This window comes from Tetrao urogallus (assembly GCF_951394365.1).
Source record: "Tetrao urogallus genome assembly, chromosome: 3".
NCBI classification, from domain to species: Eukaryota; Metazoa; Chordata; class Aves; order Galliformes; family Phasianidae; genus Tetrao; species Tetrao urogallus.
The window spans coordinates 10,843,435-11,122,965 of NC_136815.1; the positions used below are offsets into that span (position 1 = coordinate 10,843,435).

Below are 279,531 nucleotides of genomic sequence, written 5' to 3' on the forward strand. Positions count from 1 at the left end.
AAATTGCAACTGACAAGACAATTGCCTTTATAAAGCCATTTGTAAAATGTGAATTCATGATTTAAAGGGCTTCTTTGTACAGATGTTTGTAATGCCAGTTTGTTTCTATAATTGTTTTGTAATATTCACCTGAGCACTTGCTCCTTTAAAAGTCTATGCATTGAAAGGCTAGTAATGTAAAAAAGTGAGATGAAGACTTTATAAATAATCTCCCTTATGTATAGCAATTAGAGTTTCTTGGTTTTGTTTTATTGGGGTATCTTGATGGATTGTTTGGGAGTTTTTTTGGTACTGTCCAGCAAGTTTCCTGCATCATTACTTCTTTACCACCCATGGAAAGATTTGATTAATTTTTTTTTCTTGTTCTTGCATAGAAAATCTTCAGGCTTGGTTCAGAGAAATCTCCAAGCAAATAATGTCTCTTAACTATGATGATTCCACTGCAGCAGGCAGGAAAACTGTGCAGCTAATACAGGCACTGGAGGAGGTATGGCAAAGACATACAAACAATGATTCACAAAGCAGATTTTCATTTTAACAATAGGTTAAGTGTGTGTATCTTTGCAGTTTTGTACATACAGAACTTCCCTTATGATTGTAAAATAAGGGATACAGCATGAAAAATTGTGCCACCTGCAGCTGAGTACTAGTGGGGATATCTGGATGAAATGGAGAAATGAATTCAGTCCCAAATGTTATTTGTCAACATTGCTTATTAGTTTATGAGAAATTCTGAAATTCACCTGAACCTAGAGAGGGTAATTTTGAAGGCAAAATCAAAATACCATATTTTGTTACGGCGTCGTGTTTCTCTTTCTGGGTTATAACAGAATCCCAGTACATTTGCTGCACTAACTTCACAAAATATCTTATTGAACACCCTCTAAAGTAGGCCAGTGTAGTGCAGTATCACTATCTGAAGAGATGTCAGGTTAATCATTTGTTTCTGTGGCTGCCTGTAAAGGTGAATGGACCGAAAAGGGAATTTTTGTTGCTGTTTTATTTGTAAATACAGGTCCAAGAGTTTCACCAGCTGGAAACTAATCTACAAGTTTGCCAGTTTCTGGCTGACACCCGCAAATTTCTACATCAGATGATCCGAACTATCAACATTAAAGAAGAGGTCTTGATCACCATGCAGATAGTGGGCGATCTTTCTTACGCTTGGCAACTCATTGACAGGTATCCCAGCAGGAGCCATTGCTTCCAAGTCATCAGTGGTGGAACTTTAAAGGAGTAACGTGTGTGAATGTTTTCACCATTATGGCACAGTGAGACTCGGTGATCTTCATAGGTCCCATCCAACTGATACTATTCTGTGCTAAACTCTCCAGTTTAAAAAATATGTGCGTTGTTGAATATATTTAACTCTTATCAACTTGACAGGCATGGCTGTTAACTCTTATCCATGTTCTGAGCTGCAGGTGAAGCTTCTACCCTGGCCTAACTATAACAGTCGTGTTAAGTTTCTATCTGCACCCTTTACAGAATCACAGAATCACAGAACTGTAGGGGTTGGAAGGGACCTCCTGAGATCATCGAGTCCAACCCCCCTGCCAAAGCAGGTTCCCTACAGCAGGTCGCACAGGTAGGCATCCAGGCAGGTCTTGAACATCTCCAGAGAAGGAGACTCCACCACCTCCCTGGGCAGCCTGTTCCAGTGCTCCGTCACCCTCACTGTAAAGAAGTTCTTGCGCATAGTTTATAGCATTACAATGCTATTACAATAATAATAGCATTACAATACTATGCAACATAGCATTTAGTCTGACTAGGTTTCCCCTTTTCAACCAGAAACAGACAGGGAAAGAAAAAACGTACAGAACTTCTTGTCCATAGTGCACTTTTGCTAAGCTGCTACTTCATTTTCCATCCCCGATGTCATTGGCTTTACCTCCACCTCCCCCACCTTACATTTTTTTTTTTCTAGCCAGTAGCTCTTCTGACCAAAATCTTTTTTTTAGTGAAGTTTCCCAGATCTCCTATGCCATTTCTGGATTACACTGTTGCTAATGGGCAAATGAGTTGAAAATAGTTTCAGGGGAAGGAGCTGATTTGTTTTCTTTATTTCCTACTCAGCTTTACATCTATAATGCAGGAAAGCATAAGAGTCAGTCCGTCTATGGTAACTAAACTCAGAGCTACTTTTCTAAAGGTAAGTATGAGGGCATGTGAAGGCATTTTAACACTGTGAGTCAATCAGAGTGTTTGTTAAATAGGCCTTAAGTCTATAAAGTCACAAATAGTTTAAATCACTTTTACCACTATTTTCTGTATCTAGCTTTGTTAGAGTAAAATTACTGAATTAACTCAAGTTCAGTTTTACTGGAGATGAAACCAAGATATTTACATTATTCTATAGAGCCAGTAACATTGCTGCTGCTAGACAAAATAGCCTCATCATCCAGCCTCAATACATTACAGCTACTTGCTGCAGACATCACTTCCAAAGATTGAATTTTCTGCATGTGTATCAGAGGAGGCTGAAGATAGATTGGTTATGCCATTTTTCTGTCATAATGAAGATCTGGCATTAAATAAAAATATTGTTTGTGGAGTTAAGAGTGGGAAATAGCATGGGAAGGGGAGAGAGGAGAGTAAAGTCACAGGAAAAAATAGCTTCTGCAACTGACAAAGTGAGGAATGTGGCATAATACTGAACTTTGTGACATTGTAATAAAACACTGCTGCTTAGGAAGAATGTAGTACTTAGAGTTGTAGCTGAAGAGCCCAGGCAAAAGAGTTGAGTCATTTAATTCTTACTAGGAAAGCAGATGTGAAGTTAAAATGTTCATTTTGTTTCTAGCTTGCCTCTGCTCTTGACCTGCCGCTTCTCCGTATCAATCAAGCAAACAGTCCTGATCTTCTCAGTGTATCACAGTATTATTCTGGTGAGCTGGTTTCCTATGTAAGAAAGGTAGGCGTTTGGACAGACGTTGTCTCATTCTGTAATCATTTTTCCACAATTTCTGATTATTTATAATGACTGTTTGTCTCATCTCTCTTTTTTTTGTGAAGGTTCTACAGATAATTCCAGAGAGCATGTTTACTTCCCTTCTCAAAATAATAAAGCTTCAGACCCACGACATCATTGAAGTGCCGACTCGCCTTGATAAGGACAAGCTACGAGATTATGCTCAGCTGGGGCCACGATACGAGGTGCAGTTACAATAGGGAACTCCTACAAATCGACCCCGTGGGTAGCTGACTTCAGCCTAAGTTTGAATAGATACTGCTCCCATAGGGTTATGCTATTAAAAGTGGAATTGGGCGTGTCGGCGGAGTAAGAATTAAAATGGATGTGTGTTATTAAATGTGAATACCATAATTTTCCTGAAGACAAATGAGTAACTTCCCTTCTGTTTGTAAAAGTCTAATTTTTGATCTTGTGGAAAAAGAGAGGAAAGTTAAATCTGTTTGTAAACAAGGATCAAGGTTTTGGGCCTGGGGGCAGGGAGCACTGAACAGACCAACAGCACAAGTCTGAAATGGAGCTTTCACAATTTGGAATGTGTGCTCCAGGAGAGGGAGAAGGTTAGACTGAATAAAGCACAGGGCTAAGATTTTTCAAATATGAATAGAGACTGAGGGTTTGATCAGATGAAGAAGTTGCTGTTGTTCAGTGCTGGCTGTGGCTGTGTGATGTCTTCTGCACTGTTACTGGTCTGGGAGGGTGAGTAAACGTAAGCATCTTTGATAGAAGATTATGAGGAGCAGGAAAATCTGAATAGGTCTGTAATTCTCCCAAATAATATATCCTTTAGTTCTCCAAGTGTCAGTTAGAATGCCATCTTTTTCCAGCAGTTTTTCTCAAAATACTCACTTGTTAGTTAAACAGATTGTGGTCTCTAATTAAGCTGATATTCAGATCCAAGCACTTAGACTTGCACAATAAACTCAGTGAAAGCTTACTGGGGGAAGGGAGAGCAGGGATGGAGGAGGCAGTATTCCATAATATTCTTTTAATTTTAAGGAAGCTTCTCACTTGTGGCTTCTGTGGAACTGCATTGCCTCTATATTACGTTGCAAATGTCTTAAAGGCAAAAGACTGGCTTTTCTGAGCTCTGAGCATAAAGATGCCTACCTAATAATTTAAAACTGAGTGTGCTGCAGTATTTTGTCAGTGGAAATATTGAAATGGATTCATTACTGGCAACAGGATTTACCTCTGCTTCAAACTGTGTCCATAAGCTGCTCGGAGACACTTGATGTTTATACACATGCAATAATACAGCAAGTCACATCTCCCATAATCTTTGTAAAGCTTCTGAGTAGCACCTGTTCTCTCCTACTGGTTACATAGCTATATCAGTCTAATTAAAAGAAAAATTATTACTGTACTATAAGACTAGAACAAGATGAACAGTTGGAAGTATGTCAGTGCAAGTCACGTTAATCTACAGCGGGAAGCTACAACTGGAAAATGTGTGTATCTTTCTGGAGTCATTGTCTAAATCTGTTAAAACACTTCAGTACCTTGTATCCTCTTTTTCTAAAGGTTGCCAAGCTAACCCACGCAATTTCAATTTTCACTGAAGGCATCCTTATGATGAAAACTACGTTAGTTGGAATCATCAAGGTAATGTTCTGTTATTTCAGTAAGAAAAAATCACTTGGTGACTGTTAGCGCTGTAGCACAAACAGACTTCTGCGTATTAGGCAAGACTTAGAAGATATAAAGAAACAGAAACTGGAATAAAAATGGGCTTGCATACAGATTTTCAAGCAGGTATTTGACATGGCATCCAGATTAGAGCTGTGTTATTTAAGATCATTAAGAAGCTACAGTTCTCCTTGTAAATAAGTTCTTCAACCTTACTTGATTTTTTATTTTCCTATTGGAAAAATGACTGTAGGCTTTTCTGAAGAGCTGCTTCTTCCATTGGCAACGACTGCTCTTCCTATATCTTTCAGGACTCCAAAAGCAACCATTCTTGAAGCAATACACAGTGCTTAATACATTCTGGTTTTTATAATTGTGCAGCATTCTTAATGGGTCGTTAACAAACCTTGAATATGGGAACAACAAACATTTGTTATTCAACTTAAAGGAACTGTTTATTACACCTGAAGTATTTATCCTCTGGACCAGCTCTGGAGCTGGTGAGGAAGTGTGTCTGTGAGCACTGCTTCCCTATTACAAATAATATTTAATGTATTTCTTGGTAAACCAAATATCCCTTCATATTTTTGATACCTTTCTGATTTTCAGAAAAAAATGTTTCTTCTACTTAGGTGGACCCAAAACAGTTACTAGAGGATGGAATAAGGAAGGAGCTAGTAAAACGGGTGGCTCTGGCTCTTCACAGGGGACTCATCTTCAATCCTAGAGCCAAGGTGTGTAACAGCTTGATTTGATTTGATTTTGCCTGTATCCCAGCTTTCCTGGCTGGGAAAATAATTTTTCCTTCTAGGAAATAATTTTCTGTATAGAATTCCTTCATGCAAAAAGGTGAATTTCTGAACTTCTTAATGCCTCATTTGATGTTAAAGTTAGTGATAGACCAGTAGGAGTACACAGAATTCAAAGACCTATTTTTGTTCTGCTCTGAGGGTCCTATGAATTGTGAGTTCACAGTTCTGTCCTTGTGGTAATTCATGGCAACGTGCCAGGTAAAGAATACAAAAAGAAAAAAGTAAAATAAGGATTATGGCTCCTTGTTTTGTTCCTGCCCAGATTGTTAAATCTCTATCCTAGATCAATCAATCAATAGTGTCCTGCAAGGAAAGTTATAAAATATTTTTCCTCCTGTTTCTAAGAAGAACGATTTGAAATGTCAGACGACGTGTGACACATCTCCCAGTGCTTTTTTAGTTCTGGCTGGAGCATAGTGAAACATGGAGAGATTGTGGTTCAAAAAGGCATTTAGAAGTCTTGTAGATTTTCTTTGTATTCTACTTGTTCACCATTTTACTTTTATCATCTTCTTCCCTTCCTAGCCGAGTGAATTGATGCCTAAACTGAAAGAAATGGCAGCAACAATGGATGGATTCCATCGATCGTTTGAATACATCCAGGATTATGTCAATATATATGGCTTAAAAATTTGGCAAGAGGAAGTGTCTCGTATTATTAACTACAATGTGGAACAGGAGTGCAACAACTTCCTAAGAACAAAGGTGGTAGTCAAGAACAAAACAATAAATGCTCTTACATTGAACTTTGAGTGATAGAACACTTGTAGTCAGTCCATCATGCACAGTCCTTTCAGTTGTCTGTAAATATGTTACCTGTCATGAAAAAACAGCTGCCCCTGGCTTTTTCTGAATGATTTCAGCATCCTTTACTCTTATACAGAAGAGTAAAGTGCCCCAAAAAGAGTGCTTTGATATCTTTGATATCACTCACTGACAAAAGATATCCGTCCTCTCTTCCTGAAAGGAAACAGAAAATAACTACAGAATTGCAGTGGTGTTCTTTATATCTATATTTAGCCATCTGCACACAGGCTCAGGTAGATGCAGTAGTTGCCAGGTCTTATGACATTTCACATCTAGAGGAGTGAAGAGATTTTCACTTCACTACCAAAACAGTGGACAGTTTACCATTTAAAAAAAAAAAAAAAAAAAAAAAGCAGATTAAATTTTTGCTAGGAGTGGAAGTAGTTTTCTCAGCCTTCACACCTACAACTTGCTTACCCTTTGTCATAAGACTCCTTCTTCTCTTCATAGAGTTCTGCTGTGTGTGACCTACAGCGTTGTTCTGTGTTGTACTACTTGAAGTTAAAACAGTTTTGAGAGTGAAGTAAAAATGTGCAATGGTAACACTGTAAAATGCACTAAAACTTATTTTTCAGATTCAGGACTGGCAAAGCATATACCAGTCTACTCATATTCCTATACCAAAATTCACACCTGTAGATGAATCTGTAACATTTATTGGTCGTCTTTGTAGAGAAATCCTGAGGATCACAGACCCGAAGTAAGTACTGTGCATCACAAGCTGTATTAAAGCTGTTTGCATTGAATTGGTCCAATTCCACTGTATTCAAAGGAAATATACAACGAATGGTTTTTGACTGAAGTATCATCATATTTATCTAAAATTTACCTGATCTGCCTTGTGCATTTAAATAATAGAGTAGAAAAGTTGTGATTTTAGTAAAAGGAGCAAAACAGTGTAGGAACCCTGGCAGAGAGAGAGCTCTGAGTGCCTGCCTGAATAAGATAACGCATTACTCAGATCATCACAAAAACTAACTGCAGCTTGTTCTGAAATATGTTATTTCTTCACCTCTTCCTTAGAACCACGTGCTATATTGACCAAATGAACACCTGGTACGATGTCAAAACTCATCAGGAAGTAACCAGCAGCCGTCTCTTCTCAGAGATACAGGATACCTTGGGGACCTTTGGTCTCAACGGTTTAGACAGGCTGCTGTGTTTTATGATTGTGAAGGAGCTGCAGGTAATCCTTGAACTTCAGTTTCTCAAGATCACGTTGCTTTTACTGCTTGGTAACTTTGCTGGTGAAATATACGTTCTATTGACTTCTGAAAGTCAACTTGACTTTAGTGATTTCCAACCCAAAGGTAGAATATCAGTTGCAGATAGACTTGTTGCTCTAGAGTAAATGGAGTTAGTAGAGGTTATGTGTTACATAATGCCCCTCAAGCATCAGTTTTGGCCTCTGTATGCTCAAAAGTTGGCGTTTTAAGGACAGGCTTTATTTTTCTATCTAGATATCAATGAGAAAATCGGATTGTTTGAGTCCACTATGATAGAAATACAGTGTCAGTTCTGTGCAGTGGCCCATAGTGCCCACGAGCATAAGCAAGTCTTCCTTTGAAAAATCTAGTCCTAACCTGGTTAAAGATTTTAAGTATGTAAATAAAGCATTGATGAAGAGTTTCTACTTGACAGTTGAACTGATTGTCTGCAGCAGGTATGTGTATTGAGGAGGTGAATGTGTAATTGTCCTAACACTGATGAGTGTAATTCAGAAAAGCAAGTGGTCTGATTACAGGATTCCAGAACTCTTCATCTGTGGAAGTTCTTGCATCTCCTCTAGCAGCGAAAGACTGATGTTGAAAATGTGATTGCACCATCAAGCATAGCACATGTGTGAGATTTTACCTGTCTTTTCTTTTATTTAGAATTTCCTCAGTATGTTTCAGAAAAATGTATTACGAGACCGAACAGTCCAGGATACATTAAAAGCACTTATGAATGCTGTCAGTCCTCTCAAAGGAATTATAGGTAAGTGCTGTCTGGTTAAAATGGAAGAAAGCTGGTGTCTCTGTAAACTTTCATTTATTTCTTTTCCATTTTTTTTTCTTTTTTTTTTTTTTTTTTTTGTTAGCAAATTCAAACAAGGTTTACTCTGCAGCAATTGCAAAAACTCAGAAGATCTGGACAGCATATTTGGACTCCATAATGAAGGTAGGCTGACACTATTTATTGATGCATAGGATCCACTCTTAAGCTTTTGGTTACGTACCTTAGACTGCTTATTTTACAGTGTTGTTTTTATGTTGGTAGAAGTCTGTAACTTTACAGATGAAGCAGGACTGGATTCATGAGAGCTGCTGAGCTCCCATTATATACACAGCTTAAATCCCATAAACTCCCTACAGTGTAGAGTGAATGTGCTAAGGCTGAAGTTGTGAGCAGTAGTGTGTCTTGAACATGCCGTGTTCACACAGAAGGCAGTCGAACATGCTGAGGGTTTAAACAAGCTCTCTCACTAACATGTTTGTTAATCTTGCCTTTGTTACGATGCTTTTTCAAAGTGCTGTGAATATTTGTGCTATTGATGAGAAAAGACGAGGGAAACAAGAATGAGGTGTAATGAGGACTTCATGTAATGTATTTTACTGTAAATTGTATTTTCTTACTCCTTAAGATTTCCTTTATTTTAATTTCTTCTTCCCCACTGCATTCATTATGACACACCACTTATTTGTTTCTTGTTTGCACAAACAGGTTGGTCAGATGCAGATCTTAAGACGGCAGATTACCAATGAATTAAATTACTCCTGCAGGTTTGACTCCAAGCATTTGGCTGCTGCGTTGGAAAACCTCAATAAGTAAGAACTAAAATGTATTGAAGGGCTGCATGTTTTACTGCAGTGTAGTTATTCAGACTGTTGTCAGTTAAACAGCTCTTGAAATCTATATGGTGGCAAAACATGGAGTCTGACTGGATTTGGTGGATTTGAATTTGAACCCCCAAAAAACTTTTTTTTTTTTTAAGAATAGAAGTTTGAGTTGGGCTGGAAGAAACCCCCAAGGGTCATCAAATTCCAACCCACTCTGCCCCAGGCAGCAACACCTTCCACCAGACCAAGCTGCACGGATCCCCATCTAACCTGGCTATGAATACCTCCAGGGTTGGGACATAAACAACTTCTCTGGGCAGGCTGTTTCAGTACCTCACCACCCCCTATGTAAAGAACTTCTTCCTAATTTCTAATCTAAATCTACCTTTTTTTTAACCTGATGCTCTGTACCTCTTAAGGTACTAGAAAGCTGCTGTAGGATTGGACAAGAAAAGGCTCTAGAGAGATCTTATCTCCCTCAGCCTCTTCTCATAGACAGGAGAGGTGCTCCAGCTCTGATCATCCTCTTGGCCTTCCTCTGGGCTGCTTCCAGCAGGTCTGTGTCCATCCAGAGCTGGATGCAGTGCTACAAATGGTGCTCACAAGAGCAGAGCAGAGGGGCAGTCACCTCTCTTGCTCTGATGGCCATGCTTTTGATGCAGCTCAGAATACAATTGGCCTCTTGGGCTGCAAGCAGACATTGCTGGCTTACGTTGAGTTTCTCAGTGACAACACCCCTAAATCCTTCTCGATAGGGCTGCTCTCAGTCTGTTCTTCACCCAGTCTGTATTTGTGCTTAGAATTGCCCCAACCCAAGTGCAGGACTTGCATGTGGCTGTGTTGAACTTCATGAGGTTTGTGCATCTTGCCTCCAAAGCCTGTCCAGGTCCCTCAAGCATGTCCTGCACAACGTACAGCTGCTGTAACTAACTCAGTTAATGTAAGCAACTCAGCTAGAAATCGTATGAGCATGTTAGTGGACAGCAGGTTTCAATTGTGCTTGGTTTTACCTAGACTTGAGGTCATTTTTGCATGATAAATTGGAATGATGAAAGTGGTGTTAATTTTTAAACAAAAATGTATTTATAGAAAGATTTAAAAAAAAAAAAAAAAAAAGTGGTTTACTCTTACTTGTAACCATTTACAGATTTTGTGTGCATGAAGGGTTCTATATTAATGAGATGTGCCATCGTGTGAAGTTTATTTCTGGTTAGTTCAAATAAAGATTTAATGCAATCAATTTCCTTCTCTTTCAGAGCCATACTGGCCGATATAGAAGCACACTATCAGAATCCATCACTGCCTTATCCTAAAGAAGACAACACTCTTCTGTATGAAATCACAGCTTATCTGGAAGCAGCTGGCATTCACAATCCATTAAATAAGGTCAGGCTGACGTTTGAGTGCTTGATATAGTAGTTTGCAGGTGACACCAAGCTGGGAGGCGGTGTCGATCTACCTGAGGGTAGGGAGGCCCTTCAGAGGGATTTAGACAGGCTGGATCGCTGGGCTGGGGTGAATGGGATGAGGTTCAACAAGGCCAAGTGTTGGGTTCTGCACTTTGGCCACAACAACCCCATGCAGCGTTACAGGCTTGGTGATAAGTGGCTGGATGAGTGTGAAGAAGAGAAGGACCTGGGGGTGTTGGTTGATGCTCGGCTGAACATGAGCCGACAGTGTGCCCAGGTGGCCAAGAGGGCCAACGGCATCCTGGCCTGCATTAGAAATGATGTGGCCAGCAGGAGCAGGGAGGTGATCATCCCCCTCTATTCAGCACTGGTGAGGCCGCACCTCGAGTGCTGTGTTCAGTTTTGGGCTCCTCACTACAGGAAAGATGTTGAGGCCCTGGAGCGTGTCCAGAGAAGGGCAACAAAATTGGTGAGGGGTCTGGAGCACAAACCTTATGAGGAGCAGCTGAGGGAGCTGGGATTGTTCAGTCTGGAGAAGAGGAGCTCAGGGGAGACCTCATTGCACTCTACAACTTCCTGAAGGGAGGTTGTGGTGCAAAAGGGTCTGGCCTCTTCTCCCAGGCAAATAGTAGGACCCGAGGAAACGGCCAGAAGTTGTACCAGAGGAGGTTTAGGTTGGATATTAGGAGAAACTTTTTCTCTCAAAGGGTGGTCAGGCACTGGAATGGCTGCCCAGGGAGGTGGTGGAGTCCCCATCCCTGGCAGTGTTCAAGAGGCATCTGGATGAGGAGCTACGAGAGATGGTTTAGTGCTTGTGGTATTGGGAATGGGAGGGTGGTTGGACTGGATGATCTTCAGGTTGTTTCCAACCTTGTGATTCTATGATTCTGTGATTCTATGATGTAACTTGCTTTTTTCTGTTTCACACGTTATTAATTGAAGGGGAACATGTTATGGAAAACTTATGCCCTTCTTTTTTTTTTCCTCTCTCCTCAGATCTACATCACAACAAAACGTCTGCCATATTTTCCCACTGTCAACTTCCTGTTTCTGATTTCACAGTTTCCAAAACTTCAGTACAGCAAAAATTTAGGTATTGTATAAGTTGCTTACTGTTTGTCTAAATCTAATGAAAGCCTGTGTGAAATCACTTGCTAGCTCACCCCTAGCTTATTTGTTCAGCATGGTGTCATATGGTGTGGGATGTCCCTTTGGCCCATGTGGGTCACTGCTCTGGCTCTGTCCCCTTTCAGCCCCTTGTACCTCCCAGCTCCTTGCTGCAGGGCAGCATGAGAAGCTGAGACCTTCTTGGCTCAGTGTAAGCACTGCTCTGCAGTGAAGAAACGTTGGAGCTATTAATATTATTCTCATCCTAAATGCACAACAGCACCATGGCAGCTACGAGGAGGAAAATTGACTCTGTCTGAAAGGTGCTTACAGCGAGAGCGGGGTTGGTCTCTTCTCAGTGGTGACAGTGGCAGGACAAGGGGAAATGGCCTCACATTGTGCCAGGGGAGGTTTAGGTTGGATATCAGGAAAAACTTCATTGCAGAAAAGGTTGTTAAGCACTGGGATAGGCTCCCCAGAGAGGTGGTTGAGTCACCATCCCTGGATGTGGTGCTCAGGGACATGATTTAGCAGAGCGTTGTTCGGGTTAGGGTAGTATGGTCAGGTTGCAGTCAGGCTTGATGATCTTGAAGGTCTTTTCCAACCTGAGCAATTCTGTAATTCTATCCTAGCTGAAACCAGGACTTACTGAAGCAAAACAAAGTGGTGTAGGAAACAACATCCAAACTGCTGACTTTGCCATTCTATCCTATGCCTTAATGAATGTCACTAAGCCATTTACTGTGAGAGAAACACAGTTGCTATGTTGGCTTTTGATTTTTGCGTGGACAAGTAGAACAGGTGGCACAGAAGAAAATCTCATGAAAATATATAACATATGTTTGCCTCTGCCACCAGCAATAGGTTGTTCTATAAACATGCGGATTTGGGTTGGTTTTTTTCTGTGCAGGAGTGGTGTGCAGGCGGCCAGCTGATCAGATCGACTGGCTTCCCTTAGTTCTGGGGCTCCTCACCTTGTTGAAACAGTTCCACTCCAGGTACACAGAGCAGTTTCTGACTCTGATCGGTCAGTTCATTCGTTCAACGATGGAACAGTGCACCAGGTATCCACGTTTCACTTTTTCTTATGTTTCCCTTCCATTAAGGGTTCCTATAGCTTTTTCAGAGTGTGTTTGTTTTTTTTGTTTTTCTTGTTGTTTTTTTTTTTTTAGTAAAGTACACTTGAAATAATAATATTGTTTGACTTGAGTGTAAGACTGAAGTGTGTCTCTTCTTGTAATGAAATCACACAGTACACCATGGAAGAAGTATTATTTGAAGCTTGGCATTTTTGTAGAGTGTTATGCAGGTAACTGACCAGTTGGTAAGATGGCGGTCTTCATGTTTGTTTAACACTAGCCAGAAGATGCCAGAGATGCCTGCTGATGTGGTGGCTGCCCTCATGTTCCTGGAGGATTACGTTCGCTACACAAAACTACCGCGAAAGGTAAGGACAAATTCACTGTTCTGTCATACAGCGCTGGCTGTGCTGTCCCTGCTGAACTGCAGTGTGTCTGCATCTGAAGGCAGCAGCTGAAAGGGACTTCAGGATGCTGGGGAATATCCCTGTGACAGCCAATGGTACAGCAGTTTCTACAGCAGCTTGAATCTGCTTGGATTCTTTTCAGACTATTCAACTGCTATTCAGTGCTAATTATTTTTCTCTCCCTTCATTCCTATAGTTATATTTTTGGATGGGAAAAAAAAAGCTCTGATCAGCTATTCTAATCTGCTGGAAAGAGACTTGTACACATTCTAAATGTAGCCTTGTTCAGGGAAACTAAGTTTGGTCTATGCTGCAGCTGCATACCATACTCATGCCTACTCTAGAACGTGGCATCATCTGTAAATGAATATCCAAAACGATGGGCGTGGTAGGAATGTCCAAGGAGCAGTCTTTACCCTTTTTAGATGTTCTATAAAAGAACACTCAGCTAAAATAGAGGTGAGAAATCTGTTACCTAACAGGAATGGGGCAGAATGGATTTTTTTGAGTCTGTGTAACCTAGAGCTCTGTACAACTTTGTTACTTATGTACTTGGTGAACTATCTTCATATTAGTCCTTGTGTCTTTATGGTAAATGTATTTTTCTAGAAAAGTCAGAGAGGGTGAAAAATACAGGAAGGATTTCTATTTTGAATGGACTGGAGGAATAACTTGTTTCTGTTTAATCTTCAGGTCTGTTGCTGGGGGGCTTTCAGGAAAGGGAGAGATAAAACTGAAGTTGTGAGATGTTGCAGAATGAAATAATAACAAGCTTAGCAATATTCTAAGGGCTGAGAGCTGTTCAGAAAGTCTGAGTCTCTGGCCCTTCATTTCCTTCCCTTGCCTGCCTTCTAAAGAAGCAGGGCTTCCTGGGCAGCTTCTCTATTTCACACGCAAGGAAAGTCTGTGCTTGTAGAGAGATTTTCTGTTAGGATTAAGTGCAACTTAGCAGCATTTGAAGATGAAATAGTTGTAATCTCATATGTAAATAAGAAGTCAACCCTATCTGATCTAGTCTGTACCTTAGTTAAGAAAACTTGCTGATTCCTAAATGTACTTTGGGCTCAAAGAGAGGCTTTCCAGTGTTACCCTCATACCCCACCCAGTATCCATCTGCCAGCTGCTGGGAGCTGGCACAGGCACTGGGTACACCTCAGCCTGGTGCTGGCTGGAGAAACAGCAGAGTGAGTGTCAGCATTCCTCCACTCTTACACTGTACCTCCGGGCCCAACAACTTCCCCCAGCCCTGGGCTTGCTTTACGTTCTGTGCGTGGCGCCATGCTCCTTCCTTGTTCAGGTCACTGGGGTTGGGTGCTCGGTGGTAGATGAAGTATGCTGTGTTAATGGGAGAGCAGAACACATAAATGAACAATGAACCTGACCAGTTCCTTTTCTTTAGGTTGTTGAAGCACACGTGCCTAGCTTCATATTTGATGAATTCAGAACTGTTCTATGAATATGGGAAAGGACCAAGGCTGAAACAAGGGACTGAGGATGAGAAATGCACAGCTGCTAAGAATTGTCATTCTTCTGTGCTTTGAGACAGCTGCAGGTACTGCCTCACCAAACTGTAACCATCAGCTAGCCTCTGTCTTTCATGCTTGTTTACATCTTGGCATGATCTGCGCTGAATCTCATCCCCACACTGCACATCTTGTACTGCACATTATAAATGTGTCATTGCTTATGTATAAATCATTCAGGTTTTTTATTTTAAGTAACTACTTGTGGAAACTGGACTTTTGTATCACAGATGAGCAACGCAATTGGAAATAAAGAGATTGAAATGCTTGAAATAATTCCAGTTTCCTTATTGAAAGGAGCTGGAGGGAGAAGGAGTGTACAGAGAAGAGAGGTTTGGTGTCTGTATCACTGCCATAGCACTAAGTGGTTCTGCAGTGCTCACCAGGAGCTCTCAGAACTGAGAACATCCTCTCATTGCAGCAGCTGAAAAGGCCTCATATGCAGCCAGCTGGGTAACCACTCCTCAGCTTGAGTCTCCTCTGCTGAGGCACTGAGTGCCAGCCTGTGGAGCTCAGTGCTGCTGAAGTGGGTTGTTTCACCTGCTGCCAGAAGGAGGTGCAGAGCAGGAGAGAGCGACATGCACAGAGAAATTAATAACCTCAAGTCTTTAATCTGGCCCCCATGGCAGTGTGTGTTCCTCTTTGAACTCGGGAACAAAAGAAATGTATCAAAGTATTTCTCCCCATTTCTCTGTTAAAGTTTTTTAACATTAAAAGCTTTTCCTTTAGAAAGCTCTAACTTTTCCCCAAATGCATATAAATATCCTGTCCCCACCACAGAAGTAGTTTCATAAAGTTGGTTCTAGACAAGCTAATAGAGAGAGACAAGATTAAAACATGACAGAGCCTTTGTTACTAAGGCAATTGTGACTAATTTCATGTTTCAGGTCATGTTTGAGTAACCTCAGGGAAAAATCTGGTAGCAGCTTAACAGTGATGTGAATTACTGCTGTAACTCAGCGAGCAGAAAAACCAATTGTGATGAAATCATTAAGGAAAATGGGGGTTCACAGTTCAAATATTCCTCCCTGGAAATGATCATTTCCTCTGGGCAGCCTGAGCCAATAAGGGGCAACCAGCCTCTGGCATGAGTTGGGGCTGGGTGGGCTTTAAGGTCCATTCTGACCCAACTGTAATTTCATGAAATACATTACCAGGAGACAGAGAAGTGCTGTGCATAAGCAAATGCAATCTGGGTACAAAGAAAACCACAGTAAATCAACATTCTGTTTCCACTGTCGCACCATTACCTGGGTTCCTGGGTTACCGCATGGCCACAGAGCAGGCACAGCTGTCAGCTTACAGCTCCTCCTTCAACACAAATACAAGAATTTCAATGAGCAACAGGGAGAGCAGTGAGCCCAGACACCCCGAGGCAGCAAATCATCCCGTGCCCACTGGGAGGGATGCACACTGCAGTCAGATCATTGCCAGTGAGTGGCATTTCAGTCCAGCACCAGATGATGAAAGAGCTTCACACAGCAAAAAGCAAAGCAAGAGTCGCTCGAGGGCAAAGCACGCCCAGCACATCCTCAAACAAGCAATCCAGCTCTTGCTGGGTCCTGCTCTGCAAGAGGAACTACACCTGGGAAGCCCCATGGACATTCAGGCTCTCAGTACTCGATCAAGGCCATACAATATGAAGTTCATAAAACCCCACACGGGGCAGCCCGATCCAGCCAATGCTGGCAGCCATCCCTACTCCCCATTAAGCCCTTTTCCCTCCAAACGACACCCAGCAGGAGTTCAGTGCAGCTGAAGAAAATCCAAGTGCTCCCCTGGAGAAACAAATTAACCATTGAGATAGAATAGGCGAGATCATTTCCAAGTCACCTATGAGAACACAGTAAACCCCACGAAGCTGCCTGGGTGCTGCCCATGGCCTTGCCTTTAACGAGCATTGTATTTCAGTGCATGGATTGCAGATGTGCTCTTTGTTGGCCTTGTAACCTGGGCTTGAAGCCTGGTTCACATGCTCTCTTCACATCTCTTGAGCCTCTGAAAACACCCCCAGCAAAACCTGGAGCATCTCATGCTCCTGGTGTGGCACACAGCTGCTGGTGCAAAGGTTCATTCCATGCTTAGTTGCGTTTCCCATGATTTTGTCTCCTTTATTCCTTCACTGACAACTCCCAGCCTCCCATTCCCTTATTGGCTGCTGCTGCAAACTGAGCAGCTCAGGAAGGGCCTTGGAAACTGCAGGGTCTCATTCCTGAGCACTTACAGCTGGACACCTGGGCATCTGTTTCTGCTTTATGCTACTTTGCTTACAGTTAGCAATGGTGTTCATTTACTTCTTAAAACACCCCATCAACTTTTCCTTTTAGTACCTTGGATAACTTAAACGCTGCTGTTCATTGCACAAAATGGAGCAACCCATTTTAACTCTCCCTCTGCCCCTTCATTTTCCTCCCAGATTTCCACAGATGTTTGGAAACCCCCCCCAACACTGCTGGTGTTGCACACACATTGTCACGACCCGACTGTAAGCCAACTCAAGAGTACCTGTTCAAAACCAAATCAGTATTCAGCAGAGCTTGGGCAATACAGATCAGGAACAGCAATTGCTGCCTGCTGGTACTTGCTCCCTCCCCAAACACACTGCAGGTAGCAGTGTGACAGCTCTAAGTGTAGAGCTTCCAGTGCTCCTCAGGTGTTAACACTTCATTCACATCTACAGGAAATGATGCACTTCTCTTTCCTGAAACTGCAGAACACAATATTTAAGGCTCTGTTCATGCACCACCCCAGAGAGGCACTATAATGCCTGAGACTTCTAACATCTCATTAATACTACTGCTGTCAAAAAGGCAATCAAGGTATGAACTCCAAACTCAGCAGCTGGTCCAAAGCTAATCAAGCACTCTGTATCAGGTGATAAGAGGGAATGGGGGGGAAAGAAAACTACCACTGTTGAAGCAGGCATCAAACACGAACCCAGAACAGAGGAATCACTCCTCGCATGGAACCCAACACCGCACACCTGCATAGCAGCTGATTCTTTTAAAGATGCAACTAAGAAGCCTCTTCACCCCGATTTTCCAGTAAAGTGCACACTTAAAGCAAATAAAAAGAAAAATCAAGGACAAAAAAGCAACAAAAGACCCAAAGCACTTCACCATCACCAAACAAGTTTCTCCCATTACCTCCAAGAAATGCAACACTGAATCAACTCCACCTACAAATGAGCTTCTGTAGCACTTCTGGGCGGAGAGGGCACCTTACCTTGCTCCTACCTGTGGATGTTGCTCCCTAACCAGCAGCTTTACTTCTTTTGCCCACATTTGGCTCAGGAACTCTTTCTGAAACCACATTACTTTGCTCTTGCACAGACATGCAGTCAAGATCTTTCTCTCCTCTGCAGTTTTCAACCAGTGATATTTAGCCCGATCAGCAGGACACCGAGCCAGGCATTGGCTTCAGGAAAAAAAATCATGTATACATTTAAGCGCTTTTAAGCATACTGGTATTTCCTGGTAAGTCAAGACCCAATTGAAGTCATCATCCAGAGATACACAAGAAATCTACAGGTATAACATTTTATTTAAGTTAGCTGAGGGTGTGTATTTGGCTCAAGATTGTTTATCTTTGAACTGAAAGAGACTGACCGTAAATAATATTAGAAATAGGAAATGTAAGAGCAGCCAATCTTCCCAAAGTTGTCTGGAAACAACACAAGCTCTGGAAACACTTGTATAAATGCCAAAAATTTTGCCTCCCCTCACCAGAGGCATCATTGAGTTACCACAAATAATGGTACCTGAAATCATCAGCGCTCCGCTCAGGAGTCTGCATGCTCTGTGAACATGCCTATAGGTATCAAAGTGACATAGATATCAAAAGTGATCGTGGTTAGAAAAATATACACATTTTTGTCTCATCTGGAAAAGTCTTGGTCATTTGAAATCTCCATTGAATAAAACACTAAAAAAAAAAAAAAAAAAAATCTTTTCCACAGATTTCTTCCCCCCATCCAACATAGAATGTGTATTTATATACAGCTTATGCAATCTGTCATTTCCAAAACATACAGTCCAAGTTTTTAAGTACAAAAGAACACAATGTGTTGCTGCTCTCTAGACCATACTGACACACTGCTTGTTTGGCAAGCCAGAATATGACAGCCACGTGGTGATACACAAAGCAACCGCACAAAAGGCAAGGGAAAATGGAAGAACACAAGAACAAAGAAAAGCAAAGTGGTGAAGGAGGAATATTGCCCAGTAGTAAAACACAAACTCTCAAGTAGCTTGCTGTAGTATCTACAGGAAAAGATATATTTCAAGTATTAAAAGGACACCTGAATTGTACTTCTCACAACCTTCCAAGGTAATATTAAAGAGTGCCTACTGGAAACAGCCCGCATTCCAATTGTTTCAGTAGATGGCTGGTTGCTGTGCTTAAGTCAGTGGCAGTATTAACCTTGCACTTGCACACAAACCAAGTAAAACAAAACTCAGTTTTTAAAACAAAGTGAGATGGGAAGAAATTTCCAACAAAACACGTGCTTTCAGTACCTGGGTGCAGCAGCCACCACAAGCATGCTTTGGTTATTACTTGCTTCAAATGGTTCTGGTGTAAAGAACACTTTCAGGAGAGCCCTACACGTGGCATTTGCAAAAGCACGTAACGCTGCAGACATGGTGACATTGCAGCATCTGCAGTGATTTGCAGTGTCCTTCGAAGCGTCGGTATAACAGTACCTCAGCTGCAACTGAAAGAGAACAGAGGCAAATCCTCATGAAATGGCCCAAATCAGGAATTTTCTTACAGTATTTCACAGAAACAAAGGAAGCCTATGGAGCTACTGAGCAGAAAGAAGCATGAAGGATAATAGCAGCATGCGGTTTACAGTTTTCACTTTCCAGTTTATTAATATTAGTGGTGCATTCTGCAATGGATGAAGCGAGGAATGAAAACTCTGACAGACCGGGCAATATGCAAACACCTCCTTACGGTCCTTGTAAACAGCTAACTCCTCTTTGAACTTTAATTGCAAAGAAAAGAATATTTACATATAATATATATGTATATAACCACAAAACCAAAACTAAGTCAAATCCCGATCAAGGACATCGCATTTCGAAGAGAAGAAAACATGACACAATATTATTAAGCAGTACACGTCCAAAGATTTTCAAGGCATCGTGATCTTCACATTTTCTTTGTCCGGTCATATCCCCTTGGACTTCAATAGATGAGGGACTTCATTTCAGAGTAAATAAGTGGAAATATGATAGAGCAACTCCTGTAAAGGACAGCTGCGCTACTGAAGAAGGCTCGAGGCATGGTGATCCACGGCTCTGACTTAAAGCAGAAGTAAACGGCATACAACGCCACGGCAAAGAAGTGGCCGATCAGCACCATTGGTTTAGGAGATAGCCTGTTTAAAAAGCAAGACACAGCACATGTAAATAAACAGGATTAAAAAAAAAAGCACAGACAAGCCTTCAGTTCCCAGGTTGGGCTCTTTGCACAGCACAACCGCTCTGATTAAGGCAGCTGCGGTCCTGCTGTCTCAGCTGTGAACAAGCCCTGCCTGTCTTGGAGCTGCTGCACACCTGCATTCCATTCTGCACTGTGGTCAGACACCTCTGCTTTCTCTTCAATGCCAGTAGACTGAATCTGTCCTTATCAACTCTCAGGTAAGCCTGTACCGACCCCAGCAGTTTTAGCTCTCTTTCCAAAGAGACAAATGGACACATCCTTACATGTTCAAAGAACAATTTACTGAGCATTCTCCAGCTTGAAGGGAGCATGCAGAAGATCTTGACAGGTACTTGCTTCTCTGTTCCTTTTGCTCATTTGTGGGAGACCTCATCCATCATTACTCTCAGCTTGTCAAGCACGAAACATCTCCACCAGCTCCTCCGTTTGAATGAGCAGAAGGGTCCACACTCCCACCCACTTGTCATAGAATCACAGGCCTGGGTCGAAAAGGACCTTAAAGATCATCTAGTTCCAGCCCTCTGCCATGGGCAGGATTGCCAACCACTAGACCAGGTTGCCCAAAGTCCCAACCAGCCTGGCCTTGAATGCTTCCATGGAAGGGGCATCCACAGCCTCACTGGGCAACCCGTTCCAGTATCTCTCCAGTTTGCAGAGGCATTTTTAAACAGCTGAAAAAAAGAAAGCATTCAAAGCTCCTAACAGAGCTTCAAAGTTCAGTATAATCCTAAAAACACTGCCTCACATGGAGCATTCTCCCCACAGAACTGACAGACTGGCTGTAAAGCAGAATCTAACAGAGGTTCACAACTTGATCTGGTTCACACCAGCTATTACAGATATGCTGAACTTACACAGATAGCAATCCAACAGGACCTGAGACACATTCTCCACCAAGTCTGAAGTAGTGGAAACAGGCTCTCTTTAGCTGGTGCAAGGAATCTACAAAACAAAATTGAAATCACTCACAAATACAGTCAACAGATGCTGAAAAATTTTGAGCATATATAATAGTGATATAAAAATCAAAGACATTTTGGCAGCTGCTGCTGTGAAATTCAGTTAGATTTCAACCTGATTTTACAGGATTTTATAGAGAAGCCACAGATTCCTGAATGCTGACACAAGAACAATTGATTTAAGTTACCCAGTGTTTTGTGTATTAAATAGTAACTCCAGATGGCCTTTGGATTGCTATAGCTTGGTTTACACAGCACTAGAACTAACTGGGAAGACAACTCAAGCTAACTCATTAAAATCCTTTGATCAGGGCATTTTATATTCATGCACATTCATATATCTATGTGTGTATGCTTACATACCAACACACATGCCCTCCAGAAATATTTATTCAACAAATATTAATTCATCAGAAGTTATTTAAAAATACACGTATTTACCATCTGTAGCAGCAAAAAGTTCATACAGTGCCTGGGCAAGAATATTCACTACAAAAGAATGAGACTTCTTTCTTGACCAGTAAAATGCTTTTTTGGCCTGCAAAAGGAACAAAATTAGGAAACACAGAACATCATTGAGAAGATTTTTGTGTAGTTGATAGGAGCCACGTTCATGTGAACGCCTTCTCACACACTGCTGTGCTGTCAAGATGCACACAGACAAACTAGGTACATGTGCTCATTACTCCAACTCGCACGAGGTGATGGTTCAAATCCAGTCTGCTTGAGCAAAACGTATACTAAAAACCACAATACCAGTGTGGGAACATATCAGATACCATCCTAGCAGTCTGCCCCACAGCCACAGCACTCACAAATCACAGCTCTGCTCAGTGAAAATGCCTGATGTGATTTTTTTATCTGAAGAGTTGAGAACAGCTGTGCCTCAGAAATAACTTCCACATCCCTCAGGTGTATCCAACTTAGACTGCATCATCTGAAGTGGAACCAAGTTTGTCTAAGTTAAGTCAAAATAAATAAAGTTTCACCTTAAGAATGTCAGAATCTTCATAAAGATCTGGAATATCCTGGAGCAAGCTTCTCCATATTTTGACATCGTTTAAAACAACACTCATTCCTCCACCAGTAAGAGGGTGCCTTATATTATACGCATCTCCTAACAGAAGAACTCCTAGATAGAAGATAAGATGAGTGAACTACTGCACAACTACCACATCATCTTAGCACTCAAACCTTGTACTTTGTTTCCCAGGTTGAGAATTCATTGCCACCAGGAACAACAACTAGAAACTGAAAAGAAAGAACAAGAAATAGAAGGGAGGATGGCTTTAACAGATTTAAAAATCTCAATTCCCTTATGCATACACACACACGTCAAAGAACAGACATAAAACTCAAGGCCATTTCTATTTTTCTCCATTTTCCTCCCCTCATAAAGAGACCAAACACCTAAAAGAACGACCCACTGAGTTACTTAAAATTAAAAATGAAGCAGACAGTGATTTGAAGTCTTGCAGCAATATAAACGTTACTGTTGAATTGTGCCAACGTGCATTTTCAAATGTATTTTTAATAACAGAATAAGGTAACTGTACTCAGCAACAAACACACATCTATGAGAACACAGCCTTAAGTCCGACAAGTTTCAAATGCCTTCCCTCCATCTGCTTTACTTCATAATACACACCTTTCTTGTTAACAGCTGAAGGAGGTAAGAAGCTTGCTGGCATAGTCCTTAAACGATCATTCTGAACTGCTATTAGAAATGGTTCCTTAAGGTGATCTGCAAAAACCAAGGTTCTTTGGTTACACTTACTTAGTAGAGCCTTAAATAATTTGCTAACAACTCATTTGAGCCTCTTCTCAGAGGCATAATCCTTCCAAACTCCTAACTCATAAAGCCAACCAAATAATCTGCTCTGTGACGCGTCATCTAAGAAGGGAGAACAGTTATTAAGACAGTGAATTCTGAAGATAAAGCAAACCAACAGACCAGACTCACCAGGCAGTTGGGGATGAATGCTCTCAAGCATATATTCTTTCAGGTTCTTTGGCATTTCTCCTCGAATATCAACAAGGACCCGAGTCTCAGTTGAAGAAATCTGATAGATTAACACTGGACTAGTTTTAGCCAGAACAAGTTCGGCATAGTTAGTTTTAAACTGTGGTGCATCCTTCAAAAGAAGTGGGAGAAGGATTGAAATCAAATAATGAAGGGATATTAAACTTCAGATACACAAAACCATTCTCTGGCACTTCAAATAAAATCCTGTTTCATAGTAAGGTTGTATTATATTTTTTTTCCCTTTCAAAACAGCATGTTTTCAAGGAAAAAAAAAAAAAAAAAAGAATGCAGAAGCTTTCCATGAGATCATTTTTACTTCCATAAAGAAAATTATGGAAAGGAATGAAGTACAGTAGTCTGTAGTGTAGAGAACCCCAAGGGAAAAAAATCACAGGCTCCCAGCACCTTACAGCTGCTCCTCAGGCTTATCAAGTTTCCAGAAGAAGAGAAAGAGGAGGCACTCAAGTAGTGATAGATAATTGTAGGGCTAAGGACACAGAAAGTGCTGAAGCTCCTCCAACTCAGACTGTGTCTGATGGAAGTTCTGCAGGGTTTTGTTCATTCTCCCTTATTTCTGCTGTTAATCCAATGGTTACTGCAGCAGCCGTGGAAGGCAAGGCAAAGCCAACCTGAGTTGGCTACAGCAGACCAGCTACCAACATTACATTCATGCTTTCTCACTTAAACTTACAGATCCTGAAGGCATTCAGGCAGCTGGTTACAAAGTACCCCATCTGCTGGGAGGGACACAGCTTGAGTATGCTTTTTGAGTATAAACAACAATTGGTTTTACCCACAGCTGCTAGCTTGCACCTAAAACTCATGATTTTCACCCTCTGAACAAGTGCCTTAGCAACAAGAAAACTGTGGGGAAAAAGTGAATGTCACTGTCTTAACACAAACTAGTGAAAGCACCTATACCCAGAGTAACATAGGATCACCAACGTTGGAACAGACCCACAGGATCACCCAGTCCAACCATCCACCTGTCACCAATAGCTCTCACTAAACCATGTCCCTCAACACAACATCCAAACATTCTTTGAACACCTCCAGGGTCGGTGACTCCACCACCCCCCTGGGCAGCCCATTGCAGTACCTGACCACTCTTTTGGATAAGTGGTATTTCCTAACATGCAGCCTGAATCTCCCCTGGCGCAGTTTGAGGCCATTTTCTCTAGTCCTACCACTCTCTCTAGTCTTACAGAGACATCTTCTAATGCAAACATTAGGGCTATATAAAATAGAGCACTAAGAGCAAAAACAGGCTTATGCAAGGTGTTGAAACTATATTTTTTTCCCCTTCAGTATTCCCACCAACGGGCCTAGTTGGGCTGGTGCACAGTTTCAAGTAGCTATGCTGAAAGCTAATCACAAAGTCATAGAATGGTTTGGGTTGGAAGGGACCTTTAAGATCATCCAGCTCCAACCCCTGCTATAGGCACAGACACCTCCCTCTAGATCAGGTTGCTCAAAGCCTTGTCCATCCTGGCCTTGAATGCTTCCAGAGAGGGAGCATCCGCAGTCTCACTGGACCCCTCAGGTACTGGAAGGCCCCCCAGAGCCTTCTCTTCTCCAGTCTGAACAGCCCCAGCTTTCTCAGTCTGTTCTCAGCTCCAGCCCTCTGACCATCTTCATGGTCCTCCTCTGGATCTGCTCCAACAGCTCCAGGTCCTTCTTGTGTTGTGGGCTCCAGAACCAGACACAATACTCCAGGTTATCCAGCTGGTTTAACCCTCTCTTGCTCAACTACAGAGAAATTATACACTTACATGCTGGCTTTAAGAGTAGATTTTGGTATTAATCTAACTTCTAACCACAATTTCCTCTTAGAAAAAATAATCTGGTAATATAAATATTTGAAGAGCTGAAAGCAACTCCATCACATACGCTAAATCTGAAACAGTAAGTTCAGCTAGAGATGGGACAGAGCAGACACCAATAACTTCGAAGTTAAAAAACCACAGGTGCAAATTTCCAAGCATTTCTCAGTGCGACACAGAAATGGACAGAACAGCTGATTCTATGGGAAAACATCTCAGACTGGAGTTCAGGACAGTCCTTATAACAAAGCATCAATAGTTGTCTTTAACAAGAAGACTGCTTAAATCTTTCATAGACACATGCCCTACGTAAACTTCTACAATGCTACCTGCAATTGTATTTGATTGAAGTATTTCTTGTTCCAAAGTCTGCGAAAAACCATGTATGCAACTTTTATTAATTTATAAAGCCCTACCATACGCCCCTTCTGTGCGAGTTCACATAAGTAGGCTCTACAGGTGGTGGGTGGAACCACAGGTGTGGATGGAAGGAGCAGCCAAGCAGAAAACATCAGGCCACAAAGAGAAGAAATTGTGTGGAACTGTGGAGCCCAGCGACCCAGCAGAGCCAACACACTCAGGTCACCAACAGTGTGCTGAGCCATCACAGGGCCACCAGCTCACAGCAGCACCAACAGCTGTGGGCCACCACCAAGAGGGCGGAGGCTGCTGCATGCAAACAGATAACACAGCATTACAGACGTATGAAGAAATATAGATCCTCAAGTTACACACAAAAGTTACCTTCAGAATGCAACCAACGAAATGGGATGAAACAGTGACTTTTTGGGAGACCAGGTTTTTTCTGAATTTGGAGAAAAGTCCATCAGCTACAACTGTCAGCGGTGCATGAAGTTCCTGCAGTGTAAGACAGAGAAGAAGATAGGGCATTTTCCTTCTCTTTTCCACAACAGTTGGAAATAACTCACAAGCCCTCCTTTCCAATTGCACATTAGATGTTCTTCAAAGCAATAATCAGCTTCTCCTAGACATGCAGTCACATAACATAGCTACGGGGTCTGTGTCAGAATTGGATAAAACAGACCAGAAAAGCAGAGTGATTGCTATGTTCAGCCCATAATGCTCTGCAGGAATAAACAAACAAAAGAATCACACATAAGCAACAAGCCTAAAACGTTTTAGTGTAAAAAGTGTACCAAAAGTGCCCAGATCTTTCTTAAAAGAACAAGCAGCAAATTCAGAGCAGTTCTCACCATCCTTAGGTGCTACAAACAGAAATAACAGGTACAGAGAGAAAAAATAAGATAAATGGATTAGGTTCAGCTTGAAGATATGCACAAATCCCTAATGTTTAATACATACACTGTTTTCAAACATGGAAAAAATTCTTCAGATTATTAATAAGCATTTTATTTTTATGATACTGTGAGAAAAGAACTAGAAAGCATTTAGAGATGGATGATTCCTTCTACAGCTTTCTTGTTGTCGTTTGCAGTTAAATCAGAGTACATAATGACTGCAGATTTATGATGAGCATTAGTCTTTGGCCTTGGCAGGAGCAGAAAACAAAATCAATTTTCCTTTGAAGCTTTCAGGAAAAAGCATGCCATGTTTCATTGGCACTTCTGGAAAATAGTTCATTGTTGGACAGAAGCATTTGGTGAGCCAGCAATGCTATTGTACATCCATGCCTGGAACAGGTTCCTCTTGGTGCTACACTGCTATAAAAGAGGCTCTCTAGGCTGGCAAATAATTCAACTCTTTCCAGACACAGAACTCCAGCACTCAGTGAATTTGCTTATCATCTCTGTACAGACAGGAGCCTCAAGTCCCTAAGAACAACACCCATGCTCTCAGAAATAGCACAGGTTAGAACACTGTCAGTCTAATCTAGCCAAACAAGCTGTACTTACAATTATTGCAATGAAATCCATGAATGCATAAAGCTCCCAGCTACCTCACAAGGAGTTAAGGATGGTGTTCCTCCTCAGCTGTCTTACAGCTCCTCACTCCTAGTACATCCTGGGGACTGCAATGCCTTTTGCCTGAGCAGCCTTATTACTCCTCCTCCCTCTTGGAGGAGTAATTTTAAAGTGGTTTTTTTGTTTGTTTGTTTTTGTTTTTTTGGCTTTTTTAGAGAGTGTATCCACAACTCCAGTACTATGCGCTACCTGCATGGGTTTCTCCTAAAGCTATTATAAGTTCACTCAATTTCTCAGAATTTAGACAGCATTTTGCCTTAGCTGAGGCAAAGAACAATCAAACCAGTGATGCAATTAAAACAGGTCAGAACTCTCCTTGTGTGACCCAAGAGATGACTGGGCAGAGCATCTCTATGAGCAGGCACCTACCTCCTGACTTTCAGACACCTCGCCCAACAGAGGCAGCATATGTTGAAACACGGATGTTTTTACACAGCCAAAGCATGACTCTGAACGTATTATTTCTTCCATTGGTAACTTGGAAATATTTTAAGCTCCAAACATATGGATTATTTAGGGAAAAAAAAAAAAACCACCAAAAACAATAGTGCCTCTGGAGAACTGAACTGTTATCAAAACAACAGTAGGAGTTACAACAAGAATTTCCATACACCAGGACTGCACCCACGAGGAAGCAATCTCCCTTCATTAAAGCTTCATCTCTCTGGCAGTTACAGATTTCTGCACCAGAGCTCTGAAGTAGCAGTGCTTTTTAAATGCTATACACACTTAACTCTATTTTCACAGTAGTTAAACAAAGATCAGAACAGAAAACTGTCTCACCTTAGTATCCCCAGTTTCTTTGTCCTTGTACTGAACACCCACTATGCAATCATCTTCTTCAAGCAGCTGTGTCACAGTTCCTTCAATGAATTTTGCACTGAAATAAAGCAGGATTTAGAAGAGGAGGTAGGAGGATTAAGGATGCCAACATTTCATCGTATCAGGCACAGAAGGAAAATGTCATTTTCAATAACCTTGTCTCTGCCACGATATTCTCTCTAAATGCAACACAAAGATCCTTCAGCTCTTTTTGGAGCCACATTAAATATCAAACACTGCTTGCCATTAGCTTCTGTTCCACACTGCCATTTGGCTTGACGTTTGAGACTATTCTAAAGCTACAATGCTTAACATAAACCCCCTGCCACCAAGCAGAACCCCTGCTTTTGCTTTAGGCATTCCCTGGCCGAAGGAGATGAGCAGAGAGGAGTCTGACACGTACAAGAAGCCAGCAATCAGCCCCCTGAGCACTTCCCTCTGTCCAGCAGAGCAGACTGACAGAACACAAGGGATGAAACCCCACGCAGAGGGCAGGAGCAAGATCCAAAGTAGCACTTCAATACTTCACATGTAAGCGTGGTAGAAGCGAGGTCCCTAACTGACACAGGATAGTCCTCAATAACCCGTCCTGTTTAGGACAAAGCTCTGACAGTACTTGTGATCAGACTCCAAACTGAGCATCCCTTGCATCTATCTCCAATTTTGGCTGTTTGAGTTTCACAGATCATATCTCTTTCCACTTAAACCTCTTGTTGGATCTGAGCTGTTAGACACAATCCCAGCAGTTCAGACCCTGCAGCTCAGAATGAACACACCTCTCTACTTCACAAATGTTTTCACATCCACATGGAATACAAAAACTTAGAGAAATCAGATGAAGTTCCATATGAGAATAAGACAGCCTGAGAGTTCAGGCCCTCAAAGGTAACAAAGCAATTGAAAACATGCCTAACAGGAACTTCAACAGCAAGGGTAGGTACCAACCTACCAGGTTAATAGCAGTTGAATCAGCATTCTGCAGGTCTTACTGGCTTCTATATTTCTTTCATAGCCATAATTTAACTAAGTGTTTATTTCCTACTCTGGTTCTAACCCACTATAAAAATCACTAACTAATGATACCCCACCTTTTTCCACTGCAGAATTAATTTTACTCATCTGAAAGAAGTTCATGTTATCTAAAACAGATGAAGAGAAAGCATTCAGCGGTCATTATTCCCTATATTTTCACAAGTTCTGAGATGAAAAACAAAGCTTCACAGCATTACGAAGAGTATTTCATCTCTCTTGTGCCTTGACATAACATGCAATTTCCTTTGCTATCATTACAGTGGGAAGAAAACATACAAGAAATGAATAAAGAGTGGAAGAAAGGTAAGGGCTGAACTCAAGACTCAAACATCAGCTTTTGTAAATTTCTGCTGCAAGATTTTTGTATGGCTCATGGAGTTCTCCATGTGCTGAGGTGCCCAAATTTCACTGAAGTTGAAGCCATAACCAAGAAATCTTTAGCTTTTATAGCTATTAAATGCATTCATCATTGATTTTAACTGTGCTGCACAGTTGCTGTCTTTTAGTGCTACTGATTCATAGGATATAAGAGATATGATAAAATAAAGCAATTTTCCACTTCAGAATAGATGTGTAAAATAAGAAGGCAGTACCTTCTGTATTTCCCTTATAAGCATTACTGATGGGAAAAAAAAAACAAAACACCCTTCAGAAGCAGCATCTAGAATCTATTTGTTTTTTGAAATGTTTCCTCCTCCTCTCTTTTAATAGAAGGAAATATCAACCATTCTTTAGTTCATTAAGAATAGGAGGCATCTTTAGGATTGTACAACTGTTGGGAGTAGCTCTCTCCCATTATTTAGTGCCCCTTCCTAGCTATTTTGCTCTCTTGTTAGCCATAAAAAAAAATTACAGAACATGCAAATGTAGAAGATTCCTGGCACTGCAGACAACATATCTGAAAGAAACGATACCAAGTTATATCACACATTTCTTGGCAAAAGAAGTTCTGTGCATTGCACCCTGAGGTCAGTGCTTCTGGTAAAATATCAAACCCAATAACAGGCCTAAGAGAATCAGCTTTGTAGGCTCAAGGCTGCTCTCTCATAGGGACAAGGCAGTACCCCTTCTAGTTAAAGCCTTCTTTGTTCCCATGAATTTAAAAATTAACTTGCCTCAAAGGCTAACGTAAGAAGTATATTCCATTCATAAATGTGTCTACAAAAACAGAACAAGCAACTTCAGCTGTTGCTTTCTCTCAGCCTTGCCCACTGGAGCTGCTGTGCTGGGGCACAAAGAAACAGCCAAGGAATCTCTCACAGGGAACAACGCTCCAGCACCCCAGCTCCCAGGCTGTGACACTGAGCAGCACACAGAACTCACTTGGGCTCTGCCATGGCTGCCCTTCGGAGCCCCATGATGAACTGGCCATGATGGAAGGACCTTCCGCTCACCACACGGCCATCTTCAGATGTTGGAAAAGGAATTTCTACCTCCGACTTGCTCTCTAGGTCATGAATGATGTAACCATTCACCGTTTGTGCGTCGATACCTTCTACTGTATCTGCAAAACAAAACAAACAAACAAAAAAAACCAGCAGATGAGTTAAAGAAAGCTTTTAAAAGACTTATTTAAAATATTTCTTCACATGAAATCCAATTATCCTAATCAAAATACGGTGGGGAAAGAATATCATAGAATCTTCATAGAATGGCCTGGGTTGAAAAGGACCACAATGGCCATCTAGTTTCAACCCCCTGCTGTATGCAGGGTCACCAAACAGCAGACCAGGCTGCCCAGAGCCACATCCAGCCTGGCCCTGAATGTCTCCAGGGATGGGGCATCCACAGCCTCCTTGGGCAACCTGTTCCAGTGCCTCATCACCCTCTGTGTGAAAAACACACTCTTAAAAATAGATTGGAAACACACGAGCAATTATTCTTTTTACTCACTGTAGATACTGCATTTCTTCATTTTTCCTGCATTTTAGATACAGCATGCCTTATCTAAAAGTATAACTGAGAGCAGTAACTGATGCTTTATATTTATCTATATATACATACACAGTTTGAAATGCACTCACCTTCAAGACCCAAGTCTTTAAGTGCATTAAAACCGCCAGGCTGCAACAATTCTCCAACTATCCTGTCAGGCTCCTTCAGATCCCTCTCTATTACAGTCACTTTTCTTCCATCTCTGGCGAGCACTGTGGCCAAGGAGGACCCAAGGACACCTGAACCCACAATGATAACTTCTGGATCATTCTGGGGCAATAATGCTGTAACTGAAGCAGCCTCTGTCAGGTGCATATCTGAGACATTTACTTCTATTTTACCCTGTAAAAAGAAAAATCCAGAGTTAGATGTATTGATGTATGTGTACCATAACTTTTGCATGGATTTGATTTTGGACTAGTTCTACTTTCATCCAGCAGACTGAGAGCCTACTGATGGATGGATGGCATCTTCCAGGTTAGCTTTGTTTAAAATAAAATCAGTTGTACTCTGTAATTGTATAATCAATGAATATACAGCTGTTGTAATTAAGAAATATACAAGAGAGTTTAGCTAAGCAGATTACCCCAAAAAGAACAGATACAGGGCTCACCCTTGTCCTTGGCTTGCTGGAAAACTCCAAAGGAGGGATCTCCAGAAGAGATCCTTCCCCACTGGCAGTCAGCTCTTAAATGGCTCTAGGACAGGTGCAGCCAGGCTCCACCCCTTCCAGCAGCACAGGTGAATTGCCTTCACCTGTGCTCCCATGGCTGACTCATTGCTGGCCTCAGGTGATCAGTCAGAGGTTCAGGCCACAATTCAGCAGTTCCCATACAGTAATGCAACAAAAAATCAAGCAGGGAAAAGAAACAAGCAGACACACTTGATTAAAACTTCCCTCCTGATCTCAGCCAAACATTAACACAACGTTAGTCTCACATATGCTGGAAGCTGAGTTCCTAGGAAAGGCAGTAAAACAACTGCCACATATTCTTATCTATAAAGTAACAAATCAAAGCTTACATATCCATCCCTACTGCACAGAGAACTCAGCAATTAAAGAAACTGTTACATCAACTGGAAAATGTATTCTTCTAACCTTATTAAGTTGATTGAATTGAATCCAATTCACTCTTCTACAAATGCTTCAGCACTGCAGTGCTGACAGCAGTAAAAACATGTTCGCGTCAGTGAAATGAATACTCCGAACAATACAAAAGCCAGAATTTCTGGCGGCATGGCGTAATGTTTTTAGCTACAATGTAACAAGGGATTGTAAAAGTAGCTGCAGGACTTTGAAAAAAAGCGAGAAACTGGGGGAAAGGCAGGCTTTTACCATTAAAACCCACAGGGCATGCATCCGAAAATAGTTTCAAGTTGTTCTGTGCAAGCGGTGGGCACCCAGCTGAAAAGGCCCAGAAGTGCCCAGGCAGGGAGCCAAACAGTGTGACCTAGAGATGGACTGAATATGCATATCCACCTACTGGTGGTAGATTGCAGGGCTCCTGCCAAACTCCAGCTGAAAGCCTGGTGCTCTCCGCTGTCACTGTAGAACGGGCTGGCTAACCGAAGCCAGGTTCTGTAACTGTTATACAAGCAGCACTTTAAGATAATTCCCATATTGCTGTGTCTCCTGCTATCGAAATGGATACATTTTATCCAGAAACAAGAGGAAGATGATCACAGAATAGCAACATGGCTGAGGCTGGCAGAGACATCAGGGTCTGTCCTGGCCTTGCCTTTGCTCCCGCAGGGTCACCCAGAGCAGAGGGCCCAGGGTCGCATCCAGGCTACTTTTGGAGATCTCCAAGAAGATCTCCAGTAGGCTGCCTCTGGACAACCTGGACCTGCATGGCACAGAAGTGCTCCTGGTGTTCAGGGGGGACATGCTATGCTCCAGTTGTGATCACTGCCTCTGGTCCTCGCACTGGGCACTGCTGAGAGCAGCCTGGCTCCATCCTCTTTGTACCTTCAGAACTCTGTGTGCATGGATGAGAATCTCCTCCTGCTGAGCCTTCTCTTCTCTTGGACAAAAAGTCCCAGCTCTCTGTGGATCCTCACAAGCGATGTTCTTCTAACGTCTAGAGCAGACTGGCAATTGAAGATACCCTTCTGCTAGCATAATAACCCATTACCTTGTTATTTTCTTTGAACACTCACGTTGCATTCACCGTCATAAAACCTCACTGTTTCTTCCATCATCAAAAACCAATGCAAAATATGACACATCTGTCACACAGGATGCAAGCACAACCCTCCCTGCCCTTCCTTCTCTGCCCTCACCGAGGCCAACTCCAAAGGGCCAACAGGCAGGCAATGCCTCCCAACTCAGGCACCACGTCCAACCTGAACATACCTTTCTGTATCTGGGTTGCTCGACTTGCTGAGACCCCGCAGCAGGTTTGGCCCAGAAGAAGCCCACCAGTGGCAGAGCAGAGAGAGCGTGGGAGAGCATCCCCAGGTGGGGCTTCTGCTGCTGCTGCTGCTGCTGCTGCCGGGGCGCACGGAAGTGGTAGCGATAGGAGAGCAGCAGGCCCAGGGAGAAGAAGAGCGCGGCGGAGAGCAGCACCTCCTTGTTGGCGTAGCTCATGAGGTCCCCACACTTCTTGTACACGTAGATGAAGGAGGCGATGCCCAGGAAAGTCCACATGGTGAGGGCGCTTCCCAGAGTTCTGACGTCAGCTGACGCTCCGAAAATGGCTTTTCACGTAATATACGAATAACAGAAACAGAGAAACACAGAGGCTTCCCCGCGACGGCAGGAACGGCAGTCACACGCAGCTCCGCGCGACGCGGAGCTCACCGAGCCCTAGAGGCACAGGCACCACCGGCGCAGCCAGCAGTCTCCATAAGGCCCGGAGCTCAGCGCAGCACCGCAGCGCCCGCAGCGCCCGCAGCCCCACGCGATGCCCACGCGATGCTCACGAAGCCGCTCCCCGCGCGGCTCGGAGGCTTCCCCTCGCCGCCGCCGCCTCCCTGGGCGGCTCCTCAGCGCCGTGCCCCGGCCCTCTCCGCGGCTCCGGGGGCGGCTGCGCTCCGGGCGGTGCCCCCGCGGCCTTCGCGCCCCGCTGCTGAGGTGAGGGAGCCGCCCCGCAGAGCCGGACCGGGCGGGGATCGCCCCTCACGGGAAAGCGAGATGAGGGGACCGGCGGCGAGGGGGCGTGGCTATGCTAATGAGCGCCTGCCTCCGCCTCCTGGTAGGTACCGCGCGCCCCGTGCCTCAGCCTCGTCCGACCAATCGGCGGTGCTATGCCGAGATGGCGCTATGGCCGGGCGCCCAATCCGAGCGTGGGAAAGGCGGGGCTTGCGCGCGCCGGGATCCTAGGGCGATGTGACGCCGTCGGGCGGGGCGGGAGATCGAAGTTGCCGTGGTGACGGATGAGCGGGGCCGCCCCGAATCCCCCGTACCCCGCCGCTGCCTTGCGGAGCTGCGCATGCGCGCTGGCGGGACGTGGGACCCTGAGTGGTGAAGCGTTGGAAAGCACTGCAAAGGGAGGTGGCGGAGTTAGCATCCACCGAGGTGTTCCAAGAAGGTGTAGGTGCTGTACGGAGCGACGTGGTTTAGTGGGCACAGTGCTGATTGGTTAACAGACCAGATGATCTTGGAGGTCTCCTTCAACCTTAATGACTCCATTATTCCATGACTTGTAAGAATTAAGGCAAAAATAGGAGCTGGTAAAAGAATAGAGTTTGGTTCATTCATCACATCAGTCAGTTTAGGCTAGAGATAAAGAAGTGTGAGCTAAAGAGATCAAACACAGGCTCTTATCTATAGTAGAGACACCGGTTTTCCCCAATTTGAACTAGATTTATTGTAGCTGTCGACAATTTTTGTATTTAACCCACTTGAGACTGAACCATTTAAGTACATCTGCGCTTGATTTCTTATGTTCGATTCAGTAATGTTCCTTAAGCTCTAAAATTTCTTTATTATGCACTGAGCCCCACAACTCAGCACTTTGGAAGACTAAGCCAAGCCTTCTGGATGTGCCATGGCAGGCACCAAACATGAGCTGAAGCACAGTCCTTAAGCTGGAACATTTACTGGAACCAACACAAATCTCATGAGGACTAAGAAAGATAAATGAATCAGCAAACATGAGCCAAAAACTACTGAAAATAAAAGCAGGGTAATGCAGATGCACAGTAGGAGTCATGCTGAGGACCAGTGAAGTCTTAAGGAGTAACAGAAAGGAGGACGGTGTCTAAGAAAGCAGAGTGCAGCGGGGTGATGTGAATGAAGATGGTGGTGAGCTGATTTAAAGACTAGAGGCAAGTGTCATGTTTCATGTTACTGCAAACTACCAAAAATTGCTTTTCACCCCCACCCCCAGCCCTGGATCCTGATGGCTGCAGCTGGAAGGTTCCTTGCTTCAGCTCACTGACAACAAAACGTGACCCATGGAATAAGAACTTTGTCTTCTCCGAGTCACCCAGGACAACGTGAACACTGTGTTAGAGATAGAGGACAATTGCGTATGGCTGGTAGAGAACAGGGAGCTTGGGTGTCACTGCTGCTGCAGGTTGTAATTAGATTTAATTAGAACAAAAAATAACACATTTGTCCTACTTCCAACACAATAAATCACCCTCTGTTAATGAGATGCTTGTGCAAAACGTCTGTCAGGATTATGTAATTCCCGAGTAATTTTTTTTATACTTCCATACAGAGTGGATTAAAGCAATTATAAGATTCTGGTTTTGAATGAGACACTCACAGTTGCATCTGTCAGAGTCTCAGATATGTTCCAAACATTTCCACCCAAGACATCAGAAGACATCCCTCCTGTCTCCTAATTTATTCTCAGTGTCCTGGCTACAGTGAAGAGCTTGACATAATTATATTTCTGTTTACAGTAAAAGCTATCTTTTGCTGCTTACAGTACTGTAAATAAGATGGTATTTCTGTGGATTTCTTTTCCAATTAAAAAAAAGCAACACCTTTTTTGTTTGTTTTTTTATTTCTGTGTTCTTGAACTTCAGTAGGATTTTTGTTTCTGGAATAAACTATTCTTCTCTCACCTGTGAAACACTGTCAAGATGATGACTATGAAATATCATTTAATGATTCAAAGCTCAGGGTGGCAAATGCGAACAGGCTGAAACAAGAATTTCTAAAATTACAAAACAATTCTGTAGGCAGTAAATAAGGGCACCTGAGCAGAGGTTGGAGCTGACTTTTTGCTCTTTCCTACAAGCAGTTTCTCGCAATCCAGTTTTTCAACACAGACAACCAGCATTTGGCAGTAATGTGAAACTGCAACAACCAGAGATGATGGGCTGAACTCTGGGGTAGATAAACAGTTCAGTTAAGATAGATTTTTCCAGTTTTGCGGAAGCAAGGTTCATAAGAATGCCACCTTAAGATGCTAACCCATAAAATACGGGACAGACCTCTAGTATGCAATCGCAGCTGCTCTGGCAGCACTGCTTTAGGACAAATATCCAAAGTGTCAGACCTGTTGTTTATAGGCTGCACAACTGACCAACGTGTGCTGCTTGAGACTGAACCTTGCCTTCCTTGGGCATGGTGTGATGGACAGCCTGGTCTCACTGCTCACACAAATGGTGGTCATCTGCCCATGCTGGTAGATAGATGGGGAGGTCTGGTGTGTACTTTAACAGAAGAAAAATATCGATCTTTATGTTTCAGAAATCATCATAAGAAGAAGCAGAGCCTTCTCAGTGTTTGAAAGAGGAAGGTAGGAGAATTCCTGAAAAATTAGGAGGGTGACTATTTGAAACTGCAATTATTCCAAATTACAGATTATTTGAACTTTGAAGCAAGAGGCCATTTCCAGAAAAAACAATAATTGTTACTGCATGTATGTCAATGGGTGTGTGAATGGATATAAAACTGTTATGTTTTCTGTGGGCATTTAATTATACTGAGAAGCCAGGTGATTTCTTTTTGTATCAAACTAGTACTGTGTAGTCGAATGTTCTCTAGAACTGATCAGAAGAACTCTGCAGATGTTTTCAGTAAGCTTTTGCTAATGTCAAAAAAATAATGAGATACAGCAAAAACTTTGCAACAACTTTGCCAGATGTAAACAAATACACAGAAAACCCACAAAGAAGTTAAAAATATTATGAAGCACATCATAAAATTTCATCCCCGTGACATATTTTATTTTTTAGACAGCCAAACAGATGGTCAGCAATATTTTCTTGCACTCCCATCAGGAAGACAGTAAAATATTTTGTCTCTTATTTATTCATAAGTAAGGAAATAAATTCAGTAGCTATAGTGTTCTTTGCACAATATTTAAGACAACACCTCTTTTGAGGGAAAGCTGTAATGCCTCGGGAGTTCAGATTATAATTTAAAGTTACTGGGGCTTGAGGAATACGGGCAGCCTGCAGGTTGTGGCGTAAGAGTCATCACCTGACCCACTGGCCCCAGCAACTCATCTACCCACATGTTCCCTTCTCTGTTCTGCCTACTCTGAGCAGTTGGAACTGTGCTGCCCATCACTTCATTGGATTACACATCATGATTTTTCAAGATATTTCCAATATGTTGAACTCTTCTTATGATGCAGAGTGGGCAAGTTCAGTCAATTATACCTCTAATGAAAAGTCAGTTGAATGAGCTGGAAGGAAAAGAAAGGAGAAAGCTGACCAGTTTTCAAAATCACAGTCCTCACACCAGCAACAACAAAGTTTTGTGTTTTCTCTTGACTTTGCTGTTGTGTTCCATTGATGTCTCCTAGTCTTGCCTTGCTAAAAACAGCATGATGTTCTCACAAGTTGCTACAGGCACGTGCAGTCCTCATGATGCAGTATAGGAATAGGATTAACAATAGGCAGACTACAGATACTGAGAACAGAAAAAAGGGTTGAAGACCCAGGAAGCAGACACAGGGCAGAGCAGCATATTAATGTCAAAATATTGTTTAAAAAAAAAAAAAAAAAAAAAGTTTCCTGTTGAGCAGTTACACAGCATTTAACAGAAACGCAACCTCTGCAGTCTGTCTCCACATGCAATCCAATGATTTGTTCTCTTTACAGCAGACCCAGAGCTGGATCCCAGAGGCCATTTCTCTCCCTCGTGTGCTCAGACAGCAGTTTGTTTCTGCATAGCTGGAGATCATATCATCCCAAAGACAATTAAGTCCTCAACTTAGGAATGGTGCTGAAGCACCAGTGAAGAAGTGCACTAGATATATAAACAGGAAAGCATCTCATATTTGTGAATTCCCACAAGGTAGAATTGCAAATTACACATCAACAATAAAAAGGCATTCATTATACTTTCGGAACAGGTGAGCTCTAGAGGGCAGATGGAAAAGTGAAATAAGCAGAACGGAGCAGTAGATACAGCTTAGCAAATAGGAAAAAAATCTTAAGGGGCAGGACTTAATCTCCACTGATTCTTTGCTGTGATTGAACTTCTTCAGGTGCGCAGACTTACTTCCCAAGAGGGTTAATTGCCACATGCTGAATTGTTTGCTAGTGAACCTTTTTTACATATAATTCATTTAACATAAAGGTATAGGATGGGCGAAGTTTATGACTGAAAATTCCAGGTTGGAAATATCAATAAAAATGGGAATAGCCTACAGTTATAGTGTCTGGAGGGACACGTTAGAGCAGGATGCCTGACCTATAAAATTAGGTGGAGAGAATCCATACAGCTGGCAATTCCATCTGGCAGATTATTAATCTTCATTTTTTAATGAACCAAGAGTATCTCTAGACTTTAGGTGTATGTGATAAAAACTTCTGAAAATTCATAATCTCTTGGGCCAATAACTTCCACTCAGTTCTGTATCTTTCACTACTATCCATCTCTACCATTTCTTTTTAGTCTTTTCTGAATCTACCCTTTTTTTTTTTTTAAATTAGGGACTGCAATTACTTCTTAATCCATAAATAAGTGTTAAAAAAGTACTCCTAAGCAAAACACTCTCTTGGAACTGAACATTTTCCTCTGAAGTTCCAAGTTTAATTTGCTGCTATGTGTTATACTATTTCATCCCCTTGATTTAGATTTAGACTGCCCAGATTAGGGTATCAGACATTGTTTTGTTTCAGTAGCTTCTACTATCAAAGTAGAATCTCTTCAGGCATGATAAACTCAACATAAGAGCAAAACCCAATTATTTATTGGCTAATATGTGACAAATACATAGCCAGGATTAACGAGGTATCAAGGTAAGCATAATACTCACTGCCCTAATGAGATACTCCATGACTCTCTGCTTTTTGGGAAATCATCAGTCATATGGGGAGAGGCTGACTTCCACTGATGAGTGGAACAGAGGGATCTTGTGTTGCTAAGCTGCTATCTTCTGATCTTTTTTAAAAAGATTTTTTAACTTTCATATCAGAATTCTCCTCTAATCTTTATTATAGAATCACAGAATCATAGAATGGCCTGGGTTGAAAAGGACCACCATGGCCATCTAGTTTCAACCCTCTGCTGTGTGCAGGGTCGCCAACCAGCAGACCAGGCTGCCCAGAGCCACATCCAGCCTGGCCCTGAATGCCTCCAAGGATGGGGCATCCACAGCCTCCTTGGGCAACCTGTTCCAGTGCCTCACCACCCTCTGTGTGAAAAACTTCCTCCTAACATCTAACCTAAACCTCCCCTGTCTCAGTTTATATTTTCTTAAAAGCTGAAGTGCCCGATGCTATTTTCAACAGTTGTTTACTTCAGTACAACTGAAGGCCAATTCTCTTTAATGTTTTCATAAACGACTTGGATGTAGGACTAGATGGTGATTTGAGCAAGTTTGCTGATGATACTAAATTGGGAGGAGCTGTTGACTCCATCAAGGGTGGAGAGGCCTTGCAGAGAGATCTAGACAAATTAGAGAGCTGAGCAATCACCAAGCACATGAAGTTTAGCAAGAGCATGTGCTGGATCCTGCACCAGGGAAGAAGCAACCCTGGCCAGATTAGAGACTGGGGGATGAGACACTGGAGAGCAGCCCCGTAAAAGAGGTCCGGGGGTCTTGGTTGACAGCAAGTTGAACATAAGTCAGCAGTGTGCCCAGGCAGCCAGGAAGGCCAACCATTCCCTGAGTGCATCAGGGCCAGCACTGCCCCTGGGTGAGGGGAGGTCGTCCTGCTCTGCTCTGCGCTGTGTGGCCTCACATTGAGCAGTGTGCTGCTTGGGGCACCACAGTAAGAAATAGACATAAAACTGTTAGAGAGCATCCAAAAGAGTGCTACAAAGATGGCAAGGGTCTGAAGGACAAGACATATGAAGAGCATCTGAGGTTCGTGGGTTGCTCAGCGCAGAGTAGAGGAGCTGAGGGGAGGCCTGATGGCAGCTGCAGCTCCTCACAGGCAGCGGAGGGCAGCGCTGAGCTCTGCTCTGTGTGACAGCGACAGGGCCCAGGGAACGGCATGGAGCTGCGTTCAGGTGGGGGTCAGGGACAGGGTCTGCACCAGGGGCTGGTGGGCATGGAACGGGATCCCTGGGGAGGTGGTCATAGCACTGAGTTTGCTGGAATTCCAGAACCATCTGGACAACGCTCTCAGTTATATATTGTGATTATTGGATGGTCCTGCGTGGAGCCAGGAGCTGGACTCCAATGATCCTTGTGTGTCTCTTCCAACTCAGGATATTCTAAGATTCTATTACTCTATAATTCACACATATTCACATACTTTGGAATGTAGCTGCGGTAGGGCTTTCATCTAGGGAGCAAGCACACTGGTGTTGAATTGCCATCTGAAAAGAAAGCCCAGACATGCTGCCACATCAGTGGGCCTTACTGCAAAACGCACTGCGGAGCGCTGGGGTCAGATCTCATCTACCTTTTGGAAGCAAACCCTGCTTCTAGCCAGCAGCACCCTCTTGTGGCTTTCTGCTAAAGTACAGGCCCAAACTGTCCCATCCCTCTTCCTAAATCTGGACCCGATTCACAGCTGCGCTGCTGCCTGTGTGAGCTAAGCGGCTCACAAATGAACCGCTGCTAGATGAGAGATTCCAGTAGAGAATTTTATATTTTTTTCAATTTAATCCTTAATTTGTGTTGTTTTGGAATTAACGAGCTGCATTTATGCTTCTTCTGCTTTGTAGTTTTAACTGATTAATGTAGATTTAGAAAAAAAATAACAGAACTAATGAGTACTGAAAGCTAAGATCACACTGTAACAGTGATGTCCTTGAAACTCTCTTTACCTTTCAGTCTGTATACAGTAGGGCTGTGTGAGGGGCTGTGTGTGAAAATCAGCAAACGTGCATATCCATGACAGTGCTGCAGCAAGTGGTGTAACGTAATCTTTGGGTGCATAAATGTGTATAGCAAGCAGGAAATGTGAAATGATTTTATTGTGGTATATAGCACTGGTGATATTGATAGCAGATTTCCCTTTGGGAATTCCGGCAAAAATCAACCTGAAACTGAACTGAAAAAGAAAATAAAAATAAAGATGAGCAAAAGAGCAGCACAGCTGATTTTTTGGACTGGAGAAAATGTATTTCAACAGGACATATGAAAAATTCAGTGTGTTGAATTTGTCAAATAGATGATTGAGAAGTGACTAGATTATAGCAGAGAAATACCTTTAGGAAAAGAAAAATCCCATATGCCAACAGATTCCTTAATCAGGTGCATTGGCTGAAAAGCAGTGGCTGCCAACTGACTGAGAACCACTCTACTGACAGATAAGACCCAAATGTTTAACTCTGATTGTGATTAATGCCTGGCACAGACTCTTTGGAGAGATGATAGAGCCATCTCTTTATAGCTGTAAATCAGTTGTCACATTGTACATATTTTACCCTACCATAAGCTTTGCTTTTATTCAGCAAAAATAAGTGGGTTAAATATGGGGGTAACTGGTTGACACAAGATGACCTGTATTATATGTGACAGTTTAAATGGCTGGTCCTGTCCTCTTTGTCCCACATCCCCCCCCCCAGAACTTAATTATATGAATTTGAATTCTCTAATGATTTCAAAACCAGCTGCTCACTAGTGTGAGAGGAAAATAAAGTTAATGATGAAAGGACTTATCCTCACATTACTGAGACACTCTCTGATCATCTATAAAATGCCAAGAGGTAGCAATTAAATGAAAGATAAGGAAATACAAGATCTAAGTACTTCAAGTAGGGAAGATGTACCATTAGTAGAAGAGGATGAGTTCAGGGAATACTTGAGCAAGCTGAACATACGTAGTGCATTGGCCCTGACGGGCTTTACTTGTGAATGCTGAGATAGCTGTCATTGGGAGGCTACTCTCCATAATCTTCAATCAGTGATGATCAAAGGTTATGAGAGAAGCACCCAAAAACTGGAGGGAAGCAAATATCACTTCTGTCTCCAAGCCAGGTAAGAGGATCCAGGGAACAATTCTGAACTAATACAAGCTGGAGGTCCTCAGCTGGAAAGCAGACTGACAGAAAAGGAGCTGGAGGTTCTGGTGGACACCAAGTTGAACATGAGACAGCAATGTGCCCTTGCACTAAAGGCAGCTAATGGTTTCCTGGGTTGCATTAGGCAAAGGATTGCCAGCAGTTACAGGAAGGTGATCCTTCCACTCTGCTCAGCACTGGTGAGGCCACACTTGGAGTTTTGAGTATAGTCTGGGGCTCACTAGTACAAGACATGAACTATTGGAGAAAGTTCAGCGAAGGGCCATAAAGATGAGCAAAGATCTGGAGCATCTCTCCTAGGAAGAAAGGCTGAGCTGGGACTCCTCAGCAGATAGAAGGCTCAGCAGTGGGAATATCATCCATGTGTACAGATTTCTAAGGGAGGGTGCAAAGAAGATGGAGTCATGCTCTTTACAGTGGTGGCCAGTACCCAGGGACAAGAGACAATGGACACAAACTAGAACATGTGAAGTTTGCCCTGAACATCAGGAAGAACTTCTGTGCCATGCGGGTGGATGAGCACTGGCACAGGTTGTTCAGGGGCTGCTGGGTTTCCTCAGCCACTTGGACATGATCCTGAACACCCTGCTCTGGGCATCCTTGCTGGAGCAAGGCTTGGGCCAGATGAACCAAAATGGAACAGGCCCCCCAGGGAGGTGGTTGAGTCACATACCTGAGTGTGTTCAAAAACCATCTGGATTTGGTGCTCAGGGATGTGATTTAGCGGAGGGTTGTTAGAGTCTGGGTAGTATGGTCAGGTTACAGATGGACTTGATGATCTTGAAGGTCTTTTCCAATCTAAGCAATTCTGTGATTCTATGATTCTATGACCCAGAATTACCTTTCATCCTAAGCCATTCTGGGATTCTGTGATGTAGTGGAGACACTTTGCAGACACAGAATGATAGAATCACAGGGAGGGACCTCAAGAGATCATCAAGTCCAGCCCCACAGCTAAAGCAGGCTCCTACAATAGGTAGGTGTCCAGCCAGGTCTTGAATATCTCCATAGAAGAAGACTCCACATCCTCTCTGGGCGACCTGTTCCAGTGCTCCATCATCCCTACTGCATAGAAGTTCTTCCACATGTTAGTACAGACTTTCCTATGTTCAAGTTTTAGGCCATTACTCCTTGTCCTATTGCTACACAATGTCGAGAAGAGCCTCATCCAATTGCCTTTCACCTCCCTGTAGACATTTATCAGATTCCCTCTCAGTCTTCTTTTTTTCCAGACTGAACAGATACAGCCTACTAGCCATTCTTCATAGGGGAAATGCTTCAGGCCCTTTACCATCTTTGTGGCCCTCTGCTGGACTCCTTCTTGGAGATGTCTTTTTGGAACTGGGGAGCCCAGAACTGGACACAGTAGTCTAAATGTGGCCATACCAGGGCAAAGTAGAGGCGAAGGATCATCTCCCTCGATCTGCTGGCCACAATCTTTTTAATACACTCCAGCATACCATTGGCCTTCTTGGCCACAAGAACACACTGCTGGCTCATGGCCAACCTGTTGTCCACCCGAATATGCAGGTCCTTCTCCGTAGAGCTCCTCTCCAGCAGGTCATCCTCTAATCTGTACTGATGTATGCAGTTATTCCTCCCCAGGTGCAAGACTCTACACTTGCTCTTGATAAACCTCATCAGGTTCTTCCCAGCCAAATTATCCAGTCTGTTCAGGTCACAGCCTTTAGGTGTATTTCAGCCAATTCTCCCAGCTTTATATCATCAGCAAACTTGCTGAGGGTGCACAGCAATCCTTATCCCTTCATCCAGGTCATTGATAAAGATGTTGAACAAGACTGGACCTGGCATCAACCCCCAGGGAACACCATTAGGTGCATACCTCCAAACAGATTATGTGCTGCTGATGACAACCCTCTGAGCTCTGCTGGGCAGCCAGTTCTCAATCCACGTCACCATCCATTCATCTATCCCACATTTTCTATGTTTCTTAAGAAGAATGTTGTGGGAGATGGTCAAATGCCTTGCTGAAGTCAAGGTGCACAACATCCACTGCTCTCTCCCATCTACCCAGCCAGTTACGACATCATAGAAGGCTATCAGGTTGTCAAGCATGATTTCCTCTTGCTGAATCCATGTTGACTACTCCTGATAACCTTCTTCTCTTCCAGTTGCTTGGAGATGACATCCAGAACAGATTGCTTCATCACCTTTCCAGGAACAGAGGTGAGTCTGACTGGCCTGTAGTTTCCCAGATAGCCCTTCTTGCCCTTTTTGAAGATTGGAGTGACATTGGCTATCCTCCAGTCTTCAGGCACCTCTCCCATTTGCCATGATTTTTCAAAGATGATAGAGAGTGGTTCAGCAATCACCTCTGCCAGTTCTCTCAGCACATGTGTGTGCATCCCCTCAGGGCCCATGGATTTGTGTGCAATGATTTTGGCTAGACACTCTCTGATCACATCCATCTCAACCAACAGAAAATCTTCCTTTACCCAGACTCTGTCACTTACCTCCGTGGCCTGGGATTCCTGAGGTCTAGTCTTAGCATTAAAGAGCGAAGCAAAGTAGGCATTCAGAATCCCTGCCTTCTCAGCGTCTCGTTACCAAGGCACCCATCTCATTTCACAGGGGACCCACATTTTCCCTAATCTTCCTTTTACTGCTGATATGCTTAAAGAAACCTTCCTTATTATCCTTTACCTCCTGTGCAAGGAGGTAATTCCAAGAGGAATTCCTAATTGCATCCCTCCAGGCCCTGGCAACATTCCTATATTCTTCCCAGGTGGGCAGGCTCTTTTTCCACATTTCATGGACCTTTTTCTTTCCTTTCAGTTTATCCATGAGTTCCTTGCTCATCCATGCAGGCCTCTTGGCATCTGTCCCCAGTTTCTTGTAAATGTCAGATTTGCTGGCACAAGCAGAGCAGTAGATGAATGTTACAACACACTATTTGAAAACACTACTTTAAAGCAAAATGCAGCTTTTCCATTCAGAGGGGAAAAGAAGTTGGTTACTTCTTGATAACCAAACTAAATTAAATGAAGCTGATTGTAATTCTCCAGTGAATGACTGGGAAGAGAAGACTCCTTCCTTCACAAGTAAATATCTGAACTGAGATTATAAAGAGAACTCCAAAGAATGTAGCAACAATTATACAGAAGTCAAGAAAGCTAATGCATCAGAGGGACAGAGAAAAGCCTTGGAAAAGTGGACTGCTTCTGTTTTATTGTCTGCACCAGTTTCCTTTCACTGGCACCTATCTTCCATGTACTTTCTCTTGCTACAGGCTGGGCTTGAATGTAAAGATATTCAGACTCTGCTACCCAGGCTGCCTCTAGCTCTGCTGCCTGGCATACTTCAGAAGTGAAAGAAAGCAATGTATTGCTGGACAATAGCTTCTGAAGCACTTCTAAAAGTGGGTGTTAGAGAGACAAGTTGTATCCTTAGCTATTTGCCAAAGGCCCAAATGCCATATTAGGAGGCACTAAGAGGCTCTGGGCACTTTGAGAGGAGGGCCAGTAGTTGTGGGAAAGAATAAGCAGGGGTCACAGTGCCTGATCCCAGGGAAGTGGGGCAACACTTTCTGTGCACATTGGATACTCCTGCTGCCCAAGAATCCTGTTCTTCTCTGCATGATTCCTCCTCTGCTGACTGAGCTGTTGTGAGGTTTTGGTTGCTCAGCCTTGCCAGTCCTTGCTAAGCTGATTTACTCATGCTCTGAACACAGGCCATGTTTTGACATTTGAGGAATCCTGATCTATAACTACTGAATGGACTGTGGCAATGCAAAATTCCCTGAGAGATGTGGTCTGTGAAAACAGTGCTGGAATATTAAGAGTAGCAGAGACAGAACAAGGTCATTAGATTCAAATAAGGGGATCTGGGCACTGGGATACCAGCAGACATTATCGCTATTTAGAGCCAAAGTCAAAGAGGAAGTCCTGAAGAAGTCTGGATTTTACATTCAAAACCACACAGGTCACTGTGATGACAGGCAGACCACACAAGGAGCAGACCAAACCCTGTGGAAGATGTCATTAGCTAAGGGCTAAATTCTTTATGCCAGTTTGTGCTACTGTGTTATCAAGAAAAAGTCAACTTCAAGAATAATGATATTTCTTGCTTTTCATACATTCTATTCCCAGATGTGGACGATGGACTAAATAGTTGAAGATAAATCAATACCTTTTGCAGAACTGACTGCACCCACAAACTACAGCTTCCCTGGCTTGCGCTTTCAGTGTGTTTTTCCTCACAGATCAGACTGAACATTTTTTCCCAAGTTTGTCTTGCCCAGTGACATTTCTTGGCTGACGTTTCATCTTCCTTGGCAGCCGCAGAACTGTACTTAATGCTTGAATATAATGGGATGGCAGATTCAAATTGATGCAGATCCAACCCACCCCACATATGTGCCTTACGCTGCCGTGGGATAAGTAAATGACAAACAAAGCAGCTTTTGGACCACTGTATTTTCAGGCCGCTATGATAAGGCAAATTGTGTAATTGTGTTTAGGGTTAGCTCACTTTTGGATTTTAGATTTAAGATGCTGTGGCTAGCTCTGTCATAAACGTTTGGCAGACAGTCAGTAGCACAACAATCTCAGCGAACCAGATTTAATGTGCCACTGCATATGGCAGAGCCCTAAAGCTGAATCTGCAGCTGCAAGAAAATCCTGTTTTAATCTGATTCATTCTCATCTACACAAAATTTATATCAGTTCTTTTTTTTTTTTTTTTTCTGAAGTCAATAGATGTTTAATTCTATCAGTTTCCCACTGTTTGAAATTTTCCATCTATAAATGCATCATATGTGTGTACACACACAAGTATACATTTGCCTTAAAAAAAACAACCAGACATATCATTATCTGACAAGTGTCAAGTGTTCATAGATGTCTATTTCAGAAAGTTGCTTTCCTAAAACTTCCTTTTGCAGCTCCAATTAGCTTGGCAGACATTCTCATTATGCAAAGCCCTGCCTTTGCTATCATAATACTAAGCATATTTGAGATTTCTGGTCCATTTTCAAACTTTCTGCTGACCCTCATTTATTTCTTTCCCAAACCTTTTGAATTTCTTTTCTAGTCTGCCACGTCCAGATTTCCCTGCTTTGAAGATCAATTCAAGCAATTTTTCTTTCAGTGTTCTGTTATCACACATAATCACACACACTGTTCTTCAGTATTTGTGAAACAACAGAATTTGATGTTTTAGTTTACTTTGTGACTGTTCTAGAGTAAAATGCCATACAAAAGCCAACTCCTCAAAGCATTTCAGGAGTTTTCTTTTTGAGATGCTATTGAATAGTACTGCTGTTTTTGCTCAAATGGATCATAAAATTTAAAGGCCTTGCAAGGATTATTTTTTTCCACTTGAATAAAAATTACTAATGAAAATTAGATGTGTTCATAATATAATCTTATTTGACAAAAATGTGCATTAGTCCTGTTTATGCAGAACAAGCCAACATTGCCAGGAAGTTTCCATGCCCACAAAAGTGGGAGCGTGTGTCTCCAAGTGCTCAGACCCCAGTGACTTTTATAGTTCAGCTTCTTCTCAAGATCACACCAGCAATTCTTTCCTCTGCCTTTCTATTGTGAATGCCCATTATTTACAAGCAATATCCCTTCTCTTTCTTTTTCACTTGCTGAAAACTTTCTTAATTCATTCTCCTTAGATCTGGTTTTGCACATTTCTCTTTAATTGAAAATAGAGCTGGGCTGAGGTGTTCTTCTAGTTGACATTCTCAATGATACAGTCTGGAACTTCTAATGCTTTCAATTTAAAACAACCCTGATAAGACGCTATTTGATATTAACTTAGTAGTTATGGATATAATTCAGACTCTTAGTGGATATAATTCAGACTCTTTCCTGTGTACCCACAGTAGCCTTTTGGGAAAAAGTGTTGGATAGGTAAGTTTACAAAAGCAACTATTGTATATTTTGGTAAACAGTTCAGAAAGAACAACAAATTCAGCCTATGTTTCATAAAAATCCAAAAGCTTTCACTGGAAAGGCAACCTTTTAATCAGAATTTCATATGCTTTTCTGATAGACACTCCTTTTATTTGCACATTGCAAAATTAAAGCAAGCATTACAATACTTCACAGGATAATAGAACAGCTGGCAGATTCCAAACATTTCATCACAAATCTATTGGACTTGTGTAAGGGAACATACATAGTAATACTGTACTAGCATGGGTGGTTCAAAAGAGAGAGCAAACCAATGGGAATTAATAAGGAGAAGCTAAGCATTCACAACACTTACTCTGTTAATAAGCTTCCTGATCTTTTAATCTGGGGACTTCAAAAAATTATAGATGCTATAGGAAGAAATCCAAGTTGTTTCATAAGAATCTTTATCTTTTTTTTTTTTTTTCCCCAGTTGTGAGATCAGCCCAATCTCAGCTACAAAAAAGGGCAACATTCTCACTGTGTGGAAACAACATAAAATCCAATTTCCAAAGATCCAGGAAGGTGCTGAGTAGCTTTCTTTCATGCATCACAGCACCAGATGTGTCAGCCCTTTCCCACTGCACATAGGCAGCCTGCAAACTGGCTGAAGATGGCAGAGCCCTGCTGAATGAGGTCAGCTCTCCCAGGAACTTCACTTGCCTTTGATTCTCACTCTCACTGTGAGTCAGAGAAGGACTGACTCAGCAAGCAGAGCTGAAACAAAGCTGAATGCATCCTGGACACAATCTCATTGTGATGACCTCTCCCTGAGAAAGGGGAATAAACATACTCCCTGGCTTTAATGTAAGTGTTAGAGAGCAGTGTCAGTATGCTCCGCACTACAGGGTGATGACTGTGTAGGGATGCTGCTCATCACACAGCAGCTCTCAGGAAGTCATTGGCACTGCTTGGCCATTCCCTACACACCTGTGCTGTGAAGCTCTTCTCTCAGTCCCAGAGATGTGAGACAGGTGTCTTTTGTGAGCAATTTCTGCAGTGGTCCTTCAGCAAGTGAGGCAGTTTTTGAGATGCTGACTTTCAGATTAAAATGATGTTAGATAAGGTACAGATGCTACAACCATTCATGGCTGTCCCAAGTCATCGTCATTTTTACAGGAAGTCTGAGATGTGTTTTACCAAAAATTTGGAGACTTTCCTTTATGATCAGTTGTTGTAAATGAGGCTTCAGTCTCTTATCTCAGTTACTTTTAATGCTGCCTGGCCAAACACAACTTCTTGGTGACAACAAAGAACATTTTTTCCTGGATGGCACTCAAAAGAGCCACCCTAGAGTGGCAGCTCTTAAGTTTCAAGCCTCTTAGACCTAATTATATCCACCTACTTTTCTCAAGCATTTCCTGTGCCACACTTTATTAACACTTCAGCGTGTTCCACAGCTGCTGAGGAATGTGATGTTGAGTTTGGCCCAGCTTTGATGGAGGAATTGGACCAACCTACCCCCAGAGGTCCTTCCAAACTAAATTATCTCATGATTCTGTGATTCTTACCTGCTGAAAGATTGACTGCATTTTCAGCAGTCACCTCACCAGCATGTATCCCATTTCATCTTAACCCTGCATTTGCTTATTGACACGAATTGTACATAACAAGGTGAATTTAAGAAAAATCATGCCAGTGTTTTCTTTTCTAATCAGCAAATAGATCACTGTGACTTTCCCACATAATTGGGTCCCTTATGAATATTAATATGCATACAATAATTAATTTATGTCAAGCAGTGTTCTCAGACTGAAACTCCAGTTTTTATTTCTAGGCCACTTTTAAAGCACCATGAGAAAAGAAATTTCCAGCTGAGCAGCAGATTCAACAGCAGTTTCCACCACATTTAACAGGTTAGGGGCTACGTTGTGAAGAAAAAAATGTGTAAGAAAAGGATATGATACAGCTATAATCAAAAGAGACCATAGATAACTTCACAGCTAAATACTTTTCTTGAGCTGTTACAGTGAAAGCCAATAAATTTTTATATATGCCTAATTTACCACAAAAATTAATTTAACTTGCATTTAAGTATCCCCTGTAAAAGTTCTTGCTGGGTATTTTTAAGGATCTAAAACAGAGCATATCTCTTGTACAGCTTAATGATAAGGCTTTCATGAACAAAAAGGAGCCAGGGGGCAAGAGAAAAGGTAGACCTTTTTTGCAATCCTTCATAAAAGATTAATTTTCTAGTTAGAAAATTCTCTATGAATGTGAGTTTACTGTAACTCCTGTTTGCTAAGCATTTGCATGTGAGGTTCTGACTCTGCCAGTACTGAGTGTCGTTTCCTCATGGGAAGAACTCCTCTGAAATTGGTTCAAGAAGGAGGCTGGGATCAGCGCTAAGTTTTGCAGAGCTCACTGTTCCTGCACCTGAAATATCTACTTGCTGGTGCAATTAGGAATCTGTTTCTACTTTTAAAAAATGAAGGTTGTTGGTCCTTTTAAGAGATAGCCAACAACTGACCATTTACCTCAGGGTGGTTACCTGTGTGCCTAGATAAGGCACCCAGAATGTGGGACACCAGAGCACAGCAGCCTTTTTTCTGGAGAAGGTTTAAATCCAGAGCTCGCATTTCCTTCTGGCCTTTTACCCATCTGCTGCAGGATGTGCTGGTCATCTATGGAAGCTCTTCTGCATTGCATGGCATGAATATTCAGCAGGATGAGGAAAGAGAATGAGTATGATACTGCAGTATGATCACTGGAATACTGAAGAGTGTTGGATAATGTGCCCAGCAGCTGTTAAGCATTTTACTGAAAGCAGATATTAGAATATCTCTCATGAATTCCTGATGATTATAGCATTTACATCAATGCTTCCAGTGTCCTGGAATGAAAACTAGAAAAGCATTTAGGTCTAGATGAACACCTCACATTCAAGCAATTATGGGAAAAAAGGTAGACTCTTTCAGTCATGATTTTTCGGAACTACACGCTGGCATCTATATTGCATTGAATACTGCAGATGAAACAGGAGAGGCAAAAATCTGTCCCCTAGGTCTCAGTGGTGTTTCCATCTGAAATAAATTCATAGTACTTGGGCTGTACTGTACTGCACTGTAATGACTTAGGTGTTGGTATCAAGGCACAACAAACATCTTTAGGTTTTGGCAGCATCTGAATAGCTGCCAGTGTGTTTATGTACATATTTATACCAGAGCATCTTTATTTTAATCAAATGCACCTATAGTGGCATGGCAGAGAATCACCTGAAACACAGTTGTGTAATTTCAACATTCTATAATTTCTTAAAACTTTCAAGAATCAAGTCCTAGTAAACCAAGAGTAACAACTTTTCTGATGCTTCTCAAAATTGAAACTAGGAACCTCAGTGAAAATCACTGAGATTCATAAGTTAACAAATACATGAGGGGATACTTGCAAACTCTGAAGCACTGAAATTTTCTAGATATAAAAAAAATCTGAGGAGTCTTAATGAGACTAGTTGTCAGGTAACTCTTGGGCTTTTTTCTTTTCTTCTTAAACTGAGACATTCAACAAGTGAGAAGCTTTAGCGTGGCCTGCAGTATCTTGCACAACTAGTGTCAAAACTGGGACACAGAAGTATGATATTTTCAGACAAATAATTCTTCTGCCTCTAATACCAGGTATCAGTGTTGCAGTTTTGTAGTCACGTTGTCCTGTTACTAAAATAATTATTTTCTTCCTTGGAATTCTGTGAAAGAACCCCAGAGACACACACTGAAATATGTTAGATGCGTTATGAACAGTTGAAGATAGCCCTTGGCTAGAAGGCAATTTTTGATATGGCATATGAACATACAAGGAGTAGAAACACGAGTGAATAATAATAAAATTATCCCTTTAGTCAGTTGGGATAGCACTAATAGTTTGTTCATACCGGTATTATTTCTTATAAGCAGAAGTGAATTCCTGGGAAGGTTTGAGTGTAGCAGAGATGAGCAGAGATGCCTGGCAAATGGCTTTGGGAATAATATTGTAAGTACACCTTCTGCCAAATGGTATCAGCGGTAAGAGAAAGCTAAATTTAAATATCAAAGACATTAAAATTGACAAACATGCTGGCTGCCAGCCAGACAGCCAGGGAAAGCTGAGTTGTTGGGTTTGGTTTTTAATGAGATTGTTTTTGTATCCCAATGAGCTTGGCAGCAAGCTGTCTGTCAGGATGTAGCACTACAGAGGCAGCAAGATGCAAAGCCAACGTGCAGAAGAAAAATCAGCAGTAGATAAATGTTTTAAAGGCAGTTGACACAGAGGTAATAGTTTGATCCATGTCAGCAGAAGAGGTCACCCGAGAATGGAAAAGAGAAGGTGGGAAGGAAGGCACAGCAGGAAGCTTACGTGGAATTCTCCACTTGGAGATTAGAGAGAAAGCTTTGGAAAGATTCTAAACAGAGAAAGAGAGAATAGAAAATGTCATAAACTCCAACTCTAAGGATTAATAGAAGTGACAAGGGCAACAAGTACCTCGGAGAGGATAAGGATGGTGAGCCTACCTCAGTTTAGAAGATGTGACTAGGAGGATAGCTGTGGAGGAGACTTGAACTGGAGGTCTGAGAGTCTAGATCATAGCTATTTTCTGTATTTCCTGATTACCATCACAGTCAGTTAATTAATCCAGCTCTTTTCTGTAATTGTTTCAGACAGCAAAGGCTCAAGGACATGGCATTTCCACTTTATTTATTTGGACAGCACCAGAGGCCAGAGATCTGAAGAGACACATAGTGGGAGGGCAAGATGCTTTTTCTAGGAAAAATTAAATCAACACTGTAACTGTAACTGAACAAATGCACTGAATGAAGGGTGGGGAATAGGGAAGAAATGGCACACTCAGCAGCAAAGGAAGGGAAAAACAAAAGATGATGATCATCATATTAAATTGAGATTAGCGGAGCCAATTAACATTTGTTATCTTTGCCAAGTTTGCTTATGAAACCTGTAACATTACTACAGAAAGCTACATGTTAATTTAAAAGAAATCAAGAAGCACAGATAATATCTTCAGTTGCTAAAATCAAAGCAACTTCTCACCTGCTCATCCTGATAAGGCATCTCAGGGGCAGGATGGCAGATTACTCCCAACAGCAAGGTGAAAACATCTCTCCAGAACCACTCCCTTAAGCATGCTTTCCTATTTGGTTTGCATATTTGGTTTGCACACCTCTTCATTGATTAGCATCTTCATTAATACATTAGGATTTAACTAATACTGGCTATGTAAATTCACTTAAAGTACAAGCTGCAGCTCACATGCGATACACTGAATTTGCATCAGATTTTACAAGTAACTTTTCTCTATCTGCACTCCTACAAAGCTAAATTCAGCAGTACAGAAGGAGAATGAACAGATTTTCAAGGACTCCTCAGATATTTCTTAACGGGGTGCTGCACATCATATCTCACAGTCTCTCCTTCACTGAGGCCAGAATCTCAAGAAACAGCAGCAAGTAGCAAACTGTGTGGGCAAGAACTGCCAGATATGCCCCATGCCAATAAGGCTGCTGAGCTCTTGAACTCTCCCACCTGACATATTTCTCGGTAGACTAATTTTGCCCTGCTGCAAAATGGGCCTACTAGCAGCCTACTTTGCAAAACTGCAGTGTTCTCATTAGCTAATATGTGCTAAGTGTCTGGAAGTAACTCTTGGCTCATAAAAGAGGGATCTCAAAATATCTGTTCAAAATGAGAGCACATTCTCAAATGAAATAGCTGACGTTTGTTTATGGAGGTAATGAGGCCAGCAGATGAGCTCCCATGCTGTGCTGGCCTAGCGGGGAGGAGGCTACCAGTAGGTGGCTGCAGATGCCAGCACTGGGGCTGGCACCAGGCTGGAGGTGAACACTAGTGCCTCTGCCAGCAGCCCTATGGCAGAGCCCATCCATAGTTACCCATGCCCGAGATAGGCTCAGCCTCAGTACATCAATACTGAGTAAATAGTTGCTTTGCATGGAGCAAAAGACAGTGAGTGATGAGTCATATGGAATAATAGAATCATTATGGTTGGAAAGATCTCTAAGATCATGCAGTCCAACCATCACCCCAGATCACTCTAGACCGTATCACTTGGTACAACATCCACCCTTCTCTTGAAAACCTCCAGGGTGACTCCACCACCTCCCTGGGCAGCCTGTGCCAATCCCTCACCACTCTTTCTGAGAAAAAAAAATTCTGAACATCTGACCTGAACCTCCCCTGGCCCAACCTGAGGCCATTCCCCCTCATCCTATCACTGTTACCTGGAAGAAGCATCTTGCTACAACCTCCTTTCATGGAGTTGTAGAGAGCAGTAAGGTCTCCCCTGAGCCTCCTCTTCTATGACTGAACAATCCCAGTTCCCTCAGCCTCTCCCCATAAGATCTGTGCTCCAGACCCTGCACAGCTGTGTTGCCATTCTCTGGACACACTCCAGGGCCTCGATGTCTTTCTTGTAGTGAGAGGCCCAACACTGAACACAGTATTTGAGGTGTGTGGTACGTTTATGAAGGCCCTTTCTAACTTGATGAGCTAGTATATTTCAATCCATAACTAACCACAACTCATTTGCTTATACTACACTTTAACACTGCTCCTGTATTCTAGTTTTGGCAAGCTCTGAATCAGAAACTTGCAGTCCACCAAACTTGCAGGTGACTCACTTGTTACAGTGAGGGGGATTTCAGGAGTCTGATGAATTTTCCTTAGAAAGTGATTGAATAAGATTTTTTTTTTTTTTTTAATTTTCCTTAGGAAGTGATTGGATAAGATTTATTTTTTTTTTAATGGTCTCCCCCAGCACTGGTCTGCCCATTGGACTCTTGTGCCTTGGGATTTCACAACAAGGTGGTGCTTCTGGGGTTTTGTGTGTCAGAGCAATTCTGCATCGAAGGATGAGGAAATCACCAGCACTGGTGAAAGCATTAAAGGAAACAGACCAGAGCCTTCTGTAGCTGCACAAGCCAGCACTAAAACCAGAGAATTACACAAGTATTGCACAAGGGAGACCTGACTGGAAGTGTTGCCTCTGGCTCACATTCCTTTTAAGCTGCTATAAAACTTTAAATATAATTAATAAATAACCAGGCCTCTCAAGCAGAGATGAGCCCAAAGCTCTGCCCCTTGCATGAACCGAGTTTGTTATTCCAGCTCTTGATATAAAAGTACAGCATATCACCGTGTGCTATAATGAGGCTTTCATCTGTGTACTTGCTACTGGAGGTGAGCCAGGCAGGACTGGCTGTATTGCTGCTGCAGAAGAAATATAAACCTAGGCAGCTAAAGAAGACAGTTGGCTAAAGCCTAATCCTGAGGTAGGGTGGGTGTACCTCCTGCGAGCAGCTACATGGATATGGGATGAAGACAGCTTCTTCCCCTTGCTGTTACCCCACCCAACATGGGGTGCTTTCCTCTTCCCATCATTTTCTTTGCAGCACCACCAGAGTTGTGTGCTTGTAGGGCTGTGGGACAGAGTGGTGCTTGTGGCTGTAGTGTCCTGCAGGGACAGTGGAAAGGCTGTGACAGCCAGGAGGCAATGAGTCACTGCAAGAAAGGAAAAAGCTTCTACCTCTTAGCTGTGTGATGGAAGGAATCTCCACTTCCCCTACTGTGTCCTTCAGGTGGTACTGCATGGGAGAACTGACAGTTTGCTTTCTCCTTTTTCTTCAGAATGTATTCCTCAGCCTTTACATAGCTGTTTGTTGGCTCTAAAATTAAAATATTCTCCAATTTTTTAAGTATGTCAAAAAAGCAAAACAGTAAAACCATGTTACAGTCTGTCATTTTTATCCAGTTGCCTTCATGCCTCAACCACCAGTCTTCAGTTCTCTGAGGTACTGGTTGCAATTCCTCCACAGGTCTGACCTGGACGGAGGTGTCCCTTTGGCTGCGACTGTGGAATGTTAATCCCAAACTTAAGAAGTGCTCTGCTAATGTAGCAAACTGTGTGGTGGAATGTCTGGCCCAAATGGTCCTGGTGGAGGTGTTGTGACCAGACACAAAACACAGCACGCTCAACATAGACTATTATAGACTATGTGCTAATTATGAATGCTTATAATTACTCTTCATTGATTTTAATCAGAAATTTACTTTTTCTTTTAAAATGTTTTTAAAAATCAGATCACTTTTTTCTAAGAGTGTAAATAGTGGGTTTAAGAGTGCGGCTTAAGTCAGCTTTGAAACATTAGCTATAGTTGATGGTTTTTAGCTAAGACAACATTGACTTAACAATTCCCAGGGCTGGGAAAATCTCCGTGGATGTCAAATACCACAAAGAAGGTTAAAGAATGACTGTCATAAATGCATGCTTTTAATTTTTCAGATTGAGACTAACAGATTCAAACTGTAAGAAGAAATGAGCCCTAAGTACCAAATATTCAGTAGGCAGATGCTTCCGGAGATGAACACTATCACTATAGCTTTATAAAATGTCTGGCTGCTGTGAAGTAATAATTAATATCAAGACTTGTTTAGACTTAAAAATTAATAGTGCATGACAAATTGCGGCTCAAAACTTACCTAGGAAGTGCATTAAAATATAAAATATTTTCTAGGATTAACACAGAAGATAAAGCCCAAAGACTCCATTAGACAGCTAATTTGTGACTTCTGGCTGATGATCCTTGACTACAACATAATAAAAAGCAATAATAGCAATATATTCTTTGTATAAATTGATATTATACTGTGCTTAAAATTGTGGAACGTTCCTTCAGTTCTACAAAGAACCCTCATACTTGCCAATTTGGCTTTGAATTTGGAAACCATTGTACACGTGCATATACTATACTAATCCTTTAAATTTTACCTAAGAATAAGAGACAGTCAAAGTTAGGAAGAATAGACAAAAAAGAGTCAGAAACACTAAGAAATTTTATACCAAGGATGATGGTGGAGTTACTCAGCTAAAGCATTTGCATATCAGATGACAATAGACTTGTTTGTTGGTGCAGTTCTCCCTGTCTTCAGTACAGATATGATTCAAATGCCAGTGGTGACTCATACCCTGGAGGATCTAAGAAAAACTGAAGCTTAGGTTGGAATAGGAACAGAGGACACTAGCTTAGAAACTTTTTGTACTTCCTAAAACAACAGTCCCATTTAAAAAAAAAAAGCTGCATAGCTATGCCCTATAGGTGGTATGGAATTGCTTCCCCTGCTGATCTCTCTGTTTAATAAGAAGCTCTTGAAGCTTAGGTGATAACAGACATTTCAGAAACCCTTTATAACAAGTTTTGTAATGACACTGATATCCCCTATTGCATCAGGGAAATATGGAAATAATTAAAAGATAAATATTGCTCTGTTTTGTCTAAAAATAAAGGAAAAATGACTAATTATGCAACCAAGGTAAAAGAAATAGAGACCTTAAGGCCATATACAGCAACAGTCTTTGTGGAAATACCCCAAGACAAGTTGCATGGGCTCTGGAAGGTTTCTGCAACCAGAATCCTGAACAAAAGTGGCATTTGCCACAGGAAGAGAAGGATCTGCTCAGCTTGCAGAAGAGGAGGCTGAGGGGAATCTTATCACTGCTTTCAAATATCGACTGGGCAGGAGTCAAATGGGTGCAGCCAGCCTCTTTTCAATGCTGACCAGTGACAGAACTGGAGGTGATGGGCACAAGCTGGAGCACAGGAAGTTCCATACAAACATGAGGAAAAAATTACTTTGAGGGTGACGGAGCACTGGAACAGAGTGCCCAGAGAGGCTACGAAATCCCCTTCTCTGCAGATGCTCAAAACCCACCTGAATGCTTGCCTGTGTGACCTACTGTAGGGAACCTGCTTTAGCAGGGGGTTGGACAAACGGCCTCCAGAAGTGTCTTCCAACCCCTACGATTCTGTTGTGTTCTACATGTTCATTAAGTGAGCACAGCAATTAGATGGGGACCTTCAGGAGACACAGACTGGGGGATGACCTGACTGTAGAGGATAACTGGTGTTTCTGAACAGGCACAAAAGCAGAACTTAAGACTGTTGTGAAATGTTATGAGTGTTTGTATGACTACAAACTTCGTACATCTGTAGCACAAAGTAAAACCTTTGAAGTTTTCTTATTTTGAAGTTGATACCTAAGTCTATTTTCAGGCATTTTTGTTTCTTTGCAAATCCAACCCCATGGGCTCAACCAGAGATTTATGGAGTGAAGATCATAAACTGAGTAAACATCAATATAGATCTGTAATACAAGATACTACATATGCTAAAAATATTTGAGAGGCCAAATCTTTTCAAATCTAGTTCATTTACTCTGACAACTTCTATTTTTATTTTTTGTTGTCTGTCTGCAAAGGGCAGGAAACAGTATGTTTCTGTAGGTTTCTTTACATTTTGATCTGCCAGGCTATTACCTTCAGCTTAAATGATCCACTATAAATAAAGGAGAAAGGGGCTGTAAATCATTACATTCAGTTTCACAGAGAGACAAAAAACAAATGAAAACACAGTAACCATGTTCTTCCAGCATTTCTTACAAGTGACTTGGCTAGAAGAGGACAACTCCACTCTTCTCAAAAATATCAGAAAAGGATCTTTACAGTTATTTCTAAAGGTGATTATATCGTGAACAGTGGCTATAGAAATGTTTACGATACTTGTTTCTTTTCATGCATTATTTGAGTATCATTAAATTTTTTCCCATGTGCTACTGTAAGCTCTAGTGAGTCATGTGGAGAAATTTGAGTGTCAGCGGACAAATTCCCATTTTAACACTGACATTATTTGAAAGGATTGTCTGCAATGGCTATTTTTCTCTTGGTCTTTTTGCATCTGTCTACTGCTTCCTTACAAGAGGAGCAGAAGGGCAGGCACTCATCTCTGCTCCCTGGTGACAGCGACAGGACCCGAGGTAAAAGCATGGAGCTGCAATTGTCAGAGCGATGTCAGATGAGGGCTAGAAAAAGATTTTTTGCTGAGGTGTTGGTTGAGAGCCAAACAGGCTACCCAGGGTTGTGGCCACAGCACCAAACCTGCTGAAGTTCAGGAAGAACTTAACAACACTCTCAGACATAGGGTTCGTATTTTGGGCAGTCCTGTGTGGAGCCAGGAGTTGGACTCAGGAAAGGAGTCTTGTGGGTCCTTTCCAACTTAGGTTATTCTATGATTAAAAAAATTGACATGATAGTAGCCAACAGTACTATAACTGCAGAAAATAGATCAGGCAACTAAGAGAAAAACATTTCCTTCCTATCAGTCTCCTGGCTGGCAGAATATGTGCCTTCCCTTCTCTATCTGCCATCCTCACAGTTGTTTTCCTGTAGTATTTATTTCCATTTAAATGTGCTTTGAGACCTGAGCGTACTCATGGAAAGCACTTCCTAAGACGCAATAGACGTGTTTACTTTTGGTATCTATCCTAGTAGGTGCTTTATCTTTCTTATGAACAGGCTTAATGACACAAATCCGTTCACTATTGGCTTGTCACTGATCACACAGAAGCCTCCTCTTCTGTTTAGCAACTGGATCTCATTCACTTCAAAAATCAGTAAGTCCTTTTATTTCTGTTTTAAATTGCATCTATCCAAGCTGAGTTGCAGCACTACAGGACTGCAGGTAGTCTGGTAGCTAAACACTTATAAGACATAGAGATTGAATGAGAATGCATTTTTCCACTTCAAAAGAAGAAGAAATAAATAATATAATAAAATGGGAAGAAATTAAGTTGATCTACCTGGCATTGAGTAACATGAGGATGTAACCTAGAGCATTTGTACTCACATCTCAGCTGTTGATCATTACTAGATACGGAAGATTGGTTTTGATGCACTGAGGAGCTAAGCCAATGCTGCCAGCTTTTAAGAGAGCACCTGATCTCACTGGCTAATGGGCCCCTCACTACAAGAAAGACATTGAGGCCCTGGAACGTGTCCAGAGAAGGGCAACGAAATTGGTGAGGGGTCTGGAGCACAAGCCTTATGAGGAGCAGCTGAGGGAGCTGGGATTGCTTAGTCTGGAGAAGAGGAGGCTCAGGGGAGACCTCATTGCACTCTACAACTTCCTGAAGGGAGGTTGTGATGTAAAAGGGTCTGGCCTCTTCTCCCAGGCAAATAGTAGGACCCGAGGAAATGGCCAGAAGTTATACCAGAGGAGGTTTAGGTTGGACATTAGGAGAAACTTCTTCTCTCAGAGAGTGGTCAGGCACTGGAATGGCTGCCCAGGGAGGTGGTGGAGGCGCCGTCCCTGGCAGTGTTCAAGAGGCACCTGGATGAGGAGCTACAAGAGATGGTTTAGTGCTTGTGGTATTGGGAATGGGAGGGTGGTTGGACTGGATGATCTTCAGGTCGTTTCCAACCTTGTGATTCTGTGATTCTATGATTCGATAATTACAGAAACTTGAAATTGATTCTGTATGAAGACAAGCAACAGCTGGTACATTCAAACCTGCATGAAGCAACCCTCATGTATATAATTGCTACAACTGAAAACTAACAGAACCTCTAGAAAAATGAGTCTGTAAGGGAGTACTGGGAATAATTCAAACACAGTAATAGTAATTTATGTAAAAACAAACACAAACAAATGACAGGCTTAGAGAGAAGCCTGGAGAAGGGTACAAGCAGACCTCATAGCGGCCTTCTGGTACCTGAAGGAGGTCTACAGAAAAGCTTTTTGTAAGGGTATGTAGTGACAGGATGAGGGGAAATGGTTTCAAACTTGAAGAAGGTAGATTTAGACTAGATATAAAAAAGAAATTCTTTACTGAGGGGTGGTGAGACACTGGAACAAGTTGCCTGGTAAAGCTGTGGGGTGCCCCCTCCCTGGAAGCATTCAAGGCCAGGCTGGATGGGGCTGTAAGCAACTAGGTCTAGAGGGAGGTGTCCCTGCCTATAGCAGAGGGTTGGAACGAAATGATCTCTGTGGTCACTTTGATCCCAAATCATTCTATGATTCTATGAAATTCAGACACTCTGATCATACTTTGCTGCCCAGAAGTACATGTTTTGCTGTACAGCAAGCCTGCTTCCCTTCTGTATTGCCTTGCATCTTTACAGTCGAAACTGCCTCTTCTATGAGGATGTCCTTGAAAAATAAAATGGGAGACAAAATTCCCTCCCCTCTGTCTCCTTCACTCTTTTGTACTTCTTATGCTGTGTTATGTAGTATTCTTGACTCTTGCTGTTTATCCTGGTAATATAGGTTTTTACAGTCATTACAGGGGTGTGAGAATATGAAATGTTAAGTATTTTTAGTATCTTAGGTTATCAAACAGTGACTGATAGTAGCACAATTTTTTTTCTGCTGCATATTAGCCTCTGAAGAGATCTTGTAGCAGCATTGGCTTTTGTAGCCTTTGCCTTTATGCCTTTGCTCTGAGATTAACCCACGTTGTTCAGAGCAGAATTAGTCCAGTTATTTATTACCTTTTTGTACACTGTAGCTTCTCATGTCTTCAAGCAGAAAGAACCAGCAAAAGAAGTTGTGAGATTTCTAAATAATTGTAATTGCTCAAAGGCATGTAAAATCCTTTTAGTTTTGGCTTTATTACTACTTGCTTTTGATGTTTGCATCAACCCACAATACTGATTACTCCTGTAATGCCATGTTTCTGTAACTGAAAAGGCTAAAAATCCACCAGCATTAATTGGGCTTCTGGTTAAATGCAGGAATAGAGTCATTTATTTAAGAGTATCTTTAGCCATTTTTTATTTGTATCTATCTTAGAGTGAAGCTGTTGTAACTATAAAGATGCACGTGTGAGTTCATAGTGAAGAACTAAATGAAAAGTATAATTATGTGTTCAGTGTTAACCCAGATCTTAACCCTAAGGAAAAAAGATTCCTTATATAAGAAATAAAGGAACAAAAAAGACTATTGGCTCTATTCTATTAAAGCTCAATCCATTCAGAAAACACTTCCCTGCGGTCAGAATCTAATTGCTTTCTGAACAACCATTATGTATTTGCCTTTGCCCATTGGGCCATTCCAAACGTGACATTCCTTAGAGGGGAAAAAATGACATCCAGCTGTCGTTTGAGTTTCTTTTTCGCTGCTTTATACTGATATTTCATTGAAAAGGCTGTATTAGAAAAAAACTGAGTTACAAATATTAATACAAAAATATTAGAATTAATATTTACGGTGTAACCTTACCTTATGCCCTTTCTATGTTTTGTGGTACTGGTTTTCACAGCATGATTACATGCTGCGTTATCAGTATGATGCTTGCTTTGTTTAGTGCGAAAGTTGGATAATATCTGCTGAATGACCGGCTTTAAGAGATTTGCCGTGCAGTTTTTGGATCACATTCCAGTGGTTTCTATTAAAAATTCCTCATGGGCCCTTTTGTGGTTCTTTGAACTAACATTAAAATTAGTCAGTTAATTTTCCAACCTTCCTGGAGATTAGTATGATTCTTTGTTTTACTGAGAGAAAAGAAGAGGTAAGAGAGCTGAAGCCCAGATAAGCCCAGATAAGCAAATATCAAGGATAAACAGTTGTTTTGGATTTGTTTTTTGTGGCCACAGGAAGGCTAAGTTTCTTTGGACTACTTTAGGTGTGCTATAAATACCCATGGAGAGAAACAAGAGAGTGGATGAAATGTGGCAAACTGTCTTTCTATCACAGTGCCATCACAATTGTTTTTCCTTTTGTAGTCTCATTCTGTCTAAACCCTTCCATCTACTGTCATAGTTACCTAAATAAAATTTCCTTTGATTATCAATGTCAAGTCACCACACCGGTGTTCTGGTTTCCATTCTGCTCAGTCTCCTCTAATTTGGCATTGTCTGAAGCTATTGCTGGGGAATGGTATGCTGCTAGCAGTGCAGGGAAAGGAAGTATCCAAGTATCAAGAGTGCAGATGTGGCAGTCTTTGAAGACACTGATATCCTCCAAATGGTAGCTAAAACATCAGCAGAAATAGCAAGTAAAAAATGAAGAGATGATTGGTGGATGACTCAGGCCGGTCAGGAGTGGTGCAGGAAAAAAGCAAAGTACAGCAGAGTATGGTTTTATTTGCCTTCGCATTAATAGTCTGAGCCTTAATGAAAAAGCATAGAGGGGAGTAGGTAGGCAGACAATAACAGCAGCAATCCCAATACCAAGCAGATAAGGCTAAGATAGTGGTAACCATGTTGTGACCCTTGAGCCTCCCATGGCTTCTCCATGGATCCTGTGGAACTCCTGTAATGTCACAGTGGCTAGGGGGCAGCCTTGCAGCTGATCATTGTCCTCAGTCTGTGGGAGGAATCAAATTGTCAGCTACTGAGACCTTCCACAACCCAGTTTGGGGTACCTACAGAATCAAGATTCACAGAATGGGCAGGGTTGGAAGGGACCTCAAGGATCATAAATCTCCAACCCCCCTGCCACAGGCAGGGCCACCAACCTCCCCATTTAATACTAGAGCAGGCTGCCCAAGGCCCCATCCAACCTGGTCTTGAACACCTCCAGGGACGGGGCATCCACAACCTCTCTGGGCAGCCTGTTCCAGCACCTCACCACTCTCTCTGTAAAGAACTTCCCCCTGACATCCAACCTAAATCTTCCCTCCCTCAACTTAAAACCATTTCCCCTTGTCCTGCTGTTATCTACCCTTTGAAAGACTTGATTCCCTTCCTGTTTGTAGGCTCCCTTTAGGTACTGAAAGGCTGCAATGTGGTCACCCTGCAGCCTTCTTTTCTCCAGGCTGAACAAGCCCAGCTCCTTCAGTCTTCGTAGGGGAGGTGCTCCAGCCCCCTGATCATCTTTGTGGTTCTCCTCTGGACCCTCTCCAACAGCTCCCTGTCCTCCTTGTACTGGGGGCTCCAGACCTGGACTCAGTACTCCAGATGGGGCCTCACAAGAGCAGAGTAAAGGGGGACAATCACCTCCCTGTCCCTGCTGGCCACCCCTCTTCTGATGGAGCCCAGGACACCGTTTGCCTTCTGAGCCACAAGGGCACACTGCTGGCTCATATTAAGCTTTTCATCCATCAGGACCCCAGGTCCTTCTCTGCAGGGCTGCTCTCAAGGACCGCTCCTTGCAGTCTGTATGGATGCCTGGGATTCCTCCGGCCCAAGTGCAAAACTCTGCACTCTGCCATGCTGAACCTCATCAGGTTCACCCAGGCCCACCTTTCAAGCCTGTTAAGGTCCCTCTGAATGGCAGTACCTAAGGTGGATACACCCTGTATGAAGACTTTGGGAAACCACTGTTCCCTTCTCAATGGAGAATGCCTTGGAGTTCCCCATCCTTCATCTTTATGTAGTGTCTTCATGGGGCTGATGGCAACAATTTCTTAATGGGTATCTCAGTAAACTCAGAAAGGTTGGATGTGCTGGGACTGGAGAGCAAACTGTAGTGGAGATAGCTGGAGATCTCACTCATCTGTGTGTCAAGGACTATTTCTATCTCCCAGTGACTGCTGCAGTCTGGAATGAGACTTGTTTGCGAGACTTGAGCTTGTGAGATGAGAGGTTGTGTGCTTTAGCATTTTTATTCCTAAATATCCAATCATTCTGATAGCTGCTGAGATCATTTGAATTTCTTCTCAAAGTATCTTTGAAGGCTGTGGTTCCAAGCTTGTAAGTAGAACCTGTGCCCTATTGGATCAAACTAGAATCTGGACACATGAATGTGGTTTTGTTCAGCTAGCAGACACTCTTAGTGAGGTTTATCCTGCTTTTTGGCCAGCATGTAATGCAGCACACTTCTTCCTCCTGCTATGTTATCCTACAGAAATGTTTTCGGTAAGTGAGAACTAGCAAATGAGTATATTTTTATTGGTTCTGTGGTCATTGCAAGGTGTGGGTGATGTTTGAGAAACTCAAACATAAACCTTTTCATCTCTTCAAATCATAGCTTGGGCTCTACCCAGGCAGTCCCAGTGAATTTAACCTGAGAAGTGGAGGTAAATAAACGAACTCTATTATTTTATTCATTTGGTAGCCTCTTTTTCTTTTTAAACACATAACATGTTCCTCTATAAAGTGCACGTTTTTTGTTGGAAATATAAGCAGCTACAAAACTAAAGTATGTAAAAATATCAGCAGGAGATTGACCTTTGTGAAACTTCTAAATAAGCAGCCTGACTTTAAACCTTTTTTTTCTCCCTGAAAATATAGGTCTAAGTTTAAATGCTGGCTCCAGGCAAACTGTTTGAATTGTTCAGCTATCTAAAAATACAGTTAAAAAGCTGCATGTAAAGAGACAAGAAGCTGAAGTAGGAGCAAAGGAAGAGACAGAATGTCAGGGCCTTCGGGAAGGCATAGCACAAAGACTTCACAGATGTTCCCTTCAAAGAATCCCTCATCTCCTGCCTCTTGGTGCTGATATTTGATGGAGAGAGCATGCTGAACGCTTCCATGAAAGTTAAACAAAGAAAAATAAGCCAAAAATAAAACTTTGTGGCCAGGAGATCTGGAGGCAATGAAGGCTAGAAAGATAGAAAATACTAGAGTTAGATATTTTGCTTTAGACAAATTTGCTATGAAATATGGGGTTTAAAACTGTGCAGTTTGAAATAGCCCCTAAACACAGAAGATCTTGCAAGCACCTTAGATTTTTCCTTGCAAACATGAGATGGCAGACATTAACAAGACTCATTTTCTTGGGCACTGGGCCTTTCTGATCAGGAACTGAGGAAGACAAAAGCCAAAGATTGCAGCAGTGACCCAAGGGGCAAAGCTGATGAAATGGTCTCTTGAATTATGTTCTCTGAGGCGAAGAAGATTTTGCAAGGCAGATCACCTGATTCCTTGCTCCATGTGTAATCTCTTTTCATTCAGTCTCAGGAAGACAGAGATAGTTTATGTGACTTTATAAATGGCTTTGAAAGATTTTTGATCTGCCTTTAATTGGGTTACCATCCAGTCTTTCCTGGCTGTTCTGCATGAAATGTTGCTTTGTGACATACATTTCCTCTTCCTTTCTATAGAAAAGGAAAAGATGAAGATCAAGTTATTTCTGAGTAACAATGTCTAGACTCCATCACTGGACTCCTTCCAAAAATGTCTAAACAGGTCATAGCTTAAGCGAGTGTAAACTGGCACAGCTGCATTGGCTTTGTTCTAGTTATTCTGACTGAGGCAGGTGAGGATGTAGCACACATTAACCCACACCCTTCTCGGTCCCTGTGTTCTGACAAGGGTTTTTATGAGCTTTGCTCAGGCTTACTCATTTTGGGGTACACAGAGCAATGTTTAAAGTGAGAAATTATGAATGGGCTTTAAGTACATGACTTGACGTCTAGACTATTATTTGCACTTAATCTTCACCCTTCCACATAGGTATTGTTTATGTGCTTCTTGATGCTTTCCTTCCATTCTTGCCTCTGTGTATCCATATCTATATCTATATCTTCAAGGGATGCACACAGGGGTGATTTAGGATTGCAGAGATTGCTAAAGTGCACCACATTACTTGTGCTTTGTGCCTTCTCTTTCTTCCTTCTTCCTCCTCTCACGATCTTCAACATCTTTTGGTTTGAAGACAACACCATCAGCAAGGACTAATGAATCATCTAATTTGGGAAGAAAGACTTCAATTGCTTTCCATAATCATGTGTTCTGTCATCTCTAACTACAGAAGAAACAAAACACTGTCAAGATATACCTGCATGCTCCTATAAATATTCTGTTCTGTTTGTCTGCTGTTGAAATAACGATGTATACATCAGGCAGTAGAGAGATGGGGCCAATCTTTTTGCCCAGAGTTTTATGAATCTTCTCATCTTAATACACATTCATCGCTGACATTGTACAGGTCTCGGCATGCAGTGCTTCATCACAACCTTGCTAACTCCACTTCAGTTGGAGGAAGAAATCCTTTCCTTGTTAGCTTTGGAAAGGTTTGGGTTCTGTTTGAAAGCGTTTGATATTAAAACAAAACAAAACAAAAAAAACAAAAAAAAAAGAAAAAGAAAAAAAAAAGAGGGGAGGCGAGATAAAATTGTAGCTGACAGAGCTGAAAATAAGTGTTTTTTCTCAAGACACCTAAAGGCATTTTGCTTAGAAAGACACAGAATGCAGACTTCCCAATCTTAATTTTGCTCCAGATGATATCCCTCGTTAAGCAATTGAATATATTTTAATTATGCAAACTGCTGAAAATGCAGGAAATAGAAAAAATTGCACGGGCCAGTAGTTGCCTTGCTGCATGGGAGAGGGAGAGATGCAGTGACTAAGATCCATCTGTGGCCTTCTTGCTCAGCATTGAGAAGTGTGACACTGCAAAGAGGCACACGCACACCGTGCAGGACTGCACAAGTGGTCATGTTATCATTATGTCAGTGAAGTGCTGCTGATGATCAGCATAGACAAAGAGCAGAGAGGATGTGACAAGGTTATGATTTCCTGACTAGTTTCAGTTCTGTGGGACTCTCTCTCTTTTTGAATGTCTGATTTAGCATAACGACTTCTGAGGGATAAGACACTCCAGAAAAGCTTGCCTGAATATTAGTGGAGTTGGAGTTTTTGCCATTTGACTACTGCTTTAGTGGAAGTCAGCATGGTTTGGAGAGTCAGTGGTCATTTAGCTTTTCTTAATATGTCTGGTCACAGCCCTGAGCAGGCAGGGAAGCAGTGGATTCCCCTCTCTTTGCTTCCTTATAGCTCAATAAATAGCGTGATGAAACACGAGGGTGTATTCTCTTAGATGTCGGTAAACGATAACGCCTGAAATCTGAGATGTGATCTGTAGTTCAGGTGCTGATACTTTCACAACGTTTAACCCCTACCGTTGCCAGATCCCCCTCAAAGCACTCACCTTTAGAAGACGTTTGCTCAGAAGCTGCTTTGGCTTTTCTCTGCTGCGTCCAGGTATCTCAGGAGGCCTTCCCAGAGCCACGCTGCAGCCCGTACAGGGGGCTGGAAGCTGCGCCCAGCTGCACGTTCCATCTTTGAACTTCCTACCCTTACTGCAGCTGGGCCTGCCCTGTCTTGCTCCTGCCTACTCACCTCGCCTATGTCCCAGTCCTCCCCTATCTCTGAGCTGCCTCCTCCTGTCACGCATTACGCCTACTTAGGCATGCCAGGTGTTTTATAGTTAGGAGGCCAAGACCTGTGTTTCTGCAGGGCTTTCCAGCCTCACACAGGGAACAGAAGGAAAGGATTGCACAGGACTTCCCAGTGATCTCAGGGAAGCAGGAAGTGCCCAGACCTTCACCAGAAGGCAGAAGTCCTCTGCGCCCTGGATTCCAGGGCAAATGCAGGGTGGACATCATGACAAGCTCAGGAAGGGAAAGCTGCTTTGATCCTGATGTGCAAATGTACACATGGATCTGATTCTTCCCACTTGCCCTGGACCAAATTTTTTCTTCCTTGCAGCTTTCCCAGTCCCTGATCACCCAAAGGTCCCTGAACTGAATCAACAAGGCCTTTCCTCTTTTCCCGAGTGATAGTCCCACTCTATTCTGCACAAGTGCAGCCTCACTTCAACTACTGCGTGCATTTTTGGGAACCACAATATTTGAGAGACATAAAATTATTATTAGAGAATGTCCAAAAGAGACACAAAGATGGCGAAGGGTTTAGAGAACAAGAAGTATGAAGAGCAGCTGAAGTCCCTCGGGTTGTGCAGCCCAGAGCAGAGGAGCTGCAGCTCCTCACAGGGAATGGAGGGCAGCGCTGAGCTCTGCTCTGTGTGACAGCGACAGGGCCCAGGGAATGGCATGGAGCTGTGCAGGGGAGGGGGAGTGGGGGTCAGGGATAGGGTCTGCACCAGGGGGCAGTGAGCATGGAATGGGCTGCCCAGGGCTGTGGGCATGGCCCTGAGCTGCTGGAGTTCAAGGAGTGTTTGGGCAACACTGTCTAACATTGAGTTTGGATTTTGGATGGTCCTGTGTGGAACCTTGAGCTGGACTCCACGATCCTTGTGGGTCCATTCCAACTCCAGATATTCTGTGATTCTGTTATTCCTTCACTACAGTCCCAAGTCCAACCAGTACGCCTTCCTTGCAAGAATTTGCATGTTTGCTTAACTTCTGATGATCTCAAGCACCTCTGAGTGTCCTGTTGTACCAAAGTGTCCCACATATCCATTATTGCTGACAAATTACAGCAAGGAGCCTTTTATTTTCTTCTTTCCCCTCAGTAGGTTTGAGTCCAGAGTGAAGCTGAGAGGCTGCTGTCAGTTCCTTTGAGCCCACCAGCCAGCAAATGGACAGCAAAAAAAAAAACCAACAAAAAAAAGGAAACCTTTGAACTGCTCTGCGTGCCCCTGCAGGCTATAATTTTCCATGACAGCATAATTTGCTTCTATCTACACAGCACCCCCTTGTCTTCTAGTATTAAAAGACCAGAAGGTGTTTTGCTCTAAATGGGATAAAAATCAGGAGTTTGAGGGTATCTGTGGCATAGTTCAAGCTGTGACTTTTGTCAGTGTTTTTACGGAATAACTTTATTACTCCGAAGTTGTTCATTACACTTATTTTCTCTTTGGTTTCTGGTGTTTGTTTTTTCTTTTACATATTTTTTTTTAATATTGTTAAATATTTTCTACAAGTTCTCTCATCGATTTCGTGGAAAAATTGATTACAAGCATTCAGTGGTCAACACTTGAGCACTTCCTATTGAATATATCAAGTTGCATTAGACTTAAATTTCACCTAGTCATGCCTTAACGCACTTAATTTGAGGCTTTATTGGAGCTATTCATGTGCCCTCAAAATTTAAGTGAAACTTAAAATCAATTGATGGTTGAAAATGTAGACGTTAAATCACCTGGGAGCCAAAAGAAGTGCTCCCATTAATTGCCAGAGGCACTGATAGGAAGCCAAATATGTTCAAATCTATGTCAGATGCACCTGGACAGCAGTGTGGATGGAGGGAAAGGAATACTCTCACTGTTAGCCTAGTGGTCAATGGAGAGAGCAGCTCCATAGCTTATCAAAGAGTGTCCTAACTGCCCTCCTTTATTCACGGAGACCACTATTTTTCTGGTGTTTGCTTTGGGAGGATGTTGGCTTTTGGTTTTGTAGTACTCTGCAGTATGTGCAGAAAACTTTGTGGATGTTCCTGACAAACAAATCCATGTGCAAGAATACTCTCAGCTATTTGAAACATTTTCTGGTGAGGAGTCAAGGTGAAAAATATGTGGTCAGAAATGCCAGCATTTATGCTGAAATAGTTTTGAGTAATCTTGTATATGGTCTTGTGTCTTGTATATGGCTAAGAATGAGTTTCAAAGTGTTTTGTAAATATTTGACAATATTTGCGATTGAAGATCTACTGCTGGATTTGCTTTGGAAAGCAGAGCCCTTTTTCATGTTTTGTCTATTAACTCTGCAGGCATTACTTCACAATATTTTCTTCATAATTAAAGATTATTTTTGTAAGCAGGAATTAGCATGAATACTCTAACCGGTCACCACACATTTAAATCCTGAGGAAGATACCTGATTTGTATGCACAGTAGCTATTTATGTGATTACACTGGGTTATGTGAGTGTGTTTAACATGGAAAAGCTATCTTTAGAGAAGACCATTACCATTGGTTAGTTAATATTGAGGAGAGTGGGTATGAAGAAGGTTTCACAACTGCATTTTTCTCCTCCCAGGACTGGAGAGGGATCACCATGTACTTAAGAGCACAGCAACCATGAATACACTATCCACTCTGTTTCTCACTCTACTCTTGCAAGTTGCTCCCTGGTTACCATCCATTTCTTTGTACTCTTTCTGCGGCTCCAGCATAATGGGATGTGGCTTTGTAGTCAGTACTCCAGGTCATGATGACATTCAGTATGTGCTGTAGATATATCTGCTCATCATCACACAGCAAGACTGGCTACTGCGCTGACATATTGTGTGTGTAGTTGCCAGAGAGGTTGTGGATGCCCCATCCCTGGAGGCATTCAAGGCCAGGCTGGCTGTGGCTCTGGGCAGCCTGGTCTGGTGGTTGGCGACCCTGCACATAGCAGGGAGCTTGAAACTAGATTATCATTTCATCTAGTTTCAACCCAGGCCATTCCATGATTCTATGATTCTATGATCCTTTAGCTGGTGTTCTTCAGTGAGCCGACCTACACCACAACAGGCAAAGGCTGGAAACGACCCCATATCCCCTTGCTTGTGTTTCCACTCCTGCTAGAGTGCAAATTCCTTTTGCTCTGGCACAGGATAAACACACCTGTGTTCTATCCTTGCCTTAGCATTTCATTTTGCCCCAGTGAATAACAGCAAAACAAGAGAGAGAGCTTTGTGGTTTAGGAAGCTGACATTAAAAGTAAAGTTTATAAAAAGGCAAGATGGAAGAAGGGGAATTCTGACTAATCCCTGATATGCATGGAATGCTGTCTTATATGGGAAAAGAACAGAGCTCAGTGTTTCTTTAATTACAATTTAGGAGTTTTGTTATTTGAAAATAATTGTAGTTGCTTTACTTTTCTTACTGGGGCAGTTTGGATTGACAGGCCTGGAACAAACAGAGTTACATAAATGTGCAGAGGTTTCCTGGTACGCTGGCCAGCTACAGACTTTGTACTGATTTTTATTGTAACTGAAATTCTCACCTGACATCTGTACTAGCACATCATGTAGTCTGCAGTAATGCAAACATAACGCATTCCTAGCAAATGTTCTCTGGTACCTCACTTTGGATAGAGAACCTGCAGTCATCCTGAGCCCATGGACACAGCAACAAGAAAAATAACACCTCTGATTTAGTGAAATATCACAAATGCCAGGTCAGCTCTGAGTCCACTGAATGTTGTTCAGCTTACATGGAATTTCTATTAGATTACTTTTGAATTTAATTTTACAGTCTTTTCATTTTCATATGAAAACCATGTTGGCAGAAGGGAGCAAGTTAAAATGCCATCTCTGTTCATCTTTCACAGAATCACAGAATCAGAGGTGTTGGAAAGAACCTCTGGACATTGTCAAGTCCAGCCCCTTGCTAAAGCAGCTTTCGTAGCATCATAGAATCATTGTGATTGGAAAGACCACTAAGATCATCCAGTCCAACCATCAACCTGTCAATGCCATGCCTGCTGAACCATGGTCCTCAGTGCCACATCCACCCTTTCCTTAAACACTGCCAGGGACAATGACTCCACCACCTCCCTGGGCAGCCTGTGCCAACACCTCACTGCTCTTTCTGAGAATAAATTTTACCTAATATCCAATCTGAACCTCCTGTGGCACAATTTAAAGCCATTGCCTTTTGTCCTATCATGTCTTTACTAATGGTTTGGCTTTTTTTGGTTTTGTTTGTTTGTTTGTTTGTTGTTGTTGTTTTTTTAAATATTAATCATCGCTTGTATTTAAATATAAGTAAAACTTCTGTCTTATTCACTGCTTTTTGATCACTGTTAGGTTTTGTATCAGAAGAACTCTTTGCAGGACTAAAAAGCAATACTCCACTGGAAGCAAGCTTAGTATTTGAAATGCTGTAAATTTGAATAGCTGTGAAATTGCAAGGACTGCTTTGGTGCTACTGATGTGTTTCACAATGCCATATTTGAACAGTTAAATACTCACAAACCATAGTTCTTTTGAGCTCTTGTTTCATTGCTTACTAGTGAAACCTAAGCTCTTGGCCCACATTCTCAGTACTTGGGCATGTTGTATACTATGGATGCTTGTGATCAGGTAATTCAGTCGCAGCTGCTTTAGAGACTCAGGCTCAAGGGCTTCCTGTTGCTTTTGAGAATGTACACTTGCACTTTTAAGGATTTTATGCATTATTTATAGAAACAAGGTGTTTCATTCCTTAGCACACAGCCAACCTTGCTGTTGCTCCCCAGGGTGAGGGCTGCTCCCACTCTGCTGAGTGGGGCTCATTCCCAACTGACCTGCAGCAACCCCAACCCCACATCAGACCCTGGCACTTGAGTAACCCCGTGGTAGGAGATACCTGCCCCAGGTAACAGCTGATGTTTGTGTTCCTCATTCTTTCCTATTTAAAGAGCAAGCAAGTCATCATAAGCTTTAAAACAATAAAACAATTCCAGCAATTTGCAAGCAAGCTGTAGGAACTCTGATTTCAAATCCAATTTTCTTTCTTTTTTTTTTTTTTTTTTTTTTTTTTTTTTTCCAGAACACATGGCTGTATGCACTAAGGAATTAATGCACATGTTATAAATAACCATCAGAATTTTTTTCCAGGTTTTGAGTGGCAGTTTGTAACTTCACAGTCGCTGGGTTCATTCCTGCTCCTTCCTGTGTGAATCTGAGAAAAAGGGGCTCTGAAAGTTAGAGCTGTGTCTTTACATTTGGACTTTTAGTGCTTTCTATTTTGTTGCTTGCTATAAGCTTGATATAGGACTCTTTCTAAGCCTGCTAACGACCTTTAATGAGGGACAGATAAGCAATAATAGCTTGTCTGATACCAAAACAAGTGCTGAATGACTGGCCTGAACTGCACCTTCTAGCATTCGTGAGATACTCAGGAATGGGACACAATGTATACAACCTAATGAGCAATACTGCATGCTTTCTGTGAGCACAGCATCCTTACATCCATACCTTATTTTGAGCTGTAAGTTGGTCAAAATTCTCATGGAAGGCATAGGTAATGACTGCTAATAGAACAACTGAGTGATCTAGACTCTTGATATGTAAGGAACAGCTCACATTCTTTCTTAAGTTTCCTTGAGATGTACTGTGATGTAGGTATTTTTTCTTCTAAAAATAACATTCAGTGTGTATTACAGACATTCCAAAGCTTCATAGTGTTTGTATGAAAAACAAGAACTGCTTTGTAAGCTGTAGAAATAATGGAATCTGATTTTCCCCTCATCCTTTTTTGGGTCATATAACTGGATTTCCAGTAGCTAAGAAGGATGATGGAGTAAATAAGCCGAAGTAATTGAGAGTAATCAGCATAGATTTACAAAAGTGAGATCATGTTCAACTGGTCTAATAGCTTTCTACAATAAGAAGACCATCTCAGTGGACTAGGGAAAGCAGTGGGTGCTGTTTTGCAAGGCTCCTGACATCTCCCCCCTTGACATCCTCACAGACAGACCAATGAGTTACAGGTCAGATAAGTGGACAGTGGGGTGGACTGAAAACTATCATGTTGGACTCAAAGGATTGTGATGAACAGCATCTTGTCTAGATGGAAGCCAGTCCCTATCGATGTACACACCAAGGAGTAAGTTCTGGAAACAGTGCTGTTCAATCTCTTCATTACTGACCTGGACAGTGAGGCCAAGTGCCCCTTCATCTAATTTGCACATAGAATCATAGAATTTTTAAGGTTGGAAAAGACCAGTAAGATCATCTAGTCCAACCATCAACACATCACCACCATGACCATGTCCCTAAGTGCCACATCTACCCTATTACTGAAAACCTCTAGGGACAGCGACTCCATCGCTCCTGGGCTGCCTCTTCCAATTCATCACCACCCTTTCAGAGAAGAAAGTTTTCCCAATTTCCAACCTGAATCTCCCCTGAGATGGCAACTTGAGGCCATTACCACTGATCCATGATACAATGCTGGGAGGAGTGACACGTGGGACAGCAGTGTGCCCTTGTGGCAGGTTGCTTAGAGATGTTGTGGGGTCACCATCCATGGAGATATTGGAAACCCAACTGCCCTGAGCAACCTCTTTTAATTGCCTCAGCTCTTACCAGGGATTATACTAAATGGTTTCCAGAAGTGGATTCCCAACCTCAACTGTTCTGTGGTTCTGCAAGAGGAGCACATCTGTGCATACACACATTTGGAGACGCAGCTTAACTGAATGTTTAGAAAATCAGTCTTCCAGAGCTAACACATAACTTAGTATCTATCCAGTACTATAACAATAATAATAATGTCCACCTTTGCTCTTTCCTCTGGTGATTAGGCACCGGCATCTTATAGGCTTCTATTGTTTCTTCCCCCCTCTGATACTCTTTAAGCCATTTTGAACCTCAGCTAATGGAAGGGGAAGGCGGGTGGACAGATTGTCTATTAAAGTGGATAAGTCATTTACTGTGCAAAAAGAATTAAGCACAAATCAGAATGCTTAGCTCCTCTGCTGCTTTGAATCTGTTTTTAAACCTACATGCGGTCTTTTTTCAATAAGCTGCAAAAAATGATATAGACACAGGCAGAACAAGATCAAAAGCTGTGTATTTTCACTGTGTAAGTCTGTAATGGAGGCACAAAGGAAAACAAATTTTCCTTCAGTCTATCATATCATCTTATGTCAAGGATGGTAAATGAAGGCTCCTCCCTGCTGCTGAGTAAAATCTTTAACGGGAAACACATGAGCTGAGGATAAGAAAGAGCTGGCACATGGATTTCTCATTCTGGGGAAGTGCTTTTGATTTCCATCACCTTCCAGCTGCCAAAGGCCTGGAGGAGCTGGGATTCTGCATTCAGTCTTGTTAGTGCAGCTGAGTCAGATAAGCTTGGACAGCCATGGGAAACATGGATGTTATAATTGTTTTCTTGGGGAGTTCCTATGACTAAGTTTCATTATCTGTATTATGCAAAAAAACATTTGACTATGAGCTTAAATTCACACTCCTATTCAGAACGGCATTTTAGAACGCTGTTCCCTTAAACATTTTCATGGAGATTGATGGATTTACAAATAATGTCTGTAGATATCTGTAGCCTGCTGGAGTCAATGGAGAAAGATTCTCTTGACTCTTAGAGGCTTGAGTTCAACTTTCTCTTCAGTAGTGTCAACAAAGCTGAAAAAACCACAGGGGTCCTCTAGCAGGCATCACAGTTGCAGAGGAGGTAAAAGTTTCTTTCTCTTTGCTCTCTGGCAGAGAGCAAACTAGGACAAAAGACTTCATGGAGGGGTGGAGGAAGAGGAGTGCTGCTGTTGTATAAGGCCCACTTAGGCAGTGTTGTTCCAGCACTGGACTAGAGCACAGCATGGAGTGAGAGGCTCACTGACACCAGAGCAATGCAGACCCAAAGTACTGCTCCTTTATTTAGAGCTTTGGTACCACAGATAGAGCTTCCCATCAGCTCTGGGTGACACTTCTGCAGCCTTGGAACCTACCCAATGGTGGCAGTGCCTGCCATCACACTGTTTGCAGAAATACTGTCCCTGCTGCCAAGATGTCCCATTTCTCAGAAATCAACTTTATAGATAGTCCACACCAGTCCAACCCTGGGAACACGGCTTTTCAATATCCCTTGATACCACCCTGTCCTCCAGTGTGAAGCTGTGGGGTGAGCTGAGAGTATCTCCTGCATGCATATCAGTGCTCCAATGAGAAACCCGGGGAGCAGCACGCAGCCAGGACCCTCCATGGCAACAGTGGATGTACAGTGACCTACTTTTAACACAGCTTATGTAGCCTTTCTTGCTGCTTTATGCTTGAATGGCAGATTTTGCAACAAAAGGTCAATTTATGGCAGCCTTTTATTGCAAGGTTCTTTTGCTATATAGTCCAAAGTTATGATGACAAAACGCTCCCCAAATACAATGAGGACTGCAAAAACCAGCCTCACTTTTTATGTAATGCTTTAAACTTTATCTGTTTCAAACAGCTTTTGGTGCTAAGCTTTTTTTGTTTTGTTTTTTTGTTTTGTTTTGTTTGCTTGCTTATGAAGAGAGCTTTATTACTTCCATGAAGAGCAATAGATGAACATCTGAATATGAATAGAAAGACTTGGCAATGAGTGATTTAACTAAAACCATTAAAAAAAATTTCAAAAGCTCAGCAAACCCCTGTTTATGGAGGGAGAAGCGTCTAAACGACAGCAGCCCAGAAAAGTGAAAATGGCATAGCAAAAATGAAATGAGAACCCAGTCTCTGCTAAGGGAAGGCACAAAGTAAATCTGATGTGACCCAGCCCCACAGGGTCACAGACAAGCTGAGACAAATGCAGGAGGAAGGACAGCATGACAATAGCTAGCCCAGAGGGCTGGGACACACGGTTGAGTTCCTACATGTTGGCTGCACTGCAAAAGCTGACTGATTCATACACAGCCTACGGCAGCCATGAGATAAAACACATTATGTTAAGCTCCGGTGGAAGAGGGTGAGATGAATGCGCCTTCCTCGCTATTGGCAAAGAGGTAGGAGTGTGGACATGAGCAGTTACCACAGCCCAGCTAGCATGCCTGCATTTCCCTCTTGCTGAGCTTTTCCATTCAGAAATGACCCCAACCTCTTTCTAATGAGGTTTAACCTTCCCTGGCTGCCAGCTCAGTGTGAGCACACGAGGAGAGAGTGCTCGGGTGGCACACGGCTCCTCCTTAGGCTTTGGTATTCCAACCCCCAATAACTCCTGCCATTGGAAAACATTGTGCATAGGGAAATGTCCCAAGCCTGTAAAGAGCTATGATTGAGCCAGAAGGATGGGTTGCCATCAGCCCTGGTGATGGACACCTCTGTCAAGCTCTCCTAGTGGTATGCCAAGAGCTGAGCACCCAGAAAGGGCAGAGCCTTGTTTTTCTCTCTGCTCCGCTTTCTGCCAGACAGCAGGACAGCCTTGCCAAAGTTGCTCTGCAGTTTCTACCGTTGCCAGTAATCTGGGTGATCTCTTATCTCTCCTTATTTCCCTGTTTGTATCCATGACAGCCGAACCCTAGACAATGTGTAATGGGTGAGTTATGTTAGAAGTCGTCGAGCCAGTGATGATTCTGGAGCAAGGGCATTGCTGGCTGAATGCTAGAGCTCAAAGCACCTCTTTCAGAAATCAGTAGTGGCAAGGGATTTGAGAAATCGTTGTGTCCCACCTTCAGTTTACTCATTCATTGCACTGTCTGCTCTGTGAGGCTGATGGAGGATTTTGCCTGAAGGAAGTTGTGTTACTGATTATGAGACAGCAACAATTTCAAGTGAAAGGCTTGTTAGTCATCTTTCATTCTATCTCATGTATCACTGTGGCTAACAAACACCCCCCAGCTGTCTTCCAGGATGCTGCAAAGTTACATGCTCTTCAGTTGGAGCCTTCTGGATCTGTGTGCTCCCTGTGCTTTCTGTGGGTTTGCATTGGTTGTGACTCTGGCTGAAATGACTCTAACAGCAGTTGGAAAAGATACAAAAAAAATCACATCTTTCTCAGCTGGATTGGCTCCTAAGCTTTGGTACATCTAAGGAACATTTCAGTTACTCTGCAAAGAACATTCATTTTTTGCATGCAAACATAATTCATACAGTACTTTCTAATTACTGGGTGGTTCTAAAGATAAAGGTGATTAAAAAAAATCCTCACCATAAACTGACAGCACTGTGGGCATTAAGGAAGTGGGTCCATACTGCTCTAACATCAGGACATGTTAACTCAGGCTGTCACTGTAGAACTGGTTAAGTTGATGTCTTTTGTTTTTGTTTTATTAAAAAAAAAAAAAAAAGGTGGACTCTGAACTTGGGATGAATACCTCATGAGTCCTTCTCTGGAAAGTGCTCAGTGCACTTCAGAACAGACTGGTTGAAAGGATGATGAGCTATGAAGACATGGCCAAGATGTTAGAGTTTTATCAGCTCTAGTCATAACCACATAGTGACTTAGGGTGCCATGTTTGCAGTCATCTCATGAAGCAGCATTCGCTGCTATTGGCCTGTCAGAGACAGCAAGGCATGTGCATTGAAGCAGGGAGAGAAGGGAAAAGGAAAATCATAGAATCACAGAATTGTTTGAGTTGGAAGGGACAATTAAAGGCCATATAGTCCTGCAATGAACAGGGACGCCTACAGCTAGAGCAGGATGCTCCGAGCCTCATCTGGCCTGACCTTGGATGTCTCTATGGACAGGGCATCCACAACCTTTCTGAACAACCTGTTCCAGTCTGGGCTCTGGAAGGTCTTTATGAACATACCCTCCCTGCAAGATATTGCTGTTATCTTGCTACTGTTCTTAATTGCTCAATTAAAGCTGGTCATGATATGTTAATGATAAGCCTTATCCTGATTTCTGAGGAGAACAGAAAATAAGGTTAGTTTTCCTAGCTCTGGTCTCATTAAAGCTTCATGTCATTCTCATTATAATGCTATTTTCCTGACTTAATCCATTATTTACTGCAGGGGAAGTCTGAAGAGGGTAGAATATATTTGCAGTTTGGAAAGGCTACTTGGATACTAATCCTGTGAATCAATGATTTTTTACAAGAGTAAAAAAAAAAGTTTTAGAGTCTGTCTCATTGCTACTTTTAAAATAATACTATTTGAAATAGATGTTCAAGGGATGTGTAACAAGATGTGGTTTGCAAATACACAATTAGATCACAGTGACCCTCTGCCTCCTGGGGACAACAGCTTCCCTCTCCCTTCCAAGCCATTAGATAATATGTGCTGGTAAAAACAGCTTAGGTCAGAGAGCTGTTCACATACACTGCTAATTGGTGAGCTCCTCAATTGGTGTTATAAGGGATCTGACACCAGGTAAGGTTTTAGCCATACTCCCCATAGTGACCCACTGGAGCTCTTTCTTCTCTCATTCAGAATGTGGCATCTTGATGGACACTGTGCTTCCTGATCTCCATCAACAGACTCAGTTCTGACTCAGAGTGAGCCATGCAGATCAGTCAGCTCTGCTCCCAGCAATGTCTGCCCATTTGCAGAGCTCCTTTACCACTGATACATCTCTGCGGTTTGAGAGGCCTGACAAGACTGCCATCAAAAATGGAAAATTTGGTGAAGTCCAACTGTAGATTGATATCAGCCTTCGGTTTAAAATGCCAAAGCTGAGAGAACAAAAAGCCACAAAATACAGGAGCTGTGATGCAACTGTTATCAATGCACATGTAAATGCACATGACTCAGATGTGAGAGGCAGGGTGTTTTGTAAGCTGAGGCTACTGTTAGATATATCCCAGATTTTCCTCATGTGTACACAGTGGATGGCCCAAGAGATGTAGCTCCATGTGACCTGCTGTGCCCAAGGAAGATGGGAGTTATATGAAGAATGGAAACCTCTGAAACATCTGTAAACATCTCCATAGGATGATTTCTTGGTGAACAGAGGAGCTGTCTCTAAGTTTTTTCATGGTGTTAACGAACAGTTTCCTTAGAGCCTCTATACTCGCCTGTGACCTGGCATCTACAGTTAGATCTGTGGATGTCGGATGTGCTCAGCACGGAATAGGAATAACCTCATTCCTATAACGAAAAATGGTCCTATAAGGTCACATATTTTCCAGTATCTCCACATTAGAATATTCAACTTCAAGCCTTTGGGGTCTGGCATTTAGTGTCCCTGACATGCAGTTCTAAATGGTGTGATAAAGCACTGTGGTTATTCATGTTTTGGGAAGAGTAGAAGCCTGGAGTTGAAACATCTAAATTGGAACACTCCTTTGAAAAATGGTGAAAGTGCAGTTAGTTGTTGTCCTTAAAAAAAAAGGGAAGAGGACAGAGCAGGCTAACTCATATCTGGTCTTTGCCTTCAAACCTGGCCATTCATGATGCCGTCTTTTCACTTGATAGCAGCACAACTAGATTTTGCCACCTGCTCTCTTTTCCCTTGAGGAAAAGTCAACTTCATTTTACCTTTGCAAAGATTAACATTATAAAGAAGAAAGCACTTGTCTGTATTGGTTTGCAGTATGTCATGAGGCAAAATGACCCACAAACCCATGTCCTTAACAAAATTTACCTCTGCCTTGATGGCTATGTGCTTATAAAGTCTAAACGGCACCCAAACTAGGTAATATGGAGCTAGCTACAGCTGCAGTATCAGAAAGCCATATCTGTGTGCCAAAATGCTGTCTTTCTGGAGGGAGTTGGTATTGTAGGCCTTTTAGTGTGGGAACTTTAATAACCGCACCTTGCTAAATCTCACATCATTGCCTGTACTCCAGGTTCATGTTGTTTTAGCTTTCTGAAGGAGTGTTGCAAGCCTCTGTATCCTGGCCAACTCCAACACAAGCATTGATATTCTGCCCACCCAACCTGCTGTGTTGTTGTAGGAGTTGCCCTTTTCAGACTCTGCTAATGTGTTCCTTTCCTGAAGGATACAGCCTCCATGACTGCAGGCCCACATCTTACTGACCTAAAGCTCTGGCAATCCACAGAGACTGTTATTGCAGAGAAATGCTCCTCCTTCCTCCAAGCAGCCCTGGGTGATCACCTGTGTTGGGTATCCTGAAACTGTTGCCTGTCTGGTGGAAGAGGAGCATCCACCCATGAAATACTACTCCTGGAGTAACACCGCAAGCAGTCCCCAATTACATGCTGAATGCCAGGAAGTCCTAATCCTTGCCACAGGCCTGCCAGAGGAAATTTTTGAAGTCCAGCAGTATCTAGGATGGGACGTAGGCTGGAAATATAATAATCACACCCATCTGGCTGAGGATGCCTTGAAATGAAGCACGGCAGCTATGGGAAAGAGGAAGGAAAATGTTGATGTGGAGACTGCCCTTCAACACCTCCTTCCTCTGCCAAAATGCAACAGCAACGTGATTTCTGGGTAAGTTCATAGTGTAGGAGTTCTCCAACAGCAGAAATCAAGTTACCTGCACAGAGGTGGCTGCAAAAGCAAACTAAAGTAGGGGTTGATGAGGGAAAATAGGAAGCCACAGTTATCGTCAGACAGCGAGCTGGGGTCAAGTTCAATAAAAGGTAATCCAATATTAATCCAAATGGAACTTGATTCTTTTTGTAGGGCCCAATCTGGTACTGCTTTGATATTAAAAAAGAAAAAGAAAAAAAAGTGTGTGTTTTGCAGATTTAAATAGAGCTCCTTTTGTTGCAGACGAAATTTTCATCTGCACTATGATGACTCACAGGCTGCAAACCAAGAAGAAAAGGAGAAGAAATAATCACCAGGGAAGGGTAACACTCAAACAAACAAACAAAGAAATGGAAGTGCTGCAGCTCTAAGAGGCTGAAAGAATGAGTGTATATCCTGTGATGCTCTTGGCTATGTGACAGTGGTTTCCTTCTGTGTTTCTGTCTCAGTAAAATTAGAGGCGTATTTTTGAAGCTTGGAGGATGTGAGCACAGCTTCTGATTCTGCACAGCCTCCTGTGAGGCATGGGACAAATTCTTAGATCTCTCTGGATCTCACCTGTAAAACAGTGATAACATTCTTTGTCTATTTAAATTACTGGTTCTTCCTATGGGTTTCTACTGGGCCCAGAGGAGCAGAGTCCTCATCTATCATCACGCGCTCTAGCTGCCGCTGCACTATGAATAATAGTGTTTATTAATCATAATAAACACGTCAGTACTGTCAGAGAGTGTACACAGAGCAAGTAGAACAGTGTCTGACAACCACATCCTGCCGTGTAAGTCGGGAGGTGGAAAATGAGAATTCTGCTGCAGATAATATAAAATCCAGAGATTGGCCTGGCTCTTCCTGTAGGCAATGTTGGAGAAAAAAAAAGAAAAGGTCAATTTTATTCTAAAAAATAGGACAGTAGTAGCCTATGTGGTGTGTCCCTCACTAATGTGCCAAGACAGCTCCTGACATTTACAGGCTGAAATAGTGAGGGAATCTGGATAGTGTGTGTCCAGTTCAAAATGAATATAATAGGAACAGCAAACCCTAATTTTAATGTATAAACTGAAATCAGCTAAATTTGCCAGTTAAGTCTTCCTCAGGTTGCTCTCCTCTTCTGCCTCCATCACACAGGTCACCATTTTGGTTGAGAGATGATGAAGGGCAGAATGCAGGTCTTCTGAGCTGCTGGCCTCAGTTACCAACCCCTTCACCTGGCCCATGTCCTGTGTGTGGATCACTACTGAGAGAGGTGGAAAGCAGCCCACCTCAGGGAGCCTCGTGCTTTGAACATGCAATGAGCTGGCACACAGTGGTAAAACACAACTCAAAGTGGGTCCAGTTGCCTCAAATTAGCCACTGTTTTCCAGAGTGGTGCACAAAATGGAGGTCATTCCAAAAGCAATCTGTGATAGAATCCACTCTTGTCCACATGAAATCATAGCTGCAGCACAGAGCAGGGGAATAAGTTCTGGATTTTGGACTGTTTATAGTAATAGGAGACTGAGAGAAATCCTTTGAAACTCCTGGGATTATCTGAGACTTTAGCTGATGTAATCAGGTCAGAACCTGCTTCTAGGTCCTCCAGTTGAATCTTAATGCTTGGTCTATGCTGGAGATACTTGCTGTGGAGTTAATCATCTTTGTGTCCTGACAAGACCTCGTGGCACCTGTATTCATCAGAATTACCTGCTGGGAGGAATGGGCTTGTGATGTATGCACTGGATTTGGAAAGAAATAAGAAGTGATATTCTGTATACTGAGAAAGGATCTAATTGAACCAAAAACTTTGAGATGTAAATGGTTTGCTGCGGAATCAGGAAGTAGTTTCTCCTTCCCTGACTGCCTATGGGTGTTTGATCTATTTTCCACTGGAGCATGCCTGGTCCTTGCTCTGCTTTTGTCCTGCAATTTCAGCTCCATAGCCAGGAAGCTGCCAAGCCTTTGATGCCAGCTGCTGTGTGGCACACTGTGACCACCACCAGCAGCCTCTGCCCAGCTGTGACACCTCCTCAGCCCTGCAGCCCATGCCAAGGATCGTTGGCATAAACTTGCAGAAGAAATTGCATGGATGCTCATTTTTGTATTAAATTCATACCACCATTTTTTAAAATGCTGAAGGGAGGTGAGCACTCAAAACCCGCTGAATAGATCTGATTGATTCTCTTCTGTTCTTTCACAAATCCCAGCTTCAGAGATGTCCCAGTATGTGAACTCAGTCAACAGGTCATGTGTGAGTGGCTTTATAATTTTCTCATTGTGGCACTGCCAATACCTTTGTGCATTTAAATCACTCCCTGTTTGTTTTGAAACAAAGCAAGCACTATTTGCAAAGCATGTCTGCTGAAAGCAATTCTCCAAACTGTTCACAACATGTGCATCACCTGTGCCAGGAAAATGTGTGTATTTCCATGTAAAAACCATTTGTGCACCTGCCTTCATAAATCTTCTGTACTTAACCTGTGACCCAACCCTTTCGTTATGTCAGAGGATGGTGATGAGATTGTGTTCCTGTTGCTGCTGACAGACAACAGCCACAACAAAAAAAGGCATACTTACTTAACACATGTCCAGACCCTGGCATGTCAAGCCACGGCTGTGCTTGACCTTATTAATCTCCTGGCGTGATCACTTCTTTCAGGTTGAAACTGTTTATTGCAAGCACAGGAACAGCCAGGTGGAGAAACAAAGACTTACCTTAAGCCACCATTTCAAATTCATGGTGGAGACAGCAACAAATGTCAGGGGACTGCCAGTCCATCATTCCAACCACAAGGTAATTCCTGTTTCCCAGTGACTTCAATAGCTGGCCAAGACCAAGTGTGGCACTGCAGTTTGCTGGAGATCCCAGAGTGGGAAGGGATTTTCATTTTAATCTATTTTAAGCTGCAGATATTAAGCATTCAGGTGGATTGAAATAAGCCCACCTCTTCTATCACATGGCACATATGACTCTTCTACACCTTTTGCATTGCCTTTGATGTAGGAGCTGGACCGATGTGTTCTCACTGTCAGCACATCATCTGATACATTTTTTAAGAGTTTCCGTAACATCAATACTAAAGAGCAAAAACGTCATCTTATGTCTTATCAAGATGAAGAGCAAAACTGCTTACCCTGCACTGCCTTCAGGAGAAATGGCTGTGCATAGGAACAGAGCCATGGTGCCAGCCAAACCTCATCTGATTCTGAGAAGTCACCCTTGAAGATATTATCTCTGAAGCACAAATGTTAGAATGGTGGCACCTGTCCAAAGTGCTTGAAATACATTTGTGTGTATTTCTTCAGTATATTTATAACTCTAGAACAGGTGACTTTAAAACAGAAAATTCAGGGTAGGGAGGAAAGAATTTAGGAAGGGAAGAGAATCATAGAATCATTTTAAGTTGGAAGGGATCCTTGAAGGTCATCTAGTTCAACTCTCATGTCATGCACAGGGACATACAGCAGGAGACCTAGCATGTCTCCAGGGATGGGGCATCCACCACCTCTCTGGACAACCTGCTTCTGTGCTCGAAGAACCTGTTTGTGTGACTCAAGAGAAGGTGAGAAACCACCCTGCTGACTGCACTGGTGGTTATGTGTTGTTATGGTACCACCATAAGAACTCCCTTTCTATAACAGCTTTTTCTGGAAATTAGTGCTGTAGCAATGCCTTCTGTTCCTGAGCCTCTCCAACCCTGCCTGACTGCCGTTTGGCTTCCACTACCCCTATGATAAGGGCCATGTAAATGGAGTGGGAATGTTTGCACCAGTGCCTCATTACAGACCACATTACCAGGGGCAATTAGTGCCCAACAGCACATATAACCCACCTTTCAGCAATGTGATCCCTCTTCCTTTCAGTTCTTCACCGCAGCATATCACACCAAACATCCATGCCATCCTTTTACATATCACGGAGGAAGGATTTGTTCACAAATACCTTCCAGAGCCCTGCTTCCCACTGAAATGAATGATGGGCATGAGGAGAGACTGAGGTTGGTTCACCTCTTCTTTGGCATCAGAATGGAAGGACAAAATAAGATCCATTTTGGATCATCTGCATGATAATGGGGCATTTTTTTTTCTTTTGATGGTGAAAGAATTTGCTTCTGGGATTCTTCCATAGCTTGTGGCTTTGCTAATTATCAAGAGAACTCCCAGTTGCAGGAATCAAAGGATCTTCCCCATGATGATGCTCTCATTCAGTTGTGAATGGAAAATTATGCGATTCTGTAAATCTCCAAATTATAAAGAGCATATGTTATGTGCAGAACTCCCAGATACTCACATGAGGGTGGTTTGGGTCAGTGCTAGCCAAGAAATCTGAATGCAGAATTATGTTCATTATGTGCTTTACTTTGCTCTAATATTGATCATAAGTGGAGAGGGGAAGAGAAAAGACACAAATATAAGAATATGACAAGAATAATGAAAAAAATGTGTGTTCCAGGCTCAGAGAAATTGTTTTGACATCAGCTTTCACATTTTTATCATCACCCCTTTGGGCAAAGTCATGCAAAAGGACAAACAGAAAATCATACCACAGATGAAGATATAGAACCTGCATCTCTTAGCAGACCGAATGTGACAGATAAAATAAGACCTCAGGACTCAAACATGGTAGAAAATAGAAACGTTTGTTTAAAATATTGCAGTTTTACTAAGTGGGGAGGTTAATGAACCTGGTGTTTCTAAGAGAGTTTGCCTGACCCTAATTTTTTTCCTAATGTTAACATAGGCAGATTGAACATTGATATCCTGTGATAGCACTGCCAACAACTGCTCCAGGACACAGCTGAGCTCTCCTCATTGAGACCTGCTTTTCCACTCAGAGTGAGCCCCTCGGGTACTGGAGGGTCACCTGCAGCCTGCGTGGCAGGGTCTTGCATTGGAAGAGCTTTGTGCAACTTTGCATCTCTCTCCGATCTTCCTTAACAAGGAAGCTTACCTTGAGCTTGCCATGGAGAAGAGATACATTCCCATTTTTGCCTACTCTGCTTTATTCACTCTTTCTCTTTTCCGGGATTAAGTTTCTTCTAAGGTGTATCATTGTCAAAGAAGTAATATATGAAAACACATACAATCAAGGCCTTTGGACAATTGAAAGAACATTTCCCCTGTACTCAGCTCTGGTGAGGCTGCACCTCGAGTACTGTATCCAGTATCCAGTTTTGGGCCCCTCACTGCAAGAAAGACATTGAGGCCCTGGAGCCGGTTCAGAGAAGGGCACAAAGCTGGTGAGGGGTCTGGAGCACAGGGCTTATGAGGAGCAGCTGAAGGAGCTGGGAATGTTCAGTCTGCAGAAGAGGAGGCTCAGGGCAGACCTCATTGTTCTCTGTAACTACCTGAAGGGAGGCTGTAGTGAGCTGGGGGTCGGCCTCTTCTCTCGTGTACCAGTGATAGGACCACAGGGAATGGCTTCAAGCTGCACCAGGGAAGATTCAGGCTGGACATTAGGAAATAGTACTTCTCTGAAAGAGTGGTCAGGCACTGGAATGGGCTGCTCAGGGAGGTCGTGGAGTCACCGACCCTGGAGGTGTTCAAGGAACATTTGGATGTTGTGTTGAGGGACATGGTTTAGTGAGAGCTATTGGTGATAGGTGGATGGTTGGACTGGGTGATCCTGTGGGTCTTTTCTAACCTTGACGTTTCTGTGATCCTGTGATTTCTCTGTCTTCTGGGGCTCCTTTTATTCCCTTGAGACTTGCTTTCTAAGTGCTGATGGAGATACAACCTTGGCATGTATGAACTAAGGTTAATCTTGTGTATTATTACCAAGGGAAGAAAATGTAAAGGATGTAAGTGCTCCATCACCTAATAATTTGAGAAAAATATGCCCCAGGAGGATATTGTGTTAGCTTGTGACTTGGAAGAGATGCTTCCACATCCTGTTTGGTCTTCCCTCGTGACATGTAGTGAGTTATTTAGGACCTGATTCTTCAGGCTCTTCAGACCTTCAAAAGCTGAGGCATAGAATCTGTCCAACTTGCAGAAGTAACAGCTGGCTGTGTGGTCTGGAATTTGGCAGGACTTGCTTTATCTTGCAGGAAATAAGAAAGGTGAGGGCTGAATTATGAGTTATGATTATTTTAAACCAGAGATTTCTGTTGTGTCTCTGCAACACAGCTGTCACTCTGTAAGTGGAGTGAAGGCCCACACATAATGTCCCTATGGATCTCCTCCCCAGCTCCCAGCCTCCCAACCACCAAACATGGCTGAGAACATCTCTCTGCAGGGACACATGTGGACTGAAAACTGAGTTGATTCATACAACTTAGCTCCAGCCAGCTTCAGATACTGGAATATCATCACCAGCCCTATGAAATTGTTGGAGTGCTTGTGGGTGTGACTATGGCCCAGGGTAAGCAGCGCTCTCTTAGATGAAGACTGATGGGCTGACCTGGGCCAGGGATCACTGCGATTGTGCAGTGGGATTGTGCAAACCTGGTTTGAGTGCTGAGGGAATCTCAAAGCAGGGCTGCAACCAGACTGCCAGCTGGCCTTGGGACCAGGGACAGGTGTGGCACAAGTGGCAACTTGCACTTGAATTCCCAGAGAGGAGGCCTCTTGTTTTGACTTGGATCAGAACACACTTCAAAAATAATAATTTTGCTTTATTTTCTAGAGAAAAGCTCACTCAGGTGCATCGTTTTTTTAAAATCTGGGTCCAAGGGCAGCACATCTGTACAATATAGAAGTCCTGAGCTCGGGCGCTGCCCCAAGCATGGCTAACACTTCAGAATGTCTTTGAGACACTTGTCGTGGCCCAAAGTTTAATGAAAAGAATGATTCATGGCAAGAAGAACCTCTACAGAAAAAATCAGCCCTTCCACAAAAAGACACTTGCTGGGAAAAAGTTCGCTTGAAGTTTATAGAAAACATCTTCTGAAAAATTGTTATCAAACTAGTGTTTGAAATATCTGGCCTTGTGCCTTCATCAGCTGTCAGGCTGTATCAGGTGCAGGTAGGTAGCTCTGCTTTCTTAAGTCAACGTCATTGTCCTTGTAATGTTGGCCTGACTGCGGGAAGGAGCCGGCAACAGGTGCACATCTGTGCCAAGCTCTAGTGACAGCCAACAAAATAATACTTGAAGCTAAGGATGACAGAAGAAAAATATCTGAATTTAGGAGGAAAAAAGCCATGGCAAGCTCATGTGGTTGCATTTTCAAGTTGGTTCCTTTTCTGCAGCTGTTATTTTTATTGAACCTGGTTTTTCTGTATGGAGACACAAAGCGTGATAAATATCATGTGTGTTTTTTTTTTTTAAACCCAAGTGCATTTCCATGAGTAATGCATGAAGTTTTCAACTTAGCCCTGATTTTAACTTTAACTGCGGGTTTATGTTTTTCACCAATACCAGAGGGAAACAACAAACTATAGTTTGCACAAAAATGTTTCATTGCTGCAGAGCAGGAGAAGGATTGAGCTCCTGAGCCCCGCGCTCAGATATGCACATTACATTAATATTGAAGGGAAACCAAGAAATAGAAAAAAAAATAATCTCTCTGCATCAGTGTGTAACTGTGTTGCATTTTATAGATGAATGATAATGCTTAATGTCTTCAGAATATAGTGAGGAACTCAGGGTCTTCACTGAATGTCACCTTTGAGCACGGTGTATTTTTGATATAATTCGAATCTGTGAAGGTCTAATTCACTCGCTTCTGTCTCTGAAGAGCAGAAGTACTTCAGTGGGGTCACAGGCAGAGTAAGCAATTCAGTGAGTCTAAAAGAAAAACAGCATTAGTGCATGTAAGACGAATCCCAGGGATGACTCCTCTCTGTGCTGCACAGGGCATTGGCACTCCATCTGAGTTATACACAGCTGACAGAGGGTTACTGAATTCTGCTTCCAGATTTCTATGTAGGAGAAAAGCAGGTGTCAAACACCATTGTTTTCAGTTAGTGATTGTGTAAAGAAAATCCCAGAATCAGTTCTTTGTTCTACATTTGCAAGTGTATTTTCTTAATGATCCCTTTTCAGACCTTTTGAGCTATAAATAGGTCTGTAAGTATAAGATCTGGAAATAAGCCACCAGAACCATGGCTGACTTTTGTAAAGATGATTTATAATTTGGGTTTGGGAGAAGAGGTATCAGTGGGAATGGCAGTGGGGCAGGCAGGACAGAAGCCAATGAGTGGCTGGAAGGCGGTGGTGGGTTGGCATCTACTGGGGATGTGAGGCAAGAAATGGAGGTTAAGAAGGAAGAGAAGTAACACAAAATCAGTAAGACAAATATGTCTTGTGCCAAATTCTAAGCTCAGCTCATATTTTTGAAAATAAGCAGAGATAACTATAAAAGGGCTGTGCCCAGCTAGATAAAAATAGTTGTAGGGTAAGCACACAGAAGAAGAGCACAACCAAACAGACTTACGCGATAGGAATTTATCTATGCAAGGGGCAAAGGCAGGTGATTTTCAAAGTAGATGTAGCACTGCCAGATGCTTTTACTACAAAAGTGAGCATAGTCAAGCAGCAGCAGCCCACAAGAAGTGAGTATCTTCAGCCTGAAGGAGAGAAGGCTCCAGGGGACCTTACAGTGGCCTCACAACACCTGAAGGAAGCCTGCAGGGAAGCTGGGGAGGGACTTTTCATAAGGGCAGGTAGCAACAGGATGAGGGGAAGTGGTTTCAAACTGGAAGAATGTAAATTTAGACTAGATATCAAAAAGAAATTCTTTACTGTGAGGATGGTCAGACACTGGAACAAGTTGCCCAGTGAGCCCTCCCTGGAAGCATCCAAGGCCAGGCTGGATGGAGCTGTGAGTAACCTGGTCTAGAGGGAGGTGTCCCTGCCTATAGCAGGGGGTTGGAACTAGATGATTTTATAGGTCCCTTCCAACCCAAACCATTCTATGATTCTATTGTTCTAGTTGTCTCCCTTGCTTTTGGCTGCCATCAATAAGCTCTAAGATCAAAAACTGGTGCTGAGGATGAGAATGCTGGCTTAGGATCTCCTTCTGGCCTTGGAATCTGGAAGTGCTCTATTAGTCTCATGGCAAGGTACTGAGCTCATGACTTCTTCTGCTTGAAGCAAGACAGCATCTGGAAGGAATACAGCAGACCATGAGAGCATGCTGCATCCCAGCAGTGCTTCTTTCTGAGAGGGATGCCAGTCGTTAGGCTTTATATCCCTTCACCCTATTTGACAAAAATTTCTTACTTATTGAGGTCACAGCTCTGGTGCCACGCACTGAGAATGCAGCACAGGCCCACCAGCCTTTCTCTGCTCACAAGGAAATGTTTATTGTCATAACATAACTCATGGAACAAAACTCAGCATCATTATCACTAATGACATTTCTCACAAAAGTTTCCTAGCAAAAGTAATTTCAAACATCTGTCATATCTTGGATGGTCACATTCATCTGGCCAAGGGCTGTCCAAAAAGCCATCCTCTTCCAGTACTGCTCACAAGAGCTGAAGATCGAGGTCTTCAAAATAGCCCAGTTTGAAGGTACAAAAGTAGCTGCAATGACTTCCGCATCACAGAAATTTCCTCTTCACAACTGCCACCCACCAGGATTCCCTGTTTGTTTGGGGGGATGACAGCCCATCAACACAAAATTTTGCATGTGCTAAGTGAGATACAGGGATCCTGCCAGGCAGGTACAGATTGGAGGAATTTGACGGCAGCAGAGTTGCAACATGCTCAAGTGACATTTTTTCTAAATGTCATCTTTATAGACAAAACGAAGTGAAAGAGGTATTTTTCCAGGTTATTTTTTCTCTTCCTTTTTCTAACAGTGATGAGTTATTAAGATACTGCCCAGGTTATTTTAATCTTGGTGGGTCGGAGTTGCTTTTTCAGTCTTTAAACACAGAGAAGAGAGAAGTTACCTGCCCTCATAGCCTCATGCGGTGAGCTCATGGCGGAAGCAGGAAGACCTTTTCCTGGTCCCACCTCTGTCCCGAAGTGCACAGCCAAACCAGAGATAAGGCTTGGGGAGTCAAAGATATAGAAATCCTCCCATCTTCACATCATCTTAGAATATAAAAATGGGCAGTGTGGAGAAGACACCAGTCCCATCTTCTGCCAGGGGCTTCCCAGTGCACTGATCCCCCTCTTATTAGCAGCAGTCTGCAGAGACAAGCAAGCAGTGAGATGAGGATGATGCAGGAGAAGGATCCCTCACTGCTGACTTGGGAAGGACCACAAGGACAAAGACAGTGCCAGCAGCCTGGCTGCTGAGCCAGTAGGTGAGAAACTGCCAGGCAGAAGTTGCACAAGGAGAAGCTGCCATTCTGTCACACCAACACGGGGCTGAACGTGGTTGCATGCATACACTGACTGCTCCTGCTGAGTCACACATCTGAAGCTGCAAACTGTTTATCAGTGCTGAGTCATCCCTGGGTGCTGAGGCACCCCCAGATCCTCACAGCCATGAGGCCAGAGAGGCAAGTGGCTGTGAAAGTATTTGTGTAAGTCAGAGTGAGGAAATCAGGCAGAGTTCTTGCAGGAATGGGAGAAGAACATGGGGATGAGGATAAAAATAAAGGTTCAGATTTCAAGTTGAATACTGAGAAAAATTTCTTCTCAGAAAGAGTGGTGAGGTGTTGGAACAGGCTGCCCGGGGAGGTGATGGAGTCACTGTCCCTAGATGTGTTCAAGAAATGTGGGGATGTGGCACTGAGGTTAATGGGCATGGTGGGAGGGGGTTGATGGTTGGACTAGATCTTAGTGGTCTTTTCCAGCCTTAATGATTCTAAAATTCTATGACTTCACAAATTTGGGTTGCTCATTCTTTAGATCTAATTTTTGAATCCCCCGAGTCTGGTCTCACTTGCTGAGCATTTAAAGACCATCAGCTTCAGAGGCTCAGATGTTCAAGTACCACAGAAATTCAGACTTATAGCATCAAAGCCATTCTGCACTTAAGAAAATGTGGGTTCTGTACATTATACTGAAAGTCTATTGTCAATAACCTCAAAGTTATACTCACTAAGCAGCAAATGCTTCTGCTTTTTCAGTCATTGGAATGCCGATTCAGGACTTGGCTGCTGTTGGAAAGAGCACAGAGAGTGAAATGCAGCATAGACCCTGTTGGGCAATACATTGCTTAATCACACTCTTAAAGCATTTGCATTGTCAATAAAGTATAGGAAGAGTGAGAACACAGGGTAGCCTTCACTGAGAATGCAAGAGGAAAAAAAGAGCTTTTCACTGATGTGGGTTGTGGCATCACTCTATCTGCTGCTCAGGGCGGACATTGTTTCCAAAATACACACAGCGCAAATCCAGCAGAGCAAGACTGGAATAGCTAGTCATAGTCCCCTAGATTTCAGTACAATGCCAACTCTCTGTGGAAGGGAACACCTAAAATAAGTACATCTGGATCACCGGAATATTCCAGTTGTCCCTCAGATAAAAAAAAACCTCTGCAGAAACATTTGATTCTCAGTCATTTACCACTTCAATTATGAAGGTTTGGTCATAGTGCCCAGCAATATGTGAAGCTGTTGATCCAGCTCTTGGGATGATAAAGGCACTATTTATTTGTCTTTACCCTGAGAGAGGAACGTGACTTATCACAAAAGAATGCTGAATTTCACAGGACAGTATCAGGCTAAGTGCATTTGTGGTCAGCATCAAGCAGGCAGTGCTCTGTATGGGCCAGGAATTGGCCAAGGTGAAATTCAGGCTCCATTGAAGTTGATTCCAAAACTCCTGTTTTCCCCAAAGCCAAGTTTTTCTCCAAAGAATCCCTCCCTAGAGTCTTTCTTTGGCAGCAATGTTTTACACATGGGTCTGGAAATAGAGAGGAAAAGAAAAGGAAATAAAGGCGTGCAGGAGAGAGAAGAATCAAAGTCTCCCTCACCCACCACTTTCATGGGAGAAGCTCCTGACTTCTCCTGACTCCTCAGGCTTCCACATCTCTGTGTTCTCTTCCTCATGCTCTCACAGCTGTCACCCCTCGGTCGGAGGAGCCCACAAGCAGCCCATTGCCTCAGCCTGGGTATCTCTGCCACAGGCAGTGGGATCAGCCAAGTGTCTCGGTAGCATCCCGCTCTCTTATCAGTTATATTTAATCTTAGAATGAGAAGAAGACAGACACATGCCTGCTTCACTGCTCTGTGCAGTGGGGTAAAAAAGATGACGTGTTCTTCATAGAATCACAGAATGGCATGGGTTGGAAGGGACTTCAGAGATCATCTAGTTGCCATGGGCAGGGTTGCCACTGACTAAATCTTGACTAGATCTGGTTGCCCAGGGTCCCATCCAACCTGGCCTTGAACACCTCTAGGGATGGGGCATCGCAGCTTCCCCGGGTAGCCTGTGCCAGTGCCTCACATCCCGCTGTATAAAGAATTTCTAATCTAATTTAAATTTCCCCTCTTTTAGTTTAAAACCATTCCTTCTTGTCTTATCCTAGCTACATACCATCTACCTCCTGTTACAATCTTCCTTCAAGTTTTGGAAGGCCACAATGAGGTCTTCACTGAGCCTTCACTTCTCCAGGATGAACAAGCCCAACTCCCTTAGTCTGTCTTCACAGGAGAGGTGCTCCAGCTTCTGGACCCACTCTAACATCTCTAGATCTTTCTTGTGTTGTAGGCCTTGGGCATAGTACCCAAGATGGGGCCTCTCAAGGCAGAGCAGAGGGGAACATTCACCTCCCTTGCCCTGCTGGCCACTCTTGTTGATGCAGCCCAGAACGCAGTTGGCTTCCGCATAAGTTTTGCTAATAAATGTGTTGAAGTGGGGCTTTAACTGAGGCAGCCCACCAAGTTCCATGCCTCAGTCCTTCACTGCATCACAAGCATTTAGGACCATAGATGGAGATGGAGGAAACATAGCTGGTGTCTGCATGGCAGCCCGTTCTCATGAATGTCTTGCCTTTAACCACAAATAAGCAGAGCCTGGCTTAGACCTCAAAAGGGAGTTTTTTTCACAGAATCCTAGAATAGCTTAGGATGGAAGGGGCCTCAGTGACCATCTGGCCCATCTCCTGCTCAAGCAAGGACACCCAGAGCAGGGGCCAGGCCCATGTCCAGGCAGCTTTTAGAGATCTCCAAGGAGGGTAACCAGCGCCAGTGCTCAGCCACCCACACAGTGTAGGCTCCGTTTTTCCCTTTCCCAAAATATCTTTGATTACAAGCTATCATTAGGCAGTTGTGTTATCAACGGATTTGGCCAAGTGCTTCTCATTGACTTCAATGACAATCAACAGCCAGGCTGTACACAGCCAAACAGCATATGAAACAAAAACAATTTTCTTACATCAGGGAAAGCTATTTGCTATTTCAGCTAAGTGTCAGTTGTAGTGCACAATCTGGAGAGCTACATTCAGGAGACATGCAAGGAGAGCCTGTGCTCCCAACACATTGCTGCAAACATATTGCAGCGTGCTGAGCAGCTCTGTCCATCGTGGAGACAAGGTCCCCCCGGTCAGCTGGTGGTGGCATCCTGCTCTTGGGACAGGCTGCAGCATGGGGCAGTAATCTGATTGGATTTTGGCTGGAACACAGCCCGGGAGATGCACTGCTGAGCCATTTTGCTCTGCCAGCTGGCAGTAACACGTGGATAGGGAGCGCCTGCAGAGCTTTGGAGCAGAGGTAGATGCAGGTATTGCAGAGCTCGCCAATGGGAGAAGCGCCTGCTCTGCCTGCCTGCATCCACCTGCAGATAAAAGCTGCAGCATCTCTCAAGGCAGACATTTTATTATCACTTGAGAAAAAGAAAACAAAACTTTTTCTTCTTTTTCTTCTCTCCTTTGATCATTGCTAAAAATAATTTGATACAGATCTGCTGTATCTTCAGTGATTAAGTTTAGCTGAGAGGGGCTTGCTCCAAATCAATGCATGCAGAAGACATTAAATCGATCCAGTCAATGCAGTGCCACATCTACAACATCCTCATTCCCAGGTTTCATTACAACATGCAATTATCACAGCAGCCGATTCCTCCTCCCTGCAACGTAAGGAGGAGGCTCACCACCTACCATCAGCAGAGAGCACACAGAATCCTGGAGAACTAAGAGAGCAACCTGCAGAACAAGGCTATTGCATAGACTGCAAAGGTATAGGTAACCACCCATGTCTTCAAACAGTAATGCTCCAAAAACTCTTCCAAACAGGGATATCAGTGAGACTAGTCGACCAATGTTTCAAAGAGTTTATGTTGCAGCATCCATACCTGCTGAACGTGGTTTGCGTGAAGCAGAACCAGCATGGCACACATGCACTGCAAACCACCACTCCTCTGGCACACTCTCCTTGTCTGGGAAGGAGGGATGGTTCCAAGCAGAAAAGCAAGCCCACTGAGTGGTCACAGTGGGAGAGAAACAGCAAAATCTGAGGCTATAGTTTTCTGATATCATTATATCTCAGATTGCATGGGCAATCGATGTGTATGTAATGCAAGGGAACAATATAATGATCCTCATAAAATTTATCCAACTGCATTTAAGCAAATTTGAAAATAGAAATTTGTAGCGCTAGCCCTGATAAATATTTCAGAAGCTCTGTTTGCCATCTTTGCATTTACTTTATTACTTGGAATGCTCAGTACCTTTAAGAGCAAAGTTGCTGAAATCAACTGAAAGTGAAACTCTTGGCAGGTGACAGACAAACCGCGTCACTGCCTTCTCTTATTACTTTATTTTTATTTGCACTGCTGCCACTGCAGTGCCCTGGGCAATACCAAATGAAAAAATCTACATTTACAGTGAGATACTCTAATTTGATCCACTGGAATATATAAGCTTCTAATTATAGACATGGCCTCCAAAAATAGATATTTATGACATGATCTATTATCAGTTATAAATATTATCTATTATCTAAATAGAAATTATCATAGATGTTACCTATGATATCAAATCATAAGCATCTTCATAATCATACAATCATAAAGGTTGGAAAAGACCTTTAAGATCCTCTGGCCTCTTGACTTTAAGATCAACTGCCCACCTACCACCAATATTGCCCACTAAACCATGTCCCTAAGTACTACATCCACCCTTCCCTTAAACACCCCCAGGGATGGTGGCTCCACCGCTTCCCTGGGCTCACTGTTCCAATATCTCACCACTCTTTCAGAGAAGAAATTCTTCTTAACAAAGCATCCTCCAGCATCCAGCCCCTCATCCCTCAGCTGCAGAGGTCTTTTCAGGAATGATGGAAACAAAAGGTCCTGCTTGCTTGCTTGTCCTGGAGCAAATTCTGTCTCAGTTTGCTCTGGCTCACCTGAAATGCAGCCACGTGGCAGTGGAAGAAGCTCCCAGGGCATGCAGCACCAGACTTGTAGGACTTCGTACCCTCTGTCAGCTGCCATTCCTACGAAAAAGTGGGCACTGGCTTTCAGGGCTGTCAGTCTACGTCTGATGGAACCCAGCCCCTGTCCCTAACTACAGAAATACATTGAAGCCTCCAGAGGACTGAAATCCCACTAGAATATCTGTGAGCCCATTCTGCCTTCATGTATATCTTCCTGATGTCTCACTGCCACTGAGCTTTACTGTTCAGCATTCGCAGACTGTGGATATACAGGTGATTCCTTTTATCCAGAGCTGCGTGGGGGAGGAAGAAGAAACCATGGTGGCATGAAATGGAAATGGTGCTGACATCTCCCCAGCCCAGCCCATGTCACAATCATTCTCTCCACAGGACCACAGCACACAACACTTATTTTTATTATCTCGAGAAGAGAAGCGTCAGCCAAAGAGCATAGGGTACGGCTGTCAGATCTCATTTCCCTCTGCTTTCTTTTAGAAAGAAGAAATTTTAGAAAATCATTTTAGAAAATCATTTTAGAAGAGACATCTTCTCAATTGAAGGAGCCCCTTGCTTCTCTCAAGGCACTGGTCTTCACTGGAGTTTTCTTTAATCCTAGGAAATCATTAGGCTTCAAAATTGTGTTTTTATGTATCTTGAATAAAGTCACATTGCTTCTGTGTTCACATTGCTCTGCAACCCGTGTCAAGTGAATGATGCTTTTTATTGCCCTGCCTCACAGCATTTTCTTCTCCCTAACCTGAACAATCTGCAAGAATATCTGCAGGTAATGATCTCTCTTTTATACCAGTGATTCACTCTGTGCAACCGCACCGTGGAAGAGCAAAGGACAGAGTGCGTCAGAGAGGATGAATCCCTGCCAGCTCTCCTGGAGCTGCTGGGTGAGGCTGTGCCTCCTTAGGCCCAACTCTGCTGCACTAAGAGAAGAGTAGGAAAAGGTTTGCTTTTGGAGTTGGCATTGCCCCCATAGCCCTCTGCAGCAGGACACCAAGCATAAACCTTCCCAGATGTACTTTTACAGGTGGTAGTTTTTAAAAAGAAAAGTTAGAGCTGCTGATCTAATTTGATGCTAGTGAAATTTTAGAGGCAATTACAGGTTTTTTGTTGGTGATGTTATTGGGTTTTTTTTAATCATTATTTTTAATTTCTATCTAGTACAGATAGCTGCCCAGAGCAGCTGTGAGTGCCCCATCCCTGAAGGTGCTCAAGGCCAGGCTGGATAGGACCCTGGGCAGCCTGAGCTGCTAGTGGGCAACCAGTCCATGGAAGGGGCTGGGGAGGGTGGGCACTGAGGTCTCTCCCAACCCAACCATTCTGTGATTCTATGACTCTATACAGATCAGCTCACGAGTACACCTTCTCATTACCCAGCTGTACTTACCCATCAGTAACATGAGATCGCAGTGCAATGGCTGCTGCCAGAAATCTAGACTTCCCCCACTCCACAATTCCCACTTCTGTTCACACATCACCTTCCCCACACTCTGATATGAAGCACATGTTGGGGACATAAGGAGCGGGGTAAGATGGAACGCTTCTTCTGTGGACAGCAGTGTTGGAAAGTGGTGGGATTTCTGATAAGAGAAACACAGTGAGACAGCAGGAAAGGAAAGCAGGAAAGATCATTGGAAGAAAGTACTATTTAGTTTAATGCTTTGTCCCTCTTTTTTTTCTTCTTTTTAATTTCCAAGGCAGGATATAGGGCAGAGCAGAGAGCAGGGGGACAGAACCCCATCACTGAGCCAGCGCCGCTGCAGCGCTGACAGTATCTAGGTCAGAATGCAGCGATTCTCCGTGGATGACGGACGGCTGCAGAGCTGAAGGTCAGCACTGGCAGTGGAGCCAAGCACTCCTTTTTCATCCAAAGGGCACAAAATCCCCCCTCATCCATCCAGCATCATTGGGAGGGGGCCCCATGCTATGGCCGCCAGAGCTGAACTAATGCCCATCACTGATCACTGCTCCACAGAGCCGAGAAATCTGCGTTGCCATGGGATTCGGATAAAATAAGCCAAAGGATCTGGATATCAACCAAGTGCCCAGCTACCAGGGCCCTAAGAACAAAACTGATGCTGAATCTCTCCTCTAAAAATGTCACAGTTCGCTTGCTCGCACTGGAGAGCAATGTCAAATGTTACCCCCTATCATTCTCGCATTTTGAATGTCTGTACTTTGAAGTTTGGCTTCAGGCAAGCTTGTGCACTCAAACATTTATGTGCTTTTTCCAAACACCTTCATTGGCCTAATGAAAGATAATTCCTCGGCCAACAACCATACTGTCCTCAATGAGGTACAGCTTTGGAAGCCAGCCCACCAACCATTCACAGACCGTATATCACAATGATGACCATGAACCTTCTCCCTCCTGCCACTGTGCCTCAGCCCGCTGGGACCAGATCGTGAAAGGATCAGTGCTTTCCCTATATGTCATCCCCTAGCATTGTAAGACTGGCACCTGTCTCTCAAGATTTGTGCTAAGCCGTGGATCTTCCTCAGAGATTGATTCATGCAGCCATGGCTTTCAACGTCAGAAGAGACCACAAGATCGCCCTGCCTGGTAGCAGAGGTCAGTTTTACAGGGTTCACACCAACTCATGCTTTGTTAAAACAGATCCTTCAAACAGATGACAGTCCCCTCTTGATTTGACAGCTGCAGAAGATGGAAGATCTGTATCTTCCCAGTACTGACAGAAGCTTAGAAGGTCATTCATGAGGTTTATTCCCAGTTATTGAAAGCACTAGGCGAATTTTCCTGTTTGTCTTGATTCCTGGCAGAAGACAACATCTAATTTTGTGCTTCGAACCTAAACTGTTAAACTGTGATGCCAACCAGCTAACCAGCTTCCTTCCCAGTAAGGGCTTACTATATATGAAGTGCCCTATAGTCTGGGATTTTGAGTATCAACACTAAGAAAAGGAGAGTGCCAAAAGAAATGTTCACGCTTCTGGGCTGCTTCTGCAATGCTGGGGAAAGAGGGCTGCTATTAACAAGTATCTGGGGGCAGGAACTGTCTTTTATTTGTATTTCAGGCGATAGCTAACACATTATAGGCATTAATCTAACAATATTCACACTGTCTGATACAGGATGCTTTGTCTGAACTAGCCAGCCTAACACAGATCAGTGCTTTGTTTCTGCCATAGTAGAACTTACCAGAACAGCATTTTTCACTATGAACATTTCTGCCTAAATCCTGCTTGTTCTGATGCTGGGTAACTTCCTCTTCCAACTGGCACTGAACAAAAAGACCTGGAGTGTAAACCACGAGGTTTAGTGAGCACACAGTGCTTGCCTGTTGTAGGTGGGCACACACAGAGGTGCAGCAGCTGACCGGCCACTCAGATGCAGATCTCAGCTCTTTCCCTCACCCACAGCAATGCCCCCATGATGCAGTGCTGTTCTTTGGTTCAGTACACAGATGGTTGTGCAAAGTTTCATTGATGAGAACAGAGGCAGTTCTTGAAGATTATATAGTGCACATTTAATTAATAAATCCTTATTAGTGGCCCTGGTTAGAAAAAGACACGGCTTCTGCACCTTTTCAGCTTGCAGATGTGATGCACCAAAAAATTCCCTGTTCTCAGCTCTGCAATGTGGATATCCTCTTTTGGAACTGACAAAGCAAGGCAGAGGAAGGACCTCCTCCATCTGTGTGTTTTGTGCCCACCAAAGCTGCTCTTATCTACCTCCTGAGAAGACGCAGAAAAGCTATTTTGTGGCCCAGACAGATCCCGGTGGAGCGGGGAGCACTGCAGGCAGGGTAAAACTGGCACAAAATGTTGCTAATCAAACACTTGGAAAGAAATGAAGGGGGGAGAGAACAAAACTGTTACCCACTATTTTGACTGTTGAATCTGGACTATTCATAGTAACACACCAAGTGTATCCATCCTATTGCACTAACGAGTGACAGCCGACTACTCAACAATTAAGTTTTCCTTCTCCACCTCCAAAATTAAGGTCGTAACCTCTTCTATTTACTTTTGGGATGTAGTAAATTAGAGCTTTGGCTTCATTGCAAAAATTAATTAAAGGAGTCACACAATGGTACCATTCATAGCTGTTCTCGTCCCTCCCTGCATTATGTCCTCATGTCAGCTCTCTTTGGTTTTAGTCCCAAATTCCAGTATGTGCTGGCCTGAATGTATTATTTGGGTAAGTAGGCTAGATTTTTCTTTTTGTCTATCGCCTTTGCTACATTGGAAGAGCTCCTCTTGTTTCTGATTCTTCTGTTTCTTTTTTCTTCGAAGAATGCACACGCTGGCAGCTCTCAGCCCAGTCTCACCTACCCAGATGCTTTTGCCGTGGAGTCTGCAGCAGAACTGGACTCACAGGGAAACATTCACCTCAAAATTTCTCTTCACTGACATCCCAAGTGTCTGGTTCTGTAAAACAGGGTTAGTGTCCAAATTGTTTTCATCAGAATTTCAAAAAATAAACACAGCTAAATAGGAAGGAAAAAAAAATATTCAATACTTTTTCTGGAGCTGGAGCTGGAAGTCTGCCCATTGAAATACATTGTGTTTTTTTTTTGTTTTGTTTTTTTTTCAGAAGCATTTCTTTGTGAATGTAACGCTTGTTTTCAAAGCTGGATTTATGGACTGGCAAAATAATGTTCTCCTTTATAGGAGAAAGTGTTGCATAACGTTTCATATGACCACATCCCGAGGTGGTTCAGCCCGCTGTGCGTACTGATAAACACGGACAGCGGAGAGTTCAGGAATACTGACCTACTAAAACATGCAGCTTCCCGAGAACTCTGATTTTATATCCTATCTAAAGACTAAAGCAAAAGGAGGAGTGGCTGACAAAGGTTCGGCTAATGCAGATGCAGGAGGTACAATACAGCAGGCAACTTTGGCATTTCTAAGCAATTCTACTGAAGTCGAAGTTGATGCTGTTAAGAAGGGCACACAAACTGCTTGCAAAAATGACATCTATGACAGGCTTGATTTCTTCAGAGTGCTTTATACAAACATAAACTTTTTTAAAAAAACTAACTTCTTGACTTCATGAGTGCACTGAGGAAATTTAATCCAAAGAGCCAGAGCAGGGGCCCAGGGCCTTGTCCACATGGCTTTTAATCTCTAAGGAGGAGAACCTACAGCCTCTCTGGGCACAGGGCACTCTGCATGGCACAGAAGTGCTTCCTGATGTTCAAGGGGAATCTCCTGTGTTCTAGTTTGTGTTAATGCTTCTTGTCCTGCAATAGGATTAGGAGATGGCTGGAAGGACATGGTAGGCCTGTGCACCTTTACCGAACCTATCAGCCTGAGACAGCAAATGTTAAGTTTTTAAACATTCAAGGATGGTGACTCAGCCACCTCCCTGGGGAGCCTATTCCAGTGTTTAACAACCCTTTCTATAAAGGGTTTCCTGATATCCAACCTAATTCTACTCCGGTGCAACTTGAAGCCATTTCCCCTCGTCCTGTCACCAGTGAGAAGAGACCAACCCCGCTCTCGCTGTAAGCACCTTTCAGATATTGGAAGAGAGCAATAAGGTCTCCCCTCAGCCTCCTTTTCCCCAGACTGAGTTCCTTCAGTCTCTCCTCGTAGGGCATATTCTCTAAGCCCTCCACAAGCCTTGTTGCTCTTCTTTGCACCTGCTCCAGCACCTCAGTGTCCCTTCTGTATTGAGATGTTAGCAAGAACATTTCAGCTTTCCACTATCAAAGAATAAAAACCCCACTGCTCTGTAATGTCCTAGCATGCATGCCCTGATTCTCGTCTTTTGTTCCTTGTGAATAGAGACAGTTGTGGCATGGACTATTTTTTCCTACTTTTTGGGAAGGAGGGAAGAAGAAGGTTGATATTAGTCCTTCAAAAATAAATGTTTCATCCCCAGTGTGCTCCAAATGAACTACATCCCAGCCTAGATTTTGAAAATGTACTGCTTTTTTTTTTTTTTTTTTTTTTTTTTTTTTTTTTTTTTTCCCAGTGAAAAGCTTACAGCTGAAAATGAGCCTGCATTGATATTTTGCTGCAGAGTTGTTGCCTGTAGGTAGGCTTTAGATGGAGCTGTTCTGTGCAAATCAATCCAGGCAAAGCACTAGCAGCTGCTATTTTGCCAGCAAGCAGAAATGTTTGCAGAGGTACCCACACTACAGTAATGCTGCTTGATAATTTAAAAACAATTTGGAATGTAAAAATAATCTGAACAGAGTCAGAGAAACAAAACATTATATCTCATGTTTTGAAACCAGAGATTGTGAACACTTGCTCCACAGCTCCCCAGCCACACGTATGTGTAGTGACTAACAAATCCTTTCTGGGACAATACCGATTTCTGACTAGTTCTAGGGAGGGCTTATTTGTAGTGCCTATTGTAGTGCCACTGCCTATTTGTAGTGCTACTGGGATGGCATGCTCACATGGACTCCATTGGGTTTCCTCCATTTTCCCTCAATTCTTTTTCTTGTTCTTCTGGCTGTGTTGCCTGCCATCTTCCTTTTCCACTGCAGTAGGCACTAAGAATTGGCCTCACCTGGTCGTACAAATGGAACAGGATGGGATCCAGTGAGCACCTTGAGGGCTGAAGGAAATCATGCCAGGGACTCAGCCCCATGGAAGAAGTTGGGCTCATTTTCCTGAATCGATAAAGAGGAAAAATACCATTGTCCTTCAAAATATAAATCACCACCAGAAGGTCTCCAACAGGGACAGAATACCTTTTCCATGCAAAAAGTGTACACTTGTTCTTCAAGCTTATGAACATATTTTAGGAAGGCTTCAGAACGAAAGATGTGGAAAAATAAACGAGTATTATACTATTAATTTGCATCAATTTCTTAGAGAGATAATTCAATTAAATATTTCAGCCTTTAGCAACCAATTTTTTTTTAATTGTATCTCTTTTTGAACTGTCAACCACTTGAAGGAACAGCCCTTGAATCTTTCTTGATCGTATGTAAGATGAGGCAATTTTTCCTTGGGGAATAACATTAGCTAAATTAGGAACACTGTAATTTAAAGGTGATTAAGTACCTTTTGTGATTGTTGTTCTATGACTTCAATCTGATAACACTTAAGTGCATGTGTAATCTAGTTTTCTACAGGGCTGCTCACACTGAAGAACAAGTGGGCTTAAGCCTTTGTTAGAACAGGACTTAAATGAGCACCACGGTTACACGTTCTTGTGCTGTTAACAAATTTTAAGGTTGACATCGGCTGGGGGTTGCCAGAAAGGAGGAACTTAACCTTCCCACTGTCAAGAAGCAGTGCTGGCATTTGCCCATGCAACAGGATATTGTACAGAATGTCAGCACTTGGAAATGAAACTATCCCCTGTAACGAGGGCTCCTGAGTACAGAAACAGCCTTTGACCATAATGAAGTTTTGCAAATAATGCTTGCAGGAAGTGATTTGCTATAAATCAGTCAAGCAGATCCCAGAAATAAGAAGACAGATGGTGACCTGACCGTACTGCAACGGTCTTCCAGACTTCTTACTCGCACTTTAAACAAGTACTTGGGCTCATGTCTCTCAAGAAAAATGCTCCCTCTCACAGCTGGCTGAAGCTGAATTGCCATCTTGTGGAAAATTCTATTGTTAAAAGTGGCTAAAGGAAGAACAAAGTTTGAAGTCTGAATCTTCCTTCGCTGCTAAAGAAAAGTTTCAGTCATCAAGACCTTATTTTGACGGTTTTAAACCATATTCTCTTGCTGTTATGCTGCAAACAAAAATTTGAAAATATAAGATTAACACAATCAATAAGTGATACATACAATGAAAATAATTTTTGAAATGAAAATATAATGAAAGGAAGAAATAAAATTCTTCTATTTGTGATGCTCCAGCTTGATTTCTTGTCCTACAAAGGTACAGTTTGTTGAAGTCCCAGTGTTTTTTTCTTTCTGGAACCAGCACATTCCAACAGCTCCCCTTCCATTGGGGAGCTCTCCACACTACAGAGATGTTCTGGTCAGCAATTCAAGTTACAGTGGTTTTTGCAAATTTGCAAGGGAAAAATAATTCCCTTACATCATGTGCCAGATTCTCCTGTTACAATTTATTGAAGCTTGAAATGCTTGCTTCATTTTTCTGTTGCATACCCGCTTGCTGTTTCATCACTCTGAAGATTTGTTGCTGAGGAGCAGCCAACACTGATTTATTAACTGAAGCACTAATGCACTCTTTGAGAAACAGTCTTTTCTTTACAGAAGGGGATTTCTCTCCATCCTGTCCCATATGCATTGTGTGTTCTGCAGCCTGTGAGCCCTTTGCACTGGAAATCCTGTCTGCTAAATTAACACACAGATTGTATGTGCCCATGCATGTGCTTAAATCCAGGCTGAAGTGAAGCAAAACCCAATGGTGTTCTGCACTGGTTACCCTCAGGTAAGGATTAAATAGGTGATAAGTAATAATGATAGTAATTGATAAATAGTTTTAATATCTTTTTAATTGCAATACTCAAATTTGTAAGTTGCCACCTCAGTTACTGGTTGTGCATATACCTACATGCGTAAGTATAGGCAGAGATGAAAACAACACAAACACCTAAAGATCACAGAGTCATAGGATCACAGAATGGCTTGGGCTGGAAGAAACATCAAAGCCCACTCAGCCCCAACCTCTGCCATGGGCAGGGCTGCCCCCCACCAGACCAGGCAGCCCAGAGCCCATCCAACCTGGCCCTGAGTGCCTCTAGGGATGGGGCACTCACAGCTCCTTTTGGGTCTCCCTTCCATCTTGGGACAATCCATGATTCCATGATTAATTTCAGAGCTCAGAAGTGGTACTGCTCTGGGTATGTAGTTGTATGCCTCCAGTTCCATTAAACAAAGTACACACACCCATATTTGCAGGCCCCAAGCCACTGTGCGTCTATAGAGAATTTTAACCTCAGTGTTTTCTAGAGGTGGGGAAGCAGCATTGAGCATTTCCTCGTGTCTTCTCTAAAGATTCAGCCGCCATTTGGGGTGGGCTAGCACAGAGCATGAGTTGGACTCTATCCTTATGGGTCCCTTCCAACCTGGGGCACGCTATCATTCCATCATTTCCTGCCCAGGTAGGCCGAGGTGGGCAGCCCACTTGGCATTTTTCACCTGAAGCAACGTAACTTAGTGCAATTGCACCGTGTAACAGCAGGAAGGCATTCCTTCCTGCAGCGCTCGAGGCACCCGTGCACACGGGGCGCATCCTGCCGGTAGCGGGACGCGAACCCGCGGTAGCAGCGGTGCTCGTGGCAGGCAGGTCGGGCCGAGCCGCTGACGCAGCGGGGCGGGGTCGGGCTGCGGAGCGGCAGCGGCGGGAGGAGGAGGAGGAGAAGGAGGAGGAGGGTTCGGGCGGATCCGCCGCCGGAGAGCGGCTGGCGTTGTGCGGCGGGCGGGCAGCGGATCGGGGCTGCAGCCTTCTCCCTGTTTGGCGCTGCGCTGCGCTGCGCTGCGAGCTGTCGGGCGCAGCACGCGGTCCCGTCTCTTCCTGTAGATAACCGAATCGGTCGTTTTTATCGTTCCGCGCGCCTCCTCCAGCGCCCGCCGTTCCCACAGCGATGGGCTGCGGTGCTGCCCGGGGGCGGGAGGGCAGCGCGGCGCGGAGCCGCACGGAGCTCCGCAGCGGAACCGCGCGCTGCGCGTAGCGCCTTCCGCGCCCCTTCCTTTTTTTTTTTTTATTTTTTTCCTCCCCTTATTTTTACTTTTTTAGAGGTAATCGTTTTGAGGCGGAGACGAGCTGAGGTGGTTTTTGCCCGTCTGTCCCCGTGTCTGGGTGTTCCGGTGAGGTGGGAGCGGGGGTCTCGTTTCTCCGTAGCCGAGCAGCGGAGCCTTAGCAGCGTGCGCGTCCTCCTCCCGTCTGCGGGGCGAGGAAAATGGAGGCGGTGATCGAGAAGGAATGCAGCGCGCTCGGAGGGCTCTTCCAGACCATTATCAGCGACATGAAGGTAGGGGCCGGGGCGGCCAGGTGAGCCCGCGGCACTGCCCGGGGAAGCGCACGGCAGGGGGGAGCTGCACGGGGCTCGGGCGGCCCCGGGACGCGGCTCCCTCCTTGCCTGCCTCCTTCCATCCCGCGTCACGCTGTTATCTTGCAGCAGGGGCAGCGTTTTCCGAACCTGTCATTTTTTTTTTTTTTCCTTATATGTGTTTTTCTCTTTCCCTCCTTTACCTTCTGTTCCTTTTCGTTATTATTTTATTTTTGGTGCTGCTGGCACCCAGAACGAAGGCAGCGAGGCGGGTGCCAGCCCTGGGTGGGGCTGGGAGGGCACGGAGGGATTCCCGATGAGCGCAGTTGTAAGGGAACCTCAGCTTGGAGATGCTCCGAAGTTGGCTGTGGCTCCGTTGCCTCTCGGTGTGCTCTGTGGTGTTATTTTCTAGAATCGGAGCATGGCTTGTGCTGGAGGGGGCCAACTCCCCGTGTATGCACATGGAGGGGCTGATCGTTGCTTTCTGTGTGTGTGTGTGTGCAATGCGCTGAATTCCCCGTTCTCTCCCAGCCATATGCACAGACCTTGCCCCCAAAGGGTCCCTTGGAGAACAGCTCCGAATCCACCCCTGGCATTTGTGCAGGCTTCCCTTCTGCCTCCCGCCCTTTGCTGGTGGAAACGAACAGTTGGAAGGAGACCCACGCTGTGCCGCCGTGCCTCCCGCCAGCCCCATACTGCAGAATATTGCAGCGTTCCCCCAGACAAGGGCAGGCGGTTTGCCTGCAGGCCCGTCTGCAAAGGACACAAGATCTGCAGAACCAGAGAGATGGGTGCACCTATGGGTGCTTGAATGGGTGCAGGGCATCCTTACCCCAAAGCTAGACAAGGGCTGCTCCTGGACAGAGCCTTGGCATGGGTGAATGGCTTCCAGTATATTTGAAGGGAGGAGAAGCTGCTTGCGTTTTTTTGGCAAGGGTTCAGGTGCACTTTCCTCAGAACAGATCCTGGGAGATGTTTAATTAAAGCATGGCTCGTAGAGAGCTGGTGGATTGCAGGGAGGAGGAGGAGACCTGTGTGCGTGTGACAGACAATGCAGCAGTCCTGCTGCCGTGCTGCCCGTGGCCCGGTGCTTCTTCATAGCAGCTCCACTTAACGTGAATCCACAAACCCCACCCTGGATGGGGAACAGTCACAAATCCTGGGATCGGGTGGAGTGGGTTTTGCAGGGAACGTGCGGGAGCCTTCTGCTCTGACCTCCAGCCTGAGGCGCGGTGACAGTGTTTGTTCCCTACTTTCCACGAGCAATGCACTTTGATTTTTTATGCTCTTAAGCAAATACACGTTGGCTGTGTCGATTTATTTTTTGCGTGCACTGTTACTTGCATGGGAATGAAAGCTGTTTCTCAGAAACATGTTGACATGAGCGTATGGAGATGTGCACAGGTGTGAATTTTTATTTTAATCCACCATAGCAGCGGAACCTGTTTGGTGAACTGGGAATTACTGGGGAGGGAGGTTTGGGAAAAATCACAGCATGGTAGTTGGTGCAATTAAAGAATCTGTTCGTTGTTTAGCATGAGTCGAACAAACAGTTTGTACCTGTGCTTCAATCCAGTGAGATGCTGTAGGGCTCATTGTGAATTGTGTGCAAAGAATCGTGACACTTTCCTGGAGGGGGAAGAAAAAAAGCAGCTATTTTTGACAGCGAACCAGAATCTTGCAGCTAATCATCCCTTCAGTAGTAAAGTGGAAATTAGCATTTTAAGTGCTGCTTCATGCAGTCGGGTCTGTGTGGGCAGGCTTCTGGCAGAACCTTGGAGATGTTGCATGGGGGTCTGCCCACGCACTCCCAATGCACTATCTATGCCTATTTCTCATTATAGGCAGAGATCAAGGCCCCAAATGCCCTGCAGTGCTGAGAGTTTTGCTGCAGCGTCCGCCTTCTTTAACTAAATAATTTGCAGTTTCTTTTTATCGTGTGTATTGCTCTGCCTTCATCTTTGCTGTGAAGACAGCGGGGTTAATCAGCACCATAGTGAGAGCGCTCTGAAGTTGTGCCAGTGGCTGCAGATAGGTGGTGCAGCCAAGGTGATGAGCACATGGTGCGTATGGACTGACTTTTAATTTTTGTCTTTGTTCACACTGATAGCTCAGTGTACTCGGGGTTCATTCTGAGCTCTCCTTGATGTCAGTGAGGTTACAGAAACCGGAGGTGTAATCCTGAGTAATGTGATTACTCGTGTCCATTTGTCTCAGTGCTGTGTTAACTTTCAAAGTTAATGAGGCCTCTGCAGGCCAATGTGACTGATGTGTCACATTTTTTGATAGCGAGTTTATCTGCTGTTGGCTGAGTTATCTGCCTTTAATGTTTTCTCTAGAAACTCAGTTTTTTTTCTCAGTTGTCTACCAAAAACAGTTTTGTGATTAATTCTCAACCGAACAAGCTCCAGATTAATAATGAGGAAAGCTATGTCACTTTGAGAACATGAAGTTAAACATAACAAATAAACATAATGAATAAAACAAGTATAACATATAATGTCAACATCTGACGCAGCATTTTAGTGCCTGTAGGATGGGTTGGAAGGGGCCTCAGAGCCCACCCAGCCTCAACCCCTGCCTTGGGCTGGTTGCCTCCCCCAGCTCAGGGTGCCCAGGGCCCATCCAGCCTGGTCCTGAGCAGGGATGGGGCACCCCCAGCTCTCTGGGCAGCTGTGCCAGTGCCTCACCGCTGTGAGTGAAGAATTTTGTCCTAATATCTAACCTAATGCATGGAACTTAGTATTATAATACAGGGAATCCATGTTTTCAGTGCAAAATGAGGGTCACATTCGTTGGATAGTACGTAAGCATACGTGGTAATGGAACTGGTTGTAGAAAGTCTACAGTGGGAATTGTGCTCAGCCATTGTGTTCGAGAACTCGGTTCTCACATTTCAAGGTCAGATGAAAGAATTCTAAAATAGGAAAATCCTGCCCATCCCATCGCTAAGCTTTTTGTCCATTGTCACAGCCTTGGTGTGTCCTATGATGCCTCACTGAGTATGTGGCACTTGGAATTTGTCGTGCTCTTATGTATGATCACTTTCAAAGTGATGGAAGTTTATATAAGAAAAGATAAAGCATGCATGTCCCCTTAGAGGAGTAGTTCTGTGCACAGCGTTCAAGTGCTGTGCCATTTCTCTTTGAACGCAACATGCTTTCTGGTGCTCCCCGTGGGAAGAGAGCATTTGATCTGGATGGTTTGTAACTCATTTCTGGCAATTGAGAAATGAGATGCTGTAATGTGCAGTTAATTTCAATATTTCTTGTAGTGCAAAGCAAATCTGTGCAGGTAATTTTTGGGAGGGCCTGCTGCATATAGGTTTCAAAAGATGTGGTCTTCTCATGCAGAGAGCATTCTCTTTAAAATGCTACTTTCTGTTATGAGTCCTAATTTTATGTTTCTTTTAATCACAACGTTCTCTCTTAATGGAAAAAGGAGAACAAGAAAACACTGAAACCAGCAGTGTTTATAGCTTATTGCTTGATGCTGTTTCTTTCCTTTCACATGTTCTTCATTTGTCATCTCTCTGTTGCCAGCAGGTGTTCTGGTAGGCAGGACTTCCAGCACCCAAAACTGTGGGGTAGGCATGGTGGGGTGGGCGGATGGAGGGTGGTTGGGCTGATGCTGACTGTCCATGACTTCAGTTATACTGAGAGAGTGTACTGAATTCTGTGATTCTGGTGAGGCTCAGTCACCTCCCAGTATGTGGTGGGAGTGCAGCCGTGAGAAGCACTGTAAACTGTGAGCAAAATAAAAAGGTTCCAGAGGAGAAGTAAAATTTTAGAACGTTTCAGATATATTTTTTTTTCAAGTGCGTGTGTCTTATTTGTGATTGTTTAACTGAAATCTGAATGAAAACAGCAGTTTGCTTTTGGCAGCAGCTTCTATTTTCATGCTGCAAAAGGAGTGACCCTTCCCCTTCCCCCCAGTGGAACTCTGGGGTGGGAAGGCAGCATCCCTTTGCCTTCAGCCACGCAAAGCTCCTGCCCTTGTTTTCCACCCGAGGAGAAAGAAGTGAGCATATGGGAATGAGAAATATTTATGGTTTTTTTTGTTTGTTTGTTTGTTTTTGTTTTTTTTGCAGCCTCTTATCTGCGATTAGGATGTGACTGGTGAGAAGCAGCATTTTAATCTTGCTTTTTGTGGAAGATGGAGCCGGGGGTGGTCATGTTGAGGATTAAGAACCATTTGTTAAGTAGGCATGATTTGCTTGCGAGGGATGGATGGCCTTGTGCTGCTCACATCAATAATATAAACTGAATCAAAAAAATATTTGCTGCAACAGATAGAAAGGCTGAGGCGGTGCCTGTGACAAGTGCAGCTGTGGGCCCTGTGCATCCGTGTCAGTCTGAAGTCAGCCTGTGTGTATGGGCAGTCTGTAAAGCTGCTGCCATTGATGCAGAGTGATTTGACAGCGCTGCAGCTGTGCTGTATTTGAAGCCTGGTCTCTCTGCAGAGCTGAGGAATGTTCAGTTCAATGACTTTAAGGTCTAGTTTCAGTCCAGCTGCTGGGGATGGTAACTGTTCTAAGGAGAACAGAAAAAGTGGAATGTGCCGCGTGCAGGTGGGGCTGGGAGGGAACCCCTCTGTTGTGCCTTTCCCACATGTGCTTTGTGGCACTGGCACATCCCTGGCATGAAAATCTTTAGGGCAGCCTAATTCTATTCCAAACTCAGAAAATGGTCGTTTCTCTCTTTTCCTAAAAAGCATGACATGAGTTAATTTCCCCTCTATGCAGCTGCAGCTTTTTTTCCTCATTTTCTTGTTCTTAGAGGTTCCACCAGCATGGTACACTGTCCTGAGCCTGTCGCTCTGATTTTTTTTACCATTCGCACTGATTTCCTACCCCACTGTCTTCCTTGCCTTTCTGAAGCAGCTGCAACATCATTCTGTGAGCATCTCTATGGGGGAGGCAGCGGTGTGGAGGGCTGGCTGAAAGAATGCTGATGCAGGAGGGCACTGCTGCACACCCACTTCAATGCTAGGGCTCAAACAGCATGGCATAGCTTGGAACATACCTGCAAAACATTTATTATTGCTAGGGACACATTCTTGGTCTGCATATGCCTCTGTGAATGCTAGCAATTCATACAGCTGCTGAATGTTCACTGCATAAATGTGTCCAATGTGAGCTTGTTCTGGGGCATACCAAGGGCAAGGATTTTTAATGCCTTTTAGAAGTAGTACTTTTGGACCTGCTACATGCCAAGGGCTGTGCGATAGAGGTTGCCGTGCTGTTGGCTGTGCGATAGAGGGAAGCGTGGAAGGAAGGACTTGTGCAGTACTGCATGAATCACAATTGGCTGAACAAATGTTGGAGGACAAGAAGTCTGTAATTACAGACTCAGTGCTGGTTAATACCTAACCAGAGGTGATAGTTGGGAGAGTTTGCTGCTTCCTTCCTCAGTTTTGTGCATGTTGTATTGTGAAAAAAAAAACAAAACTATGCCACTACCTTCATTTTTTTGTGACGTGTTTTTCAAGATATAGAAGTTGGTGCAGTTAGCAGTGTTTCTGCATACCTGTAATTAGCGTATTCTGCTTATTAGCTTCTGAGATACATCTTTGAGTTTCATGGTCTATGCACGTGTAACCTTGAAGATGGGCAGAAAGTGCTCAGTGACAGAGAGCAGGGTAGGATCTGTAGCTGAAGATGTTGGTCTGCTTCAGAGCACACGAAGGTGGGTGGGTGCTACGGGGCATTTGTCTCTTCAAGTATTGGTTTTCCAGCTCCAAATGATGCCTGCCTTGGTGCTGTAAGGTGTTGAGTGCTGCCCCATTCACTGCTATCTCTGCTGACCTTTAAGGAAGATAATTGAGTTCTTCCTGCTGAGCTGTGAGGTAGCCTGACTGCTGAGATGTTTGCAAGGACAGGAGACAAAATGTCTGGTAGCCTTGTGGTTAGACCATGGCAGTTTGCATCTTCAAAGTGCTCTGGAAGCGTGTGACTTAGCTCCCAAAGAATGGCTTCCATTTTAGAGAGAGGCTGCAGGTTCCGTGACTACTGCTCCTTTCCCCTAGGACAACAAGAAATTGAGTGCATGTGGAGCACTGAGTTAATGAGGGGATGTTTTTATAAGCTCCTCGTGTGTAACACGTATTGCTATGCACATCCACACCACACACCATTCATCTTTGTTGCTGCCGTTTCCCCTGTGATAACCCACTGTTTGCAGGCGGAACAGATGACTTCTACCGATGAATGATCAACTCTCAACACCAGTTGAGTTCTTCTGTAACTGAAATTAAGGGCTATCTGTTTCTTAGTGGAGAGGTAGGACTGGGGCATCTTACCCACAGGGTGACAGAAATAGGGAGTGAAGAATCTGGCGATGTCTAGTGAACATGAACTCTGTGTTTTTTTGCAGTTCTAGTCAGTGAACATAGGTGTACAAACAGCATTTAAGAGATCACCTTGTATGTTTTTAAGAAGTACTCTTACAAACCTGTGAATGCTGGTTCTATTGGTGTACACAACGCTGAAAACAAGCATGTACCTAGAGAAATCCAGTTTGTGGTATAAAAAGCTTAGTTCAGATGTGTGTCAGTATCTGTTGCCAGAGTACTGATGTTTGTTGGGTCCTGGAGATTGTTTTGATTGCTGGTGTGATAGCAGTTGTGCTGAGATTGAGCAATGAGTGCTCAGAAATGAGGGTTTCTCCTGCTTCATGGGGGAGTCGCGATGAGGTGATGAAGCCCATCCATGATGGTGTTACCAGCACAGGGCTGTTGGCTCTGCTGTGAGACTGTCCTGTGTAGGCATTAACTTGAATGAATTAATGGCTCTTGATGTTTTAATTACCTTAGTTTTGATGCAGCTGAAATATTGTGGGTTTAGAAAATAGCTGCCCAGTATGCACAGTGGCCACTTAATGATTCAGTGGATGAAAGGCAGTATTGATGAGTCTCTGAGGAGAGATCTGCTATTCAGGCTCGCAAACTTGCTTAGACCTGCAGGGAAGAGTGTGGAACTAAATGCTTCCTCTGGAAGACTACTTAATGTCTAGCTCTTTTAATGCAGCATGGGATAAAAGGTTCTCTAGAAGCTGTGGCTGGTTGGTTGTTTTTTCCCTACTCTTGTGAATACTCCTGTGTTTAGAGAGGGAGAGACCGTATGTTTATGTATGATATATTTTTTCACAGTGTGAGCATAGCTTTTTTATTTGCTAATTACCAATTCTAACTTGGATTTAAACTCTGATGTGTTTGCTTTGGAGCTGGGTGTCTTCGTCTTATAAATTGTGCAAATGGGCTGCAGATGGCCTGGATTTGTTGTGGTCCTTATAGACATAGTGAGGAGGCACAGAAGAGGCTAGCCAGGATGTGATATTGTGGTTGGGGAGGATGAGTTTGGAGGACTCCTCATAGTGCTCCAAACCAAAGTCAAACCATGGGCAATGGTGTCCTTTCAAATATGGGCTACTGGGGTGCAGGTTTTGTCATAATACAAACTAAAGTCTCTAGAGCTCTAGTAATAGTCATACCTGACTTGAGTTCCCTCTGTCTTTAAATGATGAGATCTACTCAGTGTCTCTGTTCTTGCTAAGTGCTTCAGTGCTGAGAGAACTCGTAATTTCTTCAGAAATTTCAGGTCGTTTGGGGAATGTAGAGATCACTGATGGCACTGAACCAGTGATGCGCATGTCCTCTTCTGGAGTTTCTTGATTGGGTTTTTTGTGTTGACTTTACTGAGGTACAGCACCATGACCCTTACCCTAGAGTAGCTTTTACTCAGTGTTCTGATGCTGTGTTTGACTAAAAACCAAACAGTTGTGAAAACATTGAATAAACAGCTCCATGATAGATAGAAGAAATCTTTAGTAGGCAGTTTTTTTAATACCATATGAGATTTCTTCAATACTGTATTGTCGCATAATCTTCGGTGTTGTGGCATTGTAGAGATTGGCATGTCCATTATACTGAGCACCCTGGAAAACTCATTTCCAGCCCCTGCCCATTCCCTGAACAAGTGGCAGAGATAATGGAAATGGAGACAAGACTTTTATTTTAATTGCCTCTGCTTTCAGTTCCTGGAGGGTAGTTACACGTTAAATGACGTTGTAATCTGATCTTTGACATGCTTTTACTTTCACTTGCATGTGCTATAACCTCTCAGACACCACGTTTGTACCTGTATCCTCCCTTCCTCCAGTCAGTAACACACATGTTTGGCTTGCGTTATGAAATCTGTGAAATTCATGCCATCTGCTGTTGCTGACATTCCATTCCTGGCCCAGCAAGCACTCTGCACACATCAAGAGCTCCCCATGCTGCTAGAAGTTCCCCTATGCGTGGCAATGTCTTTAGCTTAGAAAGACAAAAGGGACTTCCTAGACATGCAGCCCCTTTTCTTGCATTATTGGAGCACTCTGTTTTCCTCTGCATGAGTTTGTCGCTCTTTCGTAAAGAGTTCCTGTGAATAGAAGCTCCATGCCCTTCCAGAGTTGCCCGTTTCACTGGAGGTTGGAGGAACTGACCAACCAAGAGCATCTCTGCTGCAAGTACGACTGGTTGGTTTTGCCTTCCCCACTGGAAAACAGCCAGTGGACATCATGAGGCAGTGGGCTGCTCTTGAAATCAGTACTGGGGCTTTGCTGGCTCAGTTCTGGTTTTGAATGTGTATCTGGTTTTGAGGTGTATCTGAAATGAGATAAATGAAAGAAAAGTACTGTTGGTATAGGTGTGTGCACCACTGCATCGTTCTTTACGATTATTTGTAAAGAACGAAATCACTCTCACCAGCAAAATTCAGGTTTCACTTTGTTGGAAGATTGAGACTGTTTTGGTGAATGGTTGGAAAATAGGCGTAGTTTAAAAAGCTTCATAAGCTTCTTGAATTGCTTATTTTTTGACCTAAAAAGAGGAAAAGCCTGCAAGAAGAAATTTTTTGAATAGGGAAGAGTCATTAGGAACTTAATGTAAGATGATGTTAAGTCTCATCTCACCTGTGTCTTGCAAGAGGTTTGGTAGCTTATTAAGGGACTATGCAGTCTTTTCTGTCTGGCTGAATGTATGAGCTGTGCAAAGAAAGGAGGATACTGGGTAGTGCTCTGTAACCTTTGCACTTGTGCCTGGCCAAGCTGCTTCTTCCATGGATGGCTATTAATTCTTTAAGAAGAGAGGAAAAACTTCTAGTGCCAGATGTTAGCTGAATGGGGAAGCTGATTGTCAGTGTCTGCATCTTTCTACATGCCGAGACATATGTGGCTGGAAACCTTTTTTCAGATCGTCATTGTTTTCCTGCACCTTTCCTCTCTAGTTTTTCCTGTTTTTCATGTTGAAGGATCCCTGGAAAAATGATAGGTTCTGTGTGCAAACCATGCTTAATTATGCAGGCCACTTTTTTAATGTAACATCTGTGACTGCATGCTATCCAGCACAGTAAAGTTTCTCTGCTACTTGAAGGTAGTGTAGTGAATTACACAGACATGAAACATTTGTAGTAATTCTTGTAATTCTGATATCTGATAAAACCATATAATAAATCCCTCGCTCTAGGCATCGTTTACTTTGGAGGTTGGGAGGTCTGGTGCAACAGCAAAGTTACAGATTTTGTTCCATAGGTAGACATGTGGCATTTGGATGTGTTACTGGGGTGTGAAGCTGGGTAATAGCATTGTGTGTTTGGGACTCAGCCTCTTAGCAGGTCGTGGCTGAATGATTATACTGAGGTGGAGAATGCCTAACTCCTGTAGCTTGAGCAGTGCTTTTTTGTCCTCCTTATTGAAGTCTGCAGAGAGTCATTCTGTACTCTTCTGGAAGGCACACAGCTCTTGCTTTGATAACCTGTGAGATGAAACCAGGGCATTTGCCGGCAGTTCCCTTTCTCTCCTACCTTTTTAGCTGGAACAACCAAAATTAGATTCTCAATTTGCCATACTGTAGAACAGCTCTGTCTCTCTCCCCGCACCCTGAAAGTTGAGATGAGTTGTTGCTGTGAACAAGATACTGAACTGTTTCTGTTGCCTTTGTAGTCAGCATCCCAGCAAGAAGCCTTTCTGATAAATGAAAGCTGTTAAAAGAACACAGTCACGGGCTTTTTGAAAGACGAGGTGCATCTTGTCTTTGGGATCTGGAGTGCCTGGAAATAAATTATTAAAGGAAATGTCTTTTCACCTCATGGAGAAAAGGAGAGGCATTGTAACTTGCTGGCAAAAGGTGTGACAGAATGGATTTTTACTGTCAAGACTGCTGATAATCAAGTTGTAATCTTAAAAAAAACAATCTGGGTTCTTGTACTTGTCATTAGATGCAATCGATAACAATTGCAGAAAAACTGGATCCCATGCTGCAAGCTGTATCAAAAAATCCTTGATCTTCTCTTCTGGAATTCTCCTATTGGAGGTCTGCTGGCTTGAAAGGAAGGGAAAAACTGTAGTAAAGGTCTTGTAGAAATGTGTTTGTCTAAGGTGGCTGTGCTGGGGGTTCCCCGCTCCCCTCAAAAAACACAAGATTCTTCATCTGTCCGGGATATAAGTGCACCTCAGTAGGACGTGATAAAATGGTCTGGGTTGGGAGGGGCCTTTACAGATCCTCTATGCCCTTCCGTGGTGTGGAGTAATGGACCCTGGCCTGCTATTGGATGCTCACCCACTCCTGCTCCTCCTCAACAGAAAGGGGGAAATGCTCATGAGTTGAGATAAAGATGAGGAAAGCACTTCCGAATTCTGTCAGGCAATACGTGTTCAACTGGGAAGATTAAATCTGTCACCAACTAAAATAGATATGAATAGTGAGAAGGAACGGGGAGAAATTCAAACACCTTTTGCCCACTTACCCTCCACAACCTCTTCAGGAACATCCGTGGCTGCAGCTCCTTCAGGAAATGCCCTGCTGCTGTGGCCTGGCCCTTCCTATGCTGTAAGATGGAGATGGGCTCTGCAGCACCTGGGAACCCTCTGCTGCTTTTCTATTGCTTGGAGCCTTCTCCTTGCCCTGTGCCAGCTGTGCCCTTGCTGAAATCTGTTTTCCCTGAGGTGCTACAAGTCTAGCTGTTGGGCTCAGTGCAGTGAGGCTGTTGGAGCCCGGAATATCGGGGTGTTGCATGTGCTTTCCACCTTAGCCTGGAACCTCTCAATACTAGTTGTGCACATCCCTAAGGGAAAACTATTCCATGTCCCTAATTGGGAACTAGCAAAGTATGTGACAGGCGTGGGGCACCATCTTATTTGTCAGCCTGGAGACAGAAGGGCAGTGCGCTGTCTTGTGGAGATCAGCTGGAGCGTGGCTGGACCCTGGCATCAGGTGACTAATCACTTGTAAACCGACTCATTAAGCAATAAGATGCGATAATGGGATGTTATGGCTTACCAGTGGCAGCCTCAAGCTGAAGTTAAGGTGTGTGCAGGGGCTTGGGGGGCTTTCATGCCTTGGACAAAAGCATTACAGTTCAGGAATGTTGGATCTGAGACAGAAAACAGAAAGAACAAAAAACAATTAGGCATTAAGTGCTTTTGAGGGGAGATAGGCCCTGAATCAAGCCATTAATAGTTTTCAAGACCATTTAAATGAACCTGGATTGTAACAGATTTCTGTTTTAACCTGTGAGGAGCTAAAACGAGGATTTGTGACCCAGATGCTTACAGCTCTTCTCACAGTTTCTCTGAGGAGGGCTATGAGGAAAGGCATCCCGCTGCTCTTACGGGTACTGCCAGCACCTGAGCCTGATGTTAAAGGGGGAAAATTGATTTCCTTTATTGACCATTTGAAATCGGAAATTGTAGAAGGAGCTTAGGGAAACACAGCATTTAAAAGTACTGTTTTAATACTCTTCCAGAATTGGCTTTACAGTAAAAAAGAACTTAATAGACAGTGAATTCTTCCTACTGCTTCTTGGTGTTTAAATTGAGAAAGTAATGCGTGTTGAATTGAGGATTAAGTTTCATGGCTATTTGGTATGTGGTTTCTGCTGCTACTGTATTTCTCCTGATGGGCACTTTGATGACAGCAAGAGCTGTAATTCCAAACGAGGATGGAACGGAGGAAGCACATGGAGAGATTGTGGAGAAGGAGCTGCTCTTAGGGTACCAGAGCCTGCATGTGCTTCAAAAAATTACTGAACTACTGTGTTGTTGGTTTGGCCCAGCAAGCATTGCTCCACAGGTGCTGGAGGTGGGGTAAAACCCCCCATATTAGAACTGGCAAAGTGGCAAGGTGTCATGCGCTTTGGCCTTAGCTGGGATCAGAAGGGTTTGGGTTCAGTGTGGGTGTGGTGGTGGAGGTGCTTTCTGGGCAGGACAATAGGATTTGTGTGCAATGTTTGAGTTACACGTTACTGAGAGATGAATGTGCTGATTCAGCTGCAGAAGGGAAAAGCAAATAACAAATTCTGTTGGAGCACAAACAAAATACACTGCTGTTTTCTTCTGCCCAAAATAAGAGAAGGTGCTCTTGCACCAGTGTAGGAGTGCCTAGGTGAAGAGATTACATTGCAATAACATACATAATGTATATTTTTAACCAATTTAGCAACTGATGTAAGTGGGTTGTTAAAGCTTAATTAAGTAGTTGTGATTTAGAGAGAAAATCACTTTTAGAGACAAAGAATAAATACCTATGGAAATGCTTAATGAATGTTCTGGCTTTGCTTTCTTTGTGGCCAGCCTGGAAAAAAAAAAAAAAAAAAAAAAAAAAAAAAAAAAAAAAAAAAAGGAAATAAAGGTGTTTTCTGTTTTCTTCCTGAGCTATGTTTTGATAGGACTGTTTTAAGCTTCCCCACAGCGTCAGGTTGGTGTCAATCTCCTGCCTGCCATTAGGCACAGTTAGCAGGATAATACATCATCGAGATGGAAACATAATCAGGCTGCTTTGGTATCCTCTGTTTGTCAGCTTGTGTTTTACTCAAGAATCCAGTAAAGCCCTGGGCCCTGCTGCTAATTGTCAGGGCTTTCAAGGCTCCTGGCGTCCCCATGCATAATGCATATATGGCATGCGGGCAAGCTCCGAAATGCAGCTACTGCAGAGAGAGATGGCGTTCAGTGCAGAGGATTTCAGCAAAACTAATAGGTTTAAGGAAATCGATTTTTTTTTTTTCCCCCTCAAATAAGTGGGTTTCATTTTTAAATGCCTGGCAATTTTTGCACAGCAGAAAGCTTTTATTCTAGTTTTTCCCACCCTGATAATGGGTGTCTTCTTTCTTGCTTTCTCCCTTTCCCACTGGCTCTGTCGTGTGTAGGTATAATGAGGTTTTATGACCACCTGGTGTACATTGCTCACAGGAAAAAAAAAATGCACACAAAAAAAAAACCCACCAAAAAAGCAAACACAGTGCTTAGTGAAGAATATTGAGAGTAGCAGCTTAGTACCTGAGACACTTATGGGAGGGTCTGTTGTGGCACTGCCAAGCCCCTCTGCTGGCTGAGCTTCGCTGTGCAGTGTCTGTATGGGAGATGCATGCACCACATCTATGCAAAGGCATCTCATTTTTAAAATACAATCAGTAGAGAATGTTAAATTGTGACTGATGAACAAAGGCCATTGTTCAAGGGAAGACTTTGGTTTTAACCCTTAGTTTAATTCTAGTTGTTTGGTGGTGGTATGTGAATATCTGGGAGCTGTCCAGGGTGCACTAAGGAGCTTGAATTGGGTTGGCTGCTTTTGGGAAGGCATTGTCTTTGCCCCAAAGAAGATGAGATGTGGCCTTCTGTGGTAGAGCAAGAAAAAGTTTGGATTGAGTTTATTACAAGCAATGGCGCTTACTTGCAGCCTCTTCCAGTCAGAGCTGTGGTAATGTTGACCTTGAGAAGCTGCCTTACCTGGGCTTTATTGCATTGGTGCTCTGCTTACATCTTTAGTAAAGGAAACATGGATTTTTATTTTTATTTTTTTTCTCACTAGACACCAATCCAGGGGACGTTTTGAGGTTTCTTTCTGCCACTGGTTTTGCTTTTAACAGAAAATTTGCACTTCTTCTGCAGGGAGCAAATTAACATTAGTTTGGTCTAAAAAAGATGGTAGTTTACCATAAAAATCAACACTTCTTTTTTTAACTTGTAAGAACACTTGGTGTTGCAGATCTTAATGTGGACTCCTACCATACTTTAAAAAAATAGGAGAGAAGCTCACAGGAAACTCCAAGAGGAATTAAACTTAAAAACTTTGCATGTAGTTGCTCAATGGTGTGCTGCTTTACCAGCATCGGGGGAGAAGGCAGCTCTGAGGTCATTGGGGCCATTTCGTAGGAAATGCTGCAGCTGTTGAGAATGATTTTGGGCCACTCTGTGTTTTGTGTTACTTTGAGCCAGTTTAAGGCGGTCTCTTGGGCAACTTAGACCTTAATTAAAAAATAAAATACTTTGCAATAAGAGAGTGGGAAACTGGGAATTGCGCAGGGAGTCTATACATAGAAAAATGCAACTGGAATTCTGTTCTTAGTTTTGGGAGTACATGTTATTGCAGTGTCCTAGCACCCCACTTCTCATAGATTTGTCTTCACTGTTTTCATATAAAGTGAGGAGTTTCTTCAGTTGAAATCCCATTTCCTCCCCCAGTGTTTCTGCTTGGCATGTCTATCAAGCCTCCTCCCAGGGCCTGGTGTTTCATCTGAATTCACAACCAGATGGAGTGCCATAGAATCATAGAATGGTTTGGGTTGGAAGGGACCTTTAAGATCACCTAGTTCCAACTCCCTGCTACAGGCAGGTATACCTCCCTCTAGACCAGGTTGCTCATAGCCCCATCCAGCCTGGCCTTGAGTGCTTCCAGTGCTTCACTAGACAACCTGTTCCAGCATCTCACCACTTGCTATCTAGTCTACAGCTACTCTCCTCCAGTTTAAAAACATTTCCCCTTGTCATGTAGCTACATGCTATCTGTTTACTGGTGTTAAAGAATGTGAGAGACCACTTAGTGGGAAAATATATTTTGTTGTTAGAGAATAAAGATTCAGTAAAGTTATCGTTGCAGCTTCTAGTTTCAGTTGAACTTGAAATCCGCAGTATCAAAAACATAATGTTCAAACTAAGTATTCATTATTGTATTTTCTTTTCTCCTCTTGCAGGGAAGTTACCCAGTGTGGGAAGATTTTATAAATAAAGCTGGGAAATTGCAGTCTCAGCTTCGGTAAGTCAAGATCTCCTACAATTACTTGTGTGTATGAATGTAAAGATTAAATATAGCTTCTGCCAGGGTAATTTTCTAAGCAAGTCACCATGAAATTGTACATATTTCCTAGTCAACATCCGTGTTTGTAATTGCCTCACACTAGTGCTGCTGTTGTAGTGTATTTAGGCAAATACATACCTATCACAAACAGTCCATAACAAATGTAAAAATAAATTTCATGGCTTCTGATGGGAAACTTGACAATGTATTGTTCAGTGAATGGGCTGATATGGAATTAGACTTATCTTGTCATTTTTATGTATGTAGAATATGGAAGGTTTATATCAGAAGAAGGCTCAAAAAGTTGAGGAGTCTTAACAGCACTTTTCTTCTGCTTTAAAAGGCAAGGGAATTCCTGTGCTGGACCTTTCTGCAGTGGTTATTAAAACTTACTTTATTGGCATATACTTTGCGAGTAGCATTCAAGATTACTTTCTGCAGATTTGTGTTAATAAGTGCCATGTGTATCACACTCAGACCAATTCTGTTATCTCTAGAATTCATTCTCTTGTAAAGTCTACTTCTGCTAATACAAATCCAAACTCAGTTTCTTCTTAAGGCACAATTTCTTCTACACTCCCCAAAGCATCAGTGTGTTTTCACAGCACCAGCAGAGGTGATAGATTTGGTTACTGGCAGTATATTTTGTGGTTCTGCATTGTGAACCATTCCTCAAGAAGCTGCTGTTTAGACCCACTTGCCCTAAACGACTGGAAATTGCTGTTCTCCCTTGCTGTACCTAAAACATCACACTTGTATGTGGTTTTTCCTTTTCTAGCAATCGCATCACATTAGGAGACTGTGAAAGAAGTAGGGGAAGTGGTAAAAGAGAATGGATGACTTTTTTCTCTCTTTATACTCTTCAAACACAAAGCTTCTGGAAGGCATGAGAATTAGTTGTATTTCCCAGTCCGGTTGTGGTGCATTCAGTGTAGTACTTCTCTAGCTGAGGAGCATGCAGGCAGGCAGCTTGAAAGCCTGTGTTTGAGGATTTGATGTTCGTTTCCAGCAAATGTCGGCCTTTGGTTCATTTCTCTGTGCTCTCATAGAGGAGAGCAGATGTCACCTGAGCTGAGCCAGCTCTGCCTGGATCTTGTTGGCGAAGAAATGGAACTTTGTTATTAGCAATATAATTAATAATTAACAAGATAGTACATGGGTAACAACATGATCTGTGAGTTTGGAGGACTAAGAACACAAACATTGCCGAGAAAAATCCCAGGAAAGGTTATCTTTTTCCACAGCTAAATATTAGTAGCTAAGTGGAGTGCTGTCCAGTTGGGGTTTTTTTGTGTGTGCCCTTTTATCTCTCGGGCACATGGAGAGTCCTTATGCATGTGGTTGGACCTCTCAAGCCTGTTATTTGAGATCAGATCTTTTGTGCTCTCAGTAGGCCATTCTCCATGCTGCCAGTTATGTCCTTGGTATTTTGAGCATATTTGGAGTGAGGCTTGCATAAAATCTGCCCTAATTATGGAGTTCTCTGGTCTTTTTGACTGTGGATCAGCTTTCCTGCTGTTCTCCTATGGGGTTTTTATTTGTTTGTTTGTGTTTTTTTGGGGGGAGGGTGAGTTCTTTTATTTATTTTTATTTTTTATTTTTTATTTTTTATTTTTATTTTTATTATTTGAAGGTACAGAACAGTTTTGTTTAAATTGGATCAACCAGAATGTAAACGATCACAAATCTGAAAGCAATCTGAGGCAGAGCAAAATCACCTGGAAATCTGTAACTGGCATTTGCTGTTGCCATCCATTTGAGCAGGTGTTGGTCTGTGTGTGCTTTTCACACTGAGAGGGAGCTGGGGTGAGCTGAGAGGTCCCATCCCTCTCAGGAAAGGGTCCAGCACGCTGCTCACTCTTCCCGGAGCACTGCATCAGAAAATCTTCCTTTTCAAAGGGGAGAATTCCTTCCCCTCCCACCACTGCTTTCCCTTTTACCCAAAAAATCCAAACCTGCATGGTTTCTAGGAGGTTATTATTTTCTGTTTCAAGAAATGCTCATACTTGATTGAAAAATTCAGGAGAGTGTCTGGCCAGGATCCTGGATAAAAACAAGGTCCTGAATACTTATTCTCAAAATACACATGTACCCTAAAAATAGCAGTGGCTGTAATTTGTACACTAATGGGTTCATTATAATGCATGTTAGATTTGTTTTTCATGTTTGACTGCTTAATATTAGTTCATCAGAGGAAATCAGCTTGAAGGGGGATGGCTGTGCTCTTTTGAAACAGCACCTGTCCTGCACAATTCACGGCACAGAATTAGCCTGGCTGCCTCCAAGTCCATAGTGCTGACACAAAGCAAGGAAGAGATTAAGAAAGGAGCAAGGGAAAAGGCTAAAATCACATATAAAAGAGAATATTTTTGTGGCCTCTGCAAGTTCTCAGTGACGTTCTTTATAAGCCTAAATGTTTTTGGCAATAATTAAATAGGCAGCAATGAGACAGTGCTAATGTTTTGTTATCTGTATGCATTTCAGGACTACAGTAGTAGCAGCTGCTGCCTTTTTGGACGCCTTTCAGAAAGTGGCTGACATGGCTACTAATACACGTGGTAAGCAGATGTGTCAATATTGAGTTTAACAGAATGCTGTGTGGTTTATACCATTTGTTGTAATAGAAGAGTCTAACTTATTACATGGACAAGCAGATCTATGAGACATCTGTTGTTCGGTCTTGCACTTTGAAAACGCAACATGAAAAAGGAAGTTGCCATTTCTTTACCAAAAAAAAAAAGCTGGAAACCTGTAATTTAAATGTGTCATCAATCATGTGAACGCTTCTAATTACCATTTGAATTATATGTTGATGAATAATATTTTAGAAAGCAAGATTTACTGAAATCTGTATTCACTGATGCTTCTGTACCTTAAGTAAAAATAAAAGCTGTGAGACTTGGTATTCATCTGCTATAGCTGAATGTAGGGTTGCTGATGGGAGGGAGCTGTAGGGAGCTGAACAGCTGATGCTGTGGCCTTTGGGATCTGTGTATAACAATGATGGTAGCTTGTACTTGGATTTTAAGGCAAGTCTTCCCTTGTCCTTCTTGACGTCTGGCATTACTGACCAAAAGCAGAAGCCCTCCTTCACTGTGGGCTTCTCTGCTAACAGTGTAAGCCCGTTGGTTACAAGGCTGGCCAAAACACTACAGCTGGCAATCTTTCCAGGCTGCTGAGTTGGAAGAAAACAAACTGCTTCTCTGTGATGTTGGATGCCCAGTGACCAAGGCAGCATGTGCAGATGTCCATGCAGGGGCAAGGCAGTCCCCATGGTCACTGTGTCCCCGAGCTTTGTCACTGAAGAGCAGTTCTGAATTGGATTATTGCTGCGAAGTGAATGGCTTTTGGTCCTCTCTAACCTTAGAGGCTTGGTAATGTGTTTTATTCTTGGGTTTTTTTTTTTTTGTTTTTTTTTTTTAAGTCCTAGTACGTCCTTGGTGTTTGACTTGTATAGAAATAAAGCAATATTGCTAATGTGAGGAGTTTGCATTTTTGTCAGCAGTGTGCAAGCTCAGCCAGACTTGCATTTCCCCCCTGCCATTTCTGGCTAAGAGGACCAGCAGCAGCTGCTAGAGCACATATCAAGCCACAGAATAACAACAGGGAACAATGATTTTTCCTTTTTAAAGCTAATATTTACATTCTGATTTGCAGTTCCTTCACTCTGTGCATGCTTTCTATAAATTGTGCATCATTACTCAAGTAAAATGATCAACTTTTCAGAAAGTGAAGTAAACTAAGGATGGAACCTAGGGCAGCCCTCAAGCTGGATTTCTAAAATGTCTTCCCTTTGAACTTGTTCTTTTCTATTTCTTTTCCCTCTGTCTCCCAAAAGGAAAACAAAGTTAGCCCTACCAAAATCCTTGAGACTTTGTGTTGTCTTCTGGCTGTGCTGGCAGACTTACAGAACCTCATTCAGATACAGAACAAATGAAACTCTCCTATTCTCTGACAAAAATGGCTTGTGTGGGTATTGAAGGGTATTTTGCACTTTCTGCTATGTTACTTGGGCTGTGTCCAGCAAGCATAGTGTCTTGTCTCTTATCTCTTAGAACACATCCTTCACAAAAGGAGCTCTGTGAATCCAGGCCTGCCAACTTTGTATAGTTCCTCTGTTCTGTTCTCCTGACTGAAAGGATAGAAGGGAATTTTGTTTTTATTTTTGGAAAGTGATGTTCTGGGCAAAGAATCAAAATTCCAAGCTAGAGATGGTTCTGATTTGTCTCCCAACTCAACTTTCACTCACGCCTGTTTGAGTATTTACACGTAACTAGTCTATTGCCTTGGAGCATCTCTGAAATTTCATGCTGGTCCTGTAGAAAATACAACTCCTTCCCCCTACCCCCCCCCCCCCCCCCCAGCTTGCTGGGGCAGGGAAAATATCTTGCATTGAACATATCTTGCATTGAACATGGTGATAAAACTCCATGGCTTACTAGAGCAAACTGTCATTAAAACATGTATGTTGCAGTTAGTATAAAAACACTTTCAGAAAGCAAAGCAAAGAAACTTAGTGTTTTTTCTTCTCTAATGCTCCCAGTTCCCTTTGATGAGTTTTCTATCTTAGAACAGTTCTTTGTTAAATTTTGCCTGTTGCTTCTCCAATTTGTAAAACATTATATTTTGTTTTCTGATTGAATGCATGGCTATGCACGAAGCCATTTGGAGAGTCCTCAGTTAAGAGGTTACCCAATGTCAGCAATGTTAATCTTCAACTTTTCTGCTCCTGTGCATAGGTGCGTCCTCTTCTTAAATCCATCCATGGATGTTAAAGATAAACCATGAGGGCAGAGGAGAGGTGAGATGTCTGGCACACCCCATGACGAGGGTGCTGAGGGTTGGTGTATTTTGAATTCTCAGGACAGCTTGTCAAAGCATGGACTGATGCTTCTGTGGAGAATTTTGTACAAAAATGTGAAAATGTGAAAAAAAAATGTGAAAAAAATGCCTGTTCTGAGGGATTGGGTGGTGTTAGTGCTTTGTTGAGTGCCCAAAGTGTTGTAAAGCTAGGTCCTGCATTTTGCTTGTGTTTGCCTATGGTTTTATGGAAAGTTCAAGTTAAAGAGCTTGTTTCCACCAACTCCAATCCTTGTTCTGGCTGATACCTTTCTCTACCTCATGTAGCATAATTACTTTTCCCAAATGCTGGCTTTTCCATTTTTAGTGCACCTTTAGTTTGGAAAAGAGAAGGTCTCTGGGGAGACCTCATTGTGGCCCTTCAGTATTTGAAAGGAGTGTATAAACAGGAGAGAGAATGGCTGTTTACAAGGGTGGGTAGTGATGGGACAAGGGGGAATGGTTTTAAAATGAGACAGGGGAGGTTTAGGTTAGATATTAGGAGGAGGTTTTTCACACACGGGATGGTGACAGAACAGGTTGCCTGGAACAGGTTCCCCAAGGAGGTTGTGGATGCCCATCCCTGGAGGCATTCATGGCCTGGCTGGATGTGGCTCTGGGCCACATCTGGCATGGTTAAACCAATAGTTGGATGAGCCAGCTCTACTTTCTGTATTTTCCTCACATTGTAGCTTTTGAGGTAGGGAAATGAAACTACATATGTTTCAATCTTGAGTTTTTGTAAGATCTAGATATTTTGCAGTCCAGACTGTGTCTGACATAGAGCCAGGTAGAGCTTGTTGGTGTGTAGTGGGATCTGATATTACTTCTCTCTGTAATTACTAGAGAGAATACTGTTAAGAAAGAAAACTGAACTGTGTTAGTAGTCCGTGAAAATTGGAAATGGTTTTAAATCCCAGACTTTGAAACTCACGGAAGTTAAATAAATGCTTTGGTCTACCTTTGAACATCAGTCAAGTTTGTTTTCAGTGTTGTGTTTAGTTCCTGTAATGATCTAAAGTCCGTTGTTGTTTTGTTTTTTTTGTTACCTGGCGTGACAATATCCAAAATATTTTCTTTTTTTTGAAAGACAAAAAATATTTGTCTTTCAGTATCCAAAATTCTGAATGTTCTGTGTGCATCATTTCTCACCGAAGCATGAAAGATTTAAATCTGATTTCATTTAAGAGCTGTTTACCTGATACTTTGCATATTAAAAACTGTTTTGTGAAGAAGAACTGCGCATCCCCAATGCCACATATAAACAAATTGTAACTTGGTTTTGAACAGTATTTAAAAGGAGGTGTGTAAATTGCTTTGCTTTATGTATGCTAGTATTTTTCTGCTCGTGCTGCGTTTGAATGTTCTTTGTAGATAAGTACTAGTATTCAGGAACTTGAAGTAGGTAAGAATAACTATCCTCCTTGTTATGACAGAAGTTGTGTGAAGACATGCACGCTTCTTCTGTATCTACTTAATACACCGTCAGCGGCTTCCATGGAAATAAACAGTCTTGCCTATCTGCATCTTCACAGGTGTAAATTAAAATTTATGGAAAGATGACCTAAAAGCTTTGATTTACCCGGAAGCTTAAAATTGATCTTCAAAGGGAGATGGTTAATGAGGCAGCTGATACCCACTCTTGTGGGATTGTTATTTTTCATTCATTATAAAGGGCTTTACATATACATAGGTATGTTTGATATAAGCAGATTAGTTAAAGCATTTTAAGATACATTTCAGTGTATCACGTGGCTTTGTGTGGCCAGCTGGATTCCATGAATTGCAATGCTATTTGAAGTTGCTTCATTTCAACTTCACAAGTGCTACTAAAGGTATGCTTTCCTTGCCTTTGGTAATGTTGGCAATGCTACCTACGAATAGGTAGGTACTATTTGTATTTTTCATCTCTTTCACTTTACCATTGGCTGAGAGGACTTCAGTGTTATACAGAGCTACTGGAAACAGGGGTAAGAAATTCTGATTGAGGGTACCTGGTGGGAAGGGTGTATTTGAGGTTGAGGAGGGAAGAGCTTGGATGGCCAACCAGCTGTAAAGCTGGAAGTGGAAGTGGGCTGGAGCCTTCATGGTGCATGGCAGTGACAGGGTAACAAAAACATTAGAGCCCTTTTAGTGTTTCTCTTTTAGAGGAAAAGGATATTTTGGCCTAGATGAAGTTCTGCATTAGTCTGCCTTGCTTTTTTCAGGCCCCATTAAACTTTATCAGTGCTCAGAAATGTAAATATGCTTTAATGCTTTTACTCATAAAATTAAATATGATTAACATCTGCCTCAGGTAACTTGTAATGCACTGAGCAGGTAGCTCTTGTACTGCAGTGAGCAGTGACTGCCTTTCATCTATAATAAAGCTGCTTAAAATGGTGCCTTTGGTGCAGATTTGTATTCATGGGCAGATTCTGCACATGTGTTGCTTCAAGTATCATGTGAACACACCTTTAGATAGTCCTTATTCTGGATGTTTCATTGTCATCTTGGCCAGGATAACTATATATTGAAGTGTTTTTCCATGGTGACAGGCTGCAAAAGTTGTTGCAGTGCTGGAATTAGCATCTGTATCTTCCAAATAGATGTTCTTAGGCTTTCTGAACTGACAGCTCACTCACTGCAAACAAGGCACAGTGTGACCCCCGGGATGTGTGCTTAGTGTCACGTACGGTTAGGCACCCTGTGGGAAGGTGGCTTGCTTAGTTCTTTATTTTCTTTGAGAAATTGAGCCTGGGCACAGGGGTAGAAAGCACTTACCATTGTCTACAGCAGTGGACTTAAAGTGCCTACAGCGTTTTGCAAATGTCTTTATATGCCCTTGGCATACTGGGGAGCTTGAGGGTGTTCTCTGCATAAATTGAGAGTAAAAAGAAAGCTGGGCATGAGGCAAGGGATTCTCACTGATCAATTGTTTTGTTTTTCTTGACTCCTCTTTAACTTCAGATGCTCATATCCCAATAATGAAAGCTTTCTTTGGGCTTCCTGTCCGTTAAGATAGGACTTGGTAATAAGCACTTATTCCTCCCATGGAGTCTTTGAAGCAAAATAATACAGTCCAGGCTTTTTCTTGCAGATTTTCAAATATAAAATGATCAGGAAGAAAATTATTGAAATGAACCATTCAGTCTTCTGTTGTGCTTTCAAGAAGATGATGCAGAACACGGGATCAATTCAGAATCTTCAGTAGATGATTTTGTAACTGGATGCATGTTTACACATCGATTGCATTTTGAGAAATGAGACTTGAAAATGCTTTTATTTTTGAGTGCAAAAGCTACAAGACATACATATATGTAACACTGCAGTCAAAATGGGTTGAAAACAAGAACACTGCTTATTAACATGCAAATTAACAGTTTATTAACGAATCTATTTTTTTATTTAGAGGATTTAGAGGGCTGCTGTGGAAGTAAAACATTACCATTGCCTTTGCTTTGGGAGAATGCGTAAAAGAGTTTTATTTATCTTTTTGACTTTTTTTTCTCTCTGTTGTTAGAAGCAAGACAAAATCTAGCTGAGTGTTGATGGCAGCATTTGTGTTTCTGTGATGCTCATTCCTGAGAAGAAATTTCCAAGATGACAAATGGAAATAAGTGCTATAATTTCTGTACTACCACTGCTGCTGTGCACAGTACAGTGTATAAGCAGAGTTTTTATTTGTCATACAACGTAATATTTTTTAAGTTTGAAGTGCTTTGCTAAGAATGTAAAATGTTGTTAGGAAAGTGCTAAAGCTACCAGGTAATTGTGGATGCTGACAGCAGACACATTTGAATGCAATGGTGTAACCTCTGTGAAGGAGAAAAACAAAAGATTGAGGGGAAAGAAGTACAAGTAAGCTTCTTCAATATTTCATCCAAGGAGAGGGCAGCTGTCTCAAGGTAGGAATGGCTGGCCTTTTTCCCACCCCTCTCTCCTACTGAATGTAAATCTACTTGCTGTCGTTTGAGTGAGAAATCTTTGAGAGTGTGGGGGCAGGAGGGAAAGTGCAGAGTTAATTTACCAGATACTCAATGCCAGCTGTAGTTCTCCCTCTTCGCTTTCTTAAATGACTGTATTACTTACTGTCTGTAGGAGAGAATATCAGCTCCTGTTTTTCTGCAGACTTGGGATGGATGAATGGATTGTTTTTTCCAAGAGCTGTCTCTTATTCTGTGATAACATAATATCTTCATGTAGAGCTCCTACACTTTAATAATTAAATACTGGTCTTGTAATTCTAAGGAGATTTGTCATTCTTAGTAATTAGAACTGAGCTTTCGATATCTTAAACATCCAGTCTGGACAACAGTGAGGATAGATCACTAATAAGTTATCTGAAGGATATTCTTTCTGATAATGTGTGAGAGGTGAGGATACAAAAGCATCCATTTGATAATGGGACGTGGATTTGAAAATGAAAGCTGACGTTTGGGTTGGCAGTTATTTTTCCCAGTGTAGCACATGTTCCTGTGGTGGGAGATCTTCTTTCAGGCTAATTCAGTCAGCTTTTGATGTGATAAATTGCTGGTTGGCACATAGCAACAGTTTTGTGGTAACCACAACAAGAGAGTTGTTGCAGCTTTTCTTTTTTTAATCTGTCACCGGTTGGATAGCAACTGATGAAGATAAATTTTCATTACATTTTATTTAATATCTTATTTATGTTTATCTGCCATAAGATTGGAAGAGATGCAGTGTGTGTTCTAGGAAGAGAATTAAAGATCAGTTCAGACTAAGCTAGAGTTCCTGTAAAGTAGGGCAGTGCTTTTTGTCTTATGGACCTTGCCCGTAAGATACAGTGGAGGCAGCAGAGCAGCTGCTGTGCCTTTGCTGCCTCATCCTTGTGCCTTACAGATGCCTTGAAATGCAGTTTTCCTCTTGTTGGTCAACTTGGAGGCAGCTTCCAAGAAAAGCTAACGCGCTGCTGAAAGATGGGGTTGGTGCTGTCAGCTGGCTTCGTGCAAGTTCATCAGACCTCTGGAGAAGCAAGTGTTGACCTGACAAGAATTCAGGCATGCTACCTCAACTTCATTGCATGCTGGTCTGCATGTTCCTGAACCTCTTGAAGCATTTCTTTATATCTACAAGGCAATTTGTGTGCAGATTGTAATGTAGAAATGCATGCTTTGACTCGGGATGTCTTCAACTCTCTAAGTCTATTCCTACCCTTGGACAGAAATAGTTTTCAATGACATAAGAGTTAACGCAGAAAAACTGAAATTGCAAGCTCTAGCAGACTGATGTTGAGCAGAGTGTTGAGAACAATGGAGCTCTATCACATTTTTAACAAAAGCACCAGTGGTATTTGCAATGTCTAACAGGTTTTTTGTTCTCCATTATGCAGTCTGCCTCCCAGAAGGATGCTCTTCCACACACTTTCAGAAGTGTCAGGACAGCGGGTTGTGCGTGTCCATTGTGTGTGACCATGCGAACTAGCATTCCTACTGCCAAGTGATTGACTTGGTGATATGATTCATCTCATATTTGCATACCTGCTGCTTCCAGGGAAGCACTGCATGTTCATGGTAATAATGAGGTCTTGTTTAAAAATAGACCAGCTTCGTTTTCTTGTCCTTCTGTTTACTCAATGACTTGTCAGGTGTTGCCAGTGCAAGTGTTTGCCCCTGTTGCTCTGCAAGCTGTTCACCCCTTCTCTCCTCCCCTGTGTGTTAGTTTGATTTGGTGAAGCCTGATCTTCTCTTCCCTGGCTGAGGTAGCAAAACTTGCACTGTTTAGCCTTATATGCTGATTTAGAAAGATGGGGAAGAGCCCCACTAGTTCTTGAATTTCATGAGAAAATTAGCATCTGCCTGGGACAAGAAGTGCATTGTTCCGTGTCTTCCTCTTCTACTCACACACTTGATGAAGTCCAACCTGTGGAACTACTTCTGAAAAGTTAAAATAATTACTGTGCTGTTTCAGTTCAGGTCTCAGAGCCCTCCTGCGGTCTTTGTGTTTTTGGCAGTGTTTTTTTCCTGCAAATTAAGGTGACCTTCCCTCCATTCAGTGTAGAGAAAGAAAGATGGGCTATTTCCAGTGGATCTTTGAGTTGTGACCTGAAAGTGTTTCCTATGAAATGCCTGGACTTTGTGTGTAAGCATGCATTTATACATGCTTAAATGATCTCCTTTACAGTTTATGTTTTTATTGTTTTTAACAGGGTTTCTTGCATGTAGAAATGAGTGTTTTCTGACTTGATGAAGCTGAAAAATGCTGCAACCTTTGCAGCAGCCATCCCAACACAGGCTTTGTGGAAACCACTTCAAAACTAACAGCAGTGGCGATGGTGTGTGTGGGAGGGGAGCAGAGCACGTCGGGCTGCAGTGTGGTGGAGTCACAGGGCAGAATAGGTCTGGCTTTGTACAACCAACCCCTACAGTTGTTGTGAAATTCTCCTCTCTGCAGCATTTATTACTATGTAAAATTGAAATCTGCATGATTTCCTGCTGTGAGAGCTTGTGCCAAGGGATGGGTTACTATAGTAACTAATATCAAGGAGCTGGCTGAGACTTCGCTCCATAGCAGTATTTGAGGGTATGTCACAGTTTGATGCAATCCTGTGCAAGTATCTGACTGATGACAAACAAGAAGGCAGAGGTTGTGGCTGCCATTGCTACAGTAGTAGTGTGTACACCCTGAAGTATGTAGTATTTTGTAGGTCCAAAAATTTGCATTTTTCAATGGAAGTGGGGTGTTTGCTTTTTTTTTTTTCCTTCCCCCCCCCCCCCTCCCCCAAAGAAGAGCTGATGAGTGGAGACATAGAACACACTGATCTGAGTGCTGTGTTCCTGGCGTTGCTTCAGCCCACCTCAAAGTGAAATACAAGCCTAGGGGTTGGGTATGCTTTCTCCCAAGAGTAATAGCTATTACAGTGGCTGCTGGTGTGTTTTGAATCGGAGCTGGTGTCTGTTCTGCTAGCATGATAAATAGCATTGTTAATGAGGTTTCGTCTGGACAACCAGCTTCTGCCCTCACTTAGGCCCAGGCAAGCTTAATAAGTGTATTTGTTTTGCAAGGTTAAGCAAGGAAAGGGAAATAGAGAGGACAGAAGCTTGGCTTGTAGATTGAAGGCTTTTGGTATGTCATGCAATTTGTAAAGGCTGGTTTGCATGGCTTGCAGCTAGTCCAGAAAGGCAGTCGGGTCAGGTGCATGAAAATGAAACTTGATCTTCCATTTAGCATCACCTGTGAAGCAAAACTTGTTTGCTGTAATGGAGGTGGAAAAGAATATCTGTCTCTATCAAGAGAACTTTTGTCAGCATAGAAGTTGGGCCTAGCCAGGTGGCAATATTTTTCCTCTTTTTTTCTGTAGTAGTTCCTAACAGGATTGTGTTGAGACCAACTTGAGCTGTCAAGTGAGTTTATAGCATTGATGAGACAGTCTGAAGGGTGAGTATGTCTCTGTGTGACTGAAAGGTCTGTATGTCTGTAACAGAAGAGAAGGTGTGTATGAGCATCAGCTCCTCTACCTCTTCTCTTTGAATCCCACTCTGCCAAAAAGCCAAGTATTCACAAGGAGAGGGTGAAGCTATATGCTTTGTGCACCTGCAAGCCTGCACATGCCTGATTGAGAGAGGATTGCCATTTGCTTGCAGTGGCCAAGCAGAAGGAGAGCCTTGACTTGTCCATCTCAAGAGCTACTGCTTACTTGTTTGGTATTTGGGGGTGCACTGTACTTCTGTTGTTTAAAAACAACAAGAACAAACCACCACTAACAAAAAAATTCCTTCCTTTGCCAGCAGGTACTACAAAAAAAGTCCTGCAATGAAGTCTTAGAATAAAGTTGTGTTGTACTTGCACAATGTAGTGATGCAAGTCTGGAACATTGAGTTGTTATAAATAAATTAAAGCCAAAGTAGATTTACTAAGTACCTAAAGAACATTTTGTGATGGATTATCCATGTTCTTAATGCTTGCTCATTTTCTTGCAAAATCACTGGAGAGCACATTTTCTTTGATGCTGCTGTGAATGTGTATTCATTTTAAATCTAGGTTATCTTGCATGTTGAATAGCAGCTCAGTGTGAGCGTTAGTCACAATGGTTCAAAGGTAAAGAGTTCACAAGTTGTTTTTCTGTAGCTAAGGCAGGAGCCTTAGCTATGAATATATTCAAGGAAATGTTTGAGCCACGATGCTGAAATTTAGCTTGCTGCTAGGGCAATGAGTGCTGTCACTGAATATGTACCAAGATGCAAAGCCCTTTCCAGTCCGCGTGCGTCAAACGCACTGTATACATTCAGGGTGGATAGTTGATTTAGACTAACAGATTTTAATCTTTCTTTGTAAGCTGGACGTTGGCCTTAGCAGGGAGTTACAAACTCCATGTTTCTCGAGCTGCATTTTGAGAAGACTTTTAACCATTCTCTCTGTAGTGGTTGCCTGTTCATAGAAACCTAGTTCTTTTCTTTTTTTTTTTTTTTTTTTTTTTTTTCTTTTCAATTTAATATGGCTTCTAGAATAAGAAATAGGAAAGAAAGCTTGATGTTACCCAGCATGGGAAGAAATGCTGAGCCTCTAATCTGAGTAGAGAGATGAGCACTGAGGAAAGTCATTGACATACTGCTGGAAGGATGATAACAGCATAAGTGAGCATGAAGTTCAGATGTGAGTATTTTACAACAAATGTATTAAGTGGAATAAAACTTTCTTGTTAGAGCTTTGCATGAGGATTAGGAAGCTAATACTTTCCAAATGCAGGTGACCACTCATCTGCCCATTGTGGATATTGCCAAGGAATTTCTGGACTAGAGTGGCAAGAAGCCTATCCTTTGGTTAATGAAGGTTGAAATGTGCAGTTAAAGAGTATATCCATCCAGAGTCCTTTCCAAAGTTCCCTGTCTGTAAATCACTATTTCGGATGTTGTATAATCAGTAGAAAATCGCCAGCATTTTGACCTTGCTGGATCTTGACTTTGAGGTCATGATCATCATAGATAAAGTGACCTTTATTTTTGAGTTAATGTTTGACTGCTGTCCATTTCAAATTACTGCCAGTTTGTTTTTAAGTTATTTGTAAGCGTGATTTTTTTGTCAAAAAAGGAAGGTGGATTCAAAATTAGTGCCTTCCAGGTCTGCACAGAAACCAAAGGATGGTATGATTAGACTTCTTCTCTATCTTTTTCTCTTTTCCCTTAAAAGATCTCTTGGATAAAATGCATTCAGCATGTAAAAAGCTTCTCATGACCAATGGGAGTAAACATTAAACATTAATGATGCGGCTTTAAGTTGCATGGAAACAAACTGGGGCAAGTCAGTTCAATTTACCTTTGATTCATTGCTTCCAACAGTTACAAAGAAAAAATGTTCAATGGATGCAAGGCAAATATGAGTCTCTTCCTGTAACTGTTTCTTGTAATGACATATTTTGCTCCAAACAAACAGTAAGTAAATGTGTAGATTTTATAATTTCCAAGTATAAGTTTCTTTTTTTTTTTTTTTTTTTAAACACACAGTAGCAGCAGTTTACATAATTGCAATGATTTCTAGTTAAGGGGAGAATAAAATAAAAATTTCCAAGAATAATTGTGCATTTTAGGTGTTTCAACATCCCCTGGGGTGAAGGTGTGAAGTGGCAGTCTGACCACAAGTCTTGGATCTTGGACACTTCTGGGCACATCTGTTCTGTTGATCTGACTGCAACACTCAGAATCTCTTCTGGTTTTGATAGCTGTGAAATTTGTGCAAGTTACTTAAGCACAGTAAAAAGGTTTGGGTTGGAAGGTTAAGGTAAAGATTGTCTAATTCCTGCTATGGACAGAAACATCTCCCTAAACCAGGCTGCCCAGGGCCCCATCATGCCTGGCCTCGAACACTTCTAGGGCTGGGGCATCCGCAGCTTCTGTGGGCAGCCAGTGGCAGTGCCTCACCACCCTGACGATAAAGGATTTCTTCCTAGTGTCTAGTCGAAATCTATCCTTATGTCCTATTGCTAGATGCACTTGTAAATAGTTTCCATCCATCTTTCTTTTAACCTCTTTTAAATATTGAAAGGCTGCAGTAATGTCTCTGCTGAGCCTTCTCTTCTCCAGACTGAATGTCCCCAGCTCCCTCAGCCTGTCATCACAGGAGAGGTGCTCCAGCCCTCTGATCATCCTTGTGATCTCCTCTGGACCTGTTCCAAAAGCTCCATTTCTTTCCTGAGCTGGGGGCTCCAGGGCTGGATGTGTTGCTCCAGATGGGGCTTCTTGAGGTCAGGGCAGAGGGGGACAATCACCTCCTTGTACCTGCTGGCCCTCTTCTCATGCAGCACGGGATACAGTTGGCTTTCAGGGCTGCAAACGTATATTGCCCATTCGTGTCCCGTTTTTCATCGGCCGGTGCCCCCAAGTCTTCCTCCACGTCTTCAGTTGTTTTGGAGATCATCCAACATGTGAAGCCATTTAGTTCCTGCAAAGTGGCCACAGTAAAAATGCTGGGTCTGGAATTCCTGCCACCAAATTTTCTTCAGTAATGCTATTTAGGATTCCAGATATCTGTGTCCTCAAATAGATTTTTGCTTCCACTTGTTTCTTCTATTTCTTTCTTTTTTTCCTTTTTAGTAGGGAGACCCAAGTAACTGTGTTTTTGCCAGTGTTCTGTGGGTCTGCCAAGAGTTCCCTGTCTGGTTCAGTTAGGTCTGCTTTACAGGGGGCAGTGCTTGTTTTTATTGGAAAGAGGCTTACCTGCGGTTTTTTGTTTTCAAGTTCTGCGGCTTTCCATGCTTATTCGTTTCTTTCTGTGGTACAACGTGTTTCCTACAGCATTTTCAGCATACTTGCATTAAATTGGATGAGTCATAAACAGGTAACTTGAAGAGTAGCCTTGTTTTGCAACCAGAAAAAAACCAGTGATGAACAGCATTCTTGATTGTTTGAGTGGGGTAAGGCTGAGCTACAATATTATTACTTTATTTCTTGATCTCTGAAAACCCCAGGTGCTCTTCTTCTAATGCATACGGGTCTTTCTCAGTGGTTATATAGGAGGGATTAAAGCAGACAAACTTGTTTCTGCCATTTAAAGAAGATGTCAAACTGGACAATCCTGAAAACCTTGTTTTTAAAGTACCGCTTCTGTGTCCATGTTAATTCAGGTTTTAATTATGTAATATTAAGATTTCTTAAATGCAGTGTATTTAGACAAAGACCTTTCCATGCAGCAGTGAATGTTTCACTTGTAGTAGTTTAACTTTTGTTTTGCCTTCTGCTTAACTTCTTTTAGATTTCAATCTGTAGCTGGAACAGCTACCCTTTTTAAGGCACTTAAAAAGGTCTACAGGGAATTTGCTCTGTGGGGTGAGTTGTCGAAGCCATTTCACTATTTTAAGCTATGATGTAAACCATTTTAATATTCTTATAAGGCTTTTTTTAGACCAAATTACACTGGAGGAAGAGTAGGTGTAGAATTGCTTCAACGGGGACACGAGGAACTGCATCTCTAGGTTGGATGGATGTATTATCTCTGCCTTTTTGCTGCTTTGCAAACCGAATGCAGTTTCACCACTCTTCCCTGGTCATCTGCTTCACTTTTCTGTCACAAATACATATGGCTGCAGCCTTGTGCTGCCGACTTCAGAGTAAAACTTGGCTCTGAGTTTCATTTTTCAGTGGCTGGTGGGAGAAACTATATGAGGGTTTTAAGTATCCAGGTGACTCATAGCTCATTTTCTTTGTAAGGGCCAGCAGGACCATTAGATCATCTAACCTGATTATCTTTAGAGGATAGGTCAGTGCTTAATGTGCTGAAGCCTTGTGCTGGACATAGCAGTGTCTGTAGCCCTCTGGCACGGAGAGGTCTAGGAATGGGCAGGGCCTGTGGAGATGCAAATAGGGCTGGAAAAAGCTCTGGCTGTAACTTTTTTGTACAGAAACATACATAAAATTTTTTGAATCAGACTGGCACCCACAGTAAGTTTTGCATGGATTGTCTTTCTTGACTTGAGTCTTGAAGGAAATACAGACATCGGGTTTGGTGATGTCCATCATTTGTGGATTTAGCATAAATTTTATAGAAATGAATAGAGTGGGATCCTCTTTTTGCATCCCAGAGTGGGAATAAATATCTCTTTCTGTGGATTTCAGGGTGCTTGTGTAAAGAGCTGTGCCAAGCTGTGCGTGGCCTGGAATGAAATGCTGTGGCCAGAAATAGGTAACGTTCAGGGAGCTGGTGACCCTTATTCTCAGTGAATAGATCTGTTGTCCTTGCAAGGCTCATAATGCCCTGTTCAGAACAGAGCTTGTTGGCTCACGCTGGTATTTGTAACTGTCAGGTCCTCTTCAGAATCTGTCAGTATCGCATGCTGTTTGTTCTTCTCACCCTCAGGTGGACTGAGATTTAAATATAACTGTGCCACTGCCACAGCACACGGCCTGGATGGAGTTCCTTGAGGATGACCTCTTGCTGTGGTGCAAGCGGAGATGCAGTCGTAGTGGTAGCAGCTTGCACCTTGACTTGCTACAAACACTGTTGCAGTAGCTGGTGGTTGTTATTTCATACTGGCGTGTTTTACAGCTTTTGTCTGCGTTGTGATGAGAGGAGACAAGAAGCGCAGCTGCAGCAGGAGTCATGGAAATTGCAGGTGTGAGGTTGTCTGGCAGATACCAAATTGCCATCTGTGTTGATGCTTTGTGATTTATTTTGTTTCTTGCAGTCCACTTGCCTAGAAATGAGAGCAAGAATATAAAGTGAGTAGTTGAAGAGAGCTTTCATCCAGTTTCTGCAGCCTTGCTGTTTTAGCCATAAGCCTGAGTGTGAGTTGAGATTAGGCAGAAGCGTAAAATGTAGTGCTGTTCTGGCCAATGTGTTCAGTAATTGAAGTACTTTTCCCTTAGCTTTAAACATGTTCACCCTCTGCTGTCTGTGAGGTGTGGACAAACAGAAGAAAGAAGTTGCAGGTGTTACTTGCATTAAACTGTGTGAAGAGAAGAAAAGCAGCCATTTGCTTTGCTTATCTATGTGCTTAGTGATAACTTTTTTGTGCTTGTATTCTGACATATTAAGGGTAAATAAATAGGGTGAGTAACCTTAAGCATTTAAATAAAAAAAAAAGTGTCATGCTTGCCATAATTAAGTTGTAATTAAGATGTCTGAATGTATTTTAAATTCATACTTCTAGAATGCTGTTACATTTTTCTGTCTGGTATGCAGCAGGTCTGTCTGCTTGTTCACAGAGCGCCTTGGAGCTGCGCGGATTCCCCACTGCTGCGTGTGCGGAGTGGTTTGTAACACTGTTAGGCATGTGTTGCTCCAAATGGAGATGCACTTGGAGCTGTGCTTTGGATTGCACAAATAATAGGTTCCAGGAATGGTCATGAGAATCAGCAGGAGGTGCTTTGAGGAGTGTGTGGATGCAGTGCTGGCTAACGGGAAGCCCTTTTCTGGCGGTGTGGTAGTCTGAGCTCTGAAATGCAGGGCTGGAAGCAGCTGTTTGCCACAACAGCTTCCTGAAATAACAGAGAGGGGATCAAGCCTGCTGTCTTTGCTCTCTTTTCCTCCTTATTTACACTACAAGGAGAAGCTGGGCACTGAGGGAACTGCTTTTCTGTCAGAGATGGAGGCATTTGCATAGGGCAAGTTACATTCACCGCTGTCTGCTTTGAAACATCTCCTTTTGGAAGTAGAAGTTTGAAGCTGCTGTGAGACCAGAAATACGGCATAATGCGTTATGGACTGTGCTTATCGTTCTTATCCGCAGAGAAAATGCACTGATTACATGCAGCAGTTCCTTTTTTAATTGGGGAGAAACGAGATGCTGGTCTCTATTCAGTTTGAAAAAGAAGAAAGGGGAAAAAAAAACAACCAAAACACTGCTTTGTGTTTATGCAACTTGAAATTTCAACTGTCTGGGCAAAAGCAATGAACGCCTAGCAGTAAAAACTTGGTAATATTACGGTATCTGTTCACAGAGTTGATGGGCTAATCTTTTCAAAACAGTAAATTCTACATATTTATGGGGTAGTCTTACAGTTTGGACAATTTTTATGAATCAAATATAATTACATGAACTACTGCTAGATAAGAAAAAGATTTTTCTTTTTATAAAGGGTGAGAGGGTTTCTGCATAAGAAGAATCAGAAGAATTAACAGATTGCTTGGCAACAGATGTCCAGCACTTTGAAACAAGCAATTGTGATTTGGGATCCAGACCTCTTCAATTGGATGTGTTCATTATATCTGGAGGAAACAGCCCTAGACCTTTCAGGTTCTCTAATGTTTCTGTGCAGCTGCCGGACTGGCAGGGAGTATTTCCTTTATGACTCTTGAAACAAAATCTTAAGCTACTTTCTTCTGCTGCATATTAATAGCCTGAGATGGTTATTCACTTGAGAGCCTGTCTTTCCACGGTAAGCACTGTGTTTTTGGTGTTAAAGCAGCAATGACTTAAAGTGCTCTCTGCATTATCTCTAATTCCTGCAACCTGTACAGTTAGTCTGTACAACAGGCTGTGCCCTTCCTGTGTGTTACACAGTGCACATATACAAAGGGCCACAAAACTTTTGGCTGATCTTCCTTCACCTGCTGCGTAGGGATTGGGAGTTACCTATTCCAAGGGGAAGGACTGCAGGGGCTTCTGCAGATTGGTTGATGGAAAAAACTTTGTGGTGCTTTGATGGCTGTACCAGATTGCTTACTGTGTTAAGCAGGATAGAAATGGTGAAGCCAGAACAATATGGAAAATGTAGAAGACTACAGTATACCCACTATCCAGATGGACCATCATCTTTCTCCTAGAAAGGTTTGAGGAGTCAAGTAGAACGTATGGTCACCTTCAGAATATCCTGTAGGTTTCATTTCTTTTGGCATGCAGAACCTCTTTGCCAGTAATTAGTAGGCATCCTAATGGTTAGATGTGCTTTTCTTGCCTGCAGCTGTCTTGAAGATGGAGCTGCACAGATCCACAGAGGTTTATGTTTCAGAATCAAGGTTCATTGTTTTCTTGCAAATGGGATTTGTTGAAGAAAGAGTTGGTGCTAGATCCATCCACTAGTCATGCTTTAGCTTTGACAAAGCACTGATTCTGCCAGTTGTTGGCCAGTCTGGTGGATGGAGCATAGCAGGAGGGTTGCATGAGGTGTGTGCCATGGTCAGTCCCTAGTCTGTCTCTGGTGTAGCAGTTCTCAGTGCAGTGAGCTTGTGGGAGGAACGGCTGTTGGTGTACAGTGTGAGGCCAAACAAAGTTGGAGACAGAAGATCTGGAATGACTTCCTAAGTACTACTTAGAAGCAAATTTAGAGTTTCCTGCTGCATTAGACAGCCTGTGAGAGGATAATGCCATTTGGGAGTATTCTGTATTCTAGGTCTTACATGAATATATATGTCAGTTTGTCTCTTGCTTCACGAATGCCTTTCTTTACCTGTAAAATATACATGTGAGACATAACCCTGTACTTCTTCACATTTTCATTATTTTCTAATCCTTCGTCAATACTCACGTAGAGATGACTGTGGAGCGTTTCCTTGGATGAGCTCAAATACTGCGTGTTGTGAAAACAAGATTAGGCTAAACTGTCTTCATGGTTGGATGAGCAGCATGGAAGCTGGGTGATAATGCAATCACAGGTTAGTACACTGCAGGTTAATAATTAAAAGTATTTGTAATGAACTTTCTGAGGCAGTGCCTGTATGTGTAGCCATGTGTATATGGCTGGACTTGCCACAAGAGTATCATCAAGAAAGATTTTTTTCTTGTAATACTACCGTATGAATAACAGCTTATAAATACATAGATCTTGTAATTTTTGAGTTGGTTATTTCTGTGATGTGAATGAAACAATAGGGCTGTAGTTTTATCTGTGGATCTCAGTTTCTGTTCAAAAGCATCAGATTTTTGTTTCAGATAGTTCCTGCAGATTTCTGGTAGTTCTTACTGGTACAGGCATCTCTAATAGACACATTTCATTCAAATTCAAAAATAAAATACAGAGGCCTGTTGATAAACCCCCAGAGCAGGTTTATGGGATGGATGCCTCTTGACTGAGGCTGTTTGTTCATTGCAAGAGCTTGGATTGGGTGTTGAGCTCTTAAATCCTGTGAATGAGTTTTTTCTTAGCTAACCTCATTTGAGTGGAAGTAGGAGAGTAGAGGAGGGAAGAGAAATGGGGGGGAGCGTTCACATTTGTGGAGTCAAATTCTTTCCAAACTAGATGTTATGTACCGTAAATAATGTACCATAGTACACACAGCATTTAAGTATAAGGCACGTTTTTCTAAGTGCTGGAATTAAAACAGAGGTGACCTTCTGAAATGAATAATAAGCTGTGATCCTAAATGTAGCACTCTGTAATTAAGGAACCTCCCTTGCAAATTTGCTCCCATGACAGAACATGGGCAACGCACTGAGAATATTTCCCTCAAATTTGGCAACTGTGTTTGTGACTTTGTGAGGTTGCCTATTCCGTGGAAGATTCAATGAATCAGGACAGCTTCTGGGGCAGCATCCTGATATTCAGGGACATTCCAATGCAAATGCTGGAATTCCTCTGGCATTTTCATGGTCATACTTGCATAACTTTCTTACGTGTTAGCAAGGTAGATATGGGGTAGGTTAAGGAAAAAAATCATAGCAAAGGGAAATACATTGGTTGCTTTATACAGTATTTTCCCGTAAACATTACTGGCAGAAGGAGTTGCAAACTTCAAGCAACTTAAAGAGGAATTCTCCTACACCCCTTTTCTTGGCATGCCTGGAAGCTGTGTTACGGCACCTATGGACCTACAAGTATTTTTACTCTTGAGTGTTGTTTGATTTGTTTTTTGTTTAAATTTTTATCTTCTCTGACTTCTGAAGGTGGGATATATTATTTGAGAACAACAGTACTTGATTTACTAGTGAGACAAAAAAAAATGGGGGGAAAACGTATCTATCTTGCAGCTAACATACTTGTCATAACAGAGGCTCACTGCTAATTTAGGCAGCACTTGTTTCTGTAGTTCAGACTAGCTTAGAACATGAATAAAATAAATGCTTTCCAACTATAGATTTCTGCTGTAGTTGGCTTTGGAATCTTCTCACAGTTGAGGGTCAGACAAAACATAAGTATTTATGTAAGTAAATGTTTTGCCCTGATGCTAAGACAGCAAAGTTTAGTATTTGTTCTGCTGAAACTTTGGGTGCAAAGGTGATTTTTTTTTTCCTTTAATTCCACTCATAGTCTTCCAACTCTATGAATTGATAGAGCACATCTGTGCTACTTGAGAACAAACAAGTATGAAGTCATACTCCCCTAAATAGCTCGTACGATGGAAATGCTGAAGACAGCCTTCTTTTCATCTCCTGTGGGCCCTCTTGTACGGGATTCTGGAATCTTGGCTTTGATTCTTCAAGGCAGACTGCTCACAACATCCACATCTGGGCTATGAATGTAGCAGAGAACAGATCTGCTTTAGATCTTCATGTCTAATAATAACCTTAAAAAACAAATGCTTCTAGCAGAAGAATGTGTGGTCTCTAACACAGACCAAGTTAAGGCAAAAAGGAGAATCCTGTAGTGTCCAAAAAGCCTTAGCTAGTATCAGGTGCCACAGCTTTTCAGGCAATTTTCTTTCAATTTGCAAAGAATAACACTATTATTTTTTTTAACCTCTTGTTATGAATCTTCTCTTGCACTGTTAAAATTCTTATCTCCTCTTTCCTGATATCTGTATATTCTCCAAAATAATCTGCATTATATTCAACACAGTCTCTGTTTAGAAAGGGCATTTTGCAGAGCATATTATTTCCATTGCTTCCTTTTTGTAATGACATATCGGATCCTTTTCACTAGCTTACTTTTTTATCATATTTTCTAGGTAGCACAATGTTATCTATTTGAATAGCATTGCTCAGTATTTCTCATTAATTGGTAAGAGATGAATCTGTTTAAGTACTAATTAGACTGTAGCTGCACCTTATAAAAAACAGCAGTAGTCCCCTAAATATCAGGCACAGGAAAACCTCTTGAGGTAAACTTTTGTACAATCCTATCAAATACAAGGTGGGAGGAAGAGAAAATTGATGGCCAGACATTTTTATTTTTAAATGTCATGAGGTTATGCTTCATTGTGAAACAGTGACTGAAAATGAGAGGAGGAAAAGAGATTGGCAACATTTCCTTATTCTTCTAAGAGGAAGTGGCATTGCACACTGACCTGGGAACGTGTGCCAAGGGATGATGGCATGAGCATCTTGGGTTCAGAATGAATGTTGCTGTGGGCATGACGTTGGCTGTGGGGTAGGGGAAGACAGGGAGGGCTTTAGGGTTTGCACCATTTGAAAAATGTAGGAAACAAGTTTCAAAGAATCATAGAGCTTCCCAAGTTGGAAGAGACCCATAAGGATGTTGAGTCCAACTCCTCAAGCTTCAGATAAACCTTGTGGTGAAATGTGGACGAATTCAGTGTGGCAGCTGATACATTGCACGTGTCACCATTGAGCATGAACTTTTTTGGGGGAAGGGAGAAGGAGGGAAGCAAAGAGACATGGGAATAGGCAGTGAATTATTGTCTGAGGTGTTCTGCTTTGTGCAGCCCAGTCTGCACTGAAAATGAGCAATTTTGAGCAATGATGCCCCATCCTGGAGGTATTCAACACCAGATTGGATGGGGCCCTGGGCAGCCTGGTCTAGTATTAAATGGTGAGGTTGGTGGCCCTGCGTGCAGCAGGGGAGCTGGAGATTCATGATCCTTGAGGGTCCCCTCCAACCCTGGCCATTCTGTAATTCTGTGGGCAAGCTCAACAGCAGATTCATAACTTTAAATTCATTGAAGTTTATGTGGCTTCCAATGCACGTCTGTCTCAGCTGGTTGGCTTTTCTTTCTTTTTTCTTTTCCTTTTATAAAATAAGGTAAGTTGGAGTACAGGGTTTAAAGTTCAAGAATGAACCTGTTTTTTTCTGGATTGGCACCATCTGCACTTGAATGATGACTCTAAGAAGTCACCCTTTGAGAGCCATGACTTGGCACTGCACCCCTGTTTCCTGGTGCTGTTTTTAGAGATAAATGACAGTCCATAATGAAGCACGGACACCAAATCTGACATCCTGTTTCTTTAGTGCTGGTGGAAATGCTGTAATTTAGTCTTTGTGGAAACAAAATGTAGAACTGTAATTGTATGGTTAAGAGAACACCGATTGTTTTGACTTCCCATCCCCTACATTCACCCAATGGTAAATGTTCCAAACAGTCAACGTCTTGAGCAGGGAGACAAAGGGAAATTAAGAATTTCTGTGTAACCTTGTGTGGGTGTGGGAGAAGTAAGGGTTAAAGAGGGGGATGACTTTAATAGTAGCACGTTTCTTAAATAATTAAGTGGTTTGTTTATTCTACCTTGCTCGCTTAATTACAGTAGTGGATTGCACTTCATGTTTGCAGTGAAATAACCAGTAACAGACATGTTTGGGTTACATCTTTTTCAGAGACAAGTCTCTGCAAAAATGAGTATTTGCTATATTCGTACACCCATGCAGATATAATAGGTGTCTGCTTTTAGCTTCAGACACTGATTGAACAACCGAAAATGGGTTTCTGAAGTCTCCAACAGATTTCAAAACCACAAGCTTGAATGGAAAACAAAGGTTCCCATGATTCATGTAGGACGAAGTGCATTTGTTATCAGACCGTATGCCAAAGGAACAGTATTTGGGGGATTGTTTTTGGAAGCTTCCCAGGAGCATAAAGGGATTGTTCAGTCCTCTCAGTCTGTTGCAAATTCAAGTTAATGTTCTGATTTCTGTAGAACTTGCGCTTCTTTCTTTCTTTCTCTGCCTGTTTTTTCATTCTCCCAGTATTCTCAGGACAGCCTGATCTGGCGGTGGGTGGCAGCCCTGCCCATGGCCAAGGGTTTGCATCTGGATGGGCTTTAAGGTCCCTTCCTACCCAAACCATTCTGTGATTCTGTTTGATATTTCAGTAGAATAAAAGGAAGCTTTGGGTTTTGGGTGACTGATTTCCAACTGCTGCTCTTTACATAAACGTCCTCAGAACTGAGATAATGCTGAGGTAGCGCAGTGGCACGGTTAGGAGTGGAGGGGTTATGGCGTAAATCAGCTTTTGCTGTCATTATCCATTTTCACACGTTGCTAACAAAATCGTTTTGACTTCCTCTGCCACTCTGCCAAGAGGCAGATTAGTTTATGTTGCTCCAATTGTGAGATCTGATTTTCCCTTTAAAATATTGCCTCATGAAGTTTCTGAGTCGTGTTCAGGAAAACTTTCCTCAAAAGTCTTCTGAGCCTCTCTCCCACAGGGAAAAAATAAATAAATCAGAATTGTAGATACAAATCCGGCGGCATCTAAATACATCATTAGTCACCCATGCCTCAAATAGAAAGCCACTTGGAAGCGTGCATTTCTCCATTAAATACCGAGCCAAACAAGTGTCTAGTAAAAGCATTAATTCTGGAACTGTTTTTTCAGTTCTATAAAAAAGTCCACTTGATAACCGTTAACATAATTTGTAATTATTCCAGCAGAAGTGTACAAAGAAGGGAAAAAAAAATACATTTCTCACTGCCTGGTTAATTAGCTTGAGAAAGGAAAAGGACTGTTTTCAGAAACTGATGGTTTGGAAAAGTGTGTGTGGGGGTGTTCAAATAGGTCTCCTGTTTTGTGGTTTAATTATTGAAAACCCCTGTAGAAGTCATGAGTTCTAAAGGGCATTTTATTTTCTTGTGGCTATTTTCAAGAGGAAACTGAACTTCCAGAAGGGAAGCTATAGAGAAATGGTTTAACAATGGGACATACAAAGTGCTGAATGGTAGTGCTTAAATGACATGACGTGCTCTGGAAGATACCCCTTGGACAGAGGTAACCCACACTTAGGTGCAAAAGCTGCATCCTGTTGACGTCAACCAACTGTAAGGAAATACCACTGACTTCTTCTTAAAATAGGATTAAAATAGGCTGTGTGGCCTCCGTGGGGGCATCGTCCTTGACTTACTAAGACTGATCACTTCATGAAGAGTCCAGAGAAAATCCTTCCCTACTTGCAGGAAGCTCAGCCTTGATTCCCCCAGACGCGTGTTTGTGCAATTGCACATGGCTGATAGCGGCTGTAACATCCTGGGAGGCTGCTGGAGGGCTGAGCACTTCCTAGCTCCTTCGAATACAGCACCATAGTGGGTAGGGAATCTCTTACAGAATACAAATTTATATTTTGGCATAAACAAATTTCAGTTCATCCTACTTAAAGCTCTCATATCTGACCATCATGTTGGTTTCATACAGACTAGCAAAGTTTGATTTGTGTGGTTGAATCTATCCGGATATTCTTCTTCGTATTTCCTGGCTTACTTTTTGAAGATAGCTGTCTGCTCTTGGAGAGGCAGTAACCATGTCTGATCTAAGTGCTCTGAGTATGCTTAGAGTGCTGAATTCCACTACCTTGAATTAGCTTAGGAAAAAACCACAAACCCACATAAAAAAAAGTTGTGCTTGACTAAGAGCACGGCTTTGGAAAAAATAAATAGCTGCGGTGTGCATGTACAGAGATGAACAGATTTGGTACCCATAGCTTTACTTAAAATGCAGGTTTGGTCCATTCGCATTGGACACCTGCAGCTTTAGTGAAACAGTGAAAAAGGCACGTAAGCCTGACTGGTTCTCGTATGGTCAGTGTCTTGTGGACCTGTTTACACACAAAATAGGGAAGGCACCCGAATAAATCACATGGATGTTTTTTCCAGAGCTGTGTGTTCTGTTTGGCTTGCTAGCACAGCACGTAGTGTAAATTACTTGTGCTGTGGAGTGAGTGTTTATGTAAATGATTTCTACAATGCTCTCCCTCTTCTTCCCAGCTACTATGCATGCTGCATGAGAACCCAACCTTGTGCTATAGGGTGTGATTTTGTTTATTCATTTATTGCACTCAGACATTAATCTTAGGACTTCCAGTTTTATACAGTTATTCTTACGAATGATTGTCTGGATCAGATTTAGCAAGTGAAAATGTCTCCCTGTGCTGATTTGAAAATGTCCCTTAAAATACCTTGGAAACGCTTGCTTACCTGCCTCCCAGGGAATCACCGGTGTGGCTTCTGTGGTCTTTTGCAGAATCATTACGGCTTGTCGCATGGTGCTCTGAATATATGCCCAGAGAGGTAAATGGCATTTCTTCACTACAGATGCATCATTGGAGTAACTGGAAGAATTGTAGCCAAATCCTATCCATTGTGCTTATCATATTCTTGTGGCTTATTTTACATGACCATCACAAAAAAACTGCTGACCCTCCAGTTTTTAGCTACTGCTTTTGCATAGAGTAGTGATTCCATATAGATTTCACTGCAGCTGAACTTAGCATGCTAGGAAGTAGTGGGATGGAGCTGCTTTACTGGGGTCAGAATTCACAGTGATTTCATCTGCACCATGTCACCTGCATGTCCAAAGCTCTGCCTCACCAGAGCTCTTCATGGATCTGCGTTTCTCAGGACAGGGGGGATGTTCCTCTTGGTGAAGGGTGTAGTGAAACCAATATCTGCAGAGGCTGCAAAATGTACTCCAAATTCTCTGTATAAACATTTTGGTCTTGTTTTTGTTCAAGCCCTGATTCTGTTGCCAAGTGCTATTATAATCATCAGTCAAAGGAAACGAGGAGCCCAGGCTTCTACCAGAAATAGCATCTCTTTTCAGTGCACGATGGTTTGTTTTGTTGGTGATTTGCACTCCTTACTGCTCTGGGAGAAGGCTGCTTGTGTCTTTTGCCTTGTGATGGCAAAGACTGCAATTTTTAATGTTTGAATCGGATCTGGATTTGGGGAAAAGTAGAGTTAATTCCTTGTCTCTGCTGCAGAAAGCTGATACTTGGTTGTTTAATAAGGGTTTGTATCAGAGGAGGGTGTTCATGGGTTTGCTCTCAATGAGGAAAGAGATATATCGATAGTTTAAATTATTTATCAGTTTCCTTCACCCACTTTTTTTCAGGTGTGTTGTGCACCTTCATTAAATTTTGCATGAGTGCTTTGTGATGAGAGGAATGCATTCCTGGCATTAAATGTAGAATGCAAACTATTTGGGACAGAAAGTGACTATCACTGGGTGCAGTGTGCTGCTGCAGCAGCTCTGCCTGCCCTGTCCTGGCCCCATGGCACAGGGCAAGAGAGAGTTGGTGTGTCCATTGATCACTTCAGTAAACAGCCACTAACAAGCCTGTCTTTCAGCAGGGTTGGAGGGATTTGGGAAGGATTAAAGCTTACAATTGAAAAACCAATTCCATCCCTTTAACACTCGGTGTACTGCAGTATTTGTGTACTCGGTGGGTCAGTCTGTCTCACCACAGTCTGAGAGGATTCCCCTGAAGTGCCTCCTTTGTTTTTCTTCATGGTTGACAGCAAGGCTGCTAAGGTTTGTGGCTCTCTTGACTCCTCTCAAGGAGTTTGTTTCCAAAAAGAGTCACTTCCTTTGTGTGCCTAAATCACAAGATTGCTGTTTGCACGGAAACAGTGGTGTCGTGGATGGTGGTGGCGGCCAGTTTCCTGAAAGAGGGAAGGTCCCTGTCAGACTCCAGATTCTACCTGCACTGGGAGCAGGTCTGGGTTGTGCTGTGCTGTGCTGTGCAAGCTTGGAGCCTTTCACAACTGCACAGAGAGCAGGAGAAAGTGTCTTTTGTGTTTAAAGACAACTGTCACTGAGCACAGGAATGTACTTAATTTGTCAGTCTGAAGTGGTGCTGACACGTGCAGTGTTGCATTAGTGCATTCATGAGACAAATGTGATGGAGTGACAGCTTTCAGCACAACCTGAATGCTTCAGTATACTTTCTGATGGGCTTTCACTGCCAGCTGAGCTTCTCCTAGCCTTTGTCTTCAAAACAAAGTCCTGGGGGCAAGGGGGGAAAAATAGATCTTCAGAATGATCTTGCCTTCTCCCAGCTCCCCAGTTCTGCTGGCAGAGGTGCATGCTGCCATGGGGCCAGGTGGCTCCATGTGCAGTAGCTTTGGGTGGTGACACTTTAACCCCATGGAGCCCACTGAACACATGGCCAAACAGCTGTTGTCTATTTGTGTCCTCCAGCAGCCACCCTTCCACAGCACCAGCTGCAGGGAGAGTGGGGAAATTACATGGTTTTCACTATTGGTTGCCCACACACAGCCCTCTTCCTCCACACCTCCTGTCCACAGGCAGACTGGGAGACTTGCTGTGTTTTATTAAAAGGGTGCTGGAGTTTTGGGAAATGCACAGGCATTTCTGAATAGCTGTATAAAAAATAAGAGACAAATACAGCTATTTTCCCTATTGTAACCAGCTTTTCGGTGAGCTTTGAAAGGATTTAATTTGCTGGAGAGCATTCATGTTAGCAGAGGACTTAGTTTTCATGCTGTGTTTTGTATCTGTTTGTCAGCTTCTTCACTATCTTAGATATTTTCCTCCCCCTTTAATCCCTGAAACCCTGTCTGGACTAGAAACTTCTCCTTTATTTTCTTGTACTTCCTTTGAGCCTCTATCCATCTTAGATGTTGTGTTTTATTTTAACCAGATGGGAACTATATAGCTGAGCCCATTGCACTGCTGTTTCCAGTAGCTTCTGGTACTGCCTAACTATCAAGGCTGCAGGGCTTGGTTCCCACATCTGCAGCAAGCATCTTCCCAAAGTAGGGATGGACCAAGTATTTAACTCAGCTGAGTCTTCTGCTAAAGTGGTGAGAGGAAGCTGGATTTTGGTAAATCACGGAAAGGGTGACCAACTGGCAGGGCTCTGATCATAGAATCCTTAGAGTTGGAAGGGACCTTTAAAGGTCTTCCAGTCCAACTCCCCTGCAGTGAACACAGTGCTGATGCGTGGTGTTTTGACACCAGGAGGTTACTGAACACTGGATTGTGCCATCGCTGAGGGGGATCACTGAGCCTCCTCATAATATTCCAATTTGGTCACGGGACAAAAGCCAGCAGCAGTAGAGCTCTGTAATTCTTCCCTGCTATTTTAAAATAACTCAAACGGAAGAGTTTGATTTTACTTAATATGTGGATTCCTTTGAGCTGGAAGAGCAGAGCTCAGACTCACCATGAGCCTTAACTTGTGCTCTCAGCAGGGCCATGGTTCTCTGACAAATGCATGTTTGGGATATTTTTAGTGTTCTTCCTTGGGTTGCTTGCCTGGTCCTCTCTGCACTCAGCACTGTGAAGGTCACACAACAATACGAGGCAGTGGTAAAGGGCGCTGTGAGGGCCAGCTGGCTGGGATGGCATTCACCCAGCAATGCTCCTGCTTTGGAGATAGAGGGGTCAGGGAAGGGCTGCAAAGCGCTGGCATGCTGCTTTCAAGATATCAAACCCAGTTTTCTTCACACCTCTCAGCTAGGAATAGGTACGTGCCAGGGAACTAATCCAGGCAGCAGAAAGGCTAGAAAAGCAACAACACAGTCAGTTTGACTGAAGGGATTAAGAAGAAATGTTAAATCTGCAACCCAATAGTTGGGATCTCTTATCTCGCATACTTCCCATTCAGCAGTACCCTGTCTGTGGATAGGGAAGAGATACACTGTCACTGAATATGTCAGCAAAGAGAAATGACAGCAGGAACGCTCGCTGCATTCAGAGCTGGACTCCCTTGTAATCAGTTTCCCCCAAGCATTTGTTTTTCTGCTTCTTGCCTTTCATCTGGCATTATGGGTGTTGGAATAGCTGTGGGTGGAGGGTGGAATAATTCATCCCAAGGACTGCTGCCATCCTTACACAACGGTGTTGTTCAGATGACTCGAAGAGCTGAAGTATCTTATGGAAAGACCCTCAAACTCACTTTGGGGATTTGGATCAAAGGGAAGATGGGCAAGGGAAGCCACCCGAGTGTGTCTTCCAGTGGCAGCCTTGGAAAAAAGTTGAAAAGAAAATGAATAAAATAACAACCATCCAAAATGGCAGTTTATTTTTGTTATTTTTGCGTAACTGGGATGAAGAGAGACTCTTGGGAACAAATCACGCAAATAATAAATTTATTTTTCTCAGTATTTGATGTTGAATGAAATATGCAGGACTGCCTTCAAAGTAAATATTTGTGAGAACCACGGATGAATTGCTCTCATTTACCTCGCAAAGCAAGGTTGTCCTTGTTACGTCCTACCGCCTGGAGCTGCCCGGTGCTGGCAGGCATTCCTCAGAAGCAGGCCTCCACACCAGCTATTCTATTTCCCCTCGTTTGTTCTTTTCTCTGTTTACTCACATTCTTTGGAGGGACGAGGGATGCCTTTCATTTTTGGAAACTTCTGGCCATGCCTTTGAGCCTGTGGTTTCCTGAGCAATGTCTCCAGCAGCCGGAGCCTTCGGTGGTTGCGCATTTTCTGAACAGCTGCTCGGGGCAGAGCCGGGCTGACAGCACATGAGCCTTAAATCTCTTTCCATTACATTAACGGCATTTCTCTCAGAGGCAGGACAGCCATGTGTCTAATGGAATGACACATTTTTCAGCGCTGTCAGTCCTTAAATAACAAATAAGTAAATTAATAGAGAGCAGGTGAACATTTCTTAGGAAGAAGGTTTAATGTAACTTCGCCGTTTGATGCGTTGCCTCTGGCATAACTGCCTCTTCATAAAAATCTGACATCATTCGTTCAGTTGCCTCTCGTAATTGGAATTATTTGCTGCTTTTCAGGTTTGTTAATTATAAATGTCGTTACATGAGTCTAATACAGGCTAGAATTAGGATATTCAGATTGACTGCAGGGAAAGAAAGCACATTTCACTAGTAAACAGTGTAGCCTCCATCAATGTACGGTCTGTTGGCTGATGAATAGCTGAAGGAAAAACTTATTAAGTTCGCTCTAGCTTCAGCTTCCAGTACAAATGGGTCTTTTTGAGCAGTGTAGATGGCTTCTGATGAAAGGCTGCTGTGGATGGAGCCTTTCATCAGAAGGTTTCAGTGAGCTTTCTACTGTGCAGTCTCTGCCTTAATCCAGTAGTGCAGGTGTGAAACCACGTAGGCTGGAAAGCTGTAGTGTTGAGTAGAGGTTGATTTAGCTAAGCTGCTTTTGCTTGGCCTCTTGTGGACTGTGAGCCCATAACCTTTGTGTGAATCACCACTTCACCCAGTGAAGCTTTCCATTCCAAAACCAAAGTCAGCAACAAGAACCCACCAGCCATCCCCATGTAATAAGCGTTTTGGAACAGTGCAAATCAGCTTTTATTACAGCGTATTGCTGAAATGCTGTCAGTTGGATTGAAAAGGCGCATTAGAAAATTCATGTCCAATAAACTGATCCCTGGGCAGAAGTAAGGGCTCTTGGCAGTGCATTCCGTGGGATAACTTCTGGCTGCAGTTGGGAGCGAATGCAGATGAACTTTTTCTGCTGCAGTTTACTGCAGGATAGGTGGCTTATAAGGGCGTAGAGGCAATAGCGTGAAATGTAGGTTTACAGGAGCTCATGCAGTTGTGCTTTTGGGAGACGTTTAAATGTGCAACAGGGGAATTGCAATGTTTGCATCCTTTCCCCTTTGCTTGTTAAACTACAAGCTGTGAAGAGCTCTGAGAAAACCTGGAGAGACAAGACTTGATCATTTGAGTTGCTGCTGCAAAACTCAAGTGCTTTGAGTGGATAGCTGTCGGTATTTCATGGAGGACCTTCATCCTGCTGCTGTTCTCCCCGAGGCTGCAAAGTGTATGCAAGTGTTTCAGGGTAAAATTGAGTCCTCTGCATCCTATGAAGCCTGGTGTTCTCCCAGCACAGTGCTTGCCCTTAACCTTCAGCTTTTAGCAAAGCTGCCTGTTCGAATGATGATGCACTTTTGCATGCTGATTTTTTGGAAAGTATCAGATACTTTGTCCTATCTTGAAGTAGGTCAACCATAAATTTAATTGATTAACTTTGTAGCTAGTCAATTACATTGATTTACTCATGTCAGGGTGACATACTTACCAATTGTATTGGTACATACATATTGGTACATTGGTAACTGTATTGGTGTACTTCTATGTGGAGAAGTTGCAAAAAGCTTTGCTGGGCAGAACCTCCATGGGAAAATCCAAAGTGGCCAGAACATAAATGTTCAAGGGAACAGGAAAAGCAAATGAATGCTGTTGAAACCTTTTTGCCAGAAGAATTAAATTTCTAGCTAAATATCTGCCTTCATTGCATGGTGACAATTCCATAGTGTTACTGGTCAGTATTTTGGTAAAAAAGAAACCTTGAAATGCCACACAATTTGTCTAAGGAATTGCTGCAATATAGCATTTGAGAGATCAGTTCTTTGGAAAGTCAAGCAGCAGCTGTGTGTTTTTACTGGAAGCCTGAATTAGCTGTAACAGCCTGTTCATGGTGTTGAAGAACACACAGTGTATTATAGACCATCGTTCAAAAGCTGCCATGAATTATCCATGGAAAAGTGCCCTCAGATAGGAGCCCCTTGATGGCTAGTTAGTATAATTAATACAAACATCTTACTGCAGCTTTACATTTTGGTTTAGCCACTCCTCAATTTGAGAAGAGTCTTGGGACTGCCTGGGTTTCAATTATCTCCCTGATGCTTGAGGTGGGGTTTTAACTCAACATTAATCATGTTCCTCGAGGGAAATCCAGACAGCAAGCAGTGGTTAGGGTTGCGCAGGCAGCATGAATCGCCCCGAACATCAGAACCCAAAGTAAATCCACCCCTGAGGAGTTAGAGATGCTCTGCTGTTTGCTTGCCATTTCAGAGAGGGCTTTTCTTAAGGTCCATGTGGGATGTTGCAACTACAGAGTTTTACTGGGCTTGTGCTCAAATAATTTGTTTAGAAAATTACAGAATAGTTTGATTTCTTAAATTGTGGTACCTTTCTGCTTCTGAAGTTGGCTGTGCTGCAGTCGTGGTAGCCAAATAAGCCTTTGCTGTAAAAACAATGACATTAAGCAATTTTTTTTTTTTGCTTCAGCTTGATGCTCTCTCTTCAGGACTGTTCAGAGGTGACATTCAGAAATTGCTGTGAAATTGAGCCCTTGGGAAACACCTAGGGCATTGTTTTCAAGAACCATATTAGTTCTGGAGAAAGACCAGGTGGAAGATGGAAAGGAATTTGAGGACAGGGCAGACAGAGCCCTCCTATGTAACGAGCAGAAGCAGCAACTTCATCCAAACCCCTAGTCATAGATCAAATCATGGGGTGCATCGTGTACCCTGTAGCATTCCCAGCCTAACACTACTCATTTGTGCAGTATATCCCCGTATGCTATTAGTGATGCTTAGAATTACTGCTGTTTTCTGTTCAGGATGATGATGCAATGCTGGAGTGGTGGCCTGGAGAAAATAGACGCGCTTGAAGTTGGGCAGGGAACGTGTGGAGCAAACTGGGCAAAGAGGGGAGCTTGTGAGTGTGGAAAAAGGGATGGAAGCAGTGCCTGGCAGCTTGGAGTTAATTTGAAGGATGTGTTGGCTTTTTTTTTCTGTCAACGGTTGTAATTTCCAAACCTCCTTCCAGTTTTCTTGCACCGTTTCACAACTAGGAATATTTCAGCTCTGACTTCTACGACTATTTACGTTGTTTCTGGAGGCAAATGTGCTGGATATTTCTGTGGTTGATTTTGCTTCAGAAGGTAGCATTCGTATTGTCATTCATGCTGAGAAGCTCCTCAGGGTTCAAACACAGGAATATGGGTAAGATCCAGATAGTCTGCATGTGAACAGCAGAGCACACACCCATCTGGGGAGGCATCCTTACGCTGCAAATGCCATTGCTTCCAGACCCTGTTGCAATACAGGCAGGTATTGATATCTTCTAATAGACAGAGCAGGAGAGCTTAATGCTGGCTTTATGGCCCTTCTTTCAAAAGCGGAAATTGAGTTGGTCTTACCATGACCAGGTTTTCATGTGGAGCTTCCATTTGCAAAGCTGTTTCTCACTGTACTTTATCAGCTGGAGCCAGATCTTATTAAAACCCAAACTGAGTAGCCAGCTCTGACTATTAGCTTAATGGTTTAATACCAGCTTCTGTGTAAAGCAGAAGCAGCAGGTTATTTAAAACATGTAGGTCAGATTGGATTGGTGTTTTCCAGTGAGATCACGTAACGACATTATTTTAACTCTCAAATACAGCAGGTACACCTGTACACCTGTTGCAGGATCTCTTTTTTTTTTCTGTTTTGTTTTTAGAAGTTCTATTGCAAAGTATGCTGTAAACAGATTTTTATTATTTCCAAATGTGGTATTAACACCACACTGCTTCAGCTTGCTCTGAATTTGCAATAGCGTTTTTGATGTGAATATTCTGCTGCAGTTCATTCACCTCCGGGTTTAAAATGACAGCATAAACAAATTGGAAAGCCCGCCCCAATTTTTGCATATGTAGGCTAGGAGCTGCAGAAAATCGATGGTCTAAGTAGCCTGCGGTTTTAATTATTTCTTCAAGAATATTACTTGCAATTTGAGCTGTTGGGATATTCTGTTGTTCTAAGAGTGGTTTCCTACGCAATACATCTCCTGCTTTATGGAGAAACTAGACTTTCTTACGAGGTGTTTCTGTGCAGGTAGGGCTGTTCGCTGTAAAACTCAAAAAGGATCCTTAAATATTTAGGACAGCCTGTTTCCTGACATGATGAAATCCTTAGCTGCATTCTGTAGGAAGTGAGGAAAAGGGCAACATTTACATACAGAAAGGAGATGGATACCCATCTGCAGGAACCTCGGCACTGCAAAATAGGTGCCATTAACAATCCGCTTTAGACTAAACTAAAGGCTGACAGTAAAACTACCACTGAAACTCAGGCAGGTCTTACTACAAATCTCTCTGCTGCTTGCTTAGTTGCTGTTAATTGGTTTGGTAATTGGCATGACAGCTTTTTGTGGGAGCAAGCAGGTCACTATTCTGGAAGCTGCTCAGTGTGTTCTTGCCATTTAGCTGGCTGCGTTTAATATTGCGGTTGACAGAAGCGAGGGGTGGGCAAAATGCAGATTTGGGGAATTCTGTAAGGATGGGGACAGGTAGCAGGGCGAATTTTATCAATCTGAGCAAGTGACAGTTGTTACAGTCTGCTTAAGAAGGTTCAAAATACATAACACATTTAAAAAATAATTCTTCGGATTCAGAATAATAAAGATTTTCTGTGAGAGAGCAGTGAAGGAAAACTGCAGCACCCTTGGAGGAAGGAAACAGATGGCAGGAAGAGCTTCCAGATACTTGACAGGCTGCAAGAGACTTAAATGCAGGCAGTGACAAACGGGCACAAGAGATTGTTTTTTTGCTGCAGCACTTGTGGTTCTGTCTCAATAAAATGTGTGATATGCTATATGTTTGCAGTGTCCAGGTTTTGTGCCCTCTGCACCTTGGTGGTCACTGTGTAGCTGCTTGTGGGCAGAGAAGTGTTCGGGAGGGAAGGGATGAGTTGCTTGCCATGAAGAATGGAGTTCCTGCATGTGACTAATAGCAGGACTTAATGTTGGGTAACTGCAAGTGAGAACTGAAAGTGTGTTTAATTCTTACATCCAGGTTATTCCAGAGCATGTGGCAGAAATGGCTGTATGAGGCTGGTTTAAACAGAAATAGTAATAATTATTAAAAAAAAAGTGCATCTCCGTGCATGTACATGAATCATCCCCACACTTCATCTAGTCTTAATGCTCAGGAGCCTTGCTGGGGACAGAGCAGATAGCAGCTGGTATTGCACGCTCTGCTGGGCAGCCTGCACACAAACAGCTCCCTTCCTGCAAACTGGCACGTTTCATGTTATCAACTGTAGCAGATAACAGATTAATGCACAGTGAGGAGATGATACAGCTACTGATAGGAGCTGGGTAGCTAAGCTTCCGTGAAGCTGTTTGAACCCTGACGATCACAGGTGCAGGACACTGCTGTGCTCCACCCCAGGCTGAGCTGCTGTGCAGTTGTGGGATGATGGCTGTGCCGAGGCAAGGCCAAACCTTCAGGCCCTGGCACAAGGGAACAGCTCCACGGAGTTACTGAAGCACGATTTCTAACACTCACAAAGGTTTCTTTCTAGGAGTTCATAAAGTGCTTGTATGGGGTGGTTTAGCCTTTATAAACCAGAGAGCTTTTTTTCCTTTGCTAAACCATCCTGTGGCCTGTCAGGCATCCTGAATGAGTTTCCTCTGAGCCATGGGGCAGGGTGTGATGTTGGAAATCAGCTTTAGGAGGAGCTGCTTTATTTCCAGGCTGCACGGGGAGCTTTGCGAGCTGCCTACGTGACCAGGGGCAGCTAAGTAAGCAGGTACTTAACCATGAGCAAGCAGTGGAAGGAATGCAGACTCGGATAAATGACTTTGGGGTAATCTGTAGAACAGGAAAAGCAATTAAACTGAAAATTATCTGCCTGGGCTTAAGGGTCTGTGCATTCTTGAGGTTCTTGTTTTTGCTGCTATCTTCTGACTAATGGTGCTGTGCTACCTGAAGTGGGTGGTTTCACGTCTAGTCCTCACTGTTTGCAAGCAAAACTTAATGGCCTATAGTGCTCGGGCTGGGGTAAAGCCAGGGAACGTATGGATGAGATGCCTTGCCTTGAGTTCCGGACGTTAACTCTAGAAAATATGGCTAGAAGGGACTTAAGAAAGCCAGAGCCCATCTGAATTAGATGCTTTTAGCCCCATGCAGGACCAGATCCTGTCAATGGTGTAGAGCAGCCCCATAGGGAACATCTTTGAGACCCCTGTCCTGAGTCACTTAAGACTCTCGATGCTACAGCTATTGATGTATGAATATGGTAGCTGTCTTGTAGCAGTATAAAAAGCCCTGAGAAACTGCTCCAGTTCTGCAAAGTCTCAGTTTAAGGAGAAGGCTAGATGGTTGTGTCCTCGCTTGACTGGCTGATGTAATATTAGACTGGACTGTTGGAAGAATTTGATGGAGCAACCTTGGTTACACCAATGATCTGCTATTGAGATAAACTGCTCTTCAGCCTCTGATTGAAAAGGTCACAAGATAAAATCTGGTTATTTGCAATGTGCCTTGTTGCTTTCTTCTTCTGCGGTGGCCAAATTTTATGTTAGCCTGTAGCAATTGCATCCCATAACAGAATTAAGCATCCTGATAACTCTTCTGTATTCAGCATGCTCCTGGAGGGTAGGTTACTGCAGCCAGAGCTTGCAGTGCAAATGCAGAGATTTTGCATTTTGGCTGGGAAATGTAATGACAATGCTTTAAGACTTAGTTGCCATTGTTCTGCATGTTTTAATTTGAGTTGCTCAGGTTAGGTAACTCAAAGGGCTGTACTCAGGGGAGGGTTCCATTCTGCTGTGTCTGCATAGGCAAATGGAGTTGCTTTTTAAGTGCATGGCAGCAGTTCACATGGAGCTGAGGGTGAGAGAATGTGTTTCACTTGTAGGAATTACTGATCAGGGTGCTCGGATTGCTCTCCAATTTAATTTTTTGACAGATCCAGTTTTGCTTCAGTATCCATTCAAACAAGGGAAGGAGTAACCCATCAGTGCAAAATAATGCTAGCGTATTGGAAGCAGCTATTTTGTGTGCCATCTTTTTCTAGCCTGGAAGAAGGAAAAGTAGGGGAGTCATTATGTGTTCCTTCATGTGCAATAGAGATTGCAAACAACATATTTAGTCACACCAGGACTACAGTTAATCCTATAGGTCACATCAAAGGAAGTCTGTAACATTGAAGTTGCACTCTCCAGCTTTTGCCTTGAAGGCTTGTCCACTCACTGAGCCTGTAATCTGCCTTTGCAGTGCTTGCTATGAAGAGCTGCCTGCAAGAATTGCCAGTGTGCTTAGTGTGAAGCCATGAAACCGCCAGGAAAGGTCTAGGAGCATTCACCTGCTTAGTCACGGGGCAGGGACATACAGCTATCCATCGTCCTCCCTGTCCATCTGCATCCCCACATACCTGGAGAGACACAGATTTTGTTTTTCAGAAATGAAACTGCCGTGTGATCCAGGCAGAAACCTGTTGCCATTTATGCCAAAATGGAATTCCTGCCTGCTTTTGTTTTGTCTCCTTCTGTGTTTGTATTGGCTTGGCATTTTCATATTTTGCATCTAATGTCAGTATTTGTTTCTGGGAAGGAATTTTTACTTATAGTTCAATTTGTACAATTTGTTCGTTTAAACTTGTTGGCAACTTTAAACTGTTGCAGTCTGTGTCATATGCTGGTATCAGTCCTGCTATTACTGAGACATACTTCAAAAGTAAAACATGGCTATCAGGCAGGGAATGTTTTTATGAAATAGTTGGGAGTATTTTCAGTTATAATAATATTTGGGAATGCTTTTGAGCTATTTGGTTTTTAGTTTTTAATAAATGTAGGGTTACTTTGGCTTGTACTGAGTCAAGATTGTACAGTGCAGAAGCCAGAGAAAGCTTTTTTCCAGCATATCCTTACAGTGTACAACCATGATAACAGTACTGATATAATAGGCAACAACTAAAATTTACCTATCAGCAAAAGCTGTGAGGAAAGACAGACTTGTGTTGTAAATGACAGAATGAGTGGGTAATTCATTAGAGGAAAAATCATGATGGTATGCGTAGTGAATTTAGTGAATTTAGCAGATGAGGGGTGACATGAAGACTGGTGGGCTGATGTGAGTCTGGAGACTTGATGGCTAAGGGTGGTCTGTGAGGGTCAAAATAGTGCAAAAATGGGAGGAATGCAAAAATGTTAAGTGCATTGGTGAAGCTAAAGCAGGGCAAGCAAGTATGAACAAAGCAACGGTATGTTTACTGAAGAGGAGGCAGTTAACTAAGATGGCATTTGGAAAATGATCATGTTTGCTGTTTTTCAGAAGGAATCTGTGAAGCCTGAGCACAGGCAGAACAAAACGATGTAGAGAAAGGGTTAAGTGGAAAGCAGGGCCCATAGCTGGGGCTGTGGGGCAGGTGGCTGCGTCTGCTCCCGCCAGGACGGGGGATGGAGCCGGGCTTCAGCCTGCCTTTTTTTGGCAGTGTTTCACTTCAAGTAATGCCTGAACATCATCAAATAAATGGAACAGGTCCAAGTTGGTTCAGACAAGGAGCGGGACTGAAAAGAATAACTAATATGAGTCATCCATGTCAAGATGTTTAGTTTGTGTTTACATTTGAGAATGCTGAAAACAGATTTTCCAGGATTGAGGATACTGCACTTCTGCTGATCACAATAAAGTTATTTCAGTGGGAGTTTGTTCCCTCAGGTGGAAGATGAGCAGAGTGCAAAGAGCAGAAAGAGTGGGGACTGACGCCTGTAAAAAAAAGCCAGAGGTGGAGAAATGAGAGGAAAGGCAGGAAGAGACTGAAGCATGACAAACAAAGGGGAAACATGGCTGATGGCACTGAGAGCAGCCAGCAGGCCAGGGAAGGAGGAAATGGATTGCTGCATGTTATCTGGAAAAGGCAGCTATTTATGGCTTTAAGTTATGGCTTAGATTCATATAATATTTAGGGAATATTTCTGTATTTTTCATGATGAGCAGCCTGAAAGAGAATGCTGGAAATCTGCCATCTGTATAGAAACTTCTTTGCTGTAGATACATGCCATGAAAGTGAGTGGGGCCGAAGTAAAGTCCATTAGCAAATTCCTTTATTGATGGGAGTGAGAGGTGAATGCTCTGGACCAGATGAGATACCCAGTTAAAAAATAAAAAGTGCTTAACTGTTGAATTCCTTTTCAAAAATTCAACAAGTAACACACGCTGGTTTCTCAGTGCCAGAGTCAGCTTTCCGATCTAAGAGGGTGTTGGAGAAAGGCAGTACAGGGTGTATTACAAAACTGGGGTTAGGATACAAGGAAAAGCACATACTTGGTGCTGAGTTGGCCAGCCATTGTTCTGAACTGGGGTGCTGTGGCTCCAAAAACAAAACCTGGTGCAACTCATCTATCCAGCTGCAATGCTGGTAAATACATTAACTTTTACATCTGTTCAGAGAGCATGTGTATTTTCATAGGCTTTTTGAAAACATTCCCTGCCCTTGTTATCTCATCTCTTACCCAGTTCAGACCAAGAATTTCACATAGGAATTCCTGTAATGAGATCTCCCTTGTGTGGATCGAAAGCTTTCATGCCCCAAACTTTTGGCTAGGTGATTCAAATCTCAGAGGACTCTGAAACCTGAGTGGTGATGAATTTGCTGCTTTCCTTGCTACATCGCTCTTGTTAATCTAGCACAACTTTCTTTGCGAAATAGAAACAAGCATGAGAATTTGTACAACGTACGGAATGTTCACTTACACTGTAGTTTGGGAAGCATGCCCCTTCTGTTAGCTATTCAGACAAATCCTGGTGGGAAAGGGGCAGTGGTGGATGCATTCAGACTGCAGTGGGGATGCATACAGGCACATACTGTGGCATCTTTGCTCTTGAGAACGAGAAGCCAGCTTCCTTGGCAGACAGCGGGCAGACGCAGGCCCAGCAGCTGAGTTGGGCCGTTGTGTGGCGGGGCTGAAAACAGGCGGTGTGTCCTGCTGTGATGCAGGGTACCAAATCCAGCAGTGCAGGCAAGCTGAATTACTGTGCTGGGGGCTGCAGTGGTGTGATGGCTGCTCCAGTCGTGATCCTCTATGACTAGAGATCTTTCCGGATCAGCCACTGTAAATGAGGAACCACATTAGGCGTTAGACTTCACCTGGTATGCAGGCAATTATTTCATTCTGCTTTTCTGTAGTTAAAAGCAGGTGGAAGTTTTCAGCCCTACTTTACTCCCTCAAAATAAGAACCTACATGGTTTGAATGGCATGGTGGGTACCACCTGGGCAACAGGTTATTAATTGTGCTGCTTCCTACATGGTGACAGTTGCATATCTTGGATATTGTCACAGAAAAAGGTCCCTGGGAACCGTTCAGAATGGTTGAACATGCAGTAAGTTTGCAGTTTGTTGAGAATGTCTGGTAGTGATGTCTTGTATTTAAGTGTACATATGTTTATTTCTGAGGCCGCCTGTTTAGGATATGGTTTTGTTCTGCTAATCTGGAATGAGGTCTCTGGAACATAAAAACTCCCAAACAATCTTTAGTGTAGAAATCGTGTACGATCATCGCTTGTTTGGATTTTGCATATTAAATGTTTTTTCTTTCCCTTTTTAAGTTTTGTGTAGGTCTCACTATGTCTAGGAAAAGGTACATAGCTGTATCTATCCATTTTTCACAATAGCAGGAATAAAGTGCTAAATATTTAAAGCTCAGTGATGCTCAGGATAGATTCTGACTGGTGTAAGTGCTACAGAACTCCCTAAATCATTTTTCTTTGAAGATGCTGTATGTGACATTTTAAGGTATTCAAGCTGTCCAGGAGAGCATAGCACAGAATATATAGGGCCTTTTGTTGGAGACTTCTGGCTTTCAGCCTCCTTGGACATTTGCAGGATCTGGCTCGTTTGAAGGCCACACTTGTCAGGTGAGTGTCAGTGGGCAAGGGAGAGACCCAGGAGCCCTCAAGATGAGCTCCCATCTGTGTCAGAGGCGGTCACTCCATTTTATGGAAGAAGGACTTCACTGTTGCTGCAGGGTGCTTGGAGAAATGGCTTTTCTTTGCAAAGCTGCTTCTCTGGATCCCATTTCAGGTGTTTTAAATTCTGCCCTTAAAATTGTCTTCACATGTAGAAATCCTCTTGCTACTTAATAGTTTCAGCCTTTGAATGCTGGCTTTCACTTGATTTAAGTGAGTTGCATCAGATTTAAGCAGCAGTTAGTATGTTCTTGCTGGGCTGGCTCCTTTGTACATCTGGTGGCAGTGGCAAGTGTTGTAGCTGGCAGTGATGGTAACGAGGTCTGGTGGCACTGGTGGGGCTATCTGGCAGTTGGAGAGGACTGGGTCCAGGCTGTGGGGCTTGGATCTGTCTTCGGCAGGGAATAAAAGCTGAATCACATAGAATGGGTATATTGACATATTGACTTGATCACACTAATAAGAAAGCTCCATTTTCTATTAACTGTATATATTTGAAGTATCTTCCTGTGCTTTCTCTCCCAGGAAAATATTTTTCAGATGTGTTTGTTGCAGCATCCCATTTTGTGTGCTTTTAAGTCTTTTTGATAACACGGGAGCAGTTTGCAGGCTGTGCTGCGCATATGAGGACGAGGCAGAATGAAGTCAGCCGTGAGGATTTTCCTCTGGCTTCCCATTCTGCAGCAGCACATCTGTGGGGTCCTGCCCAAAACTGTGGGCTGGGTTTTGTACATGCTTGTTAACTTCATTACCCAGCCAGACAGCTGAAAGGAGGAGCTAATTAAAGAAAATAAATAGGTTAGGTAGGGAGTGGGGGAAATCCTCTGGTTTTTTTTGTGGCATGAGAATTGACACTTTTCAGATTGTTTAGGCCTTGTCAGAAAATGTTTTGTTCAGCTTTTGTTTTCTGTTGAATCCTGTGTGCTTGGTTAGCTTCTTTTCAAATTAAAAACAAAAAAGCCCTCCATACATGGATTGAAAGCTTTATCTGTTTATCTCCTCATTAAAAAGACTGTCTATGAAATGTGCTGACAGTGCTTTTGCTCTCTTGCTTTCTATTCTCACCACATTTTCCATTGAAAGCCTCCTTTCTACTATTTCTGTTCTGCCGTAAATGGGACTTGCTGGTGGTGGAGGCTCTGGGCTCTGTTTCTGGCTCCTCATCAGCCATGTCCATGACTTTCAGTAGGAAGCCTCAATTCAGAGCGCCTGGAAGCCAGTTTGGGTGTATGTGCTAAGCTCCTTGAAAGGCAGTTTTCAGAACCTCAAAGTCGTGGTATAAAACACTGGAAAACACGTATTGTGCATTCGTATTTTAGTAAGGGGCTGCATTTTGAGTCATGTCTGCTGAGTGTGCAGCCCGGGCTGGGAAGCAGAAGGTGGCGTCTGGTGAGAGATGAGATACTTAGGGAACGTGGGATTTCTGGAGCAGTTCAGCCTACTGCTGTGCTGTGCCATTTGCTTGTGCAAAAACCAGAGGTACATGGAGCATTCTGCCGCCAGAACCACTTGAGATTTCTCGTGGCCAAGTCCCCTCTCAACCATATCATTCATAGTGATGTTAATGGGAAATGACGGCAAAGAGATTTTGGTTATAGAAGAAGCTGGGAAAAGTAAACCTGGGGATAAACTCTGTTTATAGTAGTGTTACTAAAATTTTGTCAATACAAGCAGTAAAAATGGGTGCTGTTAGCCCAGCAGCAATAACATGAGGTCTGGGCTTGAGATGCTGGACGAGTGGTCTCCAGCCTTTGCTGGTCCCCATAGTCATCACAGATGACAGTTTGCTGAGCTGTAGCTGTAGCTTCAGTCTTGCTCAAGCAGTTCAGGTGAACTTCATACAAAAAACCTATGCAGCAACATGAATTTTGTGATATATGATATGTAGAGTAGACAGCTGCAGGCTCAATTAATCACCCCTCCATTTTATTTTTCCATTTTATTTCGTTTCCAGAAGTCTTCTGTAACTTCCAGATCCTCGTGGATGAGTGGCCTCTAGGGCTTGTTGACTTTGATGGAAATGGAGTGCATGGTCCTGTTCACACTGTCAGTGGTGCTGTACATGGCAGCCTTTGCTCAGTGCCTTTTTGGGAGGCCAGGCTGAGCTGCTAAGCTTCCTGCTCAGGGGAAATTTTGGGTGCTGGGTGCAGCAGGCTGAGACTGCCTGAGCTCTGGGAGGCACAAGCGAGCAGCAGGCATCATTTTTTAAATGTGATTAAAGAGCAGGCTGTGCTATGCTGATTGACTAATCACTTTATTTGTGAGCTAGTAGAATTGTTTCATGATCGTTGTCTCCCCTTCCCCTGTAAGTAGAGCAGCATGATGCCAGGTTCATCCCTGCTTTTTGGTACCTGGTTCGAAGCTTCTGCCATCTCACGTAGGTGACCGTGGAGTATTCTAATGAAGCTGGAGTTATTTAAAAAAAAATCTATTACGTTTCAGGGATGTTTGGGCTTCATGCTTCAATAGTGCTAATTAGATATGTGACCCATTTTCATTCTGCTTTAGCTCCTGGGGATGGTGGAGTCTCATTATAAATACAAGGATAGAGAGCGCTCCTGTTCCTTACCCTAAATAGCTTCTTCAAAACATGCCCGAAGGGCCTTAGGGTGTTTTTGTGTGGACACTGATTACGTTTTCTTTTCTTTAAATGGGGAAGTGGAATGGGGGTGGTATTTCTCTCCCCAGAAATGAATAATTGAACACTTTTTTTCTTTAATTTGGAAAAGCAAATCAAGCTGAATTTTAAGTTGCCTTGTTTTTATTGACAAGGGAATAAACTCAATTCTTTTTAAGCATAAAAATGCTTTAATATCACAGTAGCATCTCATTGCCTGATATTTTTAGGTAGCAGTCTGTGCAACTCATCTCTTCATGCAACGCACTGCCTCTTTGGCTGGATGCTGACAAAAGGCAGCAGCGACCGTGAGAGGTACTTGTAGAGAAATAGAGTGGCAAAATGCATGCAGTGACGCAGAGCTGAGGCTGGAGGGGCAGAGAGCTCATCCCAGCAATGGCTCTCAGAAAGCTCTCGAGTTTTGTGCTCTTTTCAGCAGAATTCGTTTGTTTCCAGCAGATTGAGGGAAAGCAAACAGCCCCCAATGACTGCAAATGCCAGCCTCACTTCAGGGAGAACCCTGGCTAAGACCTGTGGATAAGTGTATCAAATAATATAAATATAAATATAAACGAATGTAATGTAACAGTGTTGCCAGGCAACTGTCAGAGGCACTCCGGTTCCCTCATCTCACATTTGCTGGAATGACCTCTTACATTTCAGGCACCGTGCCTGCCCACGTACGAGATGGCTGCTCTCGTACTGGCAACTGCTCTCAATTGGCAAGTGCTGCTGGTTGTGTCTGGTGTGACGCTGCCGGGCCCTCCTGGGCATTTGTGCTATATTAAAGAAAATAAATGAAGAAATCAACGAGTAAAGGTGAAGATTACCTGGGTCCAGTTCTCAGCAGTATAGCAGGCTGTGTATGTACATAGCTGTGGTTCAGCTGTGTTGGTAGAATCAGTATGAAAGCAGGCAGAGGGTAGAACTTGTCGCTTTTGTTTTTAATGACTACAGTACGTGGCAAGGTAAGCTGGGTTTTACCTCTGACTTTGCTGCTTTAAAATCAATTTTGGCAGGCTGTGGCAGGGCTTTGGGGCAGGTCAGTGCAACCTGGGGACCGTCCTCAGGTTGCTGTGCTGCCCTGGCAGCTCACTGGGCGCTGAGGGGCTGTGCTCACCGATAGCCTGATCTGTGTGCAGCAAAGGATGAAGTTAACCTTTTCTGTTTGCTGAAATAACCTTTCCAAAAGCTGTGTTTATCAGGGTGAACGTAACTTCTACATTGTAATCGTGGGTGACATGACTAGATTTTGGGCAGTTGTTTTATTGCTTGTATTGTATTCCTATTTGGAGCGTGTTAGGTGCTGCAATCCATCCCCACCATGAGAAAGCTGCTATCTGAAAATCAACAGTGTACAGCCGGGTGAAAAGGGCTCCATGTAGGAATTAGTTAAGCTGCAAACCTCCCATTATTTAAGCCCTCATTTCTCTTAATTCACAGTGAACATACAGGACTGCACGCAGTGAGCAGTGCTTAACACATTTATAAGCCTTTGAAGATCAGAAACAAACTTAGTTTCATTTTGAAAAAGGCGTTCAGTTGTTTGATGCCTCATTGCTAAGTATTCCTCAGAAAATTTTAGTGGTATGTCTCAGATGTGGCCTTTAGTTATTTGTTATACTGTAGTTCTTTATCAAAAATCCATTTGCATGGTTTTCCTCATCCTTACAGTTTGTTTTTCTTAATCGTGCTGTTCTCATTTTTCCCTTGCACATCTTTATCTCAGATATTTAAGCTATTTTGGCTTACTGTGGAGTTGAAAAAGGAACAAGCAGTAACAGAAAGTAACTTTGATGATTTTCCCTGCATAGAAATGTTGAATAGAAGTCAGCTGCTGCCAGAGAAGATTCAGCAGCATCCTGTCGGTGGCTTGTTGCAGCAAATGTACTGCTCAGCACCTGCTGATATACCAACTTGTCCTTGCAAGGAGTGAGAAACTGCTTTTGCAGTGATGGGTTCACGGAGATGTTCCAGTGCATGTACATGGAGCCCATGTAGTCCCTGAGAACAGCCTCGGCTTATTGCGATGCAGCAGAAGGCGTCTTTCCCACTTGCTCTGAAGGGAATGCAGCTCTCGTCAGGCCCTAAATGCTGCTCTGTTTTGCTGCATTCCACTGAAGATAGCGACTGGGACTTTCTCTTGAGAAGAAAAACAGAGAACACCTGTTGCTGCTGCCGTAGGCTGAAAGACAGCTGGTGCCTGAGCAGTGCGGCTGTACGGGAATCCTGCATTCCTGCCTGCAGAACGCATAGGCTTGTAAGGTCCTGCTCAGGAATGGCTTCAAAGGAAAGCTTGTCACGAATAAAAATGGCGGATGTTCTGTGACATAACTGAATGGAATAGACACAAGGGGGCTGTGTTATCTAGGAATTTTCATGGAAGCTGGTGGTCATGTCCTGGAATTTTCAGTCTTCAAATTTAAACTCACCAACTAAATGTTTTCAAATCGTGTATGTGTAACTGGTGAACATTCCTTCTTCTGTGGGACTGAAGCATGAGGGCTTTTTGAGGAAAAGATTCAAATGAAATTGCAGGTATGTGTGCAGAATTTTGCCCTAAGTAAGATCATGAATGTCCAGGTATGTTACTGAACTCAGGCTTAGACAAACACTCAAGAAGGATAAAACGTGCGTTTAATATTAAAATAATATTTCAAGCTAGATAAAACCAACTATTTTCAAATCTCTTGGATTAATCCAGACAGAGCAAACATCTTAAAGTAGCACACTTTCCTACAATAACTTCATTCTGCAACCAGGCACACAAGGAGAATGCATGGCTTGAAGCATCTCAATAAGGTTTTGCTGCTCCACTGGTTGAAAGAGAGCAGAGGGACCCCTGTAGACACCTGAAGAGGCTGTTGGCACCCATTAACAAATGGTTGTTTTTGAAGACTGTGTTGTTACAGAAGAACCATTTCAGCATGTTGATCTGCAGAAGATGCTTTGTTTCGCTGTCTGGCCAGATGACTGGGTGCATTCTCTGGAGTGGGGATCATGATGTGCCAGTAATTGCAGTTAAATGAACATGGCTAGCTCTCAGGCAAATGAAACCTAATTTGTCACAGCTGTCAGAATGATCATGTCATGTTTGTTGCCTTCAGGAGCAGTTCTAGGCTGCAAATCCTGTTACGATCCCAGCTTTTTCCTGTTAAATACTGTGCAGCATGTTTGCTGACCCTGTTATTTATCTTTTTTTTAATTTTTAAAGGCAAACATACCCATTCTGTCTCTTATATAAGCTGGGGTTGAACTTCTGTGAACCTTAGTCATGTGGGCTCGAGCTTGTTAATTTGGTGTACTTCAAGGACTTGAGCAGGGCACTAATTGGAGGGCTTGCATACAACAGTAGAAGATTTGCTCACAGATTCATACGGTCAGGGTTTTGGAAATCATGCTTCAAATCAGCTTGTAAGGAGCAGTCCTCCCAGGCTGAACTAAATGTGCGGTTACACTTTACATCATCAGCTGCAGACAAAAGAAGCATGGCAGCTTTGAATTTTGTATTTGTGCCAGCAGGAAATACAGTGAAATAACGTAAGCTCCCATTATTAATACCAAAAAACAATGCAGTAAGGTGTAGGCCTCCTGAAATCCCCCTTAGTCATAATTTCAGTATTTATTTACCTTTCTTTGTAGATTAACAGATTGAGTCTAAATTGGATGGAGCTAGTTCTGTTCTGCAAAACAAACAAATGCTAATTTTTGGATGTCAAGCCTGAGGGAGCAGAGAAATTTCCTGCTCTATTCTTCTTCTAAAAAAGGAAACGAGATTCAGAAAACACACTTGGATCTCTGAAAAGCCCGTAAGGCTGTCTGACTTCTGCAGCCTTTGTGCTGGTGGCTGCAGCAGGGCTGGTCACGGAACCCACTTCTGCTCTTGACGTGGGTCTGCCTCGCTGCAGGCTTTGCCTGGCCTCTCCTGCAGCAAACAGAAAACAGCTTCTTCAGGGGTTTGTTTCCATACATTTTATCTCCAGTTCCTGTTAGATGACACAGACTGGCATGCAGGTATCCCTTTCATTAAAAGAAACTGCAGCCCCCGATGCTTGGCGCTTTTAAAAAGAAGTTTTAATCTTCCGTAATAGCTACAGGACAGTTTAATTGTTGATAAAAGAAAAACAAAAAGTTACACATCTGCTTTTGTAGATTGTGGGGACACAGCATTACAGATAAACGATATGAGCTTTAGTTTAATGATTTATTGCAGCTCATTTCTTCGTTTTATTGCAGCTTTCAATCTCTTATTATGCAGCTGTCTGGTTTCCCCAGAGAATGGAAGACTAGCCCGGAGATATAAATCTCTGTTAATGATTTTAAGTAGCTATCTATCTATATATAATAGGAATCATCTTTTTTTTTTTTTTTTTTTTTTTTTTTTCTTTGCCCTGGGCATTCAATCATGGAATTAGGAGAGGATAATCAATAATCCCTCTTTGGTTAGTGCTGGGGCTAACCAGCTTTCCTCCAGCCCCTCACTCTCTGCCCTGTCTCGCTGTTCAGCATCTGGAGGTTTCCAGCTGAAGAGGTCTCTCCGAGACCTTGGAGGAGCTGGACATTAGCCAGGATACTCCTCACGTACCATAGTTTGTGTCTGAACTGGCTGTGGAGGGGCCCTTTACGTTATGGAAACAATATGTAGACCTCAGAACTAATGTTTCCTTCTGCTTTTTTTTCCTAATGAGCCTGGATGAACTCCCATGATTGGAGTACAGGTCCAGCAAATATATGGATGGGTGGAGAAGACAATTATGGCTTTGGCATCTTTTGTTTTGCTCTGTGCATTAAATCCTAGTCTGCCTAGCCATTGGTTCATCACAAAATTAATGATTTGGGAGATGAATTATGGCTTCAGTGCTCCGTAGTTGTGCTTTTCTGTTTAGATGGAAACACTGGTAGTGACCGAATGTTGCTCCATCTGTAGCTTATTGAAGAATTGTGAAAATAAATTTGATTACTATCTTCTTCCTTCTGGAGAGATGTTCCCAGCAGGGAGGCCAGTGCCTAAGTTTGCTTTAAATGGAATAATGTCTGCTTGTGAACTGAAGCTAAGGACTCTCCTACAGGTCAAATGATGTGATGCTGTTGCTTCTGTAAAGGAACAAGACGGTCCTTTTGTGTGGAAACGGCACAGTGAGGCTAAGCTTGACGTATTGCTTGTTGCCTCAAGTGCTTACCTTGGGACTCCTCCCTTGTTTCCACCCAGTGTGGCCAGTTTTGGAATGTACATGAACTGGGGACATCTAGAAGTAGAAGGTGGAACTCTGCTTGATATGTCATAGCACTGAATGAACTATTATCATCTGCTTAAAGGCATGTGTGGACAGCAAATCGGGTATTGTTATGATTCATGATGTTACGCTGTGAGACCTAATAAATCTTCTTACATCCGCCTCATACTTAGTTCACACACTTACTGTAGCCACTGGAATTTATTCTCAGCTCTTTTTTATTTTTGTTTTTTGAGTTGCTATGCCTCTGTTAAATAGAATCAGTAAGGGACTCTCTCCTGAGTTGGAGTTTTGCTTGGATTGTTATCTTACATGACTCTTCTTGAACCACTTTTTACTTCCTGAGTTAACATACATTTGCCATTTTCAGAAAGTCAGTAAGTACTCATGAGAAGAAGACCTGCCTGTATCTTACCTATCTGTCCATACCTTATTTAGCCCCTGTTAGGGATCTGCACGTGTTTTGTTCTGTGTAGTCAAGCCTAAGGAAAAGAACTTGAACTGTATGTTTATATAAGGCAAATGAACCTTTTTGTTAGTTTTTATGCTCTTGAGTATGCAGTTGTTGTGTATACAGTGGGTTGCATTCACAAAGCTTAATTCCTGAAATAGGGGTGTGTTACAGGTAGTTAGAGGAGTATGTGTTGGTTTGACAGTATTGGTACCACTTTCTGTCTGTAGCCTAAATTATAATAAGTGGTTCTTACTAACCTGAAAAATGAAGATACTTTGTTCCTGAGGATGGAGAGAAGCAGAAATAAACCAGCCCTACAGAAATTCATTGGATGAGTTCCCTGTCCTCTTTGCACCTGGTGGGGAATATCTGAGGTTGGCGCCTTGGATCTGGTTGAGATCTGAAGAACCTGAAAAGGAGCTGCACTGCTGGTGGCTTCTGACCTTCCCCTGGCATCAGCTTCATTTTTAAGCAAGTCTGCTTAAAATCCCAATGTTGCTGTGTATATAATGATTTCTCTGTTTTTGGAGGATGGAGCAAGATTGTTTCAGTGCAGCTGCAGTCTGTTTGAGCTGGAAATGGTGATGTGCTGGCTGGATTGGGCACATTGGGATCTTCTGGAAGGGCTTTTAGAAGTGTTGCACCCGCCTGCTAGGAGGGCACATCTTCCATCTGCTCTGCTGTGGGGTGATGTTGCATGGTGATGACCCCCATCAAGCTGGTGGTTTGACACTTAATGTGCTGCTGACTCATTAGCAGGAAGGCAGACTGGGGAAACACTCTGCCTGCCGGTAATCATAGCTGGTACTGTAACTGTGGTGGCAACCTGCAGTGTTGTCTGGCTAGGGTGCACCTTTCCTGACTTTAAAAACAAAAAGGCCCTGAAATGGATAGGAAGATATCTTGCAAAACTGATTAAGGCTGCTGAGGCTGGTGGGTAGGGAGCAGTTGGGTTTTCAGAGTACAGTTTCTTTGTTTCATCCTTCCTGCCTTTCTCCCCATGAGCTGCCCAGAAATTTGAACAACCCCCATGGCCCCTGACCTTATGTTGACACAGACTAAATTATTCTCATCCATTGCTCCTCTGTTGTCTCCTGTGCTAATTGCTGCTAGGCAAATCTACCTTCTGGTCTGATTTCTAAATTCATCCAGGAGGCTGAGCAGCTTGGAGAATCTGCTGTAAACATGCCTTATCCGGCAGGCAGTAAAGCTGCTCTTGAGCGCTCCAAGGAGAATTAAGCCTTCGTGAAATATACTGTCTGTTGGGCAGCTGGTTTTATCAATCTGAGTTGTAGATTAAAACATGTTTCAATGTCTTTTCTATCGAATCTGGAGGAAAAAAAAATGTTCTCATTACCAACTCCCTAGGTGCATGTTAATGGAGAAGTAATTGACCAAGGATCAGTCACTCATGCTCCTTGAAGGACGAAACCATCTCCCATGTATTGAGCTTGCAAGAGCACAGCCTATGTCTTTTTTTTTTTTTATGCTGGCAGTGGTTTTTTAACCTCGTGAAACCAGAAGTAGGAGCTTTCTGCCATGAACTGCAGTGTCCTGAGCCCCATCAAGTGAGATGCGCTGCTTAAAAAAAGGGAAGTTCCCCAGTCCCTTCTGTTGTAGCTGCTCAACACATGCTTTATTCTGATTTCTCCCTAAAGCAATGATTGTGACAGCTTTGGTGTACCTCATTTGGGTAGGGGACAGCAAAAATCACCCGTTCAGGTTTTGAAAAGCCCGTGATGTCAGCTGGGAGGAAGTCTTGTAGGTGGGAAAAGCACTTCCCAGCTCTGTAGGCGTCACAAGCAATTGGGCATTGAGATTGCTTGTTGTGAGTCACCAGGCGTTTCTTGTGGGAGTGCTGAGAGATTTGAGCGCTGAAAGTCATTTTGGAAGAATTGAAAGCAGAAGGAAACCACGGTGCTCATAGGCTGGGCCATCACTGCTATTGTGTGTACAAGATTGTAATGGCAGATAAGAGGCTCTGTGTAAGGCCTTCTTAAAAGAAATACGAGGTTTTGGACTTAAGTGGAAGCCGCAAAAGTTGTATCTACTTTGCTTTCTAGTCACGAGGCTGATCCATGGCATTACTCTTTACCAGATGTTCTTTTTGCCAGCTTATCTTTGTGCTGTGTAAGATGAATTTTTGTTGTCTTGATTCACTTTCTTTTTACTGGGATGAAAGTGCTTATATTAATGATACAAGCTGTGTCCCAGTGATGTAAGCACCATGAGCAGTAGTCCTGCTTTAACACTTACGTGAATAGCAGTGCAGCACCTCATGAAAATGCAATTTTTACTGGGATGAAAGTGTTCGTATTAATGAAGTGATGTGCATATGTGCTGGAGCTTATGATACAAACATTTTCCTGGAAACTCCCTGATTGATGTGTTGATAAGACTCTTGTTTAGTCTGATCTTGGATTAAAAAAACCACACCGTGCCGAAGGTGGCCTTGTAAATACAGCCACAGTGCAGAACAGTTGATTTAAGAAGATTTTGATTCAACTACCAGCCACAGAAGCAGTATTTCTCACTGTTTCCTAGGAAAGCCAATCATTTGTTATTTTCTTAATTGTTAGGAGCCTGTATGGACTGCTCCATGGCAGTGGAGGTTGAACCCAGTATCTCTACATCTAAAGCCATGAGCAGATAGTTTCTGAGCTAAAACCTTTGTCTGTTAGCCAGTAACAGATTCCTGAAGCTTATGAAATGTGCAATAGACAGTGACCAAAGTTTTAAGCTAAAACTTACAAAAGTAAATTTTAAAGCTTGATTTATGTGCTCAGCAACATGAGTGTTGAACAGGAGATTTGAATCTTGGTGAGTGTGTCTGACTGTTGGGTTGAAGGAGAGAAGAGTGTTTAGTTTTCCTGATGATTTATCTCTGCATTTTCATAACCCTCTGTGATGCGAGCAGAAATGAGGGGGTGGTTCCCACGAGCTCAGGTGCGATTTGAATACACAGTGCCTGCACTTGAGCTTGGAGAGCTCTTACAGAAGAAAAGCGAAAGAATTTCCGAGGTTCAGAGGTCATCAGGCTACATGAATGTTCTGGGAGTTTGCTGTTGTCATTGCTGACTCAGCTGTGGGGAGGAAGGAGATCTGTTCTTCCTCTTCAGAACTGCTTATCAAGCTGTTGAGGGGGCAGAAAGAATTACTCTGGAGATGGGGGAAGAGGTTTGGCTGTCAAAAAATTAGGTTACATTTGCAGGTACTTTACTGAACAACTTCTGAAATTCGTGTGATGTTGTACATTGCTTGTTACACAAGAAACTTCAGACGAGTGTTCCAACTGCATTCTGACACTGGAAGATCCTCTGAGGGGTGGTTGGACAGAGGCTGAAGCTGGATAAGCGTTTCCAGACCACCACATTGAAGCTGATTTAGCTGGAGGACAGCTTGAGCAGGTGAAATACAGAAAGAACCTTAAGACCATCTAGTTTCAGCCCCTGCTAAGGACAGGAACACCTTCCACTAGATTAGTTTGCCCACAGCTCCACCCAAGCATGCCTTGAACATGGGCATCCCTTCCAGGGACAGGGAATTCGCAGCTTCTGTGGGCGTGTGTGTTTTGAGATCAGTGAGCATCAGGGGTCGGGGATCAGCTGTAGCTCACTCAATGTTTGCAAGCTGCACCTACATACTAACTCCAAGCCTTCTCCCAGAGCTCTTGTTCACAGTGCTGACACTGGCCCTATTTCTGGGATTTGCTGTGAGCCCTCTCCTTCAATCCAGTGCTGACCTGAACTGACCCTGCTTAGCTTGTGAGGCAAAACGAAATTGCAGCTAGGGGACTATGGTTCTAGTAAGCAGATCCTGAAGAAAATTGAGGGCTGTTAAAGTGTCTAATTGAATTATTGCACTACAGGGGCATAGTGACTCATAGTGAAGCTAATCACCTGCTGCTTTATCTTGACTGCAAAGAATAGATTGCTAGTTAAACATTTAAAGGTCACAGTCATAGAAACTGTAATAGTGTTATGTCTGAAGGTACTGGGGGAAATTGGGAAAGATGTTCTTTGAAGATCCTGAGGAGTCTGAAGATGAGGTTCAGGACATTTTTCCTTCTGCCTCACCCTGTGGGGCACAATACAGTCCTTTATGGGAGAGGCGATGCTGAAAAGTGTTGCCTTGGCTTTGCAGGGTTTTCCTCATAAACACCACTAGTTTGATATTTATCTTCTGTGGAAAATCAAATCTGAATCACAAATATTTGTGTTTATCGTGGAGAATTCGAGGAGTAAAACATAGGGCTGTCCTGCTGCTGGCTGACAAAAGCAGACTGACTTATTGTAGAGGTAACTCATCTGTGAGGGTAAGTGGGGGAACTGTGTCACTTGGACAAGATCGTCCTTCTGTCCCAGTGCTCACTGAAGGTTTCATGGAGAGACAGCTTGGCTCTTTGCCTGGCGTGTCCTCCTGTGCTCCCTGCTGTACAAGAGCCATTCAGGGTGACAAAGAGGATGCACTTCTCTTACCAAAATGCAGGACTCCATTTAAATAGCCCTTCTTGGTGGTTCCCGCTGCTTATATTGCATCAGATTCATCATAGTACAGGTACTGCCCATCTGTGCAGCTTTCTTGGAGGAGACTTCTGATGGTGCTAGAAGAAAAATTTAAATACAATAACAAAAAATAATGCTAAAGCATCAAAACACCTAGCTCACTTCAGAAATCAACAGTCATATAACTTGATATCAGCAGTGAATTATCACTCCAATTTAAATATAGATCTGGAAGGAAGTTTGTAATATTTTCCACACGTGGATGCTTTATAGCAGGAAACACATCCTGCTGTAAATGACTGCCTATTTTAGAGACTGAGTTGAAGCCTGAGTGCAGCGTAGGCCTGGAAGTTTCTTCCTTTTGGAAGTGTTGGCTGTACTATACTGATGGCTGGGTGACATGTTTTGAGTTGGACCATTTCCTTGCTTTTGGAAAGGGTCAGCAATGATGGCTCACGGGAGCGCAGCACAGGAACAGCATATTTCCTAACAGCTGCTGACATCTAACCAGCTGGGCAGCAAGCAGGTCAAACAGCAAAGCTTCATTTGGAGGAGAGGTCTGGTCTGCAGCAGCCATTTTGTGATCTATGGAGGTTGGACCATGGTCTGACAGCCCATGCTGTGGGGTTTTCCTCTTTATAACCCACATTTTGGTTCCGTACTGCCATACGTAGTGGTTCGTAGTCTTATTAGGATGGATGGAAGGAACACTGTGGATAGCAACTTCCTGAGCCCCACTCTTGTACCTGGCTTTGCACTGTGCGTAGAGCTATCCCCAATTGTGCTTATTGTAAATGTTCGTGTGTGCTTAGTGAATCCTGAGCATTCCAATCACTTGTGCACTGCTGGCTACAGAAAGCAGGGCAACTTACCCAGGGTTCCTTGCCTAGATTTTGGGTTGATCTTTGACCTCAGTAACACATGGTGGCATACATACTGGAGATATACATTAAAATGAGCAAATTGCACAGCACTTTGATTTTTGGTGTGGGAGCTGCACGTGGCAGCAAGATGGGAAGGTATATGTCCACCCATAGCAGGGCTCCCCTGGCAGGCCTCTCGTGTTTGGCCCTTAGTTGAGAAAATGTCCGTGGGGATCTTTGCTGTCTTCCTAGCCACTGCAGCTGGCATTACTTGCAGGAGCTGCCTGTAGTAAGGAGCAGGCCTTTGATGGAGCTCTGCTGGTGCTGATTTGTACCTGTTTCAGTCACCTTCTTGAGTGCTTTAAAACAGTGTTAGGTTTAGTTTTGTTTTCATAGCAGGTAGTTTGCCATGTCTCTGGAGCGCAGTACATTTATTCATTATTTCATGCCTAGGTTTTCCTCTAACTCCACCACATTTCATCAAATCCAGTTAGCAGGTGAACGGCCCTCCAGCATGAATCTGTTTTTATTAACATCTTACAATTCTTCTCTCTGTGAAGTGTGGCGAGCGCTTCCCATTTCCTCTGCTGTAGGATTTTACGACATGTGGATTGTAGAATGATGCGTGGCACAAAATCTATTCCATACGTGTCACTGGTTTGTCCAGGTGCTGCCCACTGGCTGTGGGCTCTGTCAGCGCTTGTCTTGCAGCCCTGCCTTTCACAGCCTCTGAATTCTTTTGGAGGTGAGCAGATTAATGAGAATAACACTTTCTTTGGACAGATATTTTTTCTTAACTGTAGTCACACTGCTTACATCAAGACCCAATTACACTGTCCTTACTTCTGTACCAAAAACCAGTTCTTTGGGGACTCTTTTTAATTGAATCATCTATTTTACCTACTTTAAACAATCTGTTACGAAACCCAGGCTGATGCCTCTTGCCGGCAGCTGTATCTATAACAGATTGCAGCTGGACACGAAACGTGGCAGTTAGTTTTGCTAAAGGCATGTCCTTGAGTTCGCTGGGAGTGAGTGACAGCGCTGCTGCCTCAGAAGACAAATTGGGCGATGATGGCGCGAGTGCTGCATTGCAGTCATTGTGAGCGACGTCACGGGCGGCTGCTCCGGCAGCAGAGTGCTGGTGGGAGCCTGGGGACGGCGGCTCCAGTGCCTGTAGCAGCAGCTCTGCGGGCTGTGCGCTGCCCATCGTGTTCCTTCTGCTGGCTGCACGGCGTTGGCTTTGTTGGCTGCTCGCTGTTCTTACAGCGGTGTAAAAAGCTGCAGGTCTTGATGTCTTTGCAAGGTTTTGATGTGGAGCTTTTTTAACCCTCCTTTTTGTATATGTATGTATGTTTAGATGTATTTTGATTAGAGCATTTATACCATTAGAACCTGTCTGCTTTAATTAGCAGCCAGTGCTGCCTTATCCATAGGTAGATGGAATACTATCCGTACTACTCAACGCAGTGCGTGTTTTCTTCTGATGGCAAGTAGTTCTGAACCATTTTTCCACACATCAACTGTCTTGGCAACCTGCAGATGCTGGAAGCATTGGGTATTGGTGCTTGAAATAGGAATGGACTCTGATGAAAGTGTGGGATGCGAGGAAATAAATCAGAAGCTGCTGTTGCATGGGAGGTGTGTTCAGGAGGATAACATGTTGTGCTTGCCAGAGCATAGCTTTGGAAGCTGACCACATTAAAAATGAGCGCATTAAAAAGAGAAAGATTGAAAGTCTTGCACATATCATGTAATTAAGGCTCATATTCACATTTGACCTGCTGCAGTACTGAAACTTGTTCCCATTTCAAGCGTTGGCTGTTTAGCATGGTTAAGTTGGTTGGTGGGTGTGCTTGTATCAATCTGTGCATGGTCTGCACATAATGTGAAGAGTGTGTGCGGTTTAGAACTGTAGCTTTGAATCTACAAATGTTTGGCTCTGCCATGGCTAGGAGGAGGACAGGCTCCAAGGACAGGAATGGCATTTCCTTTCAAGCTACTCCTGAGAACACGTGGCAAGTTGGCTTTTGGTTGCGCATAGAAGGATCTTCTTTTCTTTTCTTTTCTCCCACTAACTGTGTGCAGATTTGTGTGCATGTTTACAGTTGTGAGCAACTTGTGCCTCTTGCTGACCATTGTCAGAAGAGCTGGGTGAACTGGTGTCTTCTGCTTGGCATGGCAGAGCAGAATGGAAGGAAGATAAACCTGTGTAAGAATACCATTGCAAATTGTGGGAATATAGGTTACGTGGTGCTAAATCAGGCTAGTCTCCGGAGGCAGCATGTAATACATTCTGCATAGGAGGTGATTCTTTCTGAGCATTTTTCTCTAAACTTGTAATTTATATGCTAGTCCTGTGCATTGGGTGCTTAAAACCTGGGTCAGAGATCCTTCATCCAGCCTTGACACTTCCTTTTGTCTTTAATAGTTTCATTAATAACAATAGATCACGGTTGACTGTGTGTTGCAGGTGAGGGTTGATGAGGTCCGCTCAGAGGAACAAGGAGCAGCAGAGCTTGTGAGAAGCAGGGGGCTAAGATGGATTTCTTGTATTACCAGAGGTGGCAAATGACCAGATGCACGCTTCCGTACTCTCAGGGTAAAATTGGCCACATCTTAAAGCACTGTGATTTCATTTTTTGAGATACTCAAAGAAATGCAAAGAACCATAACTGTGCATAGGTGCATTAGAACAAGTTAGCAGATGGGCTGGCTGCGTTTTGCAGGTCAGCTTTAAGTGGTTTTGTGTTATTTTAATAATTCCACCAATGTCTTTTTTTCCAAATTGGGCTGTGATCGTGCTGTTTTATGTACTTTATATGTACTGTTTTATGTGGATGTTTGAATTCCCTTGTTTTTAAGTCTTTTACTTGGATAAAACACTTTCCACTTGAATTTACGGTGTTACATGAATGGAGCAGCATCTGGGGAGCATTGCTTCCAAACAGGTGCTTAGAAAGCATGGTTTTGGAATAGAATTACTGAGGTTGGAAAAGGCCACCAAGATCCTCTAGTCCAACCATCAACCCATTCCCACCATGCCCACTAAATCACATCCATCCCTCAGTGCCACATCTCCACATTTCTTGAACACCTCCAGTGACGGTGACTCCTCTGCTTCCCCACGCAGCTCATTCCAATGCACTGCCACTCCTGAGAAGATGAAACAGTGAACTCCAGATTTCACTAATGGAAACACTGGGCAATGGTACTATTCAGCAGCTGAAAAAGGAGCCTAGGTATCTCCACCCAGCAATGCTCTGAGCCCCCAGGGCCTGAGTGAGTCCCCAGCAGCCCCATCAAAATTGCTCCATGCGGAGTGAACCTCCTGAGCAGTTTGCCAGATCTTTTATGTTTCTGTGTTTTTTGTTTGTTCTTTTCTGCATGAGATACTGCAAGGATCTGGTATTTGGTGGAGGACAGCAAAGGGCCGCGGACTTTCCTACAGTGTCTCGTTGTATACTGTCTATTCCATTGCCTCAAACCTTGATTTCTTAAAGTTTCTTGCATTTTTTTTCAAGAAGGGTGATATTTCCAAATTTATCCTTCTTGTGCATCTTCCAGACCTGGCACGCATCGCATATGCATTGTGCATTGCAGCAGGAAAGCACAGCAGAGTGACATGCATCTGCTGTCCTGGGGTCAGGGACATCTTTGCTACAGCCCAGCAAGGCCTGTTCAGGAGAAGAAATGCAGTTGCTTTGTCCTCACAGACAGAGATCAACACAAGCTCGAGATCTGCATGCCAGTCAGCACTGCCAAGTGTCTTGCTGCACGCCAGAGTGCCGTGCTTGTAATGCTGTGCAATTCTGCAGTTTCATTTGATCTTTTCTCCAAGATGTGCTTGTTTCTTTTTGTGCATCAAAGAACCGTGGAAGCTTTTCTCCTGCTGTACTCTTCGTGTTTTAAGCAGGCACTCTTGAGGTTCAGCGTGACAGCTTGGATTGTTTGGAGGGATTTGGGGGATAAGCAGCAGTTTGCCTGCAGAGCACGCGGATCTGTGTGCTCACTGCAGCCTGAGATGTAAGGATTGCGGCACTGTGTGTGTGAGTGGTCTCACCGAACCTGCCTGCAGCATGGCTGCACTGTGGGGCTGGCACCACTGTTGCCATGTAAAGGAGAAAGTGCCAATACCTTGTTTGAATTCCATACTGTGAACTCAGACTTCCTATCACTCAGTAAGCCCCTGCTGGTCCATGAGGAGTCATCTCTTAATATCCCAGCTATTGCTGCTGGCCACGTTACTTACTCAGACTCAGCTATCTTCCTGAGCGTGCATTTGATGAGTTTATGGCTAGAAGTGCAGAGTTCTACTTCTCTGTCTTGAGATGACTCTGTTTCACTGTCTGTAACAGGTGGGATGTTACACTTGTTTTTTTAAGCAAGTTAAGTGTTATGTATGACATTCCCTTGTATTTCAGGCTCAAGCAGCCAGCTGGCATCAGAGCCATGCAGTAGTGCTCTCCCTTGCTTTTGTGAAAATGGAATCATTAAGGCTGGAAAAGACCACTAGGATCATGTTGTGCAACTGTCAGCACACCACCATGCCCACCAAACCACATCCTTCAGTGCCACACCTCCATGGTTCTTGAATATCTCCACCTCCCTGGGCAGCCTGTGCCAATGCATCACCTCTCTTTCTGAGAAGAATTTTTTCTTAATATTCAACCTGAACCTCTCACAGTGAATAAGGCTGAGGTAGCTAAAGTTGAAAATAGGAGTGATGCTGCCAAAAAATAGAAAGACATGACAGTGAGTATAAAGCTGTGTGCATGAGGGTTGCCATGATGGACAGCACAACAACTTTAAATATGGTACTGGGCAAAATGAGCCTTGGGGCAATCTGGGTAATGGCAATCACCCATGTCCTGGGCTCTTGTCCTCCCTTTATCTGCAATTTGCTTACAGCGGTAGGCAGCTCCTCCCTGGTCTTGCTGTTTCGTCTCCCGTGTTTTAGAGGAAAAGTCTGGAAAGATGGTGCGTTGTAATCTCCTCTTCTACTAAGCTGTACTGAAATGAATGTGGAGACGCACTAAATAAATCATGAGCGATGAAGTTGAGTCAGGAGTATTTCTGCCTGTATTTGAGACAGTTGTAAAATGGCCTTTGGAGCACACAGGGCAGACTCCATGAGAAAGCACCAGGAGGTTTAGAGCCTTCAGAACACCAGCCCCTTAGCTGCCAGCTAACATTGGATACCACTCGGAACTGGCCCTGGTGGGTGGGAAGCAGCTCGGAGTTGGGGCACAGGCTCCTGTGTTGGTTTGGGTGTGCAGCGAGTCCTTTGCCAGCTTTGTATGCTGAGGCATAACAGACTTGCAGAGCTGATAATGTCTTAAGGTAGCTTGAAATGATTTTTGCCTCCCTGTAATCCCTCCACAATCATCCCCTCCATTCACCAAGGCTTGCTCTGCTGGAAGAAGTGGCAGCATGTAAAAATAGCACCGCCTTATTCTGCAGATCTGCTTGCTTTGGGATTTCAGTTAGATATGCTGACTTGGATTTAAAAATAATACTTCTGCTTTTTGCACCTGCTTGTCCTGGTTGTGCTTGATTTTGTGTTTTGGAGGCAGCAGCTGCTTGGGTGCAGCTGAAATCCTTGCTGGACTTTGATCAGCAGTGCGGGTGGGGAGAGACCCAAGAGAAGGATTCTGGAGTTAGAAGTGTTTCTTGGGCTGGCAAATTCTGCACTGCTGTTCTACAAAGAGTAGAAGTATTTGCAGGCTGCCCACAGTCCCTGTGGAAGCTGCAGGTTGAGAGCCGAGCGCAGTGCTAGGCGTGCAGTGGAATTGCACTTGGTGTTCCAGCCCATTTGCTGTAAGTGTATTATGCTTTTCCCTCATTGAATGTTGCTGGAGTCTAATCACATTACATTGCAGTTCATAGCGTTAGACAAAATAAAGAGCTGTATTTCAGAACATAGGGATCTTGAATTACTGCCTCCTTCACACGTCGGGCTGACATTAAATGCCCATTTAGAATCAGATTCATGAAGGTACTGAGGTCAGTGACTCTGGTTATCATAATAGATTTCAGCCATCATCTTTTGACCATCTGGAACATGCAGTGAACACTTTCCTGGGTGCAGCAAGCAGCCCTGGATGGAGCCTTCCTTCAGACCCAGCCAGGCCTGTGCTGATGTGGCTGCTGGGATGGGCAGGGAGCGCACCAAAGCAGCACACAGCTGTGGCCCTGAATTCTTCAGTAGCTTCAGGAATTCCCCTTTTAAAGAGGCCTTTTTATTAGCTCATGCTGTATTTTCTTGTGTTTTTTGAGGGGGGAGGGTGTTTGAGGTGGACAACTCACATTGCCTGCCTTCCTTAAGCCATTAGTGGATGTAGTGCTGGGAAGAAAGCAATTGAGTCTGCTCAGGTTAAGATTGTTAGACTTACTGAGCTATTCATAGGACTGTTCATAGAATGACTTCAGAAACACTGAACTATCCATTTGAAAAGAAATGGGGAAAATGTATGGACAGTAACGGTGGGCACAACTTCCGTGTGAGTGTGGGTGTTGATCAGACCATGCCAGTTTACGTTAAGGAAATTATTTGTACTCCAAGGGATAAATGTAAATAATAGTCCTTGGAAAACACAAGTGTGGTATTTGCTGTCCTCAGCAAATCTCTTTCTAATGATCCTTTATTTTCATAGCATTAAATCCTTGATGTGGAGGTTTGTGTTTTAATAAAAACTAGCAACAGGCATCTAGCAGGACAGATGGATTTCTTGATAGATATCTCCAGAAGCAAGTGGCTGCTGCCTGCGTTGGCAGCAGCGCTTACGGAGGGGACATGGGGGACCGAGCCACAGCAATACTCCTTGCACAAGCGTGCTCTTTTCTCTTGTTCTTGTAGCTGAGAAGCTCTTTTGGATGGACGTGTACTGCTCTCCAATGCGATGCCACAGTTCGGTGAGGGATTTTGCTTCTTAGAAGTTTGCGAACCAGTGACAGACTTTTCAAGTTTCTCCAAATTGAAATTGATTCCTTCTGCAGTAATTTGATGCGAACCTTGCCAGTGTCTTTCCAGTCACCTGTGTGTGTGCTGTGCCCTTTTTAAAAGCAGAGGACAACATGTGAGCTTCTTTGCTCGCCCTGAGGGCTGACTAATTCCAAACTGTCCAAGGATAAGAGCAGGGCTAGTTCATGACCGTATTTAATGTGTCTGATGGACTGAGAGTAACCCATGTGTTGAACTCTGCATGCATGGGTGGAATTCTGACCCTGAGCGTCTGATGGCAGCCCTCGTGTTGGTTCCTGTGGGGCTGGGGCTTAGCCCTATGCTCTGCTCGGAGAACAGCCAGTGTAAGCAGAAATGCTGCTGAGCAGAGGAGTAAGCTGGATCACAAGAAGTCATGAGAGATTTTGTGCACATTCTGTAACATACTGACTGAACATGGTCACGGGCTGTTGTAAGGACTTCCTGAAACTGGTGGTTGCTGGAGCAGACTGTACTGGGGAGATTCCTTCTGCCTGTGCTGTACTGCCTGAAGCCTTTTCCTCCTTTAAAATTCATGCAAAAGCAGTTTAAGGTTAGTCTCATCCATGAATGAATGCTACTGTCTTCTGCACAAGAGAAAATAGACCACCTAATGCATTTTCTTCTCCGAATTGTCTGTGCTCTGCGGAGTTGTAGCTACCATGGCAAGTTCATGGCAGGCTTCTACCGATGTTTTCCAGACAGCTTACCCAAAAGGGCTCTCAGCTAAAGACTGTATAACATTCCAAGCAATCTGTTCCTTGTAATGTCATCAAGAGGCATGCACAGTGGTCTGGCAGAGTTGTTCACTTTTATTAAATTACATTAATCTAAAATACTGAGGTGACTTTGACCTTGAATCTACATTTATGGATCCAGCATTCTCTGAAAGATGTCAGAATTTAAGCTTTTTTAAAATACATCAGGAAATGTTTTTCAGCTGATTCTGAGTTGGAACTTTCAGAGGCTTTCCCAAGTGCTGCTAAGAAGGGCTTTTCATAGCTGTAGGAATAAGGATTCCCTGTTTTGTTTTCCTGGGTGGTCAGCGCTGAACAGTGTCACTGTTGTCTGCAGTTCTTGATGTGTTTTTCCAACTCGTGAGCCTTGCTTGGAAGCCACTGACTCAAACATGAGGTGCCACCACAGCTCCAGTTTTAGGTTTCCGTCCCCTGTGCCAGTCACTTTCAGGCAAAAGCCTTCCTTCTCCCCCGCCTGCTGTGACACCAGGTACCAGTCCCAACATCCGTATGTATGATTGAGGCATGCACTTAAGCAGTTGTGCAAGAACAAGGTCCATACCATACCCTGTGCAATCAGTGATGGAAACTCCTTGCTTTTCTAAAAGCTTGAGCCTAGACAAGGGTTGAGTAATGACCATTAGCTTCAGCGTCCCGCTGTTATCATCCTGTCATAGCCTGTTCAGAGCTGTATTTAATAATCCAGCCTGTGTTCAGCTCCTGCTTTAATCATAATGGAAGCCTCTTCTGATAACTTTGAAGTTATGAAAGTATCAGACTGGTTTTTCATTATTCTCTCCATTTTGGGAAAGAGGGAAGTTGTGGCACATTTGGACTCTGCCCTTGGAGATAAAGATGAGCTGGTCAACAGGTCGGGGCCTCGGAGGCGTTTCCTGACAGGCCGCCATCCCACAAGCTCCGGGCCTGCTCAGAGTGAGGCAAGAGGAGCGAGATAAGAGCTCGATTGTAGGAGCTGTGTGGAGCGCTCAGTCTGTGCAGTCGGACAGCTGCACATTTCATCAAATAATCATTTCCTTGATCTATGATCATTATTAAGTAGAAACATAATGGCTCCAATAAAACAATTGAGTCTCTTCCCTACAGTCTCTTCCTGTTGGCTCTCTGCGATGTTGAACGACAAGCAAGCGTCAAAGAAAATCATTTATGCCATCATAGTGGCCTCATTGTAGTGTCGTGGTCCACAGGCTTTCATTTAATTATCTACCATGGAAGTTTTTTGGTCTTTCACAGGATTAGACAGGGGAGGGGAAAGCCAAAGTGCATTTGCCTTGTGGAACCCCATTTACTTATGAGAAACAAATCTGATGTTATCACCCACTTTCTCATCAAATTTGGCAGGAACATTTCATTAAGCCACTTTCTCTGAGTGGGAAATCTGATGAATATGGCTCTGATCTCCAGTTTCAAAGTATTACTTTACACATTCCCAAGCATTGTTTGCCTTAATGGATGCATTATTGTAGCATGGCAGAGAAGTAGGTAATTTATAGCTCCATTTTATAAGGAGAGAACCCAAGGCACAGTAGTTTAACTTCCATAACTGCAGGGCAATGTGTAGAGCCTGGTTCACCCACCCAGCATTGTCCTGAGTTGATGGCAGATTTGTTAATCTGGTTTCTGCTGTTATCTTCAGGAAATCAGACCTGCTGGGGAATGTCCCAACTTTCTGCCAGGGACATGCCTGTAAGTGGGGGGCACATGGGCAGTACTTCCAGCACTGGAACTCTGCTGCTTTATTCAGATGCTCTTTTTGCCACTGAGTCATGATAGCACTGAAAAGCGAGTTATCTCCAGATGGTTTGTTGCCTTGTCCTGCCTGTTTCCAGGCCCTGTCCTAGACTAAGCGGGCAAGTGGTCAGTTCTGGAGCCAGTCTTTCTGAGAAGATAAGCCTTAAAAACATTTGAAGGCCGAGACAAATTTCTTATGGCTCTGGCATAGCCTGGTGCAATACACTTCTTCCTGGATTTTGAAAGGTCTTCTGTGTTGTACTTGAATACTAAACTGTGTACCTGCCATAAAGACTTGTGTACATTGGTGGTGCTTTAGATGCTGCAGCGTGCATGTTGGCAACCCTTCTGCTCTGTGTGTAAACCTCTGCTGTAACACAGTGATTATTTATATAAAGGATTTTCATTCTTTGTAGATGATAGAATTGACACAGTGAGGTAAAGCTCAGATGATATTGAAGTGATTTACTACATGGAGACAGAGCAGTGTGGTTCAGGCATGGGAGGCAGTGGGTGAGTGCTGTCCTTCCTCAGTCAGTCTCTGGTTTTTAACCAGGGGTTGTTCGAAGCACTCCAAAGCGCAGCTTGTGTTGGTGCATCCAAGGAGGTGAGACCTTCAAATGCTGCTACTGGGCATTCAGAACCTTGCCAGAGCTGTACCTGCAAGTTACAGGCTGCTGCAACTTGGGGATGTCTGCAGGGATGTGGTTCCAGCCTCTGCTGACCCAAAGAGTGTGCCTGAATGGAAAAGTCCCTTCCTCGTTCCCAAGGTTCTATCTGCTGTACTTATTTAAATGTACATAACATTATTTCTTTCAGGCTGGGCCAGGCTCTGAGTACCGTGATCTAGCTATACATGTCCCTGTTCATTGCAAGGGAATTGGACTAGATGACCTTTAAAGGTCCCTTCCAACTCAAGTGATTCTATGATTCTACACGGGATTTGGCCATTTTGAAGAGCCCAGTTGTGGCATCCAGTGCTGAGCAGAGCCCGATTCCCATCACTGCAGCACAGAGCGGCCTGGCCTTGCTGCTCATCAGCTCCTGCCAGAGGAATAACAACAAAGCTGGCCACTGTCTGCACCAAACAGCGCTGCAATTGTTGGGGCAAGAGCCTCGATGCAGCCCTTGGCATGGTCCCATGACAGGAGGAGCAGGGAAGAGCATGAACAAGTCTGGAAAGCCTTTGTAAGGGATGTGCGTTCCCTGCAAGCATCGCTTTGGTGATTTGTGGGTGGGGCATTTTTTAGCAAGCACCTCTACCTCTCAGATAGACTGAGTCCTGCTTTGCTGGTTTGCTCACCCTGCTAACCCTGTCCATCTTGCACCGCTTGAATGGATGTATTTATACATTGGTTACTTGGGTTTCAGTTAAAAATGTGTTACCTTGCAATTTAATATTAGTGGTAACTGACCCCCATTTCCTAGTCTCTAAAATATACGGTGCCTTATTTCCTGTTTATTATTCTAAAATGACTCTTCCTTTTTCATATAATGGGCTGAGGAAAGCAGTGTCAATTAACCTTAGTCAATCTTTCATATTAAAGGGCTTAAGCGAGTTCTTCAGCATGAATCTTCCTGCCTCCTGCTTGACCTTGATTGAGCATTGCTCTACCTGTGGCCCTGGGAGTTCTGGGGTCATTTCTCAGCTCATTTTGCTCCATCTCAGTTGTTCTGCCCCATTAGCTTCTAAGTTCCATTGATGTGCCTGTGTCTCCAGAATAATGCCCGTCTTTCAGGACAGAGATGCTCTTCTCATTGCAGACATTGTCCTGTTCCTCCAGTTGCTTTCTCTCCATTTGTTCTTTCTATGCTGTTTTTTGGGCACCATTGTGTATGGCAGCTTGTGCTTTCCCATGCAGCATCATTGGAAGGATGTAGGGCCAGGCTGGAGCAGTGAGCCTGCAGCTCTGCACTGTTACCAAACCATATTTCAAAACACAAAGAAAACACGAGTAACCGGGCAAGTAGGAAAAAAGGTTTTCTGTTTATCTTTTAGGACAATGGAAAATACCAAATAGCCGCAATTTGTTCCAGTTACTGTCTTTGTTCCAGAGCCATTTTGTGGGCATGAGATTTAATTCAGTAAGAACGCGGGAAGATGGTGACTTCTGTTTTCATGCTTAAAATAAATAAATAAATAAAATGGTTAAAGTTAGCAAGTTTCTGTTCTAGAAAAATATTTGTCCCTTGTGCCATTTTTAGCAAGAGAAGGGCAAAACCTAAGAAAGATATTTTACTGTATAATACAAGCCTGAGTTTATTTTAAAAATCAAATTAGACTTCTAAATAGATGCTGCTGCCTTGACTGTTCCAGAGGTTATTGCAGTTTGAAAAACACTTTTTACAGATGTTGGTGTCTGTATCCTGAAAGCAGTAGATTTTGTTTGCAAATAGCGACTAAGCAATTATCAAAACTAATGCTAACCAAGACAAAAAAAATGCTGAATTTAATATGCTTTTCAGAGTTGGCATTGCTGCTTCGAGTGGGAAATGGAGGGATGCTTTTCAAAGGGAAAACTATTGAGGAAGACTTGATAAAAATAATTAGTTCTTGCTGTGCAGTTGTCAGAAACTGAGATGACTGAGGGCGTAGAACAAATAGTGCCATCTTCTGGCAATGTGGTAGTAAAATGTGTGATCTGGGAACGCAGGTGTGTGAAATGCTAATGGTTGGGTCTGTGATAGATGAGGGAATTTGTAGGACTGGATATATATTCTTTTGGGTCTGAGGGAAACTGTATTGAGTTCGTGAGTTTATCTCCACAATGTGGAACAGTGCTAAAATATTCCATCTTGCTGTGGGTGCCCAGTTTGTTGCCAGCGTGGTATCTCAATCCCTTCTCTTTTAATTATTCTGCCAGTGGTAAGGTCTGATGGCATGAAAAGCTGTTGGGAAGAACTGCTTTAGTCTGCTTAAATGTTCAAATCTATTCGCTGGATGAACAAAAATTAAACTCTTCCCAAGGTGATAGATATCCCTGGGAACTGCCTGGCTAATGCAGCCCAGTCGATTTCATAGCTGTTACAAATCTGCTTTTTCAGTTGCTCTGGAAGAGTCAGCACGTGCTGTCATGACTGCATCACAGGGAGGATTTGTGTCAGTGTCTCATCTTCTTTGTACTTTGTTTTTCAGGTGGCACCAGAGAAATTGGCTCTGCTCTAACCAGGATGTGCATGAGGCACAGGAGTATAGAGTCCAAACTCCGACAGTTCTCCAGGTGAGTGGCTGCACCTGGCCCAGAGCTCAACGCTCCACTTGCTTTGCTCTCAGACTGCACGTGCACTGCAGGCATCCCTTTCAGCAGGGAACACAAAAAGCTGTGCAGCAGCATTGGCACTCCAGCTCGTCTCTGCCCCCGTCACTGAGAACAGCGTGTATTTTCTCTCTCTCAGTGCACTAGGTGTTGAAGAAGCTGGGAAAGGCAGGATGTCACTGCATGTTCTACAGGCTGGGCTCTAAATGCTGCCAGTTCCCACTGTTGCTCACTGCTGAGCAGGTGGCTGCTGGTGTGACCAACCTATCTTTGTTTCAGATGTTTAAACTTTGTCACTAGATTTTGAAGAAGCCACAAATGTGGTGCTGCTTCCTTGAGAGCCCAAAAGGTTTGCTGCCAAGAAAGAAACTTTCAGCAAAAAAATACAGAAAAGGCAGATTTCCTAATTCCCTTTTTGTAGTTAGACTGTAGAGGTAACAGAAGAGGATGAACTCACCTGTGAGCTGGGCTGTACTTAAACAACCTACTTCTGTAGTAGAGAGCAGTTTGCACACATGCTCTTTTAACCAGAGACTTAAAAAGATGTATTTAACCTGAGGTAATATGCTGCTTTACCACTTGCCTGATGACTAGGAATGGATTTTCCTTATAAAGATATTTATAAAATTGGCTGAGGAGAGAACTTCTGTCTGCAGTTACCCTAGAGTTAGCTTCTTAAATAATTTGATCCCAGCGTGATTAGCTAGGGGAGCACCACTAGTGCTGTACCAGTGGTTCTGCTGCAAGAGGTGAGGCACACGGGTGGACAGGATTTTGTTTCCTTCTATAGCTGCTCTGTCTTCTTGTGGATATAAACATGCTATTTGATTTTACAGTCACCATGGCTGCATGAAACTTGTCAGTGTTGGGGGTATCCATTCAGACTGCATTGTTTGTGACAGATGAGCAACATCTAAATGTTCCCATTGCCCCATTTCAGATTGCTTCTGTGTTTTTCGCTCTGTTCCTCATTGTCCTGAACTTCTGCACAGTAATTCTGGTTATCTTGTAATGTGGATTCTTTTTAATCCAGTCCTTTTGCTTTCTTCAGCTTAAACATTTTTATGTTCTGGTGTTTACAGTGTGACACTGGTAGCTGTCACAGCAAAAGTAAAAATACTCCAGTATTGACCTTGGCTGTCTCTGTAAGAATAAGGGCATCTGCAGGATTTGATTGCTCTTTGTGTTTTTTCAACAAAATTAGTGCTTTAATTGACTGTCTGATAAACCCACTTCAAGAACAGATGGAAGAGTGGAAGAAAGTGGCCAATCAACTGGATAAAGACCATGCAAAAGGTAGTTACAGAGGAAGAATTTTTTAATAGGAGTAAGATTGTAATACCAGTTTTTCTCCCTCTTTTTATGTTTGTAGTGGGAATCTGAATGATGTGCTTGGATATGTATAGCAGCTTTTCTCTTCTAAAACATTCCTTCCAAAATGCCTTACCAGTTTTAACCCTTACTTGTACATTTTGGCGTTTAATTTTTCAGGACTGCAAAGGATGGGTTGTTTTTTTACACTGGTAGCAGCAGCTAGGTTTAACTGTTAGCTGCTCCTGCTGCATGTTGTGTGGCAGTGCGGAGGATCGGGGATTCCACATCTATCTCTCAGAGGCCCATGGGTGTCATTAAAAGCTAACTGTAAGATGGTGTTATGTTTCAGCCATAGCCCTGTAAAACATTCAGCGTCGTTACTTTTTATCTGCTGCAATCCAGAAATGTGCACCCGGGGAATTAGAAAGCTGTGCCGTTGGACACGAGGTGCTCAGAACTGCAGTGCTGGGTACCACTCCAGAGGCTTTCCTGGGGGAATGAGCAGGAGGCTGTGGTATACTGCACAGCAGGAGTGTGTTGGTAGACATCTTTGGCTTCTCAAAACTTGTACAAGGGAACGATGGTCTTCTAACACAAGCGCTGAAAGCAGGCTGCAATCTTGGAAATGAAAGAGTTTAACTATGCCTTAAAGAAGCAGCATTACTGTGATTTGTCATGGGGACAGGAAAACTGATGGGAGGGAGCTTGCTCAGCCCTTTGAAGAGGATTTATTTCTTGTTCCACTCTTACTGTGGTCAAATAGAAGCAGTTATATCAGTAGCACTTGAAGAAATCGCTAGCTTGTGCCCCAAGGTGTTAAGGAGGGAGTGAGTAGGAGGCAAGAATCGCTTGAGATCCTGCAAGTGGGGGTGACTCACCAAAGCAGCAGTGAGACTGGGGATTAGTGTGTAGACTTGGGTGCTGGGGGTGCAGTTGGAACTTGTAAAGTTCCTGTACCTGCTTCTGTTTTTCCACCTACAGAAGAGTAGTAGCATTGACCACCTTTGTTAGAATGCATATGTATGTACATATATGCATACATGCCATTTATCTTTTTAAGTATCAGTTTTCAGATCTGGTACCTGTAGTGGGCCTGGACTAGCGATGGAATATTTTCTTCTGGGATTTTAATTCTTCTAGGGTTTGCAGCTCATCTGAAAATGAGGACAGCAGCAGTGTGCTCTACTTCATGAGGAAGAGCTGGCAGTGACCCTCGGGCCATGTTTCAGCACCTTCTCCCTCTGCCTGACTTTCATTCTGTATAGAGATTGTAGGATGTTTTCTGCCTTGCCCTTTTGGATACTTGTTTTTGAACACAGATGTTTTGAGAAACTTGTCATCTCTGTTTTCCGTTCCTGAGAGAGAATGAGTGTCTGAAATGAAAAGCACTCTAATTTTGTACCGTGTTCTCAGTTGTTATTTCTGTAAAGGTTTTGTTTGTTTCAGAGAGATTTGCTATGTGAATGTATGCACACCCTGAAATGTTATATTAAGCCAAACATATTGGCACTGCAAAATGCAAGTTTTGAGCTGCTTTGATTAATACTAGCTATCCTCTTGAAATCTGTGATCTGATAGGACAAATATAGCCTTTTCTGTGAAAAACATCCATTTGAACATCAAATGTGTTGATACAGAGACTGTGTTTTTTTAGAGTACAAAAAAGCCCGCCAAGAGATAAAAAAGAAATCGTCTGATACACTGAAGCTACAGAAGAAAGCAAAGAAAGGTAACTTGCTCTATGCATGTACTGTTAACCTCTGTGCTGAGCTCACTGATAAAGATTGAGCAGCAATAGGACTCTGTTGTAATAATGCAGCCCTCTGGAATGTATTCCTGGTATGTACTTGAACACCAGGGTACAATTACTATATGTCATTTAAATCATATTCTGAAACTGCTCTCTACTGTTCTTACACAAAAGCCTTAAACCTGTTTGTACAAAGTCAATCATGTTTTAAAATAGAGCTGCAAACTTACTCCTGTTGAGAACATTGACATTGGAACGTGACTTGTGCAGATACCTGTAAAATTTTCTGGAATCTTTTGGAATAATATAAAAATGCCATTATGTAAATGTTCTGTAGCTATTAACATTTCTTACTGTTCTTCTTCCACTGTTCTACTGTTCTTCCTTTCCACCACCTTTTTTTTTTTTTTTTTTTTTTTTAGCAGCCTATAATCTCCTACATCTTGCATTATTCCTCAGACCGTGAGAAGGTGGTACGGGCTGTTGTCAGGGGGGTACTTGGCAACCATAGAAAACTAAAGATGAGTAAGAAAAGAAAGGGAGTTTTCCACAAAGGAAGTCTGCCTTAGCTGAGTCTTTTGCTCTTACTGCTCTCTCACCACCATCTTGCCATAGGAGTTACATCATCACATTAGCTGAAACATGCATCACCTTGATACCTGCAGTGCTGCCATTGCTGAGGGCTTCACTCGGCGAGGTGCAAACCTCACCAGGCTCTGTAAAAATGACATGGAGCTTCTGCAGAAGCGGACTTTCTTGTTCCCTTTCCTGGCATGGGAAAGGAAATGTGCTTTGAACAGCTCTCAGCCTGCAGGTTGTGACTTGCGCCAGCCCTCCTGCCTGAAAACTGCCAGCAGAGATGAGCTAAGCAAATACTGGGGTGGGAGTTATACCAACTTATTTAACTGTGTGAGTTTAGGTCTTTTCATGCATTAACCAGAGTAGGTGAGCTGTCTCTAACTGTCCTTCCTAATAGGTGAGTCAATAATAATGTTAGCAGGGAGCCACAAGACTGGAAAACTTGTGAATTTTAGCTGTCTGTGCAGAGGAAGGAGAAGGAAAAAGTTGGAAGCCAGAATGTACCTCAGCAGGCTCTGTGTGTCTGTCTGTCTATAGAAAAGTTCAGTGGTCTAAATCAGATTGGTCATCTTCAGGGGGACGTGATTTTTGTGGTTTTATTTTTGGGTGATGTGTAACCTTGTTTCTCGTTTTGTGTGCTGAATTGTCTGACTACAGACCCACAGCTTTAGAGGGTCTGTGATATTCCTTCCCTTTCTTTTCCTTTCTTTTCCTTTCTTTACCCTTATCTGGTTTCATCACTCTTGTTGCCCCTGTGTGGTAGGAGCAACCCCTCAACACATGGCAGGTGAGAACTGAGGAAAGTATGCTTCTGATGTGGAGAGAAGGAACTGTTTTTTGAACCAGTTCCATGAGCTGGCAGTTCCTAGCTCCATCCCCTGTTTAACCTCGTTGGTAGAGTAAAGCTGTCTGCATTCTTGGAGAAGGAAACAGCACTTTCTAGGTTCTTCTGTCCCTCCAGAAATGTGTGCTGTGCCTGGTGAAGAGGAGGTCAGTGCACAAGTGCCTTGTCCTCCTTCAGAGTTAAATATTTTTGAGCAGAGAGTGGAACAGCTCTCATTTTGCTGTCACTTTTATAGCAGCTGTGCTATGATTGAAATGCCTATTTTTTAAAATGTCAGTCTTTGGCTTAATTTTCCTATGCTGTCAGATGCTGTTACTGAACCCTCTGTATTTCCATGCTGTATCCCTCAGAACTTCTGTCCACACGAGGCGTTTGGGTCCAGATCCTCAGCCCAGAGGGGCTGAGGCTGGTTTAGAGCTGATCACAGAGGACAGCATATGAGGAAGATAGAAGCAATGAAGGCTTACAGGTAGCCAGTGCAAGGGCAAGGAAGATCTGCCATAATCCTGGGAAGCTGCAAGTTGTAAATGGCTGTTCTCATAGCCCCGAGGAGGAGAGAAGCAGGGTTAAGGTTAAGGTTAAGGTTAAGGTTCAGAGAGGTGTGGTGATGCCCCAACCTGCCGCCGCACGGGCTCCCTGCGCAGCTGAATGTGGAAGACCAAAAAACCAAGTTTATTTTCCCCTCTTTACCTTTTCTGTCCCTACCTTGAAGGAATATGGTACTGGTCTGAGTGCACTGTGAAATGTTGTGCAAATTTCTCTGTGTGTCCCACCATCCTGGCAGGTTTGTTCAATGTGCTGAGCTGTGGAACACGTTGCTCCTACTGCCACTGAGGCACAAACATCGTCTAGAAGGGGTTTGTTTATGAAATGGTAAAGCTGTAGGAGTTTGTTTTAGGTCACAAATGGAGTTTAAACTATGGGCAGGGGACCTCTCAGGTGAAACCATCTTGGCAGGCGCATGGCTCAGTGCGTGGATGTCCTCTGTGCTGGCAGCTCTGTCTCCTCGCTGCGTGGACTTTGTTGTTGTTCTCTTCTTCCTCAAGTAGGACCTGTCCCTTTCGGGTTTTTTTTGTAAGGTCATTGGCTTGCCCATTGGAACTCTAAAACAACAAATTTGTTCCCTTCCTAGTGCTTGGAAGAGTATTTTTGAGCGCCCTTTGTGACTGTGGGCAAGTGAGATGTTTGCTGAATTGTGGATTTGCTTAAAATACTGTGCACGCTAAAAATGTCTTTGAGGCTTTTTTGGATGTGACTGGATGCAAAAAGGGTTCTCTTCTGCTCTGGGCAGCTACAGATGTAGGAGCTGAGATTAACCCTGTGCCTTCCTCATGCCTGTTGTGGCAGCAGTGTCTTCTCCCTGCAATCTCCTTCCCTGCATGCATAGAGCTCCTTGTCCTTGCCTGCATCTTACAGATCTCTGGGAGAGAATCAGGGCTGCATGGCTTGTCCTGGCAGGATCTCTCTGTGTTGGGCACCTTGGCAATAAGAGGCTGAGTGCATTTGGGTTTACCTGCTCTCTGGCTTCTTCATGGTCTCTCTATTCTGGTGGCAGCCACGTTGAAAGTTCAGGCCTGGTGTTTGAAAGCATTTATCAGAAATTCTGTTTGCACAGCAGTTGCGTTAATTGCAGTAAAGGTATTTCCAAAGCTTGACGTAATGAGGAAAACACCAAGCTTTCCAAACAAAACAAAGTGATGTTGGGTTCCTTGTTGGAATATATCTGATGAAATGACAAATCCATGTGTAAATGAAGGTGTTGGCGTCTTGAAAGACCTTGCAGAGCTCATTTGTTGTTGTTGTCTTTCACTATAAAGAAAAATAAAACCTTATGTAGCCTGAATGGGCTCCTGGTGCACCCGCCAGGTCACTGCAGTCTCTGCACGTGTTCTCATGCTCCCCACAGTGCATCCTTTCCTTCCCAAGGCAATGTGGCCACCTGTTGTCCAGCCCAGCGCTGAAATCAACTCTCATCTAAACAGACAACTCTATACAGTGTGTGGAACTGCATGCATTTCTTATATTGCTCTTTATTTTCAGGCAAACGTTGGAATCAGAAGTCAGCCCAGCTAATCTGAGTCAGCAGAATAATTATGTATATATTTGCAATAAATGCCATGTTTAGGTTTCTGCTGAGTCGAGGCCTCAGAAGTGGATGCATAGCAGCTAGAAGCTGTTGAAGTTATATTGAGCCCAGAGGAGAGAGAGCAGCTGTGGCTCTGCATGTAACCATTTTGAAAGGTTAACAAAATGCATGATTTCTAGTTTCTTTTTTTACAAGAAGTGTCTAGATTAAACGACTGACTTAAAATATAACAAATGCATGGGTAAGATGTAGAGTGCATGTTGGCTTTATTCTCTGTATTTCTTTTACCTTGGACAAGAATGATAACTGGACAGGTTCACTTCTATCATTAGGGCAGATTTATCTGGTAGGTTTCATTTTCAGGTTCTTCATGTCATCCTGCTTGCAGGCTTTGAGGAAAACATTTAAATCCAAGGGGATTTATGAAAAAGAATTACTTAAAATAAATAACTATAAAATGGCAAGGTTAATGTAACACATATGAATGTAAAGACTGAGTTTTGTGTCTAAATTACAGTGCAGCACTACCCTGTGTCCTCTGTGTTGAGCATCCAGACCAGCACGTACCTCTGAGTTATTCAGCGGCTTGTGAAAGTATTCTTACCAGAGCTCTAATGAATTTGAGAGTAGGAGATGATTACTGATGTAATACTGTCAGAAGTGCTTTTTCTTCTCCCTCCTCCCTATTAGCAAAGGCGACGTGTTTGCGCTGTTAGTCTTTGCAGCTGTTTTTGTGTTACATTCTAGTCCTTGTAATGTCCTTATGCTGTTCTCAAGGATGACTGTGCAAACCCTGTGACTCTTAACTAAAAACCATGAAGCACTTCAGCGTAACCGAGGAACATCTCAGTTCCTAAAGCAAACAGTGACTTTTCCATTGGAGCAGTTTGTACTCTGTTTGCATTACACTTGCCCTGCCTGGTGCAGCACTCTGGGGAGGGAGGGCCCCAGAGCAGACCCTGTCTCCACTGGGACACGGCCTTGATTTCCTCAGCTGGTGGAGTAGGGTATGGTGCCTGCAGTGAGGGCAGGAGGACAGTCAGCAGGCCTGTGGGGTCAGTAGGATAGTGCTCAGAAGGAGAAAAAGCAGTGAGCAAACTATCCTTGCTGTTGCAGAGAAAGAAATCCTGTGTGGATGAGGCTGTCATGCCTGAAGGGGTTTTCTTCTCGTTTGCTTTTACTCCCCTTGCCCTCCCCAGTCTTACAGTGTAAGCATTACTTCATAAAAATGCAGTGAAGACGTTTCGGACATGTAGAAAAATCAGTGACCAGAGGTGTTACTTTGCCTCTTTATTTTCATTCCTTGAGTTTCAGATGCCACTTGAAAGTTCCTCATTGACATCGGGCCAGGTTTATTGCAAAACTTTGTCTATATCTTTTGTTAATTAAAATTGTACTATGCTTAGTTTTCTTGATGTTTGTCCACGTTGTATCAGCAATTAGTTTTTCATTTCATTAGCAGTCTATCAACGTAATTGCTGTAGAGATCAAGAAGAACTGTGTTGAGTAATGCAGCACCACCTCAAGTTGTGCGAGTTGCCAGGTTCTGTGGGAGGATTTGTGCTTTGCTCCTCTTCATGGCCTGACTGGTGTTTGACAGCTGCCCTCCTGCTGAAGCATGGGTTGCCACGTTCTCAGCCAAGAAATCTGCAAGCTAAACAAAGTTCCTAAACTAATTTAAATCTCGTACGATAAATAACCGGGAGTTTAATTCACGACAGCTCATCAGGAAGCAAAGCTAACGCATTTCTCTTTGTCAGCAGCAGCAGAAGTCAAAATAGTGTAGCCCAAACCACTGGCTCTCTTGTCTTGGAGCAGATGATAATGTCTGAACTCTAGGATTGCTGGTATACCAGTTTGACTTTTTTTATTTTCCTTTCTGTGTCAATTTTGTGTCCTGCAATTTCTCACCATGCGCACCTGCCTGACAGCTGAGGCTCTGGGTAAGTCTGCCATGCTGTAACCCTGGTGGCTGGTTTATTGTAGCCCTTGCTGTGGACTCTTTATGGTGTCTGGTCTCCACTAACTGCCTAGACTTTAATTTCTAATGAAATTAAAATACCGCCTAATCTTAACAACCAAACCTTCTTGTGATTTGTTTCTTCTTTTGGCATTTAATTGGAATGCTGTAAAAGAAGACAATCAGAAAGGGGTTATTATGGACTGATAAGTGATACCATAGTCGTGAGAGAAGTTAAATGGAATAGACATGTGGTAAAGGTGATGTTCAAATAATTGAATATCTTATTGCTAATATGACTTTTAAAGTCTAGAGCTTTAAGTCCTTACTGTTGTTTGTTTTTTTTTAAACCTGTGATCCAAGTCCCCTATTTTTCCCAAAAATCGCATGCACCTTTCTTAACTGGTAGCTAAGAAATAGCATAAAACTTCATGCTAGGGAAGGGGTGGAAATCAACCTCACAATTGTTTCCTCCTCTGCTGCTTGATCATGTCTCAAATCCGTTTATGTTGGAGTGCTGTTTCAGTTTTTGTATTGCAAATTTAATGTGGTTGCCTTGAGATTCTCTTGCAAATGAAACTTGATGCTTCTGAATCTGGGAGATGAAAGTCATTCCTCCACTTGCAGGCATAATGATGTAGATATTTAACACTGCCCTTGGAGAAGCCTGGCTTGATTTGATCAGGAGACTCAAACTGGGGTGACTCCATGGGCTTCTGGAGCTGGGCACTGCTGCCTGCTGCTTGCACTCTCCCTTGAAACCGCACGTTGTGTTTTCCCTGGTTTGTGATTCAGCCTGCAAGTTTCTTTTGGTAACTTGGAACTTCTCTTTAAAGATGCAGCTTAACACTTTTGAACATCAGCAGCTCGTTGGGAACTCCAGTAGCCACCAGAGAGACTTGGATCTAACTGCAGCAGTGAGGTTTTCCACCTTTCTTCTTAAGGATGCAGAATTCTTATGCTTGCAGTCTAGATCCAAGTTAGTGTACATTAGTGTACATGTAAGGCTTACTGTGCAGGGCTTAGAGGGTTGTTGTGCCTGGCAGATGAAGCAGGTATGCTCCCGTGATGTGGGGGTGAATGATTTGAGCCCTTTCTGCTTTGCACTGGTACAGGTGCACCCAGCATTGTGTGGTGTAGTGTAAATTCTGCAAAAGGTCTATTCTGAATATTCAAGTGCTCTGCAGACACCTGGAAAATGTGAGAGGGAGCGGTCTTTTAAGTGAGAATATAGAAAACAGTAGTTGTACCAGTATTTACTGTATTATCTACTCCATCAGTAGCAGCATTAGCATTTGCATTTGCTCTTAGAGCATTAAGAAAAACAACAACATTGTTTTCCTTTGTTGTTGCTGACAGTTTTGCTAATTTAAGTTCTCTTAAAAAGTGTAAGCATGAAATAGAGTTGAAAATCCGCTTTAGCTTTTTTTCTTCTGCCTAATACTTTTTACTGAAGTTCTTTTCAAACAAGGGTTCAGAAGGTGCATGAGGCCTTTAGCAGTGATTTGCACAGGTCACTAAAACTGATCTTTTAAAGTATGTCACTCCTTTACATCTCTTGCACATTGTGCTAGTGATGTGAAGCAGCTGCTCTGACGGTAACATGTTAAGACTGTCCTTGGAGCAGCGGTGGATCCTGTTAATAATGACAAGAAGCAGTTCACTCTTTGCAACTCAGAGGCTGTTACCCATGTCAAGCCATGAATCACAGTGCTTTCCTTCTTGGCGTGATGGAAGTCAGTTCTCAACTTCTGATCCCGCATTTCCGTTCCTCTCTACAACTCCGTTTGAGAGAGGGGGGATGTGAATTTCTCCTCCCTTTTCAGACTGTTGACTCATTACCCTGAATGCATGTGGGTGTTTTTTGCAGAGCCCTCTGCCATCATGCTCATTTCTAGCTGACTGCAGTTCAGACCTGTCACTACACTTGGTGTTTTGACCATTTCTAATGCTGATTGGTTTCGGTGAGTCATTCCAACCTGTCTCCAGGAGGTCCTCCACCTCATTTCAAGAGCACCTTTCCTGCTGCTGAGTGATGATAGTGCTCTGGAACTGTTTTCTGTCATTGTGGTAGTTATATTGGTTTGGGAACATTTCCAAATGGGTAACCTAAAGCCCATTGAATGTGGGCTAGAGAGAATAATTGATTGCTGGTGTAGCTTGTGAAAGTGTGCCTCATGTCCGCAGGCAGAAATAGTGCCATTGGTTGTCGCAGACACCATGGTCAGATGACCTTCTGCTCATAATTCAGCGGGGAAAAAGCGCACTGTCTTCCAGTGCTCCATGTTCCCTTCTGAGATGAGTGGTGGAGTCAGACTTAAGGAGAGCTGAGGTGGCAGAGGGGCAGAGAGCTGCTGACCCTTAGATCCTTGGTGGGTGTCCTCGAGGTGTAGTTGTGCTGTCAAGGGACTCTGATCGAGGCTGCTTAGCAAGGAAACTGATTGCATTGGGCAGAGATGTCATCCCTCAAATTCCTGAGCTGCCTGAGTGCTGTGGCAGGCAGCTGGAGATGCAGAGAGTGGGAAGAGTTATGTCTGATTTCTAAAGGCTTGCTAGATTGATGACTGCATTATGGAGCTTTCAAAGGATGTTAATAAAGCTTTTCTATACCTAAAAAATAATTGCTTGGATACATCAAGAAAGAGATGTATTGATGCCACGTAAACATCTGACTTCAGGGCCTCATCCCAGTGATTCACCTAAGCTTGTTTCCTGCTCTGAATTATACCCCACAGCCTCAGTGTTCACACTGACTACACAGGTGCCAAGAGCCCTCCCTAAAAGTATCTGGGAGGAGGTGCTGTGTCCATCAGCTTCCTGACTCGTGTGCAGGAATAAACAAGAAACTTCACAGGGCTATAGAGGATGCTGTAAAGCTACTTTATATACATATAAACGTACATACATAGGTACATATACACACACTGTAGTAGTGCACAGCTTGATCATTATTCTAATAGCAGTGTTGAATTCAGTAGGTTGCAAAGGTGTAAATGAGGTTTATTTTTGCCCTGTGTTTTGGGTGCTCTGTCGCACTGTGCCAGGACATGGCTCTGTGAGGTCCAAGTAGATTATCCAGATTCACCCTAATTGAGCCCATTTTGTCGATGGCATCTAGTTGCTTCATGAATGTGTGTATTCTCACCAGTGCAGTCAGATGCATTTAACAGAGTTTCCAATGTTGAGTGCATGATGATCTGGTGAAACAGCTGAACCTGTACAGCAGTTCTGCAGAGCTGAGCTGATGAGTGCATTGGTTTAGTTAGCAACCAATGTGTTTTTCATTGAATGCATCCACACAAGTGGACCAGCAGTAAGCTTAGAAAAAATGAACTTATTTCACCTGTTGTTACTTGTAGGCAGCTCTCAAAGTAAGGTTCTGAGCATGAATGTAGATCTGATTTTCATAAGGAGTTTGAAAGAACAGCTCCAGAGAAGTACAGTCATTGCATCTGGTTTCATGGAAGAGTATGAGAAAGGGCCTGAAATGTGCAAAATAGTCTTCAGTCAGAAGGACCCCATTTGTTTCCTAAGGATGACAGGTGAGAAGGCCCAGGATTTTAAGAGACCTACTCAATTCTTTTCCAAATTGTTTCTGACATATGTCAATTTTGAGATGAGAAGCAGGTAACCATAATGTCAGAGTATGTTATTTTTAAAGTTAGTCAGAGTATGTTATTTTTAAAGTTACTTACTTCCCACTGATTTTATGACCCCACTGCACCAGTCAGGGAGATCTAGAGGACTGGACACTGGGTATTCACTCTGGCACTTTGGTACCAGGTGGCTGTGGTGGTGGCTGTGCTGTCATTGCTCTGTGCACAGTTCTTTGAAGACATGTTTCAGGAGCTCTGTGAGTGTCACAGCTATCTAGGCTGTGTCTAGCTTGAAACAGAGGAAACTTGGATGTGTCCAGTCTGTAATGCCTCTAATGCAGCACGACTCTCTTTGCTTCCATTCCTGCTGTCTTTCTTGCTGCTCTGTCTGCATGGCAGTGCTAAGGAGCTGATGACTTCATCTCTCTATGGAATAGTGCATCAATACATATGATGATAAGGCAAAGGTTTTCCTTTGTAACCCTCACTGTGAGTCATCTACACTGTGTACTGCACACATTAAGAGACTTCTCTGTGCTTATAGTTCTAAATCGTCCGTGCACAAGTTATTGTCCATTAGAGTTGATTGTGGGTAGCTGCAACTCACCATTTTAAATGTTGTTTTCCCAGTATTTAGTAACAGTGAAATGGAAATGTGCCTGGCATAGTTAATTTGTGTTGTTAGTTGTAGGAGGTTTGAGACAGGTTTGCACAACTGAGGTTCTTTAAAATATTTAGAGGTATAAGCTGCATGAAAAGGTCTTGTGACTACAGCTGTGTTAGCACAGTGATATAGTGGCTGAGCAGCAGCTCTTCCTTACTAGTGGAATGAATTCTTGGCATGCTGCAGAGCAAGGGGTTGATGCAGAAAAAGGTGCTCACCTGTCTCAGAAGGTTTTAGTTGACTGTAGTAAAAATAGTGAAACTTTTTTGATTGTGAAACATCAGATGATTATTTTTTTCATAGGCAAACACAGATGTTACTGAACATCAGTGTGTTTGATATGTTGGTAGTTTTTAGGGTCTGGATTTAGCATAAAGGAAGCTGTTCTATCAGTTGCTTGTGTAAAATACTTGAATCCAGTGATCAGTGGCATGTTTCTAACATCTCATCTAGAAGATATATTCACTCATTTAATGGCTCCACAAACTGTCGTTAAGACCTTGAGAAGCAGAAAAGTAGGAAGAAAGGGAAATATACCTAAGGTTGGTAATTAATACCATCCCAATTGGTAAGACGTTGATTTTCAGCAAGGGTGTTATGAAGGGTTTCTTCAGCTAACACTTTGAGAAAGTCCTTACGTGAAATGGTACCTTTGGCTTATTGAAACCTCTCGAATTAAGATGGGTTTCTAGTCTATGCAAAAGGGAAAAAGATGCGATGAAATAATTGAGGAAGAAACCTTACTAATTTGATTTAAGGGAAAATGCTGGTTGAGACTTGAATTGCAAAAGCACAATCTGGCAGCAGTGCTGGCTGAAAGTAAGTTATTCTTCTATGCAGATCCACAGTTATGACAAAACATGTTCTTGATTGTTTCCTGCATACAGGACGGGGTGACATTCAGCCCCAGTTGGACAGTGCTCTGCAGGATGTCAATGATAAGTACCTGCTGCTTGAAGAAACTGAGAAGCAAGCTGTCAGAAAAGCTCTCATCGAGGAGCGCGGTCGATTCTGTACTTTCATCTCGATGCTGCGGCCTGTGATAGTAAGAGCTCTCCATTTAAAGTTGGTACAGTGCACAAATGAGATGTGTCCAATAACCTCTAGAAAGATAAACTTCAGTCTGCATCTCTAGCTGGCAAATGGTGGGAGTTGGGCACTTACTTGTAAGCACATGGAGTAATTCAGCAACTGAAGGTTGTCTCTAAGAAGACTAATGGGGATATGGTGGGTGCTAATGCTTAGCAGAGCTTGAGTTCCTTCTGCAGATGAATTTGAGACATTGACAGTGAACAGTTTTTTCCACTGCTTTTTTTCTCATCATCACATTTTAATATAAACCTTCCTTATTCCTACTCCAGTACTAGCTCTGATAAATGTTTTAAGACTTCCCCTGTACTTACAGTGATGTTATCTGACAGATTGCAGCCTGCTTTCATGCAGTTTTCTGATTCTGAATTCAGCTGTTTTCCTCCTGTGTGACAGTTTTTTCAGTTCATTGAAAGGGCTTCAGTGTATTTTCCTAATCTCAGGTTGTCTGAAGCCCAGCGATGAATCGTTTGTGGCTTTCTGCAAGCTTGATGCATTTCTGAAGGGCCTTCAGTGTATTAGGAAAATTTTGTTCCTAGTGTTTGTTTACAGAGAGTATCTGTCTCAACAAAAAGTCATGATGAGAGAGGTGGAAACATACCTGAACAGGTGGAGGTCAGTTGCAGGCTGAGGGCCCAGGTCTAACCACCAGAGTAGCAACAGCAATACTGTGGTAATTTGTGGTGCTGGAATATTCTGAACTAGCTGTTGATATATCTTGAGCTAGGCTGAGTCATAGATGTGCTAATGATCCACACCTGTATATTGCCCTAATCTTAAAGTTTCCAAAAGCTAGCAGAAGTATGAGTTTAGCTCCTATTTTCAAGTTTGAAGTTGAAGGTCCATTTGTGAGCATACAGACAAGAGTAGAAATTAATACAGATGTCACAAAAATGGCATTCTTTTTCTGGAATTGTCACAAAAAGAAGGCTGAGATATCATCTCACTGATGAGAGGATTTCTGGGCCTCATAACGTAGAGCAATCTTAAAAGAGTCATACAATCATTAGAGTTGGGAGGGATCATTAAGGGCCATCTGATCTGACTCCCCTGCAGTGAACAGAAATGCCTACAGCTAGAGCAGGTTGCTCAGAGCCCCAGCCAGCCTGGTCTTGAATGTCTCCGAGGACAGGGCCGTCCTCCACATCTCTGGGCAGCTTGTGCCAGTGCCTCACCATCGTTACTGTGAGAAACTTTATATCCAGTCTAAATCACAGAACTCTAAATGAATGTTTCCAGCTCTCTTTCATAAGCAGTGATTGCTTAATCAATAAGGAAGAAGCAGCTCCAGTGAGCATTCCTGCGGTCGTTGGAAAAAAGAAGTACATTATGTTGTGGGTCCAATTTTTAAAACCGAGGCTGTGATTAGATGACTTCTTCTGTCTTTTCAGGAAGAAGAAATATCAATGCTGGGAGAAATAACCCATTTACAGACCATATCTGATGACTTGAAAAGTCTCACCATGGATCCACACAAGTTGCCATCTTCAAGTGAACAGGTTAGTGTGGAGGATGTTTTTATTTTTAGCTTGCAAGTTCTTTGTGTGTTGTGAGAAATACTGACTGCTAGCACTGAGTGGCTTAACATTACACTGCGTAGATTCTTCTCTGCAGCAGTGCAGTTTTTAACATTAAGTAACTTTTAAAAAATTGGAGTTGAAGTACCAGCCAAGTGCTCCTGAACTATTTGGGGAGACCAGTGTGAAATGGTACTTAGCAAAAATCTATGAGAATATATGAAAATGAATGAAAATGCCTGTTTTCTGCTGAGGGTATTGAATGGGTGATACCTCCTCACCCTGCCACATCCCTGCCTATGTGTGATTACAAGATTGCTGAGATTAGATATCTTGATGGAGCCTAACAATTGAACATTACTACATGCTGTCATTAAAATGCATAGAAAAATGTGTGCAGTTAAATGACTCCAAAAAGGATCTTTTAAGTCAGCCCTGCTGAACTCAGTTTTCTTGTCATGCCTTATCATTGACCTGGAAGTATAAAGGATGGAAGCTCTGTTGCCGGCGGATATTGGATCTTCAAATTTTTTTTAATGTGAGTTTTTCAATGCTAAAGCTGTTGCAGGTTTTTTTTTTAAGAGAAAAAGAAAACCAGTAGTCTGAGATATGGATAAAACGAAACTCCAGTTTACTTTTTGAAGATGTTTTCTGCTCACTTTCTGAACTCTCTTTTTGTGATAGCTGTTCTAGTGTTAAAGAACTGTAGTTTCTGGAAACCCAGAGAGTTGGCTGTCCTCTGTGGGAACTGTAACATGCACAGTGTAATTCTAGCAGAAAAAAATGTGTCAGTTGGTACTGAAATCTTGCAGTGGGGACAAATGTTGTGTGAACAGCAAGTGGTTTCTGCTAACAGAGGAAGAAAGATTTCCGTGTCTTTGATGCTGTTGATTATCTTTCATCAGGTAATTTTAGATTTGAAAGGTTCTGATTACAGTTGGTCTTACCAGACTCCTCCATCCTCTCCCAGTACCACCATGTCCAGAAAATCTAGTGTTTGCAGGTAAGTAGAATGGTAATATTAAATTTTAACCTGTTTGGGGGCAAAGAGATGCAGGTTCAGACTGTGGTGTAGATTTGTATTCATACTTAAACAACAACTCTTAATGAAATAAATCCCTTATGGTCTTTATCCATGTAAGTATGTGACTGGGAATACTAAAAAGGATGGGCATCACTGAACAACTTTCAAGCTCAAGACAACTTGACGATGCTTTTGATTCAGTTCTCTTGAAGCCATTTCAGATCAAAGAGCAGACTGTACTAATTTAAGGTCTGAGATTGTTCGTTTATAATTTCCTTTTCTGTTTTTCATATTAGATTATTCTAATATAGATTATTCTAAGATTCTAAGGTACTTAGATTATTCTAAGTAGCTCTTACTAATCAGTAAGTTAACTGTTTAAAAAAGAAAAAACATTCTTGGCAATTACCCTGTCAGTCTGGTAGAGGGGAATGCTTTTTTGATACAAGTTTTTTTTTTTTTTTTAAACTGTTTAATGCTGTCTAATACTGTCCTGAAATATGTTGAAACACTGGGTTCTGTCTATGCTTTCTCTGTAAAACTGTTTTCTGTCATGAAACAGTTTATTAGCATGCTGCCCCTCTACCCAGCGTCTACATTTACTCTTTCCTTTTATTGAAAAGGAAGACATCCTACTGTGTATTCTGCTCCAACACCTTTGTAGCTGCTCTCAAATGATTACCTTTTAGTTTGCTTTATGAATAATGTACTACAGGTTCCCTGCGTATGAGCAAAGTTACCTATAGCATGTCAGAGCAAGTGAACACGACTTCTTTTATGTATCTACTTGTCTCTGCATGCAGATATATATAAAAAAATCCTTCAATACTTTTATATATATGAAAACGTGCATATTTAAAGCAATGAGCACAGGCTTATAGATGCAGTATCCTGAAGCTATAAAAGAAAATGGCTGAAAATCCATCATCTGTTCCTAATCAACCTAATTTTATGCGATAAAACCTACATAGGCACTACTGTGTATGGATAAAATACAGCAGAGCTCCTCTTCCTGTGCTGCTGGCTGACTTGTCCATCTTATGTGTATGTGGGATTTATGGTCAGGTGCAATGCAGTGCTGGCCCATGTATAGTTCAGAGCCATCTCCTTAGCTAGGCAGTGGATGCCTGTCAGTGACGATAGGAAAATGCCTTCAGAGTGATGCATCCTGCTAGTCCTGCTTAGCCACCCCAGAAAGAAACTTTAGCTGCTCCCATGTTTTGACTGGCTGTTCTGACTGACATGGCTGTTCTTCATGAGTACTGAAGACTGAAAATCAATCTTCTTGGTTGAAATGGTTTTTTGGTGTCTTATTTCTAATGGATATTAATTTGGATTATTAATTTTTTGATGGTCTTTCTTAAAGCTGCATATCTGGAGACAGGACTTCACCAAATAAACTATCACCTGCTTTTATTCCCAATAGAAAGCATTCATGTGAGAGAAACTTGTCTCAGACACTCTGAATATGGGGTTTTGGTAATGCTGTCAAAAATCTCATATGCTGGCTGACCCAAAAACTGCATGTCAGGATGCAGACTTGTAGATGAACCATGATGCCTTTGGACCCTCTGCTACAGATTTCTCTGAAAATTTGGTCCATGGTGCAGTAGAAGAGAGCTGTCAGCAAGCTTGTTTGCTCATAAGTGTAAAGGCCAGAAGGCGTGTAACACCCCTTCACCCATAACCTAACTCGAACTGCTAGTGGTTACGGAATGTTATTTAAGTGCAATTCCAGGTAAAATGCCATTTTCTCTCTGGTCACAAGGGATACTGCAGCTGCTTATGGTTCTTTACTGATATATATGTGCATATATATATATATATATATACATTTATATTTAAATTTATTTTGTCAACATTTTTTCTTTTCCGGTTTATGCTGCCTGTTGCTAGAGACATGTGGAATGTTAATTGTACTGTATACGGGTCTCTCCCCACCCCACCCTTGTGTCTTTTCCTCCCCCCTTTCCTTTCTCTGTTCCTTTTGTCTCTCACAGCAGTCTGAACAGCGTTAACAGTAGTGATTCCCGGTCCAGTGGCTCGCACTCGCACTCACCTAGTTCACACTATCGCTATCGCAGCTCCAATCTGCCTCAGCAGGCACCCATGAGGCTGTCCAGTGTGTCCTCCCATGATTCTGGATTCATGTCCCAGGATGCTTTCCAGTCCAAATCGCCATCCCCTATGCCACCAGAAGCACCTAACCAGGTACGTGCAAGCATGAGAACAAAAAAAACTGACTGTGAGCTGGACTCCGTTGCTTGGCTCACCTTTCACAAAAGGATATGATGTAATTTTGGGGTACCTTGAAGTCAGATTAATCCCTGAGGATTTGTCTGACTGCACTTCATCCATCTAAAAGTTGGGCCTCTGTGAGTGATATGTACTGCTGTTGCAGCTGGCAGTGAAGAAGGGCATGAGTCGCTCTCAGGGGATGCGGTTTTTGCTCTGGCCCTGAAGGGAGCCTGGATGCCTAACTTTCAGATGGGTACAGAGGAGGAAGAATAAGAAATCCCTCTGCAGGAAGGAGTAAATGCTCACTTTACCCACTGAGGTTACCAATTAATATCCTACGCCGATTGCAACTTGTTAGTATCTGATGGCTGTTTATTTTTTAATGGACAAACATTAGTGCCAGAACAGCCTTCTGACAGCCATTGTATCAATACAATGGTGGCTTTGACAACAAGGATACTGTTTTTATTCCCACCAAATGGGCCCCTACAAAGGGCCTGGAATACTCGACATCATAGGAGGCTTTAGTTTTGTCATTTTTGATGACATCCCTTTCTGTGGATAGGCTTACATTCAGCAGGTAGCTCTCCCAGTGAAATTTTTAAGGTATCATCAACAACAGCACTGCTTCATGTAGGCCTGGGGCATATTCTTGAGAGAAGCTCAGCATTTTTCTTTCTATATACTTAACTCTTTCATTTAATAAAAATGCTTTGTTTTCAAATGAATACATCTACAGCTGTCCGCAGTCTGGACACATCAGCATTGTTTTTATAGATGACAACCTGAAGAACTTTGTGCACACTAATAAAATGAATGTTTTGTTTAGATTGGCTATGGCTAACCTAAGTGAAATGCAAAAAAGTAAATGAGCAATAATAAAGTAAACTGGAATAGTAACAAGGTAAGGAAGTTGACTTTTAAGATACATACATTGGTTATACATGCTAGCATCATCTCTGATTTTCATAGTATCCACTGCACCTGCATAAAAGGGTGGTAATCTACATGATGGTGCTGTGTTTGCTGATGAGGATGTAACTTTGCAATTGCCCTTAGCATGGAAAAAACCCAACACCTCTCTTTGCAAGTTCCCCTGTTAAACAAGGGAGAGAACTTAGGCCGGTATCAGCTGGCAGAACATCCTGAAAGTCGATGGAGTCACGCTGATCTACACCAGCTAACTTCATACGCTTTCACTTCATTTTAGAAACTATCCATAAAGTTGCAAACTGATCCAAGCATCACTTGAGCTATTCGTGAGCTGTAGAAGGCTGCAGCAGTGTGGCGTTGACTTGACAAGTGTAGTGTGTTGGTATAACAAATAGATATGTGCTCTGTGTGTCTCTAGTTCTGTATACCTTTACGCAGAGGAAAAGGTAACAGATCATCGCCTGGCCGCTTCATCTCTGCTTAAGTGTCTCGCTTTGTATGTTCAGCACTAAGTAAAATGTGTGTGTTGTGCTGACAGATAATTGTGATCGTGAGCTTACTGAGAAGCTGTTCAGTTTACAGCGTTATTTTGTGCTGTGTGTCTCTAACCAACTGACAGAACTTCCTTTTGGGGTTGTGCTTTGAGGCTGGGTGGTGGGTGGGAGGAGCAGTGGTGGCGGCTGCCGGCTGTTTCTGAAACACTGATGTCATTGTTTCTGGTAGTGACACTGAGGAAGCAGAAAAGCAAGCTTTGGGATCAACGAAGGAAATTAAGAGCCATTTATCTTGTGCAGGTGGACACTTTGCTGATGCTTGCTAGCTACATGCTGTGGCATCTGCTAGCAGCAGTAGTTTTTAGGACAACAAGACCCATTTTCTTTTAATAATGGATTTTAAAAGACAGTAAAAAGGAGCCACATAAAATCCCTGAATTACGGGAGTGGGACTGTGTGATCTACATGAAGCTTTTATGCTCTCACCTATACTGAAAATTAATCTGAGTTCATTCAAAATAACAGATAAATGATTAAATCTGAAAGAAGAAATAAGCAGGGATTTGAACAAGATGCAGGCTGTGCCAGAGGAGAGATGACTGTCAAAATGAACAGGCCTACAATTGCTGACTAGTCTTTACAGTCTTTACATCATACTCTGCGCAGAAAGAAAGAAAAGGAATGATTATTCTTTTTAATTGAGTATGCAGTATTCCCCAATATTCTCTGCAGCATTATTCTTGACATCACCGGGAGTGAAAGGGTTAGCCTATAACAGATAGCTGTGCATTTAGAAGGGGCTCTTCCAAAATGCTTTATCAAGCAAGTGCAGCTGGATGAAAAGCATTGCAGATCTCTTTCTGCAGGTGAAAGGTTTCTCTAAATGCCAGATGTGAGGTCAGCCTTGGTCAGCGTTGCCCTTTGCATGTGCTGAAACCTTGTAAAGCCCTTGGAAGATCTTCTGCTGGGAGCAGAGAGTATAAATGAAAGTCCAGTGTGGTTGGTGCTGTTTGACCACTTGTGCCCTGTGCAGTACTCAAGCTGAGGATCTGAGATGAGGTGGCACGCTGATGGTGCCATTAAGTCTCTGTTAAGGAGATGACAGTAGAAGGCTGGGCTTGCAGTGAGCACACACGGTGATTTTCATCAGATAGAAAGTGATTATAGAGCTGGATTTTAGAGGCTGCTAATGACTTGACAAGTGAAAGCGAGGGGAGAGAAAGAAGCGTATGAAAGAGGAGGGGAGAAAAGCAACAAACTGTTCATTTAGTCAGACAGCAGAGAACTGACTCTTTCTTGCTGGAATATTCTGGAAATCATTTTCCCTTTAACAGTAAGGTAGAGGGAAACCAGAGGTGAATTTGCTTCTGCGTGAAAGCTAAGAAGATTCTACTTTTGAGGAAATTTCATTGCTTGAAATAGCTTGAGGGTGGAATAGGGAAAATATACTGTTGCAGCTATTCAGTTGTCCGTGTAAATTACCATATGTTCCTAGATTGAACCACAAAAAAATGTTATAGAAATAAATGCATCTATCAGTTTCACCAGGCACTTGCTTTTCCTAAACATCATTTTTCAAAATTAAGTTTCTCAAGGGTTTGTCCCTAGCTAGAAAGAAGAAGTGAGTAGTGCCTCGCTTCTGGAGATGAGACAGGCCGAGGAGGTGACCTTGAGTCCCCGTGCTTAGCTTTCAGAAATGTAACTGATGTGTCTTTTGCTGATTGCAGAGGGACATCGGGCCAGGCTCTTCATTAGAGTTTGGTCTCCTGGGAAACTCTTGCCCAGGAGCAGTCTAGTACAGGAGGAAGGGAAGGGTTAAGAAAGCAATGCTGTGTTTGGATGGAGAGCATAGCAAACGAAGGAAACAGATAATCCAAGAGCTTGGAAGAGAGACCAAATACCATGCTGCACATACAGAACGTACATCTGAGGGATTGCTTGTTGCTGTGCAGAGCAGTTTTAACTTTCTGCTGGTACAGTTAACATCAGGGACACATCAGAAAACATACAGTTTTCTCAGAAGAGGTGATCTAGGAGCTGAGCAGAACCACCATTATCACAGCTGTGGGAAAAAAAATAACCTCCCAGGATTAAAGTAGCTAAAATGAAAGAACTAATTTTAAAAACCGTTCAAATTAAGCAATCATTTTTAAAAGGGATAAACTAAAATGAACTGAAAAAAGCCAGAGTCGCATTGCTCACTCCAGGGGATGTGAAGCAGAACTACTCAGCCCCGTGTTGCCTGTGTGTGTGCATCTGCAGCAAGCACTCAAGTTTGGAGACCTTTTGCCCAAGCAGTAACCGAGAAGTTTCTGTTCTCAGCCACTCATGTACTTTCTGCTAAGGAATGAAGGGTGGTCTGTGCTTCCCACAGTCAGATCCTCTCAGCCGATCAGGACCGTTTCTGCAGTCTGATCCAGGCAGCATTTTGCCTGCGCCCGCTCTTTTTCTCTGTTCTTTTCCCCCAGGAGCTCAGTATTCTTCCATCCCCATCAATTTCTCGCTGACTGAATCCTTTTTTAGCAAGACATGAGGCTTCCTGTTCTGTTCTATGTTGGGAATTTCTCAAGATGAAGAGATCCAGTTTCCCTACCACCACATCTTGCATTTCCTTCAACTATCAGGGTGTTTACCCCATGATATTTTGGCTCATCCTTTGCCATTTAAATGACCACACTGGGTTTGGTGTGAGAGCCTTTCTTTCACCTTGGAATCACTTCAATTCAAAAGTTCACCATTTCCAATCATTTCTGCCACACATCACATAAGTTTAACAAAACTTTGCATCTTCAGGACTTGTATTTTTAATCTTTTTCCGTCTGCTGACTATAGGAGCTCCACTGCTAGCAAACCACATTTATGACCCATTTTTATCACTATCATTTTTTGACATAATCTCCTTAAACTTCTGGCTTGTGAATAAGAATACTGTATTGTGTGTAAACTTCAAATTCTCCCTTCAGTGGGTCATACGGAGAAACCAACAACACAGCATGTGGAACTCACATCCTTTCCTGTCCATCCTGTCATGTGCAGCGTACGCAGACCCAAAACAGTCTTCCAACAGTTCTTTTGGGTCATAATCATGAGGTTTCAGAAGATGCTCTCTGAAATACTGTTCTCAGGTTTATTTTTTCCTGCCCCCAATCTGACACTGATAGTATAGGTGTTCTCATGGTGAGCGATCTCAATCAGCTTCTTTTGCTGAGCAGTCCAGGACTTGGGCAGGCAGAACTTGGAGGTTTACTTTAAAAACTGATTTTAAGAACATTAAAAATAGGCTATCTCCATCTAATGCACCATAGTTACGTTTGAAGGTGAAGTCATCTGCAACTCATGCTTGTTAATGTTCTTGTTTTCAGAATATTTCTCCTATAAAAGATGTTGCTTTCAATCAAGAAGGTAGCAGGTTAAGCAGAGTCGAAGCACTGCGTATCGAGTACCCCATGGCATACTTTTCACTTTCCTCCTTATTAGCCATAAACACTCTTGGTTCTTCTGATCTCATATTCATCTCAACTCTCTGAGGTAAAGTTTTGAGCTGAAAGGGCATCGTACCACCCTTTGAATACCAGCCTGTTTGCTGAGCCCACAGGTACATACATACACTTGCCACAATGCATGCAGATCTGATCTGATGCCAGCACAAGGTAGGGTGTGCATTATGTGTAAAACATAATCCTCTACGTTACATGCTTTCTTTTTGTCTTTTTTTTTTTTAGCAGCTTTTGCAAACTTTTACAGCTCTTACTTAAATCCGCAGTTCACTAAAAATTCCAGGATGCTTTTCAACAGCCCTGATAGTCTTCACCGAAACCCTTACAACAGCAGTGTTCTGTCTTGGGAGATTGGCATCTCCTTTTATGTAGGCAGTTAGCAATACATACATTCTTTATATGTAGGTTCTAGTGAGCATAGAGCCAACTTCTGGCTGTCAGCACTGGTGATTGTTCTACAGTGCCACTCATTCAGGTACCATTTTATTGCAGGCTCACTCCAAGCTCTCTTCCTAAGTTCTATTTCAGTCGAGATTTCCCTCCCTGTTCAAATGTTTTTTGTTGAAAACTGAGGTGCTGCTACACAATCCTGTATACAAGAACACATTTCTGGATTCCTTGCCATTCTCTCAGGTGTGACAAAATGTTGGTGATATCCTTAGATAGGTTTTCTTCACAGGTCTTGGACTACAAAAGGATGAATTGTTGCCAGTGTTGCATTTCCTGGCAGTGAACAGAGCTCAGGGCTGTGCTGATCTTTCTTCTGATGTCCTTGACCATTTCAGAGCCCTTGGTTCTGAATGCACCCTTGGACCTGTATGCACATCCCTACTGATGGTGATGCCAATTGCAGTTAGTAAAACGTTCCACAAGCTTGTTCATCTCAGAGTGAGGCCTGTCTGTAGGTGCGTCACCTGCTTTTGCGGAGGTGTTCCAGCAGTGAATGCACATAGGGGCATGCACTGAAAAGTGGCAGAGAAGTTCCTTGTAAGAAGCTGAGTGTTTGAGCTGTTTATTGGACATTTGGTGTCCTGCATTTTCCTTCCCTCTCTGTCCAAGCCCCTGATATTTTCCATCTCTGCTGATAAGAGGAAGCAGCTGGCAAGCACGTGCCACCATTTATGCACTCAACAAAGTACATGCACCTTCCTTTTGACTGTTGGACAGAAAAGCTTGAGTCAGTGCTCTGGGTGTATGCATACTCCCCACAGAGGCACATGCATACAGATTTTGGAAACGTCCAATCTGGTGAGTATTGCTTCTTTCTCTATTCTATAATATTTGAACTCAGACGAACTTTTCACAAGCACTGTTGCGGGTCAGAAAATCTAAGAACTTGTGAATGTGACATTTGCTGCTCCATGTTTTCAATCTAAACTTTGTCTTTCAAGTACTGACAATCTGCTTTTCGTATGAATCAGTTGACTTGGTAAATTGCATGGTTGGACCATCGGTCCATTCAGCTTCTTGTTCTGAGACAGCTAACAGAATTGAGATGCTGAGATGTAATGAGGGGTTGAGACCGATCCCTCATTCTCAAGCAGTGTGGCAAGTTCTCTCACTAAGCAGTTGGCTTGTTTTGGTGTAGATTTCCTGAACACTAGCAATGGTTTTGAGCAGTTTCTAATTGTTTATTTAAACCCTAACCCTCTGCTTCTCTCATCCTTCCCTTTCTCCTCTGTGTGTCTTTGTTTATGTGCTTTTTGTCTTTCTTTTTTGTTTGTATTTTTTTTCTTTTTGACGGCTTGTGTATCCTTTCCCTGCGTTGTGGTGCTGTTTTACGCTGCAGAATTCGTCCAGCTCTGCCTCTTCTGAAGCCTCTGAAACCTGCCAGTCAGTGAGCGAGTGCAGTTCCCCCACCTCAGTCAGCTCAGGCTCCACCATGGGGGCTTGGGCCTCCACAGATAAGGTGAAAAACTTCATCTCAAAGACATACAAACCTGCTAGCTTGTTATCCAAACCCAGCAACTTTTGGACAAAAAAAATGTTCATGGGACACAGCCAGGATTCTTCTCTGGGAAGATGAGAATAGGAACTACTGCACACTCCCTTAAAATTCAATCTCTTTGAATGAACCACAGAGACACCTTAAAAGGAGTGCTAGGGGGACACTGCAAATTGGACATTTTGCAGAGTAACGTTCTAAGAAAATCTCGGTGTCCACCTTTTCTGTTGAAAGAGACTGTGGAATGCTGCCCAAACCAGCTGGTTGCCTGACAAAGGGCATCTTGGCCATGTTTTACCATTGGTGGCTTCTCCACTCTCTCCCATTAGATAGCATGTGTAATGCCAAGCAATTGGAGTGTGTTTCTGAAGAAAAAAAAAGAAATACGAAACTCTGTGCCAGAATGTGTTTGGAGTAAATTATGGGGTTTGCCCTCACAACCAGAGGAGGAAGTGAGCATGGTGTCCATTCTCATCTGGTAAATCCTTGCTGTTGGGTTTTTTCTTTTTTTCCCCTTCCATGTCATCACACGGCCAGATCATGTCATTTTCAAAGGCAGTATGCTTTTCCTCTCTGTCCGCCTACATAGATTAAATGCCACCAATGCAAACACCTTCAGTATTGGAAATGTTTTGTTTTTATGCCTGCAGACTAACTAAATTGCCAAAGCTTGTCCCAGTGTGCCACTTTCACGGACAGAAGGCAATGCTGCTTAGCCTGGAGACAATGACTGCTAGATTGGTGTCTGAAATTTGTTATGCCAAGTAACAATTTTCAAGCAATCTCAGTTCTGAACCAAGCATTGTATCAATTTTCTGTTGTTTATTTGCGGCAAAGCTAAGATCTTTCTTTTTTTTTTTTTTAATTATTTTAAGATACAGTTTTCTCCCTAGAGTGTCAGAGTCACAGTGTATTTTCATATTCATTCTGTTTATATTAATTTCTCTGTTTTTGTTTGTTTATTTGTTTCGTTTCCAGTTGTCTAATGGGTTTTATCACTGTAGTTTATCAAGTGACCCATCCGTAGCTTCAGTTGGTGCAGGTCCTTTCCCTCATTTCCCGCCTGTCTCCCGCGCGTGGACTCGGGCTCCCTCAGCCCTCCTTCCAGACTACGTTCATTATTACACCATTGGGCCAGGCATGTTGCCATCATCTAAGATCCCTAGCTGGAAGGTTTGTGTTCCTTTTGTTGTGGCAGTCCTCACCTCCTCATACTGAGTGTGCGCACAGCGGGTGTTGCTACCTTTCAATCCCTGTAATTACTGTTGATTTGCTCTGTTGAAAATGGCTATGAATGGGCACTGCATGGTGATAATCAGCTAAAATCCAGTACTGAATATTTCGGAATGACCTTGTCTGTTCTGACACTTTCTAAAACGCATTAAGTAAAACATATTAAGGCTGATAACAGTGAGGTAAGAAGGAACAGTTTAGCGCTGGAACAAATCTGGCATTGTTGAAAGCACTCTGGGCTCCATTCAGCAAGCATGGAGTGTGGTGAGTGTCCTCAAAGCTCTCAGTTGGGCAGAGAAGTGCAGGCTTGGCACCCAGCTTGTGTGGTGAAATCACTTGTGGAACAACACACTGCTCTCCCTGCAGTTGCTGGCCTTGGCCCCCCCTAGGCCATAGGCAGCGTGCTCTTGTAGGTCTAGCTGGAGTGGGTTCAGAAGTTGCTTGGCACCAGGTGGAGCCCAGCAGTGACTTCAGCTGCCTTAACTTTGCTGCCACAGGCTGAAAGAGCTCCTACAGCTTGTTCTGTTGTCTCGGGTGAGACCACAGAACCTGTCAGAATGCAGCAACTTCTATCGGTTGCCATAGCTGGATCTGTGAGGATCTCCCTCCACATCCGGATGTCTCTGCCCTGCCAGAGCATGGACTTATCCCTGCCAGGCACTTCCCTATGGAGCAGTGCCCTGGAGGAGGGGAACCAGCTCTCCTGTCTGTTGCCCTGAAGTTTCATGCTGCTGGAATGCAGCTGGTAGTGCTGCACAGGTCCTCGATGCCTGTGGATGCTTACATGATGCTACATACGCACTGTGGGACCTTCTTATGTGTAAATTGAGATGCCTTGTTGCAGACCCCTCACTTATCTCTCCAGCAGTTGGAGACTGAGACATAAACACAAGTTGGCCACAGTGATTGCAGGGCTTCTGTGTCATTGGTTGTGTCTTTGCTAGAAGCTCTTTGCCAGTGCATTTTACAGCAAAATGCTTACAGCAGAGACACAGCTGTCTAGGCAAAGCACAGTTCTGCATGCGTTAATAAAACTGTCAGTCTTCCTTCAGTACAGCTCATTACTACGAACCAGAATTCAGCCATTAAGTAAACTGAGAGATTGCTCAGAGTAATCTCCGATGTATCAAAAATCTGCTCAGGCCTAATTTAAACTGTAGACATGTAAGAATGTACCAGAACTTGTGTACATCTAGCATTGCTGATTGGACCTTTATGTATATTTTGTGCTGTGTGCTTGTGACCTGTGCACTTGAATTTCTGAAAATACAGGCTTTCACACAGGGGTATTTCATTTAGAGAAAGCAGTAATGTTGAAATACTAAATAACTTCATTGAAAAAAGCTTAGGTAGAATAGGAAATTTAGGTTTCCTTTAATAAAGGAAATAGGTTTTGTAAGTGAAAAAATTTAAATATCGTCAAGATCAATTAATGTATGGCCTTATTCAGAAAGGCATATCCAGTTTGATACATCATCTGCAGCCTTAAAATTGCCCTTTTGCACTGTTATATTTGTGCTTATAGCCCAGTTACGCAGGAAAGCTGTCACTAACAAGCGCGTTTCCCTAGGACTGGGCCAAACCAGGCCCATACGATCAGCCAGTGGTGAACACTTTGCAGCGCCGGAAGGAGAAGCGCGAGCCAGATCTCAATGGCGGAGCTCAGAGCGGCCCACCTGTCCCAGCTGAGGAGGCCCAGAGACCTCGGAGCATGACGGTGTCGGCTGCCACAAGGGTGAGGCTCTGATTTTGAATGTGCTTTTTGGTGCAGAGGAAGTGGACGTGCCGGTTTTGTTGACGTGCCTTATCTTGGCAAATACTTGTCCAGCAGGTGGGACTGGTGTGGCGGTGATGCGGGCAGTGGAAGTTGAGTGGATGTGAAAGAATATGCTGTTGGGCTGTTAGCATTTGCTGGGCAATGGCAGCCAAAGAGGTGTCTGTTCTTAAGCCCAAGTGAAGGGTTGGATACAGTCCTCTTGGATTGTGATGGTGACAAGCTTTGCTTGGGAGAAAGAACGCCTAAAAACTGGTGAAGACTGACCAAACCTGTATGTAATGAATCTCCTTTCTGTGTGCAACCAGCAGGGTGAGGAAATGGAGCCCTGCGAGGAGCTGGCACTCGCTCTGACAAGAGGCCTGCAGCTCGACACCCAGAGGAGCAGTCGGGATTCCCTGCAGTGCTCCAGTGGTTACAGCACCCAGACCACAACTCCGTGCTGTTCAGAGGACACGATCCCATCTCAAGGTACCCAGCCCTGAACTGATGTACCATCCAAGAGCTATTCTCTTTCAAAGCCTTCCAGCCCTCGTGCGCTCAACCCCCAGCAGTGAGGAGCTGTATTCCAGCAGGTCACTGGCTTTACAGTCAGCTTCAGGGAAGGGGTGAACATCGCTATTGCAAAGTTTCTTCCAGCCCGGAATGCAGCTTGGATTTTGTAATTAAATAGAATTCTGGATTTCTGCATAGTGTGCTGAACACACTTATTTTCTTGTACATTCCTAGAATGAGTTTTAGTTTAAGGATGCTACCAAGATAGAGTTTTAAAGGAAGTTCTGGATTTAGGTTTAATGGGGTAAGTGGAATGAGGCAGGTATTGCACCATGCACTTTTTGTGGTAGCAGTATCCTTTTCAAACTACATTCTTAGCAAAATTGTACTTGTGAGCTTTGCTTTCTGGTTCTGTCAGTGCTCTGATTCTGTTCTCATTTCTATTTTGTGACCTTTTATTTCCTACACAAACAGAAATGGCTGTAGCTGGAAAAAAGAATTTGTTGGAGACCTTCACTTGGGCAAACAGGAAGGTGCAGTAACGTGTTGGGCTTTGTGCCATCTCAGATCCAGCAGCAATCTGAGAGGGACTGAGTTTTGTGTTTACAGTTCAGCAAACCATATTGTTTGCTCAGCTGAGATCTGTGCAATTGCAGGGTGCCATGGGGCTTGCAGAGGGCCCAGCTTGGCTCAACATTTACATGGAAGGAAGGGAACCCAGTGCAGTTATTACAGCTTAGGTTGTGTTTTCAGAGCTGGGATTTACTTTGTTTGCAGAATAATCAAATTTGTTGCTGAAATATTGGTACACCATCCCCTGAGCCACCCACTGCCTATTCTAAAGCACACTTTTTAGTTGCTGACTCTTCTAAGCTTTTGTATGTACAAGTGGTAACATATGGTTTGTAGGATGCTGGTTTTGGAACCTTAACACAGGCAACACACTCCGAGTCTCTGTTGCTTTATTAGTTCCTTTTAGAAAAGGTACTGAATGTGTACAGCTCTTGTTCTCTGTCTTGAGGGATGTGGGCAGGCTGCAGATTTAGGGTGCCTGGCCTCAGCCACGCGGTGTGAGAATCTTGGTCACCATGTTTCAGACTTCTTCCTCATAGAGGAGAGACCTGCCTTCATTGGTGTTGGCCTCCTGGTTTGGTTATGTGCAAACACACATAACGCATAACACATTCGGAGTAAGTGACGTGACTCAGTAGTCTTCTCCAGTTTGTTTCTAACTGTGTCATTTGGCATCAGTTTCAGATTATGATTATTTCTCTGTGAGTGGTGACCAGGAGGCAGAACAACAAGAGTTTGACAAATCTTCCACCATCCCAAGAAACAGCGACATTAGTCAGTCCTATCGCAGAATGTTTCAGACCAAGCGTCCCGCTTCCACTGCAGGTCTGCCAACCACGCTCGGACCGGTCATCGTCACCCCCGGCGTCGCCACCATCAGGCGGACCCCCTCCACCAAACCTTCCGTCAGACGTGGCACCATAGGGGCGGGTCCGATCCCCATCAAGACGCCGGTGATCCCCGTCAAAACACCGACCGTCCCCGATATCCCGGGGGGGCTGCCGGGCGTCCTCGCTGGGACTGAAGAGTGTCCCGAGCAAAGTCCCGAGTCCCCAGCAGCAGGAGACGGCGGGCAGAGCGTCCCCAGCATGCCCTCCTCCTCATGGAGCGGACAAGCGTCTGTCAACCCCCCGCCGTCAAGCCAGAAACTGGGCTCTGCCGACGAGCAGAGGCCGGCGGTTCCCGAGAGCGAGGGCGAGGAAAGCGAGCGGGACGGTGCGAGCAGCCTGGCGCCCGCGGGTCAGCAGGAGCTCGACGCCGGAGACCTCAGCCCTGGGGACGTCCCGCAAGGAGAAGACATGCTGAACGCCATCCGGCGCGGCGTCAAGCTGAAGAAGACGACCACCAACGATCGCTCGGCACCTCGTATTTCCTAGGAGCGAAGCAGCTGCCAGAGTACCACGCCGCCGAGAAGGAACTGGGAGGAAAAGTAGTTTGTCTGATCCATTCCGATCCGTAATCAATGAATTTCTTAAGATCCTCGGTAACAGACGGTCTGACAGTACTCTGAAAGAGAAACCATGGTGAAAGAGCGTAGTAAGACATAATCTTCACTGGTGTTTTAATTTGTAAATAACAGTGATTTGTTTCCACATTTTTTTGATCTAAGTTACACTTTTAATTTTTTCTGAAGGTGCCAAATCCCATTTACCTTTTTTATAACTCTTTGTAAAGTTTTAAATCATAGGAGAAAAAAAAAAATGTTGAGTAGTTTAACTTCAGCAAAGGGATTTAATGAGAATCTGGCTTTTTTGCAAGCTTTTGTAGAGCGCCTTGTAATAGTGAGGTTAAAAAAGCAAACAGCGGGACTTATTGTAAAGTTTAAGTCGAGCAGTGAGGAACAGATCCTCATTCGAGTGTTAAAAAAGGAGGTTTGAAGAGCAGGACTAAAAATTGACAATGAAAGCAATATGTAATGCAAGGAAGAAACCTGCAGTTGCTAGAGTATTTGGGTGTAGGGGGGGAGGGAAATGCCATCAAAATAGCAGATGCTGTTGCACAAAAGTAGCCTAGTAGGAGTAATTACTGGTAGCTTCATGGTAAATGCATCAGAATAAGCCATATTGAATTGCAGTGTTTTGTTTCCGTAGGGTGTTTTAAAGACTGTTTTTCTTTTTGCCACATTTCCTTCTGACTGCACAGCACCAACTCTCAGTCACATGCATGCAGCCGTCACTGTGTAGGCTCAGTTCCTCCGCCCTCACCTTCTGTTCCTCCCATCCTCTCACCGAATACAAACAAGGACAACAGGCTGAAGGCAGTTACAAAGGTGAAAACGATTCTAAACAGCAAGCAGGGAGTTCTTAGATATTATCAAAATGCCTTTTTTTGACCGTGCCCAGCAGGCTGGGCACCTTGGGAAGCCCAAATATTTTGAAAAAAGGATTTGACAGGCGTAAGCAGCTTGTGGTCTACTAAACTGCAAATGTTCCTTTCCACTACAGGGGCTTGTTTTTCTTACCTTCTTTTAAATGGCAGTCGATTGGCTTTTCTTAAATACCGAAAAAAGGGGCTGAAGGGTTGGGGGGTGGGGAGATACGCCGTTTTTTATTTGATAATACCAGGAGTCTGATCACTGTATTCTCTTTTTTTGTACTTTAAGTCTTGTTTTTTGGATCGCTGTTGATAGAATTATTCAGACTTGGGTTTTTTCCTTAAAGTAAAAGTAAGTTCTTGCTGCAGTACCTGTTCTCTATAGCTGACAGAAATATGCACACCGCGGGGCGCTGCAGCTGCTCGGAGCGCACAGCCAACGCTGTGGGCTGCAGTTGCCCACCCCCAGCAGAGCCACTCATGGACAGCAGGCTGCTGCAGCTGCCAGCTGCTCCAACAGGCAGCTTCCACCCAACGCCCTGCAGATTTCTCTTGGCTCTAGACTTGCTTCCACAACCTCTCATGCTTTAATACATAACTGCATTGTATGTGAACTTCTAGTAACTGTGTGGTCACTGTGTTCTATATAACATTTGACACTGCTGTGGTTGCTGACCTTTATTTTCTTTTTTTTTTTCTTTTTTTTTTTTTTTTTTTTTTTTGTTATGGCTTGACAGCAAAAAATAAAAAAGAAAAAAAAGGCATGATTCTTAGAGAGTATTAAACCTTCCTTTCTTTGAAAAACAAGCTCCTTATTACAGAATATAATAAACGGTAGTGCCTGTGGTGTGGCCCACCAGCCCTGATCCAGTAGCTGATGCATTGTGCAAATGAGGCTTCGAGATGGTTTTTGCATAAACAAAAACTGCTAGGAGATAATCTCAGTAGTTAAACGTGTTATTTAAACCTTTGAAATAAATGGATGTAACTGTACCCGAGTACAGCTTTTCACTTGTTTAGTTCTTAAACGTTAGCATCATCGGTAAAATTTAATATAAAATGTTGCCAAATTCAATGTAGAAAGAACGTGACAAAACACTTTGGATAGTTCTATTGTTTGTGTTTTTGCATATTGTAAAAGCAGTGTCACAGCTGAAAAATAAAATGTTTCTAATGGTAAATTATTGTGGTTTAGTTGCTAGTTTGTACTGAGAGTTGACCTCTCCCTGTGCAGTTTTTTGTTCTAAACTGGTATAAATAATTGCTGTAAGTGTGCCTCCCTTCTACATTGTAATGATTGCTTAAGCCTATGTTATAAATAAAGAACTGCTGGAAAACTTCTGTATTTCACTTCTTAAAGTCTTCTGCTTGTAGGGTGCTGCTGTCACCTCTGTGCACTTCCAGTGCCTCCCCAGCACCTCTGGGCAATGGAGGACTTGGATTTGTTCAGCCTTTAAATCACAGAATGGTTCATTAAAGTTGGAAGAGACCATTGAGATAATCCAGTCCAACCATCAGTGCTGCCTTTTGGAATAGCCATTGGGGTAAAGGGGGCAGCCAGACCATCTGAGGGGACTGCAGAAGTCAGGAGGGACTCCTGCTCTGTCCTACAGCAACAACAAAGCGGTTGGTTGATTGTGATGGAGGGGCAAAATCACACATGAACTATTTGCTGTTTGCATTCCTTCTTATGTAGTTAGTAGATGAGCAAGCAAAATACAGGATGTGGGGGGATAGCAAAGCAGAGGGAGAAGGAACAGGGTGTTTGTGAGCTGACATTTGCTCAAACAGAAGTGGGGGGGGGGAGAGGGGGATGTCTGCTGACTGCTCAGGTCAGACACTGAGCAGGGTTTCATCCCATGAGTTTGTATTCCTCATGACTTCTGCCTGCATCTGGTTGTGGCCTTTATACTCAGGTGAGTACAAGTGGCCTCTGAAGCAAACTGGCACTTGTAATGTAGCCAAGTGACATTCTGCTATTGGAGAGCCTGTATTAAAACCCCCTAACCCTGGAATGCTCACTGTACAAACACCTGCACAGCACCCAAGGATGGAACAAAGCAGCTCTGTGCCCAGTAGGTGAACAGATGAGAGATGAGTGATGTGCTGAACTGCAAAGCTGAAGACGTTTAGTCCATAATAACAGCTGGAAGCTTGTATAAGCACTGAGTTAGGGAGGGGAGGCAGTAAGTCCTTATTCTCCAGCAAGGTTTGAAAAACGCTCACTCCAAAAGCAGCCAAAGGCCACGTGTGTTGCTAGCATTACGTCAGAGCTCCAGCTATAGCACAAATGCCTGTATTTAACAGCACAGTCCAAGGTATCAGCCTGGTACAGGTTGCTCATTAATTTTACATCCAGGCCCACTTCCCTCCCACCTTCTCCACAGTGGGAAATGGGCTCCAGCCTCAGTTGCTGTGTGTTCAGTCGCTTATAGCTGGATCCCATTCCCCAGTAAGTCTGCTGCTCCTGCCCCGTTAGGCTTACGTTCTTTCACTGGGAACATAAATTTACATGGCCACTTTTTCAGTCTCAGGAGTTTTTCCAGCTTCCCATGAAAGCTGCAAAATAAGTTCCAATAACCATTCAGTGTTCTAAAAATCACTGGTGTCAGCATCCCGTGAAGACTCCTTTGCTGGCGGTCATTGCTGACTCTAAGTCATCTATCTATTCTACACTGCACAGACTGGAAGCGCATCCATGCTGCAACAGAACAGCGTATCAAAAATGCCTTGTTTCACTTCAGTTGGCTTTATTATGCACTACAGTAATATGTTCACTGGCACACCTTCTGCCTAATGGAGATCTATCGCTCCAATGGCTGCATGCAGTAATGCTTTCACATGGGAATTTCACGGGGTCTTGTCACATAATGCCACCACAGTGGTGGCAGATGCCCGTCCTTGCGAGCAGGAGGCAAAGCTTCAGTTTTCGGGCCATCAGCTGGAGTTTCTTCTTCTAACTGCTTCACCTAGAAGACAAAAAAAAAACAAAAAAAAACAAAAAAAAACACTTTAGTACAGATAATCTCATTTCAATACTGCAGTTTTCAGCACTGCAGCAGCAGGTGGAACTGATCCCTGTTTTGGGAGGAAAGGACACCAGCAAGGCCTTTGGCCGACTGACAGGTTTAATGCTTCTCACTATTCACTGACAAACTCAGTAAGCATTGCAGGCTCCTATTACCTAACTAAGAAAGAATTTTCAAGAGTGAAGAGTGGTTCACAGGCAGGTTTTTACTTAAAAGGTCATTATTTTTTTATAATTTATGTCTAGCATTAATAAATTAAATAGACTGCGTTCTCTTGCTGCTTTGAAAGCTACCATTAATTTCAAGTCCTAAAAACCTTCCATACAAGTCAGAAGGAAACCCATTTCTGCATTCCCCCAGCAGCCCCACAGGTGTTATTAATGTAGGTTTCTATACGCAGTGTTAAGCGCTGGCTGCCACTGTGTTAATTCTCATAAAAGCACCACAATACATACAATTCAATTATTTCTCTACATTTTAATTATTCTATTAACTTTGCCCAATAGAAGTTCCATTTAAGTTGCCTAGATTCCAACATGATGCAAATTGGTGCAAGTCATCTACAAAGCTGCAATCAGAAAGCATCCAGAGCTTTACAACAGGTGATGAGAAATTCTTTGGCCAGGGCTGCAGGTTCAGCTCTAACTTGCAGTTCTCTCCTCAGCCTTGAAGAAGCCATAATGCTGAGATCTGCATACGCATTTTAAGCCATGCCAGCATTTCACACTGATAAATGTTCTAACAAAGCACAGCTTAAGGCAGACCACAGCAGGTGCTCAGCATTCTCACTTTAAATATTTTCCAAGAACAGAGCTACATGTCACTCAGATGCTTACTAAAGAAGCTTTACTTGGCACCAAGCAAACACTGACCTCTTTCTCCCAGCTTTCCCGCTGCAGCTTCTTCCACTGCTCTCTCTTGGCAAAGTAATCAGGATACATCGCTTTCTCAGAAGGATGCCAGTAATCCAAGCACCACTCAGGAAGCTGTTAGAAAAAAAACACGACCAAAACACAACAGTCTTATTATACACACACACACACACACAAACATACATGAAATCTACAAATATTGTGTACTATATGAAGCTGATCCTGACCAATTACTGATCACCTGACTTATTTACTTATTTTTCCTGTCTGGATTCTTTCTCACCATTACCCCTGCCAATGCTAATGCCCATAAAGCTTAAGTTCTCTTCTTCCATTTCCACTTATTCCTTTTTCTGCCTCTTAATCCATGTCACGTTCTTTTCTCTCAGGTAGCTTCTTGTCTGTAAGGAGCTGATCAGATACCGCCTTGTGTGTCAGCACTTTCTTCCAAATTTGAGGGAAAAAGGGTGCACACACACTCTAGATGAGTACTGACTTCTTGTAATGCATTAAAAGAGCCAATGGCAAGAAAGCAAAAATGTCGTGTTTTTCTGTGAGCCCTGTTTCTCCACTCCTAAACAGAACAGTCTCAGCAAGGGAGCTAGAAGCCAAACTCCACAAGTTCTAAGAACACTTCTGCTGTTTTCCAGCATACCACTCAACATATGATGGACCTCAAATACTTATGTGGCACTACAATGGATTGAGGGAAATGGTCATTTTTACTATTACTAAAAAATGCTCAAAGAACGATGGACTAAGGGAAGAGAAGCTCCCCAAAGCCAGGCTGACTGATACCGAAGTTCTGGCAAGACCAGAGCAAGGTCAGGGTACCGTGGCCCAAGTGCCACAAGGGCAGCATCGCTACCACCACAGGGCAGCTGCCACTTCCCAAAAGATCACGTGCTGTCCAGCAAAGCCAAAACAGCTGACAGAGAAGCAAATTCCATGTGAAAGGATCACCCAAGCGCAGCAAGATCCTCCCACACGAGCTGTAAGACTTACAGCACTACAGTATTACAGAAATGTTGGTGAATCAAACTGCAGCCCCACTGAAGCCTTATTATAGCACTGCTAAGGACTCAGGGGTCCTGGTAGATGAAAAACCACAGAACGAACAGTGTGTGCTTGCAGCCCCAAAGGCCAACAGCATCCTGGGTTGCACCAACAGAGGGATGGCAGGAGGGAGAGGGGTGATTCTTCCCCCCTTCTCTGCCCTTTTGAGGCCCACCTGCAGCACTACTCCAGGTCTGGGGGCCCCAGAAAAGTATAATGTGGAGCTGTTAGAGGGTCCAGAGCAAGGCTATGAATTTGATCAGGGGGCTGGAGCACCTCTCCTATGAAGACAGGTGGAGAGAACAGTACTTGTTCCATCCGGAGAAGAAAAGGATCTGGGGAGACCTCACTGGGGCACTGCAGTACTTGAAGGGAGCTTATAAACAGGAGGGAAGTTTCAGGTTAGATGTGAGGCACAGATTCTTTACTCAGAGGGTGGTGAGGCACTGGCACAGCTGCCCAGAAAACTGTGTGTGCCCCATCCCTGGAGGCACTCAGGACCAGGTCGGATGGGCAGACCAAGCTGGTAGGATGCAGCCAGGGGTTGGGGGGCTTTGAAGCCCCTTCCAGCACAAAGCCATTCTGAGATCCTGCGATCAACCCCCCCTTTCCTCTCCCTAAAGGAGCACAGCTATCATACACAGCACCGCAGCAGCCCCTCACCTACCTTGTAGCACTCGTATCTCTCATAGGACGTGCCGCCAGGTGAGTCGGGGAAGATGTAGGGCTGGGGGTGCTGGTTGGCCCAGAACTCCTCCTCTCCCGCCCTCAGCAGCTCGGTTGCCTTCACCATGTCCTTCACATCCTTGTTCTTATCGAAGCGGTCCCTCAGCAGGACGGCGAAGTAGCGGTACTTGTCCCTACAAGTTAAGCACACGGGAGGCACAAACAAAACGTCACACACGCAGGCAGCGCCGGGCCGCAGACCCTGGGCCGAAGCGGCCGCTCCCCGCCCCGCGCTGAGGGCGAAGGACAAAACGCAGCGGGGCCGCCGAGCGCACAGGAACCGGGCCCGGCACCGGGCTCGGCACCGCTCCCAGCGTCGCGCCAGCCCTCCCCTCCTCACCGATGGATGCACCAGGACTCCAAGTGCCGCAGGGACTTCTTGTACAGCCGCAGCACCTTCTGCTGGTGCGTCAGGTAGGCCGCCATGTCTCGCCGACCCGCGGGGCTGACGGGAAGGACGGTACAGCACTGCGCATGCGCCGCGCCGCCACCGCCGCCATGAGCCGCGCCAAGCTCGTGGGTGAGGGGGCGGCGGGACGGGGTGTGAGGAGGGGGAGTGTGGGCTTCGTGTGGGGGTGGCCGTGCTGGAGGGACGGCTCGGGTCGCTTGGCGGGCGCTGTCAGTGCGGTGCCCTCGGGTCGCCGAGGTGCGCTTTGAGTTGCTGCTCCTCAGAATGAACCCACGTACATCTGCGGGGTTTTTGTTGGCAGATATCGGCGTTAACCTCACGGACCCCGCGTTCAGGGGGATCTACAGGGGAACGCGAAAACATCAAGGTACGTATTGCTTCATGTTCGAACTTCCTATTTATTCATTTTTCCTCCGAGTCTGGCTGTCCGTTCCGTGTTAAGGCATGAAGCAGGAAGCTGTGTGGGCTGGCACGGCCGCCCCCATCCCTGCGGTGCTGCGGGGCAGCTGAGCTGGGCGGGAATCTTCCCGCAGCGGGGCGGGGCTGGGCGGCTCTGAGGGCTCCTCCAAGCCCTGCCCTTCTGTGATTCTCGCTATTGGTTCCAAGTCTTTTTTTTGTGTGTGTGTGTGTATGTGGTGGCACCGCGTGAATGTAATTTTACGTTCAAAAGGAGTTTACTTGGCTCCTGAAACTTATGAAGTTCAGTTTGTGATGTTTCTGTGTGCTTTTGCAGATGACCTTTTGGATGTGGTAGAGAGAGCTGTCAAAGTTGGTGTTAAAAAGGTAATTCCTTGCAGTTGGAATTTTCTACACATTTTATCCTGCTTTTGATGTTTTTGGAGTGCTCCACTATTGAAACAATTCTGCAAGTTGCAAAGGAAAACATGGCAACTTTCTTCACTACCCTAATGTGGAAGTCTTCCATGCCGAGAGCCTTGTCTTTAATTTGCACTGATCATTAGGCACTGATAATTTTAATCCAGTGCTATTGTGTATGATCCACGATTAATTGTACATTTTCAGTGGAAAGATGTTCTCCTCCTAGATACTGTAGCAAATCATTACAGAAGTTTCCATGTTAGATTGTCCTGTTTTAGGTGACTCACTTTGCAGTTACCGGTGCATGGGCAAATATTCAAAAAGGGTCTGATGACTGTGAATATGCAGATATTTTGAAACATAAAGGTAATTGGCGACTGCAGAAAAGGTAGAAGTACCTATAAGCTTGTGTGGTTGTGATATCTGAATGACTGCTAGTAAATGGTAGCTTTCACATATTGAAACTCCATAACAGTGAGCAGGTTTGTAACTCTTTTAACTTGTCTGCCTTGGACCACGTTATTTAGTTGTAGTCTGCCTACTGTATGCCTCTGTATGCATCCCTAAAATCAATGAAGTATCAAGGCAAAGATAAGAGTTAAAATACAACGCATTGGACGCTGTTGTGAACTATTCTGCTGGTGTATTAGAAATATTAAATAAACCCTCCTTGGCAGGAGGAATGAGCTCTTGGCAGTTTGCTGAAAGCCTCTTATCTAAAGGACGGAGCCATGCAGTGCCAGAAGTCTGCCCTATCCCAAACTGTGTTTGCTTGCCTGAAAACTTAATCTCTTAATCTGAAAATATTTATATTTGTCTATATCTGCAGATTTATGATGATATAAGGTGATTTGATTTAAAAAAAAAAAAAAAAAACTGTCTTTGTTACCTACTGTATTTCCTGGGTCCTGGGGATTTAGGAAATCTCTTTGTTACTGATGTATGAAGCTTTGTTATATATGCACATTAATAATTGTCTTGTTGTGTTCTCTGCCTAGACTCTTAGTTCTCTCTGAATGTTTTCTTAAACATTCTGCTTGATATTCAAAGCAGAACATCCTGACAGTACTTCTTCTTTCCAGTTTTTGATTACAGGTGGGAGTCTCCAGGACAGTAAAGATGCATTGCAGCTGGCGCAGACCAATGGTATTTTTGCTTCAGACTTCTGTTGTTGGTCAAAAATTGAATCTGCCCACAGTCTCTCAGAATTAATCATAGAATCACAAGGTTGAAAAGGACCCACAAGATCATCTAGTCCAACCATCCTCCCATTACCACTGCTACCACAAGCACTAAACCATATCTCGTAGCTCCTCATCCTCTGTTCAAGACGCCTCTTGAACACTGCCAGGGACGGCGACTCCACCACCTCCCTGGGCAGCCATTCCAGTGCCTGACCACTCTCTGAGAGAAAAAGTTCTTCCTTATGTCTAACTTCCTCTGGTACAACTTGCGGCCATTTCCTCGGGTTCTGCTTGTTGCTTGGGAGAAGAGGCCAAACCCCTCCTCATCACAGCCTCCCTTCAGGATGTTGTAGAGTGCAGTGAGGTCTCCCTGAGCCTCCTACATTAAGAGTGTATAAAGACATGCCCCTGGACTTGCTTACAGAATCTCAGATTAAAATTGAAAATGAGGATTCAGAGTGAGATCACTGCATTGCGTATGGCTTTATATAGCTATTTAGATTTCTGGGTGTTGGAAGGGATTAATCATTGCTCTGATTTCTGTTTCTAGGCAGTTCAGATGTTTAGAAAAACCAAGCCATGTGTGCTGCTGGAAGCACAATTTATCACAAGGCCCTCTTCCAGAAGTAGGCTGAAATAGATATATGATGTAGAATTTATCTCCCTCCCAGTTTTCCCTCCCATTAAAAGGAATGTATCCCTCCTTTTTTTCTTCAGGTAGTTATCACTGCACTAATTACTTAAATACTTATTCTATTTAAGAAAGTAGTGTATTTATATACATTAAAGTACTGTTTACAGAAGAAAATCATAAAAGCACTCAGGTTGCAATGAAGCAGAGGAGGTAACCTGGTCCAACCCATTGCTTAAGGCCTTTCTGTGTGTGTGTACTATGTATGTGTGTGTACATATGTATTTATATGAATATTTTTATATGCATAAAGGCATATTTTATACGTATGTATTTCCCTCCCATACTTCTACATTCTTCGTAAAGGCACTGCATGTATCTTTTTGTTTTGGTACTGAGGTCATCTAGATGGGATTTCTAGGTAAGTCAGACATTGCTTGCAAAATCCTGTCCCAGCTAATGAATGTAAAAATCCTGTCCCAGCTAATGAATGTAGAGGCACACGAGGTAAAGAGGGAGTTTTCTTTTAAAATTACAAGTAATGAAAAATGTCCAGGCACAGATAATGGCTATAGCTTATATGAACTCATATTTTTTTTCTTAAAACCATCTAATAATGTGTTGCTTTAGATACGTTTTACAGCACAGCTGGCTGCCACCCTACACGCTGCGGGGAATTTGAGCAGAGTAACCCTGACCAGTATTTATCAGAATTAAAAAATCTAATTGAAAAGAATAAGACAAAGATAATAGCAGTTGGAGAATGTGGCCTAGGTAAGTGTTATCTTAGTACTTCAGTACTGATATGTATAAATGTGTAGACATCCTCGAACCCTAACTAACTGGGGTTTTGTTCTTTCTAATTGTAGATTTTGACAGATTGGAGTTTTGCCCAAAGGACATCCAACTCAAGTAAGAAACTTGCTGTCTATAAGTTGATTTGTATCTCTGTACATCAGCGTTTTCCTTCCTGTGTTCTACCAGGTAGCATTTAGTCAGGTAGGCATTTGCAACGTGCAGATTTTTTTGTGTCAGAAAACGTGCCTTTAAAGGAAGCAGTGAATTTTGCTTCCTGCACGGTGTGGGTTCAACGTGTCCTTTCCTGTAAAATCCATCAGAATTGCTGGGTTTCCAGGTGTGGCAGCTATTCATTCTTGCTCACGCTCAGTCTAGCAGACTCTTGGTGAGAATTAATGTAACTGTAGTACGTGAAGGAAGAATTAGTTTGTTGGAGTGGAAGGCGTAGAGGAGGGAACAGAATTATCAAAAAGAGTAAGTCAGCAGTGGAAAGAAGGAAGCTTTTACTATGGCAGTATTAGCTGAGATAATTGAGGGCTGATATGTTCATCTGAGGACCCAGAGAGATCGGTAATTTGAAGTAATATACACAGCAATCATACTGAGTGACAGGAGCAACCACAGCCCCTAACATCAGCCTGCATTCTTGTATTGACAGTCTTTGTCTGCAGTTCTCTTTGTGAGAAAAGGTGGGTGGTGGAAGGGGCATTCCAATGGAAGGTGACTGATGAATTGTAGCAGGTTGCTGCTATGGGTAGAATTAGTCACTGGGGGGCGGTGGTTAGTTGTATATTTTCCTAATTGCCACAAGTAATCAGTAGGGAGAGTTGATCACGTCTTTTACTGTATGAATGTAGTACTGCAAATATTCCCCAAATTAGACAGAACAAAATACATAAACCTAGTTTCTCAGAGCTCTTTGAAACAGACAGAAGAAATATACTATCACTAATACATGAATCCCAAGTTGCTTTTCTGGAGATCTACTTCTGCATGGCCAAATCTGCTTCATCTGTGTTACTGCTGTGATCCCCAAACTGAAAATGCCAGAGTATTTGAAGTCTGTGCTCAATACTAAATCTGCAAACAAACAAGCAAGGATGTTTTCAAACATTATTGAGGAGAAACAGACGTAGCCAGTGGCTTGGCTCTCACCCGACAGAAGAAGGCCATACCTTCAGTACTGTAACTAGTAAGGTTTGGCATCCTGATGATTTACACTGTGATGTTCTAATCACCATATGTCAGGTTTCTGTCGGCTTTTCCAGAGTTTCTCTTTCCTGGTTTTTGTGTTTTGTTCTTTTTTATCTAGGAACTTCCTTGTCGACTTCCTCATTCTCTTTCACAGGGCACATAGCAGCATGTGATGTGATGGGCTTCACCGTAGCTAGATAAGGAAGAAGCTTGCATTGCCTCCCTCTCAGCTTTGAGAACAGTAGTGGTTTTGTGGGTAAAAGGTTACATCAGCCAGTAGTTACTTATGGGGATTATTTGCAGCTCAGTCTCTAAAACTTCATTTTCGTATGAAGCAAGTCTGAAGGATGAAAACAGCTGCTTAAAAAAAAAAAAATACAAAACACCAATCAAGCAACTGTAGCTATTTAAACAGCAAGAGCAATTGTGCATTGCAATTAAATTTGGATTTTAGTCAATGTAGACTATGCACAGTGTCCAACTACAAAGAAAATTATGAGGAGCATGAGAGGAGCATTTCTAATTCTCATGCCTGAGTGTAGCATAGCAGACAGAGAAACTGTAAGTAATGATACTGTGGGATCAGAACTAGCAGCAGGTTACTGGAGGCAAGGTTAAATTGGTACTCACTGGTTCTACCTTTAGAAACTGCACTGGGGAGCTGGCTACCTGCTTACTGCCCTCTGCCCCACATCTTTGTCTTCATAGATGGCTGCCTCACTGTTACTGCTCCTTCAAGGGGAATCCTGGAAGTAGGAGGTAGGACAGGAATAACAATGGGTGAAAAGGAGAGGCTGCAGGCACGCAAGCAATAGAGGGAGAACCATTGAGAAATGGGGAAAGAGTGAAGACAATGTGCAAAACAGGGCAGAAGATGCGTGGTATTGGTATTTGTTTCATGTCAAGAAGGACAAGGCTGACCTTTGTGGAAGAGCAAACAAAAACTCTGCGTTGTTACTTTGCCAGCTCTGAGGACTAATTTGGGCCATTCGGGGCTATAGAATTCTGCACAGTGCTCCCTCACCCACCCCCACACCTTTTACAAATACTTCTTGAAATAGCAGTCTCTGCGTGATAGACACTCTCTTCTATCCCTGGCATTTCAGAACCTTGTGGAGAGAACTGGCAGTTCCTCTGTCATTACAAATAAATAAAACCCAATTCCACCAGCACTCACAATACTCAGGGGTATGTGCTCAGCATATATGTGTATGAGTTCTTCCATTATTGATGCTTTTGGCCACTTCTTATCTGTGTTCATCACTGCTGCATGAATATCCCACAGCAGAAAGTTGCTTTTAAACGTGAATGCCTAAATTGTTGAATGGATGATAGCTTCTGCATGGCAAATCCCTTGATTTGTCTTTAGCTCTGGAGGACCAAAATGTACAAGCACTGGAAAAACTGTTCTGCTGTCTTTCATTAGTCTTTGACTGAATTTCTGCTTAAAAGTGATTTTTATTTTACAGATACTTCGAAAAACAGTTTGACCTGGCAGAGCAAACAAGACTGCCCATGTTTCTTCACTGCAGAAACTCACATGCTGAATTTTTAGGTGGGTGTTGCATGAGGATTTCAAGCAGTAATGAATTCTGAATATGAAAAATCTAGAAACCTGAATCATAGAATGGCCTGGGTTGAAAAGGACCACAATGATCATCTAGTTTCAGCCCCCCTGCTACGTGCAGGGTTGCCAACCACCCATCTTGGGCAGCCTGTTCCAGTGCGTCACCACCCTGTGTGAAAAGCAGGGATCTTTCTCCTTTGTCTGTTACAAAACCACCTTATGTTTTTACTCTTTATGTTGCAGACATAATGAGAAGAAACAGAGATAGATTTGTTGGAGGAGTGGTAAGTATGGGCTTTGGTGTGGGGTTCATTTTTACATATGTGTGTGGGGCTGGAGGATGTATGTGAATGTCGTTGTTAATGTGTGACTTATTGTTTGCCATGGAGTCTGTGGAGGCTGCCTGTTGGGTACTTTCAGCTATTATAAATTACTATTTGCAATCCACTTTAAAAAAAAAAAAAAAAAAAAATCTGTATTATATCAGTATTTTTATTTTTGTTGCTTATTCAACAGTTTTATGTTGCAAGGGAAGGGAATAGGCTGAGACATGGCTCTGAGCTGACATGACCAGTTTTTCTTGGCCTAGCAGAAGGACAGTTTAAGCACCTTATAATTGACATTGGCCTCTTCCCAATTCTGCAGTGCCTGTAACTGCAGTGCCTCCAGACCACAGATAATTTGGATGCGTGTTCCCAGTGGGAGCTGTAACCTCAAACATTTGCTTCTGACATCAGACATGATTTTCAAATTACATCCAGATGTATCTTCTGATTGCTTCCTGTCCTTAGATATTCAGATCGTGTATTTTAATTCAAACACATAGCAGGAAGAAACTTCAGATGAAATGATTAAGGAAGTCCAGCAGTTCTCTTTCAGTTTTCCATTATGCCGTGGTTTTCCAAAAGTAATGAAGACTTGGATTATTGCATCCTGCTCGTGTCAGACCACAACTGGTCTGGTTATCTCCGTCGCCAAGTTTCCCCATTTGTACCGCAAAACCTTCCCCAAGCTCTGAAGTTGCACTGAGTGGTCACTCCTTCCTTCAGTCCTGCACAGCTGATATCAAGCAGAGACACAAAGAGCACCCTCTGCTGCTGGTTGTTCCTCTGCCTGCATGGGGAAGTGGGCGCTCTCTTTGCTCCCTTCAGGGACCACAGCTTCCACATGGGTTACACTTCACACCCTATGACCCATCACTTGCCTCTCGTCCTTAAGATGACCCATCACTTGCCTCTCGTCCTTAAGATGACCCATAGGCTTCGGGTTCCTTTGGGCTAAAATCTGTGCTGAAAATAATTCCAGCTCTTACTCTGGCAGTGTCCTCTAGGGAATACCAAGGCGAGAATGTAAAAACTAGGCACATGCAGCATTGCTTGCTGTATGTAACCTCCCAGATTTCAGGTATTGGCTACAGAAAATTTGTGGGCCGTAAGCAGTATCACAGCATAGACTTTTCCTACATTAATCACTAATGAAACGTGATAACTGGTTTTGTTGCAGCATTCCAGTGACCTCAGCCTGAGCTTTGCCCCAGTTCAGAATCAGATGAGCTATGTCCCATCTTTGTTTGAATACATGTGTAATGCATTCCATTGAAAGGTATTTATGATGCAAGTCAATACTCCTGTATGATTTTAAATGATTGGAGTTTTAAATTAAGTCTGTGTATTACACATCTGCATATGCATTTATATTGATTGTAGGTTCATTCTTTTGATGGCACAAAGGAAGAAGCAGCAGCAATAATAGATTTGGATCTTTACATTGGAATAAATGGCTGGTAAGTTCCTCGCAGGAAATAAAGCTATTTTAAAATGGCAGCTGCAATGAACTCATTGGTTTCTTTTAAACAACGAGGTCAAGTTTTCAAAGCTCGATAGGGCCTTAATCATCTGACAGATTTAGAATTGCACTCATTAATCTTTTAGCTACAAAAAGTTCTTAACTCACCACTCAGCAAGCTAATCTGGTCTGGGGTCCTTCCTACTACCCTCCAGTCAGTCCTCGTTTGGAAATGAATAACGTGATAGAGCGTGGAAGCAGTCTTACTGTGAGATCATGAAAAAAAAAAAACCAGCATAGTTTTCAGTTACCATATCAAATATAGGAGTAGTGCAAAATGTCACCTGATCAGCTTTATCTGCTGGTCACACAGCCAGCTTTGGCTGTCTCAGTGGCATGGGTAGCTGAGGCTGGGCAGATGGGTTCTGTCCCCAGGGTAAGCCAGCTTCCCAGTAACTCCATGTTTGCTGCTAAGTGCAAAGTTTGAATTTAGAGGCAGCATTTAAAAAAAAAAAAGCAAATTTTCTTTAAATTGTTTAGGAGGCTGTTTTTGCCATGAAACACTTCAACAGGCGAAGTAATGACTTGTACACGCTTTTTATTTTTCTAGTTCATTGAAAACAGAAGCCAACTTGGAAGCACTGAAATCAATTCCTAGTGAACGATTAATGATAGAGACCGGTAAGATTTTATGTCTTGGTCAGCAGTTCGTGACTTAAATGCTGTTGGGCAACACGATATGCTTGCATAGCAGTGATAAGCAAGCCCGAGAGGAAGGAGACAGGAGCAGAGAACGGACTGCCCACTGCTCTGTTTTGGAGGGCAGCCTGTGAGCTCTCTGAATACTCCTTTTCAGCTTTCTGCTTGAGGGAAGGAGCTGCCTGTCAGTCCCCAGTGTAACAGGGGAAGGTGGAAAGGGTACACTGACGAGCCTGGATTTTCAGTTGTATTTAAATACTGAAGTCCTGCTCAACTATCTTTTGAAGTGCAGCTTGCTGGAGAAGTGCCAGACAGGGCAGTGGCTGAGGTCCTGCCAGTGGTAGCTGTAATGTCAACTGGAAACAACAGCTCTTTAAATGGAGTAGTGTGGGAGAAGGCTCACGTTCCCCTCTTGGGCTGATGAGCTGCAACTTCAGAGTGTGGGATTTCTTTGTGTGTGCCCTTCACATGTGAGGAACTGACAGTTAAAAATGCTGGTTTCATTGGAATTTCTGAATCTGAAGAAAAAGCAAACTGCCTGGATGCTTTTAACTAATTTGCTTACGAAGCACAAACGTTAACAAATTTGGAAATTTCTTTGGAACAGATGCAGTGCATGCATTGTTATGTCAGAGATTAGTGGGATGTGTTACTGTACGGTATTTTAAAAGGTAAACTGCTTAAGATAATGGTATAAAAATGCAAAGATTGTTCAGGTATTAAATTATCCCAGTCTGTTCAAGTCATTCCTCAAAAGAGATAAGGAAAACTAATGTCTGTGGCTGAGTTGATTAAGCCATCTCATGGTATTCTCAAGTGATTGCATGCTCTTAATTCTGTTTTTCAAATGAAACTAGATGCACCCTGGTGTGGAGTGAAAAATACTCATGCTGGATCGAAATATGTGAAAACTACATTTCCTACCAAAAAGAAATGGGAAATGGGGCACTGCCTGAAGGACAGGAATGAGCCCTGCCATATAATGTAAGTGCACTCCTGTAGGATTACATAAAGTATTTCAGATTCACAGGGGGAAAAGAAAAGCAACAGTCCACGGGAAAAATAGTAAATAGAAATGAATTTAAATGTATTTAAGTATGCAAGGTATTACTTAATGGGTTGTAAAATATATAGATATATATAAAAAATATATTTTAAGGACTTAATTTTTCCATTTCAACAATTCTGAATGCAGAAAACTCCCTGAAAACGAAACCAGTGCTGACTCTTTTTCACTCTGTATGCTGAAGAATGAGTTAAGCCCTGTAAAGTAAACACACTTGAATAAACTTCAGTCAGTTGCAGTTATGTTTAAAACTGATACAGCTGTGGAGCTGTGCTGTCCTCTGAAGACAGACAGTGCAAAGACAGGGAGTAGACAGAAATGACACTGATAGGGCTTCTCCCAGTTCCCTTCAGGCCTCGCTGTGCCTGTGGTAAAGGATGCCATCATGTGAACTTGGTTAAGGGTGCTTCCTTCATCCTGCTATGATGCTGGAACAGATGTTTCATAAAACATTGATCTTGTGAAGTTTCGATATGAGTAACAGTAGTCAATGAGAGAACAGTAAGAGAAAGCTCTAGGGGCTGCTGGAGTCACAGCCTGAATGTACAGAAAGCCTGACTTCTGCTACATCCTCAGAATGCATCCTCCCAGAGGTGGGAAGAGCAAGGAAGTGTATTGTTTAGTGAAAGTGTACTAATGGGTAGGTGAAATCTATGAATTTTCACAACTGCTAGCAAAGTCTCTTTGGTTGCTTAGGGCAGTTGGTGCTATCATTCTTGTTACCAGCTCCTTGAAAAGAAAGAATGAGGAAAGTTTCTTGTGTTGCAGTACGTGACTTTTCAGTGCAGCAAACAAAGTTCACAGCTGCACAGAGCCAGATGCAAAGCCTATTTACTTGACCAGATCTTTATTTGCTGTGAAATCTGTATGTTTCTATGTGTAAAGTACCTGTTTGGAACTAATTCCTAAATACTTCTCACAATGCTACTGAAGACTGTAGGAATTTGAAGTGTCAAAACAAGAGCGTATGTGAGAACGGAAGGGAATGCTGCTGTTGTAGGCTTGAAGAAACTTTGGAGACTGCTGATCGTGCTAAAGCATGGTTTAAGTTGCCATGGCTACTCCACCAGGGCTCAAAATACATTTTAATGCAGAGATGTTGCCCTGTAACACTCCTCAAAACTCATTATTTATATATAACACAAACTGCACGCGTTGGGACAGAAGGGCTGCATCAGAATTTTACACTTTCTGAGTTCAGTCCACGACTGCAGAAGAGATCAACTGAGAACATTTTTTTGCCTCACAAGAGTTGATGACCTTTCCTGCTGCCTGAACAAGGCTGCTGTGGCAGGTGTGTCTGTTACACCATCCTGTGTTTGTCTGCCGCCCGACGTGCAGCTCATCACAGTGCTTCAGAAACCCCAGCACTGGCAGCACCGGGCGCCTTTCCTACAGCAGTACGTGGCTGCTGTACTGTGGCTTTTTTGTTGTTGCTGTTAATGAAATAAGAGCCTTGTTTAACTCATCCTTATTTCAAAAATACTGTCCTCTTAAAATTAATTATAACCATTACTAGTAGTAGATTAGTAACTTGAGAATGTCGTAAGCCTGAGGAAGTACAGTGAGAGTTGGCATTTTGTGAGTTGTCAAGCAGCATGATCTGTTGTGAGAGGAAAGTTAGCATGAGGCCACAAACTATATTTAATATTTAGGGTCCATACACTGTTTAATATAGCTCAGTTGGCAGGAGGGTTTTTCCACTTGTCTTTCTTTGGTGGTGGTGCAAGAGTGGGGAAAACAGCTTTTAATTTTAATGGTGATATCTATATATTAATGTGTATTAAGACCTGCTGTACACACCTTGGAAGCTATTTTTGTGGAAACTTTATCCACCAGAGGCTTGTTGTTTTTTTTTTTTTTTTTTTTTTTTCTCTCCTCCTGCAGCTTTTATACAGTATTGCAGCAAAACATCACATTCCCACTGCAACTAAGTGGGGACAAGTACCTGTAAGCCCTCCCAAAGCTCTTCAGGGCTGATACTCTTTGGTACTTGGAATTATCATTTCTACATAGGCCTGATCTTATCCCATCTTCTCTTGAAAATACTCTTAAATAAAGAAGCCTTTTGGCTGCAAAACACAAGCATGAAATGCTCTTATTCTTCATCTAGGAGAATACTGGCATTCCAGGAACAGTTAGGAGCAACTTTTTCTACTGTTTTCCTTGAAAAGAAGTTTAACTATTGCCTAAGTTGAGGCAAAAATCCAAAACCCAAACCACACTGCTAAAGTTAAGGTCCTTCATCTTCACCACAAGGAAGTTTGGTTTTTTCCTACTGCTAGAATTGTACAGAACATACAGGCTTTTTCCTGTACTTCAGTGACAGAAAACAAATAAGAAGGGGCCGTGGCCTGGTTTGCTCTTACTGAGTGTTAATACTTGTCTTTACCTTCCTTTTGCCTCCTTCTGGATTCTACCAAAGCTCCAGGCCTTCTAAAAGTGCTTATTTAGCATCTCCTACTGACATCTGAGTGTATCCATCACAGTTTGTCTAGAGAAAGGGGAAGCAGAACTGAGCTGTCCTGGTAGAGGTAACCTGTTACGCTTATAGCTGGAATTTAAGCTTTGCCATAAACCAGTTTGTTTATAGTGCCACTTTAACCTTGACAGGAGGTTAATGAATTTCAGTCTGAAAAGTCAAGACCACTGATAAAGATATGCACAAAATGACACTTTCTTTGGAACAGAAAGCTGTTTAATTACTTCTGAACAAGAGTCAAAAGACCAAAGATGAACCTGTACCAGTGAGCAACCAGCAACCAGGGAATAGAAGTTACTGACTTTAGTAAGTGAAGCTGTTTCCGTATCAGAGCATCTCAGCCTGTTGCTCTCATAGTAGGTTTTTATTCCAGGTAAATCTTAGTTACTCATGTACATACAGATGTGACACTCTGATGTATATTCAGTACTGATTTTTGGAGTCTAATAGCAATTATTTTTTTTTTAGTCAAATACTGGAAATTATGGCAGCAGTAAGAGAAGATGACCCACTCGAGTTGGCCAATACTCTATATAACAACACTATTAAAGTCTTCTTTCCAAATATATAAAGTTTTCTTACATTTATTCAACATAACTTTAGTAAGTATATTGCAAAAAAGTTAAGACTGATCATATCTGCAAGTTCTTATCTACAGAAGCCAATATGTAGTGCTTTTTGTACAAGATTAAAGCTGATTTTGAAAAAGTGGTCTGCATTGGTACAGTTTCCTAGCCCTATTTCCTTTTCATCAAGATTCGGGATCAATTTCTAAAATAGCCTAAGCTAGCAGCTCTTGTTAATACCTGCACACATTGCAAAATGAATACCAGGCTGCTGAGTTCACGTGTAGAATGCTTCAAGTTACTACTGGTAATTCAGAAGTGCTTAACAATCAAGTGCATGCTTACTACTTGACCAGAAAGCTTAGCGGTTTCATCTTTTGCTCCACTTCGGCAAATGCTGTAGTGTTAAGTCTACCAACCTAAGCTTTGCATTGTTTTCTTTTTAAACACAACTCACTATTTTTTAAGTGATAAAGCTCTGCTAATACTGAATTTGCTAAGTAAAGCTGCTTTGGTTCAAGCTTTTCGTTTCTGATTTAACCCGCTGAACAGTCTGTTTTCACCAGTGTTTTACATCCAGAACTCACTGATCAGGGATTACTGGTAGGCAGTCTTTGGCACAGCATTATCACTACATCAATTAAAGAGTGTTTTTCCAACCATCTTAAAAACGTGAAAACATTTTATTCCATGTACAATAATGTACATAATTTAAGGTGGTCATGAAAGAGACCAGCAAAAATTAGAGGTATATTTACAGTAGCACACACCACAGTAAACAACCACCATTCACAGACTCAACACCGAGATACTGCTGTTGTGCTTAAAAGTACAATAACTACAAAGTGATGCTTTTATTCTGTTTGAGTCAATTTTAAACAAATACCTCACGGCTTAGGAAAGAACATCTTAATCACCCAAGAGAGTCAGAGTCAGCGTTAAGAGTCTCATTCAAGTGCTGTTCCACACCATCATCATCTTCTTCGCCACTATCCGAGCTGTCGTTATCTTCATTTAATTCATTTTCAGCATCAGCAGCTTCTTCTGCAACTAGTACAGGATCTGCATTTGGTGGCACAAACCCGTTGTTGTTAGAGATGTTGGCGTTCTCCTTGTCCTCAATATACACTTTCTGATGGCACATGGGGCAAGTGTCCTGAATGTACAGCCACTTCCGAAGACAAAGTGCATGAAAGTAATGGTTGCACGGAGTAATGCGAGCAGACGTGGTGAACTCGTGGTAGCAGATTGCACATACGTCATCTATTTCACGGAGCCGGCTTCCTTTCACCTCTGGAAGGGAGTTTATTTTCTTAACAGCAGTCCTGCGATTTATAAAAGTCTTCCAGCCATTCTTTGCTTGCAAATAGATGTTGAAGTACGCGTGCAGACACATCATGCAAGCGCGGATCTTACTTCCCGATTCAAAAACCATTGTGTAAGCTCCATTTCCGAACATGATGACTCCAAATATAAACTCAATAATATTGCCAGTGGAGCGAACGTAATAGACGTAGTCGTCAAGCTTTTCCCACAGCACGTTGTAGTAGCCGTCGATCATAAACAATACATAAACAGTGATAGAAACGATTACTTTCAGGCAGAGCTCTACGCAGAACGCGGTAACTGCGAAAAGCCACGTGTTCAGTGCGTAGTGGTGCCAGAGGACGTAGCTGAGCAGAACCGGCAGGATGAAAAGGCAAGCTGAAACAAACAGCACGGGGAAGTGTCTGCGGAACGACGGCACGTGGGAGGCACTGAGAGACATCAGCACGGGGTCTGTCATTCCATGGATAAAATGCAGGACTGCGGTTAGCAAAAGGCACATGTTTCGGCTCAGACGAACTAGTCTTTCTTCTGGTTTCAGTCCGCTTAAACCAGTCTGCAGAGCCAAAATGAAAAACAGAACAGGTGCTACAAAACCCAGCCTTTTGTCGTCCTCGTCGGTCGACCCAATGAAGGCCAAGATGCCAAGTCCCAAATAATGTGCTATGGAGGAAATGACAGCACTCATGCCTAACACAGTTAAGGTAGAATCACACCCACTTATTATTAGGCTGCAGATCAGTTCCCAACAATTATCCCACGAAATCAAGAAGAATTTGTCTTCCGTATTAGTTTCAGCCATCTTTACAACATATGTCAATACCACAGCTTGTGCTGTAAGTCTCGTCAGCCAGAAGACACGCAGAACAGCTGGAAATCGAATCCTTTTCCATGTATCTTCCACCAATAGCTGTAATCCATAAATGCGATACATGTGCCTCACCAGCAGATAAACATACCGCACTGAGTAATAGAACCACTTGATTTTCGTAACTAAAATGACTGTGGTGTTCAGTGTCAGCACTAGGCCTGAAATAAAAACTAGCATCTGTCGGACATGTAAAGGTAGTTCAACAACCAAGCCAATTACAGGAATCAGTATATCCAGGATGATTAGCTGGGAATATACAGACTGCATGTTCAGCAACGTAACGTATCCGATTCCGAAGGTAAGCTGAAGGATGGAAAGCGCCATCCATAGCGAAGGTCCTTTATGAGGGAGGAACTGAATTCCAAAAGCTGCTGTGTAGTAGGCACTGTAGAAGTTTATGTGCAAAGAAGCATAGTAATTCACCAACACTGAAGTTGCAGCCAGCAGAAATGCCGAGGCGATCATATAAAACTTGAAAAGTGCTCGCTGTTGTAACACCAGAACAATGCTGGATACAAAGACACCTAAAAACAGATGGGAACCATTTAGTTCTCAGCAGAAACTGAGTAACAGAATTTACCTATTAGCTTTGCAGCAATGCTCTCCCATTAGACACTCCTAACTTTGCATTAGCAATGACGATATCTTCAGAGAACAGACTAAAGAACCACTTTTATCTGGAGAAGGCAAGGTTGAGGATTAGAAAAAAGCAGTGGGCATGGAACACAAAGCCTAGGGCAGCAGGCATGGCCCTGAGCTGCACGAGTGCAAGGAGCGTTTGGACACCACTCTCAGACACAAGTTTTGGATTTGGGTGGTCCATGCGGAGCCAGGAGTTGGACTCCATGATCCTTGTGGGTCCCTTCCAACTGGGGATAATCTGATTCACTTCTATGATCTGTATATAATACAGATGTGCACTGCTGTGATGGAGAGCCAATTTAAGCATAAGTCAGCACTGTTATTAAGTCTATCTTAACAGTTTCAGACTGGAGCACCAACAGTGTCCAAGTCCTCAAAGATTGTTCCCCGACCAGCCCTGATATCTACAGGTAGGTAAACTCTAAAAGCAGGAAAGAATTACCAGATACAGCACCAGTAAATTCAGTGAATTTTACACATTTATCCAATATTGAGCCCCCTCTTCACCTGAGCAAAGCACCTAACTACAAACACCCACACTGGCCAAAGTGTCAGGACAGCCTGCAAAACAGTCGAGACAAATTTTCTCAGAGGACAGGCATGAAAGAGAGCTAGGGGACGAGGCAGGCAGGTCACCGAGAGGCTAACAGCTTTCCTACATCACACAATTAACTCTGGTGTAACCCCACCAGGTGAAGCACTCTGAAAGGCTTTGGCAAAGTCCCCCATTCTCCACCTATAATTGAACTGAGCAACAGCATGTATATTTTTTTGGTACACAGATGTAGAATGCAAGGAAGAAACGGTAACAGTAAGAAGGGGAAAAATGAACAAGAATTAATAGCAAAAGGCAGAGTACTCCTAAAAAAGTTACTGCATCTTAAAGGTACTCCTTGCAAGCAGCACTGGCTGATGTAACAATGTTCTCCTTAACTAATCATTAACCTCGGGAAGCTGACTGAGGGAAGAACACAGTCATTCAGGAAGCGCCTTCTGCTCAGTCCTTCCATGAAAAGCTCAAACTCACGAGACACAACACTTTCTAAAATGAGTCTGACCATTTCATTGCCTTTTCATGCATACCATAATAAACAACCGTAGGAGAGTCGGGTAGTTGGGTACTGCATGTGATCTTAAAATACTGACCTTTCACGTGCAAGCCATCCCTGAAACAATATTACAGTGAGCTGATAAGAGAGAAAAGCTACACCTACAGGCTCCCCCGTTGGGGCTGTAGCAAATTGTACAACATATATATTGCCAATACACATGGAGGAGCCAAGGCCCGCAGGGAGCCTGAAAAGACCCCAGAGGCTACTGAGATCTCTGGCAGGGGAGGGGAGCACCCCACTCCTCTCCTCCAGCCATGGCATACCATCCATCTTTTTGCCATGACCAAGTGGTTCTGCGCAGTGGAAATGCTTACAAAGCACACGCAGAATCTGAAAGATGAACAGCGGAGACAAAGCAAGGTTAGCCTGAAAGATTAAAGACAAACTTTACTGCAGTTTGCTTCTACAGTGTGTCCAACCCAATGAACCTGCATAGAATGAAAGTGAAGGAAGAATCCAACTGAGCATTCCTGCATTAAAGCTTTTTAAAAATCATACAAACTCCCGTTAGCATTCTTGAAGTAAAACATATCCCAGAGTAATTCAGAGCTGTTCGACACCATTTTTGAAAGCTATCAGGTCTCTCCAGTTAAGATTAGCTGTTCAGAGACAGCAAATGGCAACAAAAAAGGGCAACTTCACCTGTATTTAATTACAGCAAGATCCAACATAAATATCTCAGCGTGTCCTAACAACAGCAAAGCCCCAGCTCTGTGTCCTGGTTTCGGCGGGGACAGAGTTAACTTTCTCCCAGTAGCTGGTCTGGTGCTGTGTTTTGGATTTCAGATTAGAACGTTGATAACACACCAGTGTTTTGGTCTTGCTGAGCCATGCTGCACAGAGCAAAGAACGTTTCAGCTTCTTGTACTGTAGAACTGGGGACTGCCACTGCTCAGGGACTGGCTTGGCATTGGTCAGAAGATGCTGAGCAACTGTGTTATGCATTACTATTATTATTTTCCCCTTCACTTTTCTGTCCCATTAAACTGTCCATCTCAATCCATTTGTTTTATCCCCCCCTGCCCCCATTCTCTTCCCCATCCAATTGAGGGAGGACGAGCAACAGAACAGCTGTGTGGTGCTGATCTGCCTGCTGGGTTAAACCGCAGCACCCTGTAATCCTTAAATTCACAGGAAAAAAATAACTACTGACTGAACCACACGGAAAGTCTTTAGCATCATCCTGAAGCAGTTACAATTTTATTTAATTTTTGGAAAGCTGAGAACCACAGCCCACTTGTCTCAAATCACAGCCCCTCACAAACTGCTCCCAAAGCTCTCATTGGAGGCAGGGGAGGGATCAACCAGTTCCCCACACCCTTCCAGCAAAGTGATCACAATCCTGAAGAGGTGCTTCATAACTTAATCTCATTATCACACACTTAAGAGAGATCATCTGAAAATGTATCTCCTATTCCCATTTACGTTGGACTAAGTTCAAGGCACTTCCTACAGCATCTCTGTTACACAATGAATGGCTCCCAAAAATTGCTTTAGTGATGTGCTGCAACGTCATTGTTTTTTTAAAGGAACTGCTTACCAGTGAGATGCACTCTTAGCAATTACATAAAGGTAGAAGCTCCAGAAATGGGAAATAAGAGGGGTATCCCCGCTGCAAAAAGGCACAGAATCACAAATACCCTGAAGGGTCCCACCGGGATTAGGAGTCCAACTCCTGGCTCCCACACCCAAAATCCAAACCCGATGAGAGCACTGCCCAAATGCTCTCTGAACTCCAGGCTGTGACCACTGCCCTGTGGAGCTGCCTTGTGCTCCCTAGAGTAGCAGCCCAAACCAAACCCCTGCTCCGGGTTTCTCCTGGCTCTCCTCTTGCCTGCTGCCCTGCTTTACTTCACCCTTTTTCCCCTCTGCTATTGCAACACCATCCCCACTGCGCTTCTTGCTGTTTACGTTCCCTTTTAACCTCTCCTCTGACTTTCCTCCCCTGACAGCTGTACCACCCATGTCCCTGCCTTTTTTTTTTTTTTTTCCCCTGACACAAACACCAAAACCACACCAAGCCACCGCGCCGCAGGCCAAGCTCCTGGCTGCGTTTCAGCGTCCCTGTTCCTTCCTGTCTCGGGCTGCCATCCCCACTGCAGTTCAGTTTCACTCTCACAGCGGCAGGCAGCGTTACTCGTGGTACACAACCCCTCAGCACCGCGCAGCATACCAAAGACAGCACCACATTGTTACACCAGTGACTTAACCTCCAGAAAAAAAGAAAAGCAGAAAAAGCTGGAAAGCAACCAGTTGGAAGAGCTCTCAAGTTTGTGAATTCAGTCTGGGGCACTTTCGGGCTTCCATTCCCGAGGTAAGGGACCTGGCAGCGTACCTCGGCCAGGCAGCTACCGACGCGCGCCTATGAAACGCACAGCCGCGGCGTCACATGGCTGCCACACGCTGTGGAAGCCTCCAGACACTGCGAGTGGCAGCCGGCAGCACCCGGCAGGAGCCGGCCCCGCGGCACACGGCACCCGGCAGCGCTCGCACCAACCTCGGGTGGCTTCCGAGGCCCCGTTCGCTGCGAGGACAACAGAAAGCACCACACATCGCCGCCCTGTAGCCGGGGCCGCACACAGAGAGCCCGGGAACGGGGATGGGTGTGGGATACTGAGGGGCCACGGGGACAGACGGCGCTCCGGCCGACAGAAGGGGGAAGACAACAGCCACAGCGCCGAGGGAAGAGCCCGGGGCAGCAGAAAGCAGGCAGCGGGAAGGAAGGGGTCGGAGCTGAGGGAAGGGGCCGAGGAGAGCCCGAGGCGGCACAGCAGCTGCGAACGAGGCCGGCAGTACGGGGAGGTGGGGGCCGAGGGAGCAGCGAGGTCGAGGCCCGGCCCGGACGAGGCCGCCCGGAGCCGCCCCCAGCGCCCCGCCGGGCCCGGACGGTGTCTCACCCAGCAGCCGCAGCAGCACGCCCAGCAGCGCGGCGCACACGGAGCCGCCCGGCAGCGGGGCCGAGTTGAAGATGGCGTCGATGAGAAACAGGCTGGGCACCCGCAGCGCGACCTCCAGCCCGGACCGCAGCCGCGGGCCCGGCCGCGGCCACGGGAGCTGCGGAGGGCCCGGGGCCGCCATCCCCCGGCGAGGGGAAAGGCCGCCGGCGCCTCCCGCCCGCTCGGGAGCGGTGGGGCGGCCGCGGGGGTAGCGAGGGAACCCGGTGAGCCGCTACCGCCCCGCTCCCGCCGCCGCCCGACCCGGCCGGGCCCCCCGGCGCGCCGCCGCCGCCTCCATGTTCCCTCTGCGGTCCCTCCGTGGGGCCGGGCCCGGCCGGGCGGCGAGGCGGGGCCGCGGGGCGTCACAGAGTGCGGCACCGCCCCCGCTCCCCCCCACCGCCCCCGGAGGGCCCCGGCCCTGGGGTGAGCGCGGGGCCGGGCCGTGCGGAGTTCGTCTCGGCTCTGGCGGAGCCGGTTGGCGGAATGCGGGGGAAGCCCGCGTGCTGAGACATCGGCGATACACAGGGGTGAACTCCTCTGGCGCCTACGAGCCTCCCGCGCGGGGAATCCTTCCCAAATGAAAGCGCTTGCTTGTTTGGATGCGCTGTCAGTGAGTTCTGCTGCGCCAGCTGCGGGCCCGCTTTGTGTCAGACCGCCCTCTGAAGGACGTGCGGTTCCAGCACGTTCCGCAGCCTGGGCTGCTGCGTGAGCTTCCCCCGTGCGATTGCCACACGTCTGCCCTCCCGCTCCGGGTGTGGGCAGAGCCACTTCTCGGCTTCCCCGAGTAATGCACGTGGGAGAAGGAATGGTCCATTAATTAGGGGTGCGTGATGCAAGACCTCTGTCATCCTCACTGTGTAAAAGAGAGAGCTGGAGTGTGTGGGGAAAAAAAAACAACATTTGCCTCTGGAATTGTGTTTCCCTCCTTGTGTATCTCGAGAGACAGCCCAGGTGCACAGACTGCCTAATTTTGTATCAAGTTAGCTTGATGTTAAGAAAAACAAAAAATAAGATTATAAAGATTAAATGCAAATGTCTAATCATAGAATCATCAAAGCTGGAAAAGATCACTTAGATCAGCTAGTCCAACCATCAACCCAACTCACCATGCTTTCTGAACCATGTTCCTCACTGCCAAATCTGTGCGGTCCTTGAACATTCCCATGCATGATGACTCCACCACCTCCCAGGGCAGCCTATGCCAATGCTTCACCACTCTTTCCGAGAAGAATTTTTTCCTAATATCCATCCTGAACCTCCCCTGGCACAACTTGAGGCCATTACCTCTTATCCTATTGTTGTTACCTGGGAGAAGAGGCCAACCCCCCCACCTCACCACAGCCTCCTTTCAGGGAGTTGTAGAGAGAAATAAGGTCTCCCCTGAGCCTCCTCTTCCTTTTGATGGAACAATCCCAGTTCCCTCAGCCACTCCCCATAAGATTTGTGCTTCAGACCTTTCACAGCTTTGCTGCCCTTCTCTGGACACTCTCCAGGGCCTCACTGTCTTGTAGGGACAGGCCCAAAACTGAACACAGTGCTCAAGGTGCGGCTTCACCAGGGCTGAGTACAAGGGGGACAATCACCTCCCTGCTCCTGCTGGCTGCGCTACTGATGATACAATCTGGGATGGGCTCAGGTTGTCCCAGGAGAGGTTCAAGTTGAGTATTTGGAAGAATTTCTTCTCAGAGTGGTGAGACATTGGAACAGGCTGCCCAGAAAGGTGGCGTAAACACTGTCCCTGAAGGTGTTTAAGGAAAGCGTAGATGTAGGACATGGCTGACATCTAATTTAAATCTCCCCACCTTAAAGAAATTAGATACTGGAGGAAGTTTTTTATACTGGAGGGAGTGGTGAGGCTCTGGAACAGGTTGCCCAGAGAGGCTGTGGATGCCCTGGAGGTGCTTAACGCCCGGTTGGATGGGGCCCTTGGCAATATGACCTAGTACTTGATCTAGTGGCTGGAAACCCTGCATGTGGTAGAGGGGTTGGAACTTGATGATCCTTGAAGTCCCCAGCTATTCTGTGATTCTGTGATTCTATGATTCTATGATTCCAAGGTTTAGCAGGCAGTATTGGTGGTGGGTGGGTAGTTGGACATTATGACCTTAAAGGTCTTTTCCAACCATAATGGTTCTATGGGGGTGAGGGTGGTGAAGTACTGGAACAGGCTGCCCAGAGATTTGGTGGATGCACCATCCCTCAAGACTTTGAAGGCCGGGCTGGACCAGACTCTGAGCAACCTGCTCAAGCTGTGGATGTCCCCTTTCTTTGCAGGGGAGTTGGACTAGATGACCTCTAAAGGTCTGTTCCAACTCTAAGGATTCTATGGTTCTATACCACTGGCCTTCTTGGCCACCTGGGCACACTGCTGGCTCATGTTCAGCTGGCTGTCAGCTAACAACCCCAGATTCTTTTCCTTCACAAAGCTTTTACACCTCACTGCTTGTGTGAATGAAAACCTGTTTTAAGGCCAGGCTGAGGTCAGCTCGCATGCTTTTTGGCATCTGCCATACTGATGCTTTCTTCAAATGCCTGCCCCCAGCTTTACTTGCCACCATTCAGCCATTCCAAACATCCCACCAGCTCACGGTTTAAACCCTCTCTATTATTTTCAAGGGATTTTGGACCAGGCCCAAGAGAATTGCATAGGCACTTTTCTAAGCAATACCCCATGCTAACAAAACCGGAAAAGTTGCCAGATTGCTAAAGGATTGCATTACAAAACCCGTGTGCATGGACAAAGTGCATTTTTTAATCGCATGGTGAAAGGCATTACTCTGACCCAGTGGCTCTCCCCGCGCCAAACAGCAGCTAGAGGTTAGGGTTTGAAATGTGAAAAGTGTTTGTTTCACACACATGGCTGACAATGGCCGTATCAAAGGGATTCAGACCTTCCTGAATGACTTTACTCCCCAGCTACTGAACTGACTGCTATGTTAGGCTGCTAAATGGAAATAAAAGGATTTGCTTTGAAATAAAAAGCAGCCTAAATCAGACAATTGATATTGATGACTCTCAATAATCCATACGAAAATGTTTATTTGTATGAGGCATAATTTCAGGAAATCAGCAACCTGAAGCACTGTTTATAGCAATGGGACTCACTGCTCCCTTGAGGCCATTCCAACTTCATTTAATATCCCCATCAGTCAGGAGGATCAGAAATCTGTTTTGGTGGTACAGGATCAGAGACAATGACATAATGTATATTTATTTTGCTTTAAAGACATATGAATTAAAGGGAAACCATTAAATAGGACCTCAGACTTCGATATGTGCGCTATGGGCACATTTTACAGATGTTTTTTAGGCACAAAAACACTGACGTAGATTTGTGAAGTTAGTTGTGCATGAGCAGTTCCAGGCTGCAGCTGTTCCAGCAATCCCTGTGTTTGTAAAGAAGAGTGGACCAAATCTGTACCTTTTCACACATGCTTTTCTGAAAACTTCTTCCAGACTCACTGTTACCTAAGAAATCCTAACCTTGTGTCTCGTATGAGCGGTGTGTGTGAAGGTGACACCTACTGGATACTTGGAACTGTGCAGTTTGCACTCCTGGAACTTTTAAATAGGGAATAATAAACTGCATTCAGCATTGTTGCACAACCGTAACTACTGCATTCACTTCAGTTGCATTTACATGTTCAGGAAAAATACTTCTATTATTTCTAGGGTTAAATTCAGTCTTAGCCTCTTTATAAATGTATTTTTGGGGTTAAATCCTATTCTATGAAAATTTATACTCCTAGAAAACCTTTCTCAGCTGGAGGCTTCTGCAGTGTTTTGTTTGTAAACTAGTATGAATTGAGCACAAAGTTCCCTTAATTGCATGTATGGATTAATTGTCAAGGGCAAATAGTCCTGAACTCCAAGGAGGAGGCTCTGGGAAGTTCTCATTGTGGCCTTCCAGTACTTGAAGGGAGCGTATAAACAGGAGGGGGAACGGCTGTTTACAAGGGTGAATAGTGATAAATAGTGATAGGACAAGGGGGAATGGTTTTAAACTGAGACAGGGGAGGTTTAGGTTAGATATTAGGAGGAAGTTTTTCACACAGAGGGTGGTGAGGCACTGGAACAGGTTGCCCAAGGAGGCTGTGGATGCCCCATCCTTGGAGGCATTCAGGGCCAGGCTGGATGTGGCTCTGGGCAGCCTGGTCTGTGGTTGGTGACCCTGCGCACAGCAGGGGGTTGAAACTAGATGGCCATTGTGGTCCTTTTCAACCCAGGCCATTCTATGATTATGATCATGATTCTATGGTTATAACACAGTTCCACGAGTTGCTGTGGTTGTGTATACCCATGGCAGGGCCTGGGGGATGTGTCTGTAAATAAGAATGGAAGGATTTAATACACTTCCTATGTGAGGCAACAAGTCAGAATGCCTCCGATTCATTTATTTCCACAACAGATGGAAGGCACTGGAATTCCTTAGTGTTTTGAACAGCATATGGTAGAAGGTTGGGACTTTATTCTCAGTCATTGAAACATGAATTCTGTTCTTTGAAGTAGTAGTCAGATTTCATATAATTTTTTCAAATGCTATTAAAAGTGTTACTTATTTGAGATTTTTAGAACAAGAGATACCAATTATTAATTGCAGCCTCGAAGTCTCCTTGAACTGCAGCTGTTGTTTTAGCAGTTTTGGTGGACAGAAACCACTCTTTATTATCTTACAGTAAAGCAGAACAGTGTACTGCTTAGAGTCTCTGCAGTCCCTTCCCTTCCCTTCCCTTCCCTTCCCTTCCCTTCCCTTCCCTTCCCTTCCCTTCCCTTCCCTTCCCTTCCCTTCCCTTCCCTTCCCTTCCCTTCCCTTCCCTTCCCTTCCCTTCCCTTCCCTTCCCTTCCCTTCCCTTCCCTTCCCTTCCCTTCCCTTCCCTTCCCTTCCCTTCCCTTCCCTTCCCTTCCCTTCCCTTCTCTCTCCTCTCCCTCTCCTTTCCTTTCCTTATGTAAAAAGAATAAAAATGCAGGGAAGGTTTCAGAGTACTGTTTATTATTATAACAACAATACCCCCCAAAGCTCTAAACGCACACAGTACCTAGGAATTGTGCTCTTTGAGATAGCTCCTCCCTAAACCTTCACATACACCGTTTCTGTTTTGGTTTGTTTTCTATTCCCAAGTACTACACAGAAACAGTTTTTCTTTTTGATAACTCCACACACACAGAGATATTGTGGCTTCTGCTGCTGAGTTTGCCTTCTTTTCCAGAACTGCATTGCAGACCTGCTTTAACAGCTTAACAAAGTATGCAGAAAGAATCACACAATCATGGAATGGTTTGGGTTGGAAGGGACCTTTAAGATCATTTTGTTACAACTCCTTGCTACAGGCAGGGACACCTCCCTCTAGATCAGGTTGCTCAAAGCCCCATCCAGCCTGGCCTTTAATGCTTTTAGGTAGGGGGCATCCACAGTCTCATTGGGCAACCTGTTCCAGTGTCTCACCACCCTCACAGAACAAATGAGTATAGTTTTTCTAGCACTACCAAATATCCCTTTTTCTGCTGCCACGGTTGTTTTTCATAGAATCATAGAATGGCCTGGGTTGAAAAGGACCACAATGGCCATATAGTTCCAACTCCCCTGCTGTGTGCAGGGTCACCAACCAGCAGGCCAGGCTGCCCAGAGCCACATCCAGCCTGGCCTTGAATGCCTCCAGGGATGGGGCATCCACAGCCTCCTTGGGCAACCTGTTCCAGTGCCTCACCACCCTCTGTGTGAAAAACTTCCTCTTAATATCTAACCTAAACCTCCCCTGTCTCAGTTTAAAACCATTCCCCCTTGTCCTATCACTATCCACCCTTGTAAACAGCCGTTCCCCCTCCTGTTTATACGCTCCCTTCAAGTACTGGAAGGCCACAATGAGGTCTCCCCGCAGCCTTCTCTTCTTCAAGCTAAACAATCCCAGCTCCCTCAACCTTTCCTCATAGGAGAGGTGCTCCAGCCCTCAGATCATCTCAGTGCCCTCCTCTGGACCCGCTCCAAGAGCTCCACGTCCTTCCTGCACTGGGGGCCCCAGGTCTGGTCTCAGTACTGCAGATGGGGCCTCACAAGAGCTGAGTAGAGGGGGACAATCACCTCCCTCTCCCTGCTGGCCACCCCTTTTTTAATGCAGCCCAGAACACAGCTGGCCTTCTTGGCTACAAGCTCACACTGCTGGCTCGTGTCCAGCTTCTCGTCCACCAGGACCCCCAAGTCCTTCTCCACAGGGCTGCTCTCAAGCAGATCTTCCCCAGTTTGCGTAAATACCTGCAATTGCCCAACCCAAGTGCAGCACCTTGCACTTGGCCTTACTGAACCTCATTAGGTTCTCATGGGCCCACTTCTCCAGCCTGTCCAGGTCCCTCTGGATGGTTTCCCTTCCTTCCAATGTATCGACTGCACTGCTCAGCTTGGTGTCATCTGCAAACTTGCTGAGGGTGCACTCAATTCCATCGTTTGTTGTTGATGAAGCTGTTGAAGAGCACTGATCCCAAGACCGACCCCTGAGGGACACTGCTTGTGACTGGCCTCCACCCTGACACAGAACAGACACTGATCACAACCCTTTGGCTGCATCCAGCCAGCCAATTCCTAATCCACCAAACAGTCCATCTTTCAAATCCACACCTCTCCAATTTAGAGAGAAGGATGTGGTGAGAGACTGTGTCACTTATGTTTTGAGTGCATCTTATTAGACAGACAATATTGTGTGCTTGTCAGCTGGGTCTCATACCCCTCCATAACACCTTCCCCTATCCCTGCCCCCCACTCTCCCACCCCAATCTTGTTATTAAATCTATGGTAGAAAAGGCAAGGTGCTCCACTACACCTTACATATGAAATAAAAATAACTCAATAATGTTAAAATTGTGGGATAAATTCAGAGTATTTCAGAGCAGATCCTAGAAATTCACCCTAGGAATTGATGGTCAATATTTTTACATTTTTTAACATCTGTTTTTGTTCTGTCAGTGTTCTTGGCCATTACTTCTTGATAGCTCAGTATTCATTTGTTCACAGAGAACAGTGCCTTTCCTAAAGCAGGACTCTGGAATAGCCTGACAGTCAATGCAGCTGCATTTTTTTTTCAAATGCCAGACAAAAGTTCCAAAGGTGCCTCGGATTGAGAGAAATAGAAACGGTTCTGATATATTGCATGAAGCACACATGGAAGAGCAAATGCTGCAATCACAGCAGCTTATCTGACCTCAGCCATGCTTTGTGCTGTACAGCTGCAAATGTAAAAACAAAATGCAGACAAAATGTTCATTTTTTACCTCATTAATGATTTTTTCCTTTTGAAGACACAATTAAACAGCAACTATACACGTAGAACCTTGCTCTGTTTTGTTGTTTTTCATAGCTAACAGAAATAATTAGCCATTATACTCAACCTGAAAGGCAAGATGTGGCTGCTTTAACTAAATGCACATAAAACAAGGTCTTGTAGAATCGTTTATCTCAGATATTCAACAATATCTGGGAAATAGTTGTAGGACCCCTAAGCTGCAAAGTGAAATAGTAAGGAGCAAGGCAGATTCCTTCAGCTCTAGGAACTGACATTCATTTTACTATTTGTACTGATTGTTTTGTGAAACAGAAATGTGAAGAAAATCAGAATTATACTGAACATCTGCGTACCATGGCAGAAAATTTGTTCTTGAAAAATCCTCACTTGCAGAGAGAATCCCAGCTATGGAGGCATTAATCTCCCCATCTCTCTTCACTGAGCCTTATCTGCCAGAGCCTTCCTCCACTTCTTAGTAGACTATGTTCAGTTTTACCAAACAGTCTCGAGCTTCGAGCTGTGATTGCCAGCCTCACCAAGCCACACAGCCAGGACAGTTTTCTGAAGCTAGAACAGCCCTGCCCAGTTTCCTTGCCCTTTGCTTGCACACTGCCAAGATGGAGCTATTTGCCAATCTGTGGTCTACCAAACTTAGTTAGTTCCTGACAACTGAACACAGTTGGTGGAAGCAGTTGGACTACTTCAAGCTCATTAACACCAGTTAGCTGATATGGAAATAGTGATAAACAATTGAACTTTGCTCCACGTCATAACAGCTTTTTGATTAGTGATGCATGCTGGAAAGAATGATTTTCTGTTTTCAGATAAAATGATGTGTCCCTCAGGGTGATTTTGTCTTCAGAAGGGCTCATCTGTGAGGTATTTGTTCACAGGACATTTGTGAGAGACAGAAGTGGGGAGAATCGGAATTACGCTGGAAACTAGACCTGCCATGGCAGGAAAGGTGGTCATGGAATGTCCTCCCTGGCAGAGGAAATCCTCACGTGATTCCTATGGACTGTGGGTCTTCAGAAATTGTATTGCTGAACATTGAATCTGATCAGCAAAAAGAGAGCTCTGAGTGTTAGCAGTGCATGATGAGGTGGTGGGAAGGAGAGAGACATGATGTTGTCTTATATAAATAAAGTGTAAGGGACTTGTAGGACAGTGAAAAAGAAAGGCCAGAGCTATGACCTATCTAGCCTTTCTGCTTCCAGAGAAACCCAGGCCTTGGTACAAGTGATCATAAATTTGGTGGATCTGATGAAGAAATCTGAATGTTTTGCCTGATGTTATGCAATGAGCTGCAGCATTGCAGCTGGAAGAGCAGCCAACCTCACTTCCTCTACTGCTAACCGAGAGAAGCAAGATCATTCAAAAGCATTTCAGCTCTTTGGTTTGAAATAATCTAGAGATGCCTTGGGCAGGATTCCTCTCAGCTGACTGCCATTTAAAAGCCTAAGTTATGTAAACTACACAATTGTCTTTAGACAGGTAGAGTCCTCCTCCAGAGGTGCTGGAGAAGACAACATCTCACTGCCTGTCCAGGGAAGTTGGATGCTTCCCAGCCCTTCATTTGACTTCAGCTGGGTGAGGGTAGTGTACCTGAGAGGGCTGAATGGCACAGGCTCCATCAGTGCTGTAAGAAATGGCCCTGTAAAGTTTGTGAGGGTGGTGAAATTAAACTGAACAGATTATTTGTGTGTTCATGGAGATGGTTCCAGTTTCCACAATATCCCTCTTCACTACAAGTGATGTGGAGTACAGAAATTCTGTTTTATGCACCGGTTCTATAGATAAAAATGCAAGCACTGAAAATATAAAAATTCTGAGCAATACAATAATTTAAGATCTAATATTGCTTGCATTGCAGTGTATAATATGTATAGCAGAACGTCTGTAACATGTATGTAAGTTGTAGATCATATGCATATATTGCAAAGATTTACTGTGTACATTTGATATTGAAAAGAGAATCCAAATCAATGTCATGTTTTGAAAACATTGCAGCCTGTCCTCCTTTTCTCTCAGGTTTATTAATGTAGAGTGGATGTGTGAGGGTTTTTTATTTCAATATGATTTTTCCTACAGGATGGCCTTAATCTAAGAAAAAAATGTAATTAGCATTCTGCTCTTTTGAGTTAATCAAGACTTCAAAGGGAGTAATCATGAGTGTGCAATCCAGAGCCCTGTGTAACTGGCTGTGAAATTTCAGCCAGTAGTTCTTGTACCTAAAGTAACTCATTTTTCAGAAGGAGATTCAACTTTTGAAGATCATTTCAAGGAGAAAAGAAGTGTTTTCAGAATTTAATGCTCGGCTTCTAAACGAGGTTTTCCTTCTAACTAGCATTCCTTGGAGCTTCCCAAGGCCATGTCCAAGTCTAACATTGGCTTTAATTAGAGCCACCTCAAATATTTGTGCTGGACTCTGACACCACATGAACTTTGCTTAGCTCCACGTTCCGCTGCACCATTCGTGTTTAATGAATGCTCGTGAAAACCACCATTCCTGTTTTAATCAGTATTGGTTTCCTAAAAAGCCACTAAAACTTGTGATTTAAATGTAAAACCAGCTTAATAATGACAACTTCAGCTGAAAATCTCCTTAGACTTGAAATCGATGAAACCCTTAGGATAATTGCAGGTATGAAAATAAAAGGTCACGCAAATCTCTTTGAGAAGAGAGAGTAATTTTGCACAGCCTGAAAGCTAAATTCTTCTGTAATAGACAGACCTCACGTCCCATGGCAAAATTAAATTTCAACCTGCTCACTCTATCGATTGCACTATAAGCCCACCCCGCACAGACACTTCAAGGTGCATTTCCAGCCAGCCCCCTGATGCTTGGTGGCATGGCCAGAAGATGGCAGACGTGTTTTGTGGGAGGAAGGAAAGTGTGCCAAGAAGACAGGTGTTCTGGAGAATGAAACAATTCATGGTCAAGACTCAAAGTGTTAATGTTGTTTTAATTAGCCATGTGATGGTTAAACTATAAGGTATGACAGAATTTAGACATCTGCATGTGTACAAAGGGCCGGCCAGCATTGCTGATATGGGACACGCTTCTGAACAATGCAACACAGTGCTGGGCTTGCCTGTGCTGCCCTGCTTTTATTGTCAGCCTCTGTAACAAATTCTAAGAAAGCCATGGCAGAATCACACCATTAGACTGCAACTGCTACCAAATGCCTCCTCTGATCCAGCACGCACATGTCTTCTCCTGCCTTATCAAATTACAGTGAGTTGAATTTTAGTCTGCTGCTATTACTACTACTACTATTATTTGGTCTGTCACTCTTTCTTTCTTTCCGTAACTTTGGCATGGGCAGGTTCAGGGATGAGCCTGTATTGAGTTTAATCACTGCCTTACAGGATGACATTTTCCACTCTCAGCTGTCAAAAAACAGCAATTTCTGAATTCTTTTCAGAACTGCAAACAGGTCCTTTTACCTCTAATTCGTGGGTTTGGATCACAAATGTAAGAAGAGTAACTTTCTAGACAAAGGAACTTCACTGTCATTTTAAGATACTCCACTTTATTAGAGAATTGAATTGTTGGCAGTGAGTTTCATTTGTAGCCTTTAGCTAATCTTTCAGATGACCAGGGCACAGCTTACAGGTTCCTCTTAAGGTAAGGACAGAGATCTTGAATATAATTAAATTTTATAATGGAGGTTAGCACAGGAAGCAAAGGATGGGATCTGAAGGCATGTGGTAATATTACATAGACATTTGTTAAAGGTTTGAGGGCTAGACAGGTTAATCACAGAATCACAGAATGGCCAGGGTTGGAAGAAACCTCAAGGATCATGAATCTCCAACCCCCTGCCACATGCAGGGCCACCAACCTCCACATTTAATACTAGACCAGGCTGCTCAGGGAGGGTTATTGTAGGCTTAAATCTCCGTACATTTTAATTATGGCTTTCAAACACTAAGCCACAGCAGTGGCTGTAGGCACTGGTCCAACAGTGATTGCCTTTTCTGCATCACCTGTGATGGCAGGACAGAAAGAAGATGGCATAAAATGCAATGAAGGATCATTCAGCTGGTATCACAGAATGTTTTCAGATTACAAAGGCAGCTGAACACTGGGATGGACTACCATGTGAGTTGTGGAAACTCTGCCATTGATGTTTTTTAACAGCAGGTTATAGAAATACCTAAGAGGAACACTCTTGGTAATTTTTACCCTGGAATGGCAAGAATATGGATAGTTGGTATTGACTTTAGTTAACTTAGCATGTTGGTATTACTAATAGCAGCATATGGTGATGAACTCAATCAAAATTACTATGCACATTTATTTTAATAATTTGTCTAGGTGGATTAACTGAACATTCATAATATTTACACAGAAATTAATGAAGTCTTTCTAACATTTGTGTTGTGCCACTATAATGTATTATATTGTGTTAAACTGCACGGCATCATTTTGGGGTGAACTGAAATGGCAAAGGGAACCTGCTGGAAAAAAAAAATAAATCTGGAAGGAATCAAAGTTTGCCTTTTACAGGCTGGACAGTTCCTTGGTCCAGCTCAACATTTCCACACAAACCATGTGCCAGTTCTGCTTTTGAAGAAACGCTCCTGGAATTGCAGCCTCAGATTATTCATCAGTTTTGCATCAGTTTTCCCCAGATGCAAGAAATCTGCAGATGGCAACGACTACAGAAAACATATTTGTCTGGCATGATGGTTCTTATAAAAGGATCTTTGTTGGCACTGTTCTCCTTTTTGAGCCAAATCCTCAGTCCCTATCCAGAGTCTGATTAAACAGGACTTGATCCTACTGATCAGCACTATGGGAAACTTTTTCAAAGTTGCAGTGGATGATGCCAGGACCTCTGACTCCTCAATGCCCCTTCCTGCTGCCCCTAGGTGCCTCGGCACTGTGTCTGTAATGATGCTCTGTGAGTCACAGTCTCTCCTGTCAACCATCCCCGAAATCCTTCCAATCGGGATGATGCAGAGTATTTGCACTGGCTTTAGCAGGATTTTGATCAGGTCATCTGGATGTGCTTTCTCGCTCATTTGACCTCACTGACATCTGCACTGCTGGGGAAACTGCTGAGGAAGAGGATGGGATCATGCACAGAACCTCTTGGATTCATGGTTCACATCCCTGAAAACACAGTTGCAGTGTTTCTCATCATCTTTGTCTCAAAAACCTGTGATTCACATACAGTGATGATTGTTACTATAGATGCAAACAGCCTCAGTAAATTTTCCATTCTCTTTACTTGTTCCTGGCAACACGTATGAAGAGTTAGTTGAAATCATGAAGTGGTTATAAAGAGAAGAAGAATATACGGATTTTATGTAGATGGATTATTTATATCAACCAAAATAATCTCCATCACAGCTGGAACAGTAACAGTTACAGTGTTTCCACAAAGTATTTAACTGGAAGGAATAGTGATATCAGAATAGTATTGAGAACACCTGTAATCCCTTGTGGCTAAGCTCTTCATGGGAAAAAAAGTGTTTTACGGTCTGACTGGCTCTTACACATGCACACTGTTAGTGATCATGGGAGGAGGGGAAAGGAGCCATGGAAAGAGCCTGGGTACACCTGAGCTCTTAGAGTTATCTATCTGCCTATCAGGTCTGCACACTGCAGAGCCAAATGAATCTCTAGGAAGTACAAAACAATTGTAGTCATTGCCCAGATCTGTTATGCCAGGCCCACCTCGCTGTTGGTAGATTATCTCATGCTTGTTCTGTGTTCTCAGAGCCATTTAAAACCACCCCTTCTTGCTCCTGCCAAGTTACATTGCCAAATTTAATCAAAATTCCCTTTCTGTTAAGCCAGCAACTGGCATAATATACTCCTTTTTTACCTTCTCCTCTTTCAGATATTCTGTATTAGAATAACATCCATTTATTTATTTACTTTTAAATGGAACTTTTTTGGGCCATGTGGCCAAATTATCAGCTCTTGTTGTGCTGTTGAGTTCAATGGAATTAAAGAAACTGATTTAAACCAGTTCAGTCCATGGCAAAAGGAGAAAGTTTTTAGAGGTTTGGCATCACTTCTGTTTAATGACATAAAGCCAAAAATAATTGTCTGAATCATTTCTAAGTATTTTTCTCCAACTCTCAAGAGAAAATGTAAAGCACAGAGTCATTTAACTCACTTTCTCTGACTGCAGCAGCAAGCATTTCATTAATAATAGTAATTTGGGTCCCATTCTGTTTCAGTAATGCTGTGGATGTGCTACAAGGTCTGTAACAATGCACATTCAGCTCATTTCAGATGGAAGTTACCTGTGGGTGATTCACCTCAGTCAGTTCAGCCAAGACTGAACGGATGGATAGGGTTTGTAGCTCTTGTGTTTGAAACAACACCCAAGAGGAGTTTATGGACTGATTACAAGGACTAAACATCACAGTGACAGGTACAAAGCATTACTTAAATATAAATATTTGCGTAAGAGAAGCTGGTTTTCTTACCTGCAGTGCTAGTTCTGAGCCTTCAGTGCTTGTGCTGATGGAAACATTTTATCTTTCAGGAGATTCCCTAGTTTTCAGATTAATCACTGCTCCAAGCCGTTCTGTTGTGCTCTTCAGTTCTGCCATCCCCCAGTGGCCTCCATCCTGGTTGTCACTCCAGTCACTACCAGATCCGAGCAGCTTTTTTAAAGGAAGGAATCAAAGACATGTATTTAATGTCTGTAGAAAATAAAAGCTTTGAAAGCATTTTCTTTTGTAGCTCCCATACTGCACTCTGCTCTTCTTTCTCCATTATACTCAAAATACTTTAAAAGTACTGTGTGTAGTGCATCTTTCTTTAAAATCCAAGATGCAGATTGTGAGCTGACAACAAAGACAGTCAGTGGAACAGGGAAATTACAGGTCATAAAACCTGGCCTGGACAAAAGCGTTAACCAATGACATACAGAGAATATTCCTGGGTTGGACTAGGGGGATTAAGAGGCATGAGCTGATTATGCTAATTTTCTTCATCTCTTAATATCTTTAGATTGCTTCATTGAAGTTGAAAGAAAACCTCCCCGTAATTTATGCGGAGAGATGTTTCATCTTTCATTTCCAGGGAAAACATCTGCTTTGTATGGTAAATATCTGCACATGGTAAACATGAATTTGTTCTCTTCTCAGCCAAACGCTTCTGTCCACGTGCAAGAATTCAGAATACGGCAAGAAACGTGTAACACAGAGTTTGTTTCACATCTTATCAACCACTGCTACAAAGTTTAATATACTGGTACCCCCTATCACCAAATACTAGCAGCTTTTCGCTTATATGTTAGAGAATCAAAGTGTGTCATTTGCTCTCCCTACTTCTGTACAGTTCCTCATTCAGGCTATTTTCAAACTCATCTAGTTTCACATTATTTAAGCAATTAGCAGTATGAAACCTCTTATTCTCACTTCCATCTCCCTGAAAAGTAATATTCCAGCACATAAGTCCATTAAGCTCCTGTTCAGGGACACATTATCATCTCTGCTGCCACGGTCAAAGCAAGGCAAGGAATTTTCTGTCTTCTAAATGTCCCCCGCTTCTATGTGTGCCTCGACATCATTAGAGATGATAAATAAGGTAATAAAACAAGCTGAACTGTAAGCAGGAAGAGAAGGAAAACTCCTTCCTTACCTATTAGCCCTCTTTAATCTTCTCTTAAGTGAATCAGGAAGATTAGCTTATGCAAGCAGTTATAGAAAGAGGTGGGAGCCAGCAGGTTTTTAAGATTCATTTACTTCACTGTGGCCTATCAAAAGTGATTGCTTGGCCTCTCCTAATCACTTTAAGATGATAAATTCCATGGCTGAGTGCAAAGTAAAAAAGTATAAAGTCATGGCCTCTTGAAGGAATGAGAACTCTGAGAACTCAGTTCACTGGGGTAGCGTTTTGTGTTAGTGCCTCCTTCTACTCCTACTGCTCGTTTTGTCCAGTGGAGCCGGTTCCAAGCTGGCATGTACTTCTTGGCAAGGTGGTTTCCCTGGCAGAGGATGTGGGCTGCAACTGCAGCTCTGCTACCTCCTGGTGGGCATGTGTTCCATGTCACTCGATGGACTTCAGAATCCTGTCCTCCAGGGCAGCACAATGGCTGCACACAGATCTGAGTAATTCCTCATCAGGTGTTGCAAGAACTGTTGATTGGCCTGGATTACTGACGTGAGAGAGAGCCAAACTCTCCCTGAAGATGTACTGACAATTAAAACAAAGGCAGAGGAACATGCGCAGCGCTTCCCCAGGGACTGGGCTCAGGGGCTGCCAACCAATGTCATCAGCTGCTTGTGCCTGCATGGTGTGTGCATGGTGCTCTGCAGCTGTACCGCCAGCCTCGGCACTGCTGGCTAAGGATACAGAAGTACTTGACAGAAGTGTCATTAACTATATTTACAGTGGTCCGTCAGATTACTTCTGAAGAGTAGAATGACTCCTCGTTGCTCACCTCTACGCCTACCCACACCATTTTCTGCACCTCTTCAGTCTTTCCCAGCCCCTCATTCCTTCCAACCACTGGAGCCCCGGATCAAGATCTGAATGGTATCAGGCTATGATCTGCCAGCTCTGATGTCTCTGCTGCCCACCTGGAATCAGAGCAGAATCACAGAGTCATAGAATCACAGAATGGCTTGGGTTGAAAGGGACCACAATGATCACCTAGTTTCAGCCCCCCTGCTATGTGTAGCAGCAGCCTCAGCATCCCGGGATGGCTGAATGGAGTGTGCTGGTCTTTCTCCATCGTACCCTAACTAACCTCAGCTTAATGTGGATAACATCACTGCAGAGTATTGCATGGAAGCTTCACCCCTACCATAGATAGTATTCAGTGTAATGCAACATCTTTAAGTTCCCATTTTTCTTTTGCAGGAATTAGCATAAAACCACTTTTAGTAGAAATAATGAATTAGTATTAAATGCCACCTTTTTATATTGCTTTTAAACCATTTGAGCTGCTAATACTCTGACTAATATCACTGACTTCGACACTGGAAATTCATGATGGGTAATGGAAGAAGAGATTTGGAGTGAATTAATTCAGTAGGTGATGTATCTGTCAATAAACACCGAGCAGCACATTCCACCAATTCAGAATTCATATAGCAAAGTTTGAGAAAACTGCTTTCTTTTCTTTTCCCACAAGGGTGTCCTAAAAACAGACTGGAACTGAGATAAAACTTAAAAGTCTCAATTCCAGATGTAATCAAAATTCCTCTTTTGGGTTTGAATTTAATTGAGGTGCTAATGAATCCTTCTGTGACATCAAAAATGGGATCTGAACAATTGGACTTGAATGGTGTCTTTCTGATTCTGATGAGTCCAGAACAAATTTGGTGGTGACAGTCCAACATTAGAATAGATCCCAAGAAAAGGGACTTTAGAGACCAGCAAGTCTGCATCCATCACGTGGTCCAACAATATGCTTCTGAGTTTCATAATAATGGATCAAATCTGCACGGAGGCTCCTTTCAGCATACAATGCACAGTAAAGCAATTATCTCAAAATTAAGGGTGTTTGAAGACAGTTAATGGTAAAGACGCCACAAGCCTTCACAGGAAAAAAATACTGACAGTAGTTTTCACTCCCCCTTACGTCTTCCCTCCTCCAGAACTAGCAAAAATAACACAGAATGTCAAGTGCAACATCAAAATAATTCAGGGCTAGTTTGATGTTCTTAAAATATTTGTAGCCACAAAGAATTTCAATTTTGCATCTTATTTCCTGCACATCTGTCTGGCTGACCATGCAACCAAACTAAACTGTATTTCTGAACCCAGCTGTTTCTCCTGATGCTGCAGGCCAGAACTCTGAGTGCAGTGGATCACCACGCTTTGCTGATTCAGCTTCTCTAAGTTTCAATAATGAGACCCGAATTTTGAGAATGAAAAGGCACAAAGAAATTGGGATAGCTACTGCAGGGAGAAGGAAGGGGAAAAGAAACCAAGTAGGGCTTCCTACGTGGCTGTGATGTAAGAATGAGAACTTTGATCTTAATGAAGATGACAGTGAAAAGGAAGCATTCCAAAAAAAAAAGAGTAAGCAAATGCCACCCAGTTGATAAGGTGTGGGTGGTAGGAAGCACAGTGATACCCATAGTCACAGTTGAAAGTAGTGAGGGGACAGGTATGAGGAGAAAGAAACGGAGTTCAGTATCTCTTGTTCTGCACCTGCGGTGACGAGCGGTGTCCCTCAGGGGTCCGTCGTGAGACCAGCGCTCTTCAATATCTTCATCAGTGAGCTGGGCAGGTTCATCAAGTGCACCCTCAGCAAGTTTGCAGATGACACCAAGCTGAGTGGTGCTGTTGGTACAACAGGAGGAAGGGACGCCATCCACTGCAACCTGGACAGGCTTGAAAAGTGGGAGATTCAATAAGGCCAAGTGCACGGCGTTGCGCTCGGGTCAGGGCAATCCCAGCTGTGTGTACAGACTGAGAGAACTCACTGAGAGCAGCCCTGATGAGAAGCATTGGGAGTTGTGGTGAATTAAAAACCTGATGGGAGGCAGCAGACTGCACTTGCAGCCCAGATGGGCTTTTAAATTCGTGTAACTTTTATTTATTTAAATGACTTTTTTTATTTAAATGACTTATTTCTGCAGGTTCATGAAGTGATGCAGACTTTTACGTACGCAGTTTCAATTGACTGCATTAAGAGATAGAAGTTTTGGTAATCAAATGAAGTTTTCATTTGAAATTTAAGAAAAGCACTGAGACGAGTTGGTTGGGAAATGAAATTCCACAGTTTATTGTATCTGAGCCTATGATTCTCTTGGCTGCAGTGAAATGCCAACATCAGTATGCAGCAGCTGCTGCTCCCTGTAGAATAATGCAGACTTCTCCAACATCTGTGGAGGAAAAGGTCTTCAGAGCTTTTGGTCTACAAATCACCATCACATGATTACACAAAAATAACCCAGTGGAAAATCTCTACTAAGAATCAAGAACGTATGTTCTTTTTCTCCAGAATCACCCTCATTTTTTTACAGGCATAACAAATGCCAGATAAAGAGGAAATTTTTAAAGCAAATGGGAAGAAGAAGAAGAAGGGAATTTCCAAACTTTCTGCCAGCAAAAAGTCTGGCTGAGAGCATTACCATATGGCATGTGTTTGCATTTATTAGCATTGCCCATAGATAAGCATTTTCTTTGGAGATGGCTGACAACATTTAACACAGTGATTTTCCTGTATTCAAGAACACTTATGGAAGCTGCTCCTCCTCTGCCTGCATCTCCCCTTGCTCATACAGGATTCATTTTGTATATTCCACAATGCAAAACTCAACCTAACAATCCTGAAAATAAGCACAATGATTAAAACACATTCCTCCACATTAGCCTTTCCCCCAAAGCTTTCCTCTTTTTTTCTATCTGGGCTCTGCTTGTGACACCTCAGCAAGGAGCTGTGCTTTAACCTTGCCACAGTTCCGAGGAAAGCCGTGCTGAGCATAGCTGGATGGCTGCCTGGGGATGGGCTTTAGATCTAAATTTGCTACAGGATTCTGTGCAACCAACTGAGAGGGAATATTTCAGCACAGGCAGATTTTGTATAGCTAACCAGACTGTATTTAACCTGCACAGAGCTCTTCTGCATGGCTGGAATGAGTCTTTCTAAGGATGGTGGAAATTTTATGCTGATTGATCATTTTTTTAGGAAGTAATTTAATTGGTAGATATATAAATGGATAAAAGGAGATGAGCAGAGTTCATCAACATTCTGTATTAACATAAATATTTTATATCGATGCATAGTTTCAAGCACACTTTAGTGAATGGAATACTTTGAAAACTGCCCAAATCACGGCACAGTATGTTTGCTCTTACGTTTCCATTTGTTGCCACAGAGAGGTGGTGGCCCCCAGCAGGCTCAGCAGAGGCTATGGCAAAGCTGAGACTTCAGGGTGGATGCAATTGATACTAACAGCTTTTAAAAACATGCTTCACAGCAGGGAGGTGCTTTCTCAATTTTAAACTTGCTTGGAGCTATTGTGTATTGTAGCTGCTTTAAGCAGCTTTGATTTTTAGATATTCAGTTTTTTAAATCCATTTTTAGAAGGCTTTGAAGCCAATTCAGGCTGCTTGAAATCTGACCCACGGTGGGACTTCAACACTTCTGAAAGCAGAACTAGCTGAAGTACTTCCAAACCTGGCTATTTGGGTTTGGAATTTCCGTGTTAGGTATGACTGGATATGGACCTCAATCACATCACGAGACAGCTGACCTTGCCTGCAGCAGCAGAGCAGAGTGGTTCACCTGTTGCTACTGAAGGTGCAGCTGATAGAGGTGTAGGAAGTGGTTGGTGAGCAGCTCTCAGCAGCAGCCTGTAGGATCAGCAGGGTGATGCTGCAGCTGTGCAGCAGGCAGGTGACCCAGAAGCTGCAGCACAGAACGATGAAAAGGAAACTGATGGAGTAAGTGTCAAATGCAGTGTATGGGCTTGGGCAGGCCTTATCTCCGTGATTTGCTATTGGTGCTTTCACTATTTAAAATAAAGTGGAAGTACCTTCTTATCTTAAGAATTAATTCACTGATGTTAATCTACCTCTTTAAAAGTATAAAGTGCTAAATAAATGTATTATCAGAAGGGCAAGAGGAAAAATCACCTGTAAATCTTTGGTTGCTGCATATTCTTATCACCAACTTTTCATAATGGTTTCCATCTTGGGCTGTTGATAGCACTGTCAGTGCCAGACTTCTCTGGCACAAAGCTTTATGTCAGAGCCTTATTCCCTCCCCACATTTGCAGCAGCTGCAGCAATCACACTTTTGCAGCTGTTTTGAACCACTGAAGACAAATAAAACATTAGTAATTTAATCCTTACAGATGCTTATGTGTTACTTCCTCACGAATATGTATATTCTCTGTAATTCTGATATTAATTCTGTACTTTATGCGTAATTGTATCCCCATAGAATGTCTTCCTATACATTGAGGTGAGTTTATTCACTCACTTTTTGATTATGAAGGAATGCTATGCAGGCAGTAATTCTTCAGTTGTTAGATCTGCTATGCAGAGATTCCCTTCCTGATGGTTTGCTGAGCGCAGCACAGAAAAACAAGAGATCTCTGCCTGATTTTCCGTAACAAGAGACAACATGCCCAGAGGTAGAGTGCACACATAAGCACATATCAGAACAAGTTTGGTAGCATATTTCATACATAATTTTGTGCTTTATGAGAATATGCAAATATCTAGATGATCCTGACTGTGTTCCACTTTCATGGAGTTCTCTTCAGAACACATGAATATTTGATTTTTTTTCTCCATTACCTTCTTGGACCTTAATTTTTTTTTTTCAGGAAGATGCTTTAATTGCATAATAGCAGAGTAATAGATCTTAAAAAGGGTATTGACTTCAATTTCATGAATTTTATATTTTCAGGGTGACTTGCAGGGCCTTATCGTAATTAAAATTAATCCTCTGATCTTGATTTTGTCAAACACTTATTACAGTATGTGTGGTAGTAAGTTCATCTTGGTCATTAAGTCTTAGATCTGTATTTAAGATCAAAAGCTGAGATCCCACTGAGATGAACATTTTGACTGTCCATCAAGATAGTTTGGATTTGGTAAAGTTTCTTCAAACCTCTTACAGGAACCTTGACTTATGCTTTGACTGTACGCAACACTTACACGTACCATTGTAGAGCCACAGCTGGCACATTTAATACCACGTTATTCTGTTAGTAGCTCAGACCTTCAAAGAGTGCACAAAGCCCTTCCTCCCTGGTGTTTCAGTTGCCATCTGATCTTCAGGTGTGCAGAGGATCACCCTAATATCATTTCTGGCTGATGAGGACTGCAACACTAAGCACACCGGGATGTTGGGTGCAAGCAGTTCAAAAGTCTTCCTACCATATAGAAATTACAGTTCCAGCCTGGGCCAACACTTGTTGTTTTAATCCAGTTCTCACTACACAGTTGAGTGGGGTTTTTGAAATTTCAGCCCTGAAGTTTACAGGACAGTCTCCTTTGTCTTATGTTTCTTATGTAAGTTTCTAGTTATCATGAATATGATAAAACCCTTGGAAATCACACACAGAATTACAAGGTTGGAAACGACCTGCAAGATCATCCAGTCCAACCACCCTCCCATTCCTATCAGTGCCACAAGCTACTAAACCATCTCTCGTAGCTCCTCATCCAGGCGCCTCTTGAACACTGCCAGGGACGGCGCCTCCACCACCTCCCTGGGCAGCCATTCCAGTGCCTGACCACCCTCTGAGAGAAAAAGTTTCTCCTAATATCCAACCTAAACCTCCTCTGATATAACTTCTTGCCATTTCCTCGGGTCCTATTATTTGCCTGGGAGAAGAGGCCAGACCCTTTTGCACCACAACCTCCCTTCAGGAAGTTGTAGAGTGCAATGAGGTCTCCCCTGAGCCTCCTCTTCTCCAGGCTGAACAATCCCAGCTCCCTCAGCCGCTCCTCATAAGACTTGTGCTCCAGACCCCTCACCAGTTTTGTTGCCCTTCTCTGGACACGCTCCAGGGCCTCAATGTCTTTCTTGTAGTGAGGGGCCCAAAACTGAACACAATACTCGAGGTGCGGGAAATATTTCTGGAGTGTACGTTACGAACCCCAGTGCTGATTCTCTGAAGCTATTTCCAGTCTGTAGATGTGTTATTTGAATTGCTCCTCTTGTATTCTGTGCCCCAGATCCTCTATCTGTGTCTATAATCATTGGCCAGACACACTTTTGCTAATAAAATCACCCAACCACAGAAGCAACAACTGCTACTTTCGCTATTGTGGAAAACCAAAGGCAGTTTCAATCACTGCGAGTTCAACATTCTCCTGTTCTGAAGCTTCACAGATGTTTTGTGGGGTCTGATATACGCTACTTAATTACAAAAAAAGTCTTTGTACTTTACTAGACTTCAGATTGCTTATTCTGGAAAAATTTCATCTCATACCCTGATTTTATGGCATACATGCCACATGTGAAACAAAAGTCTCAGATATCAAGTTTTGTATAAATTAAAAATTGAAGAATGTAAAAAAAAACCAGGATGAAATATGCTGAAATGAGTTTGAACTGCGGGATTCATCTTTTGCTGTGTGCCCGGGACAAGACATAGGATCCCTTGTTCTGCACAAATCGCTAGGCCAGCTGAAATCCCTTGTACTGAGCCTGCACCTGCTGTCCTGTGTGTTTATTTCCTGCTGTAAGACTGGGTTTAAAATCCTACCCAGAAACTGTAGCAGAAAACCAGACTAAGCCCAAGTGAAGTATAACCTTAGGAAAAGCCACTGTAATGGTACTTTAAATGTAATTTTGACTACGACTCATCTGCTAAAGCTTTCACATCTGGAAATTAAGCATCTAAGTCAGTTAGTCACCTGCAATTTCCTTTACAGTCCGTGCTGATGACCATGCATGGACAGAGGGTGGATAAGTTCATGCATCTCTTGTCTGTATTAGGAGCTCAGACATCTATATTGTCAATGCCATCACAGATATCTAAAAAGTTAGATATTTAAATCTGAATATTTAAATCTAAGTCTCTCTCTAATCCACAGAAATGTGAAGTCCAGGCAAATCACAGAATCACATAATCTAATCACCAAGATAGGAAAAGACCTGCAAGACCATCCAGTCCAGTCATCCATCTATCACCCATATTTCCCACTAAGCCATCTTCCTCACTACAACATCCAAATGTTTCTTTAATACCTCCAGGGACAATGACTCCATCACTCCCTGGGCAGCCTGTGCCAATGCCTCACCACTCTTTCTGAAAATAAACTTCTCCTAATATTCATCCTGAACCTCCCCTGGCATAACCTGAGGCCATTACCTCTCATCTTATTACTGTTACCTGGTAGAAGAGGCTGACCCCCACCTCAGCACAGCCTCCTTTCAGGGAGCTGTAGAAAGCAATAAGGTCTCCCCTGAGCCTCCTCTTCTATGACTGAACAATCCCAGTTCTCTCAGCCGCTCCCCATAAGATTTGTGCTCCAGACCCTTCACAGCTTTGCTGCCCTTCTCTGTACAAACTCCAGGGCTTCAATGTCTTTCTTGAAGTGATGGGCTCAAAACTGAAAACAGCACATGAGTGCAGCCTCACCAGAGCTGAGTACAGGGAGATGACCACTTCCTTGCTCCTGCTGGCTGTACTATTGCTGAAGCAAGCCAGGATGCCATCGGCCTTCTTGGCCACCTGGGCAGTAAACCCTTTATAGACCATAAAGCACAGAAATGGAACTGCAGCCCAGCTGGCAGAAGGTGACTGACAGAAAATCTGCAAGGATAGCATGGAGTCAGAATTGTAACAGTTGCTGCTGCTGCTGAAGTTAATGCACTTCAGGGACTAACACAGAGGCAGCACAAAACTGAAAAGCAAGAAAGAGATGACTTAGCATGCTCAGCACTGAAAGAGATCATTGAAGTCTGGGCAGTGCTGAAACCCATAGTTAAACAAGATCGATATCTTCTTGGAACGCACAGCTGTAAAGATATCAGGCAGGACAGATTCCATTTGTCCTGCCAATAGGCAAGCAGGTTTAAATGCTGAGGACTCGGGGGCAAAGTTGTTTTTTTCAGACATAGTTAAATCTTGCAATTGTTCAAGCATAAAAAAAAGAAAGTGGACTGAAAAAATCAATACCTCCTCCCCCCCCCCCCCCCCCCCCCCCAAAAAAAAAAAGAAAGAAAAGGAAAGAAAAGCCAAAATAAAAACTTGCAGTTTATTTTCCAGTTTAAGCAGCACCACAAAGAGAAAGGCTATGGAGTATTATGTGCAATAAAAGCGCCAAAGCTCCACGGAGCCTACTTGCCTTTGGGCCCTGCATCTTGGGCTCAAACCCTCTGTTCGTTTACCACATGGAAACAACTGTGTAATGCATACATCCTCATAAAGGCAATTCATTTTTCCCCTTCATTTGTTATTTCAACAGAAAAATTTACCTGAAAAAAATTGTAGCAGGTCAATAAATCAACAAAAAACATTTTCAGATGATGCAGCACCTTTAGGACAATGCATGTTTTGCCCACATGCATATTCTGGAGACTTATTCAACCCATACTTGAAAACAAGTGAATTCAAAGAGCCTTTGCTATAGACTGAGAGCAAAAAGAAAAAGAAGAGCACAATAATGGCTTACTGCATAATAAACAGAGTCAAGGCTGATCTGCCTTCAATCCTGACACATGGGTTTCCTTTCCAATTTTTTCCCATTTAATGTTTTTCAACATGTACAGCACAAGTGCTTCAGGGATAGTGAACAATGCGCCTTACATAACAGTGAAATGGAGCAGCAGCCTCTGCAATACATCCACACAACCAGTGCCATCAATAAAGGCTGTTTCTACTTAGATACAAAATTATTTTGACGAAGATTGAGCTCAAGCTGTGATACCGGTTCAGCCATTGCATGGCAGTGACTTTTGCTCACTACTGATCCAGACTGAAGTTTTTATTTTTTAAAGAGAAACTTGTTCACCTCAATCTCTAGATGCCTTCTCTCACAGTCCAGTTTGAGGGTAGGGTGAATACGGTATTAAAAACAGTCTGCTGAAGTTATTCATCGTTATTTTATCTGCACAGGAGACAGACTCGCATGCACAACATGCAAATCCTTTTCTGTGAGTGGCCAGCTTGAAAATAAAAAGCTCTCTACCTCGTAACTCTTATTCTTAGGTAGTTTTTTTTTTTTTTTTCTTACTGCTAAGGGAGAGAGGTATTAAAACATTCAATTTGAACTTTAGTCATCTGTATGAAAATTCAGTACTTAATTAAAACGAAGTTCCACCGCAACATAAAATCATGCTGAAAACACCATTTGGTGTGATGGTGGATTTAGCATTTGACAGCACTTGCACACCTGGGAGATGACTACACGACCATATCTCTGTAGTCATTACAAACTGCCTGCAGTCTTTTCCTTTCATTGATGAATGAAATATTACTATTAGCCATACCAGGATCTTGCAAATCATCCATTTCTGCTCTTCTTCCCTTTCCACCTGTTATCATATATCTCTTTATTTTAAATAGATTTAAACAGCCTCTATGAAAATTTCATCAAAATAAATAGAGCGTTTTGTATGTAATAGAACTTCTGAAGATCTCACTAACAGTCTAAATATTCTGAATTTTAAAAAGATAGTGATTAAAAATTCATTGCTACTCTTCTAATGAATTAATCCAGCATTTAAATCTGCCCAGCACTATTATTGGAGAAGTTCTAAATGTGGATTCTGATCTTGTCTGATTATTTGATGGTTTTCCAGATCATTTGCTGGTTTCATTTGAAGGGATGGATGCATGTGACCCTTCTCAGCAGAGTTCGTATTCATTAATTCAGAAGACTGTGAAGCATCCAGTCAATGAGAATACAAATAATTTTGCAATAAAATTTTGAGGGTGTTTTTTAATGCAGTTTGCACCTGCTTATTTCCTTTTAGAAAACCATGTACATAATAAATTAATTGGGACACTTTCCAAAGCATATTCACAGGACTTGATGTATCATGTGACTTTTGAAAATGAATTTTTACAATGAGTTGAGGCTATGAAATTTTACAATTGTAGAGGGTTTTTCATACTGTGGCGTATAAACATAACTGCTTTTGTAATTAGGCAGCTTCAAACTGCCAACGTGAGTAAATAGAGATTGAAAACCTTGTACAGAGAGTTTAAATGTAAGGTATTCCACCTGCCCTGGTAATTGAGGGACACCATGTGATGATGAAGGCACAGGATACTCTTTCAACAAACAACAGGAAATGGGGGAGGAGTTTCTAATATATATCCATCCCTATGAGAAGAAAATTAAACCACTGTCATATATACTATGATTGCAATGATGAAAGGCAAAAAGAAAAAAAAAAAAAAAAAAAGGATTACAGGAAAGGAATTAGAAAAGTAGAAAGGAAAAAAGCTGCAGCATATTTTTTTTTTTCCTGAAGATATACTGTTGAGGTTGTTACACTGCTCTATTTCTTCAGGGAGCTAAGGAGGAGTACCAGTTCCTGCAGGAATCTAAATGTGCAAGGCTTTGCATAGAAGAACTTACTTTTTTACTTTATATCTCAGCATTATTTAATTTTAGTCTTCCTTTTGGTCCACATTCTCTGCAGTTGCTGCCATGACTCTCAAATAGCAATTTCATTTAGTGAAACAAGGAAAGCTTAGTTCCTCTAAGGCAAACACACCACCACATGGGAATTTGTGGACTGCACGGCTTAGAGGAACAAGCCTGTCTTCCCTCCTGCTGAGAAAGAGTACTGTTACCTGAAATGAAGTGTTACCTGAGAGACTGACCACTGCTGAAATCCTGGGGAAGGCATTTGAATGTGGACTTGTACATAAGGTATGATCTTCAGGACTGGTGTTTTCTTTCCAGAGCCCCAAACCTAAACCCAGCATATGTTGAAGAGAAACAGCTGAGCACACAATTTCCGTGTTAAGAGAGGAAAACAAGTTGCTTAGGAATAAACTTTTGTTCTTGGTGGAGAGGGAAGAAGGAATCAAATATAAGAGCTGGGGGAGTTCAGCAGGTTTGACAAGAATTACTTAAATTGGAAAAAAGAGGAGACCAGCAAGAAGCAACACTGTGCTGGTGAAAGCCTCCAAAAAGCATGAAAATGTCTGGTGAGAGGTAAAGAAGCTGCTGTTCATTCCCCTTCACTGAATGTGTAAATGGGCTGAATGAAAGCTTGCGCTGCCCTTTTAGGTAGCATTTAACTCTTATCTTCTGTCATTAGCTAACCTGGTTCAATACAGGTAAACAGGATCAAGGGGCAAAATGGTCAGTGCTGATGGAAATGCTTTATATAGCATAAGGGTACATGATAGGGAGGTGACAGGTCACCTCGTTCATTTTCCCCTATTAAGTGGTGAATGCCTGCGAGGCTCTGGTCCAGTTGCTTAGCAGTGCTTTGAGGGCTTTATCTTTTCTCCAGGCTTCAGAAGAAAGATAATGGCCTGATATCCCCTTCAAAGCATGCTACCTCAGTGATTAAGGGTGAGGAGAAGGTGCCGGACAAAGGTGGTTTACAGCTCTGACTTAAGAGCTGTGCAGGAGCTGCTCAGCCCTGCCAGCAAGTCACAAAAGCCTCAGAGTTGCTGTAGTTCATAGTCAGCTTTTTTATATACCCTGCAATGAATGCCATAAGCCTGACCAGGTTGGATGGGGCCCAGCGCAGCTCAGTCTAGTACCTGATCTGGAGGCCCTGTCTGTGGTAGCAGGACCTTAGGGTCCCTTCCAACCCAAGCCATTCTGTGATTCCATGAAAGTATGTTCAAGTGCCTACTGATGACAGTTGCCATCGCACAGTGATGCAGGAGACCCCCTGTACAGTGGATATTCCCAAAGGTATTTCTAGACTATTTAGTCTTTTTTCTGAGAAATACGTATCAGAAAATAGCTAAGTGGGCCCAAATGGGAGCTCTGTATATCACTTTTTTTATACTCCCTACTCTCATCTGGCATATTCTTCTTCTTTCATAGCTCTCTCGATACAATTTAATAACTGAAACAACCGTCACCTTATCCAGTTTATTAACATCCATGTTTTGAGCTCAAAGGATGCACAGATCTGTTCTCATTTGCAAGTGAAGCACAAATACTGGAGGAACAACAAAAAAAATCCGAAGTGTTTATTAATGTGGAAAATTCCAGAACTCATTTTAAGAAGTGCTGGGCACCCACATATTATAAGTAAGGGAGGATTTACAGTACAAACTACCGTCAGCAATTCCAAGTTAAAAGCGCAAAAAGCTCATGCAAGCTTCAGCCAAGACTTCATTCCGTTATTACATAAAGCAGATCCCATCTTTTAGAAAAATAACCAATTTTACTTAGAAACTGCCTTCTACAACCTCTAGAAAGTTGCTTTGGCTTTTATTTTCACTGCCAATATTTTGCAAGCATTCTGGTTATGCGTAGTCTCATCTTCAAGATGTTGAAAGGTCTGACATATATAATTGTACTGCATGCTGAAAACTCATAGAGTAAGTCACTTACCAGCTATGTTTATATTAACCTAAAAATTTCCAGTCGATAAACTGAATAAATCAACCTTTAGCACATGTAAAAAGCATTTTTCCAAACCTTTAATGATTCTGCCAGTGTTTTTTGAGCAATTTATCTTGGTCTCGGGACACTGTAACTGAATACAATATTCTAAAAGCATTTACTCTGAAAGACAAAAAAAAAAAAAAAGTATAACTTCTCATCTTGTATTTGATAAGCTCATGTTTATATATCCAAAAAACCAGAATATCCCTTCCAGGTACAGTGTTCCATATGGAACTTACATTCAGTGCCTGTCTGCCATGATTCTCCTTTCTGTTTAAATATGAGAAGCACTTTCCTACTGACTTCTACGTATTCATGGTTCTAACTTGCAGGATTTAACATTGCATAAATTTCCATATAGTATTTTTAACAATTTCCATTCAGTGATTTGGTGTGTAAACCAGCTTTATTAGTTTGGTCACTCGTGCAGCAACTTGTGCTGGGAGAAAGTTAACCTACCAGCAAGAAAAGAAGAAAATAAGGAGAAACTTCTGCATTTTTAGATCACTGTCAAAAATAGGCATTCCAGCAAGTTCAAAAGCTCTGCTGGAGAGTTAGGGACTAATGAAAGTTACTCTACACCACCTGCTGCATCAAATTAAATCTGCAGTCTGATTAATTACATTGTCAGGATAAACCAGTGGCTTCAATTCCACTTTGTCACAAAATAAGAAGAAATCCGGGGAGAAAAAAAAGCTATTGGATTATTTAGTTTATTCTCTGTCAATTCCCCTACCGTCATTTTCATTCATTTGTTCAAAGCAGTTTTATAGGTTTAGAAAGGCATGACAGGACTTCTGCCCAGGTAAGAATCTATACATACAAGCAATGAGCTTATTTTCCTAATCAAATAATATGTCCATTTCCGCAATGTCCTTACACCTCTCTGTATGTTTGGTATTCCTACACTTCCTAAAGGTCGTGTTATAAAATCCTGATCTGTTGTCAGTGATTTCAGATCCATTTCATCGCAGCTCCACTCTGGCACAGTCACTCTGTGGAATTCTTTCAGAGGCTGGCACTACAGGCTGCAGGCTCTTTGGGACAAAGAAACTCGCCTTTTAGTGCCTGAAAATACCTGCAATGCTTTGTGCACTGTCAAAATACCCAAGAAAAATTCAGACACAATTACTTTTTGCAATACAGGTTTAGCACTGTTGGCAACGACTATGTTGAAAGAAAAGGTATGAAATCTTTTTTTTCACTGGTGTTCCTTCCTTGTTCTGCCTTTGTAGTCTGGTGTGATAGAGCTGTGTGAATATAAAATCAGTTATAGAATGTATCATAAAAAGAAAGATGTCATCAAAATATGGAAGGTTTGACTGGAAAGTTTGTTTTCTTATTCTTTGGATGACAATTTTTTATATTTTTGGCAATCCCATCACGTGTTCTGCATTTTTATATAAAAGTGTCAGTTTTAATGGAAAAAGCTGATTAAAAAACTTCTGAAGAGCATCTTTGAACACTTTTACAAACTGTTGTTACAGTTCTCTGGAAGTGAAAAATATTCCCAGCTGCCATTTTGCCGCTGAGAAGTAACAGAAAATATCCTTCTTCCAACAGAAAGCCCATGAACTAAGCACAGAGTCACAGAATGGTCTGGGTTGGAAGGTTGGGCCAGAAAGATCATCCAGTTCCAACCCAGGGCTGCCCACCACCAGCTCAGGCTGCCCAGAGGCCCCATCAACCTGGCCTTGAGCACCTCCAGGGATGGGGCATCCACAACTGCTCTGGGCAGCTGTGCCAGTGCCTCACCGCTCTCTGAGTAAAGAATTTCTTCCTAAAATCTAAGCTAAATCTCCCCTCATTTAGTTTAAAGCCATTCTTCCTTGTCCTGCCAGTGTCAGACTGCGTAAAAAGTCAGTCCTCTTAAAAAGCTCCCTTCAAATACAGGAAGGCAATGAGATCACCCTGGAGCTTTCCCCATTCTAAACAAGCCCAGCTCTTCCAGTCTTTCTTCATAGTAAAGGTTCTCCAACCCTCTGACCATATTTGTGCCCTCCTTAGGACCTGCTCCAGCAGCTCCGTGTACTCCTTGTGTTGGGAGCCCCAAGCCTGGACACAATACTCCATATGGGGCCTCATGAGGACAGAGCAGAGGGGCACCATCACCTCCCTGTCCCTGCTGGCCACTCCTCTTTTGATGCAGCCCAAGATACCGCTGGCCTTTTGGGCTGCAAGAGCACACTGCTGGCTCATTTCCAGCTTCTCATCCACTAGAATTCCCAAGTCCTTCTTGGCAGGATGAGAAATAAGTATTGTTCTAAGTATTATCAAAGGCTTAGTGCCTCTATATCAGTAATATGTGATGAAAGAGTGATTTACTGAAATGGAAAAATGTTTGTCTTACAGACACAGAATCGATTAGCTCCATGGCAAAAATGCATTCAACTGGAAGCAGTGGGCAACATCCTCCTATGTAACAACATATAACAGTCCTTTATGACCTGTCCTTCTACTATTACTTTATTTTCTTTCTCCATAGTTCTGACACTTTATGTAAACATCCATAATATTGAACAAAAAAGTACATTGGCTGCCTGTTTATTGCAGGATCCCTACCTTCGTACCACACATCATCTCTGCAGTGATGGAATGGTAGAGAAAACTTTGCTTTTTCATTTAAAGTTTTAACTTATCCCAGAGAAGCTGGCAGCCAATGGCTTTGGACAGGTATACCCTTCACTGGGTAAAAAACTGCCTGGACTGGCAGGCCCAGAGAGGGGTGGTGAATAGGGTTAAATCCAGTGACCAGTCACTAGTGGTGTTCCCCAGAGATTGTTACTGGGACCTGTCCTGTTTAATGCTTTTATTGATGATCTGGATGAGGGGATTCAGTGTACTCTTAGCAGGTTTGCAGATGACACCAAGTTGGGAGGTTGATCTGCATGAGAGTAGGAAGGCGCTACAGCAGGACCTGGATAGGCTGGACCAAGTGTATGAGCTTTAACAAGACCAAGTGTCAGGTCCTGTACTTTGGTCACAAAACCCCAGGCAGCACTACAGGCTTGGAACAGAGTGGCTTAAAAGCTGCACAAAGGAAAAGTGTCTGGGGATGTTAGCTGACAGCAGTTTGCCCAGGTGGCCAAGAAGGCCAGTGGCATCCTGGCTTGTATCAAAAATAATGCATCCAGCAGGAGCAGGAAGGTGATTGTCCTCCTGTCCTTGGCTCTGAGCACTTCCAGATGTCCCTTACCTGGTTATTAAATCAGCTCTGCATGCAGTGAGCGATAGGTGAGTCCCAGGCTGCAGTTATCGATGCTCTTTGCAGTCTAACGACAAGAATCTAATGCTTTCTGAATAAAGCCTTTGGAGCAGCAGCTGGATTAACCCCAGGTAGGCACCATGGAATTGTGTAGGAAAGCTTTACAAATGCCTTAGTTGCTTCAGGTAAACTGTTTTTGTCCTAACCGTGTATAAAAAGAAGTACATAAATCACACTGCCTGCTTCAAGCACAAAGGCCACACACAACTGCATCTGCGTGGTGCAGCAGAACTGAACTCTGCACACTGCAATACCGCAAGGTGAGGACCTGGAGAATGGGCAATAAAAGGAAAACCTCCCGTTATTCTCGCCAGCGTGTTCTGGCAACGCTTCTATTGTCACGAGTAAATCCGATGGATTAACTGCTACCTTAGCGACGTGCACAGCAATAAGAACTGCGGGGGGTGAGGTGAGGGAGAGAAGTGTTTGATGTTATATTCGACTTTTTCCTCCTGCGCTGCGGGCTCCCCTGAGGCGGCTCCGCCCAGCACAGCGCCCGGGTTCAGAGAGCGCTCGGCACCGAGCTCGCTCCTATCTGTCCCTTACAGGACTGCCCGCCCGCGCCCGC

At 43.2% G+C, this 279,531-nt stretch overlaps 6 protein-coding genes across 13 annotated transcripts in view; 3 read left to right on the forward strand and 3 right to left on the reverse strand.

The window, feature by feature from the left end:
- The window catches only part of WASHC5 (WASH complex subunit 5), a gene marked incomplete at both ends in the record, with an annotated part of 23,029 nt that extends 8,530 nt beyond the window's left edge, over positions 1–14,499 (forward strand). Inside the window, 18 exons of the mRNA XM_079533487.1 lie at positions 375–487; positions 1,016–1,182; positions 2,080–2,155; positions 2,807–2,917; positions 3,019–3,159; positions 4,499–4,579; positions 5,236–5,337; positions 5,941–6,120; positions 6,798–6,922; positions 7,246–7,408; positions 8,097–8,199; positions 8,303–8,382; positions 8,926–9,029; positions 10,298–10,427; positions 11,447–11,543; positions 12,468–12,621; positions 12,917–13,004; positions 14,443–14,499. Coding sequence (XP_079389613.1) covers positions 375–487; positions 1,016–1,182; positions 2,080–2,155; positions 2,807–2,917; positions 3,019–3,159; positions 4,499–4,579; positions 5,236–5,337; positions 5,941–6,120; positions 6,798–6,922; positions 7,246–7,408; positions 8,097–8,199; positions 8,303–8,382; positions 8,926–9,029; positions 10,298–10,427; positions 11,447–11,543; positions 12,468–12,621; positions 12,917–13,004; positions 14,443–14,499 — 2,072 coding nt within the window. The remainder of the gene's footprint in view (positions 1–374; positions 488–1,015; positions 1,183–2,079; positions 2,156–2,806; positions 2,918–3,018; positions 3,160–4,498; positions 4,580–5,235; positions 5,338–5,940; positions 6,121–6,797; positions 6,923–7,245; positions 7,409–8,096; positions 8,200–8,302; positions 8,383–8,925; positions 9,030–10,297; positions 10,428–11,446; positions 11,544–12,467; positions 12,622–12,916; positions 13,005–14,442) is intronic.
- A 5,257-nt stretch (positions 14,500–19,756) lies between these two features.
- SQLE (squalene epoxidase) lies at positions 19,757–33,204 on the reverse strand (the record flags this gene model as incomplete). The annotated part of the gene is made up of 11 exons (XM_079533581.1): positions 19,757–19,949; positions 20,869–20,956; positions 21,415–21,511; positions 21,963–22,105; positions 22,622–22,717; positions 22,937–23,108; positions 25,567–25,680; positions 27,549–27,645; positions 29,943–30,123; positions 30,644–30,896; positions 32,911–33,204. The coding sequence occupies 11 exons, from the start codon at positions 33,202–33,204 to the stop codon at positions 19,757–19,759; spliced, it is 1,728 nt and encodes a 575-aa protein (XP_079389707.1).
- A 72,881-nt stretch (positions 33,205–106,085) lies between these two features.
- On the forward strand, positions 106,086–220,722 carry MTSS1 (MTSS I-BAR domain containing 1; the record flags this gene model as incomplete). Of its 8 annotated transcripts, none has more annotated exons than XM_079533158.1 (14): positions 106,086–106,157; positions 121,180–121,241; positions 123,768–123,841; positions 189,621–189,705; positions 190,946–191,037; positions 192,710–192,784; positions 203,422–203,579; positions 205,015–205,122; positions 206,046–206,143; positions 208,165–208,375; positions 215,116–215,235; positions 218,075–218,239; positions 218,587–218,749; positions 220,025–220,722. In XM_079533158.1, the coding sequence occupies 14 exons, from the start codon at positions 106,086–106,088 to the stop codon at positions 220,720–220,722; spliced, it is 2,181 nt and encodes a 726-aa protein (XP_079389284.1). The 8 variants fall into 8 exon arrangements, with proteins under 8 accessions (XP_079389284.1, XP_079389281.1, XP_079389283.1 ...); XM_079533155.1 differs by lacking the exon at positions 215,116–215,235 and adding an exon at positions 216,250–216,444; XM_079533157.1 differs by lacking the exon at positions 215,116–215,235 and adding an exon at positions 216,250–216,444 and having other exon boundaries at positions 218,126–218,239.
- A 3,722-nt stretch (positions 220,723–224,444) lies between these two features.
- On the reverse strand, positions 224,445–227,768 carry NDUFB9 (NADH:ubiquinone oxidoreductase subunit B9; the record flags this gene model as incomplete). Its single annotated transcript, XM_079533696.1, has 4 exons — positions 224,445–224,628; positions 225,561–225,674; positions 227,284–227,476; positions 227,683–227,768. The coding sequence occupies 4 exons, from the start codon at positions 227,766–227,768 to the stop codon at positions 224,497–224,499; spliced, it is 525 nt and encodes a 174-aa protein (XP_079389822.1). The 3' UTR covers positions 224,445–224,496.
- Positions 227,769–227,840: 72 nt separating this feature from the next.
- On the forward strand, positions 227,841–240,547 carry TATDN1 (TatD DNase domain containing 1; the record flags this gene model as incomplete). The annotated part of the gene is made up of 12 exons (XM_079533821.1): positions 227,841–227,862; positions 228,053–228,118; positions 228,485–228,534; positions 229,653–229,716; positions 231,016–231,159; positions 231,255–231,297; positions 233,847–233,932; positions 234,188–234,228; positions 235,651–235,727; positions 236,340–236,410; positions 237,286–237,412; positions 240,445–240,547. The coding sequence occupies 12 exons, from the start codon at positions 227,841–227,843 to the stop codon at positions 240,545–240,547; spliced, it is 894 nt and encodes a 297-aa protein (XP_079389947.1).
- A 908-nt stretch (positions 240,548–241,455) lies between these two features.
- Positions 241,456–247,571, reverse strand: RNF139 (ring finger protein 139; the record flags this gene model as incomplete). The annotated part of the gene is made up of 2 exons (XM_079533037.1): positions 241,456–243,263; positions 247,391–247,571. The coding sequence occupies 2 exons, from the start codon at positions 247,569–247,571 to the stop codon at positions 241,456–241,458; spliced, it is 1,989 nt and encodes a 662-aa protein (XP_079389163.1).
- Between the last annotated feature and the right edge of the window lie 31,960 nt (positions 247,572–279,531).